A 288358-nucleotide genomic window follows, 5' to 3' on the forward strand; every position below is an offset into this window, starting at 1 on the left:
TCAGGAATAGATTACTTTAGCAGTATTTGGCAAAAATGTTTTGGATTCGAGCGTCACTGGTGAGTCTTTTGTAGACGAACGCGCGTCTGGCGTAATTACAAAATTTAACAGTTCGCAGTCCTAACAGACATTACAGTTTAATGTGCCATTTATTCTTTCTTTTGTTTAAATAGGGTCACAATGTCTTAAAAACAAAACTCAAAAGGGACAATGTTGAAATTAAAACATTATCAGGGAGATAACTTCCAAAGGGGTTGATGATACACATGGTCATCTGAAAATACTCCATGGTGCGGTAAATAGATGATTAAAATTGGTATTTATAACTTAAATAGAAACGATATTGAAACAATAAGTTTTTTTCAAAGTAGAGAAAATACCGTTATAACTGCTGCCTTCATTAAAGTGAAAACAAAATCGTCATATTTATCCGACAACATCATTAGTTTCGGAGTATTTAAACCACCTTTAGTAACAAAAAATTATGGAAATATGAACACATGCATTACTTTCAGCCAACAACTTCATGTTTTTTTTCTTTTTGATTTCCTGACTTAAAGCTGATAATTTCATTATTAGTATTCAAATATATCTATAAATACGGAAAATCAACAAACATTTAGTAGACTGGTGATATTTAATCATTTATTATTTAATTTATAACGAACACGGCTGGTAATCTACACACGCAGAACATTTGGTTCTGCAATGAACACCGTGAGAGGATTTTCTGGTTGTGCTTGAGTGGAGTAATTTTCACCGCTTCAAAAGGTATGTACATTTCTAAATCTCAATTTTCTTATTCACCTGAACAAAATATTGAAAATCAGAGAATGGTATGCTGTGGTGAACACTTTAACAAAGAGATACATGTATCATTTACTGTTGTACGTAGAGTTGAACTCCTACAAAATCAGTTGCCCCACGAGAAATTGGCTCAAAAAGTGACATTTCAATTTAGAAATGGTTTTATTAACAGTCCTACAAGTTCAAATTGAGTTTTTTTTTAGGGCAAAGGGTATGAATGTTGTTTTTGGCGGCGTGTACGCTGTCCGGTGTTGATAGACGTCTGAATAATTCTAAAAACTACATTTTTTCATTGAGTCATGCGTGAGGGGATCGGTTCTGATTGAGGACATCGTGAATGCGTGAGGGGAAGTACAAATCATTTTGTTATATTCAAGCTATGAGTCGTTGAAACTTACCTAAATAAGGCTACATTGTTCATGAAAAAACAGTGCTTAGAAAAATTTATGAGATTGAATTATGAAATAAATTGTGGGAACCTAGGTTTAATAATATGTTTCACGAAGAATTAAAAGAAAAAATGTTGTCAATGATAACCAAAAGTACTGCAGAGATGTTGGTGAGTATCTCATTCGTCTGGATTCGTCCTTTTCAAACTACTCAACAATGTCCAAAAACAGGTCGAATGCAATGTTGTTTAAAAGGAAAATGCCCACTCTGTACTAATGAAAAAAAAATCAAAAATCTTTCTCTTTTCCCTACGTCTGAGAGTTTATCTAAAGCACTTTGAAAAACTTTATATTCTTCCTCAAGGTCTTCCATGTGGTCTTTATCGTGGTCTACTACGTGGTATTCTTCTATGTCTTCTTCTATATCTTCTTCGTTGTCTAATACATGTTCCCTTATGGTCTTCCTCGAGATTATCTAGGCTTTCATCGATGTTCGTGAATAATAAATTCTGTTGATCTGCCATTTTTGTTTCGAAAATTTCGTGATTTTGGGTGAACAGATTACGTCTTATATATATAGGTGTTGAAGTTTTGATCGGCGATATACTTTTCTTAAATATATGTGGTGATCTCTGTGACGTATATTTGACGACAGGACTACTCCCAGAGGGTTTAGTTCGCTTCGAGGGCGGGGATAACTTGTATCTCCATGGCTTTTTGTAGAGATTCCATTTCAGTCCCCTTTTCCTTTTTTTCTTTGAACAATGGCATTTTTTGAAATTGAACAAACAATTAATAGTTTGATGCCAGTTTTGATCTATTAAAGTATAAGGATATTAAATCTGTGCTTTTAATCAGCATTGATCACATTTATTGAGTCAACAAAAGTCAAAATGCCAAAGATTAAAAAAATTGTTTGTACTTCCCCTCACGCATTCACGATGTCCTCAATAAGAACCGATCCCCTCACGCATGACTTAGTGAAAAAATGTATTTTTTGGAATTATTAAGACGTCTATTAACATCGGACATCTTACACGCCGCCAAAAACAACATTCATACCAATTGCCCCCAAAAAACCTTAATTTTAACTTGTAGGTCTGTAAATAGAACCATTTAAAAATTGAAATGTCACTTTTTAAGGCAATTTCTCGTGGGGCAACTGATTTTGTAGGAGTTCAACTCTACGTACAACAGTAAATGATACATGTATCTCTTCGTTAAAGTATTCACCACAGCATAGCATTCTCTGATTTTCAATATTTTGATCAGTTGAATAAGAAAATTGAGATTTAGAAATGTACATACCTTTTGAAGCGATGAAAATTACTCCACTCAAGCACAACCGGAAAATCCTCTCACGGTTTTCATTGCAGAACCAAATGTTCTGCGTGTGTAGATTACCAGCCGTGACGAATGTTGTCTCAATTACCATAGATGTATAAAGTTATAAACCCATATATCTATGCAATGCAGAAACCACTGGCATTATAACTACATTACACTTTCAGTAATATTGACATCAAGCATTTGCGTTGTATGAAAACTATATTATCAAAATTAAAGAAAACATCCATAGATCAATGCAGTGCAGAATTTTTGTTTTACGTCACTTCAATGAATAATATATACATAGTAATAACTGAGCATGATGTACTATACAACACTAACAAAGGTTTAATCAAATAAATATATGTATGACATCATCTATTCCAAAGCCTGTTCAAATAATGTAATATAATCCATCCTCCTGTATGGTTTGTTATTCAAATAAACTATCAATAGTAACTTCTAATTTGTAACCAAATATGAATCTCAATAAATCATTTGACCTTCTTATTACGCTTTGTAAACACAGCCGTGTTCTAATGAGCGCAAAATATGTTTGACACATGCGCACGAACTTACTGTTTTTCGTACGCTTCGACCTATAAAAATACTGTATTTGTCCTATTAGAATCAAAATAATTCCGTCATGTCAATCTTTATGCTCATTTTAATATGGGTAGGCATTATATTTGAAAAGATATCAGAAAAAAAATTTAAGTTTGACCAATAATTTAAGTTTCAGATTTTCATGCAGATCAAAATGACCATATAAGACTTAAATTCGTGTACTAGAGGTATGATAGTATTCTGTATATTTATTGGTATTCCAATCGAGATAATCTGGGTTCCTTTCATTGCAGATTTGTCCCATATGTCTGAGAGTGTTTGCGTGTCGTATATGGGCGTTTTTCAATAAAAACGTATTTTCTTGTCCTAGCCACTTAAAAAAAATGTGTTTGGTCTTTGCAAGTAATTTTTTGTGCAGTCAGTACATTGAATTAGATTTAACATTTTTAAGCAAAGAACCAGTTAATTTTTTAAAGAGATTGCTAATTTATTGATTCCTGAATGGTCCAAAACAACCAAAATGGCATGTCCCTAGACCGCCTGTTCAACATTCATACTCTAAAATATCGTAAAAAAATGTAGAAATAAATGTTATTTTTACTTAATATAAGTTCTTTAATAATTCAAAACTATGTTTAGAGCCAACATATTATAATAAACAGCTTTTAACATAGGATTTTTAATTTCAGAAAGTGTGTGTCTAACAAAATGTCCACTACGAAACGAAGTCATTAAAATTTGCTAATAAACCGTTTTATAGAATCAATGTAATTTTTGTTTACAAGAGATATAAACATTAGGGTCTTAAGATGTGAAGCATACATTCTAGATTGCATTTTTCTGTAAATATAGACAATGTAATTTCTCATGGAACTCCTTTTTCGACTAAAACTGTACAATTTTACTAAGAAGTTTTTAAAAGAAATATACACTTTGGATATTGGATATGTTTGGGGAAAATAAAGGTACTCATTTTTAAGTTAAAATTAACTTCATCTATTTTGAACAAACTAAAAAAGGGGTTACCTTTTAATGATGAAACAATAATGACGGGAATGAGTTGAAAACATGCCGTAATTAAAAATAAACTCATCGGCATAGATACCAGGATTAAGTTTTGTATTTTAATACGCCAGACGCGCGTTTCGGCTACAAAAGACTGTACCAGTGACGTAAAAAAAATATTGATTCACAGATATTGACTAAAGAAAGCATTATTACATTAATAAAAGTACGATTTAGCAATGGAACATTATACATTGAAAGAGGTCCATATCAAAAATTGGCAGTAGAGGAGATGATTTGTAAATGTATAATTTAGGAAGTTTTCCCCAATTACATGTGATAACTTAAAAGCAAAGGGAAGAAATATTAATAAAATTCAAACGCCATTTCTGTTTAATCTTCTTTTTCTGATTTTTCAAAATATGGGACATTTGAATTTTTAGCAAGAAGTATTGGCTAAGATGTATGTAAAATGTGTATTTTAGGTGTCAACAAGATGCATAACATCACTATGAATCTGTCTTTAAGACAAGACGTATAATATTAATCGTTCACTTTCGTATTAAGTTTATTTCTTCTGAAGTTGTGTAGTAAGGGAGATAATCTGTTAATTATTTGTAATAACTGAGATACACATATATATGAATATTAAGTTAAACATGTTAAATGACTGAATAATATCAAACGATAAATCTTACAGGCCGATGGATCGTATAATTTTGATACAGTACACTACAAAATATAATATATAACCAGTCTAAAATGGTACAACATCCCCAAAAAATAACAATAAAATGAAGAAATGTTAAATATTTCGGATAACAGATATCCTTCATCAGTATGATCACGATGTACAATGAATCATATCAATCTATTCTGATTATAAATCTTGAATTCTATGTAATTAAACAGTTTTACCCGAACATCATATATAATAGCTAGTACAATACTAAAATTTCCAAAACTCGACGCAAAGACTACAAAGATATATGACTAAAACATGTAAAATGAAAATAGTAACTTGCGATATGAACTGGCACAACTCTAAAATTCCAAAATGACGACATTTATTATGTTAAATATCAAGTTACATATATAAACATGAACTTAACTCAATCAACTGAGCCGTGGTATCAGTGATGACAATTTTGCTGTTCAATGAATTATTACTTTTATAATTTTACAGATCTAAACAGCAGCCTAACAATGTTAGATTTGTAGATTTGCTATCGCAGATTTTTGTTCTTCCCTTGCCGGGATTCGAACTCAGACTATTGAGATATCGTGACACCAAATCGCCTTGCACTGTATCCGACGCGCTAGACCACTATAGACCACCTAGGCTTCACAAAAAATAAAGCTTTCGATAGCCGGGTGTTACCTTTCCTCGTCAGTTTTACGCTAACGACGTAATACAGTACATAATTTATAAGGTATGAAGATGAAATTGGTACAGATCAGCAGCATTATCTATTGTAAAGGTTCCTACAAATTAATGCAAGATGCAGTATATATTTAGAAGATGTTATACGGTTGCAAATAAATTAACAACTCTTCACAAGAGACCAAATGACACAAAAATTACTAACTATAGGGTACCATCTGGCCTTCAACAATAAGCTAAGCCCATAATGCATAATCAGCTGTAAAAAGCACAGAAATTATAAATGTAAAACAATTCAAATGAAGAAATTGTCTAATTTATGTTTAAAAAAAAGAACAAAAATTAAATATGAAAAAGCGACAACCACTGAATTACAGGCTCCTGACTTGGAACAGGCACCTGCATACAGAGTGTGGCGGTGTTAAACATGTGACCCGTACTCCAACTCTCCCACTAACCTAGGCCAGTGGTATAACAATACAACAATAGAACTAACTATAAAAATCAATTGAAAAAGACTTCAGGTCAAGTAACAGTAAATGGGCTATGTTGCAGATTATGCTAAAATTTTCCATGCAACCTTGCCTCGTTGAAAAACTACTGCAAATTGAAAAAATAATGCATTTATCTCTTTTATTATCTATTATTTATTTTTTGCAGTGAAAAACGGCAACGTTTTAGGGCCTGCAACGCGATGACGTTAAGATGATTTCAACGTGTTATTGGATTTGTTCACGAAATACACCACTTGGAATGATGTTTACCTTAAAAACGAAGTCGTTGACCCTATCTTTATTGGTTTAAAGAAAGGCAACAAGTTCGAATTTTCGTTTTCAGGGACATTTCTTTGGACATTGGCTCTGTAGATAGAATACAGATGAACTAATTTCCTATCATGGCAAAACAAAATTTAACAACAAAGAATAGACGTTCGAAAAGTTGAAAAAGGCAGAAAATATCGCAGTTTAAACTTGATTGGCTCATTTGTGAATAAAATAAATGTTTCTCATTCTGCATGTGCTTATCGTTAGTCCAGAATTTATAATCTTATTGTTGGCCATGGTTGCTGTCATTCATATTTTTTTCCCTACTTTATCGCACTCTGGGGGAAGTATACATGATGGGAAAATCAAACTCTTTTTTTTTCAACATCGACTAACCGCAATTTCTGGTGGATGGTGACAATAACTTGTCTCAGAAAAAATATGCCTGTATATATAAATATCAATTGACCACAAACACTGGCGTCTTATTGAAAATGATCCTTCCTTAAAAGAGATTTTTCCATCACCTCCCGTTATGGCTTACCGCAGACCCAAAAACCTCAAAGATATCAGGAGATATCAACAATCGGAGGTTATAAACCATGCGGAAGGGGCAATTGTAAGTGCTGCAAAGTCGCCAACATCGAAACCCAATTCGTCAGCACAGTCACAAAGAAAAAATAAACACATTTATTCCATATTAGTATTATTTTAGTAGGTTTCTCTATACGAATTGGATTTTGAATAAAAAAGCATATTCACCTGGGAAAGTGTTATTCACCGCGCTAAACGTCACGCGCTTTTTCATGCAACGTTATGGTAAAATGTTTCATGTCAAATTTGTTTTGGTATATGTTTGTGATTAAATACATTTTCTTCTCTGAATATGGAATAAAACAATTACTGTCTTTTGATTCGATAAATATGGGGTTTAATTGACTTTTGAAAAACTGATATTCACTTCGGCCGTCGGCCTCAGTGAATATCAGTTTTTCAAAAGTCAATAAAACCACATATTTACCTCATCAAAAGACAGTAATTGTATATTATAACATCAAATTGTAAAACGCAAAATTGCATTTATGTTCTAACGTGTGGAACTTGCAAATTACAATATGTTGGTGAAACAGAAACACCATTTAACATCCGACTAAATAACCATCGGTAATTTAATACAAAAGAAAGGAACTTCCCAATTACAAGACACCTTTTAAGAGCAGGACATGATTTTGAAATCTTCACATTTCTAATCATTGAGAAAAATCAAAATTGGGATACACAACATGCACAAGGAAGACAAAAAAGAGAGAGATTTTGGATGCACCAGTTACGAACTCTTGATCGAACCTGATGGACTCAATGAGAGAGACGAACAAAGATTTAAAAGCAAATCAAAACCATAATTATCTTGAAATCATACAAATTAATTTATAGAAATTCATACAATTAATCGAACATCTATATAATAATAATATTAATCCATTGTTAAAGGAAGCTTTTTCTCTAGCACAGTCTCTAGATTTGACAGGAACTTACTCATGGTATACATATGCTAAAAATATTGTTAAAGAGACTAACGTTGACCTTAATATTCTTTCTACTTGTAAGGACATGTAACGTGTAACCAGGCGTTTATATCTCAAACATCCGTTCCAGTAAATACTTGGATCCAAGTTGTCCACAAACAATACGGTAATGTTAAAAACTACAACTATCTAAATTATGCACATTGTACTAAAATATACACACTGACTCTTTGTCGAAATAAAGTAACAACGGACAATTATATATATACAAATATAATACAATAAACCAGCCTGTCCTCAAGATGGGACGATGTGTCACTTAGAGACAGTATAGCTGGGATAGCTTGTCCTCCGAATGGGACAGTCTGTCAATACAAGACAGAGCGGTCTGGTACAACTTGTCCTCCAAGTGGGACAACCTGTCACTACCAGACAGTGCGGGCTGGAACAACTTGTCCACCGAGTGGGACAGTCCGCCTTGTCAATCCGTTCAACTTGTACGTTTACTTTGTACCCGGTACAAAGTGTCCTTTGAATATTAAGGCTCTTACTAGCGCTTAATATAACCAACGTACGCTCATCGACAGCCAACCGACAGCCCCGAATGCTGTTTCTCACTCTCTTATATACCCGGGGTCGATACCACTATTTACTTGATAGGGGTGTTCTCTAAATGTTATCCTCACGGAGCATAGAGAGTCCCTTACTATCACCCCTATAACTTTCGACCCGGCCACTTATTTTCCCGCCAAACGTCTAAATCTTCGTTACTCTTTCTCTAGCGTAAACCATGCATTTCTACACTAAGATTCTACTCAACTGTAACCTTAGCGACCAATAAACATTACATAACCCACGCCTCAATCTACATGCGTCCCGCATGTTATATTTAAAATTACAAAATTTAATTCAACAACATTTATACATAATTCAAATTTTACTTATTTACATTATCAGCCATACAGGCTGGTCGCTTACTCTCGTGACGACCATTGTCCTCTAATCTCCACGAGGCACGTTTCCTTTTCATTGGGCGTTTTCTCCTAGTACACTGATTGCAACCAGCAACATACGTCCTAACGTCGGATTGCAAACCAGGCCAATAGAAAGACGTATTTTCTCTATAGTTTTATGTATACCTAGGTGACCTGAACACTTTGTCTCATGACAGCATTGTAAAACTTGCTTGCGCTCAGACATTGGAATTACCGCTTGTAATTTCACAACGTTAAATTCACAGTCCATGTGGCGTCTAACTACTACATCACCATGGACTTCTAAACAGCCAAACTGACTCCATAATGACCTAATAAAGTATCCCCTACCGGATACCTCACTGTGCTGTGGCCTTTGACCCTCTGTCAACCAGCGCTTAACAAGTTTAAGGTCCGAGTCATTTGATTGTAACTCTATTAAAGCCAAGTCTTTACTTTTGTGCTGCATCTGACTTGTGACTATGTTGACCGGACTTTGTTTTCTCTTAGAACAATCACGGTCCGTTTTTGACTGTCTGTCTGATGTTAACCGACAAGGTTTTCTACAAACATCAGTATTTCTCGTTTTTGCACCTTCTAAGAGCAGGGGAACACTAACGTTATCAATATGTAATAGGTTAGCAGGCACGTCAATCAGACACTTATTTTTCTTCATAAAGTCTAAACCTAGAATGCCATCGACTTGTAAGTCAGTTACAACAGCCTCTGAAATAAACTTCTCATTACCAAACTCAAGTGTAAAACTACCCTTACCATTAAGGCTTAAATATTTATCACAAACTGACTTTATCTGGGACTTTGTTTCACTTAAATGTGGCCTACACAAGTCAGGTATTAAATCATACACTTTTGAAGAAACTATATTAAGTGTAGCTCCCGTATCAACCACAAACTTTACTGGTACATCTTGAATACTCAACTCCACAAAAATACCTTTACCCTCTGAAGCTGAAACAACATCGCCTTTGTCATTGTTTGAAGACTTAACTTCAGACTTCAGTGTCTTGACCGTACCGTCTGTATATGTTCCGTTGTTATCTGGAGCACTTTGCTTCTACTTATTATTAGGACATTTTCTTGCAAAATGCCCTATTTCTCCACAACTAAAACAGGGACCACACCTTTTCCTTTTACTTTGTGTGTTATTTATCTTCTCCCTTTGTTGGAACTTTCTTTGGGACTTTAAATCTTTAATCTCTTTTGCTATGGCCAGTAAATTATTCTGAATCGTTTGCATCCATGTCGTCATTTGTTCCATAGATACAGCCGTAACAAGACTATTAGGTGTTTCTGTCCGTTCGTCACCAGCAGTATGTCGTAAATGACCCATACTGTTCAGTGTTTTGCTCTCAGCCGTGTTATACGCTTCAAGCTCAACTGCCAATCGTATAGCATCGTTAAGACCTTTTGGACGGGACTGTTTAATTCTCAGTCTCATTTCGGAGTCTACTAACGCATCTATAAATTGTTCTTTGGCGAGCGTGTCCCTTAATTCTAACGGAGCAGTCGGGTAGGCCAGATTAGAAAGTCGTCGTACTGACTGACCTAACCCCGGCAAAGTCTCGCTTGCTTTTTGTCGACATTCCTTGAATTGAACTCGGTATAGTTCAGTTTGACTTGAAGGAGCAAAGCGTTCCTCAAGTGCATTAACTAGGTCTGAAAATATTTGTCTCTTTTCCTTTGGTAAATCACCAAGGACTGCTTGAGCCTGTCCAATCAGTGACACGGCCAAGTACAAACCTTTTTGGTGTTCAGACCACATATTGACTAGGGTACACATCTCAAAATGTGCTAAGTAATCTATCCAAGGAGTATTGCCATCATATTTTGAAGGTTTTATTTTAACATAATCCGAACCAGAGCAAACAGTATGAGCAGTACTTTGATTTTTCGTTAATTCCTGCTTGTGATGGAAATCTCGATATTTATTTTCAACAACCTTCGGACGTTCACTCTGATCTTTATGTGTAGATGATATTAAACCTTGTCCATATTGTATTGTGCTTTCGCTAAGAGACTGTATCTGTCTACTTATTTCCGCTATCTGATCGTCAATATTTGACATATTTATAGCAGTACAGTGTAATCAAAATAAAACAATTTATATTAAATAATACACCCGTGTTACAACTCAGCCGTGACTTACAACTATGCCTCACGGTTGGTTCACTTTTATCTTTCAAGTAAACACTGAGGTTAACTGACAATAAATTAAACGATCAATCAATCAAATAGTATTTGATAGACAACTTGAATCCCAACCGCTAGCCACCAAATATGTAACGTGTAACCAGGCGTTTATATCTCAAACATCCGTTCCAGTAAATACTTGGATCCAAGTTGTCCACAAACAATACGGTAATGTTAAAAACTACAACTATCTAAATTATGCACATTGAACTAAAATATACACACTGACTCTTTGTCGAAATAAAGTAACAACGGACAATTATATATATACAAATATAATACAATAAACCAGCCTGTCCTCAAGATGGGACGATGTGTCACTTAGAGACAGTATAGCTGGGATAGCTTGTCCTCCGAATGGGACAGTCTGTCAATACAAGACAGAGCGGTCTGGTACAACTTGTCCTCCAAGTGGGACAACCTGTCACTACCAGACAGTGCGGGCTGGAACAACTTGTCCACCGAGTGGGACAGTCCGCCTTGTCAATCCGTTCAACTTGTACGTTTACTTTGTACCCGGTACAAAGTGTCCTTTGAATATTAAGGCTCTTACTCGCGCTTAATATAACCAACGTACGCTCATCGACAGCCAACCGACAGCCCCGAATGCTGTTTCTCACTCTCTTATATACCCGGGGTCGATACCACTATTTACTTGATAGGGGTGTTCTCTAAATGTTATCCTCACGGAGCATAGAGAGTCCCTTACTATCACCCCTATAACTTTCGACCCGGCCACTAATTTTCCCGCCAAACGTCTAAATCTTCGTTACTCTTTTCTCTAGCGTAAACCATGCATTTCTACACTAAGATTCTACTCAACTGTAACCTTAGCGACCAATAAACATTACAGACATAAAAGATGTAAATAAAATAAAAAACGATATAAAGTTAAAAATGAAAAATAGATATGAAGATTTAATTCAAAATAAATTTCAAAACATCGATGATAAAAGTAAATTTTTTCTCTATAAAAAACTTAAAAAAGATTACAAACTAGAATATTATCTAAATACATCTAATTTTCAGATAAGGAGATTAATCACCTAAATTTAGAATAAGTGATCACTCCCTCTTGATTGAAAAGGGGAGATATTTAAAATCCCAAGAGAGGAACGTCTTTGCCATAAATGTAAAATACTAGAGGATGAGAAACATTTTTTACTATATTGTGAGTATAATAAAACTCTAAGAAATGACTTTTTTCATCACATATGTACAGAAAATAATAACTTTAATAATTTAAATGAAGAAGAAAAAAATCATTATTTACTAAATCCATCATCGCCTTTACAAACAAATAAGTTAGGATCCTTCTTGAAAAAGTCATTAGAACTGAGGGCAGGGGACTCTTAACAACTTGTTTGTTGTTATAAATTTTGAGGCCCCTCATGGGGGGTCCTAGTAATCACATAATCACCATTTTTTTGCCAATATAATCACATAATCATTAAATATTTGCTTATCTTTAGTAATCAAATAATCATAAACTAAAAATACAGTCCTAGGTAATCAAATAATCATGAAATATTTGGCTTAATAATCAAATAATCATTAAAAAAACGGCCAAGTAATCACATAATCAAAAACCCCACGAGGGCCCTCAATTTTAATGCTGTTGATATTTTGTATGTTTAATATGTATGTATATATGTTTATTGTGTTTAATGTATTAATATATGTTGGTCACAAACTGTAAAGTTTATATGACAATAAAATATTTGATTTAAGGTGGTATGGGTGTCTTCCTCCATCTTGGATTGTAAAAAACAGAGAATCAAAGGTCTAGATTTTACATCAAGTTAGCAAAATTTGATGCAGGAATGCAGATGTTTAATGTACATTTTCATTTAAAAGTACCAATTTATAAGAATATAACTTCTAAATATTGATATTTTTGCAAATGTTAATTATTTTTGGTTGTTTTTATCTTTTTTTAAAATTGGCATTTTAAGGGGAGGTAACTCTTAAAAAGTGCATTTTCTGAAGGATTCTGTATGGAATGTTCCTATTTTATATTTTAGCCGGAAAAAACGTACGGTGACCCTATCTTTTCTTTTGATATTCTCAAAGCAGTGTCTGAAAGCTATCTTTTCCTGAAGTATTTAACAATTCTATCATTTTGTTTAGTTTCTAATCACAAAATGTTGTTTTTTCCTGTATAATCCATACAAAATGTGTCATTTTGTCCCGTCCTGTAGCTTGAGAAAATGCGCGATGACCTATCATTTTTATTATATTTTTCAACATGTATCAATAGATACAACATTTTGGCAAAGTATGAACAAATTCTATCATTTTTATTTTAGACTCCCATACCACCTTAATTTGATTTATATAAATGTGTTAAACTTTTATTCCAACTTCATGTAGTTGTAGCTACAAACATATTTTTTGTAATATGTTACACTTTTCCTCAAATCTTGTATAGATTAAGCTACAAAATATATTTTTGTCATGCATCCGATTTCACCTTGAGAGATGCATACGCCTGATGAAGCTAATTTGTTTAGCGAAATGTTGCGTATTTCTATCATGACAAACTAAAATACATTAGAGTTAGCTCCCTTGTGCAACAGGTGCCCGTAGTTATCGCCCTTGGAAAAGACGTTCCCGGAAGGTAATCCAAAAACCTAAATTCACATATATCTTGATATATATTTAAGTGTCAAAAATGAATAACAAGATGAATAAATAAAACTCTTCACGATAAAACATGTAGACAAGGATACGTTATGACATGTGACTAGAAAAAAGACTAATTAATGAAGGGAAGTAAACAAAGCAACAAGTTCCAAAAAAATGGCAGCACTTTACAATGGGAATCAAATAGAAAACGATGATTGGGCCAGATTCAGAAGTTTGGAACGTGGACTTGTTGTGACAATATTTTTTGGAAAGAATAAAAGACCTGAGAAACGAACTTTGCAAGTTAGAATAGAAACGAGACAACTGGTATGGATACGAGCACAAGGAGGAAAACCAGAGGGTTCATGTAAGTTCATTCAGTGCAGCTGATGCTGATGATGGGATTTATCCTTTTCAAATCCTGATTCAATATCATATATATTTATAAGTGTATAGTGATGGCTCACAAAGCATAAACAAATGTGTAATTTATAATGTTTATGTCAACATGGTCAAGTATTCTACATTGTCATTGATCATGTTGATCTCAAATAATTATATGACATCTAGGAAGGCGCCATGTATTTTTAAATTTTTGCTTGACGCCTTCCTGCGACATGTAATGTAAGGCGCCAAAGAAAAATATATAATTGCCTTTCAAAATGTCATATTTTTTATAAATATTTGGACTAACGTAGATCCTGGTATTGAAATACATGTACATGTATATACAAACAAACTAACAAATACTTTATTTGCCAACCTCCAATCCAAAATGGACAGCAAACTTTAATGTTGTGTTTTGTGGTAGAACCGGTGTTTGCATTTTATTCTTTTTTCTTTTGCCATGGCATTGCAAGTTTTTTTTTCAATTGAACATGTTGAACATGTTCAATGCCTCTTTGAAATCTTTTGATACTTTTTGGAATTTTAGATAATGCATGTATCCAAGCTACTGTTCTGTTTTAATAATGTTTTCCAATATTTTGCAACTGTTAACGTTGCTTCTCAAATATGAAAATCTGTCCCATATTCAACATGACTGCAATGCAATAATATACTGTGAAAGGGCCTGCATGAATTACAATGTACATGTATGTCATGTCTGGTAATTTTGTTTGTTTGATAAGTTTGTTCATTTTGTTTGATCTGCATTACATGAACACAACACAACAGACTTTGGGAGTTGTAGACACTGCTGTCCAGAATGGTACACAGTACAGCATAAAGTGCAAGTACCTGCCAACCTCTTGGAGCCATTGAGTTTGAATTCTCCCGCACGCTATCTACACTACAGAGGGATATATATGCATATCATTAATTCCATATTCCATTAAAGATTTACAATAAAGTTCTAATTAAGCATCAATGGAATCATGGGAATTAGACATTATTTTAACATGTTTAACATGTTTAAATTGTCCAGTTTAAACAGATAATAGATTTAATTCATGTAATTAGCATACTTAGTTTAAACACACTCTTGTAGTTCATTTTAGTTGGGGCCCATACTGAATATATATGTAACGAAAAAAGGTTTATGAATTTTAAGAATACTAGTAATAACTATATATCATGTATATAGTGGTCATCCATTACAGAAACAGATTCCATCATAGAATCTTGTACAGTATGATGTTGATGTATCTCTGCTCTTGATATTTAATTAAATTTGAATATTTTAATGGCTAAGCAAGACTCCTTTTAAAGTTGAAAGGGGAACTGCTTCATGGAGAAATGTCACACTTGATGCAGTGGTAGAATACATTCATGTACATTGTACTTACATTTGTTCATGTATTTCTCTAATTCTTACTACATTTTACTTTTCCTGACCAGTTATTTTTTAATAATTAGCGTGTGGTTTGTTTGCTCTCAGTTCTTCTTGGGGTCTAAATTCAATTATGTCATGATATACATGTCAGATATTCCTGTCCTCTGAAAATCTTATTGTGACATCATGAAAAAGGCCAATCATTCCTGACAACATCACAAATAAAGAACACATGCTTAAATGCAGAGCATTGGAAAAAAGATAAAAGTTTTTCTACCATGTCTGACATATCCTCTAAAATTATTAGAGAAACTGATTACACAACCAATCTTGTGCAAATGCCAATATGATGGCTTCAAACTGAAATTAAAACACCAAAATGACAAGCAACATGTAGGTACATGTTACTTGTATGATCTACAAATAGATTTGCAAGTATATACCCAGTATAGTCTTTTTTGCCTAGTCTATGTAAGATAGAATTGAACTGTAAATATGGAAAACACCAGAAATTGTTTGCAAGATTATGAAGATCCACAAGTTGGTTTTGAGGTGGAAATTGTCTAGGGGTTGATCCAGCCCGTCTTAAAAAGGGTGAGCGGGTTACAACTATACATGTATGTCCCTATTCAAAAGCATTGATCATAAAAAAAAGGGGGGTTCTAGATTCCCCTACCCCAGACCCATTGTACACATCTAGTTTTTTAAATCAATTTTTTATTCAAAAGTCTCTGTGATATCTTCATTTTAGATAGATTTAAATTGTATAAACCTGATCCTAATAACATTAATTTTTGTGGCTAATTATAATTTTACTAATTTTTACTGGCATTTGTTGGTAACTGAAAAACCAGAAATATTACTACAAAATGAACTGCAAAAATTTTACTACTACAGGAATTTACTACCAAGGAAATTTTTATAGTATTTGGCTTTGTGATAACCATCTTAGTAGGGAAAACAGGAAAACCTATTCACATCTGATGTAAGTGATGGGGAAGTTACCCATGTCTTCATCTTAAGCTTACACGCTTTTTCTTAATTATGTTGTAAAATGTTTATGATGATACTTTTAGCTAATTTATTTTCCACATGTCCAAATAACATATGCATGTACTGGAAATTCAGAAATGAGCTGGAACCCCCCCCCCCCCCCAATTTAATGCTACTGGAGGAAATTATGTATTAACAATATTATGCATGTTTTTATGTAAATTGATGAAAAATTAAATTAGTTGTTGATAACAAATATATACAGTAGCATAAAATGTATTTTTCAATGTTGACAATTTGGATACTTTAACCTGTAATCTGGTAATTAAAACAGACTTTAACAGAGGCTGGGCAATACTTTGCACATGGCATGCGGACTTGCCTTTGATGTGGGTCTCATTGGGGTCTAAGCGTGATGCGGGATTGCCGATTTTTTGTAAGCGGGACACGTGAAAGTCAAATTATTGTGGCGTGAAAACGGGAAATGAGGTCTAGCGGGACCCGGGAAATGACAAAAAAAGTGAGAATTGCTTATGTACATAGTGTAAGCGGGATACAGGAATCTGACAAAACAATAAGCGGGATCTGGGATCGGAACCCCCCAATGAGACCCCCTTTGATTTTTAGTGGTTGGCAGTCAATTAGTGATTATATGATTATACGTCATTAATTACAATTGATAATCTTAGTGTGAAAAAAAGATTTGAAACTTGTTGAATAAGATATTTTAAACATTTAAGAGTAGTAATATTCAGTTGTTGTGATTATACAATCTACTTGTACAATGCACAATCATTACAAAATTTGATTAAGCAACTAAAGACCTTTGGAATTTTTCAATTCACAAAATTTAAAGAGACAACACAAACTAGGATGTAGCTATCCACAGAAATGCATGTATATAATGTGAAACATGCACAATGCAAAATATTAAAAAGCTATGTGTTATGTTTTAAATTTGGGAACATGAGTTTATTATTTGGGGTCAATATATATATAAACTGTACAAGTTTTAAACTTTGATAATGCCATACTTTACAACTACAAGATCTATACTTGACATATTCTTTTTGATCTGAATTCTATAAGTTATCATATATGTACATTATATAGTGTACAAAATATTTGATATATTTGTGACCGAAATATTGCATTGTTGACTTTTTATTGAATTTCATTTTTCAGTTGACATGTTAGGTATTTTGTGCATATAAATCTATAGGTCGAATAGATATTGAATTTAAAGTGTTTCTTTATCTTGCAGATATTATTGATTTTTTTTTAAACTGATTTATGTATATATCTGTCTAAGGAGTTGTATAGTAAGATATACAAATCCTTGATCTGTCCTACTAAGATCAAAGTTGAATTAATATACAATCTATATATTATACATGTATGATGCATAACATTTGGCCTTTTCATTATATTGGGTTTAACAAACAAAAAACTGTAAAATTACATTCTAAGAAAACAATTAACTGAATTAATATTCAACTGAAAGAATTTATAAGCCTTATAATACATGTAATACATTGTACATAAACATGAAGTAATATGTTTGATGATTATTCCTGAATTTTTCAAGAAACCCAGTTACATGTAAATTGATACCATGTTACCAGTCCAATATCTGAAGTAAAAGGAATTTTTAGAAGTCCTGGAAATCAGAGAGATTTTATCACCAAATTCTTGAAATTTATTACATGTACCTTCTTGTGATGCTATTAAAAATATGTAAATGTTGTTGGCTCATGATCAGTAAAAAACTGAAACATATTTTAATCAAACTTTATTTTTTTTAAGAATTTATTATGTGTACATAGTGGAAGATTGCATAAGGGAAGGAATGCCCTTTTCCGTCAGACATAAAACGGTCATTTTCAGCTACCATTAGCATCAAATTGGTTGAAATTTTAACAAGTTTCCTCCAAATATTATAATTGTATCATTACCATTATTTTTTATTTTTTTTTTTAAATATGATTCGTCAAAATTTGTCTATTTATTTATTCGAATAAAAGTGAACATTTAATTGTCATGCTCCAAAAATTACCGTTTACCTGATATGGCAATATATATTACAGTTATTCAACATGAAAGAATCCCCATGTCGACCCTCATGCATGAGTAAATGTCCAAGCATTAATTTGGCCTTTCAAGCATTGTTTCAAAAACAATGAAGGTTGTTGGGATTGAAGTCTGGCTGTCAAAAGAGGAAAGAAAAAAACTGCATATTTTCCATCATAATTAATTATCATATTGTGATAATCAAATGCAATGGCCTATGGAGAAAATTGGGAAATTATTATAGTAGACCCCATTACATTTGTGAGGTTCATTTATGTACAATACGAAGACTGTTGCATTAGGTATTTCTTCCTTAAGGTGTAACACCACTAATTCGGGCCCGGCTAGAAAGCACATAACAGAAAGTAGTACATATTTAACACAAAATAGTTCCTACGCATGAGTTTAACTTTGGAAATATGTAGAATATTTAGGTACTTTTGGTATCAAATGAAAGCTGAAGGACTGGTGATCATTGTAGAACACTTTTGGACTTTTAATTTTGAATATTAAAAAAACTGCACCAAATTTTAAAAAGTGGGTACATTTTGTCTGTTTGTCAAATCTGAAGTACCTGTTTTGGTACATCCAAAATATTTGAACCAGTTCTTTCTGGTATGCAATTTAAGGTATGTTGATTTTTTCAGTACAAGACGCCACAAAGTGTTGCTTTGAAATGCATTGATTGCCACTTTATTTGAACTTAAAACAAAAGAGGTGCGCCTGCTTGAAACGGAGGAATTTAACATAGAAAGCAATGGGACCGTGAATTAGTGGTGTACTTCCTTAAGAACTCTTCTTACATCTTAAACTGTGCCACTGAAACATTGTATCTTATGTAGTTCATGAAAATTTTCCTCATTTATAAGCTTCCATTTCCTTTCAATTTAAGCTTATACTTAGATTGTTTACCTCTTATTGAGTCTTCCTGGAGATATGTTTGATGGCTATCCAAAATAATTGACAATATTCCTTATTAGTGTGTCCCTCTAGTGTAAATCATTGAAACTGTATCTGGGAAGCAGTTAGTTTATATAAATGGAAATATCTAAAGGGTATGAAGTATTACCCTAGTTCCCAAACTTGCCATGACTTGGTTTGTGAACCAGTAACATGAGTAATCTGTTATATGTTTTTGTGGTTTAGTCTATTTTCCAGATTCTAGAAGCAATAGGTCAAGTGTATTAGGTATATAGAAGATAGACCTAAGGTACCGGAGGGACAGTCAAACTCATAAATCAAAAATAAACTGACAACACCATGGCTAAAAATAATAAAGACAAATAGACAAACCATAGTACACACGACACAACATAGAAAATTAAAGAATAAGGAACACGAACCCCACCAAAAACTAGGGGTGTTCTCAGGTGCTCCGGAAGGGTAAGCAGATCCTGCTCCACATGTGGCATATAGAATGATTGTAAGGTAAAAATGTGTGTCTGACAGTTTTCATATGACCACAAATTTATTTCCATGGTAATATGTACATGTAAGTTGCTATCTTTTTTGGCTGATATGGCTCCAATGGTCAACTTACTATTTCCCATACATTTTATCCATCATCTTTCCATCTATTTACTTTTTGAAAAACTTCTATAAACCCATTAATGATTTTGAACAGTCATGCTAAGTGTTTGGTTTCAAAATTTTGTCTAGTTATGAAACTGTTGGATTTTCCCACAGAACATTCAAATTGAGTCTCATTGCTATATTGATATATAGCATAGTAGTGAAACAGGAAAATGATAAGTTTTAATGTACTTATATATTTACTATTACATAATGTATATGTGATGTACATGTAAGTATAGTCACAGCTTGCATATAAATTTAAGTGCGTTTGACTTTTATTTTGATTCTATCAACATTCCTCATGGACATATAAAACTTTCCTACAAAAAACCTTGTTTTCCATTGTCATACTACACAGATTCAGATTGGTTTGTGTCAAATGTTCTAACTGTCATACTCACAATACTGACCTTTTTTTGGGGGAAAGTGACCTACCCAATTTGACTTGACATTGAATTTGTACTTGCATGATCAGCATGAAGGGTGTCACATATGGAGAAGAACCTGCTTACCCTTCAGAAGCACTTGAGATCACCACCAGTTTTTAGTTGAGTTTGTGTTGCTCAGTCTTTACTCTTTTAGGTTGTGTTTTGTAAACTGTTCTTAGTCTTTTTGTTATTTTCCTTTTTTTGCAATGGCATTGTTAGTTTTAAGCTAACCTGGCCCTGACCTAGTGTTGTTACTTTGAAGGCGATCGTTCATCCTAGATGGCCGCCAGAGGGGGACTTAGTTTAACATTGACCCTATGGGAAATACATACAAATGTCTTCTTTAAGAGACACACCGAATGGAATGAAACTAAACATAGCATGAATGTTCCTTATAAGGTGCTGACCAGGTGTTTTTACTTTGTAGCCAATCCATCTTTCAAGATGGACGCCAGCGGGGGACTAAGTTTAACATAGGACCCTATGGGAAATACTTACAAATGTCTTCTTTTAAAGAACAACTGAATAGAATGAAACCAAACATAGCATGAATGTTCCTTATGAGGTGCTGACCAAGTGTCGTTAAATTGTAGCCGATCCATCATCTAAGATGGCTGCCAGCGGGGGACTTAGTTTTACATAGGGAAATCTTCTTTTAAAGAACCACAGAATGGAATGCAATATTAAACCAAATTTGGCCTCAATCATTATTTAAGTACCTGTTATGATTTTTATCTTATTTCAAAAACCCAAATAGCGTCAGGTGAGCGACACAGGATCTTGAGAGTCTCTAGTTTATTTTTCCATTTATGAGTTGGTATCTTCTTTGGAATTCTCTCTTCCCGAACTCCAATCATTTCCTTTCATTATGTCTCCTCTAATCCTAGTCTGCATATTGCATCCACCTCTGTCTGTCTGTCTGTCTCTCTGTCAGTGTCTTTACTTTATCATGTTTATTCAGATAAATATTTATATATAAAAATATATACTTTAAACATTTAAAATAAAAAGCTCATATCAGTTCAAACAGAAAAAAATGAAAGAACCCTGGGTATCAAATTTTTACTTGATAAATTGATATCGTGTAAATTTTTAGGAGAGAAATTCAACCTCTATAGGGTTTTTAACTTAATATCCCATTTGTTTGTTATGAAATTGATCTATATATCTAGCTTTTTAAGACTTCTTCATTATAATTAGTGCTCCTCAATTACAGTCTTAAATTTTTACCAAAAGAAGGTTATCTCGAATTGTAAACAGAAGTTGTAATGGGTATATATATAATTACACAGCATACAAAACATACTATTGTATTCAGAGTGTGAATTTACATTTTTGTTGAATGGGGTTCTTTGATACATAACACTCATAAATAGGCTAAATTGATTGTAAAGATACTTATTCTTTCCTTAAGAAAACCCCACTTAAGTTCTATTTATATAAACAGTTGAAAATTACTATCAAGACATGTCAATGAAATATATGGAGCATAATAAAGATATACTGTAGATACGGTTAATTTCCTGGGTTTCAGTTTTCGTGGATTGAAGAAAACTGTCATTTTTGTGGATAATTGATTTTGTGGTTTTGCTAATCTCTATTTGATTTGTGGTTCACCTGTACCCATGAAACCCCTGAAAATTAGTTTCTCTAATTTTTGTGCTACTTTCACATTTCCTGACCGTTGTGTGAAAAATATTTCTCCTCACTAGTAAAAAATCTGCTCTCGGCAAATGATTGGTTGAAATTTAATTGTGACATTAAATTTTCTTGTTTTCTTCTGAATTTTCTTATTGTGACGTCATGAAAAAGGCGACCATGCCTGATGACGTCACACCAAAAGTACACAACTTTCCTCAAATCTTTGAAAAGGAAGGATAAAAATCATTAGAGAAACAGATTCCACCACTGTAACTCGTGTATTACGATATGTCACCACTCTAAACAGTTTAAATTTTAATTATTTTAAAAGCTCGGCTAGCCTCGCGCTTTAAATATTAAAATTTAACTTTCTCAAGTGGAGAAATATCGTAATACAATTGTTGTAGTTGTGGAATCTATATATCCAACGAAGACAAATTATTTTACATGTACAGTATATGCTGCACATTGCCTAAATAAATAATTTTTCTTCAGAGATTTCACTCTTTATCGGACATTTTCCTAGGCTATTTTAGTTATTGATGTACGTATATAACTAGAATTAGGTAGATTTAATAATTATTTATTTTAAGGTTGTAAATCTTGAGTTATACATATAATCAGTCAAACCTGCTATAAAGTCACCTCTTTTAAGGAGAACATGTCTTGTCAGGTAACTCTATTATTGTCCTCCTGTAGTTTATATACATATGCATTCTCAATAATTGAACCTCAATTCAAAGGTGAACTTTCTCATAAGGTCATTTTTCTTTGGATTTCTATAAAAAAAAAAATGAAAATTACACAATTTTATGTCAAAGAAAAACTTTTTTAGATAAACATGCTACAAGAATGCTTAAAGCATTTTTTTTTTTATTGAAAACCAAGGCTTACAATTTTTTAGACAGAAGCAGGAAGGGCTATGTGACAATGCAAGAAGGACCCAAAATACTGTAACGGCCTAATACATTTAAAAGGTCCACTATATCCCTAAACGACTTGGAGCCTGATTTTACTCTCATGCCCTTAATGAGGGTGGTAAAGGGGGGGTGCTTGCACAAAAAAAAAACGTGAAATCAGACATAATTTCACGTTAAATGTGAAATAATTTCTGTAATGAACGTTGCACGAAAAAAATAAATACTTTTATTTGAACCTTTTGTGACTGAGTCACTGTCTTCTTGTATATATTAACTCTTTGTTTTACTTGATATTCCCGATTCAGTATATACATTTATGATATAATTGGTTTACGGCTTTTAAAAAAGTATTTCTTGAAGATCCCTGCCAAGTGTTTGAATTTTATTTGAAAAATACCGAGCATGCAAAATAAGACTTTGAAAATCACGATGCACGTAAAATTAAATAAGCAGAACACATGGAACGAGGCACCCGTCTTGCACGTCTGAACGTCAAATAAAAAAGTAAAAACACGTTGAAAGTGAAATAAAAAACGGTGATCACGTTGCACGAAAATAACCCTTTACCACCCTCCTTAATGACAAATTACAACAACAACACATCACATGAGATGTCTATGATGTTGATTTCTTGAGTAAATTAAGGACATAGTAGTTTGTATATACTCTCAAGGGTCGATTGTTCCCTGTTATGTATATACAGATGTCTTAAGTTCTCCCAGAACAATATAAATTGAAGGGAAGCAGATGACATTTAGATCTTAGAATGGAGGTCAGGTTTACTTTGACAGTATATATCCCATTTCACTTCCCTGTGGAAATTACTGTATAATATTGATTCTGGAATAAAACCACAAATATTTAGTCAGCTCAAGATTCTAAGTAAACTAAAACTAACTTTATTGGTATTATAAAACTATGGCATATTTAAATTTTCCTTCCTCATTCTTTGAATTAATTTAATGTGTTAAATATATTTATATGCATATAAAAATGTATTAAGGACACTTTAACATTAAAAAAATGTTTTCCTGTATATTGCATAATTATTTTTTGGCTTATTTGGTTCATTAGAAATTTTGCTGTGTTTATTTTATATAGTTCTGTTGAAAAATTACAGCTAAATGATAATTTTTGACAGTTAGCAGTGAAAAAAGTTTGAAAACTTGGTTTTAAAAGATAAGTTTAAAGAACATTTCTATAAAATTGAATTAAAAGATTTTTAAATGTTCATTTTACTGGAATCTATGCTTTTGTCAGTGTTAAAAACAATTAGAAGAAAAGGAATTGTAGATCAGTGTAACTAAATGTATGATTCTTTTACATACATGATGTTACAGGGGCCAGTGCCCCCCTTTTGTTTGAAAAATTTGGTTGATTATATTGGGAAAAACTTTGACGACTGGAGCAGGCCCTGTCTTAGTTGCAATCCGCCACTGATACCACAGTTGATATTTTCATAATCAGCCAAGTGCTTTTAATCTTGCACTTGAAATCAAAATTTAATTTAGAAATAAATTAACTCTCAGCCTTTGAAAAAAACACACAAAAACAGCTGGTTATAGTTTTTATAGATAAAAAGTTATGAATTTTACTGCCTGTGTGGTAGTCTTTATTTGCCTTAAGCTTATATTATTGGCACAATGTATATATGCGTTTATTAAGACTGGCAGTATATGGATTTTTAAGCCAAGGTACAAATGTGCAAAATATCTTTGTTAAACGTCAAGTACATGTACATAAAATTACTTACTTTATTATTGCAACCAGTGTTATCCCAAGTAATTGTATAATTAAACCACCAATGGTATTTGAAATAGCACAATTTATCTAAAATGATTATGATATCTGTTTAATTTTAAGTTGCAAATAAAGTGCTAGCTCTTAGTACAAAAACTTATTAATTTGATATGGATAGAGACCCTGCTTTGTACTAGACCTGACATTGATACTGTGAATGTGAACATTCTATCTTGAAGCCTCTGTGGTCTAGTGGTCCAACAACTATATCACTAGCCTGCCAACACTGAGGTTGTGAGGTTGAATCCTGCATGTGGCAGGTGTTAAACACCAATCTTAATTCACTACGATTGTCAGTTTTTACAACAACATTCTGTGATTCCTTCTGGCACTCTGGCCTCCTCCATCAATAAAAACTGACCGCCCCAAAATTGTTTATAGTGCTAAACATGGCATTTAACACCTTTCAATCAATGATATAATAGCTGCATGACAAGGTGACAATCCTACAAGAAGTCAAGTCTCTCTATTACAGTACGTACATTATTCAGACTCTACGCATCTCTTAAGTCTACAAGTTATTGATCTTACTCCATAATGCTGCATGCTTTGCAAGAAGCATCAAATGCATTTGAGGTGTTGAACTCTCTACCACAAGACCATTAGGAATTATAGCACTATATTTACAAAAATGATATATGACAGATACACTCTATTATAAAATGTATTCAAATTGCACTACGGTAAAGGAGATGGCACCATGCTTGGTGTTATAATGTCATGACAAGGTTAACACATTGATGTTATATATATATGTTATATTTGTTATTCTCGTGGGATTTTGTCTATGTGTGTTACATTTTAGTGTTATGTCGTTGTTCTCCTCTTATATTTAATGCGTTTCCCTCAGTTTTAGTTTGTTATCCCGATTTTGTTTTTTGTCCATGGATTTATGAGTTTTGAACAGCGGTATACTACTGTTGCCTTTATTTAACACTGTCAAATCAGTCACCAGTCTCATTGGTGGAATATTATTGATCAGTCACCAGTCTCATTGGTGATTATTGATTAGTCACCAGTCTCATTGGTGATTATTGATTAGTCACCAGTCTCATTGGTGATTATTGATTAGTCACCAGTCTCATTGGTGATTATTGATTAGTCACCAGTCTCATTGGTGGAATATTATTGATCAGTCACCAGTCTCATTGGTGATTATTGATTAGTCACCAGTCTCATTGGTGATTATTGATTAGTCACCAGTCTCATTGGTGATTATTGATTAGTCACCAGTCTCATTGGTGATTATTGATTAGTCACCAGTCTCATTGGTGGAATATTATTGATTAGTCATCATTCTCATTGGTGGAATATTATTGATTTAAAGACGGAAAGAAAAATGCCAAAAAGCAAACAATGATGGATAAATATATAAATATATTTGGTTTTTTTTTGTTATGTTTGAAATTCATTGGTAAAATGAAGTAATTATAGGTCTGTGTTCTCTTGTTTATATTCATATGTAACTAGCTTGATATTGTCCTTTGAAGATGAGAAACAACTAATAAAGAAAACGAAGAATACAAGTATGCATGTTACTTAACTTTTACTGACTTGTCATACATTGAAAACTTGCTGTATTATTAGAATAATTAAGCAAAGAAAAATAATAGATCATCTATAATGTTTACAATGTTAAATACTACCACAATTGTCAATGCAAAGAAATGTTTTACTAATTTACTCTGTCTATATTGCAATGTAATCTAAATTTTATAAAAAGAGCAAAGTCTGAAATAAATTAACTTTGTGCTGTTAAACGAAAATTAGTAAAACTTTTGCTGAAATGACTTTAGTTTTGAACTATTTTTCAAAATTTTTAATTGAATACATTTTTCTCAGAAGATGTGCAAGTTTTCAATGTTTTCCTTGTACAATACACAGTGCCCGCATGGTTATTCCCTGGGGGAAACAAATCTGTTACTGATGAAGAGTGAAGCACTATGAAATACTGGGTCAAGGAAGGGATATAACACTGCATGTTTTATGACCCTGATTATTACTATTTTTGATTTTATGCAGGGAGATATATCAGGGTGATTCATGTTACCAATCTGGGTGAAATATCACCTCAATGCATGATTTTAATAAAACACCATGTGTGTATTGCATTACAGAATTTTGGTTAGCACTGACTTTGTGAAGATATATTTCACACCAAACACATTTTGTTTACTTTCTATGTAGGGCTAAAGATCTTTAGGATTGAACTTTATCATTATAATCATGGGTGGTATTATCACCCCTCACAGTGTTCATGAGTTTATTCAATTTGTTTTCTACTCATCTCAATTCTTTGTCCATCATGATCCAGTCTTCTCATCCCTACCAATTCAGTTCAGTTGATCCATAAATATATTATTGTTAATCTCATTTGAACCTTGATCTAAAAGAGATAGTTAGGCCAGGATTTTTTAATTTGTTGGTTTACGGATCCGCCGACCCGATTTTGCCGATTTCCAGAATAAAAATAAAATTGACTTTTCATGCTTTTTTATTGCCGCCGACCCTAAGAAATGCATTATCCCTGAAAAATAATTAAAATAATTTTTTTTATGAAATGAAATGCATTAATCACTAACAAAATTGATAACACTTGCTGTTGTGAAAAAATAAAACTTCCAGTTTACGTTTTTTAAATATAGACAAATCAATTATCATAATAACTGACCTTGAAATGTCGTTTGCACAAGTAATTTTGCGGAACGAAACTTGTGTTTAAAACCAATTACACAATAAGTTTGTTTCCCTTATTTGTCATAAGTCCGTAAGATGCATCATCTCATAGAAATAGACTTGTCCAAATGTGGATAGGTTGAAGGCATCAAGTTGAAGTATTGAATATTAACAAATCATTTGGAACTTTCTTGTTTCATAGATAATAAAAAAATTATCGTCCATTTGGATAAAAAACGGGAATGCGAGACAACAGATTGACCCGATAATCTCGTTTTTCCAATGGACGAGTCTATTAGGTTTTTGACACGTGTGTTGAAACTTATTTTCGTACGACGTTTTTACATTTTTTTTCTTTATCAGTTTTCGTGCTTGAAGATCATTATTCACCAAGTTTTCTGGAATTGATTAAGAGCTACGCGAATCTATTTTTCTTGTTTCTGAAATGACGATTTAATTTCATCTTTGTCCGTGCACCCCCCCTTTTTTTATACTGTAACTTATTAGACAATGTCATGCGATGTTTATAACAGCTGAGCAATAATATTTCATTGAACTAAAATTTAAGAAATGATGATAAAATGGCATAAAAAACATATTGTTAGAAAGGTGAAATATATATTGATTTTGCATATTTTTCTGTTTTCAAAGATGATTTTTTTTCTTTTTTTTCCCGACCGACGACCCGACTTTTTCATGGGGAAAATCCGTAAACCAACAAATTAAAAAAACGTGGCCTTATGATTTACTACTGGACCTACAATTATTTGAAAGCTTGTACAAAATGTTTTGTCAAAATATTTATTATCAATGACAATCAGTCTATTTGCCTATCAATAAATTTCTTTTCAAGAAGAAGAATAAACAAACTTATATTATTTACTTTTATGGTTCACTGAACTTGGAAATGTAATTGTGTGAAATTAATACATTTTTACATTTACGTTTTTTTAGTTGAGGTAGTTTACAAGGAAGTTGTGGTCACATCCACTTGAAACTTAATACACATGTTTGTTATGATGTGAAGTATTAAAATTACATAAATATCAAAACATCAATATTTTGATCCTAGTTTCATGGTTCACTGAACATGCAAATCGTTTGAAATGTAATACTGTTTCTTGGTTTTCATGGCATTCCAATTTTCAGGGTTTTTGTGGGTGCATGTGAACCACAAATTTCAATGTTCACTTAAGTACAAATTGTATATACAAATGACATAGGTATAGGAATGCACACTTTTGTAAATAAAAACCACACAAGAATGCAATTATTCCTTAATCCATGAAAAGTGGTTTCCCCAAAAATGAACAGGCTGCGTGACATACATACAGAATGGGGTAGGGTTAAACATGTTTATAATAGTGGGATCCCAACCATCCCCCTAACCTGGGATAGTGGTGTAACAGTACAACATAAAAACAAACTATAAAAACCAGTTTAAAAAGGCTTGACTCATCAGATGGATACAAATAGAAATACATCTTACAAATACACAGAGTGGGCATGGCCAGTTACTTGTATATCCCAAAAACAAAAAGACACTAAGTAAAGATCTCAGAGTACTCACAGTTACTGGCAGCTTAAGTTCAAAGCCACTAACAACTAATAAAAAAAACCCGATGCATCCAAGACTAAATTATCAATCAGTACACATCCAACATCCAATGGATTTAGTTTAAAGACGTCATAAACAGTCAGAGAAAAACATGATCTTGTGCATTTAGTTAATGTACTTGGTAAATGGAGTTTTCTGTGGTCGCATCAATTTGAAACCTAAGTACTTATAAATGATCATTATATATATGTTGTGAATTATTCTTAAAATGTTATGCCAAATTAGGGTTTTAACCCTATTAATATGATTAACATGGTTTACTGACATAATAATGTAATGCAGTTTAGTATGTAAACTCTGAATTTTGTATAGAAATGTTCTAAAAACATGATTAACAATATTTATAAACATGATATTGTACTATTTTATTAATTTCATAATTATTTTTTTTCAGTAAATTTGCGGGAGGTGAGAGAAGTACGAGAAGGGAAAAACTCAAAAGATTTTGAGAAGTGGCCTGACGATGCCAGGAAAATGGACAATGCTCTCTGTTTTGTTATATTTTATGGTTCAGAATTCAAACTTAAAAATCTATCTCTTGTTGGTGAGTTTGTTTCTTTTGGAAAAAAACACATTTGTTTAGTAGTGTTTTTCTTTTGCTACCTAAAAATCATTTTCTGTACTTAGTGAGAATTATTTTGTATTTTATCACATTGAATAATGTTGTTAATTAATGGTAATGAACAATTATTACAATTCTTTGGTCCTAGATGTAATATTATTGCAAAGAGATTTACATGTATAGATCTTATGTTATACTATTATATTAATGTATAATCTCTTAAATTTTACTGACTTTTGACTTTGATGCTATTTCAGCGTCCAGTTTGGATGAGTACAGAACATGGAAGTTTGGTTTACAAAAGTTGGAGGAATCGGCTAAAAATGCTACATATCAGATACAGCTAGAAAGGTAACAACACTAAGAAAGTTTCTAAAAATCATCACTAAACTGGTACAAACATTTCCAACTGGACCTTGAAATAATGATCACTCAATCACTGAACATAATATTTTATAAATGACATCTTTGTCAATATGTCCGAGAACACAGTTATCGTCCCTTGATTTTTGTTGTCTATGAATATGTCCCTAGTGTGGATCGTTCTTGGGCCAATAGGTGAGTCAAGTAATAGAAAGGAGAATAGAACAGGGAATGAATCAAGGAGACAACACCCGGATCAGATCACAGAAAGCAACATAAGGCCACAAATTGGTTTTTAAGGCAGCGAGAAAATAGTATGATACATCAAAAACTCTGAAAAAAACAAGGTTATGTGCTTGTCTTAGGTGGGCTTGACACAAAAACTTCCATATTAAAATTTTAGTGTACAATAGATATGTCTAGATTTAGGAGATAACTGTATTGTATTTTGAGCTCTGAGTCTGAAGGCATCAATTGGTGATTTGATGGTCATTTATTAATTTTACTGGTGACACAAGTTGATTATCCAAAATCAGTCAAATATAATATGTTTAGGTAAAAAATGAACAAAGAGTTGCAATATTAACCAGAAACAAAAGAAGAACAATTTACCAACCTCCACCAACCATTAAATAATCAAATAAAAAAAAATAACATTTTTGACCAAAAGCATTCTGACACCCTGATACCTGTTTTATTTTCACAAAATAAATCATTTGTGGTTGACACATGTTTAAAATCATGAGATTTTTTTTCAGATGGTTAAGAAGAGAATTCTATTTGATGGAAAAGAGTGGAGCAGATACGTAAGTAAACTGACATGGTGCAACTATATTTACACAATTTGAAACTCCAGTGGCCAATATTTCAACCATATTTGAACAAAAATTTGTCGATATTTGTAAAATAAACCCAGCTTTGCAATGCATACATTGTAACTGGAAAAGATCTTACAATACAAATACCTATTAATCTAAATTCAATCTTTCAATTCTGTGTGCTTAATGTTTGACTCAGCCACAGATCAAATCAAATATCTTTCCGTACAAAGCTAAAATTGAAAGCTTACATTTTACTTTTATAATACAGAACTTGTTGATGTTCTAAGACATCAAGAAGAAATTAAAATTACAAAGCTAGAGGCAATAGATAGAAGAAGATGTGGTATGAGTGCCAATGAGACAACTCTCCAACCAAGTAACAAATTGTAAAAGTAAACCATTATAGGTCAAAGCATGATAAGGGGAAAATCTGTTAGCAGAAAAAAAAATCCATTTAAGAAAACATTGTAAGAATACTGGTACAGTAACTCTAGGGGTGTATAGTCAGTTGCTACTTTACATGTGGCAAATGTAATGCTGGTAAAATAGGGGAAAGTGAAGAACATCCAACTACAAATAGCATGACCATTGCTTCACTTTCACTACTTTATATTTTTTGTTTTGGTGCTTTAGACATCAATGTGTAAATTTTATTTGCATTTTAATCCTTTCAAAAGAGTAAATTGAAAAAAGGATCTCAACATGAAAGATGAAATATTTCTGTGTCATTTTGTAAAAAAAAGGAAATGTACAACATACTACAATCAGACAACCAAAGACACTAAACATGCTAAAACATCTAATAAAATTGAGAAAGGAAATAGGGAATGTGTCAAAGCCACAACAACCCGACCATAGAGCAGACAACAGTCGAAGGCCACCAATTGGTCTTTCAATGTAGCAAGAAACTTTCGCACCTGGAGGTGTCCTTCAGCTGGCCCCTAAAAAAATGTATACTAGTACAGTGATAATGGACGTCATACTTAACCTGTTATAATCATAAAAAAAAAAAAAAAATCATACTTCGTGTATAAATTTATTTTCTGTTTAACAGAGTAACATTGAAGCATTTTAAAGCCTGGATGCAGAAAATAAATTGTAAGATAAACAACAAAGATTTGAGAGACAAGTTCCAGGAAGTTGCTAAAATGTCAGAGTCAATACCGTACCAGTACTTCATCTTGTTATTTAAGAAAATCATACATGTGCCATGGGTAAGAACACTTCAGTTGATACTGTAACAATGTATATTTATGAGGGGTGGAATGACCTTTTTTGGGATGTTAGGATTGGGCCTTTATATTGTAGGAATAAGATTTACTTCTTGGAACTATGAGGGGGATCGGAGGGGTCCTGATCCCGAAATCCTGGGCTTAAAACCATGATATCCCAGGGTCCTGAATTTAAAGAAATTTAAATCCCGGCATCCCGAAATTTGAAAAAATAATTCCCATATATATCCAAAAAGGATCAATCTCCAAATCCTAAGCTTTAAAAAAACACTTGATCCCAAAGTCCTGAAACTATGGATTTAATGATTTTATTATCTGGATCTGAGAAAGAATGTTTATTTTTTCAGTAATTCATCCTACCTTCCCTTCTTCCCTTGCCATAGGGAGCTACAACTACGAATGGTCATATCTCATTTATTTAGGAATAAATGCTTTTTTCCCTTGTTTACTAACTTTCAATTTTTGTAAGCTAAATGAGGAATTATTTACGGACAGATGTGCATGCTGTTTATGAAAAATTACAATAAATGCACTTTTTCTTTTATTTAGTTTAAAGTTTGACTTTATAGAGCTGTTTAATAATAGAAACCCAGGAAAGGCATTTGAAATCACTTTTATGGGTGGCTGTCAAGCACGGTTGGCAAAAACCCGGGTTTTATGATTATTGCCCAGCCCAGTGGGAAATACTGGGAAAACCCGGGTTTTACTGGGTAATACTGGGCAATACTGGGTAATATGGAATACTGGCCTGAATTTAAAAGAGGATTCATTTATCAAACACAAATGCAATACATTTAAGATATATATAAACCTATTTTTATTTATAACTACATTATCGTTTACTTGTTTGAGAGTCCTATAAGACATACATGTACATGTACAAATGTACAGGAGTATACTATACATTTGAGAAAGAATTATTCTATCAACTGAGATTTTTGTTTTCAACTATATAAAGCTAATATAAAGAATTGACTAATTACATGTAATAAAAATTACTTGAAATAATTTATATGTACAAATGGGGCGATATCTTTTTGCGCCAAAAAGTAACTCATTTGCGCCACAACTTAATTGCGCCAATACCTCTTTTGCGCCACCTAACTTTCAAAACTATAGGTATCATTTGCGCCAATAAAATAATCATCTAATTGCGCCAATCTTATATATTTTTATTTATATATAACAACTAAATGATTGACTAGGTACCAACAGCAAAAAATTCCTCTGACATTGTACACTGAAATTTCAAATTAACCTCGCATCCTAATAAAATTATACAGCTTTCTAGATCGTTACACAATACAAAGTTATCATCTTTGTTTGTAACAACACCCGAATATCATCCAATATTCCGTGAAATTCTGCTCAACTTTTAGATTGAGCCGGACGCAGTTTTCTTCTCTCTATATACATAGACTGACACACATATTTTAAATCTTTCTTTTCTAAATTTTCTTCTTCAATTTTGAAGATCTCTGAATTTATTATTTTTGAAGGTCGCTCTGGCATTGGTTGCTTTTCTTTTACATGCAGTTCTCAAAATTTGACGTCCTCATTTCACTGATTATGAAAAAGTTATATTTCTTTTTACAAATGAAAATATGGTATTTTATACTGCCAAAATTTGCTATGAAATTTTAATAAAGCGAAAATGTATCTCATACTCGTGATAGTTGACTTGTACATGTTGTATTTGCATTATAATTTTAAGAAAAAAATGTTTTATTGTCTCTCAAAACTACTTAAGGAGTGGCTCTTGTTGTTAACTTGCGTTTTAAAAAGCTGTATATTTTAGAATCATATTCAAAACAGTGTAGCTGTGGCCATTGATTGACAACCTTAAAGTATCCCATTGACTGGGGCAGATTAGGTGAACGTGTGTATGCAACGACAACTGCTCACTACTTACTTATTATAGAATTTAAACTGTGGGGTCACCAAAGGTTCTTAACGCCTTTAATATTAAAATAGTTCGAAAAATTAATCAGGAATAACTTTATGTTTTGATTTATATTATTGATATAAATCAAAACATCGTGTTATTCCTGATTAGTTTTTCAAATTTCTTTGTTTAGGTGTTGAGAACCTTTTGTGATCCCACAGTTTAAGTGCCTTTAACAAGTACATAGTGAGCAGCGGTTGTTACAGACAAACGTTCACATAATCTGCCCCAGTCAATGGGATAATTTAAGGTTGTCAATCAATGGCCACAGCTACACTGTTTTGAATATGATTCTATATGTAACAAGTGGCGAGACTTTAATTAAGCCATTTTTCTTGTCTTGTCTTGATATAGGTAAAACATGTACAGGTATGATTTAGGTAAAAAATATTAACAGGTAAATGTGGCGCAATTTCATTTCATTTATTGGCGTAATTAATACCATCAAAATAAAAGAGAGTGGCGCAATTAATACCTTTTCAAAACTGCAATTGGCGCAAATTGATTCTGCCCTACAAATGTACATAACTAATTAATAAGTAATTATTCAGATTAGAACATAGATATGTTTATATAACAAGAATCAACCTTTTCATTTCTATAAGAGTTAATGACAAGACCCTGTAGGGTGTTTATTTAGCAATCATGATTGCATATATAGCAATTTAATTTACAATCCACATAAACACTGCAATAAAATGTTTAGATTATTGAAACAATGCTTTGAAATTAACAAGGAATCCTAAAATGTACAAATCTTGTATTTTGCCTACATGAAGTTTATGTAGAGAAGAGAATGAAATTGAATTTTCTAGAAATGACTCAATGGTTATCTGTATAAAATGTATATATTTAGCTATAATACTATGAAACTACAACAAGTCTTTACTATTTATTGTTGAAATAAGCTTAAAAAATCATATTGCCCAGTATTGCCCAGTATTACCCATTTCTGGGAGTATTGCCCAGCCCGGGAAAACCCGGGTTTTCCCGCCCAGTAAAACCCGGGTGGGTAATACTTTGCCAACCCTACTGTCAAGTAGATCTACAGTTGAAATGTAAGTGAAATTCTTAATTTGATTCCCTAGGTTAATAACCCTGTTTGAAAGTACACACCTGGGTCCAATAGATGCCTAAATGGAACAACCCTTACAACTTTTTAGCTCACCTGGCCCAAAGGGCCAAGTGAGCTTTTCTCATCACTTGGCGTCCGGCGTCCGTCGTCCGTCGTCGTCGTCGTCGTCCGTCGTTAACTTTTACAAAAATCTTCTCCTCTGAAACTACTGGGCCAATTTTTACCAAACTTGGCCACAATCATTATTAGGGTATCTAGTTTAAAAATTGTGTCCGGTGACCCGGCCAACCAACCAAGATGGCCGCCATGGCTAAAAATAGAACATAGGGGTAAAATGCAGTTTTTGGCTTATAACTCAAAAACCAAAGCATTTAGAGCAAATCTGACATGGGGTAAAATTGTTAATCAGGTCAAGATCTATCTGCCCTGAAATTTTGAGATGAATCGGACAACCCGTTGATAGGTTGCTGCTCCTGAATTGGTAATTTTAAGGAAATTTTGCTGTTTTTGGTTATTATCTTGAATATTATCATAGATAGAGATAAACTGTACACAGCAAAAATGTTCAGTAAAGTAAGATCTACAAATAAGTCAACATGACCAAAATGGTCTGTTGACCCCTTTAGGAGTTATTGCCCTTTATAGTCAATTTTTAACCATTTTACGTAAATCTTAGTCATCTTTTACAAAAATCTTCTCCTCTGAAACTACTTGGCCAAATTAAACCAAACTTGACCACAATCATCATTGGGGTATCTAGTTAAAAAATTGTGTCCGGTGACCTGGTCAACCAACCAAGATGGCCGCCATGGCTAAAAATAGAACATAGGGGTAAAATGCAGTTTTTGGCTTATCACTCAAAAACCAAAGCATTCAGAGCAAATCTGACATCGGGTAAAATTGTTTATCAGGTCAAGATCTATCTGCCCTGAAATTTTGAGATGAATTGGACAACCCGTTGATAGGTTGCTGCCCCTGAATCGGTAATTTTAAGTACATTTTGCTGTTTTTGGTTATTATCTTGAATATTATTATAGATAGAGATAAACTGTAAACAGCAAAAATGTTCAGCAAAGTAAGATCTACAAACAAGTCAACAAGACCAAAATGGTCTGTTGATTTCTTTAGGAGTTATTGCCCTTTATAGTCAATTTTTAACCATTTTTCGTAAATCTTAGTTATCTTTTACAAAAATCTTCTCCTCTGAAACTACTGGGCCAAATTAAACCAAACTTAGCCTCAATCATCTTTGGGGTATCTAGTTTAAAAATTGTGTCCCGTGACCTGGCTAACCAACCAAGATGGCCGCCATTGCTAAAAATAGAACATAGGGGTGAAATGTAGATTTTGGCTTAAAACTCTGAAACCGCAGCCTTTAGAGCAAATCTGACATGGGGTAAAATTGTTTATCAGGTCAACATCTATCTGCCCTGAAATTTTCAGATGAATCTGACAACCTGTTGTTGGGTTGCTGCCCCTGAATTGGTAATTTTAAGGAAATTTTGCTGTTTTTGGTTATTATCTTGAATATTATTATAGATAGAGATAAACTGTAAACATCAATAATGTTAAGCAAAGTAAGATTTACAAATAAGTCAACATGACGGAAATGGTCAATTGACATCTAAGGAGTTATTGTCCTTTATAGTCAATTTTTAACAATTTTCATAAAATTTGTAAATTTTAACTAACATTTTCCACTGAAACTACTGGGCCAAGTTCATTATAGATAGAGATAATTGTAAGTAGCAAGAATGTTCAGTAAAGTAAGATGTACAAACACATCACCATCACCAAAACACAATTTTGTCATGAATCCATCTGCTTCCTTTGTTTAATATTCACATAGACCAAGGTGAGCGACACAGGCTCTTTAGAGCCTCTAGTTTAGGATTACAACAGCATTTTTATGTGTCTTCTGCATCCAATATTTCATAATTTTATTTTTCTGTATTTCAGATAATTGATAATTATTTAGAATCATTTGCTGATTATCAGAATTCTAAAAAGTAAGTATTCTTTTTAATTTAGAACAACAACAACAGCAACCCTAATCCTAGAACAATGTAGAAAAAGCATAAATAAAAATGAAACATATACATGGCATACATTAATATAAAAGTAAAGTATAATGATAATTTTCAATGTAATTCCACCTTATGTAATAATGCTGTAACGGCTCTAGAAATTTGTACTTCTCAACTGGTATTTTTGGCAAATACCCCTTGTAAGCATGATATATTTGTATACAACTGCATAAAATTCTAAAACTTCACAATTGTTACAAAAAAAAAAGTCACGAAAAGACGGTCCACATAACAGTTTGCATAGTATTAGAAATTATGCATCACAAAGCCTACCAAATGCACAGGGAAAAAAAAAGACTATGCAATTGAAAAATACTTGGAATTTTTAAATCAGAATTGTCGAAAGCCTTTCAGAAAAACGTCATATATTGCAAAGGAGTAAGTTCGGTAAGTGCCATATTTGGCCCCAATTATAAAGTTCATGGTTACAAGACAATAATTGTTTTAAGTTGCCTTAAAGACATGTGAAAAAGTTAAACAGAGCTGTTTTTGTCAAAGTTTAATTCTAACAGAACGATTTTTACATTCCAAAACGGTCAAGATAAGGGATTTTGGTGAAATTTGACAAAATCAGCGGGATTTCAACCAAATAAAGGACCAGGAAACATAGAGCGCAGGCCTCGACAAGCTTAATATTCAAATAAGACATGTTAAATGTCTTCACAAACATTATTTTAAAAGATCTTTGTTGTCGACGTATGCGCTCTATGTTTCCTGTCAAATAATCTTTGGAAATTTCCCCATTTTCATTGATTTTTTCGTGAAAAATCGATATGAGTACAACTTGTGACGTCATAATGAAACGCAGAAACGTAAGATTTTAAACAAAATGGCTTATATCCTATCTAGTCAATGTATTAGCTATAATTTATCGTGATATTGGTCAATAAATCCGAGTTTGAAATTTATGCTAAAAAAGTGGGCCATTTTAGGACCTTATCGAACATACTCCTTTATATAGTACTTCCTTGGGACACAGATATTGTATAAAATTTATGTTCTTGTTGCATTATGATAAGTAGTTTTATAAAAGTATATACTACATGTTTCTTTTGTTTATTTACAGACTCATCTCCCCTAATAAATTCCAGCAGTTTCTGATGAATGAACAAAAAGTAAGTAAGATTTAATAGTTGATACGATGTAGAGTCTTCTCTGACTTGATTTTCATTAACAAAGATTTCTTATCAAAGTCGAGTACGATTCATTACAAAATCATGCCGATTTTCGTTGTTAGAATGAAGTTCGCAGTAGTTGTGTTTTGTTTGTGTGGTATTTCTCTGTTTGTATAAAGATTAGATTTAGGAGATAACTGTATTGTATTTTAAGCTCCGCGGCATGAATTGGGGATTTGACAGTCGCAAATTAAGTTTACTGGCAACACATTAACGGAGACAGTAAACGGGTATTTGCGACCATCAAATCCCAAATTGATGCCGTCAGGGCTTAAAACACAATATTGTTATCTCCATTCTAATGAAACTGACAGAAAACAACGTTAAAACATGTATTAAAAATCTGTCATATGCTGTCTGCGCTTGCACGTACGTCCCATAGCATTAATTGTCAATTGATGCCATGTAAGAAAGTGACGTTATCCAATTAAAATGAACGTTACAAACATTGTAGCATTACATTGTTAATTTTTATTGTTTGAATTGTTTTACACTAGTCATGTTGTGGCCCTTCTTAGCTTGCTGTTTGGTCTTGGCAAAAGCCCTGTGTTGACGGTTGTACTTTGACTTGTAATTGTTAACTATAAATAGTGGGGATTGAGGAAAACTTGCATGTTCGTGTATATTTTATTTTGTGGTTTTACCCAAGTCTGCAATCAAGCCTATAAAAAATTTGTTATTCGTTGATCATTTAATTTTGTGGTTTACCTGTACCCACTAAATCCACAAAAATTGGTAACAAACAAATGATAATGAATCCAGAATAATACAAAAAAATAAAATGTACACACATCAAGGGGCCAGATGAGGGATGCTTCTGGGTGCGGGAATTTCTCGCAACATTAAACACCTGTTGGTGACCTTCTGCTGTTGTATTTTCTATGGTCAGGTTGTTGTCTCTTTGATACATTCCCCATTTCCATTCTCAATTTTAATTTTACACATCAACAAACAGCTCAAAACCCCAAAACTGGAGATGAACACAGGTATTCTGGAAGGATGAGCAGTTCCTGTTTCTTGTAAGACACCCATCATGTTGCTAGTTATAAGTCATGTCCAGTGAAGGAGGAAAGAGATCTATGACAATTCATTGGAATTTATTTAAAGCAGTTGAAATAATTAATTTATTATATCGTTCAAGATCTTGGAAGTCCTCAGAAACTAACAGTTATACAAGAAGTCATAAATATGCTGCAATTAAAAGTGGGCAATACATGTCTTGGTGAAAATAGAAAAAAAAACACTTCAGCAGTTGATAAATTAAAAAAATATCAAAATTCAAGTAGTAAATCTAGTTTTATACCATCTTGTTTTGATCAATATTGTCAGAACCTATGATTTTTATGATTTAATGTTTACAAAAAAAATGATAAGCAATGGGCTTTACTTTTAAGGCTTTGCTTTAAAAATTTGCTTGTAAAATTTTCGAATAGCTTGCCCCAATTTTTGGAGTGAAAAAATCAGTAGAAAAATTAATTAAATTTTTGAGGCCTTATTGTATTATTTTTTTTTTTTTTTTTTTAGGAATCTTGGGCAGAAAATATGCCTAAAGTGAAAACCATGATGGTGGATTTTGTTGCTGATGCTATGAGACATAAAGGAAATATTTATTTTGAAGATAACGAGGTAAATATATTATTCGAAACAGTTTACAGAAATGTAACATAACTTGATATTGATCTGTAAGTGTTGGGGGCAACATTAATCATGCTTAATAAGTGCATGGTAAAAAAAAAGTTATAAAGTAATTCAATGATTTCAAAAATGTCGAATATTTGTTTTCCTTACATTTTACTTGAAACTCACAGTCCTTGTTCTTATCAAATTACTCAGTACAATATTTATGCTTAAAACACAAAATCCAGTATTTTGATTGGTTGATTTCTTAATTTGAGTACAGAAATTGAGCTTGAAAATTTTATATGGCGGCAAGGCTTGGCCTGTTATAAGATTAACTGTATTGTGGCCTTGCAAGGCACTTCTATTAAAAAGATTGATAGGTGATGTTTTTTATTGAAAGATGGTCAACAATTAAAGGATAAAACCTCTGATGAGGAGGATATATCCGGCAATAACCCTCAGCAGGGTTGAACATTTTGGATATCACCCTACTAATAGGGCCTTAACTGTTTTATCAAAAAAATTATTGGCCTCACTGGCAGTGAATAATAAGGCTATTTACTGGATTGTACAATTTGTAGAGGTTATTCACCATCCCTGCCAATTTGGATGATAATATTATACAATTACTGTCTTTTGATGAGGTAAATATGTAGTTTTTGTAGAGCCTGCAACTTTTGTTGCAGAAAGCTCGACATAGGGATAGTGATCCGGCGGCGGCGGCGGCTACGGCGGCGGCTACGGCGGCGGTGTTAGCTCACTTCTTAAAAGCTTTATATTTTAGAAGGTGGAAGACCTGGATGCTTCATACTTTGTATATAGATGCTTCATGTTACGAAGTTTCCATCAGTCACATGTCCAATGTCCTTGACCTCATTTTCATGGTTCAGTGACCACTTGAAAAAAAAGTTCAAATTTTTTGTAATGTTGAATTCTCTCATATTATAAGTAACTAGAACACACCCGCGAAATCGCGGGCATTTAGAGCGTATTTGAAAGGATGTAAAGTGTTGTAGGAAGAATTTTGTAAAAGATTTAATAACTTGAGAATTTCAGGAAAAGTATCAAAAGTCATAGGTACTTGGGGACAGGAAAATGTTTTTTTTAACCCTCCTCCTTTATTTCCAAAATTCACATTTTTTGTTTTCTATTAATTTCATTATGAACATACATTTAGTGTACCTGTATTATGAACATACATTTAGTGTACATGTATTATGAACATTCCAGTCAGGAGCCTGTAATTCAGTGGTTCAGTGATATTTGTTTTTCGTTCATTTTTTGTACATAAATAAAGCTGTTAGTTTTCTCATTTGAATTGTTTTACATTGTCATTTCGGGGCCTTTTATATCAGACTATGCAGTATCGGCTTTTGCTTATTGTTGAAGGCCGTTAGGTGACCTTTAAATGTTAATTTCGGTGTCATGTTGGTCTCTTGTGGATAACTGTCTCATTGGCATTCATACCACATCTTCTTTTTTTTGTAAAACATTTAGTGACTTGAGTATTTCAGAAAAGGTATCAAAAGTCATAGGTAATTTGGGACAGGATAATTTTTTTTCTAGCCCGGCTCCTCCTTTTTCCACAAAAAAAATCCTTTTTTTTTTTGTTCTCTATTAATTTTAATGACACATGAATGATTTTAGCGCTTATCTGTATATTATGAACATTCATTAAAGGGGGGATCGGGGCAGAGGCGGATTTAGGGGCGCCCCCCCCCCCCCCCCCCCACCCTTTTCTGGAAAATAATTGGTTGCTTATATAGGGAATCACTGAAGCATGACCGGAGCGGGCCCCTCTTAGGCAGTCAACGGGCCTCTGCATATGAAAATTTCTGGATCCGCCACTGCGTAGGGGCCCTGATCCCAATATCCCGGGCTTGAAAACATGAAATCCCGAGGTTATGAATTTATTATACAAATTAAATATCTCGACATCCCGAAATTCGAAAAAAGAAATCCCGGATCCCGAAATGGTCAATCCTGAAATTTCGATCTTAAAAACACCCGTTCCAGACGTCCCGAAAGTATATTTTCTTTTTACAGTCAATTCTTAGTGTAATAATTGATCCACAGCGGTCATTGATATATTATTCAGACCCTCTCTATTAAATAAACCCTGTGACTGCCGTGGATAGTAAACTTGAAAATGATATCAGACAGAAAATACACTTTATTCGTAGTATATGTATTTGTTTCAAAGTAAAAAAGAAAAACGCAAACCGGAGTTCTAATCTGACTTAAATTTCGTCCAATGACGGATATAAGACAGAAAATACACTGTATTCGTAGTATTAATGTATGTTCAAAGTATACAGAAAAACGCAAACCGGAAGTCTAATCTGACTTAAAATTTCGCCCAATGACGGAAACATATCCGGACGTCTTTTTTCTTGTTTTTCACCCAAAATAACTCAATCTGAATAATCATATGAATGGATGACAAATACGATCATGCACTGTACCCATAGGACACAGAGGCATGATGATTAATTTATTGTGGAAAGAAGAGAAGCGACACCAAAAATGAGGTCTTCTCGTTTAATAGTATAGATAGGATAACTATATTTGATATGTGCGTACCTTGCAAGGTCCTCGTGTCTGTCAGACAGTTTTCACTTGACCTCGACCTCATTTCATGGATCAGTGAACAAGGTTAAGTTTTGGTGGTCAAGTCCATATCTCAGATACTATAAGCAATAGGGCTAGTATATTCGGTGTATGGAAGGACTGTAAGGTGTACATGTCCAACTGGCAGGTGTCATCTGACCTTGACCTCATTTTCATGGTTCAGTGGTTATAGTTAAATTTTTGTGTTTTGGTCTGTTTTTCTCATACCATATGCAATAGGTCTACTATATTTGTTGTATGGAATGATTGTTAAGTGTACATGTCTAGCGGGCAGATGTCATGTGACCTTGACCTCATTTTCATGGTTCAGTGGTCAAAGTTAAGTTTTTAAGTTTTGGTCTTTTTATCTAATACTATATGCCATAGGTCAACTATATTTGGTGTATGGAAATTCAAATATTTCATGATCTTTATGTCAGTCGAGCAGGTTTTATTTAACCGTGACCACATTTTCACGGTTCATTGCACAGTGTTAAGTTTTTGTGTTTTGGTCTATTTTTCTTTAACTATAAGTAATGTGTCAACTATATATGTTGTATAGAAGCATTGTTAGCTGTACCTGTCTGCCTGGCATGGTTCATCTGACCTGGACCTCTTTTTCAAGGTTCATTGGTCTTTGTTTAGTTATCTTGGTTAATGTTAAGTTTATGTGACAGTTGTAATAAAGCTTAGCTTTATACTTAGGACTATCAACATAATATCAATGATTAGTATAGAAGGCGAGACATTTCAGCGTGTGCACTCTTGTATTGACTTTTGAAAAAATGATATTCATTGAGGCCAACGGCTGAAGTGAATATCAGTTTTTCAAAAGTTAATTAAACCACATATTTTACCAAAACAAAAGACAGTTATTGTTTTATTTTATATTCGAAGAGAAATGTATGTAATGGATACTATTTACTAGTACATCAAACATATTTTGAGAAGGGGGGGGGGGGGGGGGGGGTAGGAGGGATCCTGATCCCAAAATCCCAGTCGAAATCCCGAGGTTGTAATAAATTTAAATCCGGACTTCCCGAAATTCAAATATGTCCTGGAGTTCCGATAAAGGTCCTATCCCCCCTATATTTTTACAAAAATTATATGCGTAAAAGAACACAACGTTTTGTGCGGTGAATATACTTTTTCGCTGGTTAATATTCTTATTTATTCAAAATCCACTTCATATAGAAAAATCTACTAAAATTTTTATCAATATGGAATAATTGAATTAATTCACACCAAACGATCAAATGAGCCAAAAAATAGTTCAATTGTGGTATAATTCAAGTACAATAATAATAATAATCATGTTTTTTCTTTTACAGTTTGAGGATTATTTATTTTCAAGTGCTAATTCAATATGGGATAGTGAATATGATAAAGTCAGTCAAAATATGGATTTACCACTTTCAAATTATTGGATAGCTTCTTCACATAATACGTAAGTTTTTCTTTTATGGTAAGTTCATTTCTGGCTCCTGAAATCAATACAATAGATAAATAAATAAAAAAAAGATTATTTTAAATTTATGATCATTTATCATGTTTATTGTTGCGTTGGCATCCTTTTCAATTTTTGTCAATAGGCTATCCATATTAGTTGTGAATCCCATGTTTCTCAGGGTGAGCTTCTCAACGTCATTAATCTTTGACCAGCTGAAATGTTGTCTTGTATATTTTTGAAGGCTTTTCTAGATTAAATTTGTGTGGGGACACTTGTACTAAAAGAAAATAAGTGAACAGGATTGAAATAACAAAAAAAGAAGAAATATTTTGTATTAAAATGGATGTGCATTGGAGGACAGAATGGGACTTCCAAATACAACTCTCATTCATTGAGTACTGTTAATTTTGCATACAATAAATAAGTGTACACCCACACATAGTTATTTCCAAAATTTAAGTTTCCCTTGTTCTCTCCCTCATTGGTTTTAATAATATACTTAAAAGTATGGAGATACTTTGCATAAAAGTATGGAGATACTTTGCAGACATATTTAATGCATGGATTGAAAGAAGCCACAGGGGTGATAGAATATTTGAAAATTATTAGTAGATACATATCTTATATGACTGTTACAGATACTTAACAGGGGACCAGGTATCCAGTAACTCATCAGTAGATGCTTATGTCAGATGTCTGCGTATGGGATGTCGGTGTATTGAATGTAAGCATTATTATTGTAATTCACCGTTTCAGAATCAAAGGATAATTTGTAATTTTATGGTTGGTACATCAAAATGAAAATAAAATTACGTCATTGGTGGAATTTCCATTGTTTATGACGTTTTAGACCAATCACAACATTTTGGTATACTATTTTTTAATATTACCCAGAATGTGTTTGATACTGAAACTGTGAATTACCCTCAAGTTATTTTCATAAATTTATATTAAAAGTATACAAAGATTTTTATACCTTTGAGATTAAGTTGTCCTTAACTGGAAAACATGAATGTTAGGAGAACAGTATAATGGAAAAGCTTGGAGAAGAAAATGATTATATGTAGGAAAAATAAAATTGAGAAAGGAAATGGGGAATGTGTCAAAGTGACAACAACCCAACTATAGAGCAGACAACAGCCGAAGGCCACCAATGGGTCTTCAACATTGTTCAATGTAGCGAGAAACTTCCGCACCCAGAAGCGTCCTTCAGCTGACCCCTTAAAAAATATGTATACTAGTACAGTGATAATGGACGTCATACTAAACTCCAAATTATACACAAGAAACTAAAATTAAAAATCATACAAGACTAACAAAGTACAGAGGCTCCTGACTTGGGACAGGTGCAAAATAGCGGCGGGATTAAACATGTTTATGAGATCTCAACCCTCCACCTATACCTCTAGCCAATGTAGAAAAGTAAACGCATAACAAAATGCACATTAAAATTCAATTCAAGAGAAGCCTGAGTCCGATGTCAGAAGATGTAACAAAAGAAAATAAATAAACTGACAATAATACATAAATAACAACAGACTACTACAATTAAACTGATTGAAAGATTATGTCTTCATCATATGAATATCAGGCACAATCCCTCCAGTTAAAAGCATGTATTATGAAAAATATGAAGACATTCGTATCAAAGTATTATTGCCTTTTGAAGTTGCATCAAATTCTTTTCAAATGGGGATTATTTAATATTATCACTATTTTGTGCATTTTTCCTTTGATTTTTTTTGGTGATAATTTTCATATAATGCTACTCACTTGAGATGGAAAATTATCGCTAGAAACTAAGCATGCACATGGTGTTGCTAACGAAATTGACATGAAATTGACAACGTCGGCATAGGTAAAATAACGATAAAAAGATTATCATTGTTCATCTCAACTAGATTGCCTTTCTCCTTAGCTGTCCCGGCTCAAGCGAGAATATCAATCTCGTTGAGATGATAACCGATAATCTATAATTATTACCAAATGGTGATTATCTAATATTATTTTCAAATGCTGATTATTTAATGTTATTTTTAAATATTTTTTATAGTGGACTGTTGGGATGGTCCAGACAGCTACCCAAGTATATTTCATGGTCACACATTGACGTCCAAAATCAAATTTTTAGATGTGATACAGGCTATCAAAGAACATGCTTGGACAGCTTCAGAGTAAGATAAACATGCAATCTTTGTTATGAAAATAATGAGATGTGGGGTGTATGTCAATTTTATAACCACAGGGGAAAAAATCTAAATCAAAAGACATACTATTTATTGTAATTGTTACACACAGTCTTATTACGTTACTGTTATCTTCTTTTTCTTTTATATCATTTATAAATTGATCAGAAAATTCACAGTATTAGGAAAGACACACATTGGTGGAACAATTGCACAACTGACCGTTTCAAATCTAAAGGACTATGGGTAATTTCGTTGTTAGTATACACCAGATTGAAAATAATGCTACGTCATTTGTTGGATTTTCAATTTTTTGAAAATGTATCCCAGAATGCAACAGCTAATTGAGAAGTTCTGATAACAGTTCATTACAAAAATACTATTATCTTCCAAATGTTAATTAAAAATTGAAATATTGATCTGAATGTTTGATTGTACTTTTTTTATTTATAGTTACCCATTAATATTGTCAATAGAAAATCATTGTGGATTAGGGCAACAAAGAAACATGGCCATGGCCTTCAAAGATACATTTGGAGGTAAGTATAAATAATTTCTTCTTTGCTTAGAAATATCCCAGAAAGGAACTAATTTTTTCAGGGGTTAGATTAAGAGGGGAACAACTTATGATTAGTTAATGATATTTGGTACACAGTTGTATTAGCATTAGCATATTTTATTTAAAGGAAAATTTTTGGCCCTGTACTTCTAGTCATGGTTCCTTGACTTTTAATATTTACATTTTAAAGTATTTCTATTTTAATTTATTTATTAAATTACAAAGAGGTGAGACCTATCTCTGAGTCAACCACTTTTTAGCTCACCTAAGTGAGCTTTTCTCATCACTTGGCTTCCGGCATCTATTGTCTGTCATCGTTAACTTTTACAAGAATCTTCTCCTCTGAAACTACTGGGCAAAATTTAACCAAATTTGACCACAATCATTACTAGGGTATCTAGTTTAAAAAATGTGTCCGATGACGCAGCCAACCAACCAAGATGGCCTCCATGGCTAAAAATAGAACATTGGGGTAAAATGTAGATTTTTGCATATATCTCTGAAACCAAAGCATTTAGAGCAAATCTGAGAAGCAGTTAAATTATTTATCAGGTCAAGATCTATCTGCCCTCAAATTTTCAGACAAATCAGACAACCCTTTGTTGGGTTGCTGCCCCTAAATTAGTAATTGCAAGGAAATTTTGCAGTTTTTGGTTATTATCTTGAATACTATAAATATAGATAGAGATAAACTGTAAACAGCAATAATGTTAAGCAAAGTAACGTCTACAAACAAGTCAAGCATGACCAAAATTGTCAGTTGACCCCTTTAGGAGTTATTGCCCTTAATAGTCAATTTATAACCATTTTTCTAAAATTTTAGTAAACTTTTAAAAAAATCTTTCCTCTGAAACTACTGGGCCAATTTTAACCAAACGTGGCCACAATCATCATTGGGACATTTAGCTAAGAAATGTGTCAGATGACCACGCCCATGAACCAAGATGGACGACATGACTAAAAATAGTACATAGGGTAAAATGAAGATTTTGGTTATCTGCCCTGACATTTTTAGACCAATCCGACAACTTTTAGTTGGGTTGCAGCCCCTGATTTGGTAATTTTAAGAAAATTTTGAAGCTTTTGATTATTATCTTGAATATTATCAAAGATAGAACTTTACAAATTATTTTCAACTGTCACTTCTGGACCGAATTAATAGAGATAATTGTAATCAGCAAGAATGTTCAGTTAAGGTAGCACTACAGTCTAACAGTGATTTTTTAAAGATATTTTTTTTATCACATAATTTTGAAGTAAGTATTATTCTGCACAGTTTGTAAAAATCTAAAAATCATTATCATATCACAACAGGGAGTAAATTGATAATGAACTTATGTAAATAAAAGCACATATTAATTTATCTAAATATAAAGGCATTTAGGAGGGGCTAATATGTCAATCATCTGTTGATGCCAGTGTCCAGCTGTTAATCACTGACTACAAGATAAATAGTGTGGTCTTATCCCATTGTATCATGTGTATTGCAACAAAAGCAATTTATATTACAATACATGGAAGTAAACAGAGAAAAGGGATAAGTTATCAAAAAAGAGAAAATCTAAAGGGAAAAAATCTAACCAAACTGAAAAAATAAATATATATATAAGGATAAGAAGAATATGGCTCTGGTCTTTTATTGCATAATTTTAATGTTCTAGCTAATTTCATAGTATATTTCTTTTTAAAATACAAATGAAAATCATTCTTTATAGTGATAATATTGATGTTAAACATTGATTATATGCAGCTGGTCATTTCTGTTATTCTCTTATCTTAGACTGTCTGGATAGAGGCGGAGCTTAGTCTATATTTAATTACTTCATCACAGATGTTGGTCAAATCTGTGACGTCAAACTCCTGCCAAATGCCAAGTTAGTGTTGGTCAGTGCACATATAATTCAAAATTTACAGTATTAGAGCATCAAAGACACAAAGTGTGTGGTTATATTGATAAAATAATGGTGTCAGAACACTCCTGGGGTGTTCTCAGTAAAACTTTTGTATTAATGATGCATTTATAGGGGTTCTAAGGGGGAAATTTAGTTTTTAGGTCATTTCTCAGAACAATTTTTCATGAGAATCGTAACAAAAAACGAAAATGGAAACTTCATGGGTACCCCTTTTGGTTTGACTTTGATATATGTGATTAAAGAGAGTATCATCTACACAACTGTGTCCAAGTTTTTGGATAATTTGTTTCTAAATGAATTTATAGGTGTCCAAAGATGTAAGGTGAAATGAGGTTTGGCACCCAGCAGTTAAATCAATATATCTTCTTACTGGAGGCATATATCAAAAATCTGAGACACAGTTTTCTATATAGTGTATGGTTGATTAAAGTGATGAAAACAAATTTTTACTACCATTTGACCTGAATGTGCCATTTTCATCCAAGTTGGAAGACCACTTTTTTGGCAATTGAGGAGCTATAATTTGAGATTGATCATACCAAAAATAAATTTACCTACAGATTAAGAAGAATTAATATTTTAGCTTTATAGTGAGTTAAAGATTTTAAAAATCCATTGAGTAGTTTTGGAGAAATTAATCTTTAAAGACTGTTGGTTGGAGTCAGAAAATTCTGACTGTAGTGCTACCTTAAATAAGATCTACAAACACATCACCATCACCAAAACACAATTGATATGCACAAAGACCAATTTTTATGGCAATACAAGGATAAAACCAGAAGGTTCTAAATATCTGACAAAAATTCACAAATTAGAAGAGCAAACATTTTTATTTCATTAATATTTGATTACTTTTCTTCAGAGGACTTGCTAATGGATCCAGTAGAACCATTGGATATGTCAAAGTTACCTTCTCCTTACAAGTTGAGGCGCAAAATTATCATCAAGGTGAGTTTGAGTCTATTTCACTTGAAAGTTTATAGATTAGTATTAAGACCCAATAAGAAAAACCTTTCATTTATTACCTGCTTTTATTTTAAAAGGAAAGGTAACTTATTATTCAGAGGGAAAAGGGGCAAAGGACAAGACCATTAGGGTAGCCATAATAACCAAACATAGGTGCCAATTTGAATATGGATTTACTGAAAATATACCATTATTGTTACTTACATGTGGTGACAAAAAAATATATGTACTTACTGTGGATATATTTATTTTTGTTGGTACAAATTTTTCATTTATTGAGGAAAATTTGCATTTTTGTGGATTTTTGATTTTGTGGTTTTTGCAAAAGTCTGCATAAATTTCTATACAAACATTTAAATTGTTAGACATTGGAATGCTTGGTTCCTGGGTTTACACATATTCATCAAAATTGGTATTAAGGTGGTACCTAACACTACAGGGAGATAACTCTGTAAAGTCAGCTAACCGTTTTAATTACGTTGTGTTGTAAAAGGAATATTAAGCTTCTCAATGATCAAACTTGGTGTTTGTCAAATTGCTATATAACCAGTGTAATTTTTCTGACAAAACGGTTGGTTCAAATTTTTTGAAATTTTGATATTTTTTTTAAAGGGTATAAGTAAATATTTTGACAAAATTTATGAAAATTAAACGAGCCAAATATTTTTTGGTGAAAGTGTTGGGTACCACCTTAAGGAATAATAAGGAATCAACAGTATCAGTTTACATAGTTGCCTTTTTGGGGTTTTTGTGATGAAATTAGGAATTCTATACTTCAGAGCCTTTTATATCTGACTATGTGGTATGGGCTTTTCTTATTATTGAAGGCTGTACAGTGACCTATAGTTGTTAATTTCTGTTTCATTTGGTGTCTTGAGGAGATTTGTCTCATTAGCAATTATACAACATCAATTTTTTTATAAACTCATTTTCTTGAATCTTGTTGCATCTTGGGACTCATCTGTCTAAAATGATTTTTGTGAAAACCCTGATATATCATGGACAGTGATTTGTATTTTGATATACTAGTGAATTGGGTCACTTAAATAATATAATTTTAGCAATACCCTTGTTCCTGATTCAGTCTAATTTAAAACTTATTGTCTATTCCTTATTATTATAAATTTTTAGATAAATCTTACTATTATTTTATCACCAAGTCTCATAGCGCTTCCGCCTCCTTTTATTTAAAAAGCCACAGAAAACTTACCCCGTATGTATGTGATTATTTGTTGTTTAAGTGTATAGATATGCATGATCAGGACAGAATCTGTGTTGTTTACATATATAAGGTTTAAAATATGCACCATTTTTCAGTTGTCTTGTTTTGTAACCTCCCTTATAGTTTAATGGGTTCACAGAACATCCCCATGCATGAGTCTATTGTAAATTCTTAATGTATGTAATAGTTGTAACCATATTTATCTATTTAAAGATGGTAACAGTCATTTCCTATTGATGTCGCCATTGTAACACTCAATTCCTATAAATATAACCACTCTCGGCCATATTCCCCATGCATGTGACCATTGTTACCCCCATTTCCTATGCATGTAACTATTTTAAGCCTGATTCTCATGCATGTAATCATTTTAAGCCGAATTCCCTATGCAGGTAACCATTTTAAGCCGCCTGATCCCCCATGAATGCAACTATTTTAAGCCTGTATCCCATGCATGTTTCCATTTAAATCCTTTTCCCATGCATGTAACCATTTTAGACCTGTTCATATGCTGTTTCCCATGCGTGTTACCATTTAAAGTCTGATCCCCCATTCATGTAACCATTTTAGCCTGTTTCCTATGAATATAACCATTTTAAGCATGTTACCATTTTAAGCCTGTTCCCATGCATGTAACCATTTTAAGCCTCTTTCCCATTAATGTTTCAATTTTCAGCCTGATTCCCAATAAATATTACCGCTATTAGCATGATTCTGAATGCATGTAAGCATAGTAACCCCCATTTCAAATGAATATAACCACTATAAGCACTAGTTCTTATGCAAATTATCACTACAACCCCATGTTCCATATGAACATAACCACTATAAGCCTGATTCAGCATGCATGTGACCATTGTAACCCCATTTCACTATGCATGTAACCCCCTTCTATTATTATACAAGAAATTGTAATTTGTTTCTTCATGAAATGTAGAATCCCAGCTCCCTTCATACATTTGTCTTAAATGTAACTGTGTAAAGTAGCTGTAACAATAACTTGAATGGGGTTACATAACAAGAGGACTTTAATGATGTGGTGCACAATTTGATACTTATTTGTTTTTATTTCATTTTTAATTCACTTTAATTATTAAAAGTTGTGTTGAGTTTTAGTAATAAAACCTTAAATCAGTAAATAATAACCTGCAATCAATCAAATTCCCTTTATAGTGTTCAGTTTTACATTCACAGATGTAAGATAGCTGGTTTAATTATCTGATTCAGTAACAGTTTTTAGCATGTTTAGGGTCAATGGTAAACTATAAAAAGTATAATATTCAGTTGAAGTCCCATCCCCAATGACATTGTCTTTCCTAAGACTTGGGCATGCTATTTACAGTGATTCGTTTTTCAAAAAATATTCAAATTTGTGCTCAGGTTGGTTGGCAGGTAACCCAAAATGGTCAGTAATATCTGTTGTGATTTGATGTGAGCTTTCTAGCTCACTGTTGAACACAATGCAGAGTAATTTTTGATTTTATAGTTTTACTTGAGTTATATTTATTCCTTTACATCATGCTATTACTATTTTCTTTCACAGCATAAAAAGCTACCGCGAGAGGGAAGTGAGGACCAATTTGTTACTGTCAAATCGTCAGATGAAAGTAAGTATGATAGATATAAGAAGATGTGATATGAGTGCCAATAAGACAATAACTCTCCATCCAAGTCATAATTTGAAAAAGTAAATCATTAAAGGTCAAAATTTATGATATTTTTATCATAAAATGTTATATTAAAAAAGTCAGCAGCAGTTTTAATAACTTGGATCCCTTGAACTGAAAAAATGCATTAATGTTTTAACACACATTAACGGGGTACAGAACACATAAGAAAGGAAACTCTTTAGAAATATGATGAACATTTCAATCACACACTATTTGAAGAAAACAAATCAAGCTTCTCAATGATCAATGCCTGTATACATGTACAGCATAGAAATACTAAGAAATATCAAAGTTAATATAATAGGGTTATTGCATGAGTATTGGGGAATATTGCCCTGAGTAGAATTTTATATTGCACAAGTTTGCGAGTGCAATATATGTTCTACGAGGGACAATATTCTCCAATATTCATGCAATAACCCTTTTATTGTATAGCAATATAGTATTTGAAGGTAAAAATTGGTTTAAACTAAGATTGTGCAATTGATGACGTCATGAATTTTGAAGATTTATTGCACTAGTACAATATTGGAATTTATTTCACGCTAACTTTTGGTTACTTTATGTGGGAAATATTATATTGCTATGCAATAATGAAAAATACAAAGGTTATGACCAAGAAATATCCAGGTTTAGATCAAGAAATGTACTCAAAAACTTCATAATGAATATAGTTATTGTCAGTTCTTATCCTAGTTTGCAATTTTAATTTACTGATAAGTGAAAAATTATCTGAAAAAAAAAATGAGTTGAAATTTCTGATATTTTGAATTTTTGCTCCTAAACCAGATATTATGGATTGGGTAAACTTAGTGTAATGTACAACATATGAATTATAAAATGGAGAATGGAAATGGGCAATACGTCAAAGAGACAAAAACCAGGCCAAAGATGAAAACAGCCAGAGGCCATCAATGGGCCTTTAACACAATGAGAAAACCCCCAACCCAAGGAGGGTTTCAGCCTGCCCCTAATAAAAAATGTGTACAAGTTTAGATAAAATGGACGTCACACTGAACCCTGAAACATATAAATGATCTAAAATTAAAGACTAACAAAGGCCAGAGGCTCCTGATATACGCCTTTATGCTGCTATTATTTTACAAATCTTTTTTATTCATAAACAGTCAGTGATGCAGCTTATAAAAGTTATGCAAGTAATATCAGTAGTGCCTTTAAAACAAGTCATGTGACTTATTCCTTACCGTGTGACATTTCTATTTTAGGAGACAATGACATCAGTAGTTCTGCCATTAAAACAGGTGTACTATATCTAGAGGATCCGATGGAGCCTGTAAGTGTATATAAAGTCATTGGTTTATTCACACATCGTGGGTTTTTTAAGGAATAAAAGACATCTGTTTAATTAAAATTTACTTTAATACTGGTTTCTGAAAATTTCATCTTCAACTTTCCAGTTTGATTAGACAAGCAGGTTTCTGTTTGGAACAGTTTATGTTTATATTGCGGGGAAAGTGTAGAAATTGGATTAGAGTGTGGTGCTCGTTTTCACCATAAGTATCCATGTTTTCTGCAGTTGATGTTCAAGTCTTTATATTTTTGCAGTAAACTGATATTTCTATATGAAGATAACATCAAAAGTAAAATATTCTAAGCTTGAAAAAGTGTTTCTTTGAAGAAATTCATCTGAAAAGTTAGATTAAAGGCTATTTGAAATTTCGTGAAGTTTTGTCAAAGGGGGACACATATTTGCCGTTTTTACACATCTATTTAAAACCAAATAACTGCAGCTTTAAACAATATCAATTTCATTATAGATGAATAGCAGACATTTCAAAGGTGTAAAGAACTGAAATTTAGGGTAATCAGTCAAAGAATTACATAGAAATACTTCTATGAAATCATGTTTTCATTCAGGGAATTGGCCAAAAAACATTGTCTGTTTTTCTGTCCTGTGCGGAAAGTGCAGAAATCTTGTCTAAGTTTAAAAAATAATCATATTTTAAAAAATAATCATATTTGTTATAAATATATAATTTACCAGCATATTTCTTCCATTTCACCCATCCTTTGAAGTTTTTACACTTCAAAATCATAACACAGTGAAATTCTGTCCCCTGCAATTATGCGCACCCCACTCTAGCTATGAAACATTTTACAGTCGTCAGCTGGGCAATTGGATGATAAAATATATTTACCCAGCCTAAATTCTGATCTCCTTGGGCAACTGTTAAGTTTCATAAAATTGAGAATGGAAATGGGGAATGTGCCAAAGAGACAACAACCCGACCTTAGAGCAGACAACAGCAGAAGGTCATCAACAGGTCTTCAATGCAACGAGAAATTCCCGCACCCAGAGGCATCCTTCAGCTGGCCCCTAAACAAATATATACTAGTCATCCCTGATAATAGCCCTTGAACTTCAGCAACAGCAGAGACATTCATGTCTTCTAGTTTATTAAAATTGCAATATGCAAGATATGAGGATTTCTATGAGTTAGTAGTGTAAACTATTTGTATATTTCAAAAGGTAGAAATCCTATCAATATCTTTAGCAATTGGTCAACTATATTTGGTGTATGGTATATTTGTATGGTGTATATGTCTGTCTAACAGGATTTATCTGAAACCGTCCTCATCGTCATAAATCTTTAAAAATGTTAAGTTAATGTGATACCTGTAGTAAAACCTTTATGTTTAAGACTTTCCAAAGTAAGGTAAGTAAAGTAGGCAAGACTTTGCAGTGTATGTAATCTTCTTGATTTATAAACTGTTTTTGCTTTTAAACAGCTTTTTTGGTAGGTTCTGCTAGTAAAATTGTGATTATAATACTGAGTCCTTAAAGGGTTTCTCTCATCTATATAGATACAGGATACCATCATTGATGTGGTGAAGTTCATATGCCCATTGAATAAAATGTATTTCTCATTATTTGAGCCTAATTATTCCCTTATTAAATTATAATATGGTAATGAAATGAAAATTAAATTTTAAATTTATGTAATAAAAGTTATGTCTTTATTTAATTAAGGAATCAAAAGTAAGTCATTTAAACTGAAATAAACATGCAACATTTCTAATCTACTGATTGTCTCAATTTCTGTAACTTCTGAAATAATTGAAAGATTTATATTAATATCTGTTGTCATACTAACATTGAAACCTTTATCACTCATTAAATTGTACAGAATATGAATAAAGAGTTCATTTTAATTTTAATACTTGCATGGTTTTTGACAAAATCTAATTTATAATATAAGGCATTATTTCTATAACAAAAGATTTCCAGAACCTGTCTCTCTCTTAACAAAGTAACAAATTGACAGACTAGAGTCACTGAAATGCGATCAATTCTAATTTGTATGCCCCGCCTATGACATTTGGGTCATTATGATTCTGATCTATAAGTCTTTTCTTCTGTTCTCCCTGTATCATGTAAATGTAGAGCTAGTTTACCATGAAGTTGTAGTCGCATCAACTAAAAGTTCTGTACTTTTATAGATTATCGTTGATCATCTCACTGAGATTGCTTTTCTGGCTTGAGCCAGGACAGCGAAAGCGAGAAAAGCAATCGAGTTGAGATGACCAATGATAATCTGTTTATCGCTATTTTACATATGACGACATTGTCAATTTCATGTCAATTTCATTAGCAACGCCACGTGTCTCCTTTGTTTCTAACGATAATTTTCCATCTCAAGCGAGTAGCATGATATGAAAAAGTTATCACAAAAAAAAGATCATAGGAAAAATGCACAAAATAACGATAAACATGTTCATTTTAATATGGACTTTTTTAAGTTGATACAAAAAAAATGTTTTGACAGGGATTTTGCAATTCACTGAATATGGAAATGTGATCGTGTGGGCAGAGCAAGGTGTTCGCTGGTGACTGGACACATTTTCTTGTGTACTATTACAACATTTTAACTTATTTTCATTCTTTGAGCATTACAGAAAAAGCTGAGGGTCTTATTGACCCAAATTACACACTTTTTAACTTCTAGTTGAAACTTATAATTGTGTAACATTTTTGAATTGAGATTGCATGAAATTAAAACCCTACAGCTCTGACTTCGTACTTTTCATAAATTTTATTGTTAAAAAAAATAGTGCAACGAAGAATTCATTCTAAGATCCTATCCAATAATTAAATTAATGATAAATGAGTACAATTTTGCAATAAAATTAACATCAATCTAATATAAAAAAGAAGATGTGGTATGATTGCCAATGAGACAACTATCCACAAAAGACCAAAATGACACAGACATTAACAACTATAGGTCACCGTACGGCCTTCAACAATGAGCAAAGCCCATACCACATAGTCATAGACTGTCAAATGCTTATTGATTTTAAATAACATTGTTTATGTCCATTTGCAAATGACCTTAACCAGTCAAATAACAATTCTATGTTGCCATTTATTGGAATAATAACTTTAAGACCTATTTGTCTGTCTATTAATATTAGCATTTGTGTCAGTTAAACTCAGTATTTTGTCTTGTTTTGTAAACTCATTCATTCCCATACTTTTATTGTCGAGCCTGCAACTTTTGTTGCAGAAAGCTCGACATAGGGATAGTGATCCGGGGGTGGCGTTAGCTCACTTCTTAAAAGCTTTATATTTTAGAAGGTGGAAGACCCGGGATGCTTCATACTTTGTATATAGATGCTTCCTGTTATGAAGTTTCCGTCAGTCACATGTCCAATGTCCTTGACCTCATTTTCATGGTTCAGTGACCACTTGAAAGAAAGTTCAAATTTTTTGTAATGTTGAATTCTCTCATATTATAAATAATAGGTTTACCTAATTTGATATGTGCGTACCTTGCAAGGTCATCATGACAGTTTTCACTTGACCTCGACCTCATTTCATGGATCAGTGAACAAGGTTAAGTTTTGGTGGTCAAGTCCATATCTCAGATACTATAAACAATAGGGCTAGTATATTCGGTGTATGGAAGGACTGTAAGGTGTACATGTCCAACTGGCAGGTGTCATCTGACCTTGACCTCATTTTCATGGTTCAGTGGTTATGGTTAAATTTTTGTGTTTTGGTCTGTTTTTCTCATACTATATGCAATAGGTCTACTATATTTGTTGTATGGAATGATTGTAAGGTGTACATGTCTAGCGGGCAGATGTCATGTGACCTTGACCTCATTTTCATGGTTCAGTGGTCAAAGTTAATTTTTTGAGTTTTGGTCTTTTTATCTAATACTATATGCCATAGGTCAACTATATTTAGTGTATGGAAATATTTTATGATCTTTACGTCAGTCGCGAAGGTTTTATTTGACCTTGACGTCATTTTCACGGTTGATTGCACAGTGTTAAGGTTTTGTGTTTTGGTCTATTTTTCTTAAACTATAAGTAATGGGTCAACTATATATATTGTATAGAAGCATTGTTAGCTGTACATGTCTGCCTGGCATGGTTCATCTGACCTTGACCTCATTTTCAAGGTTCATTGGTCTTTGTTTAGTTATCTTGGTTAATGTTAAGTTTATGTGACAGTTGTAATAAAGCTTGTAATAAAGCTTAGCTTTATACTTAGGACTATCAACATAATATCAATGATTAGTATAGAAGGCGAGACATTTCAGCGTGTGCACTCTTGTTGCTTTAAACATCAAGTTATCTCCTTTTTCAGCCAACAATTTTGGTTTTTCAAATGTTAGAATTTCAAAAACAAAAACATAAACCTATCTTAAAGTTGTCCATGATTTTGATGAGTTATACATTTATAATGAAGAAGTCTTATCTCGTGACTTTTAAACTTTAGATTTCAAATATTTTGGCCACGAGCATTACTGAAGAGACATGTATTGTCGAAATGCGCATCTGGTGCTGGAAAATTGGTACCGTTTATGTTATTAAATGAAGTACAGCAGTTAAAGTTATGTTCCTATGTGTTAGATGTCCTAGTGTGCATAGAGTTTTTGTGACTTGGTGTTTGGTTTTCAAGTGTATATAAAGATTTTGTGTCCCAAATTAATACACCATATATGCAAATATTTGTCAATTTCATTTATGAATATGATACAACATTTTTGTGTATTTTGAATCTAGATACATGTAGCAGACAGGCTAAGCATATCTAATTTGGTAGTTACAATTTGTATATTTATATTGTAGGTATGGCATCCTCATTTCTTTGCTTTGACAGCATTTAGATTATTTTACACCAAAGAAACGGACCAAGACAATGATGATGAGATTGATGAAGATTTACTGTCTCAATCTCAAACACAGGTCAGTTTTAGTAAAAAAATATCAGAGAATGGAGATTTAAAAAAACCTTTTTTTTCCATGATTTTGGAGGGATGAAAAGGGATGCATGTTATACACAACTGCGCACTATACAAGACTAACTAAGGTAAACAAAAACCTTACAATTAATGACTGCATTAGTTAGCATCTAAGTTTTTGTAGAATTTATTTCGAATCAAATAACATATTTTACAATCACTCTTAGACAAAGTATAAACCAATTTGCTCACAAATGATTAATTTAATTGGAATTTTTGGATCATGTTATTTTAACATTTAAATATACCTTATTTAAAGGGCTTATATTAAAAAAGGAGATGTGGTAGGATTTCCAAGGAGACAAGTAAAAAAAAGTTCAAATGAAGTGGATATAAGCGACCATAGGCAACTGTATGGCCTTCAACAATGAGAAAAAAACATACTGTATGGTTGTTGGCCATAAAAGGCCCAGACATGAAAAAATATGAAACAATTCAATTTTAGAAAACGAGCAAAACAGTTTACGTAAACAAATATGAAAGACATGAACCAACTCCCACCACAGGCTTCTGACTAGGGACAGGAACATTAAGAATGGTTGGGTCGTACATGTTTGTGAGTGCTTATTCCTCCTCCTAACCTGGGACAGTGGTTTAATAGTTTATTTGCATGCTATGTCTTATTACAGAACCAGTCCAGTACAGAATTGCATTACAGTGAGAAATGGTTCCATGGCAAGTTAGAAGGGGGTCGCAGGAAGGCTGATGAGTTATTAAACAACCATAGTTACCTTGGAGACGGTACTTTTCTAGTCAGAGAAAGTGAAACTTTCATAGGAGATTATTCTTTGTCCTTCTGGTAAGATACTTCTACAATAGGCAAATTGTTTCTTCTATAATTTATTGTATTGATGTAGTTTAATACAAACATGTAGAAAAAATGGGGCACACGTGTGTCAACTACTTTCTTTGGTAAATAGATATAGGAAGATGTGGTGTGAGTGCCAATGAGACAACTCTCCATCCAAATAACAATTTAAAAAAGTAAACCATTATTTGTTAATGTACAGCCTATAACACAGAGCCTTCACATTGGGTCACACTGAACAACAAATAACCAATTATGTCATAGTAAAAACAATATTAACATAGTTTAATAGATGAGGGGGGATAGGACCTTTATCGGGACTCCGGGATCGGGTGTTTTTAAGCTCGGGATTTCGGGAGTGACCCTTTCGGGATCCGGGAATTCTTTTTTCGAATTTCGGGACCTCGGGATTTCGTATTTTTTAAGCCCGGGATTTCGGGATTTCGTGTTTTTAATCTCGGGATTTCGGGATCAAGACCCCTCCTAACCCCCCTCATAGATGCTATTCTTTACACTTCTCTGAACATTTAAATCTGTTGATGATCTGTAGCCAAATCCATGAAAATTTATGAATCCCCTTTTTATGCCTTTTTTAAAATTTGTATATCCTTCTGTTTTCAGGAGACGTGGAGAAACTCAGCATTGTAGAATTAAAACCAAACAAGAGTTAGGGCAGTTGAAATATTACTTGATAGAGACAGCATTATTTGACAGTTTATATGATCTTATCACAAACTACCGACACAACCCAGTACGAGGACAAGATTTCTCTATGCGTCTTTCAGAACCTGTTCCTCAGATTAACAGTCATGAAGGAAAAGAGTATGTCTGTTTTTAGAATGTTAGAATAAGGGCCGGGTTAGGGGTAAAGGCAGCACAGCAGCTTTTTAAGTGTTTTTTTTTAATTTGTTTATTTTATGGATAGAATTTATCCTATAATTAAAACTCAAACAAAAACTTTAACCTTCTAAAAATTACTTTCCGATGCTTTAAACCATAAAAATAAATTCCCATGGAACCAAAATTAGAGACTTAACCAGAAATTTTTAACCCCATAAAGATTAATGTTTCTACTGAATTCAATTTTTTTTAATTTAAATTGACCATATATAAAAATCTGAAACATTGTTTTTTCACGTATTTTTATGTTCCTTATGGTGAAAGCTTATTTGGTATCTCTAAAGTTGGCAAAACTGATTTTCTTCCAGATATTGTCTTTTAGAAACATGCAGGTAATGGCAGTTTACCAACTATTTTGAAAAAAAAACACTTTTTTATTATCTCTCCTTTTAAATAGAAGAACATCTTTTTAAGTGACAAAGTTACAGTCAGCTTAATTTTCCTAAACTAGGCTGTTGTGCTGCCTTCACTGAAGATGGTGCTCCTTTTATTCATATATACAAACTTGATGAACAACACAGGTTTACAGGGCTGGCAAAAGTATGGTTTAAGTTGTGAAATTTGTCTTGAAAATGTCTTATTCACTCCTTTCATGAGCATATTATTGTCCTTGCAGAGCCACTGGTTCAAAGCAACATATGCAGCATACGCTAATTCTTGTGCAGCCCCTGATTCAAAGTAGCAGAAATATCAACCTTGCAGAGCCTTTAATTCAAAGCAGAATATGCCTATTTTTCCTGATTCCTTGAATTAAAACAGCATATTTTTTTCTTTTCAAAGCTTCTGATGCAAAGCTGCATGGCTTTAGTTTTGCCATTGCAAATTCTTATTTCCTGGTTATGACAGAGGCTTTAATCTTCTGCCTTTAGTATTGGTAAAAATCTAGCCGAAAAATACTAAGAAAATGTTGATAAATTATTCCTGGCTTATGTATATTTACATCATTTCAGATGGTACCATGACAACATGGAACGTGTAGACGCAGAAGACATGTTGAGACGAATACAGAATGATGGTGCCTTCCTTCTACGACGGGGAGCACAAAATAATTATGCAATATCATTCAGGTATTTTTCAGTCAAATTGAGTAAACTTGTGGTTGTAGGTCTTTCATTATGTCTTGGTGTAACTATATCTTTTGCAATCATATGATAGTAAGGAGATGATGTATGATTGCCAATGAGACAAATGAAGTGGAAGTTATAAATTTTGGGAAACTATATGACCCTCAACAATGAGAAAAACCAATACCATATAGTCCACTATAAAAGGCCACGACATGAAAAGTATGAAACAATTCAATTGAGAAAACTAATAGTCAGTGTTCTCCCCAGGATTTTTGGATAGCGCTGTGGTAAGCGCGTAATTTTTCGACAATTCTCAGTAACTTTGTCGCGATGCGCGGTTTGTTTGTAATTGATTTGTTATCTCCATTGTAAATTCATATAATCTCATATTATCTGTGTATAAAACCCAAGGAGAAGTCTTTTTCCATGATGAGTCTATACCAGACTGCCTACTGGTCCTGCGGAGTTACTTAATACAATGGAAATAATTGATTCAGAAATAGTAAACCAGTTGATGATGTGATCCGAAGTGAAAAATAAGCGGGAAATTTGAAAAAAATACGAAAAATATATAGCAACGCGTTTGCATTGGATAGCGCTGCGGTTAGTGCAATAGAACAGCAGGAAATTGGGATAGGGCTCAAAAGCGCAGCGCTAAAACGGCTTGGGGAGAGCACTGAACGGTCTAATTTATAACAAAACAATCAACGAAAAACAAATTATGACATACATGAAACAATGACAACTACTTTTGAGTGATAAAACTAACCAAAAACATAAAAAAAAATGGAAAATGGAAATGGGGAATGTGCCAAAGAGACAACCCGACCATAGAGCAGAAAACAGCCCATGTCCACCAATGGGTAAAAAACAAAATGATGACAACCTGAGGATATTTATGTTTAAATAAGGATATGTGGTATGATTGTGCTTGAAACAATTATCCAACATAGTCCAAAAGATGATGTCACAAATAACTCTAGATCACTGTAAAGCCTTCCACATAGAACAAAATCAATATTTGATAGTTAGATATAACTATAAGTCACTGCCTTCAACAAAGAACAAAACCAATATTTTATTTTTAGCTATGAAATTCCACGTCTTGGCAAAAAATGAAACAATCCAAAACAGATTTCATCTAGAATACTTCTTAATATTTGTTTAAATCTTTTTTCAGGGCTGATAATAAAGTAAAGCATTGTCGTATAGAAGTAGACGGCAGATTATTTGTGATAGGAGAAGCGCAGTTTGAAAGTTTAGTGGATTTAGTGCAATACTATGAAAAGAATCCATTATATAATCGTATCAAGTTAAAGTATCCTGTTAACCAGACGGTAGTCGAAAGAAGGGGCTCTGTAAGTAACCATATACATGTGTGTATAATTCTTGATATCAAATTATAATTGTTAATGTAAAATGAAATAGTCAAGTAAGAAAACCATTCAAAAATAACAAGTCTAGAGAGAGGGAGTTATTTTAATTTTATGATTTGATAGTTTGATAAAATTAAATTGACATAAAACTTAGATAGAAAAAAAATGATATCAAATTTAATTAAGAGAGAGAAAAATAGCAGCAGCCTGCAATTTTGAAAAAAAAGAGATTTCGGTTTAATTTGAGGTTTTTATTTTGTTAATTATCACATGAGGAAGGTTTGTCAAATTATTATGATAATGATTAATTTCAGGTTGAGCGTCCCCCACCTGTGGATGTGGGTTTGACCTATACCAAATCAATGTTAAAAATATTTCAATTAGTAAAAAACGTAATTTTCATCATATGATCGACTGGACTTATTAACAATCTGAATGCCATGAAAACAGAGAGAAAATAAACCTATAAACTATATATTATTAATTCTGAATTTCTTTTAACTAGTTTTTTCTTTCAAAATATATTTTCACTTAATTAACATACTTCCCTAAGGAATGAACATTTTAAAATCTACATTTGCCTATTTTTTCAAGGTGGTACCTAACACTACAGGGAGATAACTCTGTAAAATCAGCTAAACGTTTTAATTACGTTGTGTTGTTAAGGGAATATTAAGATTCTCAATGATCAAAATAAGTGTTTGTCAAACTGCTATATAACCAGTGTAATTTTTCTGATAAAACGGTTGGTTCAAATTTTTTGAAATTTTTATATATTTTTGTAAAAGGGTCAAAGTAAATACTTTGTCAAAATTTTAAGAAAATTAAACGAGCCAAATTAGTTTTAGTTAAAGTGTTGGGTACCACTTTAAATGCATAAAACATGTATGAACCTTAAATTCCAGGATTCAAGTGTTTCAGGGGGAGCTATGGGTATGAATTACGTGAATCCAAATGACCTTTCCAAGGTAACCGCCTTGCAAGTCATGCATGCATGACCACCTGACGTAGTCCTATATGTATTTGGTTTATGGTTTAATTATATTTGCATGAGAATAGAATGCGTACTGTGTTTGCATAATTTGTGTATTTTTGATACATTTCAGTCTTAAGTTTTTATAGTCGTGGTGGAAATTTGTTTATTATATGAATATTCAGAATGCATTATACATTATACACAATGTAATTCAGTTAAAAATCGTTCTTTCTGAAGTTGAGTTTATCTTTGTGAGTTAGGGTGATTACTAGCGATTTAACGTGATAACGACCCAATCATATAGTATTGCAGAAGGTTGTTTCTCTAATTTTTTGCTATTTTCACATTTCCTGACCGGTGTGAGAAAAATATTTCTCCTCACTAGTGAAAAATCTGTTCTCGGCAAATGATTAGTCGAAATTTGATTATGACGTCAAAATGTTTTGTTTTCTTCTCAATTTTCCTATTGTGACGTCATGAAAAAAGGCGACCTTGCCTGATGACGTCGCATATAAAGAGCACAATTTTCTGAAAATCTTTGAAAAAGAACGATAAAAAGCATTAGAGAAACAGATTCCGACACTATAACTCGTGTATTACGATATTTCTCCACTCTCGACAGCTAAATTTTATTATTTAAAGGGGTCAGCAAGCCTCGCGCTTTAAATAATAAAATTTAACTGTCTCGAGTGGAGAAATATCGTAATACACTTGTTGCAGTGTAAGAATCTATATTTCTGATGAACTCATCATAGAGATAACATGCTTAAAATGGTGTACGCCAGACATGCGTTTTGTTTTTATTAGACTTATCAGTTAGCTCAAATCAAAAAGGTTCAAATGGTGGAATAAAGTACGAAGTTGACGAGCATTGAAGACCCTAAATTCTGAAAGGTTTTGCCAAATACAGCTGTAGTAATTTATTCCTGGGGTAGAAAAGCCTTGGTATTTAAAAAAAAATAAAAATTTTTGTAAACAGTTTATTTATAATTATGACCAGAGTGAGTCGCTAAAAATCACACACATTCACCTGGGAAAATCAACACCCAGATTTCAAATGATGTTTAACTGAATCTATCTTTGTGTATTGTAAAAGCAATATTTGTGTACTGTAGTTACCACAATATATGTACTAAGGCATGCACATTTTTATTCCAACAGACAATGTTTTTTGGGGTTATGTCAGGGGTAATTATTTCGGGATTATAACTATTCATTTATTAATCTTAGAAGTTCAACTTATCCTCTACGATACTGCATTTAGAAATTTATATGCTCCATGCTCCATGAATAAATATTTTTGGTATGTAATGATGACGACCAGGATACACTATACTATGTGGGAAGAACAATATTCTTTAACATAAGTTCAAATTTACTTATATAATATACTGTGGATTCATTTATTTTCGTGGGTACCAATTTTCGTGGTTTGAGGAAAACTTGCATATTCGTGGATATTTAATTTCGTGGTTTTGACAAAGTATGCATATATTCCTTTAGAAAATTTGCAATTCGTTGAATATTTAAATTCGTGGTTTCCCGGTACCCACGAAATCCATGAAAATTGGTATCCAACGAATAATAATGAATCCACAGTAATAGTATATTTTATGAAAAGAAAATTCTTGTTTGGTTTTGATACAACTTTACAACAAAGGGGCCTTAATATCAATAGAGTTTGGAATGGGTGTATTCAGCATTGTATTCAAAAACACTAATAGTATCAAATGTATTCAAATTTTAAAAAAGATTTGTAAAAACAAAATTTGAGTGAATGCTTTCAATGTACACATTACTATCAAGTTTGAAGTAAACATTTTCATGTGGTGTGATCCAAATTGGGTTCTGATTCCCTAATTGAAAAGCTATGAAGAATATTGCTGCTTAATTCTTACATGTCATACATCACAATAAGTATTGTACCACAGAAACCATTTATATGCTAGGAAATTTGCTTGCAATTGTCATATTAATTTGAAATTATGAATGTTATCAGGAGATAGGGTTTGACTTAATATTAGTCAATGAATCATAAATTTTAGTTAGAGTTCTTCAAACATAATTTTTTTTTTAATAAAAAGTATTGACCTCTTAACATTTGAATGGTTTCTGGTATTATCTGTTGTACAAAATATAATTATGAAAACAAATAGTTTGCACAGCTAGTTATGTCAACGATTTAAATACATAGCAAAATAAACAGTGCATTCATGGGAGTTGATCAATATGAAAGTTTATATAGCATTTTCATCATAACATTTAATGGAAAGTAAAATTTTAAATCAAATATGTTGTATATCTAGTACTGTCGATTCATTATTATTCACAGGGTATGAATTATCTTAGATTTCGATCATGAATTTAAGAATTATTTGGAAGTGCAATTTTTTATTGACTTATACTTATGCAAACTTAGGCAAAATCATGAATTTAAATATCTACAAAAATACAATGTTTTCTCAATCCACGAAAAAATTGTTACTCACAAAAATAAAAGAATTCACAATATTAATTTTACAATTTACATGTGATGAATATATTTAAAAAAAAAAAAAATGAGATTGATCTAAAAATAGAAGTTGAGGTAAAATAAGATTGTCTGAATTTTTGCTTTAATCATTTAATTCTGCGATTTCTACCCTGCAAGGCATTTGATCATGTTGATTTTTTTTGTTTTTGTAAATACGTGTACACATGTTCATATGATTTAATAGTGAGTTCTTGACTAGAAAAATATTATGAATTTGATAGCTAGGGACTATCCTAGGACCTATATAAGAACTTAACATTTATTGATACCTGTAAATATTTTGTAAATCTTTTGTTCATGTCTTTGATAAGGGTCTAGTATGATCAATTTTATTACATAGAAAAAGTTATGAATCTTTGATTAGAATGCTCAAAATTCTGATAACAAACAAATATCTGTTACAATTACCATTTTAAAGAAAACTTAAACTTTCATGATGAAAATTTCACATTTGTATGCATGAGATAAAGCATTAAAACCTGTAAATTTAAAGCTCAAAAGTTCAGAATACCAAAATAAAAAGATGATAAGGGAAAGTTTTATGTATGATAGTGCTTATGTCTACTTTTGCCTGTGACCTTTATGAGAATGATATGGTGGCAGAATGTGGCCAGTTTTCATATTTGTCTTTGAAATTTCATGAATCAAAAATGGGAAAACATGAGAAAACATGAAAACTCTCTAATCATATCTCTTTGCTTCTTGACAGTGTAATTCCTTGATGCTGCATGGGCAATTCAAGTAATTTTTAAAGGGGGGAGGGGTGTTACCAACCTAGGATAAAGCGAGGGGATGTTTGTTCTAACTATATTTCCCTATGCAAATGCATTGATTGTCAGACAAAGAGGTTCCAACACCCAGAACCACGGATCCGCCACTGTGCGGTCATTTTGTTTTGTCATTTTTGCCTTCACATTTTAGCTTTCGGAATATCAAAAACACGATAATGAAATGGCCACATCATGCCACCATATGAATGGATTATTGCTAAAATCATTCTCTTGCAGGCGTATGTGTACTTTAAAACTTACATATAGTACATTATTGCTATACATTTGTCACAATTTATACATCATTTTGGTATTGGTATCATGCCATTTTATACATTTATATTTAAAGCTTCAGCATGCTATGGAATTGTGGTAATTTTTTGCATGATATTTGCATGTGCTCGTGCTTTGTAGGTACTTATACCAGATGACGATGAAAATAGTATCTATGGCGATGGAATATATCACAGTCCAAATCAGTTGGTATCCAAGGTAACACAGATTTGACCATGATGCATTTATTTTACTAATTTTCCTTTCATTATTTTTTATGCTCATACTTGTTGAAGTGGAGTTTGTGTAGTTTGTTAATTGTTTCATAAATTAGTTGGGTAGAAAAATAAAAGCTGAATCTAGAATTACACTTTTTCACGGATCCAAAAAAAATAGTAATTAATTCCTGAGTCGGGATAAGTGTTTATCCTGAAATCCTGAAATCCTCCCAAAATAAAGGCTAAATCCTTTCATCTCAAAAATTTCATAGAATTCTTAGAAATGGTTTTCTGCATCTCTTATTTGTTTTGGGCCAGATGAGACTTCTTGACTGTCATATAGAAAACAGGGTAGTAATCTTGTACATATATATATAGCAATAACTCTTATTAAACTTCTATGTCATGATTTGTATCTAGAAATTTATTATTGGGGTTTCCAACATCAAAATATGAGCTTTGCCATGACCAATCAAATACAAATGTGTTGCCCCACAGACAGATTTCCGTTTTCAGAATTAAAGTTTTGATCCATTTAAAAATTTTTACAACCTATTCTTTGAAATGCTCACATGTTGAATATATCCTGGACTATTTATCAAGGTTTGCAGACATGGGCTAAATACGACTAAAAGCTTTAGCTTGAAACAATTGAGCATATTGGATATTTGAAATGAAAATTTGTAAGAAAAATGTTTCTGGTCTTGCATATATACAGAACTGCACACTTTAATGCTACCAACAGTTACATATTTATATATATTTATTAAAAAAAATCTATTTATGCTTAAGTTATATCATATGTTGTGTAAAATGTGTTCTTTTTAATCATGGTAAATCAAATAGCTTTGTGGAAAAGTTTCAGTTGAAATATATTATTATTGAATGCATTTCATGATTTGAATTATAATTAATATTTATTATCAACTAAATCTGAAAATTTGAAAATGTTAATACTTTATGGATTTTAATATTAACAAGTTTTATACAGAATAATCGATCTCTGGATAAATGATATGTTTTTCTTTTATTCAAGCAGTAAGAAACAAATGGTTTGAATTTAAATTCTACAACATTTCTTTAAATAATTTGAATATATATTTGCAATTATGAAAAATATATGCTCTCGAAAGTTTGTACAAATATTGAATAAAAAATATTGTAAAACTAGTACATGTACATTTTAAATTCAAAGTTTCTCTCAATTGATTTAGCTGAAGGTAAAAGCCATAGCAGACTACCAGGCTAACAGAGCAGACGAACTATCTTTCAACAAAGGATCCATTATAACCAATGTCAACAAGGCTGATGGGGGATGGTAATGTGGATGATCTTTATTTTTATAATACTAATTGTAACCTATTTCAAAAGGGTGGGGGTGGGGGGGGGGGTGTATACTAGTTTTGTAAGTCTCATGAAATTTCCTAAGAATTTTTCTCAGGAAAATAATCTGAGCTTTAACAAGTTTCATAGTTTCTAAGCATGACAATCTACACCAAAATCTTTTCCAACTACTAGTCCAAAGACATTTTTTTTTATTTGTCTTTACAAAGTTTTTCATATACTTACAAGTCTGGAGCATCATACTACATGTACTAATGGCTAACTGTGCAGACTTAGCATACTATACCATGTGATGTGTTTTCACATCACTTGCTCATTGACTTCCTGTTTTATGAACACTTGAAATAGGGGTATGATAAACAAGCAATAAAGCTCAGTTCATCTTGGGTTTTTGTTAATCATAGCAGAATATTTCTTTTCATTAAATGTTGTTTATATTTTGATAATCCAAATGTGATTTTCTACATGTCATAATCACCCTTATTGACATTAAGTGTTCAAGAGAAAATGGTAATTATCTGTGGCCTGTACTTATATCTTCCAGGACTGACCTTTTCCTCTGATTAAAAGAATTAAGAGCAGAATTATTTTAAAATTCAACATTTTTAAAGAGTACAATGTAATTTTTCAATAACTTTTAAGGTGGCGTGGTGATTTTAATGATAAAAGGCAGAATTGGTTCCCTGAACATTTAGTTGAGGAGCTGGATCTCCCAGAGGAATCAGAAGATACTTCACCATTAGGAGCTCTGCAGAAGGGCTTTATAGACATACAGGGATGCAGAGTTGGTAAGTTTCCTTAGTATTTACAGTGACTTGACTGTTAGTGTTGCTCTCCACCTATTGCAACTTATTCAAAATTATGACCAAATTGCAATTTGTTTTATAAAACCAAACTGTTCAACTGGTCAGAAATTTAAACAAACTGCTGTAGAATATCACAGTCAAAAAAATTATATGAAAGCTTAGTTTGGACATTTTTATAGCAATTCAAAATTACAACATTTTACCCTTTGCATGGTAATGACTAATATATCTATACAAACTGTCAGACTGATTTTGTCACAACAACACTAAAGTGGAGTTAAAGTCTTATAGGATAGTATGTATATTTTATTTTATCACCTTCCCTAGAGAAAAAGATCAGTGGAATTGCACTGGAATACCAATGATATTCCATTGTAATTTCCACTGGAAATTCCAGTGGTTTTCAGTGGAATAATTTGGCTGGAATTCCACTGGAATTACAGTGAAAATTCCAGTGTTATTTCACTCGTGTTCCAGTGGCTTTCCAGCCAAAATATTCCACTGCATCAAAGGAATTCCAGGGGAAATTACAGTGTTATTTCATTGGTATTCCAGTGGAATTAACTGATATTCCACTGGAATTCCATTGATATTTTCTATGGGGTTGCACTTTCACATTTTGACTGAACAGTTTGTTCAAAATTCTGACAAGTTGAACAGTTTGGTTTTATAAAACAAATTGCAATTTGGTCAAAATTTTGAATGAGTTGCAATAGTGGGATAGCAACACTAACAGTCAAGTCACTGTAACTACGAAAATAAAATATTGTTGAATTAAAGAAAATATGAATTTTCAGAAAATGTGAATGCATGACTCCTCAAAAGAAACTACAGAAGAAATCAAGAAACTTTGACTTCATAATTGCATTTCGTCCAATCATTTGCTGAGTACAATGTTTTTTCTATAATTAAGAAATATGTTTCTCACACCGATCGTCAATAGTCAAAATAGTATGAAAATTAGAGAAATAGTAATTACTCATAGGAAACATGAAAAGAAATCAGAATGCAATTGAATATTTATATAAACATTATTCAGAGATATAAACTCTCTTTTTCAGAAACAAGCGGAAGGGCAGACAAACCATTTACATTCATGATCTATACACGTACAAGTCCTCAGCCACTAGAGGTTGCTGCTGATAATGAAAGTGATATGCGGGACTGGATGAGTAATATTGCTAATTGTACACAGCAAACACAACAAACAGTAAGATAGATATAAGTTTAGATTTTTATGCACCACCAAGGGGCATTATGTTTTTCCATCTGTCTGTTCCACTTCAGGTTAAAGTTTTTGGTTAAGGTAGTTTTTAATGAAGTTGAAGTCAAATGACATGAACCGTTGTGCATATGTTCCCTATGTTATGATCTTTCTAGTTTTAATGCCAAATTAGAGTTTTTACCCCGATTTCACCTTCAACTGAACATAGAACATGATAGTGTGAGTGGGTCATCCTTGTACTATGGACACATTATTACCTTGCCCGTGCAAGGGCTGTATAGCCAGTCAAGGTCGTTAAAAACTTCCATTTGCATTTGACACATTCTTGTTCTGTTTATTATTGGAGCTAAATGAATGGTTATATTTCACCCGCCACCCAGACAATTGTAATTGAGAATTATAGTGCATTTTATAGTGTGAAAAGTTGCTCTGATACCCATCACACATGTATTATTAATATAATGTGCCTTCCAACCCCCCCCCCCCCCCTCTACAATTTTTTTCTGGAATAGCGCTATGCACATTTTTTAATTTAAAGTTTAATAGAGAAAATCTAACTAGTGTTTTTTCGTAATACAATTTATACCTTAAGCTTTTACTGTGGAATCACTGTTATTAATTGAGTTTAATTGGAATCCGTAGATAAAATACATCGAGAATTCAAATGTTATAAAAGTACAAATTATCCATAGTCTTGGTTGAAGACTTGATCACATCATGAAATGAAATTCTACATAAATATAATTGTTCCTTAATCCACAAAAAATGATCTCCACTAAAATAAATGAATTAATTTTAAATGATGAAAAGCATATCTTGTCACATGGTATCTTTATAATGAACTATAATAATAATAATAATAATAATAATTTATTTAAAGAGGGTAAAATCAGTTAGTACAATACTAATCTCCCCTGATGCCCTCTGAATAATTGAAAATATACAATAATATAATATATATATTTACATACATACTTTTTATGTAAAACAAAAGGCGAACAACATACAGAATCGGTTTATGAACATATTTTGTTAATGTAAGATATACAAGATAAATATATCATTTGTGTATATGGACTTTTATATAATAAATAAATTTAATCTGATAATTACATTTTTAGTTTAGAAACAAGAAATTATAAAAACTTTTTTTGAACTACTCTAATGTTTCTATATTTTTGATTTCAACAGGAATACTGTTCCAAAGAACTTACGGAATATTGAAATGTTTATTTCATAAAAAAAATTCTCGGATGTGGTATGAAAAGACAATTATTGTCCAGTGAACACTAACACTGATCCATGTCATTTAACAATAATAACATTTGTTAAATTAATGATAAAATAAACATTTTTCTCTTTTTGGCTTAAGTAGTAACTTAAATAATATGAGAAATGAGGATAAATGTTTAAAAAGTTTATTTGACATCTCAGTTGACGAAAAATTGGCTAATATTATGGCGTTCATTATCACTGGACTAGTATATATTTGTTTAGGGGCCAGCTGAAGGACGCCTCCGGGTGCGGGAATTTCTTGCTACATTGAAGACCTGTTGGTGACCCTCTGCTGTTGTTTTTTATTTGGTCGGGTTGTTGTCTCTTTGACACATTCCCCATTTCCATTCTCAATTTTAATCAACCCTACGCAACAAAGGGTTTTCATACATTCTTTTATATACTAAATTTAGTCCTGGTATCTATGATGAGTTTATTTATTATTACATGACAGATTTTGATGTACTCAATCATAATTTAAAATTTAACAGTCTTCTAAGAAGGTGAGTATTGCTCTGAAGTCGCCTAATCCTTTAAAAGCAACACATAACTACCCAACAGACACATGCCAGATTGTTTTCAATTACAGTCAACAATTTAAGTAAGCATAACATGAAATCACAATGTATTATTTTTTAATAGACCACTTTCGAGTTATGCCCACTCCTTCACTAGAAAAAAATATTTATAATGCACACCTTTATGAAGTCATTTACCAGCTAAAGGGGTTCACCTGTATCACTGCACAGTTAAATTTCATCAAGCGTTTTTGTGTTCGTCATTATGCAGGATAAAATAAAATAATATTTGTACTATAGCTAGGTACTTTATCATTATTACAAAATTACAGCAGTGATAATTGTAAGTTATAGGAATTTGATTTGCCAACTAATTTGTGCAATATAGAATAATATTTTTTCAACCACTTGTTTAACATGGTAAAGGAAGTGACAATGCCGCTAAACACATGAACAATGTTTACTAAAACCAAAGTATTTGACGGAAATACATCAAAGTTGAAAGTTATCTAATTTTTTATATAAATTTAAAATGTACATGTACTACCTATAGGTAAATAATATAAGTAGAAACAAGGACTGCATTTTTACCTTTTTCAAGTTAATTTATTGTCTCAAATAAAGCATTGATGACGAATCGGTGTGCATTCAATTTCGCTGTATTTAAAAAAGTATTAACACATAAAAAAAACTTGTTAGAAGGGATTAACATTCCCTCAGTACATATTGTAACATGCTCTAGTATCAAATTATCCTCTTGGTTTAAATTCTAGAATTGATTTCATGGTCAGTGTGGCATATATAGTTGATGCATTGTTTTCATTTTAGGCATATCAATTATGGACAATTGGTAGTAACGTAAGGAATTTTGTATATTTTGGGAAATTTAAATAAATATTTTTTTAAACAGTAGATTTGATAACAGCTGGTGAAATAGTAGGAATTATATAAGTTTCCTATAAATAGAAAATATGAATGCAAATTGTCTATTCCTTTTAGAGATAAATAATATTTCTGTTTATAAAACAGTTCAAATTAATAAATTTATATAAGTCTGTGTTGCAATTTTTATTTTATTCCTTATACCAAGTTTACATAAAAAAAAAAATCATCATGCTCATATTTTTAAATAAAATAACATTAATTTTCAAATGAAATTTAATCAAATTATCTCCCTTAGATAAATTTTTACTTCCTACTGTGTATTGGAATATCTGAATTTTTGGTATTCTTACCCAGTCCAGATTTTAGTTTTTGAAGTTTGGGGTCACCTATAAGCTGAGTGCTGTGATTATATAAGATTTTTTTTTTATTGTTTTATATTTAATCATTTTGAAGTAGTGTATTGAAGTTGTTCATATTAACATTTATTCAATCTTATTTTGATTTTTTTTTTAAATTCATCATTTGCTTTGAAAAGATGGTATGTTGAAATATGTGCTCATTTATAGAACTTCTTTGTTTTGATCCATAACTAAGAACATGTTTTACTCTTATTTCTTAATTATTAAAACTGCTGTGGTGAGTATTTGGTACTTTCATCCTCAAATGGTTCTTATCATTGTCATGATCATCCTTATGACATAGTTGATGAACATGATTTGATTGGCTATAATTTACAAGTTAATTTTTATTTTGATATATGAAAAATTTTATTAAAAACCGAAGAATACAAATTTTCATTAGAAAATCTCTTTGTTGACATTATTTGTTCAATATATTTCAGAAACAAAAAGACAAACAGTTAGAGAGGAAGAAATGTTTAGCCAGAGATTTGTCTGATCTGATTGTCTATGCTGTTGCTGTGCCATTTGATTTAGACAGTAAGACATTTACAGATAAATTTTTTTAATTAATATCTGCTCAAATTTATTCATATTTTTATAGCTTAATAGAATCAATATTACTCTTTTTGAAAAGGACATGGTTCATTTTTTTTTTGTAAATTAATGTTATTTTTATGTACATTGTTAACAATATTTATGTCATTTCATTTTAGGAGCCCTTAAAGGACCAATTAACTGCTGTGAAATGTCTTCCTTCTCAGAAATGAAAGTTGAAAAATATTTAACAAGACACCAGGCTGCAAGCTTTGTAAAATATCCTTTGTCAGTATTTAAAATCTTAAAAGTGATAATATGATCATGTGTATGAGTATGTGTCACACAGTTTGTATGACAGAGTCATAACCAGACGTTTGGGGTTATATACAGCATAAACCCCTGACATAATTCATTGAAAAAAAATCAACAAAATTATCAGGCTGATGTTTTGGTATGCCATACTTTTTTTCTTTAAAAGAATCATCAGTGATGCTTCAGTGTAAAGTACCAAGTTTGAAAAGCAATGAAGACTCAAAATTCCTAAAGTTATTGCAAAAACAGCTAAGGTTATCTATTACCGGGTACAAAACCCTTAATATTTTGAACAATTTTAAAGTTCAAATGCAGATTTGACAACAATCATGACAATATAAATCTTATTAACAAACAACAAAGCTACCAACAGTTACAGTTTTTACTATTCTTATGCAACTCTTGATAACATTTTAGATATGTCAGAAATGTTAACTACACTTAACATTGTTGTGAAAGAGGTATACTTATACATTTAATGTTTGCTACTGGACAAAACAATTAACATTTACTTTCTTTAACATTCTCACATACAACACGAAACAATTAAGTAGAGTATATCCCAAGGGATCTCGTATGGATTCCTCCAACTACGACCCTATGCCAATGTGGAATTGTGGTTGTCAGATGGTGTCCCTAAATTATCAGACTCCTGATAGATCTATGCAACTGAATGAAGGCAGATTTATGAGAAATGGAAGGTAATTAACTTATTTTAGTTCAGGATTGGCATGAAACACAAATTTGCTGTTATGAAATTTTGGAAATGGTTTTAAATTAAGGATATATAAGGAGATTTATATTATTTGATCACCTGTGTAATCATCAAATTGAAACACTTTTAATTTTGAAATATTTACTAGTACTAAGGCAGCCAAATTAGACACGTGTGCACTCTTGTTTTATTATAAAACGAATTGAGGTAAGAATTTTGTAGCATTCCTTTTAGGCCCCTTCATGGTGAGTGCAGCCATGTTGAACAGACAGCTGATTTTCATATTATAGGTAAAAAATGGTTTGATAATTACAGCAAAACACCAAGACAGAATAGTTGCTTGGATTCTCATTCTATCATACTATTCTCACCTCTATCTAAAAAATTTCCCTTTATTTAGTATGACGGAAGTGTTGGAAGTTACGGTGAAGTGGCCTAAACATTGAAAACAATACAAAGATTTTAATGAACCAAATAAATTCCTATTTACAGTATATGTAAAAGTATGTGTTTTGTGTATTACAGGTGTGGGTATGTGTTACAGCCAGATGTGATGAGAGCAAAAGATTACAGTCCATTTAGTAAACAGTGCTTACAAAATGTAGACCCACTCACATTACATATTACTGTAAGATATTATTTAGTCTTCATGTAAATGTTACCTAGATGTAGATCCAATCATATTTTTTCAATATTGTGCACTTGCTTGAGTATGCTTTGATATATGTACTTGAGAAAGTTGACGCTGGATTTTGGATGATTAAAAGAAACACTCTTTTTCATTTAGATTTTTTTGTCGTTACAGAGTTAAGGGACTTTGACTGTCTGTTTAACATTACTGTTTTGATAAATTATTGGTCAAAATTTCAATTATGACATCAAATTGTCTTGATTGCTGATGACTTTCATATTGAGACGTCATGACAAAAGGTTACCATGCCTGATGACGTCACATATAAAGAACACAACTTTATACATATCTTTGAAAAGGAAGAATAAAACTGATTAGAAATAGTGATGAAATCGCTATAGAGAAACACATTCCATTACTATATCTAGTGTGAAGATATTTCTTCATTCTCAACAGTTAAATTTTTAAATATTTTAAAAGCTTCCATTTTAAAATTCAATTCTAATATGACGTGCTTCTTTAGCTTTGTAAACAACACTGTGATAAAATTCTCGATAAAATATACTTAGCGCAGACTCAGAGATATACATAATAATGGCTGTTACAATGTACTTCCCACGTAAATCTACATGTTTTTGAACCTATTTGCGGACCCTTTGCTGATTTTATTGTTTTTAAAAGTGCAATTAAAAAAAGACAAAATAACTTTTACTCTTATTTGTATGCATAATAAAACGAAGTAATGCACAAGAGCTTCCATTTTAAAATTTAATTTTAACTGTCTCAAATCAAGAAATATCCTAAAACACTTAATGCAGTGGTCAAATCTACATATCTGGTCACATATAATGTTGGAACTTACATATTCAATTAAATAGTTCTGCTGTGATTTGACATTGTGATCTAAAATGAAAAATTGAGAAATTGACCACAGTATTTATTTGATTAACAGGTGTTGGGAGCTAGACATTTATTAAAGTCTGGGCGAGGATTTGCCTGTCCATTTGTAGAAATAGAGATAGCTGGAACAGAAACAGATAACAGCAAGTTTAAAACACCAAAAATTGGTATGTGTTTTGATTTTAATTATTATCACTTGTGTAATTCATAAAGGGTAAAGAAGTTAATAAACGCATTACATTTAACTGTACATAGATAATAAGCCTATGAATTAATGATTTATATCCATCAGTTTTTTCCCTCAAAATTTATGATTTTGTGTATTTTATATGTCATGGTTTCCCATATTATTTTGATTAAAATTAGGTCACTGTGACTATTAGGTTTGAAAAAACACTTAACTGATCTTTTTAAAAAAACACTTTTATTTATTTGATAGAACTCCCAACACAGATGAATTACAGTCATTGGACAAAAGTGAGTTCCCACTCAAAAAATGTCCTATCATTTCAATTAAAATCGATGTATAACTATGTCAACCCAACAAAAAATAAGTAGCGTATGACTTATATTATTAAAGAATAAAGAGTATAATTCTATTCTGTATTTTCAGATGACAATGGTTTAAACCCCACTTGGAGAGAGAATTGTTCCAACACTTTTGACATTACTTGCCCAGAATTGGCGCTGATCAGATTCATGGTACAGGATGAAGATGTATTTGGTGAACCCAAGTTTCTGGGGCAGGCAACATTCCCAGTATCTTGTCTAAGAACAGGTAAGATTGGCCCCATTATAAATATATATATATATATGAATATTTATCAATTTTTCTCTAATTCAGACCTGCCAACTATCCCGATTTTTGCGGTATCATCCCAATTTTTATCCTCAACCAGAATCCCGATATCGGGATTGTAAAATTAGTCAAAATCCTGATTTTCACCAACTTTACCCGAAAAAATTGTTGTTTACCGATTTTGAAGTTTTTCTGATCAATTTAAAAAATCTATAATTTTACCTGGGGACATATTATGACAAGTTAACTAATTAACAGTCACAACAGGTGTCATAATTACTGGTTGTATGTAATCAGATTACCTAATGGGTGGTAACAGTCCTCAAAATTAATTTGTATACACAAATTTGGTCAAACAGCCTTTCAATTTAATCAATTTTATATCATACCAGCACAATTTGCAACACGCGCATTTGCCGTAGTTCCACAACAAAATCATAATTAATTGAAAGTTGAGAACTGTAATGAACTCTCAAGAAAACATCGTGTATCTTGAAATCCGTTTAATTTTTGAAACCAGACGACGAATGTCTGTTGATTTAAAATCGACGCCATTTTGTATTCTCTTCTACTGTGTTACTGAATAAGCCTCCGCCGGTAAGAGCACCTCTGAATACAAAGAAAGATAACTCAAATTTTATCCATTTTCTCATTGATACTGATAAGACCATAAGTAAGAGTAAATCAAAATCTGTCTTCATCCTTCTAACTTTAGGGCATGTAGTTTTAGGTCTTTTGAGTCAAGATTCATAGACAAGAAGGTCTTATCTTAGAGGGGAAAAAGGGGGGTGGGTCTCTACTTTGAATCCTTTATTTTTAATGCCATTTTTCTCTATTCTTCAGTTATTTTGTCAATTTTATAATTTAATAGACAAGAATCATGCAAATAAAAGAAATAAAGGCCTACAAGCTCATCATTATTATACCAAAAGAAAAAAGAAGAGAACTTAAGACTTTTTTAGGAGAAAAAAAAATGCACACAGAAAAGTCGCTAAAATTGTAACCCTTAAAAATCTGGTCGCGCGCTAAATCCCCCATGGAGATTTTCAAAAGTTGGCAGGTCTGCTAATTCGTACACAATAATATCCTTTTCCTGACCTTGATTATTTTTAATTTAATAGTGTGGTTTGCTTGATCTCAGCTCTTTATTGGTCAAAATTCCTCTATGACGTAAAATTTTCTTGCTTTCCTCTGAATTTCCTATTGGTCATGATAAATGGTGACCATCTCTGATGACGTCACAAAGAAAGAACACATCTTTTTGAAGGTCATTTGAAAGGTGGGATTGAATTTGTCTGGGCATTGTTTAAAAATCATTAGAGAGACAGATTCCATGACAAAATCATGTGCAATACTGTATTTATCCACTCTCGACAGTAAGATTTTAAATTTCAAAGTTCAAGTCTCGAATAGATAAATATCATATCACACTTGACACAATGGTAGAATTTATATATATTTCAAGGAAAACGTTTTTTATGGCCCCGCAACAAAGCTGTGTGTGCCATATAGTTTTACCCTTGTCCGTAATTCAGTCATTCTGTCATTCCGCAACAAACCATTATACAGAGTTTTTTTCTAAATGCCTTTAATATGTTGTTACTGATGACAAAATGGAGGTCAAGTTCAATAATGTTGATTTTGACTTTTACCGTTCAGGAGTTATGGTTCTTGAAAGATCAAAAAATGGTGTTTCCATACATGTTGTTGCATTTACTCATGCACCATTCAACCTAAGCTTTTTAAATTTCAATATGTTGATACTGATGACAAAATGGGGGTCAAATTTGATATTGATGATTTTCACCTTCACCGTTCATCAGTTATGGTTCTTGTGATATTGCCAGGACACAAATAAATGTTAATAAATCCGGTTTGCTGTCGTTGTGACAGCCTCTTGTTTCTAAATGCTTTCAGATATTGGGCTGATTTTTGGTGTGTGAGCTAACCATGATGAGTTACAAATCAAGTTTGTTTCTTTCTGCTCCCCTAATTTTGGCCAAAATTATGGGTTTAGAACTTTGAAAATTGTTGAAAATCACAGTTTTATACGGACTTTTTTTATATACGTCTCCAGATTTTGAGCTGATTCTTGATATGTGAGACTACCATCATGTTTGTGTCCACATGTGTTATTGAAATTGCAGATTTTTCAACTATTTGAGAAGGGGCCCTTCGTGTCGTGTCGCTTTGACACATCTATTTTTTTTTTGTTATTATTATGTATACTGTGGATTCACTATTTTCATGTAACCCGAATAATTCAGTCCCTCCCCGTAATCGATCTCTTCTACTTGCGAGGGCCTGATTTCCTAACACGATAAAAACTCTTCACGAATCCTGGATTTTGATTGGTGCCCTGTATAAGAGGTGACCAATCAGCAATTAGCTCAATTTTATTGAGATAGTTAAGTCCCGAGAAATCTGAATGGTTGATTGAAGGTTTTTCATTGTCTATGCATTCAGGCGTTAATGTAGTAAGCGGAATATAACGACTGAATTATTCTGGTTAATTTTCATAGGGTTCATGGATATGAAAACCACAAATTTTAGATGCTCAACGAATTTTTCAAATGTTGTATGCAGACTGGCAAAACCACGAAATTAAATATATCAACAAAGGTGTAAGTTTTTTTAATCTACGAAAATTGGTACCTATAAAAATAAATGATTCTACAGTATTCATGCGATTTTAGAGCAAAAACTTATTCTAGTGATTTCAGAACTTTAGCTCTTTGATCATATGCTGATTTTTATGGTCAGCATGGTACCTCTCAAAAGATGTAAGGACCTTAAATTACACTTCTCAGCTTGATTCTCATTTACTGGTTAAGGGCTATCGGTAGGTTAAATATTTGGTTAACAAGCAATAACCTAAGTGATATAAAATATTGTCTGACATGACACATTCTTGGAATAATTTCATCGGGTATGCTCAAGTAAAAAGGTGAAGGTCATAAAAAAGATATATATATTGATGTCTTTTCATTCAAATATCATTTCAATTGCATACATTACAGGTTATAGAAGTGTACCTATACAGAATGGTTATAGTGAAGAATTAGAAATGGCTGCTTTATTAGTTCATATAGATAAAAAGAATCCCAGAGTAAGTATTTATCATGATTCTTGACTGCTGCCACCAAAAAGGATTGTAAGTCCAGGAAAACTCTTTATTATCTAATATTTTAAAAACAGTATTTCTAAAATACTCTGCTGGCAAATTGTATGCCCCAACCATCATCTGAGAGAGCATTAATTTTTACATGTGTCCACCCTATGAATTTCCCAAAATTTATTTTCATTCTCCAAATTTAGTTTGCCTCAACTAAATGTTATGAAACTTATACACAATGATTAGTTCCATAAAATACAGATCAAGATCACTCCGAATTGTTTAATGAAATTACCCATAGTCCATTATACTCTTAAATGCGTTTTACCCAATAAGATTAAAAGTGTGTTTAATATGCTTAATTTTGACTCCTATTTCACTGTTTCAGGAAAGTGAAGAGTCAGATATCTATGCCTGTATACAAGATTTACGAGATAAGAAGAAAGATCTGGAGGAACAGATTGGCACTTACCAAAAGGAGGGAAAACAGCAGGGTGTTCAGAGGTTGATGGAGGAACTGTCTCTTACGGAAGAAAACTTACTTGCAAAAAATGATGAACGTCGACAGAGAAAGTGAGTTTATAATTTTATGTCGTTAAGAATGAAAAAAAAATTAATTGTCAAAATAGGAAAAGTAAAGTAGTTTTCGTCTTCATATGAATTTTTTTTCCATTGAAATGGGGAAATATGTTTCTGATGTCTTATGATTAAATTATGGTTAAAAGATTGTTAATTAGCTTTGACATTCAGAAGAAATAGATGTAAAGAATATTTGATAAAAATTTAATAGACCAAGTATTATTTTGCAAAAAAAAAAAAAAAAAAAAAAAAAAGGCTTTAAATAAAAAAAATGGATTTAAAGAATAAAACTAATGGATTTGATATAAAGTTAAGCAAACTAAGATAATATCCTTAATTTTTGTAAAATGGGTGAACTTGGGTAAAATGGGCCTTTGAAGGAAAACTAGATTAATTTTATACATAAGAACAATCTGTTATGAAGTATTTGTGTTATATTGGCATGAAAATGTTGCATGATGCACATTGTTTTTTATTTTCACTTTGTTTATTTTTTATTTTGTTTGGCATATTTAGTTCAGCTTTTTCTTTGTATAAATTTTAAGTTATTTTATTTAATGCATTTTGTAGAATTGTTCTAATGGAGTTTAAATGACCTATTATTATACCTTCATTTAATCTACAATTCCAGACGTTCGAAAATTAAATTGCTAGATATATAAAGTCCTAAAAATATCACAAATAAACAAATATTTGAAATGAATATAGATAAAAGATATTGGAACAATGTATGAAACATTGTTAAGATTTTGATAAGAAAGACAGTTTTGACCCATTGTTCCATGTTGTTTTCCTCAAAATTAATCTTGAATTGACTTTTCTTAGGTCTATAAAACATAGGAACTTGACTTTTTTCAGGTCTAGAAAAAATAGGTAAAACAGTTTGACTATGGTGGTGTATTACGTGTGGAATATAATACCTTTGGAGCACTGAGTGTATTTCACATCCAATATTATATACTCACTTCCCTTTTACAAGTCAATTCACCTGCAAAAATAGCACGTGTACGCAAGTGCATTGTAATTGGTTAGAAGGAGTCAAGACTTACAAAGAAATACCCTGGTACAAATAGAATTTATAAAAATATGTATTGATTGATAGTGATTTTACCATAACATTATATTAATTTACATAAAACTGTATTGAGTTTACTTGAAACATAAGGGCTGTCCCAGAATTAGACTCATTGGGAGCATGAAAGGCATTTAGATGAGTCCTTGACCACCAATTTAATTATAATTCTTACAAAATTTTAAATAAAATACTATCAAATAATTTGAGTGCCTTTAATCCCCTCCTGTTTAGTTCTGGAACAGCACTTATTGAATTTATTTTAACATCATATTTACATAACGCAGTAATGAATCTACCGGTACTTTACTGTGCTTAATCAGAAGGTTTTGTCCAACAAATGTTTTACCCAATTTCTGTTTATTTCAAACTGATTAACTGGTGAAGCATTTGAGTTTATTTCTCCAGTGAGAGGTTTGAAAAATATGAAGTGAGTGCATTGAAATAAAAAAAAATAAGATATGCATCTTTCAACTATCTTGGTTACCCAATACGTATAGTGATGTCATCCTTAGTAAGCAAAAGCTCACAGCTCATGTTCTTTGAACTTCTTTGATAAGTAGTAGAAATTTCAAATGTTAGTAAGTTGGAATAAGCTTGAAAAATGTAAAATTTGAATAATTTATATTTCAAAATGAAGTTTTCATTCATGTTTTGTATGTGGCCTATTTTTAATATCTGGTATCCGCTTCTTTGTTTTAGGTGCAATGTTTGCAAAAAAAAAAAAAAGAATAATTGTATTTATCTTTACTTTATTAGGCTTTGGTCTAAAAAGAGAGGTAAATCAGTTTGATTGAGGTGGATTGTTAGAAGATATTATATTGGGATCTCAGAGGGCACTGAACTTCTCACTATTACATGTTCGATTCCCTATTGATAATTTTCTCAATTTTCAGAATGACATCTTCAGTATTACTAAAATGATCATCTTAATATTGACCCAATACTGGATCTATGAAGTCGGTTCATGTACCAGTAACAAGAGTTAAGAACCTTAAAAAAATAAATAAAAGGCAATTTTCATTTTTATTGTTTTAAAAAATGCCTGTTTTATCACTGAAGGAGGAAAACAATTGAAAGCTATTTACAGTATTCAAAAAATTATATAGTTTAATATTTTACTCTGAAGTATAAATAGTTTTTTGTTTCTGGACAGTTTCTCTCTCATGCACTTTCATTGATGGTGAGTTTTCTAACACTTTGGTCTAGGCAGCTGCATCCCTAAGTGTGATGGGGCTTTATGTGACTGTCATGTGTATGTGATACGTTTTACATGTATTTTTCTTTGCAGGACATATACATGTAACATTACACATATTGTAGATTGTGTTTCATGTATGAGTGTTATATAGTTTAGTGTTAAGGAAAAGTGATCACTGATATCAGGGGATTCAATAAATAGAAAGACGAAAGACAGAATCTTTCTTAACTGATTCGTGTTATATTGGAAATTAGTCATAACACCTTTGTTTGCAGTAATGACAGAAACATTTCAAGCTGGCATCACACTGCTAAATATGTTGATATATTTTGGTTTAAATGCTGATCAGGAAAATATCTATCTATATATATATTTTCTATAACATGTACAGTGCTTTTTGAACTGATGAAGCAGTGTATATGCTTAAAAGATTATCATTATATTAATATTTTGTTTTGTAGGAAATATCAGAAAATCCTAGGAATTGACGATTTTAAACGTAGTCATGGTAACTAACATTAACCTTTACCACAATAGTAAACAAAGAGTTATCTCTCTTTTCAATATATTAAAGCATGTATAGAATATTTACCTATCAATGGTATAAATTGATATGGTATAATTTATGCAACTGTTTCTGACCCAAACAACTTTCTTCCTCTCAGACTTCTAACTCTCACATCTAATATATTTAATATATACTTCATTAAGTAGTTTTCCTACATATAAAAATTTCTACCCTGGCTTGTAGAAAACTGTAACATCCATTCCTTACCCTGAAAACTGTTTCATTGTCTTTGTTCAGGGTTTTTAAAGTTAGATATTTCATGCTCTTTTCTACATTTCATATCAATTTGTCTACAGAAATTTCCTAGAAAGTAATGATCATTTTCATGAAATGTATTTGTAATGTGATGATTTGATTGGTCATTACCAGACATGGTTCAGCCATACCTTATTTTTGAAATATTTTTAGTTAGATATGTTTATTTTCTATAAATATATTTGTAAATATGATTCCTCTAGAAATAGACATATACATATATATATATATATATTCATTGTTTTTTTCTAGTCCAAGAAAGGCTTTTAGATAGAACATGTTTTACATTATTTATTAGATTTGCAATCTGAAAAACAGCTTTAGTTATATTTAAATCATGTAAGAGATTGCCTATAGGAATATGTATATTAAAAAAACCATAGAAACTTTGAATATTTGGACCCTTAAGGTGCACAATATATTAGTACATTTAATAGAATTGTTTTGAAAGTATTGAAACAGAAATATTTCCAATCTCTTTATACTATAAACACTATACACATAGAAATGCAATCTGCTGGTCATTCGAGTATCAAAAAACAAGAAAGTGTTGCGGCATTTGGCCATAGCCCTAAAAGACACGAAATTGTGAAGCACCAAAATTCAGCCCCTATGCTTGGACGAAAACAAGAAAGTATGAAGGGTTCTGTGGAAGACTTAACAGCCAAGGGTGATGAAGAAAAACGTGCTCAAAGGAAGTAAGTCGCTGAAAAAAAGTTTGGCTACTTTCGGTGGTAAAAGTACAGGATTCCTTTCATGATTTATTTACTTTCTTGATTTTTAGATTAAAATTATGCTTAAAACTAAGTAATTGTTTGGAAAGGGAGGATTTGTATCTGCGTTTTAATGGAAGGGGAAAGTCATATATAAGAAATTCTTAACATTCCAAATATTGAAATAATAAAGAAAAAGCATTGTTTTATTAATATTTCACAGAATCATCTTTTAAATAAAAAAAACTAATATAATAAGTTCTTTTTAAAGTATTCTTGACATTTGAAATAGGACACGTGTGCTCTTACATGTATATGTAAACCTTAGACAGGACTTTCCACTTATTATCCTTCTATATATATTTTTTCAGAAAATATCAAAGAATTTTAGGGATAGATGAAGACATAGCATCTTCTGAGGGTAAAATCACAACTACGTACATGTAGCTTAAAAATGACTATTTGCTAGAATGCTGACTAAGCAGAATACATGGAATGTCGAAATATATAATCACACCCTTGATAGATATTGCTTTGTTGTAAATAATTCAATATAAAGGTGCAAATGTATCAACCTGCTCACCTGATACAGCAATGGAAATATATGTCATTTTGATATAAGTCCTTGCATACACATTGCTATATTGCTTAGTATGAGTTCTATAGTAGCAACATTTAATCAAAAAACTCCATGGCTACTTATTGCAAGAATTCCTCTATAAGTATTTAAAAATTGACAAACTTTTTCTTCCTGCAGAATGCTTCTGAAAGCAATTATTTTTTTGTTGAAAGTATTGTAGCCTATTTTGAGGCTTGCGCTGTCATTTCTGCCTTTAAGCTGATGATACAGTGCAGAAACATTGTCTGATAATTCACAGTGATGTAAATCCATCCCCCCTTTTTTCGCTTAATAAAAGAGAAACTTGAGGGATATATCTGATCAGAAAGATTAAAATGGCAAAATTAACCACTTCAGAAGTGTGGTAGAAATCCCAGTTCAATTTTGAATCCAGGCTTCTCTAATTTTTGTGCTATTTTCACATTTCCTGACCGGTGTGAGAAAAATATTTCTCCTCACTAGTGAAAAATCTGTTCTCGGCAAATGATTGGTCGAAATTTGATTATGACGTCTAAATGTTTTGTTTTCTTCTGAATTTTTCTATTGTGACGTCATGAAAAAAGGCGACCGTGCCTGATGACGTCCCATATAAAGAACACAAATTTCTGAAAATCTTTGAAAAAGAAGGATAAAAATCATTAGAGAAACAGATTCCTACACTATAACTGGTGTATTACGATATTTCTCCACTCTCCACAGTTAAATTTTAGTTATTTAAAGAGCTCGGCAAGCCTCGCGCTTTAAATAATAAAATTTAACTGTCTAGAGTGGAGAAATATCGTAATACACTTGTTGTGCAGTGTAGGAATCTATATATCAAGTTCAGTGGAAATGAAAGGGGGCTTCTGAGGATAAAGAACAAGAGGGAACTATTGCAACACAAATTTGTTGGTAATTTTTTTTTTTTTTTTTTTTTTTTTTTTTTTTTTTTTTTGGGGGGGGGGGGGGGGTGGATGCTGGGTGACCAAAGCCTGAATCTACAACTGCCATTATCACTGTGATTCATCATGACAAACATATAACTCACTGTAGACATTCAAATCAAACTGTCCAGATATGTTCTCAGGTGGCTTTTGCTAGTGACTGCCAGATCTATACATCTGAAGCTTTTATTTCACAAGGTACACAAGGTTCAATATGGTCTCTTACACTTGTCTTTTATACATTGAACAAATTATAATCTTTATCTTAAATATTCTATACTTTTGCATTATTTTGCAACAAAATAAAACATGTGTTGTTGAATTGACTTGTAAATGGATGAAACTGAAAGTTTTTCTTTGAATCGTACTTACCAATTTGAATTTAATAACTGATATTCCAAAAACATTGATATTCATAGAATTGAATTGAATTGGTGAACACATGTTTTGTTTCGTTTGTAAAAAAACGACTTTAATTGAAATTCAAGGCTAGACGGGCTGACTTTAATTCTTTATTACAAAATTCTTGCAATGGTGAATTGAATGCTGTCATGGCCTCTTTGATGCACACGAATCTTCTTAACCAGTATCACTATGCAATTGTAAATATAGTAAATATTCGTTATCATTTGATGGAATGGTCATTCATTAGCATCTTATTCTATCAAATTAGTGTTGGTTGTATCATCAGCTCAAACTATTTATATATAAATTGCTTCAGGGTTTTTTCAGGAAAATTTTGCCAAAAATAAAAATATATGTTTACAGTCACTTGATGCTTAAAAATTATGGTAAAAAAGTAAGGGAATTTTTTATGCCCCCAATCCAGCATTAAGTTTTACCCTCATCTGTCTTATCTGTTTGTAAGTCTACCAGTACATACCAAAATTAGTTTCTGTTCTCTAACTTTGGTTTTCTGAAACTTATACACAATGCTTTTAATTACCAAACATAGAACAATTTTGAAATTGGGCTATGTCCCTTTATAAATTACTAAATTTGACATTTCCCTAATCTATCTTTAGTTTGACTCAACCAAATATTATGAAACTTATACACAATGCTTATTACCCCCAATGGCATCACCATGTTCACTGTTCTTGAGTTATGCCCCTTCATATATTGATAAATTGCTGAAATAGCAGTATATATATTCAAGCGGGAGTATTGGTGTCCTATGGACACCTTCTTCCTTCATTTTCTATTAACTCTGGATTCTGCAGTGAAGACATTGTTTTTAATAGTGCTTTATTGAAAATGGTTGAAAGAAAAAGGAATAGGGTAAAAAGGGGGAGGGTAGGTTAGGTCAGGTGTCAGTTAACACATTTTGCCTAAGGTGTCATTTACTTTGAAGCAATTTATTTCAACAGCTTAGGGGAAAATTATTTAAATAGCATGATAATATTATCTGAATAGATTTGACCAGCTAAGCTAAGCTACAGTCATGATAAGAAAAAATGTGTTTATTTGTTTTTTATTTAATGTTCTTTTTGAATTTGAAAAAAATATCTCGTAGATGAAAGATAAGCTGTTTTTAATGTAAAATTATTTGCAGAGATTTAAAAAAAATTAGGCTAAAGTAATTCAAAATTCAATTTTATAATTAATATTTCAAAACAAATGCATATTTCATTTTGAATTGTAAATTAAAGATATTTGAAAACTTTTGAAATACTGAAAATTACGTTCAAAATTGAAAACTTAAATATGACAGAAAAATTTAATTTAATAACTAGATGAAAAAATGCTAATGTACCAAAGAGTAGCAAAACAAGAGAAGAATCAGTACTTTGAAATTGAAGAGATTCGTGCACAGAAGAAAAAACGTAGCAAAGAGAGTAAGTCAAGTTAAAAAGACGTATCAGAAACTCACCTTACAGTTCATTGTTACTGAGAAAAGTACCAGTCGTAATTACATTTTACTGTAGAGTCATTATTGTATGTGGAATACCAATTTTTGTGTATTTATTAGTGGAAAACATAAACCATGATCAAAATTTTCAAGAAAATGCATATTTTCATAGGCTCATATGCAGACTAAATGCACAACGTTCATGAAATTAAATATCCATGAAAAATTGGTATCCACGCAAATAAATAATCTCACAGTACTTTGGAAATTATGCATAAAAAAGTGCAACAAGTGGTCGGTGTTTGCTTCAGAAAAGTTTTAAGAAGTTCAAAGCGAAGTTGAAAAAAAAACAACAAGAGAATGTAGTGGTGCAAATCTGTCTATTTTCATTTTCATGTCTAAAACTTTTTTTTTTAATCTTTGTACTCCACTGTATTATAATCATATTTCCAACAGTATTCTTAGCTCTAACCTAGTATGGTTCCCTTGATTGTCAATTTGGTAACTGCCTCTCAATGTTGTTAAGGAGGCTCGTGGGTACAAAAATTTCAGGAAAAAATTAAACCTTTATTTTTTTATTACAAATTTTATTTATTACACTATTAGTTATTATTTTATGATTTGGTACAAAAATCAACCAAAATAATCGATTCAGTTCTGCCCCAGAAGACTTTTAAAATGTTTTATATCATTGAAAAAGCTCCAAATTATCTCCCTTTGGTGCAAAAATTCCATTTTTTGGCATTAAATTTTAAATATCTTTTTTAACTCATTGGTGACCTATATGTTTTATTATTGTTTTCAAATAAGATATACATAAACTAAATAATTGTAAAATTTAAGCGATTTCTGTCATTAGGTTAATTTTTTATTTCGATATTACCTCAATTTCGCCTATTAGTTCAACAGAAAAAAAGGAGATTAACAAAAATGTATGCTTCTTCCGGAGGATGATTGTGAGTTAAATGAACGGTGACTCCATTTTTTTATTTCATTTTTCTATTAAGTATAGGATAAAGTTCATTTATAAAAAAATATAACGAAATCCTATATTAGAAAAAAAAAAAATGATTTATACCCAGGAGCCCCCTTAAGATTGAGGTTACTGTTGCCATGTTTGTATTCAAGTGATGACTCAAATATTTGTCCAATTTAGACATATACATGTATATTCCATTTATTCTGATGACATGTTAATTATAGCTATGAAGGCAAGACATTGTTATTTTAAACTGGAGTGACATATCCTAGCTTATCATGCAATTTAATTGGTTTCTTGAACAAGCTATCTGAGCATATAACCATATATCTTGTGAACATCAGGAATAGCATATACTAATGATACAATGAGACATATATACTTAGGTCATATCCACAGTTTCTTTAAAATAAGTCATATTTTTCTTGAATGCAATGAATGGATAAAATAGCTGGTAAATAGCTGATACCATATCAGATATAAAAATACAGATTCAGGACAGGGTTCACTGAGTCCATGAAGAAATTATAATATTTATATCTGTTTTTAGTCATGCTAATTTTCATATCTCTGAAGAACAGTTTTAGTTTTGCTCACTTTTTACACTTTATCATATATTTTCTTTCTTTACTAATACTGTTTATACTCTTGTTCTTTTCCCCTCTTTATTCTTAGAAGATATAGACACTCTCTCTTTATCCTTGTCAGAATAGCCATTCCCTCATTATTTTTTTTAAGATTTCAGGTGGTGACTATATCATGTATATGAAATTATGATTTGATACTCATTATAAATAGTAAAGATCACACTATAAACGAGAAAATGGAAGTCTATACTGTGGTTGACTTAATATATAGACTTTTATTTACAGATTAGTGTGAACCTATTGCAACATCACACAAAGGTGACCATGCCTAATGACTTCACACAGTCGAATCTTGTTTATAAAAAATTAACAATTAGAGAAACAGATTTCTCATATAATACCTTATTTCTCCATTGTCAATCCATGAATTTTAGATATTCATAATGGTTGTCTGATATTTGTTAAATTTAAAGATAAATGGGTGTTATGGTTGAGAAGTATTGTATCTTGACTTATGGAGTGGTAGAATATAGTCATGTACAGTATCCCAGTATGGTGTAATACCACCATTGATTTTTCCCTATTAGTCTTTGTTAAATTGGCACTTTTAAAAAAATCGTACAGTATTTACCTTTATTTCAACCAAAGAAATACTTTGCATGTGTAAAGTTCAATCCTTTCCAGTGATACAGTGAACATTTCACACTACATTTTATTGCATATAAGAAAGTAACCACCGCCGAGGGTAGACAACCCAATTTTACACTGTTATTTACTGGTTACCTGCTTTGGTAACTATGTAACCTTAACGTTCCAAAATATTTTATAAGACCATCAAATAAAAAAAGAATGATGCTTTCAGACACCCAACATACATATTTACGACTCAGAAAAATTTAAGTGCATATAAATGCAGGGTTAATTTTCTACAACTGTCAAATTCAAGGGAATATTTTTTTAGGCCTACTTTCGTATGCAATGGATGTGACGTACCATGATTTGGTGGTATTACACCTAAACAAATATACTGCATGTGAGGAAAATGGGAAATAACAGATGATATTCGTCTAGAAGCTGGTGTGTGTCATGAAACCTTTTATGTTAAAGATTCTTGTACAAGAGCCAGGTTATTTGGAGAAGAACTTGGATAAAAAAGAAGTAAAAAAAGATCTATATAAACATTCTAAATGATTTCTTGCCTATTTGTTTCAGAAAATTAGAAAGACTTCTAGGGATATCTGGTTATGGAACAAGCGTATGGTAATAGTCAAGCTACCAATAGTCATTGCTTTGCAGAAACTGTTTATTCTAGCTTGCTTTTCTTGAAATCTTTACAGAAAAATGAAACAGAAAAATACTGCTAGAAATTTAATAAACAGTATCATAGCTTTGTTAACATAAAAATCCACATTTCATTGCAATTTCCTTTACTTTTAACATCAATTCCTTTTTCTTCTATGCTGAAGGTATTTTGTGGGTCAAATATTTATGTCAAAATCACTTAACCTTATTTTTTTTTGTATTTGTCAAATTTAAGGATATTTTTTACTTAATAACACAAGGCTTATTAGAATGGGGTTGAAACTTCTTCGGGTCATTTGCATAAATAATATTGTGCAATAATATATCAATGATTGATAGAGTTTTAAAGGTACTTCTCAATGATCAGTAATTTTGCATAGTTGATTATTGTTTTCTCCATCAATTTGTTAAACTACTGACAAATTTAATGAATATGTGGTATGCATGAAGCAAAAAAGATAAATTAAAATGAAATATAAAAGGGAGACAAATCCACATTCTGTTATATTAAAGGGAGACAAATCCAGATTATGTTGTATTAAAGGGAGACAAATCCACATTATGTTGTATTAAAGGGAGACAAATCCACATTCTGTTATTGAACAGACTTGTATGATAACATTCTCTATTACAGACTTTGCCTTCGGATTGCTTATTCTTGCACATTAGAGGATTTTGATATATATAATAATATTACCTAATATTTATAGATACATGTAAAATTAGAGAATAATAAATATACTAATCAACAAAGTATGTTAAGAACATCCAATATCAATGTATGGTATATATTGGATTGTCACCTCTTAAAAAGTTCAAACCTGAATTTGTTTGCACCTGTCCTAAGTCAGACCCCTGTTGTTCAGAAGATGTCGTTTGTAGATGTGGTTTATAAGTGTTTCTCATACTTTATATAGATAAGACCATTGGTTTTTCTGTTTGAATTGTTTTACACCAGTCATTTGGGTCCCTTTATAGCTTGATGTTCGGTGTGAGCCAAGGCTTCGTGTTGAAGGGGGGTCTCATTGGGGGGTTTCGATCCCGGATCCCGCTTACTGTTTTGTCAGATTCCCGTATCCCGCTTACACTATGTACGTAAGCAATTCTCATTTTTTTGTCATTTCCCGGGTCCTGCAAGACCTCCTTTCCCGTTTTCACGCCACAAAAATTTGACTTTCACGTGTCACGCTTACAAAAAATCGGCAATCCCGCGTCACGCTTAGACCCCAATGAGACCCACTTGAAGTCGTACTTTGACCTATAATGGTTTATTTTTTACAAAGGGATTTGGGAGGAGATTTGTTTCATTGGATATTATACCTCATCTTTTTATTTCAATTTAGATGTAATGTCTCATCTTGTCTACGTACAAATATTTAGTTAATGAAAATGGTTAGTTGTATCCGGTTTTAGTGGATATTTTGATTGAGTTCTAATTCACATGGATGATGATGCATTCATTGCTGGAGATGTTTACTATTTTGCCCCACTCCAAATCTGGCTCATCTCATGGTTCATATTATCCAATCAGCTTTTATTTGTCACCTTAAAACATTTTAAAACTTATTACGATGTATTACAAAATATTATGTACATAAATTGTTTTTGTTATCTGGATGATTTACAAAATAATGATGGGTCAATAAAATGTTTTTGTTTGCTATTTTATAACCCTAGAGAATGTTAATTATACCATAGAAGCAGTTGATATGTTATAAAGAAAGACCAGCTATTTTTGAATTAAGGTTTATCTGTATTGCCATTAGAAAATTCTAGTGGAAGACTGCATTCATTTTCAATTACTATGTGCTTGACAGATGATTCTGATAAACTGGCCTTCAAATTGTATTTATATAAATGGTTCATAGCTATAACAGCAGTATTGAGTTATATTATTATTTTTATTGTAGAATAGGTGATGTTCTTGGAAAATTTGTAGTAATAAGCATGTACTGAATTACATTAAAATATTTCAGCCTCATTTAGGAATATGATCCAGTTATTAATATCTTTGCAGATATTTGCACACTTCTGACTGTTCTAGAAAACTTATATTAGTTGATCAAATTTTTATTAGTTTTTTGGTTTTTGTTAAATAATTAATTTTAATTCATTTGTTCATAAATGTATTTATTATTTTCATTTTTTAACTTTTGACATTTTATTTCTTGAAAATATGTTAGTTTGTTATTTTGCATGTTTACATGTTTATTTGTGCATGCTGTCTTGTTGATCAATGTTATTTTGAAGAAGCATACATAAAGGTTAAAGGTTAAAGGTTAAAGGTTAAATGCATCAGGTATAATGAGAATGGATTTGTTGAAAAGATGCATGCACCATTAAGCCCAAAGATTATGTAGTAGATTTATTATCCTCAGATACTAAAAGAATTGCTTCTGAAAATAAATAACATTTATTGGATAAAAATTTGAACACTGAAATACTGAATAAAACTTGAATAAAAATACCAATGTTATGAAAAAGAAAAGACCATTGTTTGAGGTTTTACTTTGGAATATATGATAAATTGCTGAAAAAGTCTAAAATATTGAATTTTTAGATCTTTTTTCATGTATATGCCAAAGTTAATTAATTGCGAAATTCTGTTTTTTTTTATCAAATCATTCTTCAAAATATTTTTCCAATATTGTTGGAATTATCAATTTATTCAAACTGCCTGCATTTGCTTGCATGGTTGGATGAGATGGTGTAAGAATAATTTGAAGTGAGCAAGTTATTCAATACTTCATATTAAGCAAATTTTTTGATTACCGGTATGCATTACTTGAACATGAGCAATTTATGTGTCATTTAATAAATTCAAATACTGCTTACAAAAACAAAAGATAGATATTTTACGTTTGTTTTTTATTTTTTCAGAATAATTTCTACAAGGCCAAAAGTTGTGTATAGGAGGACCTCAAATAGTTAATTACCTTATCACCATTGATGACCATGTGACTGATCATGTGATAGAGATCTCATCCTGATTAACACTCATCCAATCAAATCTTGTGATACATACAACATTTGTGCTATAACAAAAGGGACATTACTCATGTTTTAATTGTTGACAATATTGTTATACATTAATATTGTTTTAATTGTAAATTATCTTTCCCCATCTATAAGTGCTAATTTTGCTTTTGAGTATAAATAATGAGAAAAATCATAACTTGACCAATAATAATCTTAACATAAATCTCATAATTTTATGATATTTGACTATGATTTCAGTTGAATGTTTATGTATAAACCAGTCATTATAATAGTCACCAATCAGACAACACAAGTCTGTGTCCACACTTATTTAAAAAAAAAAGAAGCTTTTTGACTGGTCCAAGTGTCAGACCTTACAATATATGTTTCTTATTTCTTAGAAATGTAAGTTTGGTTTACTTATATTGAACTTTTCTTCAATAATATTTTCAGGACTAACAAATATAATGGATACTTCAAATGGCTTGCAGGGATATATACTTACAAGTCTAAAGAAAAAAATTATTCCTCTTAAATTGAACCTCGTTCCACCTCAATATTGTAAAACTTCGTTTGCAGGAGAGGAAATTTTGTTTTTGTAGCAGTTTGCATATTAGTTGATGTTTTAAATTTGAAATTAATGTTCCAAGTCCAAATTCAATGGAACAGATCTGATGAATTTTTATTTCATTGAGAGCTTCTTAAATAGTTGTAGCTGCTTCAATAAACATTGGTAATAAATCTATGGTAACATGTGCAATTCAAGCTACTGGTTCTTATTTCTAATAGTGCACAGTGATATTTTTAATCAAATTGCTCAAATTGAAAATAGAAACTTTTGATAAAATGCTTATCAAAATGTGCGAAAATTTATATAATGGCCATTCACTAATAAAATAGTTACAAGATTTTGATATTCCAAAACTTCTCTACTTGTTTATTGTCGGTTATCATACCAAGAATTCACAAGGTCTAAGATAATTGCCAATTGTGAAGATATTATTCTACATCTACATTATTTTCTTTCAAGTACATGAGGTAATTGAAAAGACATTCTACATCATTAAAGACTCTGTACGTTATATAATATGCAGAATTATGTAATTTTGTGATGCATCAATTGTATACTAAGATACGCTTCCATTTCTGGTTTATTCAGACAGCCAAGTTGCCAATGACAAATAAATTTCATGTACTTAAAAATAGTATAAAAGGTCTTACAAATAAAATTTTGTAGTTTCTAATCCTGGAGATGATATATATTAGTTTGATGATGATTTTTATAGACTTATTGACAATGATATATGTATCTGTTCGAAGTCTACTTAGCAATGACATCAGCACTTTTGTAACTTCTTCTTATGATATCAGCAGAAATTAACAATTGATATTCTTGCAGTTCATGATATTGGTATCAAGTATAAAATTGTTAAAAATATATATGCAATTGTACAGCAAAAAAGTATATATATACAGAGTATACTGTAATTACCAATGCATTTTTTTTATTATCGGGTTACTGTCTCATTGACACATACCACACCCCCCTCCCTTGGTGCCTTTTTTAAAAATCCTGGATCTGCTTCTAGTATGATAAGATGATAGATAAAAAAAAAATAGAAATAAAAAGGACTTAAAATGGACTTTGTTTCAAATGCAAAAGCCCTTTGTCAACTTTCTTGTTCTGTGGTCAGCAGTGGTTAAAGATAGTTAAAATTTGTGATAAGGTTACACAAAGGAAAAATATCTTTGTGTTAACATTATAATTTGCAAGTTGTCAGTCTACTGGAGTGCACATCTATTTTAACATATTACAGAATTTGACATGTAAGCTGTTGAAAGGAAAATTACTGTGATAAATAGATTTTTTGGCAAAAGTGAGTTTGAAGAATATGTAGTGAAAAGGGGAGACATCAGTGTCGGTGATATTTTTTTTTTGTATTCCCTGCCTACAATTGTAAATGGCACTATGTTTACTGGTCTATATCTTCATCTGACCGTCTGTCCAGTATTAAGTTAAAGTTTTGGTTATAGGTAGTTTTGGTCACAATAACTAGAAATTTAGTACATCATTTGAGATTGTTTTTATTCCTATTGTATATCTACACTAATCAAATGATTCAATTTAAAGAGTCAAATGTTTAAAAATATATATTGGAAATTTTGAATTATTACAAAGTTTGAATTTTGTTAAACATAGATAATTTTAGTATATACAGATGGTTATTTTCAGACCAGAACTATATTAAATAATTAAATGGAAAACCAAGCAAATCTTACAGAGTTTGATCAGAAATTAGGTGGACGTTTGACTTAGTTATTAGATTATCAGTTTGTTTTGTTTTTTAATGATTTTTTTTAAGAAAGGTCTCAAAAAAGGGGAGATAACCCTTTATTTAAGAATTAATCTCCCAGTTTCACACTCTTTGAATATAACTTCATTATAAGTATATTTTTTTCTACCTTAAAACATTGACATATTATTGTCAGCAAGGATTAAGCAATATAGAGTGTCTCATTGCTACATGTAATGATATTGTAGCATATTATTAATTAAAAGATTAGATTTGTTAATATATATGTTAATTAACGATTATATTTGTTAATTCATTAACCAAATTTCAAAAAGTCAGATTGAAGATTATTGAAGAAGAAAAAAAAGAAATGGCAAATATCACACAAGTGATTGTGATGTCTCATTTGGAGGTTTTGAAAAGTTGACACATATATAAATATGTTATGTACATTTATACATATGTATAAAAAACTTATTTCTTTGCAAAATGTATTTATGTGGAGCATACAATCTAATGTCATTTTAAAAATATTAATAATTTTTGCATCATAATATTGTGATAGAGAGAAAATATTGAATGAAATATTAAATAAATATTGGTAAACATATTTTGTTTTGTGTCTATCTTGTGAGGGGGTCTCATTGGGGGGTTCCGATCCCGGATCCCGCTTACTGTTTTGTCAGATTCCTGTATCCCGCTTACACTATGTATGTAAGCAATTCTCATTTTTTTTATCATTTCCCGGGTCCCGCTAGCCCTCATTTCCCGTTTTCCCGACACAATAATTTGACTTTCATGTGTCACGCTTACAAAAAATAGGCAATCCCGCGACACGCTTAGACCCCAATGAGACCCACTTGTGACATACTTTTTCTGTTACAATTCATATATATCATTATATTTTGGACAAGATTGTAAATGATCTTTTAAAGGTATTTTCTTTCAGTAACATAAATAAAAAAAGAAAGATATGGTATGATTGCAAATGAGATAACTCTCAACAAGAGAGCAATGACATCGATCAGAAATTAACAACTATAGGTCACTGTGATGCTTTCTACAAAGAACACAGTGCATACTGCATAGTCAGTTATAAAAGACCCTGAAACGACAAATGTAAAACAATTCAAAAGAGAAAACTAACCGCCTTATTTCTATACAAAATAATGAACGAAAAAGAAATACGTAACACTCCTGACTTGGGACAGGAACAAACTAAGTTCTTATTAGCATTATCTGAGAATTTATAACAAGATCTTTCGTTAAAAAAAAGCCATATTTTAGATAGATTGAAAGCAATATTAAAAAAATATCAGTACATGCTATAATATCTTTTCTGTTTATTTATAGAATAGTTGGGAAATAATGTTAGTGCAAGGTTAAAACATGAATGTTTGATAATGTTAGACCTTGTTAATATAAATGATTCATATGAAAATAAAAAGATGTGGTATGATTGCCAATGAGAAAAATCTCCACCAGAGACCAAATTACAAAAAGTTAACATCCATGTGTCACAGAACAACCTTCAAATTTTGAAATCAACTGATAAAAAAGAGAATTGGGTACTAACAACTAGGAAAACCTGGTCCCGCGTCTATGTGCATGACTCTAGTAAGATACCTAATGATTGGTTGTCTTATTCTCAAGCATTTATTTTTATTAAAGGAATTTGGCAGTCTTTGTTTTAAATTCTCAACATTGTGAAGACCCCTAGTGATACAGATTTATAGTTTCCTACTACTGTAGGATAATAGGAATTACCGGTACTTTTATTTATCATCAAGTTCCCTTCTTTCTATACAATTATCATCCATTGAGCATTAACTTTTTCATCATTCGTCCCATCATAACTTTTATCTATTTTAAATGGGATAAAATTTTAGTTATGGATTAATGCTGTTCTGTGTGGTACCCATTTATAACCTCTTGTTGACATTGTTTTAACATTAAGATGTCCTTCTTATACCTGGTTGTTTGCAGAGTTGCTTTATTATTGATGTTTGTTCGTTAATCTCCTTAACATATACACTAAAACAGATTGATTGTTGCTTGTTTGAAATGAACACTGGCAAGTATTTCATGCATATTCTCACTGGGAAGAGAACAAAACAATTGATACAATAGATATTTTATTCAAATGAATCACAACATACTTATACTGCCCTAGGAAAATGATTGTATGCCTAATAGGGGGCACACATTTTTCTTGCAACAGAGTACCTTCCAGAGACATGAGAATCCAGTGATGACCATATTTCTTTACCTTAATAAAAAGAGACGGTCAATTTCATCTGAATCTTTTTCACTTGTGTGTCATTTTCAAATTCTCCATCAAGTGTCACTAAACATTTGGTTGTTTCTTAGATAAATTGGATGTCTTAAAAAAATATTATCATAGTTCTGAAAGTGTTATTTAAAAGTAAATGTTTATAACCCAAAGCTGCATTCTGGGAAAATTTTGGAATTTAAAATTTTTTAAACAAGAAACATTTTCTGCTTTATAATAGAATAGAAAAAAGTAAAAAAAACAAAAATACCGAACTCCGAGTAAAATCTGAAGGAAAGTCCCTAAGTGAATGACATAATCAAAAGCTCAAACAGATCAAACCAATGGACAACAACTGTCATATTCCTGACTTGGTACATGCATTTTATTATGTGGAAAATGGTAAATTAAACCAAAATACAACAAATGGAAGTTTTTAACGACCTTGACTGGCTATACAGCCCTTGCACGGTCGGTAATATAAACCAAAATCCTTGATTAAACCTGGTTTTATAGCTAGGTCATAGGCGGATCCAGGGGAGGGGAGGGGGTCAACGATATGTGAACAAAACAAACGGACATAAATAAAAATGTCCAAAATAGGGGCACTTCAGTCAACATTGTGTTCTTATCTAAATCACTTCAAAATCGGTAGAATATATGATATAATTGTCATATTCCATCTCGGTGACAAACTTAAAATTCTGGATCCTCTTTTGATAGAGTTTGGATGGAACGGTTTAACCAAGGTATGTGTCCCAGGTACATTTACTGATAATAACCTTTATTTCAATGTGCCATTTCTGATTTAGCATACTGCACATTAGTAACGGTTCTAATCTCTGAAAAAACACAAGAAAATACATGTCCATTGATAACTTCACGGTACAATTTGAATCTATTTGAAATAAGTTAGCAATTCAAATATTACACACGTGATAGTCGTACCTGCCAATTGAATGCGCGCAAATGTAATCAAAAGCTGCGTGCAAACGTAAAACATTTTAATCCCCAAATGCGCGCAAACGTAGTGCGCCCCAATTATCACTATTTGCGGAGCATTTCCCCCATGAAAGCTCCAAAATTTTGAAAGAGCAATTTTTTCAATAATTTAAAACAAAACAATACATTTTACAATGGCTATATGATGATAAAAGTATAAAGAAGACTAAAAAAAAAAACCCCAACATTTAAATACATTTGAAGGCCATATTTACTGTTTTGTTGGACTGTAAGAGCCATCTTGCACATAAAACCCCCATGGGCATTTTGAAAAGTTGGCACGTATCATAGTTTTCTTTAATAACGATTGCTGGAGACATGTATAGTATATATGTCTCATTTAGAGATGGGTGTATCATACCCCCATAGCCGTTTACTATCTAAACGAATGTACAAAACAAAACGATAATTGCTTTCTCATCTGATAGGAAAATGGGTGATAGCACTTCATATCTGTATGTTACAATACACCATCAGATTGTATGGGCGCAGCACTTCACATCTGTAGGTTACAAACATGGTATTCAGAATTAAGAGTATGGCTTATTCTGATTGGTTGATATGTGCACCCGTAATTTTTTTATTATTAGAGACTGGTGCATTCTGCATTATATCACAGGCCAAAAAAAATATTTTCCTTAGCCCTAACGGAAATGAGATGTCTTTTCAACGCTAGGACAGGACACGTTTTTTTAAATGCAAAATTGATAGGCATGGGAGATAAGTACAAAATACGTTAAGAAAAGCAACGCGAACCTATATTTTTGGGACCAAAAAATACTGTCCGAATAACTTTTCTGTAATTCTAGCAAGGTTTCGTTAAAAAAATCAACTTTGTAAAGTCTGTATCTCAAAAAAGGCTATCATTGTCGCCTAAGGGGAAATTAATTGTTTATTTCAATCTGTATGCTGAGATGTAAAGTTACTAACAACATGGTCAGATGATATCATGCAACTGTTTGGAAATATTTTCTTAATGTGCAATTTACCTTTCTATGCAATTTCTGTCCTTGTCCCTTCAGTTAGAAAGTAAAACTAGTTATTGCATTATATAGTCGACCAACCCACTAATTTATGTTTTTAAATAGATTTATAAAATATCCCTGTTTCTACAAATAAAAAATGCTAAGTTTCAAATTTATCCTCCCCGAAATATGTAAACATGTAATATAAATAGACAATATATGATTTTAATTCCCAGACAGTCTTACGAAAGTTGCAGTTAGAAAGGACGATGCACATTTTTAATTGTTTAATGATCACAGATATTACATAATCAAAAAGATTAATTAAAACTAATTGCTACCAAAACCCTACTTCTGTTTGGTCTTACTATAAATCAATAACAGGTATCGATTCTCAAAGAAATAATTAATTTCAAATTTGCGGAACAATTTTCTTTGAGTTTGATGATTTTGCAAGATGCACGTTACCTGTAGCCCCTATCTTCAAATCTGATAAAATTAGATCTATTCGTATATAGAATCACCGGATATTTACAGAAGTATTATATCCGCACGTGCATGGAGAAGAATCTGCTCACCCTTGTTGCTAAGGCTAGCCTGTAGTTTTATATGTTCTATTGGTCTTAGTAGAATATAGAAATCAACCAAATGCATTGAAATTTAATGAACTGATGAATAGTAAAAATCTTTCTGATCTTAATAACTTGTGCAAATTTATAAGACTTGTAAATATTCATTTAGGTAATTCATGTACTTGATATCATTTAGTTTAATATGTATACCGTAATATATGATATGTACCTCCCGCTTGCTTTCGTATAATTTTTGTATGTCTGTACATATACACTATGTAATTATTGTGTGTATCTCTATACCATTGTAATTTGGTTTGTTGAGAAATAAAGATAGATATATATAGTTTGACTTAGCTTTTTCCGTCCCTTTGCCTTTAAGGTAACAGTTTCTTTTCGACTTGACTTTGTGGGTTTTTAATGTCCCCTTAACTTGGTATATAACCGCGTCCTCCTTTCTAATCAGATTGCTTAATTTCCCTCATAATAACTCGCGATGTGGGGTTGAGGAAATGTGACTATATAAAAAAAAAAGGGGGGACCATTGGATTTTCTGGGGTGAAGAGGATTTTGAAAATGAATATGATGGCCTGGCCTAAAATCTAAAAATGAATATGATGGCCTGGTAAAAGCTAAAAATGAATATGATAGCCTAGTAAAAGTTTAAAATGAATATGATGGCCAAAATGCAGGAATCAAACGTGTACAAAAATGCAAATTAATTACGCACTGTAAAGGCGCCGAGAAAGTAAGCATGTGTGTACAATATAGCACCATATCAAAAAGAGGATCTAAACCGACCAGAATTTAGAAAAGTTATGAATAGATTTACATAGATTTACCAAGACAAACTTTCCTTTATAGTGACGAAAAACAACATTAAGACATAAAGGTAACGATATTCCCAGCGATAAGCAAGCAATAAACTAGCTATTGACCGACAGTGTTTTAATTACTGTAAGAATATTTTATGCTTCCTCAGTGTATGCTAAATGTGGTTAATGAAAAATACCATGAAACCACTCATTATCTTATCAAATAACTGTCTAATTGTCTTATAATTAAAATCCATGCAAACATTCATGTTTTTATTAATTTTTATCCATTTGTCCAAGTACCTTTATCTATTACCGACTTTCTAAAATAGTCATCAATATGAATTGCAGAGTGAATTATGTAATTCTAAACAAAACATAAGTGACATCATATCTGTAACTTAGATTTTTCTTCATGTATTTAGTTGATTTATGATGTTTCAAGTGCGAAGAAAGTCAATATAATCTATTTATATTCCATCGTTAGAAAATATTCAAATTATCGTGACAGGGAGCGGCCTCGTTTTTTAGTAGAGCTGAACCTTTAAGTATTACACGCAACACAAGTGTCTGAACATTGAGGAGGGGATGTAAAGGTGCATGTCGTCAATGTCACATTCCATAAACCAAAAAAGACATCTTTTTCTCTCAATCGTCGTCCGTTATTTTTTTACCCGGTATGATGCCAGTTTAAGTTTAGAATCCAAAGGACTGTGGATAATTGCATTGTTTGTATAACTCCCCTCCAAAAAAATAAATATTTGAAAACTAATTACCATAAAGCTGCATTTGCATTGTTCATTGCTAGGATATTATTACCAGACCATGTTGAACTTGGTCTTTTTGAAAATCTTATCATAAATGCATTAATCATCCATTCCCGGCTAGATTTATTTCGTTATTTATATTTCAACAAATAGAAGTGTTTAACGACCTTGACTGGCTATACAGCCCTCGCACGGTCGTTTCGGTGCGCGAAGGCGATTGATGAGCGTTTAAATATTTTCTGCATTTACATTTCAAAAGTTGTTCTGTAGTGATTTTCGACCGTATTTCTCGGTGTTGTCCTTTTGGCGTACGGCCCCAATGCCACTCATGTCTTATTCTATTCATGTGTTTATCGCAAGAGTGACCTGTACCTTAATTAAGTTCTTAATTTCACTTTCATGATAAATTTTATTATGATAAATATTTAATTTTCAACGCCGCACAATCAAAATTATTGAGATCTGGACATGCAAAGTGTATTTTATTGAGTTAATTAATTGAGGACATTGCAAAATAAATATTTTGACATATTGCACGTCTTTCAGTAAACAAATACAATACAAAGTCATAAACAATTACGGCACGTGCATAATGTCTAAAACAATGCATTAATAGAAAGAACATTAAGCACAAGTGATTGGCACCGACAGATAATCTGGTATACATACAGATGCAGGTATTTTGATCATTGGAGAGTTTTGTTGTTACTTTGAAACGTCTTAGCTACAAGAGTTTATTTATAATCTTAGAAACGCCGAAGGATGATGACAAACTTGCGATGAATTACCAAACTTTGCAGAGGATATTTCGAAACTTATTGTGAATTCTTCTACTCGTGAGGAAAAAGGGATAAATACTTATTTGCTCCTAGTTTCTTGTGTAACCAGTTAAAGAATTTAAAATTCAAGGATTTATTGTTTAAAATGAGTAGACATATGCAGAAACGGAAATCTCTTCCTGAACGGAGACATTTCCAGGAAAAATCTTTACCAGATATTATTAAACACCATGACATGTACTTCGATGATGAAAATGATAGTCACTCTGCTCCGAATTCCCGCTCAAATTCTTTCCGCTCCAAAACAAAGCCAGAAGTGAAGGTTCTTCATGTAGATTGTGGCAATCAAAGAAGGAATAGCGAACCGAGTACACCGCTTCCGGTAGATTCGTTGTCTGTTCCCGGACAGGATGATAATATTTTGGTTAAAGTAAGATCATTCAAAACTACACGTAAAGGTATTGTTAGTCGCGGAGATTCTTTCAGGAGGCAAAGCAGAGGAAGTATTACAAATCTTACTGCTTCCAAATCTGACAATGCTCTATTTAAGACACAAGATCAGCCATCAACGAAGACGAAAAATGGACTCCTTGCTGCGCCATCAAGAGGTCCAGAAACACCGCATAGCAATTGTTATAAAGTTGCAATTATTGGAGCAGATGGTGTCGGAAAAACTGCTCTAACTAAACAGTTTCTCTCATCTGAAAGTATGTTCTTCAATGATAGCCCAGGAGGTGAGTAAATCCATGTAGTTGAAAGTTCGATTGAAATTAAAGGAACAGTATTTTCCTGGCAATGCAAGTCCCGGTTATGTCAGAAACCCCACCACCGCTAAGGTATCAGAGATACACGTTTAAGCCGAATAGTGATGGTTATCAAAGACAACTGGTCTACTTATCATGCTCTATTAATGTTATGGTTTTCGTCGAAGTCCGTTGCAATATAACAAGGTTTTTTTTCTAAAAAAATAACAACCAAAAGGACCTCAACGCAGAAGCACAAAATCTTCAAGTGATTGTACATATATATATGTTGTGGAAATTTTCAACTATTAAAAATTATGAGTATGGGAAAGGCCAACTTGAACCCCCTGTTTGTCATGTTTTATTCAATCTTGCTTGTACCAATTCAACCATTGTAAAAGAAGGAGATGATATGTTCCGTCCTTTATGGAAAATAAAAGTGGCGACACATATAAACTATCTATACTACAAGAACTAAAAAGTAAATCTAACTACAGACGCAATAGTCTGAAAAGGTAAAGAAACTCAATTGCAAATTAATTGTCCTGACAAAATGCAGAGGCAATGGCCATACCCACTCTATAAATCAGCTCCCACAATTAAATGTTAAAATCCAAATAATATCAAAATATCAACTTAGCAGAATATCATAGTAAGATCGAACTGTTGATTTAATGTTTTAAAGAAATTGTTGTCTACACGCAGTAATCTGAAGTTGTTTTGTTTTAGAGATTAAAAAACGTTACATAGATAATTGTGTATATGTTATGAAATTCTTATCTCGTGTGATCGTTCTGCTATATGCAAAAATGCATGTAAATAGAAATACCAAAGTTCATCATATTTCATACTTTTGCCAAAATATATCAATAATAATGCTATACTTTATACCGAGGAGCAACATTTGACAACATCTCATTCTTTATGATGTCTTAAGATGATAATTAACTAATACATTTACACAGAGTCAAAGGAAAGGCAACCGTTGGGATAAACATCAACAGTCTTATCTGAATATTCCCTGTATTGATCCCCCGTAATTATCTATGTGACTACTAAAAGGGAAATTAAAGTATGTACATGCATGCCAAAAAGACAGCAATATAAAAGGAAAATAATGACATCTACAGCAAAATATACAGCCAAATTGTTATTTGACTACTAATAAACTAGTATCCCAACTGTAGTGTAGCTTCAGCCCGCCTCTGGCTGGGGGATCTTCACGCTCCGTGTGTTGGAAACCCATTGCTGGCCTGAGTCTGTTTTCTGCTTTTTGTCAGGTTTTTTGTTTACACATTCCCCGTTTCCAGTCTCAATTTTATTATAAAGTTATTTAGTTCACGATGAATACATACCAAAACAACGTTTTATTATTAACGTTAAAAATTAATTAAAGAAACACAGTTTTTCTTACAAGAATTTATTTTAGTACATTACGTTTCATACATTTACCAAAATAACAATAATTATCTAATCTTTTGTATAAAAAGAAGAGAATTATCTGACACAATCTCAGTTCATTAGATGATAAAACTTTCTAATTCATTTTCAATAAAGTCAAAGAAGGGCAACAATTAGGATGAACTTTTAGTTTGTCTAAATGGCTGAAAATGCTAATGGTCCGGGTTAGAATTATCCACTTCTTTTCGTGACTTTCGGGTGAAGACTTGGAAGTTTCTGTGGGGGTCCATCGTTTGAGGCACAGCGGACGGGGGCATATTAGTCCGTCCTTGTGAAAACGGTGCCTAGTGTACAAAAGGTGAAATTGTTTGACAATTTTATGCAAACAAACGACATTTTCTATCAAAAGCTGGGGGATGGCAGTACCTCGCTATTCTCATATTCATATTGATCCGCAATGCTTTAAAATTCTTTTGACTTTAAAAACAACAATCAATTACAAGAACTCTCAATTGCGACACAACACGACATATCAATCTAATTTATTCGAATATCTTTAACTTTGATAGGTTAAAATGTAGTATGTTTTTGATTGTCGGCATAGCTAAAACAGAGAAGAAAACCTCCGAAAGACAATTACTGATATCATTTTATAAGCTATGTATTACGTTAGTTAACTTATGCTTAATCTTTAATCTTTATTAATTTGGTTCAAAATAAATTAACTTTCGTTATTAAATTATTTTACAGCGGGTTCCATTGAGTGTGTAGTGAAAGGTAATATGTTTGGTTAGCTTGCTTGTTAGCTGAACCGTGAAGTCATGATTAGGTCAGGTATACTACCCTCCTTTCGAAGTAGAATAGTCCAACAGACAGATCAATTGGTTTTTTGTCGGACTAGTCTATTCTTAAAGTAGGGTAGTTTACCTAACCTAACAATGACTTCACGGTCCAGCTAACAAGCAAGCTAACCAAAGATATTGCCTTTGGCTACACACTCAATGGAATCCGCTGTAAAAGAAAGATTTCGATGGGTTTGATTTAAACATTTTTCTTCAAGCTGTCATACTGAATTATAGACCCCTTAACATTAAATTATCAATAATTTGTGTTAGAGCCGTAAATATTTTCTAAAATTTTGATATGATTGTCCCAAACGTAGCTACACTACACGTTAAAAAGATTTTGTGGGATAGAGCAGATGCGAGTTTTTATTTTATTTTTGTTTTTGTCTATAAGATTATTGAAAAAAAATCTAGCCGGGTAAGAACTGAAAAACAATTTTTTAACCTTTCCAATGACAGGATAGAATGATTATCTTAACTAAAAAAATACAGATACCATCCCTCAATCTATATCGCCTCTTTGTTATGATATGTTCTTTTTTTGCCAAATCGCATTTCAAAGGTTTCCTCTTATAAATTTTTGCCAAATCGTATTTCAAAGGTTTCCTCTTATAAATTTTTGCCAAATTACATTTCAAATGTTTCCTCTTAGACGAAATCGATTATCAATTTGGAACTTTATTTAAGACAATCTTGTACAGATGCCAAACAGTTGTACTTTTCACACAATTATCTGCTTTGTTCTTCCGAATCTATGTAACATTAGGACTGTAAATGAGTGTCTTGGTATCTAGATTCAATAGTTTATTGTAGTCTAGCACTTTAAATAGTTATTTTTGTCACACATTTTCTTTCTTCTTCGGTTCCTTCCGATGTCGTTCGTTCCTTCTAATCAAAACCATACTTGTAAGGGTAGTTTTATCTTCCAATAACCTTTGATGTTCTATTTATATTATTTTCACAAGTCATCAAGTGTTTTCTTCTAATTAACCGTATTATTATCTCAGTCATGCTTGATGTCATAACAAAACTAACAGAATCGATAGTCACCTTTGTTAAGTAGCGGAACTCTTGTTCTTTTTAGAAAAGTAAAAAGTTTGATGCCATTATTTAGTAAAACAAGGAAATTAAACATTAAGTTGTTTCTTTTAGCTGTGATACTTAACACTGCAGATAAATATGCTTCCGTTTTTGTTTGCTACAAGCAATTCAGAATTTTGGTTGTTGAAATAAAGTGCTTTTGGTTCGTTCATGCCATCTTCAGCACTGAGAAGTTTCTTGCATTTTTTACCGTCCGACGACAATGCAAACACGGCATCTGATTCGGCAGCTGCTATGAAAACATTTCCGAATGGATCAGTACAGATATTTCGTGGGCCTTTTATTTCATCAAATTTCGCCCTCCAAATTTCTTCTCCGTCCAAATCTAGACAGTACACACAGTGGTCAGTAAAATCACTGTAAAAGAGTTTATTTTTCCAAAGATGAATGTATGCAAGAAAACGATATTTAACATTTATTGTTTTGAAAGGTTTTTCGCCTTCTTTGGATAAGGTAATACCGTTACCTCTTATGGCCATGGCCAGTATGTTATCATAACATGAAAGTCCGTAAATTTTGCCATTAGCTATGTCAGAAATTTTTAAAAAATCAGCCAAATCTAAATATCTAGCTATCTTGGCAGTATCGAAAGAAGCAATTAACTTTTGATTCATCATTGAAAGACCAAATGGACATCGAATACTAAATTTGCATTCAATGTAATGTCCATCTGAATCAAATAAATAAAAATAACCATACGTATCGTTTTTATAAGCAACTGCAAGGACTATTTTACCGTCTGATAATTGAATCATGCTTCGAGTATTTCTTGTTTCGTCAACATCAATCAGTCCAGCAGTCCCTCGTTTGATGATACTTATTGCCATACTGTTGTAACTGGCTTCATTCGGAGAGAACATTTGAGCTGATACCTTTGGGACAATAGAATAAATAACTGCTGGTTTCACATTTAATTTGATGGTTCCCATGGAGGGAATCGTTGTTACTAGCTTCATTTCCTCGGCCAGAATAAATTCGATATCCTTCTCATGGCATGAGTCCTTCACGTTGGATTTTAAATTTGTCTCTTCAGCTGCTAGACAGTTGTTTAAGTGTTTGAGACTCAAGTATATTTGCTCCTCGTTTCCGTAACTTTCGGCTTCTGAAATCCCCATCTCTAGCTCCTGTAGTTTCAAAAGTTGGTCTTGCATTTTACACTCAGCATTTTCACAAGTTTTTGTCTCTGACATTACAAGTTCGTTTATCTCGTTGACAAGTTTGGCTTCGATATCGGTTAAATTTTTATGAGTTTCATCTTTAATTTTTGCTAATTCCTCACAAACTAAAACACGTTGTTGTTTTAAACGTTCAATATTAGCTCGCCGATTTTGTTTCATCTCTTCAGCGTGCAATTTCACACCTGCAATCCTTCTCTTAGTGCTGGCGAGATATTCAGAGTCTCTAATACCTTTTACGGTTTTATTAAGTAAAGTGGTAACAGGACATAAGGAATGTTTCGTTGCAATGCATTCTGTGCAACAAGGTTCCTGGTGCGTTCCACAATATAACTCAAGCGGTTCATCGTGTAAAGAGCATGTTTTACTTAAAGTACGTATAAATTCTGGAAGTTTTCTGTATGCATCGATTGGCAAAGTTTGGTGCTGTTTTGATAATTTGGAAGCTCTGTGGTAATCTGAACAATCTACGCACAACCCTTCTTCGCATACAGAGCACCATATGTAAGCAATCTTAGAAAGATTTCTTGACTCACAGAGACCACAAACAATTTCTGTTGCCTCTGCCATTTTACTATGATCTGAAAATAGGAAATGTTGTAAAATATGAGTTAAAACAAATACGATCAATTGTTTTACTATCTAAATAAAATGAAGAAAAAAAAAGCTTGTGTGAAAATAGTAATTTTTGAAATCTCAAGAAGAGATTTTATATGAATTTATAGTTAAGAAATAATTGATGCAAGCTATACTTTATTGTAGTTTTAACATGGGTAGGCATTATATTCGTGTTATTTTAGCCCTCACTTTTGTAGTTTTAGCATGGGTAGGCATTATATTCGTGATTATTTTTGCCCGAGCGATAGTGAGGGCGAAAAAAAAACACGAATATAATGCCTACCCATGTTAAAACTACAATAAAGTATAGCTTGCATCAATTCTGAATCGGACAATTAAGGTAATTTCTATGTCCGATAAGTATAAGTGTAAAGCGTTTGTCTAGACTCTTCTATGAACCTCCTTTTTTTTGTAAAGAAAAAAACGGCTGGCACTGTGATTTTTCAGAGGGAGGAGTTTGAACAGACAGCAATGAACGGTTGTCGTATCTAGGTCAAAATTGGAATGCAACACATTACAGTCATAATAAATGAATTAGTAACATCATGTGCACCATTTTAGAGTTTAAAAGTGCTTTAAAGTTAAGGAAATATATTAAGTGCATGATAATTTGATAAAATTCATTATTCTGAAGAAGTCAATATACGCATGTGCAAACAAATTTTATTGGATTTAGGGCATGGGTTTGTTCACAAAGCGAAAGAAGCACGTCATATTAGAATAATAAATATACTATGATTTACTTTTATAAAAACAGAATAGTTTTTTTACGCTCCGCTTTTAAGAAAGTTCCCAATCGCAAAAAATCGAGGAGACCGAGATTTTTAAAATCCGGTAGTTTCCTCGTTTGAATTGTTTAGCATTTTGTCATGTCGGGGTCTATAAAAGCTGATAATATAGTTGAATTTGATAATGTTTGAAGGCCTAAGGATAACCCATAATTCACGGCTTATTCATGTTATTGTAGCCACGTCATGTAACTCTATATTGGTGTCTAATTGGCAATCAACTCTTACTTCATCCCCTTATTTTTCTTTTCTTAAATGAACATAATAGATCTATGATATTAAGAGTTTTGTTTTAATAAACAGCAAAATTTCACTCGATTCCTTTGAATTTCACCTCAAATGAGCTTATACATGAAACTCATGTGAAATCAATGCATGTGAGTTTCACATTAAACTCTCGTGAAAATCACATAAAAATCACATGACTTTTTTCGTCAGTTGAAATTAACGTGAGCTAATTTTGCATGTGTAAGTGATATACATTTTGTTTCCGATTTTTTTATTTAGACCCAAGATATTTCTGTAATATGTTGCTCTTAAGAATTTATGTTCGGTTTTTAGTCATACCATTCATGATTTGATAATCTTATTAAAACAACCTTTATCTATGTATATACTTTAATTAAAGAAAATTCAAATATAGCGGGTAGAAAAATCAAATATTTCCAGAAATAAATTAGTGTAAATCATCGCCTAAATATTACCATATTTACATTAAACATGTTCTTTAAACTTGAGCAATATGTAACAATCGTGTCTGTAACAATGCAACCAAAAGTTTACGTTTCAAAACTGTTTACTTATTTAATATCATTTTATATAAAAAGAACCACTGAAAAACATAATGTATATATACACAATCTATTATAATTTACTTACACTTTTTGTTATTACACGATCGATGTCATGAAATAAACATGGCTATATTAGGAACCAGGAAGAAATATAGCTGTGCAGTTGAGTGAGCAGAGTTTTTAAATTTTATCTAAAAGTTCTATTCCGAATGTCAACAAGTCTGTGGCGGATCCAGGGATTTTCATAACGGGTAAAAAGGAGGGGGGGGGGGGGGGGGGGCAACCCGTCTAAGAGGGTAGGACCCACTCCAGTCATGCTGCAGCACAGGTGCTTATTAAAGTGATTCGGCCATAAGTAATCAATCTATTTTCCCTCTCGAAATGGGGGTACCAAGGTCCTCTGCCCCACTCATAAATCCGCCTCTGAGTCCTTTGACTTCCAAATCATTACAAGACACCAGAAAGAATTATATACTTAAAAGATCTTAAAAAGCAACCGTTTGATGATTGCCACAATGAATATGAACAAATTATGTATTATATTTGAATTAACGTACATAGCGCAACCTTCACACATCAAGATATTTTACCAAAAATAGACCCGACAGAACATTTATCTAATAAAACATTATTTGGTTGTAGGTTTAATTATTTTGATGAATAATTAACACTTATTTCTCAAATGTATAAAAGATATTTTATCTTTGACCGTTTTTATAACTGTAATATTTATCAATCCTTAGACAAGATTGATCTTATCCTGTGATTTAAACTAATGATTTAGATAAACGTGATTTGTTGAGGGGTTTAATTGTGGTTCTTGATGCCTCTTCTCCTTTTAATTGCATTTTTTTTTTTTTTAATATATATATATAACGCAACAATTTATCAATCTAACAACAAATTGAAGTTTTTAACGACCTTGACTGGCTATACAGCCCGTGCACGGTCGGATTTTTTTCTCTGGTTGTTTTTTGTGGCTTTCTCATCGGATATTTTGATATTTTTTATCACATCGTGCATAGTGTTTTTCTAATGCTCTAAACATGTATCTTTAGCAGGTTTAAATAATGAAAAAATATTTGCTAACATATTATAGCAAAACAATACACGACACAGTGGCGGATCCAGGGGGGGGGGGGGGGGGGTTCCGGGGGTTGGAACCCCCCTTTTTTTTGGCCGATCAATGCATTTGAATGGGAGCATATAGTTGGAAACCCCCCCCCCCCCCCCCCTTTACTCTGGGTTGGGACCCCCCTTTTTAAAATGGCTGGATCCGCCACTGCGACATTCGCTCATGGTTGAAGGCCGTACGGTGATCCATAATTGTTAACTGCTGCGTTATTTTGTCTCTTGTGGAGAGTGGTCTTAATGGCAAACAATGTTCTTATGTTGTACTGTTATCTGTCCAAGGTTAGGGGAGGGTTGGAATCCGGCTAACATGTTTCACCCCAACACATTATGTATGTATGTGCCTATCCCAAGTCAGGAGCCTGTAATTCAGTGGTTGTCGTTTGTTAAAGTGTAGCAAATTTGTTTTTCGTTCATTTTTTATATAAATAACGCCGTTAGTTTTCTTGTTTGAATTGTTTTACATTGTCATTTCGGGGCCTTTTATAGCTGACTATGCGGTAAGGGCTTTGTTCATTGTTGAAGGCCGCACGGTTACCTATAGTTGTTAATTTCTGTGTCATTTTGGTCTCTTGTGGAGAGTTGTCTCATTGGCAATCATACCTTTTTTTATATTGTACGACTTGGCATTTATGATGCAGATCATGTCCTATTGAAAAGATCATCACTTTGGCCGTCACAGTTATCAATAAAACAATCATTGGGCCAAACAATGTAGTTTATTGCTTAGCCTTGAATCTGAATCTGTAAACATTGAGCTGTCATAACAAACCCGACATTGTAAAAAAAAATCAAAAAAATCCGACAACTCATTTTGGAGTTTAAGCCAATTAGGCAGTTGTTGCACTGAAATAAAAAAAAAATCCTTTGTTTGGGCGTTTTTAGATTTTAACTTGAAAATTTAAACAGAAACAGAGGGAATATTAACCGGAAAAAAATATAAGAACCACACAAATTTAAACATGACCAATATTGTAAGATAAAGTCGACCGAGATAAACAATACAATTTTATTATAAGCCTCTGGTTGAACCCTTTTATGATTTCTTGCATGCCCTTTAATACGATTTTACCATCAATTGTGTGTTAGTGTATTGGCGAAAACTATGGCAAGCCGTTCTCGTCAAAACTATGTTTAAACCATTTTTCGAAAAATTTACACACTAAGAATTACAACAAAGCACACTGAGATTTAAAAACTTCAAAACGCACACTGAGAATTGAAAATTACACACTGAGAATTAAAAATTACACACTGAGATTTCATTACGACGCACTGAGATTACAAAATGAAAAAACGCACACTGAGAATTGAAAATTACACACTGAGAATTGAAAATTACACACTGAGATTTCAAAAAGACACACTGAGAATAAATAAACTGAAAACACACACTGAGAATTTGAAATTACACACTGAGAATTTAAAATTACACACTGAGAATTGAAAATTACACACTGAGATTTGTGCGCACTTTTTATACGCACATATCTAATTAGCATATTTAATCTGAATCTATTACAAGCTTAAAACAACAAGGGGACAGAACTCGTTAGTCTTTCGATTTGGTTCCAAATTATTAATAAAAAAACTTTAGAAATACAAGAACAAGAAAAATACCCACTTATATACTCTTATTTCAAAATATAACCAAATGGTGAAAAACTATATTAAAATTATAAGAAAACATTGGAACAATCTGCAAAAGAATGCAGTGAAATTTTTACCCAAGTGTCTGTTATAGCATATAAACGTAACAAAAATATAAAAGATTAACTAGCGAAACCAGGGAAACAGTTGGAAGACTTTTGAAAAGGGACCCACGGTTTTAAGTTAAAAAAATCATCCCGATACACTGGTAGTAATGATCTGAATTATTACAATAGGCAACAAACTTATGAATATGGGCGATGTTAAGTCTTGAAATTTATTACGAATGTTGGTTGAAGGAATCGCATTTCATTATAATGACAAGAGTTCTTGAGATCAAGATATTAATCTGTTGAATTATTCATCTCATGAATATTCATTAGTAATTTGCATATTAATCTCAGTGTGTATTTTTGAAATCTCAGTGTGTAATTAACAATTCTCAGTGTGTGTTTTTCACTATGATTTATTTCATCTCAGTGTGTAATTTTGAATTCTCAGTGTGTGTTTTTTATTTCTTTAAATCTCAGTGTGTAATTTCGATTTCTAAGTGTGTTATTTTAGGTTTTTAAATCTCAGTGTGTATTTTTTTTTCGAAAAAACGGTTTAAACATAGTTTTGACGAGAACGGCTTGCCATAGAAAACTACGAAACAGAAACTGTAATCAGTTATAATTATCAACAACATCAGCCAAATACGATCTTCAACTAAAACAACATCAGTGAAATTGACAATAATATTGGCATTTAATGACAACTTATACAGTCCTAAATCCATGCACAAGAAAGTGAAAATTTCATATCTTCTCTCAATTATAAAATGGTTAAGTATGGCTATAAATCTGTCATTTCATACTGATAAGGCGACCAATAATATTACTTAACTAACAGATGTTTTAAACAAAAAATTAGAACACTTTAAAAGTTCTAGGAAAATGCACAGTCACATTATGGTTGACCCTCCCCCCTTTTATTTTTTAAATTTAAAAAAAAAAAACTTTTTTGGGAAATATTCTTTGATGTTGTTTATTCTGACTTTCAAGATTTTTATTTGAAAACTAATTATTTTTATATATGGTTTTTAAATTATTTCAATCTTGCAATTAATTGAAATTTTTTTTTTTGTAAAAAAAATAAAAATCACATATATAATGAAAAAAAAGATACTTTTCTTGATTGGTAATGTGTATTTCATTTTTATCCCTTCTTGCAACAAATGTCACCTATCAATTGAGAGAGAAACCATGTGGTGTCTGTGAACTAACATAATATAATTGTTGTGACAGTTTAATTTGAAAATATGGTGCTTTCTAAGTGGTGCAAGAGATAAGTTCACTTTTTATTCAACATCATTTTGATGCAAATTCTTGGGCTTAGATCATAGACTGTATACCCTTTTTTAAATGTTTTTTGTTGCTGTAACTTGAAAAGTATAATAGTTAGAGAGAAACTGTAAACAGCACACATGGTAAGCAAAATAAGATCTATCAGGCTATCAATAAGTCTTATTAAAGATTTTTTTTTAATTCAAGGGCACCACTAATGCATCAATGTCAATGTCAATTTAAATCATGAAACTGATTTTTTAGTTATGATTTCTGAAATCAATTTCAAGTTTAAGTTTCAATTATTGGAACTGAAGACTGCAAATGAACAACTGTCCACGTTTGTTCGCCACTATTAACTTTGAATTCTGTTGATTGAAGTAAATGACTTTTGGTTCACTCATCCCATCGTCCTGTCCAAGAAGTTTCATAAACTTGCTGCCATCTGCTGATATGACATACACTGCATTCGATTCGGTTGCAGCAACGAATATGTTTCCAGTCTCATCGGTACAAATATTTCTTGGGCCTTTAATTTCTTCAAAAGTCGATTTCCAAAGTTCCTCACCATTTAAATCTAAACAGTACAAGTAGTTCTTGATATAGTCAGTGTAGAACAATTTAGTTTTACATAGATGTATATGTGCAAGGGAACCGTTATCAACTGTTGGAATTGTTTTTATTAGAGTTCCCTTTTTATCAGCCAACACAATGCCTTTTCCCCTAACAACAAAGGCTAGCATGTCACCATAACACGACAACCCATATATACTGCCTTCCGCAACTAAGGAACGCACGTTATAGTTGTTATGACCTAAAGTTGCAAGTATTTTTGCTTTGTTGAAAGAAACTAAGAGGTTATTATCGATCCAAGAAATACCAAAAGGACACGCACTGTGGGGTTCACTACATGAATGACTGCCATCGGCTTTAAACACATCAATGTACCCTCCTTTGCTTTCGTTTTCGTTAGCAATGGCAAGCACAATCCTACCATCTGGTAACTGAATCAGACTACGAATGTTAACAACCTCATGATTGAAAAATTCACGAATAGCCTTCGGTCGTTCTGTCTTTTTATGCTTGTGACTTTTATTTTAAAAGAATCAATGCCACTTATTGGGCACATCTGTGCGGTCACTTGTATTATCTCGTTATAAGTTATAGAATTGGGTTTGTTACTGGTTTTGATGTTTCCCATACAAACAATATTTGTGAAATTTTTCATTTTTTCTGCCAAAACTAATTCGACATCCTTCTCCTGAAAATTGTCATGTTTTGTATTCGATTTTAACTCTTTTTCTTCAGTTAGAAGACACTTATTTAAGTATGTCATACATAAGAACAAATGTTCTTCATTTTCATAATTTTCAATATTTGATAAACTTCTTTCATGGTCAACAATTTTCGATAATTGACCTTCTAATTTTTCTTCGGCCTGTTTACATTTCTCTGATTCTGACTCTACTGTTTCCAACATTTTTTTTCAGAATTTTGGCTTCGATATCATCTAAATGCTTGTTGACAGTGTCTCTATATCTGGTAACCTCCTCACAAATCGAGGCACGTTGTTGCTGCAGACGAACAATGTTTGCATGGCGATTTTGTTTCATTTCTTCAATGTGTGTTCTTATACCTCTAATCTTTCTCTTTGTAATCGAAATATATTCAGAATCTTTAATTCCTTTAACTGTTTGGCTGAGCAAAGTTACACCAATACACTTTGTATGTTTAAATGCTATACATTCAGCACAACCAGATTCCTGGTGTGTTCCACAATACAAGACAAGTGGTTCTCCGTGCAGGTGACATGTTTTACTTAAAGTACGAAAAATTTCTGGCAGTTCGTGGTAGTTCTGTATTGACAAAGTGCTATGTTGTCGTGACGATTTTGAAACTTTATGATACTCGGAATATTCTGTGCATAACCCTTCTTCACAAACAGAGCACCACAAAAGGGCATTATTACTTAGATTCCTCGATTCACACGGACCACATCTGAATTCAGATGACTCTGCCATTACAGTCTGAAAATAATATAAATAATGTTGCAGCAACTATAAACTTATTTAACATTTCTAGTGATTGTTTTAAAGCTAGTAAATTTAAATGTATCTTAACACATGCAAAAGCCTCTGCTTTGATTAGTCTACATGACAACTTGAGTTGACACAAATATAAAACAAGATTTTCTTTTACGTTTGACCGTAATTTTGTGAAATAGAAGTACTAGCATTTGTAACGGTTACATCATTGCAATATTTGTTTTATGTATACAAATATGAAAACTGTTAATCCAAAACATTACTCAAGCTCAAAACACATGTAAAATTATAATTCGGGTTTTTCTTAGACTTTGAACTTCAGATATTTGACGGATCTTAGTACATATGTGGTCATATGTGCTTGAGGACAGGACCATGTCTTGAGTTCGGCCACCAGTTCCTCCCGTCCATGTCATAACTATTTGTTTTTCAACCGATATTTGTATTTTTTGTGTGGCAACATTGGACTTATTTGTGTTTATTAAGAGGGGGCAATACCTTTTTATGTTAACCTGTGTTTGCCCTTTTCAAGGTGTTGTTTACTGTTATCTGAGATAAATTTAATCTGTTAACTGTCAACCCACTGTGTTAACTGTTATCAGCATATTTGCATTTGTTGTTAACTTTTTTTTACGAAGATCGAGGTGTTGTTAACATATTAACGGACCCCCTATTGCCACCCCCCTCTTTTACCAATGTGCAACTAACTCGATTTTCACTTCGCTCTAAGATCCTCCTCGAGAGATCCTCTACGTTCTATGAAAAAAGGGATATTTATATAAATAAATATTTAATTATATATTTGATAAACAAAGAAATCGACGGAGACTGTTAAAATGGTACTCATGACAGGATACTGCCGTTATAACCTTTACCTAAATATCGACAAAATCATCACTGAAACAAAAATTAAATATGGGATTGAGTTTCTATTCAACACGAAACTAGTTAAGATGTGGAAATGGTATAAAAATAGAAATCTGAATATTCAGTGCAAACAGTGATAAATACTCAAACGTCTGTGAATGAAACAAATAAGAGTGTATATTTACCCGAGTAATTACGCTACGATCTGTTTTTACTGTTTTCGCAATGAGTATGTGTGTAGATCAACTGAGCATCTGACCTATCAAAACATTAAACCAAGTGTCATGCCAACAACCAAACAAGGAAGTTAATTTGGTTTGACTCTAGTCTCTGAAATAAGTGACTCAACTTTATAAATTGAAATAACCATGATCGACTATGATGAAAATCACCGTAAACATGGTAAATTCGTCAAAATTAGATCTCTTACACTTTTAAAGTAATGAAATTCCGGTGAAATTTTGCAGAATTGAAGGTCATGAAACAAACAGATAATATATATATATATATATATAATCGATAGTATCAATATTACGTTTGTATTTATATTCAAGGGGCACAATCGAGGGACCAATTTGATTAAAACACTGTCAGACCGTGTTTTCAAATTTCGACGCATGATCTGTTACAGTATTTTAATCAGATTGTCTGCGAACATAATTGTTTTTCATCATGGTGAACAATACTGTATTCAAATAGAAAGTAAAAAAGATGTGAGAAAAGAGGGAATGCTGTGCAATTTTTTATTACATTGCTTGAGATATATGACACCATATTTAATAATAAAAAATTGAGAGCAAAAAATTTACAGAATTTTTCAGACTGTGTATTCACTTTATAGCCTGTTACAACAAGCTATGTCGGATTCTCCTCATTGAAACATCTAGGGTACCTGGCAACAAAAAATGAGAACATTTGAATGTTTTTTTTTTTCAAAAATAAAAAAAAAATGTGCCACCTTTAATATATCGGTCATTTCTATAGATATAATAGATATGTACAAATGTTACCAGCTGTGAACATCCGTGTACATAAACGGCTTTAATACATGTCAGATGCAGATCATGGATAAGTAATGGGCAACGTTGGATTTAGACTATGCAAAAAGTCTATGCCTAATTAAAACCTTATATGTAGCTCCATACAGAGGTCGGATCCCTAAATCCGCCTCGGCATGCGCATGTGTCATTGTCTTAGTTGTTGGCAGTAGCAATTTACAAACTATTTGATGGCTTATGAATCACCAAAAGCATACTATGATACTATGGCATGCACCTGGCTATGTGTACACAAGAAATCTATATATTTATAACTGCAACGTTGATGATCAGCTAAATAGCCGCTGAAAAAATAGCACTGACTACAACAGTTACCTTAACAAGATTGGCATATTAATGTATACGTACCTATGCTTTCTTGTATTGATAGACTGATAACTATCGTCCATAAGCTTTGTAAGTAGTTCATTTATAGAAAGACGGTTTCTCGTAGTAGGGGTTCGTGTTCTATCTCATGTGCTACAGCGGCAAAAGTTAAAGAAAAAATCCAAGTTACACTTGAATAGTAATCTTAAATTTGACATATGTGTAAGACCTACTAATACAAGGAAAACACATCAAATAACACTTTGTAAATAATTAGCTGGTACCATTAAAACAGTAATTGAAAAAATAGTACATGACATAATTATATAAGTATAGAATATACAAACCGATGGTTGAAACAGATGTACAATGATATCTATGACATTTCAAGATTACAAGGCATTGCTTTGAAATATTTACATAGTAACAGGAACTATTGTATGAGTAAACTTTTTAAGAAATCATGCACAAAAAAAGAACTTGATCTTATCGGATTAACCTTTCTAAAATTCGTCTGCAGTTGAAACTCTTATTCTCCTCTATTGATGAAATTGGGTTGATGGTTCGCTGTATTGGGCATTGGAGTTTGAAGCTAACCAGACATTATCACTTTGAAATTAATTGTGCATGCATATCAAAATAATGTAATTGCATTGTATACAAAGAGATTTTATTATTAGATTTTATGTCTACATGTTTCTTGCAAGAAAATACTTGGGCGATAAATCATGAAAATTAGCAATACACAAATGATATGTCACATTTATTGTTTCTTTACCATTATCATGCCTCTAGAAATTCCATGCAAATGAGTCCATTGCTTTTATCTTTTATCACCAACGTTTAACATATTTCTGTAATAAGTACAATATGTATGACGAGTGTTAAAAATAGTTTTGATCATCCATTTCATAATCTAGCGTTTCTCATCTCTCTTATTTTTTTTTAACAAGGCTTCAATGTTACCGTTTGGTAACACTGTGGGCGTAGTAAAAGACAACGATAATTATAACCTTTCTATTTAATTCTTTACTGAGACACATGCTGACTTATAAATATTTACTAGCGGATAGAAAATAAAGGTTTGATTTTTTGTGCCTTTCGATATACTCTTGAATTCAAGTAGAGAAATGAAGTTGTCATGCACTATAAAGTATGCAAATTAAGGATACCAAAAATCTTTAGTTTTCTATGTTGCTGTTGTGTCTTGTGTACTACTATTTGTCTGTTTGTCTTTTCTTTTTCTTTTTTGGCCATGGCGTTGTCAGTTTATTTTCGATCTATGAGCTTGACTGTCCCTCTGGTATCTTTCGTACCTTCACATGTTTTACGCTTTTAAGCAAACAATTTTTTTATTTTTTTTTAAATAGACAAATTTGAACATTAAAAATATTAGCCTTAGAGAGTAGCAACCTTATGTTTATGTTAGGTTACACCATTAGTACACCGATCAAATCGTGAACATTAGTTTTTACACGTTATATTCTAAATTCCCTGTTTCGAGCCTTACGCGTATCTACAGCTGATACATGCAGGAAAACATTAGTTATTAATTAATTTATTTGCTGGTTTGTTTCTTAATCAATTAAAGATATTTATCACATTTATTTGTCTGAATCAAGAGAGCACACCCAACATAACATTCTATCTGTCAGGCTGTCAGGTAATAAAGCATAACTTCAGGAGATCCTGGCAGTCTACATCGATGACCCACCAAGGTTACGAGAGCGCAATTATTTGTTTACATTCAACTGGCAAGTTTTTTCACCCCGGTATTCGGATGATGTACGATTGCATTTATTTTAAAGCTTATACATTTAGGTTTGCAAATGGATAAACATTAAATTCATATTTTAAAAAAGGTAGAAGATATATTTTAATAGCTGAGAAGCAATGCAAAATTATCTTTTCAACTTTAGATTTCAGAATTTGCTAGCTTGCATTTTAGAGCAACTTTTGCTGCATGTCCAAATACTTTTTGTTTGCTGTAATTAAATGCTGACATCTTCAGTCACAGGAACATTTTGTTTTTCTAATTTATTCTTCAAAACTAAATTAATAAGCGCCAATGGGGTCCTTGCAGATGTATTTACATTTTTGCCGAACAGATTTATTTTTCACTTTCATTATCATCTTTCGGATTCCTCTTCTTCTGATCATATGTACAAAATCAACTTACACATCTGTAAACTCGTTTTGTCATCGTAAATGTAAATTAATGACTTGCGCTTATCCACATGTTGTCAGTCATGGCACTATAAACTCGTTCTTTGACAATAACAAACATGTTTACTTGTACTTTGTTATGAATATTCATGTCTTTGATATAGGCATAAGTAATCATACTTGTACTATGTTGACATCTCACAAGCAAATGAAAATGGATAATAAGAACGTCTTAGATAAGATTCTTATGACATTATAACTAAGTTGTGAAGAAATAAAAATAAGTCCAAGGGTTTGGAACAGACTGCTTTAAATGTTTTAATGACAACAAAACAGTGGCTTCAGATTGAACACTGGGTTGATCTCTGTCAACATTTATCTTTAATCTAATAACTCAGAAACATTGAAATTAAATAATTATTAATATAAAAATAAAACAGATTTAGTATGGTTGCCAATGAGATAACTCTCCATAGTATACGAGACCAAATGAGAAAGAAGTAAATTCACCGTGCGGCCTTCAGCAATGGAAACAAATAATATTTGCTCTATGTTTCTCATCTGTGTAATTACTGAAGTAATTCATTTAGCAATTTTGTCAAAATATTCATAAACAATTTACCATCACGTTAATACTTTGATTTTGTGAATTTTAGGACATATCGATGAACCAAACCACATCACAGTTATCATAGACAAAGAAGAAACAACCATTGAATTCGTAGATACAGAAGAAAGAGTAGTAAGTACTATTTGTAGAGCAAGCTCATTGTTGAAGGCCGAACGGTTGCTCAAAATTGCCCACATCTACTTCATTTCAACTCTGATGGATAGTTGTCCTTGGTAATCACCACATCTCCTTAATTCATACATACCAACAGCATTTATTAATTAACTAACGTTTAGACTAATTGAAACACATGAGATGCTTTTTTTAAAGATCGTGTGTATGTTGAAACAACGAATTTTCAAAATCTGGTTATTTCTTCAGCCGTTCTAAATGTTAAAGAAAGCATGTACGTGTTGCTAAATAGATTTGACAAAGAGAGGCGAAAAATACAAAAGAGACTATCAAACTCATTATTCGAGAACAAACAGACAAAACCATGGCATAAAAAGAAGGAGAAAAGAAAACGAATAAAAACAAAACAGCAATTTACAAAACACAACATATAAAACTAGACTGATCAAAACGAACTCCACCAAACTTTTAATTTTAAGCCGAAAAAACATAGCACGAAATGTTGATCGAAGCGCTCACAATTGTTTCACAAGCGCTCACAATTATATCACAAGCGTCGTTTTTGTTTCAAAAGAGTTAAATTCTATCAAGACAACTATACACTTCGCGTACCACTCTATTTTACTTTGATTAACTATCTCTGAGTCGATACAAATGACTTTTAGCTCTCGAAGTTGTTATTGGTGTTTTGGAATAGGAAATACTATATATTTTTTGGTTTTCCCTTCATATCGCTTGTTCTGTAGCTTTTAGTGTATTTCCTCCATTATTTCTCATTTAATTTTGTACCATACTGTTGAGATTAATTCAATAATGAGCATTGAAAGCAAGAAACAAAACTGATTCGTTTTATTTTATGGAAACGGGGACTGTGTCAAAGAGACAACAACCCGACCAAAGATTAGAAAAGAGTCTATGGCAATCAATTGGTCATTAACACTGTGGGAAAATCCCGCACCGGAGGTTTGCTTCACCTGACCCCTAGAGAATGATATATACAAGTTCAGCGAAATGAACGCTTTACTTAAACTCTGAAACATATAAATATTACATGCCAATACAAAAAATGCGGTGGTTTTGAACATGTCTTGGGAGATCTCAACCCTTCTCTTATACTTCTAGTCAATTTGGAATAAACAAAAACACAACAATATGCACATTAAACTTCATTGTAAAACATAAGTCCAAATAAATGGGCTTTATTGCGTTAAATTTAAAAAAAAAAACACTGTTTCGGTACTGAGAAAAAGTATTTTGTACATGGAAGAATTTTACAATTTTACAAAAACTTACTTTAATTGACAATTTTGATGAAAATCCATGCACTGACTCTTCCAAACTATTTGATATCTGATTTTCATTGGATTAATAAATACTATATACAAAAAGGCTCTGCCACATAAATTTGTCACCAGTAGAATATTTCTACGTTTTTCAAAATAGATACCACAAGGGCATTGTATCCCATTTAGTCTTCCTAACAATCGACACGCGAGCTTCCCGTCTGGTGAAAGTACGACGATACTGTTATTCTCATTGGATACTACGTACAAGTTGGAGTCGTTATCAACTGCTACTTCATGAACTGATTCGTCTTCGTATTCCCAAACCTTCTGTCCCGTGAAGCATGTGTAGCATGTAACGGTACCTGATTCAGAATTTGTATGGTATATCTTGTCTTTTGATGTTGTAACATAGTTAAAGGCATACTCTCCATCAACTTTAACTCACGCTTTAACTACTGTGGTGGCAGTTCTTTTACTATTGACGTCTGCTATTTGAGTACCACGTCCCTTTTCATAATACATTAATTCTCCTTTTTCATCTGTAATGCCGTAGCACAAATTGGACGTTTTGATATGGCTCACAATCTTTTTATTGACGATGTTAACGATTTCTATGTGATTAGGCTCTGCATTGTGTGTGACAGCTACCGTGTTCTTATCAATCCATGTAACACCTACAGGCCAATGGGATACAGGTATTTCACAAACAAACAATCCATTTTCGTTGTGGATTATAAGCCGATCGTTGTTTTGATCTACAAAGACAACGTTACCAGAAGGCATGATAGTGCACCCGCGATTTCTATTCTTTTTTTCCCTTTCGATACCTCAAATCGTTTTAATGTGATGATATTGATGTCATCGATTGTTTTTGATATCGTCGGTAATATTTCCTGAGCTTGGTTTTCTCTACCCGTCGTTATGGTGATAGCTGGCGGGCTTGTAACAACGGATATATCTCCAATCTTCGTCATGGACAGTATATCAACCATCTTATCGTCCATTCTACATTGTAAATTTATTTATTGCAAGCTTCGATCTTCTAGTAAAGACATCATAAACCCTTTTTCGTTTTTGATCTTGGCATCCAACATTTTACCGCCAAAATGACTGAAGGTCAGTTGCAAACTTTCTCGTCGCAGATATATTTTTTGTAGCTCATCTATTGTTTTCTCATGGTTGGAAACTTTAAGCACGAATCTATCTATTTGTGACATGACTTTTTGTTCTGCAGCTTCTATATCCTGTAGAATTTCTTGTTCAAGTTTGTCTGGATGTGTGTTTATTTTATCACGTATCTCTTTTATGTCTGTCTGGAATCTCTGTCGCTGGTTTTTAATTATCTCTAAATTCTGCCTCCGGTCTTCCACTATTCTTTCTATGTTGTTTTTCATTTCTTTTAAACTTTGTTCCATGATGTCAAATAATTTGGAATTCTTTGACGTTTTGACAATTTCATCAATTGCAAATAAATCACATTTTTTGAGACACGTCGTAATGCAAAGTGGACAACAAAGTTTTTCCTGTTGAGAACAGAAGTGCTGATATTTTTTGACATGCGATTGTGGGCGGTATTTGTTTATAATTATCTATTGAAGTTACTTCATGGTTTCTTGTACCTTTTAAAGCTCGATGGTGTTTTTCACATGATGTGCATATCCCTTCGTCGCATTCCGGACACCAGAAGGCAGCTTCTTTTACCACGTGCTGGGTTTCACACACACCGCAAAATGTTCTACTGGCTGTAGCCATTTTAATCTTAAAACAAAATTAAAAAGTTTATAGGGTCTGACTTTGAAGCGAGCTAAGCGTATTTCAGTTTACTAATACATTAGATATAGTATGAGTATTAATGAAACAATTCTCCATCAGAGTCACGATTGGTAAAAGTAAACACTTATAGGTCACATTTCAGCCTTCAACGCGGAGCCTTGACTTGCGCCGAACAGCAAGTTATAAAGGACCCCATAATGACTATTGTAAAACAAGAAACCCCACAGTTTAATCTTTATAAAAAAACAGGAAACGGGAAACACTTATGAAGTACATCAACAAACGGCAACCACTGAACAACAGGTTCCTAGCTTTTTAAATCCATTTCTTTTGATTTCGTACACATCAATTTTAAACAAAAAATATTTAAACAAGAGGCTCATAAGAGCCTGCATAGCTTACGTGGTAATTTTTTTACCTTTGAAAATGAAATTGATATTTAATACTTTTTTTTTTTTTTTTTTTTTTTTTTAACTAAGTCCAGATTCCCGAAGGAACATTCAGGTATAAACTTTCAGAGGAGTAACATTAAAAAATATTCTTAAAAATAACGAAAACAATCGAAAAAGGACAACAGCGAATAGGTCTGATGCAAAGTAATGTCAACAGGTAACATGGGAATAGAAAAACGAAAGTTCATGCTCTAATTTTCTTACATGAGCATAGATTTGTCTGTACATATGAAACATTTGCAGGTGTAAACAAAATGTTTTCTCCTTGCACTCCGGCTTACTCCACCAATAAAAACTGGCCGCCACGTAATAGCCCAAAAGTTGCGCTTTACAATCAACCAATCAAACATGAAAAGATGTATGTTATTGTGTTAGCTCTTCAACTTTGTACTTGTTTGGCTTTATAAATATTTTGATATGAGCGTCACTGATGAGTCTTATGTAGACGAAACGCGCGTCTGGCGTACTAAATTATAATCCTGGCACCTTTGATAACTATCTATAGAAGGTCATTTTTAAAAAGAAATTCCGACATACTTTGGTAAACTTTGCAAATCTAAAATAAAAGTCTTTTTCTAACGCATTGATTTGAAGATACATAAAAATGATATTAGTAAGTTTACCTTAAAATGGTTTTTTTCATCAAATGTCAATCCCGATTAAAACATTTCAGGCGTTCTCACAGGGTCAATAAATAAACCTGGATGTATAAATATGGAACGCCACAACTACCTTGTGATAACGGTTATCATATCATTAGGATGACACTCGATGAGAAATGTTTATAGTTTGTTCATATGCCCCACCTACGATAGTAAATGTTTTCTGGTCTGTGCGTTCGTTCGTTCGTTTGTCCGTTCGTCCGTCTGTCCCGTTTCAGGTTGAAGGTTTTGGTCAAGATAGTTTTTAATGAAGTTGAAGTCCAATCAACTTGAATCTTAGTACACATGTTCCCTATAATATGATCTTTCTCATTTTAATGCCACATTAGAGTTTTACCCCAATTTCATGGTCCACTGAACATAGAAAATGATAGTGCAAGTTTCAGGTTAAAGTTTTTGGTCAAGGTAGTTTTTGATGAAGTTGAAGACCAGTCCAATCAACTTGAAACTTAGAATGCATGTTTCCTATGATATGATCTTTCTAATTTAAATGTCGAATTAGAGTTTTTACCCCAATTTCAAGGTTCACTAAATATAGAAAATGATAGTGTTAGTGGGGCATCCGTGTAATATGGACACATTCTTGTTCTTGTTGTTTTAAGATATTTAAGTTTAACTTAATACAGTCATATTTAACTATAAAATACATTCTTGTACTGTGGCTCAGTGTGAAAATCATCCTTGGTGGTTATTTTGAATGTACTCAAAAATAACTTCTGTAGTATTCAGAAAAGAAAAGTTTATAAGATCTAAGATCAACATTCAGTGGTGGATCTAGGACTTTCCATAAAGGAGGGGGGGGGGGGGCGCTGACTGACCCAAGGGGGGCCAATCCAGTCATTCGTCAGTGATTCCCTATAAAATCAACCAATTTTTTTCCACGAAAGGGGGGCCCGGGCCCCCCACTGGCCGCAGGTCACCCCCTGGATCCGCCTATGACATTGATCAGAAGTCATGATGACCTTTTTTGATAATATACCTTTATTCATTGTCTTATATTTTAATAAGACGTACTTACCAAGTTTATTGTTCTTTTGTTTATCGTTGTTTTTATATATACAGTATAATACTACTATTTGTCAATACAATGTTTGTACACCCGGCCCATTGGACCTATAAGTCACTTAAAAAATATAAATATTTAAATCATTTCATAGTAGAGTCATGTTTTTCTGTACATGGTGTTTTAGAAACTTGCATCTCACTGGACAATGATCATTTACCTGTCCACCAAAGACCCTTTTGGCTGCAATTGCTTATTTCAACGTATTTACTCATGACTTTATCATTGTTTTCATTTTAGGACATTTCAATTTGCAGTGCCTGCGATGCTTTTATTATTGTTTATTCCGTACAAGACATCCATTCGTTTAACTATGCAAAGCACAAGTTACATACCTTACGACATAATCTAGAGACAGACAGAGTCTGCATTCTTGTAGCCAACAAAGTTGATCTTGTCCGAAAACGACGCGTAACTACTGATGGTAAGATTAACATGTTTTAAACTAGCCTTAAAATTTATCTAATATATATTTTATATGTGATGAAGATGTCGGTTAACAAAAATGAGGCAGCCGAAACCACATGATTATTAAAACACACAAATTTAAGAAAAGAGACAACGCCATGGCAAAACATGAAAATGGCAAAAATACAAACCAATTCCACAAAACACATCATAGCAAAACTAAAACTGAGCAACACGAGGTCTACCATAACAAAAAGCAAGGGATAAACTCAGGTTGTTCGTAAAAGTTGGCGGACCCTAATCTACTATTGGAATGCGTTATTGCATGCTTAAAAGTGAAATTACAAAAATACCAAACGGCAAGTGAAATTCAAAACGGAAAGTCCTTTAAAATATGGGAAAACCAAAGCTCAAACACATCTTACTAATAGAAAAGAACTGTCATATTCCTGACTTGGTTTAGGCATAATTTCCTTATTTAGAAAATGGTGGATTAAACCTGGTTTTATAGCTAACTAAAACTCTCACTTGTATGACAGTCGCATTTAATTCCATTAGGTTGAAAACAGTGTGCATGTGCATGAGCAAGACAAACAGACATAATAGGTTAAAAAAACTTCTAAAATTTGAATGCAGCAGTCAACATTGTAATACAATTTTAATCAGTATCAAAACAAATAATTGATTCAACAAAGAAACACAATGTCAAATAGACAAAGTGCATAAGCAAAAATGAAACAATAATGATTAAAATTGATCACAGCTTACATTAAACAAATAGCGAGATGTATAAGTACCGAGCCACGTCATATGTATATAATCAGAAATGGACTAAGCTAAGTTAAACACATCAATGATTTTACAATTGAGGGAAAAGGACAAGATTGTGGTTTATGACATTTGGAAAATATATGCGGTGTTCTTAGACAAAGATTTATGTAACATGCAACCCACTCGTGATTGTTTCCATAGAATTCTCAAATGCATGACTTATAAATCTGGTTAATCATGTAATAAGAAAAACAGGGCTGCATCTGTCTCTCACACACTTGTAAACCTTTGATGAATTTTGAGTGCCTTCTTAAGTCCTTTTGATTTTTCGTTAGTGACTCAAATATTCTATGAAGAACAAAGTGTTACAGGACTATGCTTCATTAGGGTTAACTTTGCTTTATTTAGTATGATTCGGTTACTCTTCTTGAAAATTGAAACGTTACAGTCGAGTGGAAGCTATAATAATAATACACATTCAAGTATCGTTGGCAAGGAAATTGTAGAAATAAAATTGGTTTCAATTTTGAACCTGGTAAGACGTTCATTCTCACTGAACACGTACACAATTTTGTCTAGGGGACAGCTGTAACCCTCCTTCGGGTGCGGTATATATCGCTGTGTTGAAGACCTATTGGCTGATTTAGACTCTTACTGCATGTTCTTTTGTTAGGTGTTGTGTCTTTGACCTTTCTCAATTTTATATTTCATGGTCATTCACGGTTTTAATAAAAACCGCACTTTGTTTTTTTCCCTACAGTTATACTTTATATTTTACATTTTTTACATGATTTTTTTTAAAATCATTTTTTGTAGACGGAAGAGCTGTTGCACAAAAGTATACCTGTAAATATATTGAAACGTCAGCAGGTTTGAATTTGAAAGTCGATGATCTATTAGTTGGTATTGTGAGACAAATAAAACTCAAATTAAAAAATGACCTTGAGAGTAAAACTCTTCCACGAGTTCATAAGCCTGAATCTGAACAACAGAAAGATCAAAAAGGATTCTTCAAACGTTTATTTCGAAAGAAACAAAAGAAGACATCATGCAGCAATATGACTCAGCTATAAAATAAAATCTTCGTTTTATTCAGCAATGCCTTTGGATTAAGTCTTTGAGAAAAATAGTGATGTCAGTGAACGGAAAATATACCAAAACTTATGAAATGATAATTCATTTTAAAACTACAGTAACCCATTCGTACCTTTAACGTAAAAAGGATTTTTAGGGCTAACCGTATGCAGTTATGACTCCCTTAGTTTAGAAGTGAAGAAAAAGTGACGTCATCAGTTGTGAAATATTGTTTGCATATTTCAATTTTTTGTTGGTATAATTTTTCATTTAAAAATAAATAAAATACTTAAAAATTGTGCTGCATATATAATTGATCTTTGCGTATGTCACGTTTTATAAAGAGAAACTGGAAAACGATTTATTACGAGACTTAGAACAACACATTCTTTAGTTTCAATAGTTAATTTCCACTATTTAACGTTCAACGTGATGATCTGTAAATACGACCATCCAAATATGGCGGACACAAGTTCAGCTAAATTTTATAAGTCTGAGTTCTCCACTTTAACAGCTTATTTTCAGATTTATATTATTTTTAAGAAGCAACTTATCAACATTGCCATTAATTGTTTTTCTTAAATGACGGAAAACAAAATCGATATAAAAAAAAAACCAAAAAAACCAACGATGATGATCGTAACGACGTCTATGAATGAGCGTAACTTAGAATTGTTTTTATTTAAAGATGGTTATAACTTTTCTTCTTTCAATGAGTATCCTATTTAGAAGTCACGATATATTGGTATCACTGAAAAATGGTGAGATTTAAAAACTGCAATCATCTAAAGTAAGAGCCATCATTGATAAAAAATAAATGAAAGTTACGATCATCATCGTGTTTTTTGTATCTCACTTGTACGATTATCACTTCGACACCAGTGAATTGCCATTACTCAGAAGCAACATTCCAATATGTATTTTACGTATGTTGAATCAATTACCATGAGACTTACTAATATGATAGTTTGTGTCCATCACAGAGCTTTCCCTAAGAGGATAAACACACTGTCCATTGAACTGCTGAGTCAAAGTTAAACATGTTTTCAACTTGTATAAAACATGCCATCACTGCAATGGTGTTGTATCATTAGTCAACCTGAGGTGGTTGATCCCTTTTTACGAATGTTTTATAAATATACTTCCCTACGTGCTTATATATAAAAAAGAAGATGTGGTATGATTGCCGATGAGACAACTCTTTACAAGAGCCAAATGATACAGAATTTAACAACTATAGGTCACCGTACGGCATTCAACAATGAACAAAACCCACACCGCATAGTCAGCTATAAAAGGCCCAGAAATGACAAATGTAAAAAAACAATACAAACAAGAAAACTAACGGCCTAATTTATGAACAAAAAAATCAAATATGTAACACAACAACAAAACGACAACCACTGTATTACAGGCTCCTGACTTGGACAGGCACATACATGCATAATACGGCGGGGTTAAACATGTTAGCGGGATTTCGATATTCATTTTTTTATTCTTGTGTTTGCTGTTCGTCCAAGCACACAGATATATTCAATGTGTTCATTTTTCAAAATATTCAGTTGATATATAGTTGGATCGTATCTGTTGGCGTTCCAAAAGTTTTTGTGCAAAAACATGCGCAAAAACCAACAAGAAAACATTTTTTCCTCTACATTCAATATCTTTGTTGATCTGCTCGATATTGATGCTTGTGAAGCAAAGGATCGCCCAATTTATCGTCGGAAGTGTTCAGATATAAGTATTCAAACTCTGTAGAAATATTTATTCCATTAAAAATTGTTTTATTATGTTCACTGTTTCCTGCTATAAACGTCTTGTCAACGATAATTTTGGAACTTAGCGTTTCTTTATCTTCTGAAATATCTTAGATTTTGTCTTTGTTGTAAGATGTGAATATAACAAATTTTTAGAATTTCGGGTCATCATTCCCTTCAACTTTGCCCTTTTTTGGCTCTCTTTTCTATTTTAATCCGAGCTTCACTGGTGGGTCACATGTAGACGAAACGCAGGTATGATGTATTGGATAATAAGCCTGGTACATTTGATAACTATTAGCATGTCGAAATGCCCTATTGTAATGTATATTTGTGTGTTTCTCTGTCCTGCATGTTTTTGTATTTATTCGTACTGTAGTCCTGTCATGTAATGTTGTCATTTTAGTATTATATTTAACATTGCTATATAAGCGCGAGGTTTATCTAACCGCAAAACAAGTTCAACATTTTTGCTTTAAATATCCTGTACCAGGTCAGGCAACACCCTGGCACATGAAATTCCCTAATGACGAATTCACCGGTAAAAAAAAAGATGGTGAAAAATGCTATGTTTCTCATCCAATAAAAAGACATAAGGTGGAATTAAACATGAAAAAGCTTTCAAAATCATTTGATAACAGAGTCAAAAGGCTGATAATATTTTACCCTGCCTCACACCTAAATTGAATAACATCGTTTTGTCTGTAAAAGTCACTACATTAATTGCTTGATAAACGAATTAGGTATAGACAATTCACTTGAAAACTCAACATATACCCTCACGACACTTACCAAAGAGGAAATCCTGGATAATCATAGGTCTGTTCTTTGTTCCTTTGGTATTTCAACCAAAGATGAAGAACTGGATCTTCCATCACTGTACTGGATACCTAAACTACATAAGTGTCCTTACAAACAACGGTATATTGCTGGGTCTTTCAAGTGCTCCACGAAACCTCTTTCTAAATTATTAACATCTATTTTATCAGCAATCAAAGACGGGCTTCAAAGTTATTGTGAAACTGCCTATTCTAGAGGTGGCGTGAATCAGATGTGGATACTTAAAAATTCCAAAGATCTTTTAGAGTACATACAATCTAACTCTCTTTCATCTTGTAACAGTATTAAAACATTTGACTTTTCTACTCTTTATACAAGTATTCCACATTCCAAACTAAAAGACAAATTGAAAGAGTTGGTATTACTTTGCTTCATAAAAAAGAATGGCCAACGTAGATACAAGTATCTTGTCCTAGGGAGGGATAAATCATACTTTGTAAAGAATCACTCTGATTCAAACAAAAAATTCTCTGAAACCGATATTATCAAGATGCTTGATTTCTTGATTGACAACATATTTGTAACGTTCGGAGGACGTGTTTTTCAACAGACTGTCGGCATCCCAATGGGAACAAACTGTGCCCCTCTACTTGCCGACTTGTTTCTTTATTATTATGAGGCTGACTTCATGCAGGAACTTCTTAGGAAGAAAGATAAGAAGTTAGCAATATCCTTTAACTCTACTTTCCGCTATATAGATAACGTTCTTTCACTAAACAATTCAAAATTTGGTGACTATGTGGAACGCATCTATCCCATCGAATGGGAGATAAAGGATACTACAGATACAGTTAAGTCGGCTTCATATCTTGACTTACATCTAGAAATTGACAATGAGGGTCGGTTGAAAACAAAACTTTACGACAAAAGAGATGATTTCAGCTTTCCAATTGTGAACTTTCCATTTCTAAGTAGCAACATTCCAGCAGCACCTGCATACGGGGTATATATCTCCCAATTGATACGATATTCCCGTGCCTGCATTTCCTATCATGATTTTCTTGATAGAGGGTTACTGCTCACAAGGAAGCTATTAAACCAAGAGTTCCAAATGGTGAAGTTGAAATCATCCCTTCGTAAATTTTACGGACGCCATCATGAGTTGGTTGACCGTTATAGAATAACCGTTTCACAAATGATATCGGATATGTTCTTTACGTCGTAACTACGATCCCCTTCCCTTTCATGAATGTGATCTACCGAATTAGACTATTTACCGGATTTGTAATCACATAAGCAACACGACGGGTGCCACATGTGGAGCAAGATCTGCTTACCCTTCCGGAGCACCTGAGATTACCCCTAGTTTTTGGTGGGGTTCGTGTTGTTTATTCTTTAGTTTTCTATGTTGTGTCATGTGTACTATTGTTTTTCTGTTTGTCTTTTTTATTTTTAGCCATGGCGTTGTCAGTTTGTTTTGGATTTATGAGTTTGACTGTCCCTTTGGTATCTTTCGTCCCTCTTTTGAAGAAAGTTGAACTTTGGTTACCATTTTGCATTCAGGTCTTTATATTTTTAAACATATCATAAATAACTACAAAACTTGACAGTTATGTGAGATTTTTGTAATTTTTCCCATAACCCTATCCACAAAACAGTGTCGATTGTTCTCGTAAAATCAAAAAAAAAAAAAAAAATCAATTGAAAAATTGTATATTAAATTAAAAGCAATATTATCGATAGATCAGCTGACTAATAATGAGTGACCATGATAACATACATTTACTTAATACATGTACTCAACAAGGTTATTTGAAAGGTTATGTTTAAATACACTCTCTAAACCACATGCCAAATCACAAATAAAACCTTTTCGTAACCTTGTAATAATAATTAATGAATGGCTATTATCTATTTTGAATTTATTGAACCATATAACTAATTTTAGACTCTTCACATTGAATAATCCGCGAAGCGGATTATGTAAAATGTGAAGAGTCAAAAATTAGTTTTATGGTTCAATAAAATCAAAATAAATTATTGCCATTCATTATAAATAAATTTCTATCAAAAATAAGGCTCAAAGAACTTTTTATATTATGTATATTAACAATAACAACGTACACACATGTTGGCGTATGAATACACAACGTCAGAGTGGGCGTGAAGCCATCAAAATTGACAACATTGAAAATAAAACTAATAATTTTAACCAATCAATAGACAGTAAAAACACCAAATTTATTTATTAAGTATTCTCGATAAGAAAAAATATTAATTAGCTACATGTAGAATATAATATTTTTAAAAATGAAGGAACTCGTGAAGAATTACTCGAGACAAGAAAGTAGAGAATCAAGCATACAAGAACCTTTAATATCATCATACAAAGAAATTGAGAAATACGTCCATTGACTCGAAAAAAGTTTTAGAAAATTCTGAATTAACTTATGACTCAAAGAGATGGAAATCATGATATTTCTTATTAACTAGTATGATAACTGTGTACATAATAAAGTTAATTTAATTGATGTAAATAAGAAATGTCAAACTCTCCAATAGCTCACTTGTGAGTTCGTTTCACAAGAAGGATTCAGGACAGGTTTTTCTGTTTATGATAATGTTTATATACTGCATTTACAAATTTTTCTTTTTTTTTGATAAAAAATTGTTGTGTCCTTTCAAAAGTGCATTTGATCAGATTTGAAACGTAGGATATGGCAAAAAAAATAATCTAAAGTTTAACATTCAATGCAAAATCCTTAAAGTTACACAGAACTTAATCCAGAATACCAAGACCTGTATTCGAATGGAAAGGATATTTTTTATTTTGAAGCTGTGATAGTGGGGTAAAACAATTGGAAGATTCGATTTATCTCCCTGTCTTGATTTTTATTTTTTTAATGACCTCGAGAAATTTTGTTTTCATAATAATGTTAAAGTTCTTGGACATATAACTGCAAAACATAAATCATTGTTTGCCCGTTAGAAGATTTTTTAATTACAATTCGAGTTGATATACAGTTGCTTTATAGTATTATTACTTATAACGATTTATTTTTGTGAAGAGGGAGGATTTGATATAAACAGCCAATATTAAGGATGCCTTTATCGTTCGGCAAAAATAATTCTACATGAGAGAATCAATATTTCCAGTTTCATAGATTACAAGGATATTGGTCGCGATCCCATTGATGTGAAAAAAAATATAGACGATGAATACCATTATGTGTCTGTTTGTTTACAGCCGATGGTGTCAATTTTTTAGCCAAGATTTCGTTCCATCTAAATAATTAAAATTGTCTTTCAAAAGAAACTAAAAATTGATTAGTTTACTTTCCTATTGTAAGATACGGGTATATTAGAAAGTATGGATACATTCTAAGAACAAGCTAGACATTTGTTATGAAACATCAATAATTTACACATAATTATATTAATCATACTAAAGGTTTCATTTCAATCCTTTAAAACAAGTAGGCGATTTGTTGTATATATTTCTCTGTTAAGGAAAACACGTAATTGCATACTCTTATCTCAGCGGTTTATTATTTATGATTTGTATAAAGGTGTTATACCACCAAATCAATGGTACGTCACATCCTGTTCTATACGAAAGATATATTCACTTGAATTTGACAGTTGTAGTTTATGAATCCCACATTTTATTGCAGTAAAACATTTCTGTGTCATAAACATATGTCTTCGGTATTTCAAAGCACCATTTTTTTTTATTTGGGATTTCTATAGAACATTTTGTAAACTTGAGGTTAGTCAATAGAAACATCTACCGGGTCGTACATCAGACCTGGATCCACCACTAACGTTCACAGGGATCGAATTTGCTGTTTTTGCTGGGGCCTGTTGTGTGTATGGCACGCTCTTGCGGTCTGGGCGTCTTTTTAACTTTTCCTTTTTCAGCTTGCTTTCTGCTCTACTCTGTGCTTTATACATCTTCTTCTCGTCCTCGGAATCTTCAGCGAGTGGGTTGGTAACGTATTCTTTTACCACGCGCCAACCCGCGTCTGAAGAATCGGCAAGTTTGATAAGCTTTTGTCGATTTTTTATCAAGTCCATACCTTTTGAAATTTTTCTTTTTGCACTGTTGATATTGGACTGCGTCAAGTTGTCCGTCTCAAATTCTGCATGTACTTCTCTGATTTTGGCGTACACTTTCTGGTTGTGTTTGTGTTGTTCTGCGTTCCCCCTCTTTCGGAATTTATAACTGTCGGTAAGTGATTCGTCCATCCTAGCTAGTTGTGTGTCCGACAGCACTTTCTGGTTGTCCTGCATCCTTCTGTGGAACCCTTCTAAACGTGAATTCAGTAACGTCGTCATACTGTTCAACATCTGGTCCTGTGTGGATTGAACGGCATTCTGTACTTCTGTCTGGATAACTTGCTGTAATTCGGCGTCCATTGGTTTACACGGTCAATACGACGGCTAGAAGTGAAGCTACCACAGACAAAAACACCTTATATATGACCACAACTCAGTCCTCTGATTGGATAGATTTTCTTCGGCCTACCGAAAATTGACGATTCCCATATCGATAATACAACATTTTCCCGCTATACTGATCGAAACGCGGGAAAATACTATTATCTGATTGTACATGTTAAACACGTGCTCAATATCTATTATACCCTTTTTCGGTTATTGTTGACAAAAAGGTGACAATCGTTAAACTTCGGCTTCAAAACACGAACTTTAATTACCTGCCATATTTTCACAACAACAGTGACCGATTGAAAAAAAAAATAACGATTATACGAAATTTAGTAAAAAAAAATGATAAAATCGCGCACAGAAGACTAAGTTTATGATGTTTTTTATGCATTGGTTCAATAATTAGAATAACATTATTTTTCTCCGGTCACTCGTTTATTATGACTTTAGGAGGTTTTTTTTTCATTTCTTTGCGTTTTTACACGCCCGTCACAATTTTGAAAGGACGTTTTATTGTAGGACGTTTTATTGTATAAAACGTCCGTCCGTCTGTCCTTCCTTCCATCCGCCCGTTCCTCCATCTATGAGTCAATCTGTCCGTCCGTCCGTCTATCCTTCTGTCCAGCGTAAATATGTCGCACCGTAACGTGAGAACAGCTTATCTAATTTTCATGAAACTTAACAAAGTTATTTCGTATAATGGGCAAACGATCTGTAAACCTTTTAGTGAAAATCAAATTAAATCTTTTTGAGTCACAGGACTTTGTAAGTAAAACAGGAGTGTGGTTTTTTTAACATGTCGCGCCATATCTTAAAAACGATTTATCATTATTGCATCAAACTTACACTTCTTAGTTATATAAATCTTAACTTCTGCATACTTTTTGGTGATGTTTTAATTTTTTTTAAGCGTTATTTAGTTTTTTTTGTTAAAAAAAAGGGGGGGGGGGGGTCACATATTGCGATATATCTCAAAACCTATATAAAATAAATATCATAATGTTATAAAATAATTAGATATCCGTGTTTGCTATTGAGTATTTATATTCCATTTAAAATTAGTTTGATGATAAGTGAAATAAGTGATACGCTGCTTTTATTAGGAAAATTTGTATTACTATAATTACTTATGTCCAAAAGTGCCCGTTTAAAATAAATATATATTCAAATTCTTTTGAAAGACAATGTTCAGATCCGTGTTAACGTTTCTTTTCATAAATTGTTTGTTTTAAACAAATAAAACAACCCGGGTGATATATATAGACGAAACCGGGTGATTGTGTAGAAAACAACACGGACAAAACCGGTGTATTTTAATTTGACATGACCAATTTCTTTCGTTCCATACACAGAAATACAAGTATTGAGATGCTCATAATGACTAGTTTTGCAATCTCCGTGTCAGTATCTATCTTCCCGTACCTTTCTTTCCGTATGATGTGAACAATTTAACGAGAAATTAAACAATTTCGAGGCAAGGCTCACTCCATTCTTCATTTTGACGTGCATTTTTACTTATTTCTCCGTTAATATAGAACTGTTGTAGAAAATATTGCATCTCACAATAGAAAATAGTTGTATATGTATATATATTCTTCGATATCATAAAAAAATAAGAAAATAAGGAGAAATCTATCTTTTTTCTGGCTATTGATGTTCCGTCATTGTGCCGGATGTAAGATACCATCGAGTCCGAACAATGTTTGCCGGTGTGGTATAGACACAGTGATCATACGATAAATACAAAGTAATGAATAAAAGCGTTTCTGTTCGCCAGTTGGCCTGAACAAGAAATAAATTTAACTTTGTTTGAAGTAGATCTTACGATGCGCTATTTTTGTTCTGCATGGATATAGAAATGAGGTGATCAATTGGTTTTACGATGACTGACAGGTAAACTCATTATACTGTTGGACTGCGGATTAATATTCATAGAATTATTTGCTGTCCGAAGAGGTATACATATATATTTTATTTTAATTTCGTTCCTATACAATTTATTTGGTTTTCTTATCGATCGTTTATTTATCAAGACATATTGTCGAAACCACGTGATATTATCAAGGTAAATTGTAAATAAAAAATTATATTTACTTCCGTGTCATGGCACAAGTTTCGGCCCAGAAATGTTCATTATGTGATGAAAGTAATGGAGCATATTATTGCTATGAATGTCAGCATGCTTTATGTACGGTATGTCGCAAAAGACATGGTAAGATCCCAGCTCTTAGTGCACACACAGTCGCAGATATTAATACAATTAACCTTTCAACCGTCAACAAAACAAAGTTTTGTGATACACACAACAAAGATATTCAGTTTTATTGCACGGAATGCAGTAATCTTATTTGCAGTAAGTGTGTTACATCAACACACAAATCCCACACAATTTCAGACATTACTGATGTGGTTTTAGAAGAAAGGGAAAAGGCTAAAGACAATATCAAAGAACTGAAATCGAAAACTGAGGCAATATCAAGCCTGCAAGAAAAAATTAGGCGTGAACATATTGAAAAACTTCACGTTGAAAGCACAAAATGTATTGGACACATAGAATCCGTCTGTAAAGATCTCCAGTCCTTCTTAGAAGCAAAAGGGAGTATAAAAACAACCGAAGTAGAGGATAATGAAAATCTTGAGAACCAAAACTTCGAAGCATTCTTCAAAAACACTGGTTTGGTTCATAAACAATACGTACACATATTATCAGAACTGGAGAATCTTTTATTAGAGAAACACGATATAACATTTTTTTCGGGTTATAGATCAATTCAAAGTGATATTGAAACATTGGTTAGTATACCTGATGAACCACCTTTCGCGCAAGTACCGAGTTTTGAGGATGAATCCCTGTATAGAGAAGTTATGGAGCATATTGAGTCTAAGATGGACAAAAGGTAAATATGAAGCTTGCTTTCCATTTGATAAAAGATTATTAATATAAACAATTATGTATGAATATGCGCGTGGATTCACCATTTGTTACCATCAACTACTGTTTTAATCAATACGATACATGTGACAAAATATGATAATTATGATTGATGATTATAATGTAAAGCCGAGTTTGATGATTCACGAATAGTTTGAAAATTTGTGTTTGAATATTGAAAAAAGAAAGAATCTGCAAATCACTTTTTCAGCTTATGTCAAAACTGCTCGGTTCAGGTGGCAAGACATAAAGAATTACATTTAGAATACCAAAGATCCAAGGAAACTCTTCAGAGGTACATATTGATTGACATAGAACAAGTTAAAATATGATAATGAGGAATAACAAAGGCATAATTCAAATGTAATCAGGCGACACCATGACCAAAAAGAGAAAAAAACATACAAAAGTGTGTTTCCATAAAAGATTTAGCAACATAAACTTCAAAAATGGATGGAAGAAGATATGGTATAAGTGCCAATAACACAACTCTCCACCCAAGTCACATTTTGTAAAAGTAAACCATTATAGGTCATGCAAAGAACAAACTTCAACACGAACCCTTGGCTCACACAGAACAGCAAGCTATAAAGGGCCCCCAAAAATGACTATTGCTAAACCATTCACACAGGAAAAGTAACAGTCTATTCTATAAAAAAAAAAAAAACCCTGACAACCACTGAACACCATGTACCTGACTCAAGATAGGTGCAAACAAATGTAGCGGGTTTAAACGTTTTGATAGGCGCCAACCTTCATCCTAACCATGACACAATAGTGTAACATCACAACATAAAAAGACACACTATAAAATAGAATCTGAAATAGCTTAACTCAATCAAAAGACATATTGAACATACACTGAACGAATACATTTGATCTAAAATTGATTAATAAAAAAAGGGGTGAGATGTAAAACAATATCAGAAAGACAACCATAATCTAGGACAAAATGCCACCAAATAAAATAACGTACACAGGTAAAATGAAATAAGATAATTTTGTTGTAAGGTATACACGGAGTACGGAAATTTATATTACGGGAACAGAAGTGAAAACTTATATCGTCATACCAAACACTTTATCAAAGGTGATATATATTAAAAATAGTAGAGTTCAGAATCTGAGATATAGCAGATGGTAAAACTGTATTGGTCACGAATGGCACACATCACGTTATTGGGGCTGGTTTTTGAAAAGTCCCTGGTAAGTCGTATTCCATGAAAATCCACAACAGAGTGGACAAAGGTAAGATCACTATCTTTTTACTATTACCATATACTTAACAATAATTTGTTCAGTTGTAAAGTAAATATGAATGCCTGTGTGTTTATGTGTGCAATTCTGGTTGAAGGTTTGTGTATGTAGATTTGCATTATTATCTCAGCAGGTACCATACACAGAACAAATGAATTTTGTTTAAAATCGCTTTCTATTATACATGATATATGGAATTGATTTTAAATTGACAGAGATCTAGAATTAAAAGGCGATCAAATCAAAAAGTTGTCAGAAGATATGAAGGACGAACAGACAAAAATGCAGTCAGAGTACGTACATAAACATGATTTCTAATCATAAAAATCGTCAGAGTCATTGTTTGATATATCATATGTATAAGAATAACTAGAACACACATAGAATTCGAACACTTCAATATGGAGCTGAGCCTTAATTTATTTTTGGCTTAAAGGATGAATTGGAAGGTTACAAAAATTCTTATCATTGCAAGAAAATTAAGTTTCTTAATATAAAACTTTTAAAAGCTTGAATTTCTATCTTGACAAATATGAAAAAAACCCACTTTATATGCACACGAAAAACTTTTCTGAGTTTACCTAAGAATATAAAAAAAGTATGAATAAATGTAAACAAAAATGTATCATAAGGATGACTAACAACTTGTTTACATCTGACGAATCTTATTATATATGTATATTCGAATCTGACAAGTCAAAACGATGGTTTGTAGCTTCACATGCATGATACAGCAAATATAAAATTCAGTATATTTCTTACATCAAGATGAACGAAAGGCTTTCAAAAACAAAATTACACACTTTTGGGTAACTATATATCCAATGTTAACCATTTAAGTGAAGCAAGTACGCGGGGAAAAGACAAAAGAATCATTTGTATTCCAAAATTAAAGGTTTGCAGAAATCTTTCCCAGTAAGTATTTTTCAAGTCACAGAAAAGCTGCTATGTATTCAAGTAAGACACAAGAAGCAAATTTGAAATTCACCATTTCCGGTAGACCAGAGCTGCGTCTCAAAGTTCAAAAATTAATATTGTTAAAGAAGGCAGTCACAAACAAATTTTCAATGGCAATAGGATAATCATATTTGTTATCAAGGTTCGCCGATTGTGAACTAATAGTGTATGTCCTCATTATTAACATTGACAGAAATAGGCAAATTATTTCAGTTTTTTTTATCCTGTTAGCCACGTTGTCATTTCCGGCTAACCATGCATTACAAATTGAAGACGGATAATGAAAGAGGATATTGCTACTATTTCTGAGTTTGTGGGTGCGTTTTCATATTTTTGCTATCCGAATTTAATAAAGTCCCTAGCATTAATGTAGTGCCAAAAGACACCAGTTTGCTTGATACACTTCTTTTCTAATGTAATTTTAATGAAATATTTTGATTCAGATCCTGGTATTAATTTGATGAAAACAATCTTAATATCGACACCGTTATTCAAGGAGAACAGAACGTTATAGATAGAAAATCTATTGGTTAGGACCATGTTAACCAATTAGACTATTTAGGTGTATAAAGGACTGCTTATCTTTAGTATTTAAAATAGACTTATTAGTGTTTGCTTTTAATGTTTGCACTTAATACATAAATTATAAAAAAAATATGTGGAGCATGACCAAGGAGTTAAAAATAATGCATTTTGACCAATATTCCATTTTATTACTACTCCTTAAAAGGTGGTTCGCAATGGTAGGTTCCGAGTTATACGATATTTTTACACAATGGAAAACAATAAGTAACCAAAATAGCGAAAAAAAGACATCGCGTATATTAATGCAGGCGCCCCCAAAAACTACAAAAATGTTCGAGGGCTTGTGGGCCAAGTCGTCTAAGGATTTCATCTTCTTTATAAATAATCTGTCAACACCGAAGTTGTGAATTCTAACCCCGCGTGGCGCTTTCGTTCGATTCCAATATTTATTGGCTAGGATTGTTATATTTTTTGCCGATAAAAACTGCTTGCCATGACATAGTAAATAGTGATGTTAGTAGCGTTTAACACAAAATCAAACAATTAAACAAAAATGAGACAAAGTTTTGTCAATATTTAATCAGTTGGTATTATAGAAGGGGATAATGTTAATATCTAGGAATTTTGTTTATTGCAATAAACTGGTCATGACAATATTACTCAATATAAATGCAATAATCCTGCAGCAATTTTTTGTTAGTTTGTTAATTTCGCTTCAAACAAAGGATTGAATTGTATGACTTTTTAATTTTGAAATGGTATTAAAAGTGTATTATACATTTTACACTGCTCGGATTCACTCTTTCTCATATGTTAACCACACTCATTACAACCGTATAACATAGTGCTAATTGTTTATTGTTTTGCAGATACACTAGTGTAATATACATGAAAGATACAGAGATTAAAAAAATGTCAGACAATATTAAAAGTTTGCAAAAGTATGTATTCTCTTTTAATTTAAGACTATACTTATTCTTAATAAAATTACATAAAAGTACATGCACATATGATATTAACTATATATGCGTTATTTTGTACCGGTACAACGTAAAACGTGCATTCAGTAATGCAATAACTATATTTAATATATATAAAATATTACAGATCAGTAAGAAAATGTTGAAAATGTCTGTAAGACCATATCTCAAAAACCAAAGTTATCTAAACTAAACTTTACGCTGTTAAATGATTGACAAACATGTATGACAAAACCTTGTTTGATTGTTATGAATGAAGATTGAACTTATTATGTTATAAGAACACCGACTTCAGCACACAGAAAAAACAATGATTATCACTACTGAATTATATCTGATAACATGGAGACATATGTACCTGTGGTTCATAAATGAAGGCAACAGTAGTATACCTCTGTTCGAAATTCATAAATCGATTGATAAAAAACCAAATCCGGGTTACAAACTAAAACTGAGGGAAACGCATCAAATATTAGAGGAAAACTACGACACAACAGGTACACAACATTAAAATAAAACACACAGAGAAACGAACTATAATATAACAATGGCCATTTTCCTGACTTGGTACAGGATATTCCAAGAACAAAATGGTGGCTTGAACCTGGTTTTGTGCAATGCCAAACCTCCCGCTTTAATGGCAATGTTAAATATAACATTAAAATGACAACATTACATGACAGGATTACAAGAGTTTCTCGTTTTTATAGCATATATAGATTAGACCGTTTCTGTCATTGTTTGAATGGTTTTATTAGTAATTAATAATTTTTTGGGCCATTTATATCTTGCTGTTCGATGTGATCCAAGGCTCCGTGTTGAAGACAGCACTTTAACCTATAATTGTTTACTTTAACAAATTGTGACTGGAATGGATAGTTTCTCGGTACTTATACCACATATCATTATATCTATATAACAACATTTCAGATTACAACAATGAGATAGCCAACCAGCGACTCGAAAATATAATAGACTTAAGATGTTAAAATAAATTAAGCGATAATAGACATGTGTGTATCTTATATCGCCAATTACAAGAAACAGAAACTTCGAAACCGCTAATTATGTCAACTTTTTTTTTTTATTAAAAGAGAAATAGAACAGAACCATGCTGAGCTAGAACAGAGAAATACCGAGCTGAAAGGACTACAACAAGAGATCCAAACTTTAAAAACAGAAACGTAAGTTTCCATAGCGTCTGAAGGTTGCATTTTGTAAATACAGCTGTTTCTCAAAACACGCCTCTTTTGGGGAGATCTTGAATATTCATAGAACATTAATTTTGTTTACATACTGGTTCCCACTGAGACATAACTTTGGAATGTTACCAGTACATTTACATGTGCATCTTGTTTACATTGAGATCCGTGGTAACCTTTCATTCGAGGTAGGGGTATTTAAGAAAATCAGTGTGAGTCTAACCTCTGAGAAGTCCAGGGCATATAAACGTTGAAAATATAACGCTCAGCCCTATATTTTGACCTTTGAAAAAAATTGTGGTGCAAATGAACTTTCAATTCTAGGATAAGATTTTGTTTTCAAAACTTCATAGTAAAAGTGGTACAGTTTGAGCCGTAAAAGGAGTTCCTATGAGAAATTGCATTTTCAATATTTACAGAAGTGCAATCTGAATCGATCAACTGGTGAAATATGCCATTTTGATATCTATTTAAAATTTGAATTTAGTTTGTATATTTGTTAACCTTATTGAGTAGACGTTTTGTAGATCCTGTATTAATGATCATTTATACTGTTAACAATTCAAAAGTTTAATGAGAAAAGAATTGGTAAAACTCGTCATTTAAGGGAACTACATTTCATAGGGTGTCTGACAATTTGAACAAGTTGACTTAATTGTAGACCTTTATTTGACATTTGTTTTTAGTTTTGAAATATATCTCTATCCATTATATAGTGCACGCAATGAATTAAACGCATTACTCAGTAGAAACAACTTCTTTAATGAGTTTGTTGAAAGTTCGGCCATGTTGACTGTTTTTCCATACTTATCATTGTGTCGGCCAAAAGACGGTAAAATGCATAAAGGTTTAAAATTAACATTCAAGGAACTCCTGTAAAGAGTAAACTGAAGATACGAACAGCTTTTAACTCTTGTATCTTATTTTGCTGATATGTATTTGTACTCTTTATCTATCATAGTTTTTGCCATGAAGTAATAAAATTTATACAAATGGTCATTCAGGGAGTCAATTGATAATTTATGCCATGTTGACTGATTTTAAAAACATACTGTGCTTTATATAATGCTACTTATAAGATCTATCAATCTGTCAACGATAAAAAAATATTTTAAAACATCTTTAAGAAGTATAGAGCCTTTGGGGCCAAATGACGATTTCGGCCACGTCTAATTATTCTTTGATTTGATTTTGATTTCATTTTCGCTATGAAGTCTTTGTAGTTTCTCTCCATCTATTTTCATGCTTTTTGCAAAAAAATGTTCAAAAAGTTATAACTCCTATTCAATTGATGATTTTGCCATTTTAGCTCACCTGGCCCACAGGGCCAAGTGAGCTTTTCCCATCACTTGGCGTCCGGCGTCCGTCGGCGTCCGTCGTCGTTAACTTTTACAAAAATCTTCTCCTCTGAAACTACTGGGCCAAATTAAACCAAACTTAGCGACAATCACCATTGGGGTATCTAGTTTAAAAAATACTAGAACACACCCGCGAAATCGCGGGCATTCAGAGCGTAGTTTAAAGTATCTAAAATGTTGTTGGAAGAATTTTGTAAAATATTGAATGACTGGAGAATGATAGCAAAAGTATCATAAGTCATAGGTTATTGGGGATAGGAAAATGTTTATTTTTTATCCCTCCTCCTTCATTTCCAAAATTCCTAATTTTTTGTTTTCTATCAATTTCAATATGAACATTCATTTAGTATGTTATGAACATAAGGAGCCTGTAATTCATGATCAGTGGTTGTCGTTTGTTTATGTGTTACATATTTGTTTTCGTTCATTTTTTGTACATAAATAAGGCCGCTAGTTTTCTCGTTTGAATTGATTTACATCGTCATTTCGGGTTTTTAAAGCTGAGTATGGGCTTTGCTCGTTGTTGAAGGCCGTACGGTGACCTATAGTTGTTAGTTTCTGTGTCATTTTGGTCTCTTGTGGAGAGTTGTCTCAACATGGTAATCATACCACATCTTTTTTTTGTAATCAATGAATTTTGTAAAAGATTTAATGACTGGATAATTTTCAGAAAAGGTATCAAAAGTTCACATGAATAATTTTAGCGCTTATCTGTATATTATTAACATTCATTACTATATAAATAAAGTGTATTTACTTTCAATTCTAAGTTAACTATTCGTCCATGGTGGTCAATTGATATAGTATACAGACCATCTCCATTTAATAAACTCTGTGACCGTCATGTATAGTAGACTTGAAAATGATAGCAGATAGAATTAAAATACACTTTATTCGTAGTATATGTAAATCAAATTAATAATTTTATTGGTGTTAATTCCTATACAGAAATGTTACCAGCTGACATTTACAAAATACAAATACAAATACAAAAATAAACAAACAAACAAACAAACAAACAAACAACAAAATAGACAAAACAAACAAAAAAAACCCCAAAAAAAACAACACAAAACCAAAACAAACAGCCAAAAAAAACCCCAAAACAACAAACAAACAAACAAACATATTTTCTCAATGATAGCGATACATATTTTATATTTACATTGCGTGGAGGTTTTATTCATACAATATTATTAATTCAAGCTATTACAATCAGCTTTAATACTATAAAAGCTCTTAACAACATTATGTTTGCTTTAAATGAATGTTCAAATCATACATATCGCTTATTCCAGCTACACTTACAGTACTAATGTCCGTATCATTACTTTTCAAAATGAAACTAAATTTATCTTGTTCACACATATTAACAAAAGATAGAACTATATCACTTAAATTACAAAAGAGTACATTTCTATTAAGTTCTAACGCTTTACAGTGAATGAGGAAATGGAACTCATCTTGAAATCCATCCTTGCAAATTGGACAAATTCTCTGTTCTAAAGGTGTTCTAGTATATCTATCAACTTCTATTAATTCTAATTTTTACCATTTTAGAAATAACACTTTTGTTAAGGTCCAGTAGAAGATATTTTTCTATTCAAAATTATTTTTAACTTTGCGATATGTTCTTAGTTTATTACCATGACTATTACCATTATTACAGTCACAAAAAAAGAGCTTGTTTCCAGTATTTTATGAATTCCTCTTCTAATTTCTTTTGAAATGAAAAAAGTATTTATTTCTTTGACATAGTATTTTGATTTTTCCAGACATGATGAAAACCAAGTTTACCTAATAACACTTTTAATTTACTACAAAAACCATTAGGAAAGTTTAAGTTTCCATTGTATGCTTTCTTTACCATACTCCCATTGTCCATATTAATGATATGAAACCAGAAATTAATTGTGTTTTTAAGGGCTGACAATGAAAGTGGGAATAAGCCTAATTCAGAAAGTACAGAATTATTAACAGCACCTATTTATTTGAATTTTATTTGGACTTTGACTCGATGGTAGTATTTTGTTTCACTAAACTAATAGTAGCCCAAACTTCACTGCTTTATAACAGAATAGGTTTAACGCATGAATCAAAAAGCTTTAAATGTGGTAGTAAATTCATCTTTTCAGAAAATAATAAAATGTATGTTCAGAGTATACAGAAAAACGCAAACTGGAAGTCTAATTTGACTTAAAATTTCGTCCAATGACGGGACAATATCCGGATTACTTTTTTCTCGTTTTTCTCGCAAAATAACTCAATCTAAATAATCATATGAATGGATGACAAATGCGACTATGTACTGTACATATAGAACACAGAGGCGTGTTGATTAATTTATTGTGGAAAGAAGAGAAGCGACACACAAAATGAGGCCTTCTCGTTTAATAGTATAGATGTGCGGTGATCCAGCCAACCAACTAAGATGGCCGCCATGACTAAAAATAGAACATAGGGGTAAAATGCAGTTTTTGGCTTATAACTCAAAAACCAAAGCATTTAGAGCAAATTTGACAGAGTAAAATTGTTTATCAGGTCAAGATCTATCTGCCCTGAAATTTTCAGATGAATCGGACAACCCGTTGTTGGGTTGCTGCACCTGAATTGGTAATTTTAAGGAAATTTTACTGTTTTTTGTTATTTTCTTGAAAATTATTATAGATAGAGATAAATTGGAAACAGCAATAATGTTCAGCAAAGTCAGATTTACAAATAAGTCAACATGACCAAAATGGTCAGTTGACCCCTTTAGGCGTTATTGCCCTTTATAGTCAATTTTTAACCATTTTTCGTAAATCTTAGTAATCTTTTACAAAAATCTTCTCCTCTGAAACTCTTGGGCCAAATTAATCCAAACTTGGCCACAATCATCTTTGGGGTATCTTGTTTAAAAAATGTGTCCGGTGAGCTGGCGAACCAATCAAAATGGCCGCCATGGCTAAAAATAGAACATAGGGGTAAAATGCAGTTTTTGGCTTATAACTCAAAAACCAAGGCATTTAGAGCAAATCTGACGGAGGTAAAATTGTTTATCAGGTCAACATCTAACTGCCCTGAAATTTTCAGATAAATCGGACAACCCGATGTTGGGTTGCTGCACCTGAATTGGTAATTTTATGGAAATTTTGCTGTTTTTGGTTATTATCTAGAATATTATTATAAATAGTCTAAGAGATAAACTGGAAACAGCAATAATGTTTAGCAAAGTCAGATTTACAAATAAGTCAACATGACCGAAATGGTCAGTTGGCCCCTTTAGGACTTATTGCTCTTTATAGTCAATTTTTAACCATTTTTCGTAAATCTTAAGTTATCTTTTACAAAAATCTTCTCCTCTGAAACTACTAGGCCAAATTAATCTAAACTTGGCCACAATTATCTTTGGGGCAAGTAGTTTAACAAATGTGCCTGGTGACCTGGCCATCTAACCGAGATGTCCGCCACGGCTAAAAATAGAACATAGGAGTAAACTGCAGTTTTTGGCTTATAACTCAAAAACCAAAGCATTAAGAGAAAATCTGACTGATGTAAAAATGTTTATCAGGTCAAGATCTATCTGTCCTGAAATTTTCAGACAAATCGGACAACCCGATGTTTGGTTGCTGCACCTGAATAGGTAATTTTAATGAAGTTTTGCTGTTTTTGGTTATTATCTTGAATATTATTATAGATGGAGATAAACTGTAAACAGCAATTATGTTCAGCAAAGTAAGATTTACAAATAAATCAACATGACCGAAATGGTCAATTGACCCCGTAAGGAGTTATTGTCCTTTACAGTCAATTTTTAACAATTTTCCACTGAAACTACTGGGCCAAGTTTATTATAGATAGAGATAATGGTAAGCAGCAATAATATTCAGTAAAGCAAGATGAACAAACACATCACCATCATCAAAACACAATTTTGTGATGAATCCATCTGCGTCCTTTGTTTAATATTCACATAGACCAAGGTGAGCGACACAGGCTCTTTAGAGCCTCTAGTGTAAATAATTTGTAGATCCTAACATTTTACCTTTTTTCTATTTCTTTTGATCTATTATATATGCAAATAACTTAATGATAGACAACAATGTCTTCCAAGGTAACAATCTTATAAGGGTTTAATCGACGAGCAATAGACTGCACACAGAAACAATAGAACGATAAGTCAAGTGTAATAGACCATAGAACAAAAAATGGAAGAAAAAAAGCAAATGATATAATTATAAATATTAATAAAACAGTAAAATAATCTTAATTACGTAATAAATTATATTATTTCTTTAAGTGAGACTTTAAGATCTAGTTCAAGTAAACCAGTAGCTGCTTCGGGGTCAAGGTAAGTTAATATACATTTGTCTGTTTAAATATTTTTGATAATCTTATCTGAACATGGACAATGGTTTTTAAAAATTACAAATATTATGGACAAAATAAGAACAGGGAAAAGAAAGCATAGATATTTGTTTGAAAATAAGAGCAAGTTAAATTTAATCAGGTGTTTACACTGAACCCACTTGTTAATATGTGCCAATATATATATCATGTACATGTATACTGTTGGGATACATTTGATATGAATTATGTATAAACACTTCTAAACTTCTAAACTGATAATCAGTATCAAATCGGTTTCGTTTTCGTTGAATTTCGTTTATTCTAAAAAAGATATATTTGTCTATTCTTCTGAAACTTGCTAAAATAAATCAGTTCAGGAGCAATTACCAGTCTATTTTTCCGTGACAGTTTAATGTTTTACATGACAACAAAAATCATTTAGTCCCTATGTTTTTCGACAACTGACAGACAGGCAGACCACAAACGTTAGGCGACGAAAGATGTCAAGGGATGACGAATGCTCGCATGATTTTTCAGAAAAGTGAATTTTGGATACAAAGAAAGCCTTTGAATTGTATATTATGTTATACAGTTATTTAATATGTAAATATGTAAGATACCAAAATATATTTCCCGAGGTATGAAGATCAGCTCATTGAACAATTGGGGGAAATATATTTTGATCTATTGCACTGTTACATATTCAATAACTGTTTAGTTACCTAATACTGTGACATATTGAGTCAGTTCTCACAAATTCTTCATAATAAAACACATGAAAGTAACAACTGTATTATTTATAATGTGTAAGGAACAAACATGTACAACCAATACTTTAGAAATTCAATAAAACGGACATGAAATCAGAGTAATTCAAATGACAAGAAATCATTAAAGTCAACATATTAAATATTCTTCAAAAAGTATTCGAAGACGATCAAAAAAATAAACCCAAGAAAGTTTTAAAGACTCAAATTGTTTGGACAACATGAATACCGTTTAAGTAATCAGATTTCAGAATAAGACATCATAGCAGGTCAGTGCAAAAGACTGCACACAGGTGCAATAGAACGTTAATTTCCAGTGCAATAGACCATGAAATAAAATATGGCAGGAAAATAGCAAATAATATAGAAATATTTATAAAACAGTAAAATACTCTTTATTAAGTAACACAAATTATATTATTTCTTTGAGTGAGACTTTTAGATCTAGATCAAGTAAATCACTAGCTGCTTTGGGGTCAAGGCAAGTTAATATACGTTTGTCTGTTTAAATATTATCTTGTCTCGACATGGACAATGGTTTTTAATAATAACAAATATTATGGATAAAAAAAGAAAAGGGAAGAGAAAGAATAGATATTTGTTTAAAAATAAGAGCAATTTAAAATTTAATCGGGTGTTTACACTGAACCCACTTGTCACTACGTGCCAATATATATATATCATGTATACTGTTGGGCTTAATTTGATATGAATTATGTATAAATACGTCTAAACAAATCACAACTCTTCGACAGATTTATCCATTGGATGACCAGTGTAGGTGACACAGGGCTCAAACACATTTTAGATTCCTATTTACTCTTAATATCAGCATAACAATGTAAAATCTGCAAAAGCAAATTTTTGTTCTTATTCGCCTGAATTCGAACTCATGTTTTCGGGTTATCGAGACAATAATCCTATAAGGGTTCAATCGACGAGTATTTCCGTTTTGAATTATTTGTAGATCGTATTTCACATTTTTACTATTTAAAAGTTGTTTTGACTACAGTTCCTTAAGAAGGGTAGCCATTTTGATTTAAACATGAATAAGGACACTAGCCCATTTAAGGGGCCAGTTGACGATTTCTAACATGGTGACTTATTCACAGATATTTAGTTTGGTCAATTTTATAGTTAACAATTTCTATATCTCTTGTTCGAGTTGTGCCAAACATTACATTTACGGGGCATTGACTCTAAACTGGGTTTTAACGATTAAAAAATAAAACGAGATTAAACTTGAACTGCTGATAATCAGTACCAAATCGGTTTGGCTTTCGCTGAATTTGGTTTATTCTAAAAAAGATATATTTTTCTTTTCGTCTGAAATTCGTTAAAAATCACTTCATGTGCAATTACTAAAGAAATAGTCGTCCGATTGTTCTGAAAATTTCATAGAAAATAGACATGGTCCTGGAGCTCAGTTCAAACCAGTCTATTTTACGCTTACTATTTAATGTATAAGATGAAAACAAAAATCTTTTAACCCCTATGTCTTTCGACAACTGGCGGACAGGTAGACCACAGACGAGAGGCGACGACAGATGCATAGTGATGGCGAATGCTCGTATGATTTTTTAGAAAAGTGAATATTAGATACAATGAAATCCTTTAAACTATATATTTTATTGTACAGTTATTTAATATCTAATTATGCAATATATCAAAAGATATTTCCCGAGGTATGAAGATCAACTCATTGAACAATGAGATGATCTTCATACCGAGGTAAATATATGTTGTTACATATTCAATAACTGTTTGATTACCTAATACTATGACATACTGAGTCAGGTCTTACAAATTCTTAGACAATAAAACACATGAAAGTAACAACTGTATTATTTATAATGTGTAAGGAACAAACTTGTACAACCAATACTTTAGACATTCAATCAAACGGACATGAAATCAGAGTAATTAAAATGACAAGAAATCATTTGAGTCAACATATTTAATATTCTTCAATAGGTATTTGCAGACGAAAACAAAAATACACACAAGAACGTTTTAAAGACCCAATTTGATTGGACTACATGAATACCTTTCAACTAATCAGATTTCATAATAAGAGGTCATTAAAGGTCAGTGCAATAGACTGCACACAGGTGCAATAGAATGATAATTTCCAGTGCAATAGACCATGTAAATAAAAATGGCAGAAATATAGCAAATAATATAGAAATATTAATAAAACAGTAAATTACTCTTTATTAAGTGATAAATTATATTCTTTTTTTAAGGGATACTTTAAGATCTAGATCAAGTAAACCACTAGCTGCTTTGGGGTCAAGGTAAGTTAATATACAATTGTCTGTTTAAATATTTTTGATAATCTTATCTGGACATGGACAATGGTTTTTAAAAATTACAAATATTATGGATAAAAAAAGAAGACGGAAGAGAAAGAATAGATATTTGTTTGAAAATAAGAGCAATTTAAATTTAATCGGGTGTTTACACTGAACCCACTTGTCAATACGTGCCAATATATATTTATATCATGTATACTGTTGGGCTCAATTTTAAATGAATTATGTATAAATACGTCTAAACGAATCACAACTCTTCGACAGATTTATCCATTGGATGGCCAGTGTAGGTGACACATTTAAGATTCCTATTTACTCTTTATATCAGCATAACAATGTAAAATCTGCAAATGCAAATTTTTGTTCTTATTCGCCTGAATTCGAACTCATGTTTTTGGGTTATCGAGACAATAATTCTTTAAGGGTTCAATCGACGAGTATGTCCGTTTTGAATTATTTGTAGATCGTATTTCTCATGTTTACTATTTAAAAGTTTTTTTGACTACAGTTCCTTAAGAAGGGTAGCCATTTTCATTTAAACATGTATAAGGACACTAGCCCATTTAACGGGCCAGTTGACGATTTCTAACATGGTGACTCATTCACAGATATTTAGTTTGGTCAATTTTATAGTTAACAATTTCTATATCTCTTGTTCGAGTTGGGCCAAACATTATATTTACGGGGCATTGACTCTAAAATGGGTTTTAACGATTAAAAAATAAAACGAGATAAAACTCGAACTGCTAATAATCAGTACCAAATCGGTTTGGCTTTCGCTGAATTTAGTTTATTCTAAAAAAAGAAATATTTTTCTTTCCGTCTGAAAGTCGCTAAAAATCACTTCATGAGCAATTACTAAAAAACTAGTCGTCCGATTGTTCTGAAAATTTCATAGAAAATAGACATGGTCCTTGAGCTCAGTTCAAACCAGTCTATTTTACGCTTACTATTTAATGTTTAAGATGAAAACAAAAATCTTTTAACCCCTATGTCTTTCGACAACTGGCGGACAGGTAGACCACAGACGAGAGGCGACGACAGATGCATAGTGATGCGAATGCTCGTATGATTTTTTTTTTAGAAAAGCGAATATTAGATACAAAGAAATCCTTTAAACTGTATATTTTATTATACAGTTATTTGATATGTAATTATTATGCAATATATCAAAATATATATCCCGATGTATGAAGATCAATTCATTGAACAATGAGCTGATCTTCATACCGAGGGAAATATATGTTGTTACATATTCAATAACTGTTTTATTACCTAATACTATGACATACTGAGTCAGGTCTAACAAGTTCTTAGAAAATAAAACACACGAAAGTAACTGTATTATTTATAATGTGTAAGGAACAAACTTGTACAACCAATACTTTAGATATTCAATAAAACGGACATGCAATCAGAGTAATTTAAATGACAAGAAATCATTTGAGTCAACATATTTAATATTCTTCAATAGCTATTTGCAGACGATAAAAAAAAATACACACAAGAACGTTTTAAAGATCCAATTTGATTGGACTACATGAATACCTTTCAACTAATCAGATTTCATAATAAGAGGTCATTAAAGGTCAGTGCAATAGACTGCACACAGGTGCAATAGAATGATAATTTCCAGTGCAATAGACCATGTAAATAAAAATGGCAGAAATATAGCAAATAATATAGAAATATTAATAAAACAATAAATTACTCTTTATTAAATGATAAATTATATTCTTTCTTTAATACTTTAAGATTTACATCAAGTAAACCAGTAGTTGCTTCGGGGTCAAGGTAAGTTAATATACGTTTGTCTGTTTAAACATTTTTGATAATCTTATCTGGACATGGACAATGGTTTTTAAAAATCACAAATATTATGAATAAAAAAAGAAGAGGGAAGAGAAAGAATAGATATTTGTTTAAAAATAAGAGCAATTTAAATTTAATCGGGTGTTTACACTGAACCCACTTGTCACTACGTGCCAATATATATATCATGTATACTGTTGGACTAAATTTGATATGAATTATGTATAGGTGTCATACCACCAATTACTCCCTCAAATTTAGAACGTATGTGAAAGTAGGCCTACTCGGACAAAAAAAAGTGCATTTGATGTCATTGTTCACATAAACTAACTAACAAATTTGCAGAAATGAAAGTTTTGTTGAAAGAGAAATATATTAAGACCATTTTGAGCCAAAATTTACCTGTCTATGAGTTTGCATTAAAAATTGAGGATTAATGCGCTCCATAGTATACTAATTTAAGATTTCCAGAAAACCAGGGATTATTTTTAGTGGTACCTCCTTTCGGAAGCTCTCTGCTTTCTTATATGATTTTGAATGTATGTTGAAAATTGGCATGCAGAAAGGTGACACCTGTACAATTCAGGATATACCTAGTTTCTATGAAGTTAAACTTAAGGTAAAATATTTAGAAAGCTGTGAAAATTGCAAAATTTGGTTGAACAGATAGGGACTTTTAATTGGTGGTATGACACCTTTAAGCAAAATGCGGTGAAACATCAAAATCAGAAAACAATTGTTTTTTTTTTGTCTTAACTGATCATTTGAGATAATAGTAGCCACATTTCAATCTTTTTGGGGGCAAAATGTCACATATTGCAAATTTAGAGCCTAAAACTTGAGTTTGTCCTATTTTTAGCTTTTCCCATCCTGACAATAGGCTTTTATATAAAAAAATGTCCTAAGTAATGTTATAAATGCACAGAAAGTTATTCTGTGGTGTTAAACATTGAAACATAAGTTGTTTACTACCCCCAAAAAAATTTTGTCATGCAGATTTAATGAAATTATTTGATTTTTACCCCTTATAGCATTGCGTCATACTATGTACTTGGCAGATAGCATAGCCTAATGTAAGCTCTGCAGAAACTCACAAAAGCACCATTTATTATTTCAAATGAAATTTTTATATCTTAAATTTTATTAACTGATGTTAATAAACACAGTTAAATGACCATGACTGCACTTTTGATCAATTTGTAGTACTTTACTGACACCAGATGAAAAAAAGGGGGGTCAATATTCCTTGACACTTCAATACCTTGGATTTTTTACTAAATTCATTGCAAAAATTGTTGGAAGTCTTTAAAGAAGTAGAACAAACAAGAAAAAATCAGCAAACAATGATCTTGATATTGAAAGTTTATGTTCCTGTAGCCCAAAATGAAATTTTCAAGTATTTTCTATCAAAGTCATACATTACAGTCAGTTTAAATTGAGCTGTGAAATTTTTATTATAAGTCGCATAATGTTTTTAACTACAAATTGACTAAGGATTAAGAATAAAGCAAAATAAAAGATTTCTAATCAACTTTTTTGTCTCTTTAGGTGTCATACCACCAATTACTCCCTCAAATTTAGAACGTATGTGAAAGTAGGCCTACTCGGACAAAAAAAAGTGCATTTGATGTCATTGTTCACATAAACTAACTAACAAATTTGCAGAAATGAAAGTTTTGTTGAAAGAGAAATATATTAAGACCATTTTGAGCCAAAATTTACCTGTCTATGAGTTTGCATTAAAAATTGAGGATTAATGCGCTCCATAGTATACTAATTTAAGATTTCCAGAAAACCAGGGATTATTTTTAGTGGTACCTCCTTTCGGAAGCTCTCTGCTTTCTTATATGATTTTGAATGTATGTTGAAAATTGGCATGCAGAAAGGTGACACCTGTACAATTCAGGATATACCTAGTTTCTATGAAGTTAAACTTAAGGTAAAATATTTAGAAAGCTGTGAAAATTGCAAAATTTGGTTGAACAGATAGGGACTTTTAATTGGTGGTATGACACCTGTATAAATACGTCTAAACAAATCACAACTCTTCACAAGATTTATCCATTGGATGACCAGTGTAGGTGACACAGGGCTGAAACACATTTTAGAATCCTATTTACTCTATATATCAGCCTAACAATGCTTAATCTGCAGAAGCAAATGTTTGTTCTTTCTTCGACGGGATTTGAAGGCATGTTTTTGGGTTATCGAGACAATAATCCTATAAAGGGTTTAATCGACGAGTACGTCCGCTTTGAATTATTTGTAGATGTTATTTCACATTTTTACTATTGAAAATTTGTTTTTATTACAGTTTCTTAAAAAGGGTAATCATTTTCATTTAAACATGTATAAGGAAACTAGCCCATATAAGGGGTCAGTTGACGAATTCTTACATGCTAACTTATTCACAGATCTGTTTGGTCAATTTTACAGTTTTCAATTTCTATATCTCTTGTTCTATTTGTGCAAAACATTACATTTAAGGGGCATTGACTCTAAACTGTGTTTTAATGATTATAAAAATAAAACAAGATACAACTTGAACTGCTGATAATCAGTACCAAATCGGTTTCGCTTTCGCTGAATTTGTTTTATTTGGAAAAAGATATATTTGTTTTTCTTTCTGAAATTTGCTAAAAAATCTCTTCAGGGACAATAACTAAAAAAATAGTCGTCCGATTGTTCTGAAAATTTCATAGAAATGCACAATGGTTTTTAAAAATCAAAAATATTATGGATAAAATAAGAAGAGAGAAGAGAAACAATAGATTTTTTTTAGAAAATAAGAGCAATTTAAATTAATCAGGTGTTTACACTGTACCCAATTGTCACTACGTGCCAATATATATCTATCATGTATACTATCGCCGCGATATAGCCTTTTTGTGCTAATGCGACGTAAAGCAACCAACAATCAATCAATCAATCATGTATACTGTTAGGCTAAATTTGAAATGAATTATGTATAAATACGTCTAACCAAATCACAACTCTTCGACAGATGTATCCATTGGATTACCAGTGTAGGTTACAATACACCATTAGATTTTATGGGCGCAGCCATTTTATGAGCATAACATGGTATTCAGAATTAAGAGTATGGCTAATCCTGATTGGTCGATATGTGCGCCCGTTATTTTTTATTATTAGAGACTTACTTCATGCACTCTGCTTTATACAAAAGGCAAAATAAAAATTATTCCGTAGCCCTAAAGGTCCTGAGATGACTTTTCAACGCTAGAAACCTTAGAAACAAGGGTGGGCTCGACTTTTGACTTACTGTGGAACGAATATGTCATTTTCTGAAGTTCTGCTGATTTGTTCGAAAAGAGCAAGTACACGTCTATAGTTTGTGAATATAAATCGATTTTTAAACATAACAATCTCGACCCAAGTGCTGTTATCGAAATATTACTAAATTAAGCGAAAATGTACGGAAGTGATCCCCTTCGAAAATTGAAATGTTTACACGAATAACAAACTGAAGGAAGAAGAATAAGCATGCCATTTTGTAGTTAACAAACAGCTATCGATGTTTAAACACAAATATTTACACATATTTCATATTTTGAAATTCTATAGTCTGTTTCAAAAATGTACTTTCATACGAAAATGGTTTCATTTCAAAACTGTTGTTCAAAATTCACCGTAGTAGTTACATATTGGATTGGTTTTGGTATCAATATAATCAGTACTTGATGATATATACAGAATCATTGGAGAAAGTGGGCATTATCTTGAGACCCGTTTTAGCAGTACCGCTTTTACTTAAAAAAACAAATGTTTTTTCTTCACATTTTTCGACTGGGGTCACCTCCGATAAAAAATTGTGAAAATTCAGAGAGTAATGCCAGAACGTTTTGAAGATGATTTATTTGTGGCCTATATATTTGTGCATCTAACGCACTATGAATTGCACGATACAAGAAAGTATTTAATACCGTATAGGTTACAATACACCATTAGATTTTATGGGCGCAACAATTTTATGAGCATAACATGGTATGCAATATCAAGAGTATGGCTAATCCTGATTGGTCGATATGTGCGCCCGTACCACTAATAAGACTTAGACTGATAACACTGCTGAAACACTTTAATGCGTCCAGAGATTTTGGTCCGTCAGTTTTGCTATTACTATGTGTTATTAGGTCAGTAAGTAAGTTGTTAACTTAACAAATAATACTAACACAAGGCAACATTGCTATGTAAAACAATAACTAGTATGCTACAAAAAAATATTTAATACAATGAAATATTTAATACAATGAAATATTAAATCTTATGTTCTTCGTTTCTTTAGTTTCTACATTGAGGTGTATAACAGTTTCTTAATATGATAAGGTTTATGGATTTCTACTTTTCATATATTTGAACTAGGAAATATTTCAATAAAAAAATATCAAAGTTTAAGTGCAACTTATTTATGAAAATATATACCATAACAAACCTGTTTTATTTGAATATTGTTTATTATATTAATCAATCGTTGTTTGCTCACGTCATATGGCATTTTATTTTAACCTTTCAATATTACATACAAAGTTTTACAAAATGTAAGACACTAGATTTATTCAAACAAAAGAGTATTTACAGTATTTACAAAGTTGTATAATTTCAGATTTGGAGACTATTACTGCAGCATATGCACAACAAGCTTTGTATCTAATTTTAGTCTTCAGGTGCATATTTGTAATCCATCAATGAAATGACAAAAAACTCAAACTGTATTGCATGGTTAATAGAGTGAAAAATTGTTCAAATGCACCTACAATGAAGGATACTAATTTTCGTGAATTTTGTGAGTACAGGAGAGCCACGAATTTAAATGTTCAACGAATAACAAGTTTCGAACGGAATGTATGCATACTTTGCCAAAACAATGGAATTCAATATTTGCGAATATGCAAGTTTTACTCAAACCACGCATATTGGTACCGATGCAAAAAATAAATGAATCCACAGTATAACAGTAATAACTGTAAATATCAAGAAAATATGCAGATTAATTTAAATCTAATGCTACAAACAACGGCAAAGGAAAGCATATACAGTACAACCTCTTAATGTATGGATTTAAACTATGTGTCTTTTGTTACAAAAAAACTCATATATGATGTATGCTTAGTATTTGTAAATTGAACAACTATACGATATAGCTCTTTTTTAATATCCCTGCACTAATATTTAAAGCTATACATATCTGATTGAATATTGTAGTGAATGTAGCAGTTTAATCGGTTCTTCAGATGAATATGATCCAAGTCATTTCTGTTAACAAAAAGACATTTTTATTTAAATAGGTATGATCAGTTCTTGGAAATCCCAATTTAACAAAAAGATTAACAACCAGAAAAACGGCATATCAGCATCAGACCGCTCGCAAATTTTTGTTTGATGCATATAGACTGATGTTTACCAAGTAATTTATATCTAGGGTTGTCAATTTTGAATAATTGTTTTTGACAGCAGCAATTATTTCAGGATTTTTTCTCAATAAATATTTTTTTAAATTAAAATCCAAGCACTGTGTATATTGGTGGGCATTTTAGTAAATGATAGACAACCTTTATTGAGGGGGGGGGGGCAAAGGGTTTAACTGTTATGCTGTTATGGGGCATTTTAATTCTTTGTTATCTGTTATTCTGAAAATATATTTACTGTTAGCTGTTATTGTCTTATTCTTTGTTAGCTGTTATATGACTATTATTTTTTTTGTTATCTGTTATTGTGAGAATCTATTTGATGTTAACTGTTATTGAAAATTAGAATGTTAGCATTTTGACAGCCCATCTTCCGTAGAAATTGAAGATAATTGAAAATTGTGATTTGAATGGATAATAGTCTCATTGACACGCTTACCACATCTTCTTACAATGCATATCTATTGGGGTCTTTCTACTGGTAATATCGGGTGGTCCTGTATTTGCAGAAGAATTTCAGTAACATACATCACATAAACATATTAAAATCAATTGGATCCAGGACCATTCCAGTATTTATTATTATTATCCTTTGTAATAAATTCCGTTGTCTGTGAACATGTAGCATTTTGTACAAATTATAATTCACTTACTACTTGTACAATAACTTATAGTATGGATTTTGTTATAAAAAAAAAGCATTGGTACACCCTATAGATTTTTTTATTCAATGACCACATAGTAATCTTTATGCTGTACTATTACACCACTGTCCCTGATTAGGGGAGGATTGGACACCAACTAGCATGCTTAAGTAGACGCAGTTACATTCTGTATGTGCCTATTTCCAAGTCAGGAGCCTGGATTCAGTGGTTGTAGTTTGTTACTGTGTTACTAAGTTTCTCGTTCACTATTTTTGTGGATAAATTAGGCAGTTAGTTTTCTCCTTTGAATTGTTTTACATTACTAAGTGGTATGGGTTTGAATTATGTCTTTGGGAATTATACATCTTTTTCTTTTAGCATTTATATTATAAGTGCTACTCCCTCTCTTTTCGATTACATGAAAGAGAACCCTTACCACCATATTTTTAAAAGCTTTTTAATTGCTTCACATGGCGAAATTTGAAGCTCAGAAACCATTGATGCAAATATAGATGTGTCTTCAGTTTAATTTTTCGACAAGTGCCCTTTAAAAAATCCTACAGCTTCTCCAATGCTGTACCCAAATTCTCATAATTTCACATTAGATGCATGATTGGTGTTTCACTTGGTGTCATCCAAATTTTCACTAGGTCCAATTTCTATTATACTATCAGAATTGTCACTTGAGTCAATTTCTATTATCAGAATAACCATAACTGGCATGCGTGTGTCAGTTACATGTCCTGTCTCCACTGATCTGGGTATTTTTGTATTTTGTAAGTAAGTTTTATCATGAGGTCATTAAATACAAAAAAATAGATTGTGCATCAATTTTTGTTTTTATTACTTGTAAAGTATATATATTGCTTTTCAGAAATAAAAAATCTAAAAATCAAATCGATAATAAAGTGTCACTGGCTGCACTACTTTCAAAAATTAAATAAAAAAACCTAAATCATTAAAAATTGATCCCTCAAATGCCCTAGATTAAAAATATCCGTATATCAAAAACAGAAACTAGTAATTTCGTTCAGAAAAATTCAACATCCATACTATAACTTATTGTACAAGTTACGCAATAAATCAACCAAGGCAGAATTGCCTCAACGGCCGAAGCGTCTTGTTTACACAAATTACAATTTTCTAGGTCCATACCACAAGTTATATATTTCTAAGATCTACGAGTCATCTACTGGATTGGTCCTGGACAGATTTATTTTCATATTTCATTTACTGTTATCTGTTATTGTCTCTTTTCAATTCCTTGTTATCTGTTTTTCACCAAAATCAATTCACTGTTTTGCTGTTATGGGGACCCCCCTTGCCCCCCTCTTTATTTTGTGTACACATAAAATTATTTCGGGAAAGCATATTATAAGTATTCATCAAAAGTAATCAGGTTTGAATCAAAACTAAGTTTTACAATAATTGTGACATCAAGGAATCATTTTGAATGTATATGATTGTTTTTATCCTAACTCAAAAAGCTGTTTTTCTAAAACAAAATTACAGTAAAAAACTTTAACCCAAAGCGACGTATTAGAGAAACAGTTTGAAATAGAATAGTATTCCTACATATCAATTTTTGTATAAAACTACCATTAAAAGATTGTTCTAAGAAATGTGATTTTTCACAGAAAGTTAGTATATACAATTACTTTTAACATTTTTGTTAAAACTTTCAATTACGTTAAACAAAATTATTACTCATCTTATATACCATTTGTGATGAAATTCTATTATAAGAAGATTTTTTGCAAAATTTGTGCTCTTTTAAAAAAACTAAGTGTTCGCCGCTTGTATCCTCCACTCTAAATCAAATTAAAAAAAAAGAAATTATTTGCACACATGAAATTTTTAATACTATATTATACTATTACAAGAGGACAATATTAATATACAGTTAACCACAGAATTTTTTAAGGAAGGAGTGGAAAGATAAACCTATTACTGATGACACATTTGATTGAATTGCTCCAAGAACTAAAATCGTACCTGATTTGTTGCTCATGTTTTGTCTTTGAGAAGTGTTTGGCATGTGTTTCAAGTTTGAAAGAGAAAACAGGGAAAAGTGATGAACTCATGGAGTAGGAATTGATATAATGATAATGATTTTCATGTGATGAATTAACTAGCTGTTTATTTTTAAGGACCTTATTTATAATTACTTTAGATATAATACCAGGATTGCCTAATTGTAGACGACGAGGTTTGATATAAATAATAAAAGAATTAATACATGTAAATCAGTTTTGCAAACATTCATAGAAATTTCAAGCAAGTTTGATTAGATACAAATGTAAGACAAATACATATTTCTATGAAGTAATAATATCATCAAATGAAAACCCTCCCCCCAATAAATTAAATGTTCGTTTTATTAAATATTTGGTAAAAGGTATATTAATTGAATGTTGCAAAACGTCAAATAATAACAATATGCAATTATTGGCAGTTTCACTCCCCCCAGATAATTTTCATTATCTAAATAAATTTCAGTGACAATGCAATCTCAGTTATTATTGAGAAATTGTTGTTTTTACTGGCGACGAATAACCATATTTTGTGTTGGATATCACGATTTTCCCATATTTTCAGACCATTATAACAGTCATCTGAATTTATAACAAGCCTATAATGAAAGTATTCATTACGTAAACTACAATGACTCCTTTGTCATTATTACATGAACAGTTAATGACTAAAAAGAGATATTACATAGAAAAACAGGATTAAAATATATGCAGATATTTAAAGATTTAATTCCCATCTTCAAAATTGAGTGCCTACTTTAGTCATCATTTTCTTCAAAATGATTTAGACCCATGTGCTCATTGAGGTAGTTCAGGGGTATACTGCCACCTTAAATGGTACAGTAAATAATCGGTCTAGTTCTTTGTCCAAATCTGCAAATTTGGAGACAGATTTTGAATTTATTGGTTACACTGTTTATTTATATAAAGAAAACTTATTTTTTTCATTGCATGATCGAAAATATCTAACAAATACCAAATATTATTGTGCTTAAAGAATTAAGTTTTCAAATAAACCATTTAAGGGGAGATAACTATTTAGGTACAACATTCATACTGGACACAGCGAAATTTTTATTTTTTACTTGTAGCAAGAAAACCTGTTCGGTGACAACATTTTTCTCTTCATTATCTTAAAATATATTATATAACCTATCTTCTCATATTTTATTTTAAAGTTCTGTCTAATAGATTTCTTTGTATGCAAAAAATGTGTTTTTGCATGAATAATCTAAGCAAATTTTGGCAATTTTGAACGACTCGTACCTTGACAAATAGCGTGGTGACCGCTATTTTTCATTAAAAAAAAACCAACAACATAGTAAACTCTTCATTTCGGCAAAGTATAAGAAAATACTGTGATTTTTTTCTAAACACATGAACGACCTAACTGCAGTATTTTTTCTCTTTCCAATTAAGTCGATTATTTGCAGATGTATTTCTTTTTGGATAAATTAACAGTTGTCTGATAAAACAATGAAAGAAACTCCTCATTACGTATACGCAATGTACAAAATCTTTTTTCTCACCAAATCAGGTACAGATATCAAAAGGTTATCTGCACAACTGGCGAGCTGATCCAATATAACAGTATGGTGTTTTTGTTTGTTTGTTTAATGTATTGCCCCAATTGTACCCTTATCCTTCGTATATTTTACGGACACCATCATGAGTTAATTGACCGTTATATAATAACCGTTTCAAAGATGATGTCGGATATGTTCTTTATGTCCCCTTCAATCTTCACGAATGTGGCCTACCAAATTATACGATTTACCGGATTTTTAATAAACACAAGCAACACGACGGGTGCCACATGTGGAGCAGGGTCTGCTTACCCATTATGAGATCATCCCCAGTTTTTGGTGGGGTTCGTGTTGCCTAGGCTTCAGTTTTTTTATGTTGTTTCTTGCATACTATTTATCTGTTTGTCTTTTTCTATTTTCAGCCATGTCGTTGTCAGTTTATTTTTGATCTATAAGTTTGACAGTGTCTTTGGTATCTTTCGCACCTCCTTTGGGAATAAGGATTAAATGCTTAATGTTCGATTGAGGAACCAATGCGAACTGAGTTATAAAATTATTTTTTTCTCACCAAAAATAAATATATAACTTCAACTTCGAACGTCGAAGGTTAGTAATATGATAAATGTCCCTGGAAATAATCGTTATAGGTATGGTGCCATTAGAACGCTCTTGTTTGAATAAAGCATATCCACTGGATGTGTTATGTATCTGGGATAAACAATGTTATGACCAATGTTGATAGTACTGATAAGTTTGTTTGCTTTTAAACTATTCTGTTCTACCAATTAACATTAACAACCAATTGTTCGTTCCATATTTAAACTACTAATGACCATATCTTCAAAACCAAATATTCTATATTTATATACATTATAAAAAAATCTGTTTTTTACCTTCCTCACACCAAAATTTAGTGGGAGATATTATGGACATAATTGAGCAAATCGTGATACAAGCATTAAAGAAAGTTGAACTTTGTTGAACTGGTTACCATTTTGCAGTCAGGTCTTTATATTCGCATACATTTTATAAATAACTACAAAACTTGCCAGTTAGGTGTCGATTGTTTTTCGTAAAATCCACGAATCATCAATTGACATTGTTTATTAGATTTAAAGCAATATTATCGATAGATCAGCTGACTAATAATGAATTACCATGATAACGTACATTTACTTAATACATATGTACTCAACAAGGTAATTTGAAAGGTTATGTTTAAAAACACTCTCTAAACCACATACCAGATCACAAATAAAACCCTTTTCGTAACCTTGTTACTATATTTAAAGTGTTTCTCGGTTTGAAAAAAAATTATCATAAAGCTAGAACAATATGTATTAAAAAACGGAGGAACTCGTGAAGAATTACTCGTGACAAGCAGGTCATACAAGAAATAGTCCAGGCAATCTATGAAAAACGTTAAACTATTTGCAACAGAAATTATTATTGCTTTAATGTTATCAGATGACTGCCATATAAAAAGTCTTTGAAAATCAAAAATGTTTAAAGGGGTCAATTCGAGAGGTCTAATTTGTGGATTTGTGGATTTTGGCTTGTAGATATTGACACAAAAAGATCACCATACACACAAAGGGGGACAACTACAACAACAAGACTTTTAGTGTCAGTACAAACGATATCGTTGATTTATTCTGCAAAAATAATTATCCAATGTGAACTTCAATTGATGGTAAGTATCTCTACATATTTTATTATACTAGTTACAACATGTACAAGAAGCAAGAATCAGCAAAAGTAAACATTCCCAAGTGACGTCACTACGCGGGTTTTTCACATGCTATTTTCGGCATTTTTCAAGGAACTAATCAATACTTTTTAATATAAAATACACATATTAACATAAATAAATGTATGCTTTATTATATCAGACCCATTTATACGTTTTCTTTCTAAAATAGTAACATTTCTACATCCATGTCAAAATTTAAAAACTATGGAACGCCATTCGAGACAAAAACCTAACAATTATAAAATATATACGGATTAGGAAAGTTGCATAAATTTGATCAAATCTGAGTTACTGCAACATAAAATAAGTACTATAATTAGAAAAATATAAATGCATTAGTGTAATCCTGATGCAAAAAAGCAAAAAACAAATTAATACTCAACAGATTTTAAAATAAATAAGCAAATTGAAAATTACAAAATTATTTTTCTTTTGCAGATTATATGGATGAATTGAATGACATAAGCAAAATTTATGCAGTATCATGAAGGCCATAACGAGATCTAATCCACCTGTGATTTATTAGTTTTTAAGGTAATTCATAACGAATCATAGAGTTACATGTATTGCACAAATATTTGATTTAAGAGTAAATATAATACCAATTACCAGTCTTAGTTTTTAAAAGATAATGAGATAGCCACAAGCCGGTCGTTTTTAATAACTGCCAGATAAAACCAAAGACTCGTAGAGTATACAATTTGTTTTTCTGGTTTCTTAAATCACAAATCGTCATCAGGAGTATTTTAATTCTAATACACAGTGATCTAGTGATGGACGTACATACTAAACATTATTATTAAGAAATATTAGTATTTTCTATTCATATTGTTTAAAGAGTATTTATTTTTTTATACTTGCAGGTATCAGTGGCTGTTATGGAAACATGCATTAAATGCCTTAAAGATGACAATACATCATTGTTAGTCAAGAAAGGAGAGAAAGGAAGCCAAGGAATAAATAAAGCGAGTATAGAAAGAGAGGGTCAGATACTAGCTTCTGCATGAGAGTTTGTCCACCAGGAATGTAGAAAATCATATACGAACCCAACAGAAATCACAAAAACCAAAAAGCAGCAAAATATACTACATGAATCTCTAACTAATATACCGAACCTAAGATCAAAATCAATTTTCAGTCATAAAGATCATTGCTGATTTTGTGGGAAAGAGGCACAGCTCAAAAGCAAATTAAAAGGAAACGACGTTTTTTCCTGTCCGAACAGATGATTTCCAGAAGAGGATTGAACAAGTATGCAATGACAGAGACGATGAGTGGGCAGTGGAAGTACGTGGAAGATTAGAATACGTAAGCGATCTCCATGCTGCAGATGCATTATACCATCAGACCTGCAGTGTTTACTTCAGAACCAGTAAAAAATTCCAAAAGAATTTTCCCCTGACAGTAAAGGAAAGGAAAACAACTACCAGGGAAGACCAGCAGCTTATAATGAACAATTCCTAAAAATTGTAGATTATCTCAAACAGCACGAGGATGAACAGATAACGATTGCAGAGCTGGTAAATAAAATGAACGAGGTGTGTGGAGAACAAGCATACAGTTCAGTTTATATGAAGAAAAAATGAAAAACTATTTTGGAGAAAATATTTTCATAACCGATATTTGTGGGAAAATTAGCGTTGACCATTACGTTGAGAGATACAGCATCCTATGTTTTGCAACAGTTTTACCATAGACCAACATTTCAAAATTCAGACGATAAAAAAAAAGCCATAATAGATGCTGCTGCAAAACTAATCAAAAGTGACATCAGATCTTTGAAAGGGGACAAGGAAAATTATTCATTGGCATCAGATGTATCATCATTTAAATCAAATTTGGAATATGTACCTGAGAGCTTAAGCTATTTACTAGATACAATGTTTGCTGAAAAGGACTCTAAAATGAAAGTAGCTTCTATTGGACAGGCAATAATTCAGGCATCAAGATCCCGTGTGCTTATTGCATCTTGGCAAATTGGTCTTGGCATTCAACGTCATCAAAGCTTTGCATCCCGTTTTCTGGTTTCTACTTTAAATAACTTAGGATTTGCTCATCTCACCAAGAAGTTCAAAAATTTGAATCGAGTGCCGCTTTAACACAAGGAGTGACATCCCTAGCGAAGTATGTAATAGTTTTATTCAATTTGTAGCTGACAACGTAGACCATAATGTGGGAACACTCGATGGCAATAACACATTTCATGGAATGGGAATCATAGCCGGCATTACACAAGGCACTAAGCGAACAGCCCCTATTCCTAAAATTCCTAAAATATCTGTTTCATCTGATGATATCAATTCAATAGCAAAGGACAATATTGAGTATTACAAACCTAAAAATGACTTTATGACAAAGCTTACTTTTTCAGAGCTTAAAGAATTAAGGGCAATGGACAAGACTGCATGTCTGGATTTACTGTCACTGGTGGTATGGCCCTTAAAGAATCCAACGCCAGGTTGGTCAGGTATTATGCAGATGATACATAAGCATAAGGGAGGATACCCAGGCAAGTCAACAGTTATATTTCTACCTATGATAGATATGAATTCAAGCACTATGTCATGCATATACTCGACTCTACTCTTTGTTTTAAATCAAGCCCATCGTTACAACAGAACACCGGTATTGACATTCGATCAGCCATTGTATTGGAAATCATTGACAATAATTCAAAATGAATATCCAAATAGTCAGTTGAAGTCTGTAGTATTGCGTTTAGGAGCGTTTCATACAGAAATAAGTTTCTTAGGTTGCATTGGTCATATTATGAGGAGTTCGGGGCTTCAGGAACTTATTCTGGAACTAATTAATGCACAAAATTCCAGTTACACACATGCTTAGTAGTAAAGCTATAGCTTGTGCGGTGAGAGGACATATGCTTATTGACATTTCATACACAGCCTTCTTGTATCTAAAATTTTTAATTTTGATTTCTCAGCAGAAGAAAATGAAGAAGAAAATATAAATAATAGTGTAGACGACAACTTGTCTAAGGCAGCCGATGTATATACAGAATTGTTGAAAGGAACACTGTCAATAACCTTCTACATGTGATAGTGCTGTACTTCAGAGCATAAACGAAACAATGCACAGACCACTTGAAGAAATGAAGAAAAATCGAACCTCTAAATTATGGCTTCAGTATACAGAAATGATTCAGATCCTTAGAATTTTATCAAAGCAGAACGGACTGGCAATTGGGAATTGCATTTAAAAAGTGTTAAAGATATGCTGCCATACTTGGCTGCCTCTGGTCACAACTTGTATACTAAATCTGCGAATGTGTATCTAATGATGATGCAACAACTTGAAATAGATCATGCGGAAGTTTTTGATGCTTTCAAAGATGGCCATCATGTAATGAGACGTAGTGACAGATACTGGGCAGAATTGTCATCAGATCTTATGATTGAACAAGTGCTCATGAGGATTGTAAAAACAGCAGGAGGACTGACACGTGGCCGTGGAATGGGTGAAAGTCAGAGATCACAGTGGCCTTTGTCCATGCCAGCTTGTTCAGACATGAATCAAGCTATTCAAGAGCTCACAGGAGTAGGTTACTATACAAGTGATCAGCACGAGGAAGAGTCAAAAACGAGACAAAGAAGACATTATGTCAATTTTTACATTCATGAAAGAACGCAGTCCATTAACTGGATACAGTTCACTGCGAAATATTGAAACTGGAGTAACAGCTGATAGCTCTGTTAACGTAGACAATTCAAAAGATGTTGGGACAGCGATAATAGAATCTCTTGTTGGACAAAATGTCACTGACTATGTTTTCAAGAAAAAAAATCAAGTAATAACTTTAAATAGCAAAACTAGTATCAAAGTAGATGGTGAATTAATACAAGTAGACCCACAGCTACTGTTTCAAAGATGCACCACCATAGCCAATGGACTATTTGAAGACATATCAGAAATATTCAAATATGAATTCTGTAGTGTTCCTTCTTCGTTATTTGACATTCTAACTTGACGTCCTTCAAACGCTTTGAGTACACACCCGTGGTAAAATATGAATATATTGCATTGGCTGTTCCGATTGTACTCCCACGTAATATATTTTTTTATGAATGAATTACCCGACGTCATAGAATGATGACGTAATAATTTAAGCATTAAATACGGGAAAATACACGCTTCTGATACCGAAAATCATCGCAACAAGGAAACGTAAACAAACGATGCTAAAATGTGGTATAAGCCCATTTTTTTTTATACACAGAAGACCTTTTAAGTAAATTATCATTAAAATTCATCCAAATCTATCTAAATACGTTATTGTAAATAGTTTGAGCATGTCACTAATTCTGTTGGCTCCGTTCTTTTACGCAAATCTAAAAGTGCGTTAATTCATGGGAAAGGCATTTGCCTTCACGTAGAACGCTTCGATCCAAAATAATTGCCGTATTTGTCCTATTAGAATCGAAATAATTCATGGGGGCTTGAATTTATCTATATTTTACCACGAGTTGTCCCTTTATGCCGATATTTTACCCTTCGCTATCGCTCAGGGTAAAATATTTGTCTTGAAGGGCCAACCCGTGGTAAAATTACGATACATTCAAGCCCCCATGAATTATTTCTTAAATAATGGCTTACCAAGACAGGCAAATAAATCAATTCTTGCAGACTCAATTTGGGACTTTGAAGGATGTGGATGTTTGGAAACAGGCACCAATGTTCACCATGTATTAGATGGTTGGTCTCTCATGCATCGCATACCTTTGACAAAGGGAAACTCATTTAATAGTATTTGTCAAGCGTATATACGTTAAAAGCAACTACTCTGAAGCAACTATTGTATTTGATGGTTATCCAGATGTACCTACTGTCAAAGATATTACTTACATACGATGATCAAAAGGATGTATTTCTCCGAAAATTTATTTTTCCGCTGAAATGCCCTGTAAAACTAAAAAGGATGCATTCTTGTCAAATGAAGAGAACAAACAACGATTTATCAACCTGCTAAGTGCAAAATTTGAGACAAGTAGTTATGCAGTTATCCATGCCACTGACGATGCCAACTTGAATATCGTTCAGACAGAGGTCTCAATTTCAGAAGATCGACATTTTGTAGTTATAGGTGAAGACCCAGATTTGCTTGTTTTACTTTGCTATCATGCCATGATGCACAACAAAAACGTTTATTTCAAGTCAGAACCGAAGCAAAGTGTTCAAAAGATCCGAATATGGGATATCAAAAAGACAAAGAAACATTTGAGTGAAGCTATCTGTCGGTTGTTGCCGTTTATACATGCATTTAGTGGGTGCGACACGACATCAAGAATGTTTGGGTTAGGAAAAGGAGCACTATTGAAAAAAGTTAAATCATCTGCATACTTACAAGATCAATCACAGCTTTTCCTTCAGAAATCAAGTAAAGATCAGGTTGTCAAAGTTGGAGAAGAGGTTTTAGTTGATTTGTACGGCGGTGTTCAGTCAGTAGAAGGCTTAGATTTACTTCGATAGAGGAAATATGCGTCAAAGGTCGTTGTAGGGAACAAGTTTGTTCAATTACACAATCTGCCGCCAACATCGGATGCAGCTAAACTACATAACATGAGAACCTTCTATCAAACACAAATTTAGATTCTAACCAATGGGGTTGGTATACATCAGAGAATAAACTTATGCCTGTTAGATGTTTATTACCACAGGCACCCGAAAAACTGCTGAAAGTAATACGATGTAACTGCAAACAGAACTGAAATTCAAGAAGATGTTCGTGCCGAAATCATGGAATTGACTGCTCTGCTAGTTGCGGCGAGTGTCGTGGCATTAACTGTTCAAATTCCAGCATAGTAACACAAAGTGATTTTGACAAAGTTTAGAATTTATTTTGTTGTGTATGGGGATATGGTCACAAGACTATGATTTGAAACAATAAAAAAGTGTTATATAAACAGGTAAAGAACTAGACATGTCACTTTTAATATAAACTATAGTTTGGACATTGTCTCATGAATGTGTAGCTGATATTGTTTTTCCCTCTTCAACTTCTGTTCAATATATCTATAAAGTTAGAATAACTGACCGTTAGAAAGATATATAATGGCATATGTTTATTTTTGTTGCAACTAGAATTAAAAGTACTAATTTAACATATTTTCATGATTTGTTTTAATGAACATCTTATTTTCGACACATGTTATAATTTTTGGTCATGGATTTACTATTTAAAATTTTGTTATAGGCAGGCAATTTAATTAACAGGTAACAAATTAAAGTTTCATTTTTATTGACTAGTACTTAATTTAATCATTCCAGTGATTTATAATTTTCAATGAACAAATTTGTTATTTTCGAAGAAAAATTTGTAACTTTCAATGAAAAATTTGTAATGTTCAATGAAATTTGCATTTATAGTTTCCCATATAATGCCTTTTATATTTATAACAAAAATTAAAAAGTAACAATACAAATCCAAAACACAAAAAGTTTCATTGATGTACTGCCAAATTAATTATTTAAAGCATATTTCCAGTTTTCCTGGATTTTTCCATAAAAACTCCTATTTTTACCCCAAAATAATGTTTATGACATATATATGTCCTTTATTGCTAAAAATAATTTCTTTTTATATCATTGTCGATTGAATCACACACTGTTTAAATGATTTTACTACAAAATAAACTTGTTCTGGTCTATTTCCAGTTTTCAGCGATTTTTCTATAAAAACCTGTATTTTACCCCAACAATATCGTATTTCAGCCTTTCAGATATTGCAAGACTTTTGATATGTGATAGAGGCCATATTCACTTTAAAATGAGATCACATTTCTTTCTGTTGCAATTTGTTTAAGGTTATTTTTGGGGTAGAATAACTGGACTAAAAGTAAAGAATCAAGCATAAAAGAACTTTTAATATCATCATACAAAGAAGTTGAGAAATACGTCCATTAACTGGGGAAGAGTTTTAGAAATTGTTGAATTAACTTATGACTAAAAAAGGTGGAAAGCATGATATTTTTTATTAACTAGTATAATAACTGTGTACATAATAAAGTTAATTTAATATTGATGGAAAACAGAATTATTAATCTCTCCAATAGCTCACTTCTGAGTTCGTTTCAAATGAAGGATTCAGGTCAGATTTATCTGCTTATGATAATATATATATTTATACTGCATTTACATTTTTTTTTCTTTTGATGAAAAATTGTTGTGTCCTTTTAAAAATGCATTTGATAAGTTTTAAAACGTAGGATGTGACAAAAGATTCTGAAGTTTAACATTCAATGCAAAATCCTTAAAGATACACAAAACATAATCCAGAATATCCAGACCTGTATTCGAATGCAAAAGATATTTTTTTATTCTAAAAGTGTGATAGTGGGATAAAATAATTGGGAGATTCGATTCATCTCCCTTTTTTTATTTTTTATTTTTAAATGACCTCGATAAATTTTGTTTTCATAATAATGTTAGAGTTCTTAAACATATAACTGCAAAACATAACTCATTGTTTGCTTTTTAGAAAATAATAAAATAATGCAATTCGAGCTGATATACAATTAGATATTATTATATTACTTTTATAACGATTTATTTATTCGTGTGAAGAAAGAGGATGATATGAAATAAAACAAATATCAAGGATGCTTTTATCGTTTCGCAAAAATAATTCTGCATGTGAGAAACAATATTTCCAATTTCATGGTTTAACTAGGACCTTGCTCGCGATCCCATAGATGTGAACAAAATATTGACGATGGATACCATTATGTGTCTGTTTGTTTACACCCTATGGTGTCATATTTTTAGGCAACATTTCGTTTCATCTTAATACTTGAATTATCCTTCAAGAAAACATTGATTAGTTTACTTTCCTATTGTAAGATACAGTTTTATTAAAAACAATAGATAAACTTCTAAGAAAAAGATAGACATTTGTTATAAAACATTAATGATGTATACATAATTATATTAGTCATACTAAGGGTTTCATTTCAATCCGTTTAGACAAGAAAGCAATAGATTTTATATATTTCTTGGTTACGGAAAACACGTGATTGCATACTCTAATCTCAGCTGTTAATCATGTATAATTTGTATTAATGTATCATTTGTTTAATTGAGAATGTGTCTTGAAACAGTGAGAAAATCTCTGACCCAACAGGTTGAGGAAAAATAAGGATTTTTTGCTTGTTCAAGATGTTTTCCTTCAAAATATTTCCATGAACAGAATTTCTACACTTAAACATACTTCAGCTTGAACAATGTGTCATCACTTTAAAGCCACCATAGTTGTCGTACATTCATACCATCCCATAATAGATTTTCTGCAAAGTGATACAAGAGTTGAAAGCATATCCAACTAAGTCAGACATCACGTGACTTTTGTGACGTATACTAGCCGCAATTTTGTATTATATTGCCCCATATAAATGCATAGGTGCTTCAATAAAATTAATTTTTTCAATTACCTGACCCGTTTTCTAACTTTTGCAAATCAATCATTGATATTCAAACATATTTCTATCAAACAATGTTGGTCTTAACAGTTTAATTTTTGATTTAATTCTATCACTGGAGAATCGTAAAAAACATGTACTTTTTCTCGTTATTTCTCAGTTCACTTAATGCTAAATGTACCGATATCCATGTCTACTTGTACAACAAATAAAGAAATTTCGTTAATAAGAAATAAAACTTTGCAAATCGATTAAGTATGACAAAAAATATATCTGGCAAAAAATACTATTCAAAACAGTTTAATTTCTGGTCAATTTCTGTCAAACATCGATTTAAAAAAAGTGATTGTTTGCGTATTTTTCAAAATGGTGGATGATGTATATGGAAATGTTGCATCAAATCAATGTTGTAAGACTTTCCTTGATTAAATTAAATTTTTCATTTAGAATCTCTGATGTTTCTTTTATTTTCTTTGGTGATATTTTGATATGATTTATTTCAAAATTTCTTGATAAAAAAAGTATTATTTTAAGTGTGACACGGGAACATTTTATTTTGACAGATATCCAGGATATACTGTTACCAGAAAATAGTTAACAATAAAATTTATAATAAATGTTTCTCTTCTTTTTTTAAAGGTGTTTTCCTGTTTTCTGTATAAGTCATCTTTCTTTAGAAATATATTTATACATTCCTTTTAGAAAAAAAAATTTTCGTCCCAAGAGTGAAAAAAAAAAAAAAAAAATAATGCCCAACACTTATTATAGATAAATATTCTATACCTTTAAAATCTATCCCTTGACGAACATGTATAGGTGAACTATGACTTGGGTTGTAATTTTACATAACAATATATTTTCAGGTAGACGTGCAAACCAAAAGCAACCAAGTGACCATAAACATCCTATGTATACATGTATTACCAGAATTTAAATTTTGTGATATACTAAAGTTTTTATAACTGTTCAAATAAATGTCTGCTCTTCCCGTATCAAACCAGAAGAAAATTTATCATAATAAACTTTAAGAAAATATGAATATTATAAAAAATTCTTTAAAAAATAATTTTTGCTTTAAAAGATAATCAAATTAATATTTATGTTTCTATAATTATTTTAAAGAACCATTATGTTTCAAATTTTAATTGAAATGGGTTTGTGTTATTTCGTAGAAAACTAAACTAGATTTCATTGAATGTGATTTTTTTTTAATTCAATATTTAATCCAGGCATTCAATATAAAGTTAAACTTGTGTACAAAAATTGTTATTGTATACATTTCACATATAATACAATTATATAAGCATTTCACAAAATGAAAACCAGTCTGGTCTTTATGGTATCTAAAGAATTAAATTTTGCTTATATTCAAGAAAAATAACAATAATACTTGATTGGCAGAGTTACTATGCTATACGCAGATTTGCAAGAGTATCCCCTATCAACATTCTCAGTTGAAAATAGAGAAAATACTTTATTCTCTTCTATTCGGTTCATTAAAATCTTTATCAGTTGACAACATATATGAAATCAAATCAAAAGATGGACATTCTAAATCATTCAATATTCTTTTTTGTTAATAACACTAAAACCTTAGACTTTAATGAGCATATGTTGCTCACCTGTAATTTCAACAATGAAAGCCTGTTAGTTCTTATCGGTGCATTAGTTTTAATGAAAAAATGATTTTTTTAAAAAGTTGACGGGTGATGGATGCCAGACAACGGGCTCAAGACAACATACGATAAATAAAAAGTAATGAAAAAGCGTCCCTGTGCACCATCTGTACTGAACAAAAAATTAATTAAACTTTGCCTGAAGTCGATTTCACAATGCACTATTTTTGATCAGCTTGTACTATATCTAGTATATAGAAATGAGGTCATCAATTGGTTTTCTGATGACCGAGAGGTAAACTCTTTATAAAGTTTAACTCTTGTTTAATATCCATTAAATCATTTGCTATCCAAAGAGGTATAAATATATTTCTTATCGATCGTTTATATACAATGTCATATGTGTATCTATGACGAGTTTATCCGAAACCACGTGATATTATCAAGGTAAATTGTAAATATATTTACTTCCGTGTCATGGCACAAGTTTCGGCCCATAAATGTTCATTATGTGATGAAAATAATGGAGCACATTACTGTTATGAATGTCAGCAAGCTTTATGTGCAGAGTGTCGCAACAGACATGGTAAGATTCCAGCTCTTAGTGGCCACACGGTTGCTGATATTAACACAGTTAACCTTTCGACCGTCAACAAAACAAATTCTTGTGATACACACAAAAAAGAAATTCAGTTTTATTGCACGGAATGCAGTGATCTTATTTGCAGTAAGTGTGTAACATCGACACACAAATCCCACTCAATTTCAGACATTACTGATGTAGTTTTAGAAGAAAGGGAAAAGGCTAAGGCCAATATCACAGAATTGAAGTTAAAAACTGAGGCAATATCCAGCCTGCAAGAAAAAATAAGACGTGAACATATTGAAAAACTTCACGTTGAAAGTAAAAAATGTATTGAACACATGGAATCCGTCTGTAAAGATCTCCATTCCTTTATAAATGCAAAGGGTAGTATGAAAACAACCGAGGTAGAGGATAATGAAAACATTGAAAAATCAAACTTCGAAGCATTCCTTAAGAATAATGATTTGGTTCATAAACAGTACGTACACATATTAACAGAACTTGAGAATCTTTTATTAGAGAAACACGACATAACGTTTTATTCGCGTTATATATCAATTCAAAGTGATATTCAAACATTGGTTAATATACCTGAAGAACCACCCTTTGCACAAGTACCAGGTTTTGATGATGAAGTCTTGTATAGAGAAGCTATGGAACATATGGAGTCAAAGATTGACAAGAGGTAAATATAAAGAGTTTGGTTACTACATGTATCAAAGGAGTAGGTTCAGTAAGACCCCTTTTTGGCCCCAAAATATAGCAGTTTTACAAAATTGTTAAAATGTAAACCTTTAGTTATTTATTGGACAGTAGAATGCTTCTGCTACATAAATATGGACTGTTTTTGACAAAACAATGCACATATATCATTATATCCGGTACAAGCACCATTTAGTCATGCTAAATTACTGAAATCCTCATAATTCTAGCATTTTAGTTAAATTTTAGACGGTTTTCGTGTAAAACGAAAGTGGCCGCATTTGTGTTCATCCTTAATATTGAAATGTAAGTTGTATTTTATGATAATACATAACATATATAAAGGTTGAGGATGAACACGGATGCGGCCACTTTCATTTTTACCAAAAACCATCTGAAAAGTGACATTTTTCGGCATATTAGGTAGATTTTTCATATTTGAGCTTGAATCGGATCGTTTTTAATGACTTAATCTGTTACAATCGTTCACATAAACTAATTAATTCAAATGAAATAGACACTTAAGTGTTTAAAAAGTGGTCAAAATCTTTCGTCAGATGAACCTGAAATTTGAGGCCAAAATCGGTCCTTACCGGACCTACTCCTTTTGAAATAACTAGTATTAAGAATTGGAATTTCAAATATTTTTGCTACAAACATCACTACAGAAGTGGTATTTTTCGAAATGGGCAGGAAGTGTAGGAACAATAAAGTTAATGTAATTTCTTTGTGGATAACAGATGCTTACATGCTTTATACGAATAAAAGAAAATGGCTAGTTATGGAGACAGCAACACAAAAGACTTTTAGTGTACACGTGCAATATAGGATACATTGATAAAAAATCGACAATGTTTTTAAATGTCTTTTTTTTATAGAAAAAAGCCGAATTAATTAATATCTAAAAATGTGGAAATCAATGTTACAGTTTTGTTCACCATGATTCACGACGAATTCGCATGATTTATTGAAAAATGCATATTGAATAGTGATGATAAAATGGATTATTTTTTGGGGCCCTAAAATATCTTATTGTTCAGTGTAATCCAAAGCTCCGTGTTGAAGGCCTTACTGTATGTACGACTTATAATGATCTACTTTAACAAACTGCTAATTATTTGAAGAGTTGTTAAATTGGCACGCACTACATCTTCTTACATTTAATTATAGATTTGAAAAGCTCTGGCATTAAGAAGTGACATATAAAATGAACAACTTTGTCTTTACACGAAAAAATCACTGTAACAGTACACTACTTTTCCTCAGTGTAATTTTCTAATTCAACAATAGTTTTGCTCCTTTTGTATGAAACAAGTATCTTGTTCATAGACAAGAAAACATGCTACTTTGCATACAACGCGCTTATTCCACAAACTGTTAGAAAACAATGTCGATATTCTATCAAATGACGCCGAATTCACACAGTGTTTAATTTTTAATTCTACTTTAAAATATATTGATGAACTTTTCTGAAACAAATGGACCAAATAGATGTAAATACAAAAACTCTTAACTCGAAGTAATCCGAAAGGTAAAAGACATCATGTTCGTGTTACTAATGAGTACACATTCAGTGGTGGGTCTCATTTGGAAATGTCATAATCGAGCATAACAATGTTATAATACTGTTGCCTTTATTTAAGTCATTAAATAACACACATTTCAATAATGTAAGTGGACGGAATTCTGGTAACGAATATGTAAACGTAACTAAGGTCATCTGTGACACAGATATTTCAGTACGGTGAACAAACTCATGATGGCGTTTGTAAATTATTCGGGCGGACGAGTTCAATTTTCCCATCTGTAACCCAATCTCTGGAATATCGTAGCATCCGGAATATATATATATATTCACTGTTCAGATGCTGCTGGATTGCGGCTACATTAGAATTGAAAATTCTTTCAAATTGGAAAATTATAATCTTTTTCCGTAAAGTTTTGTTTTCAACAAACATTAGTAGTTAAAACCTTATAGTAAATTTCTAGAAGAAAACAAAGATTTGTTCCGCATGCTTATTGATTTCAAGAATCAAATAATATATTATAAAAAAAAACGTTTTGAACTCAAAACTTGGAAATCCTTTATTTGAAAACCTGATTCCATTTTTGTAATTCAGTGTCGATGTTTCTAATGGTAAAACATTACACGTTTGTTTAATTAAACGCTATTTCCCTACTTCACATTGGTAAGAATGTCTGAATCCTTGTAAATATATTTACTTCCGTGTCATGGCACAAGTTTCGGCCCTGGTATATCGTTTTATACCCATTTCTTGCATTAAGTCAAGTACAACTCTAAGACCACGGTCAACAATCATAATATCCTCAGCCACCAATTCTTTAAATTCTTCAATGTCATGTTGAATGATGTGCTTCATTATTTGTGCATCGTTATTCTTGCCGTCGCTACAGAAAGGTCCAATTACACTTATTATGTAACCAGAAGTTGTTACAAAGACCATTGGTTTGACCAATGGTCGATGTTTGTGCATGCTATAACATTTACGTTTGAACTTGAATTGTGAACTTATCTGGATATAGATATAAGTGCCATCTGCGACTACAATTGCTGGATACATTCCTTTTCCGAACAGTGATTGCGCTAGAGGTCGAGTATGCGACATTATAACCTCTTCCCTACGTATATGATTAAATCCTAGATTAGAGGAAACAAAATGTTCAGACAAGTATTTTCTAGCGGATACAATAGCACGTTTAACAGAATCTTTACCAAGATTAAAAAGTGTTGATAAAAGTTTATTTGATAAAGCAGACTTCAATTTGGTTAGAAATATTCCAATACATGTCCGGACACTACGAATCCGAGAATCCCGTAAATTACCCTTTTGGACAATTGAACATAGGTCATTAAAGTTTTCCTTCGAAAAACCTGTCAGATTTAAAATGTCTGAGCTTGTAAGTGCATTTTCTGTATCAAAATCAATTCGCCGCTTGCTTCCTCTCAAAGCCATAATATCTCGGATTTGCGTAATAAGGTCCATTAAATCAGTACGGTTGAAAATGGAAGAAAGACTGCGAATGTGAAATTCTGTCAAGTGCATCAGGTAAAAATATTTCATTGCACAAGTGTCCTGGACAACATCTGCCACCAACTGTGAGTATAAGTTTATCCAAAAAATATAAAATCTAGCGTTTGTTGGGATAACTACTAGCTTTGGGCCTCGGCGTTTACACACAACACACTGCGAGTGGCCACCTCCAGCTGATGGTATAGGCAGTGCGATACTTGGTGGAGATTTACATGGATGACATCTAGCATACTTTGCTGGAGGGACGTACTCCGTGTCATCATTAATTGATTCAGATATTGTAGTTTGTATGGGGCATCTAACGTTTGTGTCAATTTCTCGAGAGCATCGTATTCTGCATTTATTACATATAACACTGTTAGCGTGATTAATTTTGTCATGTTCAATGAAAATCTTCTGTTGTAAACATTTACGTAGTGATTTATTGTTGGGTCCAATGCGTTTCCGCCTGTCTCTGGTTTTTGGTCTTCTTGAACACAAATTGCAAGTATAGTTTCTGGGCGTTGACATTCTCTGAAAATTAGAAATGGAAATTGTTAAACACTTAGCACGAGGTAAATCGGAATAAAATACAGAATATCCAAAGTGTGATTTAAAATGATAAAATACAATATCGTAAATAGATTGTTTTAGTCTGAGAATATTATGGTGCGTACATTTCTTAGTTTTGTTGTGTGTATTTGTCTGCGCACTTGTGTGTGTTTTCTTTTTTGTTAATTTACATGCCAAATCCATCACGGAATATCAGTTTTGAAATGTGCTGTATTCAACCCTGATTGTCTATACTTAATTATCGTTTAACGTTTACAGCTTATTTCCTAATGCTTGTAGAATAATACTTTGGTTCGCTTGCTTGCTATGTTTGTATAAACATTTAATCAAATCAAGCTTTTTAATAAAAATTGGCATCTTCAAAAATATATATATGTCGTGTACAAGTTACAATATTTTTGTACATGTTATAACCTGTACAAAATTGCAACTTGTACACGACATATATATTATATTTACATTTGATTGGACGTTATCCCAATTACAATTTTACATAATATACAAACAAAACAAACAAGCTTACCGAAGTCTTGCTCTACATGCATTAGGAAATTAGCTATAACCGGAACCTACTGATAAAAGTGTTTATGTCAGTATCAAAATCACGGATAGTTTATAATACCAATAAATACTCTTCACATATTAAATACACAACATACACACATTGATACAAAGACATAACGAATAAACATTAATAGGACAGCAACCCCCACCCGTATAACAACACACACATACAAAAAGACAAACAGAGGGAAACATATAATATTCAACAAAATAATGTCTACTCAATATACAAAACTCTTAAGTCTTCTCGAAATGTAAATAATGAATGCTCTCATCAAAATACGTTTACCATAATTACTAGACGTTAAAACACGCAGGATTAATCCTATACTCACCGTAAGATCATGAGTTCCTATCAGGAACCGACGTATTCCTTTCACCCATCATACATTTGTTATAGGTTAGACAATACTTTGTAACGTTTTATGAAGATTTTAGCCCAAGTCGAAGTCATAAAACATGATCAAGTATTGTCTGACCAGTTTAGAACATATTCACACTTTCGAGTGACCTTACAAAACTATCCTTTCCCATTGTAATATTCAAACCTAAATAAGAGTTCACTTTTTATAATGAACCAAATATAAAACATAGGTAATGATCATTACAATGGATGAAATGAAATAGCACTGACATAGTTTGTGAAGGATAATTTGTTTTTTCTTCTGCTTCAGGTAAAATTTAATACTTATATATCTTTAGATTTTTTTAATTTTAAAAAGCAACACAATGTTATATAAATCCCCTTTTTGAAATTTGAATATAAAACTTTCTGTATGAATATTTGAATTCAGACCATTCAACATTAAATGCTTACTTTTTATTGATAAATTTAAATGTACTGTGTTTCTCCGAAAACAATCCTTTGCTTTATATATCAGCAGTCTGGCATTGTGTTTTTTTTGAAAGAAAAAGAAAATAATTTCCTCGAATGTAAGGTATATAAATTAAATAAATATCATTTTATTTATCCTTACCATTTTTTTTATTGTGGGTATTCTATATATGTGTACCATAAGAAAATACATGAAATTTTGCAAAATTCAAATGTTTTTATTTTAATCTTTGTTCTTTCATCTTTAATCAGTAAGCTATTTTCCCCAAAGAAAAAGCCTTAGGGGATTGTACACTTCGTTAGTGCAGCTATTAAGAGTTCACTTTCATAATTAACTGACAATGAAAAGTCATTCATGTATAGCATTTCATAGTGCATGGAAAACCATGTACTATGAAATTTAGAGGGAAAAAACTGACTTGTCATTGGACAAGAAGGGGTGAGTATGTTCTAACATTGTTTAAACCAGCTAAAAATCTGTTGAAAAAAATCAAGATTATCAAAATAATGTATACTTATTTTGAACTGAATATGATAGGTTATTAAGTAAACATTTTATGGTTAGAATGTTTATCAAAATTACCATGAAAATATAAATAACCATTCAGTTTTCAATTTAAAAATAAAAGATTATTACTTCTATAGCCGTACATTTTAAACTGTCAAAAAGTAGTCTTTTTGTTTCTGTGCCTGAAAATATAATATAATCAATTAATCATCATTCAAACATAGGTTTAAACTCTTTGTTCGAGCACAAAATGCTTTCAGAAATGAATCAGTTAAAAATAAGGAATACCTCATTATGGGACCATTAAGTATGTAAGTGACAACTGCTAGCCTAGTACATACAGGTGAAGTATAATGTCTCTATTCAAAATCACATGTATACTGCTCTTCAGTAAATATCTATAAAAAAAATATTTCATCATTCAAAATCATTTTTAAAACGTTTTAACAATATTAAAAAAGTATTTGTGCAAAAAAAAAAATCAAAATAAAACAAAAAATCGAGATTAGAACACAGTACCTTCGTAGTATTACACTGACGACCTTATCTTCACGACTATCGCTTCAACTGTCTGTTATGAATTAACTTACAGCTACTTAAATTCAACAGTACGTTAGAAAAGTGTCTTTAGCATACGACACCTAGAACTTCAAATTGTAGGATAAGTTCTGTGATCTTTTCATTGTTTATTCTTATGTATGTATTTATAGTTTAACGTTATAGAAAAGAAACTCACAAAAGTTTCCTAGAACAAGTAGTTTTCAAACTCCGTAAATGATATCTTTTCTTTTTCATCGCCCGCGGCAATATTAATATTACGAACTGTTAAATTTTATTGTGAAAGCACATTTCTTGGAAACAAACCAATTTATTTTTGGTATATTTTCATTTTCTCACTAGTTCATACAAGTTGTAAGTTTTTTTAAGTTGAAATCGTGAAAAAAAAACTTGCAGTTTCATGTGCCGTGAGAAGATGAATATTAATATTCTACTGAATATATAACGTGACGGTACCCAAAATGCACCTATTTTGACAGTTTTTTCACCTTCGTTTTTTTATGATTAAGAAATAAATGTCCTTAATGTGTTTATTTTGCAGCACTATCCTTCTTTATTGTATAGGTACACCAATTTAATTTTTAATCCATATTGAGTCATAAAAAAATGGGTTTGAATCTACCTCCAAACTATCCATGATTTTGTAATAAGGAGTACCCAAATTGCATCCATGCTTAAATTCACATCGTCAAAAGTCTAATAACCGAGCTTTTGTTTAATTTCTTCAAATATTTTGAACAATTGGATATTAGTCCATGCTTACTCTTGATATTTTACGAAATGGATGCTTATAATATATTGTATTTGCTAATTTTAAAAAGATGACGTTTTGATGACGTCGCATGATGACGTTTTCGTACATTTGGCTTTTTCAGTAAACAGTCCATCTGTTGATAAATACTGTGAACGTTTTGTGTATATCTAAATATGTTTACCTATGTTGAAAGACGTGCATAGTATTAAATCATAAAAATACAAATTGTTTAGTCTCTAGGAAATCTTGTAAGATTTCCGTTGCTATTTTTTATACGCGACGTATTATGGTATACAAATGTCCGGTGTCCGTCCGTCCGTCCGTCCGTCTGTCTGTCCGTCTGTCTGTCCGGCGTAAACATGTCGCACCGTAACTTGAGAACGACTTATTTAAATGTCATGAAACTTAATATAGTTGTTTTTTATGATGGTCAAATAATCTGTATACTTTTTGGTGAAAATAAGATTTAAACTTTATGAGTTACGGCACTTTGTAACTAAAACAGGGGTGTGTTTTTTTTCACATGTTGCACCGTATCTCAAAAACTATTCTTGATTATTGCTTAAAACTTTACGCACTTCTTAGTTATATTAATCTTAATATCTGTATACTTTTTGGTGATGATTCAAAATTGTATTTTTGAGTTATTGAGTATTTTATAAAAAAAGGGGAGGGTTTTTTTCATGTCGTGCCGTATCTCAAAAACGATTTATGATTATTGCTTAAAACTTCACACACTTCTTTGTTATATTAATCTAAAGATCTGTATACTTTTTGGTTTGATTCAAAATTTTATTTTAGTGATATTTGTAAAAAAAAAAAAAACAGGGTGGGGGGGGGGGGGGGGTGGGGGGGGGGGTTCACATGTCCCGCCGTGTCTCAAAAGCAATAAATGGTAATTGCTTAAAACTTTCTCAGAAACTGTTGATGATTATTGCATAAAACTTCCACACAAGACGTCGGGCGTATCATGCGCTCATGGCGCAGCTGTTTATTCAAAATAGGTGCTATTTGAGTATTCGGTGCAATTTGGGTACCCTTACGTTACTGTACAGAACTTTAGATAAATCGATAAGTAAAGTAACATGAATAAGCAACATACCCTTCTGAATTGCAACCGAAATTGATAATCCTTTGCACAGGTATTCTCTAAAGTTAAGCTAAGTAGATCGGGTCTAAATTACTGCCCCCTAAAAGATGTCTTCTATAGTCTGAACCGGCATTTTCAAATTTCCGCAACTACTTTTCTATGATCATGTTATATAAAGTGATCAGACAAATCTAAATATTTTACATGTCGCAAATCAAATAAGTTGATGTAGAAATAAGTTTTATACTGATTTTTTCATTTATATTTTTTTTTCACCGGACATCGTTTGACAACTATGCCCTCTCTATTCGATCCACAGTCATATCATCAATAAACCATGAAAAAGACTAAGAAGACTAAAAAAAAGTATTAAAATAATCCATTAATTTGCATCACGTGGAAGTTAAGTTGTATTTGCGAGTAAACTGGTTATATGAAAGGGGTTTAACGTCAGGTGTTCAATGCCTCCCGTGAAGAAACGATTCCGCTTTTGACAAAAAATTCATACCCTCCGTAGGCATGTGCCAAAAAAATATTATGCTACTATTTTGTTTGTTTATAGTTCCGTTTATCGTTTAAAGGAAATTTTGGCACATGCCTGCTGAGGGTACGAATGATCGTAAAACGTACTAAAAATCTTTGTTTTTTAAGCAATAATTACAAATCATGGCGATTTTGAGGTTCTATTGTGACGTCACGGAACGTGATTTTTGCCGAAAATAACATGTTTTCTGAAAACACCCTTTATAATGATTATTTTAGTTGGTATTATATAACTGTGAAGGAACTTTGTTTTTTTGTGAAAATTGGGGCCGATTTTGGCCCTTATTGCCCCGACTCCTTTTGTTGATTAGTATCAATAGTTATTAGGGTAAGTTTTTACTAAAAAACCAAAACAATCAAGATTATTAAAAAAGAACAACTTAATTGAGAACTTTAAAAAAATCATTCTCGCCATCAATAATCGATAAATCATTACAGCTTAACTAAACCAAGAGTTCCAAATGGTGAAGTTAAAATCATCCTTTTGTAAATTTTACGGACACCATCACGAGTTGGTTGACTGTCACGGAATAACCGTTTCACAGATGATATCGGATATGTTCCTTAATTCGAAAATACAATACCCTTCCCTTTTCCTGAATGTGACCTACCAAATTAGACTATATACCGGATTTGTAATAACATAAATAACACGAAGGTTCCCACTTGTGGAGCAGTACTAGCCTACCCTTCCGAAGCATCTGAGATCCCCCCCCCAGTTTTTGGTGGGGTTTGTGTTTCTTAGTCTTCAGTTTGCCATCTTGTCTCCTGTACTATTATCTGTGTGTTTGTCTTTTTATTTTTATCCATGGCGTTGTCAGTTTATTTTCGACCAATGAGTTTTACTGACTCTCTGGTATCTTTCGACCCTCTTTTATCAACCCATCGGGGCAATGCGTCTATTGAAGAATTCAAAAGAGGGGCGATAGATAACAAAGTTAAAGTAACTGAAGATACCAAAGAAGTTTGCAGGTAAATCTGCACTGTAAATTTGTGCACTATTACAGTAAACGTTGTTAATTGTATTATCCCGATTATAGGTTGAACTTTGTAAATACAGCCGTTTCTCAACCCACGCAACTTTTGGGGAGAGATATATAGTATTCATAGACATATACTTTGTTTTGTTTATGTACTGGTTCCCAGATATGATACTATGTTTCATATTATAGAGACATAACTTGGGAATGTTACTATTATAAAAACATATTGCTGCAATGAAAGTTGAATTCTGAAGCATTATGATCATGAACAGTATACGGGAGTTCGTTTGAAATTTTCATGACCATTTAATCTATCACTTTATTACTTTTAAGCTTATGTCAAAACTGCTCTGTTCAGAAGAAGAAAATAGAAGATTTACAGTTAGAATACAAAATTTGCAAGGAAACTTTTCACAGGTACATAACAACTCATTAAAGTCATAATGATTAAAACATTTCAAATATTAAAGACAAGTGGGAAAGTAACAAATTGTAGAAGCAAAAGACAACAGTTTGTTTTAACTTTAAAGATTTACAAAAGGAAAATGTCTGTGTATGACTGTTGAATGATGAAGTATGTGAGTGTATGTGCGTGTTTAAGATTTTTGAGTTTTCTTAGTTGATATCCAAACTCACCAGTTGCACAAGTAGTTAACCATTTTAAGTTTGAATTAAACAGTTTCAGTCCGTAAAGATATGTTAACACTTTATAAAATGAAAAAAAAAAACAATATTATCATCATGAGTCTTGTTTGAATTGACAGAGGCTTAGAAACAAAAGATGAAGAACTCAAAACGGTATCAGAAAATGTCAAATTATTACAAGAAGAGATGACCACAATGCAGTCAACGTATGTAACATATTTCTTAAATGTAGATGGTCTTGAGGGCAGACTTAACTTAATACAAGATTATCTGTTCAAAGGTTTTATCCATTTGTTTTCAATAATTTAAGGAATATGTTAGATTTTTAAAATGTATGTGGGGTCTATTTAATTAAATAGCCTCAGTTATATACAATTGAATAATTTCCCTTTGGATTTTCTTTGAAATTTTTACATTTCGTGGATAGGAAGGGGAATTGTCTGATAGGCACTCAAAGATGAACCACATCATCGTTTTGTCTTTAAATGATTGCTGCATTTTCCTCGCCGAACTTCACTAATGTAGCTGCATGCATATATGGACAATTAACATATACATGCGATCTACATATAGCTCGTCGAAAATGAATTGAAATCTGTACAATAGGACTTTATTTGTATAGAAACGTTTGGATATTTTTTTTGCACAAAGCATTTACAGCATGCTTTGTTTGCAGGAAAAGATAAGATTTTGTGGACATTTATTTGATACTGTAACTTTTTACCAGAACGTTTTCTTAATGTAAAATTAAGAAGATGTGGTATGGTTGCCAATGAGTCATCTCTCTATACTGCATAGGCAGTTGGTTAAGCATTTGAGAAGACATTTGATTTACCTGTAAAACACTTTATAAGGAGACCCGTTTTTGTGAGTCGGTTCCGCGCCTTCCAGATAAAAATTAACTGTGTTTACCTCTCATTTAACTTCGATGGGATATATAAGTTGTAAGCACTAACTGAAATGTGGGTTATTTAATGACTTAAATAAAGGCACCAGTAGTATTACATTGTTTGAGAGTCATAAATCGACTGAGAGAAAATTAATCCGGGTTACAAACTCAAACCGAGGGAAACACATCAACTTCAGAGGAAAACAATGAAAAAACAATGACAATGTAACACACACAGAAAAGATAACAACTGCAATTTTCAAGGCTTGCTTTTAACAAAAAATGGTGGGTTGAACCTGTTTTTTTGTGGCTAACCAAACTTGCGCTTTTATGGCAATGTTAAAGATAACACTTGAAGAACAACAAAAATGACAGGACTGCAGTACAAATAAATGCAAGAACATTCAGAACAGAGAAATACACAAATAAACAATTGAATAATGCATTTCGACATGCTTTTAGCTATCAAAGGTACCTGGCTTATAACTTAACACGTCAGACACGTTTTATCTACATAAGAATCACCAGTGACGCTCAGATCAAAATAGTCAGAGAGCCAAACAAGTAGAAAGTAAAAGAGCATTATTGACCCAAAATTCCAAATAGTTGTTCTAAACACGGCTTAGGTTATCTATGACTTGGATAAGAAAATACTAAGTATTTAGAACAATTCATACTTTCGAAACAGTAAATTTATTAAAACAAATGACCATATAATTGATATTCATGTCAACACCGAATGCTGACTAACTACAGAATAAACCGACACGTAAAAAAAGCTAGTGCAGTACATATAAGCAGCACAACAGAACCACACATGTCTACCACACCACTAGATTGACGCTAGAAATTGGACGTCATAGGGAAATTTCAAAAAGAAATGATATACAAAATACTACGTAGTTCAAATTATCGTATTTGTTGTATTTATGATAATAACAAGACTATTACTACATTATTGTGCGAGATAATTAATTGTACAAATAGCTATGTCGACATTTATTTAGTTTTTATATCCGAACGAATAAAAGGAGTTTCCCTTAGCCAGTAACCGATTTTTCAAGGGGTAAGGATGTTAATTTGTGATCTTACTGAAAAAAGTTTAAGGTTTTACGTGATTTTTTTAAAAATAAAATATAAGGGTTATGCATTGACAGAAATGATAACAATATTGTAACATTGTGTATCATTTATTATTGGTTTTAAATTGGCAGTTTCGCGAGTGCAACAAACCAAAAAGATGCAGAGAATAAGAAGCTTTCCGAAAATATTGAATGTTTGAAGAAGTATGTATACGACTATGAATTTATCATTAGTCTAAATGTGATTGTTAATATGATATATGTCATTCGTTTACTACATATAAAATATATGTGCAGAATTTATTGTATATAGCAACATTATTATTTCCAAACGTTCAATTATATACTAGTTTCAATACCAATATAAAAAAGCATGTTGCAAATGTAAATGAGGTTCATTTGGCTTTGTACAGATCAGTAAGTGACACTACTTGAGACTTAATCTCCAAGGTCATTAAAACTATCGATAAACCAAAAGATTATAAAATGTCTAATACTGACACCGTTACATTCATTGGTGTAATTCCTGATTTCAGATGATTATTTTTGATTATTTCATTTAGTAAACGCCAATGAGACATCACAACAGTGAAGAAATAGCTTCGTTTTTTTTAAATCAGACGAGTTTCAAACTTTTGTTTGTTGGGTAAAGTGCTGCGGTTGACCTGGAGTCAATCGGGATAAAAGCAGCCATAGGAAACATTGATGTCACGTAATTTGTTTTGGACGATACATTTTCGTGAGTAAAATCTCTAATTAAAAGGTTGTATATTGACGTACAACCCAGAAAGCTTTTCATACACTTAAAGATTGCTAAAAAGATCTAAGTGTCTTCTTTAATTGGCATGATATTTAAACAGAACTAGACCAGGGAAATTGGCCGATTAAGTATAAAGAAATGTGAAAATAGTTTTCTATGAGCTTTTTTTTTATAATTCAAAGAGACATAGAAAAGAAAACTGACGCCATTAGAGAACTGTCACAAGAGATCCGATCTTTGGAAGAAGGTTTGCAGTTAAAGTAAGTAAAACATTTTATGAAAAACGTGTATAATAAGGGACCTTTTTCGTTAGTGACTTTCGAACTGAAAATGATAGTTATATTTCTCTACGCTCTAATTTGAACTACGCTTTATTCTGGAGATTATTATTTTCAATCTGGCCTAAGCGATTGAATGAGAATACTTAAAAATAACAGCAAAATGAAAGAGAAAAAAATCCTAATTCATTACACTCAATATCAGAATAACCAAATTTAAAGTAAGAAAAAGTAGAATAACAAAACTAACAGTCTCGGAGGAAAATTCAGAATGGAAAGTCCCTTAGCAAATGACAAGACCAAAGCTGAAACAAATTAAACGAATTGATAGCACTTGTCATATGCCCGACTTGGTACAGGCATATGACTTATGACATGTGCTAACTTATATAGAAAATGATGGATTAAATCTGCTTTTATAGCTAGATAAACCTCTCACCTGTATGACAGTCGCATAAAATTTGGTTATCTTGACAACGATATGTTAACAAAACAAACAGACCGAAAAGGTAAAAACGTTAAAAAAAAAAGGGAATTATGAATTTTATTTTAAACTAAATATTTTAGATGTACCTCAACAGTTATTCATAATCCTTGTAATAGTTAAATGTGTCATTCTTTTCAATTAATGCATTAAATAGTATTCTAATATTATGTAGAATCAATTTGGGCCAGAAAAATTAATTAGAATCAAACGAATATTTCAGAAACTGTTGATTTATTTATTTTCATGTGTACCAATTTTCGTGGATTGTGGAAAACTTGCCTGTTCGTGGAAATGTGATTTTGTTGTTCTACCAAAGTCTGCAAACAACCTAATAGAAATTTGTATTCCGTTGAACATATAAATTCGAACTGTACCGATGAAACCTTGATATCCAACGAATAAAAATGAATCCACAGTATAGGAAGTGATTATATTTACTTTATTACTGTTAAGGGTCCAAATACGCTGTTCGAGTTAGCATGTGTTTCCATGTTGATTTATGCGAGATAACGAAAGTCGACTGTGTGTTATTTTGCCCTCAGCTCTAGATAAATGATTGTTTATTATATTTCCGATCAAAGACCTGAACTCAATCTGTATGTTCTTTAAAGCCGTATTTCCATTTTATTGATATTAGATCATAGTTATTTCTGCACATTTGTTAACATATTTGGCTTAGAAATATTGTTGGTAATTTTCAGAAAAATGAATTTACTTTAGTTAAAAGATGTGTTTTCAGTACGGTTTTCGAAATATTGTTTTGGACTTTATATATAAATCCACCATTTTCTACATTTGAAAATGCCTGTACCAAATCAGGAATACGACAGTTATTATCCATTCGTTTTTGATGTGTCTTGTCATTTGATTTTGCCATGTGATAAGGGACTTTCCGATTTTATTTTCCACGGAGTTCAGTATTTTTGTGATTTTTACTTTTTCAAATAATTAATTCCGTAAGCTGCTATGATTTGAAACTTTTACCTATCAAAAAGGATCTTTAAATCTTAGTGAAATTATAATCATGTCAAATTAACGCTAAATATTTAAACTGTGTGTTATACTCTAACTTTAAACACATGAGAGTACCAAGAATTATTAAATGTTTGTTTTTAAATCAAACAAATTACCTTAAAAAGAAAGGCTTTTCTGCACGAAAAGTTATACTATGCTAAACAAGCGGTAACTTTAAGGGTTATTGTATTTTATTGGTTTACAAAAGTAGTAAGCAAAAATTAAGTCACAGAAGGCTAACAAACTATTGATAAAACGGAATAAGGTAAGACGAATGACAAGAAATTTTATCTTAATATATAACTTGAAATGTTTTAAGTGCATGCCTTCATTGTGTCATTATGATCTCCGATTGAAACATTTGTTTCAATGAACCCGTGACTGTTGTAAGGGAATCCCTGTACGAAGTCAAGAAGATGACAGTTGTTTTCCATTCATTGATGTGTTTCATGATCTCACCCTTTTATAAAGGACTTTTCTATTTTCAATTTCACTAAGAGTTCAATATATTTGTAATTTGTCTTTTTTTCCTTTTCATTATGTTCCATTAGATTACTGTAATCAAGCAATACTTTCGTGTTGAAAAAATTTCAACATTGAGTCATTTTTTTGCTTCTGAAAACGGTTGATCTGAAAAAAATGTCTACAAACAAATTGGATGTGTACGAAGTGCTTTTTTAAATATGTGTTGTTAACGAACACACCAATCCAAATATTCGAAAGCTGATATGGTGATAAATTTTGAAGAACAAATTATTATTACATAGAAGCATAGTGAACTATTGTTTAGGATATCAAACTTAAATTTCATCCTCATAAAGTATGTTGCATCCTTGGAATTTTCATCTTAAATATATGAATTGTATGTATTAAATTCACTTTTTACAGGAGGAGTGCTAATACAGTATTATCACATCCTATTTCAAATACGTCAATGTAAGTTTTTCATAATATATAGATCATAAAACACTTGCGCTGGTGATTTCAACCATTAGTTGTACTTATACGTTAAAAGACGTTAAAAACACAAGAAGAGGAAGCATTCAAAAATCGTAGTCTTCTTAGTAAGCATATTAATTTGAAAAAATATATTGTTGGTTTAAAAATAAATGAATGCAACTAAGATTTTCATAAAAGATTGTTGTCTCTGATTGGTTGATATGATTTTTTCAAAATGTCGGGAGAAAAAATTAAAAGTTATGTAATTCAAAAAAGAAATGAAAACTACTGATGGTCAACACTCAAAAGTGTGAATCAATCAAATGTTTTATCATGTTTTTAAAAATATATTCGAAAACACTTATAGAATTTTATTTTATTATAAAAAAATAACTCATAATTTCTTGGATTCGGAAAAAAATACGGCTGAAAAATAAAATGACACTTAACAATTGGAAGTATATTATACAAAGTGATTTGCCAGATATGCTTGCATAGTGAACTGTCTCTCGCTAAAAAAAATGAAACCAGTAAATTAATACTCAAGCAGCTATATATCTGGAAGTACATTAAAAAGGAGAGAAATATTTAAAATCCATTAAACAGTCATCTATGCTTCAGGTTCAGAAGTTAGTTATTACGGAGAATTTTTTTGACGAACAAAGAAAGTGTTCTTGGAAGCATTGTTTTGTGGACATAAAAATATTGTACTTTTAAGGAAATCAAATTTTAAGTTCATTGTCGTGCAGTGTGATACATCCTGGTAATTTTTCATATGATGAAATAAAACAAAACATTTTGTTTCTACAGGAAGAGGAGAAATCGATTACCACCACCACCCCGCATATCAGTTTTATCATCGTGAGTTTAGTGATACTTTTTGTAAAATAACAATTTGATACTATTCTTTTGAACATGTACTTTTTTATATTCTTAAATCGAAAATTATTAAATTTATTTCTAAAATGTAAGTATTAAATATCATAAAGGATAAGATAAGTATTGAAAATAAAAAAAAAGAACAAACAAAACTCGAAACACTGAACAATAAAAGTATCCATTTTAGTCCAGTCGATTTGTGAAACAATTGCTCAGATTGTGGTAAAAGCATAAAATTTGGCAGAGTAGTAGTTGATGTCATAACTAACATTTATAGCTATGGACCTAATTCAGAAAATCAAAATGGCGGCTCTAAGCGGCCATTTTGAAATCATGTCCAAAAAATTAATAAAAAGTATTAAAAAAATATGAAAAATACATTACTTTACTAATTTTGATAAACTTTCGTATATCGTATGACAAAGGATATCAACTGAGGACTATTGAAGTATTAGGTGGCCATCTTGAATGGTGGCCATTTTAGAAACGTAAATTTTAAATATATCATTATTCTCTATCCTAAATTGTTTTTGGAATTAACACTAAGTTTTATATGCATTTACAACTAGTTTTTCTTATAATTAATTTATATGACTGTTGATATTAATATAGGATTTATTCACCAAGTGCTGAAATAAGGCATGCATATGTTAACTAATAAATGTATTAAAAAAAATATGCGTAAATTCTTTTAATTGCAGTTTAGCATGTAGGGCTTAGATACTTTTTTACCACCTAAAAATGCGTATATACAATATAAGTTATGACCACTGTATGTTGAAAAGGAATAATACGTAGGTATTAAGTCAATGGAGCTGAAAAAATAACAAATAGACTGGAAAGAATTCTGTAACGCCAAGAGAGGACACATGAGGATTTACAATGTCAATCAAATACAAAAAGAGCAGACATAGATATTTGAGCTGATAATCAGTCATTTCTGTAAGCATACAACTGTTCCAAGTTGATGAAGGCAATGTAATGGGAGAATCACAAGGCAAAAGGTACTTATCCTGTCAAATCAAAATCTTAAGATCAAAATATATTTTGTCAGGAAAAATGAAAAAAGTATAAGATGAGTCACGGATTGAAAATACCAGTAAAATAACCAGCCACAGTTGTGATGAATTAACAAGACCAATATGATTGCAGGAATTTTTTTTCTTTCATTGTGATGAGGTATCTGACAATTATGATCGACAATAGAGTATGTGACTGTCACTTGAACAACTAACCATTGTTCTTTTAGCAAGACTCAGTGCTGGAGATTAATATTACAGGAGCAGATATCATGATAAAACTGCACGACAGGGCAATTAGACAGAATTCGAGACACAGAAAAAAAGTCAAGAATCTGTTATCCATGGAATGGGGCTCACCAAATTGATAGAAAACAGTGACGGCTCATACTATGGAACAGATATTGTTTTAATATTTAAAATTGATGATATTGGTAAATTGTACGGTACACTTTCTTAGTAAATATGAGTTGTCATGGAAGGAATGATTAATACAACACTTCTGAAAAATTGAATACTAGCTGCCATAGATGATATGCAAGCACACATGAAAAGTTGCGTCTTTCTCCGGATTCTCAACGAATATGTTGGGGAAGTTCTGAAACAGGCCATGTCTTTTAGTCGTGATGATGAAGGCCTCTTCATAGTCAAAGTAACTAGAAAAGTTTGAAGAGTTAAGCTTGTTACTATAAAAAGGTTTACAGGGACATTCAATATAGGCTTTCCAAATGAATCAGTTCCACAATCTTTGAGACATCTTACTCTCTATATGAGGACTGATAAGTTGCAGTTGTATCCTTTCAACGACAAGTTGCACAATTGAACTATTATAGCTGAGAAATGGTAAGTCTTGTCTGCCACTCAACGATATTTCTGGACTGTGTCTTGATGTTTGGCCATCCTGTATCATTCTTACTAAGGGAACTTATGTCTGTTGAACTGATTCGTGTCAACAGCTGTTATTGAGTGTCCCTGTAATTTTTGCCTGCTATGGCTATGGTGAAGCCTTCATTTTTACCTTTTTATACGACCGCAAAAATTGAAAAATTTTTGGTCGTATATTGGTATCACGTTGGCGTTGTCGTCGTCGTCCGAATACTTTTAGTCTTCGCACTCTAACTTTAGTAAAAGTGAATAGAAATCTATGAAATTTTAACACAAGGTTTATGCCACACAAGGAAGGTTGGGATTGATTTTGGGAGTTTTGGTTCCACCATTTTAGGAATTAAGGGCCAAAAAGAGCCCAAATAAGCATTTTCTTGGTTTTCGCACTATAACTTTAGTCAAAGTAAATAGAAATCAATGAAATTTAAACACAAGATTTATGACCACAAAAGGAAGGTTGGGATTGATTTTGGGAGTTAAGGTCCCAACAGTTTAGGAATAAGGGGCCAAAAAGGGGCCCAAATAAGCATTTTTCCTGGTTTTCGCACCATAACTTTAGTATAAGTAAATAGAAATCTATGAAATTTAAACACAAGGTTTATGACCATAAAAGGAAGGTTGGGATTGATTTTTGGGAGTTTTGGTCCAAACAGTTTAGGAATAAGGGGCCAAAAGGGTCCAAAATTAAACTTAGTTTGATTTTAACAAAAATTGAATCCTTGGGGTTCTTTGATATGCTGAATCTCAAAATGTACTTCGATTTTTTATTATTGGCCCAGTTTTCAAGTTGGTCAAAATCGGGGTCCAAAATAAAATTTTGTTTGATTTCATCAAAAATTGAATTATTGGGGTTCTTTGATATGCCAAATCTAACTGTGTATGTAGATTCTTAATTTTTGGTCCCGTTTTGAAATTGGTCTACATTAAAGTCCGAAGGGTCCTAAATTAAACTAAGTTTGATTTTAACAAAAAATGAATTCTTGGGCTTCTTTGATATGCTGAATCTAAACATGTACTTAGATTTTTGTTATGGGCCCAGTTTTCAAGTTGGTCCAAATCTGGATCCAAAATTATTATATTAAGTATTGTGCAATAGCAAGAAATCTTCAATTGCACAGTATTGTGCAATAGCAAGAAATTTTCAATTGCACAGTATTGCGCAATAGCAAATATTTTCAATTGCACAGTATTGCGCAATAGCAAGAAATATCTAATGCACAATATTGTGCAATAGCTAGACATTTTCAATTGGAGTTATCTTTCTTTGTCCAGAATAGTAGTTGAATCAACTTAAATCATTGTTTTATACAATATACAATGTATATTCACTTTTACTACCAACTGATAAATTAAAACAATTTTACCATTCAGTGATAACAAGCACTTTTTTTTACATTTTAATATTTTATGATGTATTTAAATGAGTAGTTATTGTTGCAAACTCCATTAGAAATTTGAATTGAGATCAGTTTTGGAATAAGGGAAAGGGGGATGTGAAAAAAAAAATGGGGGGGGTCAAATTTTTCTCATTTCAGATTTCATAAATAAAAAGAAAATTTCATCAAACATTTTTTTGAGAGGATTAATATTCAACAGCATAGTGAATTGCTCAAAGGCAAAACAAAAATTTTAAGTTCATTAGACTACATTCATTCTGTGTCAGAAACCTATGATGTGTCAACTATTTAATCACAATCCAAATTTAGAGCTGAATCCAGCTTGAATGTTATGTCCATACTTGCCCTAACCGTTCAGGGTTCAACCTCTGCGGTCGTATAAATCTTCGCCCTACGGAGCATCTGGTTTTATTAGGTCTGTTTCAGAACTTGACGATTACATTTGTTGAAAATCAAAAGCAGCACTAATTTATCTTGCTTGTATGCTTATAGATATCCTATAGCAGCTACATTCCAATTTTGTTAACTGCGCTGTATAAGTTCTTCTACAATACTTCTTCCAGACCATGTGCCATCAATGTATTTTATTAATTAGGAAAGCAAAACTCCAAGGATAATAGATTCCTGGCTTTCTTTCTGTGTCTTTTATTCTGCCTATTTGCTATGTTGTCAAGTTTCATCAATCATCAAGCATACTAGTGATTTGACATCTCCAGCTCTTACTTTGGCTGAGGGAATATGTCTTGAAGTACAAGTTCACAGTCGTGCCCTATTTTTGTCGATTTGAAATTGTCGATGTATCATGGAGATCTTTAGATACATCACCACAGAAAAAATACATTGCAGTCATTGTTCTTTTTGATCCAGTTCCACTTTACAGTGTCTGGTTACTTACTGTTTCATTTCAATTGGCAACTTATCTTCAACATCAGAAGTATGTTTTCCCTTTTCCTGATGAAATATTTTGAGGTCTGAAAATTTGTTTGACATGGTTTGTGCCATTTTGCATTGTGATTTTGGAGTGCTTCTGCAGTTCAATAGCCCTCATTCAACTGTTTCGAATTGAGCGAAAGGAAAACTAATTCAAGACCCAACATCTTCGTATGCTTGCAACAAAATAGTGATTGCCAGCTCACATGTCTATGACTGTTCTGTTTGTATGTCTGGCATTGCAAACCCTTGCATATCCTCTCTTGCCGTTTCACACATTCCTTCCAGTCTAATTGCCCATTATTTTTTTCTGATATCTAGTTCCAGTGTTATCGAAATCTACAATTTTGATCTTTTCCAAAAAAAAAAAAACTTTCGGTCATAAATTATATAATATATACGTAATTTCTGTTTTAAAAAGTTACTTAGGCAAAAGTGTAAGTAACAGAAACTTTGATACTGATATCTTAATTTTGTAAACATGTGTATGCCTTATCTGACCTCTTTGTGAATATCCAATATAAATTAGTAAAAAAAGTATGAATGCAAACAGTGAATTAATAAGATTAGCAAATAATGATATATTGGAAATTCATGTTTTCAAAATGGCCATCATTCAAGATGGCTACAAAAAAAAAATCAATATATATCAAGTCCTCGGATGACAGCCCTTGTCAATTGTGATGAATATACCATATGATTATATAATAAGTTCCTGCAGCAAGCGCTTAAATTATAAGTCAAAGTGAACACGGTTACTAAGGGATTGCAAATGTGTAAAGGCAGTATTAAGTTGTACTTCTCTATGTTAATGCGGAGGACAATGTGATAGAATATAATAAACAGAGTGTGGTTTGACAAAACATATGTACATGTACATTTAATTTATTGTTAGATATTGATATATGTTAACGTCAATTGAGAACATTTGAGCAGTTGATATTCTTATAACATTACTTGTATGATATAAAATTCATTATGTCTGCAATCAAGGTTTTTGAAAGTTGTTTCAAATGAACAATATCAACGATACGAATTATCCAGTAATCAGCCAACTATTATAAACGACAGGTATACAAATATTTTCTTGCTTTATTTCTACGTATAAAATAAAATTCTCCTGTTATTCTATGTTGAACAAGCGGTTGCACGAATATTGCTTTCAGAGTATGATCCTCTTCGTGTCCGCGTTTTAATGCTTTTATACCCGCTACAAAACAGAAGAATAACTCGGAGGAGGGGGATAGGCTAGCTTTTTGTCCGGTTTATATAGCTCAAACAAATACATTTGTATTATATCTTCCACAATGCATTTTTTTTACTATATCGAATAATGAATATTTTGGCTTAAAAAAAAAAATAATTTCAAGATGGCCGCCATTCAATATGGGTAATATTTCCAAAACTTTTGTTCTACAAGACAATTGGATTCAGCACTGTTATTCTATCAACCAGATTGCATGTCAATATCTTCTCTAATATCATTTTCATGATTTTCTATTATTAATCTATTGAGATCAAACGGCCGCCATTCTAAAATGGCCGCCTCTTCCGCCAATTTCGATTTTCAGATTGGGTCCATAGCTTAAAATGTTGTCCATGACATATACTACTACTATGCCAAATTTCATGCTTTTACCACAATCTGAGCAATTTTGTCAAAAATCTGCACAAATCGACTGGACTATTTATTCAATTTTAGCATACCATGCATCTTTTGATTGTATGCTCAACATTTTATAAATAAAAAAAGATTCAAAAATTTATATACACAGGAAATTCAAGTGTAATGAACTTTAAAATGGAGGAGCTAATTGTATGTCATCATCCATCAACCGTAATGTACATTTATACCACTGGGTCGATGCCACTGCTGGTGGACGTTTCGTCCCCGAGGGTATCACCAGCCCAGTAGTCAGCACTTCGGTGTTGACATGAATATCAATTATATGGTCATTTTTATAAATTTTCTGTTTACAAAACTTTGAATTTTTCGAAAAACTAAGGATTTTCTTACCCCAGGAGTAGATTACCTTAGCCGTATTTGGCACAACCTTTTGGAATTTTGGGTCCTCAATGCACTTCAACTTTGTATTTATTTGGCTTTTTGAAATATTTTGATCTGAGCGTCACTGATGAGTCTTATGTAGACGAAACGCGCGTCTGGCGTATAAAATTATAATCCTGGTACTTTTGATAACTATTAAGTAAAACGGTGGTTTTTTTTATTTTTTTTTTAATGAAAAGTTTCTTTATGTATATATATATTTTAGAAAGTAGTAGGTTAGAATTAGAGTGGATCTTATCGAAAAATGATTTATGAACTTTTATGAAAATATTCGTATCTTCGTTTGAAATCGTTTCAATAGCGTAAAACAGGTATAATTTGTCATTCTGCCTTTAAGTTGAGACTGAGTATTACTAGTTTATAGGGAAGAGTAGTTACATGTGTTTATGACGAAAGAGCCTTGCAATGTATGTACCCAAAGTATGGGTTTGTGTCAATTGTTTTATTTGAATACTTGATATTACATATCAGATACTAGAGATTTCCAATTAAATGAAATCAGAAAATTCCTGCCTAAATTGTCATTTTTTTATTGTGATAGTTATTTCACGACAAGTTGCAATTTTTGTAAATGGACGGTTCATCATTCTGAAATTTGTATTTCTAGGTTAAATCTGATTAGAACCTTGATAACTTTTATTTTTGTTAATCCAATTCCTTTAAATGTAGACTTTATAGGTGTCACCGATTTTTTTTTTAAACTGCAGAATTATTAGAGTGCATTTGTCATAGTTAAAACCCATGACAATAAGATCCCATGCATGCAGTATACAGTCATAACGTCCACTCATGTATGCCTTTTTGTTGATTTGCCGAATGTGTCAGTGCCAAAAAATAATATCGACAAGTATCGTCATAAAAAAATGAAGTTTGTATGTACAAATATGCAAAATATACATGATAACTGGTTATTGGGTAGATAACGAATATTAAGTATACACATGCATGCATATTTTAAACATATATACTTAACCGTTAGACACCATGCTTTTTCATACTATCATTGTTCAAAGTTTATTAAACCATTATATCGAAATGATAGCCTAATTCAGCATTTTGTTTATTTAAAAGATTAAAAAAAAAAAAACCAGACAAACAAATAAACAAGAAACACATCATGTCTATAGTATAGGCATAAGAGATCGGTCTCAACAAAAGTGCAATGAAGTATTCCGTGGAATTATGTTTTAAGACGTCAAATATGTCAGAAAAAAACGGGAGCAACGATGCTTTAATATTCATGAAGACTATTTCAAGAATCACAAGTAAAATCACAACTAATTTGGTAAAGTGCAATATATTTTTTTCTTTTGAAAATGCATCCTCATACATTTTGTTTTACTAATTTTCCCGGAAATATTAAAAAGTTTCATCAGATATTCGTTAGTCATCTTAAAGTAACACCAACTGTCAAGTTCACGTTCACCGATTTGACTTAAATTCTCATAACTATTTGATTTATCACAACGTGAAATTAACAAAAGTCTAAAATTAACAATTAACTGGGCATGGGCTCGATAATATGGTTAAATCAATGTTTTCATGATTACGGAAGTAAGTGAATAATTTATCATTAACGTTACTTAGTTTTATTTGACAAAATTGAACCATACTGATTTATTATGACCAAAAAAAAATACTTTAGATTTTTTATATATCTTGTATCAAGAGCCCCTTTAGTGTCTACCTCATACAAAAGTATACCCAAAGCCATCAAATGAGTGTAAAACAAATGTCATATTCCTGACATGGTACATACATTTCCTTATGTAAAAATATTCGGGAAAACCTCGTTTCATTGCTAGCAAAATTTTCACTATAAGACAGTGATTTTTGAACGCCTTTATGACGTCATTTACCAGATAGAAGGCGCGCCTTAATCCCTGCTCTATTAATAATTTCCAGCACATTTATAATCGTCATTCTGTAGGGTAGTATAGAAATAATTAATGTTCCGTAAGTACATAATCGTGATTACCGTATGACTGAGGAAGGGTGACCATCCTCTTAGATTTTAATTCCCCAAATATTTTGTGCAGTATAAAATAAAAATAAATCACCCGTTTGCTCGACATGTGTTGAAAATTTTATGCGTACATTTTTGTCACGTGGTGATGGAAGTCACATGGCAGATTCATCTGAAAACCGTATCCCGGAACTGGCTTATTCTACTATATTGACAACAGGAAGGCAACCCTTTTTGTGACTAAGTTGAAAAAATAAAACCACAATGATTTGTTTTGATACTAAAGTGAGCTATATGTTGTCTTTATTTCACTTATATATGACTGCTGTCAAACCGCAGTCATAATTTTAATATAGTTGTGTATAAATTTATAGTATTGATATATGTGATTGCTGTCTAATACTCATATGTACAACTATTTTACACAATTTTATCCGGGTAAGAGTATCAAATATTGGGTTTTTAGTTGATCATGTTAATATAGATTTTCTTCTTTTATTTCAGTGCTGAATTAAAGATCAAATGCTCGTGTTGTAACACTATTTTTGCAACACAATCCGATCTCAGTGGTCATCTACAAATGAATCCGTCGTGTTCATTTTAATACGAGTTCGGCAAAGACAATAACAGTTGAATATTTTGTGAGAACTAATATGCCAATCATAATAAATACGTTCAATTGTGATTTCATATGAGAATTTTTTCACTCAACATGCTCAAACACCAATGTCTTCTGGTAATCTTCATTTTTTATTTATCAACAAAAGCATATGTTTCGTGTATTCATCCAGCACTACTTTTATAATACAGTGTATTTTTGTATTCTTTAAATATTAATCAGGAAAACGTTCATTGTTCAGATAATCTTTTTTTTGCCAAAATAAAGTTCAGCTAAATAGATGCACAAACGTTTTGGCTATTTCAATTCTGATATTATTATGTGTAGTAATTTGTATATGTTCTGGACTATATGAGTATTTGGACCATACGCGTATGGTCATGACCATATGGGTGTATACTCATATGGTCCGACGTACGCGTATGGTTGGGGTAACTAACACTCTGTTACAGTTTACTTTTAATACGCGCGATTTTCAATGTGCACAGTTTGTTTATGTCATTTCTTCAAAGACAGAAAAAATGTTAGATCTGTAAATTGTTGGGTTGATGTTTAGACGAGTAGTATATACATAATGTACACAGCCATGTATCACCATCACTGCTGGCATGGTGATCCGATGGATAAATCTGTCGTAGAGTTGTCACTGGCTCAGACGTACTTATAAATATAATTATTTTCTGTGACTGTATCTTACTATAATTTGTAGGATCCTTTACTATAGATAATTGAGCTAATCTGTGAAAATAATATCTCCATGCCTTATATATTATGTACTGTAGTATGACGCTAGATTAAAACTGACGTGGAAAGGTAACACACGTCCATCGAAATCTTCATTTTTATGAAGCCCAGGTGGTCGTTTCGTCTAGCGGGACGGCTACGATGCAGGCGATTTAGTGTCTCGATATCTCAGTAGCATAGGTTCGAATCCCGGCAAGAGAAGAACTAAAAATTTGCAAAAGCAAATTTGCAGCAAAAAATTGTTGGGTTGATGTTTAGACGAGTTATTTATATATATATATATATATAGCAGGGTTTAAGAAGATCAGTTGTTCGAAATGCTAGTCAAATACGTTTTGTTTTAATATATTTTTTTACTCTTTTGGTCTCTTGGAAAATGTTGTTTGCACTGTATTAAGACACCTCTAAAACGTTTTTTTTACATGCAGACGTATAAAAAATGCGGTTTCTATCCAACGCAATCATAGGTTTGAACGTTGTTTTCAATTAAGACTTGTTAAGATATTTCTTTAAAAAAAACTCCAATATTTCTAGATAATGCAAATATTATTTAATATTCTCAAGTACTTTCATGTTTTACGACAATCTTCGGGTGAAAGGCGAATAATTATAACTATATATGTTTTATAGATAAAGATGGTGACAGTTTTTTTTTTTAAATATCCAAGTAATTTGTTTAAGGAATTATAAAAGTAATATGGCAATTATCAAGTTGAAAAGGAATAACATAATGTGCCGCAAATACTCCAAAATACAACAGACCATATTAATCACCAGCACCCTCACCTTAGACAAAAAACAGACATACAAACAAAATGATAACTTTTAGAAATCAACATTGCTATTTTCTTTTAAATTATTAAGTTTCAATGATTGCCAATGAAAAAATTCTGTACTTGAGATCACTTGACAGTCACATAAAAGTTATCAACTTCATAAGTCACTGTCACTAACACTATATAGCCTTCATCAATTGGTATACCCATACTGTATAGTATAAAGTTTTACATTTTCGGCTAAAAGCTCATCAGAACTTATTTTTTACAATGCCATATACAAATAACGTTTTGTGTGTCTGTCTAAAGTAACTCATATAACAAAATGTGAAACAATTGAAACGGGAAAACAGCAACAAGGGACATCCACTGAATTACAGGATCACGACTTGGGACGGGAACATCAGAGTATGTCTGGGTTAACAAAGTTTGTAAGAGTTTAATCCCCCATAATCTATAAACACACAATTAGAGGTAAAACTGTAATATTCAATAGGAAAGGGCTAGACTCATCAGGTTGTCTCGCAAAAAGGACACAAAAATTACTAAAGCTTTGATAGTTAATTGAATTTCTTTTGAAATTTTGTCAATATAAGACTTGTTTGAGCTAGAAATATAATTAAAGATGTTTGAAATATTTCAAGGGGAAACAGACTATCGATAATGAAAGAGACATTTAAAGTTATATTACCTTTTTTATTAGCAAATGTCGTCTGAAAGCTGCATGTCGATACTACCTTCTTATATGTCAAACCTGCTATTATCGAAACATCCATATCAATGGTGCTGAATGTAGGATATTCTAATTACTCTACAGTGAACAGTCTGAGAACAAATTAAAAAAAAAACAACATTAAAAGATAGAGAAAAAAGAGTGGCAACAGAAGGATGCACGAACTTCTCATGAAATGCACGAGGAAGAGTCTTATCGTCGTCCCTTATGAGTTTTGATGAATCTTGACTTTCGATACTGGATAATAATAACAACATTAGTTTTAATTACATCCATTTCGATTGCAAAAAGGTTAAATTACAAAAGTAATATCGATTATCGACTACCGAGGCTATATACAATCGTTTTGTGGTTACATAACCTAGAGTTAACGCGTTATCGAAACGGTAATACGGCATACCCGTAGCCAGGGGGGTAAGGGGGGTTCGGACGAACCCCCCTTGAAATCAGATAAGCACTGTTAAAGTCAACGTGTTGTTCAAATTGTGACTGTTAAAGTCGAGTTCATGAGTCCAGCGAACCCCCCCCCCCCCCCCCTTCCTTGGAAATTCCTGGCTACGGGATTGTATGGACTCCAGATACAATATCTTAACATGTTTTAATCTGCAATTCATTTATTGCTTACCCATATAGATCTAAATTGACACGATACGCCAGAGAAAATTCTATTATTCTGATAAAGTCAATTTAGAATAAAACAAAAAAGCTTATGTGAAGAACAATTTTATTAACCTTATCACTTCACAATGTAACGATTACAATCTCATAACGGTCGATCATTAAGATGTCTCAATTTTTCATCTCGATAATAACACGTTTTAAACAACTTTGACTTGAAATGCAAATTGATACTCGCTGATGGTCTTTGTAGTTATAAATATAGATCCTTAGCCTTTAAACGCAAATTTTGAAAATAGATTCCGATTCTTAGCATGAATTCCTATCTCAATTGGCAATGCTTATTAGTTTTCTTGCTGAATGTCAATAGCTTTTTCATGTACTCCGGTTTCCCAACCAATGTAAACGGTTCAACATTTACATTGAGATTAGCTGAAAACATCTACAGTTAATTATCTAAATACAGCAACAACACGTACATCAATGTTAGTTGAAACATACCACATCTATGAAATGTAAGTGGAATTATCAACTGATGGTCGATAACACTTCATGTGTATACGTCATGGTAAAATCAACAAATTTCAAATTGTTTATTGGTTGGGAAGTGGTTCATGCAATGAGTAAAACTAAATTGACCGCTCCTCCTTGCTTTTGTCCTTTTTGTCTGATGTTATACATACCATCAATTTCAATTTTCTTCCATATCTTTGCAAAGTACTCTTAGATGTATAGTTGTGTAAAGCTTCGAAAATTATTTAGAATGGTGAGTTCTGTCAAATGTCGGTTGTAGTCGCTGAGACGTCGTCTACCTCCAACAGTACATATCGTTTTTAACGACAAACAAATCCTCTACTTTTGTGTCTTTTTTCTTTAAAGAAATAATTTTATATGATGTTATATAATTACCTTTAACCCTACGCTCTGTGTTTTTTAGAGGTGTTACCGTGCCTTAATTCACTTCCCACATATTTATTATTCTGTTTTTGGATAATGTTGAATAGTGTAATATATCAGCCCTTTTTGTAAGAGACATGACCATATATATATATTCATTTCTATATTTGTGCGGAATAGTTTATATAAAAGTATCTTGTTTTAGGGAGGGATAAATCCTATTTTGTAAAGAATAACTATGATTCAAACAAAAAAATCTCTGAAACTGACATTATCAAGATGCTTGATTTTTTGATTGACAACATATTTGTTACGTTCGGAGGACGTGTTTTTCATCATATTGTCGTCATTTCAATGGGAATCAATTGTGCCCCTTTTCTTGCCGACTTGTTTCTTTACTATTATGAGGCTGACTTCAAACAGGAACTTCTTAGGAGGAAAGATAAGAAGTTAGCAATATCATTTAACTCTACTTTCCGCTATATAGATGACGTTCTTTCACGAAATAATTCAAAATTTGGTGACTATGTTGAACCATCTATCCTATCGAACTAGAGATAAAGGTTACAACAGATACAGTTAAGTCGGCCTCATATCTTGACTTACATCTAGAAATTGACAATGAGAGTCGGTTGAAGTAAAAAATTTACGACAAAAGAGATGGTTTCAGCTTTTCAATTGTGAAGGTTCCATTTCTAAGAAGCAACATCCCAGCAGCACCTGCATACGGGGTATATGTCTTCCAAGAATTGGCCTAACAAAACAGAAATTTATCTCCTCACCATTTTTTCTTAAAACCTAAGAGCATCCCCCGTTTTTGGTGGGGTCGTGTTGCTTAGTCTTTAGTTTTTCTATGTTGTGCATTGTGTACTATCATTTGTCTTTTTTTCAGCCATAGCGTTGTCAGTTTGTTTCCGATCTTTGAGTTTGAAAGAAGTTGAAACAATTGATTTTAATTTGTCTGATCATTTGGAATAGGTAGAAATAATCCGTCTTATCTGAATTCAATAAACATCGATCTTACGCTATAAACTCATTATGAGGTTCTGTGTTTAAAAACAGAAATTAAATTTGTGGGTGTAAAATGAATTCAAATTGAAAACTGAAATAACGTCAAAGAACCTTGTAAAGCTAGAGAAGAAAAAAACCTGTTTTTTCTTATAAATTGGCCACATATATGAAATAGGTACATGTACAAGGAGAACAACAATCATATGCATAGTACTGAAACTCATACTGTGCTTATCTGTGTTATACCGCATGGTAATATGCTGATTTAACAACAGACATTACGGAAAATAATAATAATAAAAAAATCGCACATCTTGATAAAGTTTTGTCTCCTTAACCGGCCTTAAAATATATTACAAAAACTTGTTTGAGTCCAAAATACATCAAGAGAACAACATATAAAAGTTTCATTACATTTGTGGATTTTTCACGAATCGAATTGTAAACGTAAAATAAAAACCTAACTGACTAAAAACTAAAATGATGAATAGTATGCCACCATATATGCGACACGAAATTACTATTTTTGTTAATGATTATCGGGGCCTCAAAGTTCTGTGGTTAATAATTTTGAGAAAAGATTGTTTTACTGTCAAGCATGATCTATCACCTACGAAATACAAATAAGAGTGTTTAAATATTACAACTATTTAGAATATATTTCATATATGAAGCAAAATAAGAATCCATATTGGTGCCATATATATATACCATAAACTATAATTTTGTGTTGGGGAATTTCTTTTAACAACATTTCAAATTAAAAAGCGATTTTTAAAAAGTACACATACTACATCTTGATAATTTTGTTGTTGCTGCCAAGCCACCAGGATTTGTCATATATTGACACCATGCATCCCATATGTTGTATTCTACAAGGTAATACACGAGTAAACACTGATGTAACTAATTCCTGAAAAGGCCCCTAAAAGCCCGAGCTTCTTTTAATCACACTTTTATATATTTATTGACTTAATATTTAAACATTTATGTTAATGTGAAAATGCGTAATACAAAGTAATGCTACATGCAATGACACCGTTAGTATCATCATAATGCAGAAGAGGCAGGTTTTCAATTTCTAAAATCATGCTGACATTAAAAAACAACAGAAATGATATCTGATTAAAAGCATAATAATGTTATTTGTATAATTGTAAGAGTATACTTAATTAACAATTAAGTTGAACAGAATGAAAATGTTTTAAGAGGATAGTTTATGAATTTCAAATTTCATTTTTCGAATGTTGTCATTATTAAAGTTAAACTCGAAGGTTTTTGATATAACATTTTATGTAAGCAGAAAAGATCATTAAAAATAATTCAGTATTTGAGTATTTTTTTAACGAACGTGATCAATACATCACTGGTAAATTATTTAGTCAGCGATTTTCGAGAGTTATGTGCCCTTGATGTGCCAAGTCCAAGTTTTCTGAGCTCTGAGTAAAAAATTTAATTTCCATTTATTTACTCATCTTGTGGTAGATATTTGTGGATTATAACAGTGGTATTGACTTTGTCTCTAGAATCCATAGATTTATTTGCTGGAACCTTATAACTTGTGAAGATATATTGTGTTTTTGTGAGTAACCCGTGAGTTGTTTACATGTTTTCATAATGGCAGTAGACGCGCATAAAGCTCAAATCAAACGACACCTATCTATTCACTTCGGTATAAGTTTCACCAAGGGTATAACACATACTGATGTATTAAATGAACTAAAAACTCTGGTAGACCAAAACCAAATACAAACCATACAAATTACAGAGAAAGTATGTATAGTTACAGTACACGATCAGAACACAAAACAAACATTACTCACTCGAGGGATTAACTTGAAAAACCGTTACATCAAAATGGTAGATGTAGAACAGCAAGTTACAAATGTAACTATAAAAAGATGCCCCGTGTGAAATGAGTGACGTAACAATGTGTGGCCATCTTTCAAAATTTGGTGATGTTGTGCAGGGATCCCTTCGCAGAGGTCTAATTAAAGATACGAATATCGAGACCGGCACACGCTATGTGCAACTAACAAACTGAATACCAATTATTCCAACCGCAACCAAACTCAGGAGATTTAGTGTCATGATGTTCGGAGACAGTGACAGGACAGAGTGACCGTACTGTACGAGAACATATCATCCTTCTTATCCATGTACAAACAAACCCTCCCGTCAAAATCAAGCAGCACGCAAATGTTATAGATGCAATAGTACTACACACACAATAAAAGATTGTCCCCACTCCGAACAATTATGTTATCGGTGCGGGAAAGAAGGTCATATACAAAGGGATTGTCAGGCTGATGACCAAGAAATGCATGGCGACTATGTACATGACATTCAGGAAGGCATAGACGCCAATAAAAACGACTCGTTTACCGAGGATAACAACTCAGAAGAATTAATTATTGAATTAAACAAAACAACTGAAAGTGTGTTTGAACAAAAAAACCGATACACTCCCAACCTCTCAAACAGTAATATTTGGTGCATCAAATTGCAGTCGCATTAGAATTGTGGACCCAAGTATTAATAATATAGCGGTATCAGGCACCACTTTTGATCAAATTGATAAACGTGTGTGTCAATCTGACAATATAGTAAATTCTGACTATGTTACTAATGGGATTTCATCATAAGGGACAAATGACATCAGTAAGCACAGAAATGACACCGAGCAAACAACGGCAAATCTTACGACATTCATAGATACACTAAAAACCAAACATCAAAATGCACGCCTAGGTATCTGCAGTATTCTACCCAGAAGAGGTAAGGGTAGCTCTATACAAGCATTAAATACAGCAGCGAGGTCTGTCAATAGCTTTACACAATAACTCTGTGTAAAAAGTCAAGTGCTTAAATATATTGATCTTAGGGACGAATTTGCTCCAAACAAAACACCGTTTCGTTTCGTGCACTGTTTGACTTGAATGACCCGAGTGGGGTTCATATCAGCAAACCCGGTATAGAATTGATAGAAAATATCTTTGAGGACTTTATAAATTCAGAGTGTGAAGGTGAATATGAAACCCCAAGTAAAAAACGTAATCGAAGTTCAAGTTCCACTCCTGGCTCAAATAAACTCATCATAGATACCAGATAATTTTGTATATACGCCAGACGCGCGTTTCGTCTTCAAAAGACTCACCAGTGACGCTTGAATCCAAAAAAGTTAAAAAAGCCAAATAAAGTACAAAGTTGAAAAGCATTGAGATCCAAAATTCCTAAAAGTGTTGCCAAATACATGCTAGAAGCAAGTTACCAAGATGCCCGAATCATATTAACTAACTATTCACAATATATACAGTACATGATTTTTTTTATTGTAGCCGAAATCTAAATTGCTATAATGCATCTGTATAATTTAACTTTCAAATCAATGCTATTTTTAAACAGTTTGTAAAATTCTTATGTTTATTTGTAGGGGTTTGTCTTGGAAGATATGGCTTGACTAACTGATATAAATACGCAGGTGGCATCCCATTTAACATTTTATAGAATAGTATAAGCTTATTTTTATCACGTCTATTATCCAGAGTTTCTAAACCTAACGCACGTCTGGCGTATTAAATTTTTGACCTGGTACTTTTTTGTATAGTCGGCATTAACACGCCCCGTTGATTGCAAAACATAACGGCCTTTATAATCACAAACAAATTTATTTCGCCGCAAGTCAAAGACAAGATGATTACCTGTCGCTGCACAGTCGTTAACATTAAACAAGCAGTAGTCTAAATAAAAACTGCAAAGAAAATGAAACACCAGTTAGACATCTAGAACAAGCATTACAAAAGAAATTATTAAGATTTGACGATTTTATAAACAATTTTAGATAATACATAATTCGACTTTCCTATAATTAAGAGGTCAAGCTAGATTTAATAATTAATCATTCTCTACATAAAGGAAATGCCTGTGCTAAGACAATAACTTGACATTTGTTTTAATTTTAAATAGCAAAAAACGATAACTAAGCTAACACTGCAAATAATCCAAAATGGATGAGATTAGTCGTCGATTCATTATAGAATTCCTTGCCATATGTAGATGATTTTCACAATTTTTGGCAATTTTGCCTTTTATCTTAAAAACAAGATCAGCTTAAAAAAAATTCTAAAAGAAACAAACTGGACCTGTCATAGAAATACAAATTTATCAGCAATACAAACACAACGAAAAGAGGTTGAGTCATAAAGTATTATACTATACGTCCATTGTCAGATGCACTTTTACCTAGGTGAGCGAGTTTACAACAAGACTTATATCTTTCATTCATTTTTTCTGCATTAATGATCTTTACAAAAAACGTTTTCTTGGACTTTAAAGAAATTACTGAATGTAATGTATTCCAAAGTTAAAATGTAGTTTCCGATATTATATTTTTGACGACATTATTTAACGTCTATAGCTTGTTTTTCCACAGCAATTGGTCGTATACAATCTTGTTTACACGTAATACTGGCCGTTATGCGGGCACTTTTATTGTTATATAGAGATAAAGAGAAGTGATACCATTGTGGTGGTATTGATTAGACAACTTTCAGACCAAATGATATAGACTTTCAGACCAAATGATATAGACTTTCAGACCAAATGATATCGATTTGTCTTATATATCGTGTATTATAATGTATTTTCTACGTCTTATGGTCTTGTTTTGAAATGACGCATTCCATGAATTACCAACAAAATTATTTTTCAAATATTTACTGTCTCAAATCAATTTAAATTGCGAGTTAATTTGTATGAATATCACTTTCAATTTACTTCCCGAGAATATACGTAGGTAGACTAAGTGCTGTTGTACAGGCATGGTATTACATTTTAGAATGATTTTTGGAAATATCTGGACGAAATTATTTTAAGTTATTATCCTGATAATGTTGTGTTTTTGATATGTTTATGTATTTCTTATTTTGGTGTAATTACTATTTGTACATTAAACATGTTGGATTGCATATTCGAACAAATACCATTCCCTTCAGTTTTAATTATTACAACACTTTACACTTCCAACCTCATTATAAATCGAAAACTTTATAATACTTGTGTCTTTTTTAAGTTAAATTTATTCAGATTGATCCACTTCATCTTTATTGAATGAATGGAAAAAAATAAACTTTGGACTGGGATTTTCTTTCTCAAGATAATAACCCAAAAATGTGTAAAAAATTGATGAAAAATGGGAAAATCATCAAAATTTGGTACTTTCAAAAAAAAAAAAAAAAAAAAAAAGTGCACCACCATAAGATGTTTTCATCAACAATTATTTTTTATAGTCATATTAACCCAAAATTCAGGTTAAAAAAAATGTTTTGCTCATCAGAGGTGTACATCCTTAACTCATTTTTTTGTTTTTTTTGTGAAATTACAAAAAATAAATAAGATTAAAAAAAGAGATTATATAAAAAAAAAATAAAAAATGGGGAGATTCTATTTAATAATTATGATAATTATTTGTAGTTTTTTACACTTCACTAGTCGAGTTGGTTTGAACTGGTCAAAAGTACACAAATTCTAAAAAAAATTCTCACACTATTTTCCAATTTCTTTATTGGATAAATATTTTCTTTGTTTAAAGTTTCACAACTTGTGATATCAAATGAATTTTACACACATTTTTAATCAAGTTTTCATATTTAATGAGTAATATATATTCAACCTATGCCTACAAACAAAATACAATAGGTGTTGTTATAACAATTATTAATTAATAAAAGGTAAAATACAGTCAGTATATTTAAGCATTAAATATTACTCTTTTAAAATTCAGAAACAAAATTGAAGTATTTGCAAAATTGTGTTGTAGTAAAAAATGGAATTATAAATAAATTCTAAAAAGACAAAAATTGTAAAATAGTACCCTTGATACTAGCAAAATTGATTTGAAATAAATATCAAATTATTATAAAAATGAAATAAGACTAAATTTCTAAAATTAATCACATAACAATACTTGAGAAAAAAGTGACAAAAAAATGTTTCAATTGTTTTTTTTATATTTTTTTATTATTATTTTGTTGTATTTAATACGAAACATACTTTAACAAGCAACAGAATATACAAATATAAAATACTTCAACAGAAGTTTTTTTTAAATCAAATTAATTTTGCAATATAAAATTTTAAATAGATATAAAAAAAAATGATTTTTTGGTTCATTTATAGGCAGCAACTTTCCAGTTGGACATTGCACTTTTGTAAACAAGCTTCTATCCAAGTTTGGTAGAAATCCAGAATAGTTTAAGAAAGTTATTATTAAAATTTCAAAAACTTTAACAACAGAGTGAATATTTGTGGACGCCGCCACCGTCGACGCCGACGGAATGTAGGATCGCTATGTCTTGTTTTTTACTAAAGGATAACAACATGACACCATGCAGTTGCTTGTGCAGATGCAGCATCAATTCATATCTAATAGTATGACTTTTGAGGCAATCATATTAGTGGTCTTATTCTCTGAATGTGTTGGAATTAACAGTGAACATTTAAAATAGATCTTTTATATGAGTCAGGTTTTATGAAATTCATGAGTTTCAATAGTGGTGTATGCCATTGTATTTGAAGGAATCTATTTTACATAAAGTTGAATATTTTTATCATATATTTCTATATTATTCATGAAAATGACACTCATAGATATTCAATATGACTAGATGATTGTTCCTTAAATAAAAATTCATAAAATCCCTTTTCCCCCCATTCTTTCATTATACTAATTTTAAACTTATTCCTTAATGAAATAGAGATCCTCAACACAAACAATTACCTATATACATTTTCACTAGTACTTGTAAAAGAAATTGTATATTGAGTAAACATCAACGCTAGGTTTAAACTGGTTGTAGATTGATTAGCCCCTAATTAATTTATGTTTTTATAACACTTAATCTGTAACAAATTATTCAACCTATGCCAACATTTTTTCACACAATTTTATACCTAAATTTCAAAATGTTGGCATAGGTTGAATGAACCGTTTAAAACAATATAGTTATCATATTTTATTAGTGATTTTATTTCCGGTGGATGACATTTTAAACTTTAATGTTATTATGTAACAAATGTATTTTCATCTAAATGAATAAATGTCTTTTATTTACTGGGATTTATATTTTAGGCATTAAGTCTGCACACATTTTTCAAGCCTGCACACATTTTTCAGGATTTAAGCTTAAATCCTAGGATTTAAGACTAATGCCTAACATCATTTAGGCATTAAACTTACTGCCTATGCGTTAGCTTATTGCCTAGGATTTTAAAGCTTAATGCTTAATTTCACTTATTGTCGCTAACATATATAAGTTTCTCTTTGAATTTACTATAAGTTTGGTTTTTCCTAAAATAAAAAATATAATAATAAAAAAATACGGTTAACCCAAGTGTCTTCAATGAGATTGATATACTTCCTTCGTTTCTTAAGAATAATATCAAATATACAATCAACTATATTTGTCCTTCGTGGTAAAAATCATATGCTCAGAATATCACAAATCGGTTATTATAGTAACTCACGAAGGAAAGTTAAAGATAAATGCCAGCAACATTTTTGTTAATCTTCCTCAAAATTACATGAAAAAAGGCCCCCTAAAAATTAAAACCCATCATCTATTAGTATACTGGAATCATACAACATATTTTATCACACTATTATAAGATTTTTACTTGTCATGAAGTTTTGCGTGTTGCACCATGATTAAAATTTTATAATTGGTCGTTCCATTGTCTAGGTTTAGGAATTCACAGGTGGCAATATGGATTTTATTACGATAAAATTGAGAATGGAAATGGGGAATGTGTAAAAGTGACAACAACCCGACCATAGAGAAAACAACAGCCGAAGTCCACCATTGGGTCTTTAATGCAGCAGGAAACTCCTGCACCCGGATAAGTCCTTCAGCTGGCCCCTAAACAAATAGGTTACCTATTCAGTGATAATGGACGTCATACTAAACTTCGAAGTTTACAGGAGAAATTAAAATTAAAAATCATACAAGACTACCAAAAGCCAGAGGCTCCTGACTTGAGACAGGCGCAAAAATTTCGGCGGGGTTGAACATGTTTTTTGAGATCTGTACCCTCCTCCTATACCTCTAGCCATGTATATAGATAAACCAAATACACAACAATACGCATTGTAAAACTCAGTCTAAGAGACGTTAGAGTCCGATGTCAAAAAAGGTAACAAAGGAAATTAATCAAAATGACAATAATACAAATAACGAAGGACTACTAGCAGTTGTACACTTATTTCTTGCAATGTACCTCTCGCTTGCATTGTGCTGTTTCCTAGTTCAGGGTTTTATCTTGTTCTTTTTTTTTATAAAATGATTTTCAGTTTTTCTCAGTTTGCATAATGCAAGGGGTTTTGAATTTTATTTTTCCAATAGCATTACTAAAGACACATTAATGATTAAAATGCTCCCTTGGTGCAGATACAAATGTTACTGTGAGTAATGTAAAACAACCACCGTTTTTATCATTTACTTGCTGAAGTTTTGTTTGTATGCATTTTTTATACTTTCACCAATAATTTCAAAGTATGTAATAATCTGCAAGTTTATTGATGTCATACAATCACCTGAAATTGATGATTGGTTAATATAATGGATCGAGAAATATTAAATTAGTCAGCAGAAAGAGATAAGGATAAAATGATAATTACATTAATAAATACAAAAACTATTGTGCCTGATGTTCATATGATGAAATTATAATCTTTCAGTCAGTTTAATTGAAGTCTGGAGCTGGCATGTCAGTTAACTGCTAGTAGTCTGTTGTTATTTATGTATTATTGTCATTTTGTTTATTTTCTTTGGTTACATCTTCTGACATCAGACTCGGATTTCTCTTGAACTGAATTTTAATGTGCGTATTGTTATGCGTTTACTTTACTACATTGGTTAGAGGTATAGGGGGAGGGTTGAGATCTCATAAACATGTTTAACCCCGCCGCATTTTTGCGCCTGTCCCAAGTCAGGAGCCTCAGGCCTTTGTTAGTCTTGTATTATTTTAATTTTAGTTTCTTGTGTACAATTTGGAAATTAGTATGGCGTTCATTATCACTGGACTAGTATATATTTGTTTAGGGGCCAGCTGAGGGACGCCTCCGGTTGCGGGAGTTTCTCGCTGCATTGAAGACCTGTTGGTGACCCTCTGCTGTTGTTTTTTTATTTGGTCGGGTTGTTGTCTCTTTGACACATTCCCCATTTCCATTCTCAATTTTACCATTCGGTTTAACACTTTTTTCAGTACATGTAAACAATGCCGTGTGCAGAAGAATACAATAAAAGATTTGCAGTTAGAAAACAAAAGATACAAAGACAACATTGACAGGTATATAATATATAAAAAAGTAAAGTAAAGAGATTTCGTCGCTGTATCAAAATGTCTTTAACCGTTGTGTACAGTGTAATAGTCACAAAATGAGTCCACGCTGCTATAGGCAAATACTGAACAAAATTAAATAATGTCGGAAAACATCAAATCAATCAACGATATTACACATGACTTATTCAAACTCTAGCTTATACACAATGTTTTTTACGCAACTTGTCTCGAATGTTTTGCATTCACAGTTTCATTGTGTTGCAATAGTAATCAAATTATCAACGTGCTTCTATATACATTATTACTGTCAAAAGATAATGATATAAAATAAAACCAAGTATGAGAGCTTTTTTTTCAAATTAGTAGTATACTCCAGTTTTCACTCTGACAAAGAATAATGTAAAATTGAAATGACAAGATAGAATGATCATCGATTATTGATCCTAATAATACATATGAAAGTTGTGTGGTAAAAATAATGGTAAATATTATATAAATATCTCGCATAAAAAAATTGTCTATTCACAACTGTAGTGAACTATTGCACTATACACATAATAACACCATCCTCATTAATATGAACACTTTCTGGGATCACATTTCAACGGAGTTTTGTTCCCCAGGTGTTATTGTTTTGCTTTACTTATAAAAAACATACGTAAAACCTGAAAGTATGCATATCGAACTAAAAATAGATCACTACAAAATGCACTAACATTAATGGGAAACTAAGGTGCAAGGACATTTGAAATGTTATGGTCACTATACAAATAAAAGGAAGTCGAAAAAAGGGGCATTCCAATTCGCGAAAAGTGGATAGACACACAATTTCAATAGTTGATCACATGCAAACAACAACTTATTGTTTGTTAAACCACTTTTTTTTGTGAAAATGTCAAATTTGTATTTCAATTGTTAGAACAATCAGAGAGAAAGACAACGAAAACCGAAGATTGACAAGAGAAAATCAATGTTGGAAGGACGAAAAAAAATTAATGGAAGAAAAGTACGTATAAAAAAGTAGAAAGTCTTGGGCACAGCATTTGGTACATAAGTAAAACTAATTAAATGAGATCTGTTCAATCTGTTTCTTTGCTTTCTTTTACATTGAATACTCTTTTGCATGTTAATTAATACAACACCATGTAAAATCTATACTTCATTTTTTACATTGGAAATCCACAAAAAATTATACCCTAGGAATAATAATATTTCACAGTATTGGAAAATGTACTTGATTTCCAAAGCTAACCCGCTGCGTAAAACATATAAAGTAGAACAAGAGGGAAAGAAAACGTCAAGGTAGTGTCATTCAATAAAAAGTACCAAGTAAATGACATGAAAAGTATCAAATAGGAACTACACCAACTTTTTTTTTAGATGTGTCTAAGATGAATTTGTAGTCATGTGTATTTTACATTTCATTTGACTCCGTAAATATGAAATCAAAATGTACTTTTCGATATTGTCTAATTTTACACAATTTGTGTTTATCGAAAAGACGTAGATGTGTAGATGACCGGTAACACTGTTCTAATTATCAAATTTGATAATTACTAATGCGAAATACTAATTTGAAAACATATAAGGATGTCAATTTTTCATCAAACTTGTCAAAATGAAAGAGAATATAGCGGTAACGTTTGCTTAGTTTAGAATAAAGGAATTGTTAGTAGTATGAATTTTAAGAATGGATAATGGTATTATTATTTTCAAAGATAAATTTTCCATTTAGAAATATAGACTCGTCATAAATAACTATGTGTAAACCCACTTTAACATTGTAAATGTATATCAATAATCCACAGAAATGAAAACATATACAATTTATTGAATGTACTAAATGATTTTTTTCATGCTATTTTTTTATATATATAAAAGAACAATTGAGTACAAGCATACGAACTTAGCCAGGTAAACATATTTCAAATAAGTTGCCTTGTTGTACGGACTGAAAATGTCGGTTTTAGAACAAAATGTTGAAAGGCAATAACGGAACTCAACCAATTCATGCGTCGATTAAAGCTCTTATCTACGTCCCAACATTTAACTTATGGATACCACGTGACATCCTGCATTTTCCTATTACAAAGCATGCTGGTGTCGTGCAATGAATGGTTGAACAATTGTAGACACAATTTCGCTAAGTTAGTTCGACTTTCGTTGATTAAGTTAAAGCATGTATGTCCTGAATGTGTGATCATACTCAAAGCATTACTTCGACTACACCAAAGCGACCACTGTGATGCACACATACACACATGCATCAGTATTACTTTTATTTTGACGTCTGTTAACTCTAATTCTGCTATCATTGATACTCAAAAGAACTGTTGACTGATCACTCAATCCTTAAATTAGACGTTGTATGGTTGTAAAAATACGATGAAGCTAGAAACTTTTGTTCAACACATTACATTAAGAAGGAGCAAAATTCATGAAACAACTTAAAAATAGAAACAAAATCTAAAAAAAAGGACCCGACATAACAAATGTTAAACGATTCAAATGACTTATTTACAAAAAGAAAACACGAATAAACAAAATACGAAAACGGCAACCAACAACAACCAATTTAAAACAGGCTCGTGACCTGGGACAGCAACACGTAGTTATCATGTCAAAGCATGTCTACGGGTGCCCTACACTCCCATAATCTGGAACATGTATGAAACAGCACACTATAAGAACTACATACAATGTATATCGATCTTTTAAAAAAAGATTGACTTATCAGATGGAAACAAAGAACACACAAACAAACAGATAACAAAGTACATATATTAGAGAACTTGCAGTTACTGGAAGCTAGTCCAGGTCTATACATAAAATAATCATGTATCTAAGACAACACATCGATCAGCCGCCATTCAATTGTTTTTGTGTAAAGACATCATAAACAATCACAGAAAAAGTTATGTTGTGCAAACCCAAAATACATCAATCGACAAAATAAAGGACCGTGACAAGTTTTCAGAATTCAAGTGCAATTGCCAAACATCGAGTCCGATGGCGTTGATTTATCTCTGCTCTTACTACTATACCCCTAGATCGTAACCCAGCTTATCTTGGCCTATTTTGAACAGTTTGGGAGAATATTCATGAACTATGCCTTCGAGTTATTCGTCAGGAAAGAGAGTAAGAGGTAAACGCCGTTTTACACTGATGAACCTTATTCATCGGTCTTGACGTGACGTAGTTTATATTGGGCCTCCAATAGTGGTTTGTCATCAATAAAAAAGGTAACAATCAGTCTTAAATTACTCATTTGACATCCGTATTTGGCACACTAGTTCCATATTAACGAAGTATTCCGGTTGTTCAAATTCTACATTCTACATGTGTTTGATTTTACCTTCCGAACTGTTTGAATTTGACCACTTTTGATACGTTACAGAGAGAAACACAGTTATAACCTTTAAATTGAATGCTTACATGCAAAAAGTTTAACCAATCTAAATAAATATGGAGTACTTCGTATGGAGTACTATCATAGCACGAATTAAGTTAACATATAACAATAATTGTTGATCTAGTCTTGGGTAATTTAATCAGAGTAAATAAACTTATTCTTCATTTGCAACACTGTAATTAAATTTTTGAATAATGTTTTTATTGGTACAAATATTGATTTCGCTATCAATAAATTAAAACCCTACTTCGTAAATTGCTTTCGTAGAAGCTAGGCCGTTATTTTCTCAATTGAATTGTAACATATTTTTCATGTTGGGCCTTTAATAGCCGACCAAACGGTAAGGGATTTTCATTGTTGAAAGTCGTATTGTTGTCTATTATTGATTAAATATAGAATGAAATTTATAGTATCACTCAGTGTTGCGAAGAAAATACTAATTGAGTATGTATTTATCTGCATTACTCCAACATAACCAATTTATCATAATTAACTGTTCTTTTTTCTAATATTAATTAGCGCGACATTATTAAGCATGGTAAAACAGGCAAAGGTAACATTATTCATAAATTAAATCTGATGTTGAATACCCATGCTGAAAAAATCCTGTCTGGAAATGTTCCAAATTTTATATACAATTTTTGCTTATTGAATCTTTAAAACATCATAAAGCAACTAATGAGAACAGGTATTTGTTACCTAATATTTCCAGGATGGCATGATTATCGTATAAATCTCACAAACGTTGGCGAAGATATGCAACATTGTTACCGTTACAGCATTTGATATTGATTTCTGTTTTTGTTACTGTCGAACATTAATTTGCAGGACTGGAGAAAAATTATACACAAAAGATTTAGAAATAGAAAAGCTGCTTCGGGACATGAAAAAGTATGTATTGTATAGAAATATCAACTAAAAAATGGTGTTTTGAAAGCTCAGAATTTTTTTACTGCAATAAAATGTAGTATTTATTTCCTACAACTGTCAAATTCAAGGGAATATATCTTTTTAACCCTTTTTCCTATGACATTGGTTGGTCTTAATACACATAAAAGGCACAATGAGGCCTTCATGTTTGTGTGTTTTGATAGTATAGACATGGAAATGTTTTTTGTAAAAATATCTTCCAAGACCAAAGCGATGTGCATAATACACATTGTCATTTGTAATACATCATATTCGGTTCTTGTGATGAAATAATTTATTTGATGTAATATAGCAAAATAAGTAGTGTAAACTTTTATAGAAATTCGCATTAATAAAGTCAGAGTTAAAATGAAAAAGCGGTTGTAACCACATGCATTGCTGTTTTTGACAAGTCAAAAATCAAAGCAGTATTGGTTTACTGGTATTCAAATCTCTCAAATCCAGTAACTCACAAACACACACAAGGAATGAACCTGTATGAAGTAACAGGGTACCCACTTCCTGTTATGCATCTGATAACAGTAATTTTAGACAACACATAAAAGTCAATATTATACATAATAGCCTCATAACTTGTGAGTTTGGACATATACCCATTATTGATTGTTACACTTGTGTACAGCTGGTTTAAGTTGTTCTTCCTTATATCATAACCCTGATGGAATAGTCTTTTAATCAAGAAAACACAACTTAGAATACAATCCTCAGTATGATTCGAGGATGCAGGTACGTAACATACCAATTTAGTTTTTATTATACAAAAGATGAATCTGAACATCCAAACATCAGCAATTAACACCAAATGTTAGACATGATTGAAAAAAACAATAACAACGTCAACTGACACATTTTATAATTACAGTTAATGACATATATATATACTTGTCCCCGGCTTAGTATATATCTAGGATTTTGATTGGTTAACGCACGTCGTTACAAAACCCATAGCCCCTGGGTGTTGCTAACCCATATCCCCGGACGTCGCTAACCATTATCCGGGGAACTTCACGCAAGTTTTCCTTAGTTCCATGATTGCTCCTTGTGAAATATTAAATTCTATAGATTATCCATGATGTTTGTAATTAAATATTTAATTCATTAACGAGTTTGTCCTATTATGCTGATCATGTACACTCATTTCATTAAATGCATCACTTGACTGCCACATTTTCAAGGAATGGGACTAGTGACCTAGCTATGTTAATTACCCACGTTGACGTCACACCATCTATGGCGTAACGCTCACAACATTGAGCGCCAAATTTGACTCAATCCAGTTTCTCTGTCTCCGTATTAAAAACGTCTTATATTTGACTACCTGTAGGGTTCTACCAAAGGTAGTACCCTACACCCCGTAAAAAATATGTAAAATTTCCAAATTTCAATAAAACTTTTTTAGATAATAAAAAAAACGTTGTTTTCGCGTTACACTTTGTACCCAAATTTCCATAAAACTCGCCCAATTCGGACTAAGACCGGGGATAAATTCGTTATCTACGTTCATATCCGTAGATATGGATATCTACGCCGAAGGGTGTACAGGGTACTTCAGGGTGTTAAAATATCCATATCTACGCCTCATGGTGTACTGGGGTACTTCAGGGTGTTAAAATATCCATATCTACGGATATGAACGTAGATAACTTATAATGCAAACGCATATTTGAGTTTTACATTCAATAAAGGCAACAGTAGTGTACAGGTAATGTCTCTTGAATGAAACATAAAGTCTTCAACGAAAACGGGTGCATAAACCAATTAAAAGTTCCTAATCATTCTTTAAAAGAAACCGGCTCCATTTCGATTGGTAAAATAACAAAGTAAAAAAACGTACAATTAAAATAAAACCTAGTTCAAATGAAATAATAAAATAATATAGATAATTTATTCAAACAATAACACAAATCATTCGAAATCGCACAATTTATTTAACCTGACAGAAAACAGCGGCATGAACCGGAAGACTATTTATTCTGTTATTATTTCCACTGGTAGAGAACTAGACGAGAAAGAAAACGAGTTGGAAAAACTGTCACAAGAGATAAATCTTCAAAGGAAGAAAATATGAAATTAACGTAAGTTAAGTATTACATTAAATGTAACTTCATGAAGACAGAGCTGTTTCTATCATCTTTTCATGTCTACATTACGTACATATATATTTATTCAAGGATAGGTTGAACAAAAATGTTATTCGAAAACTAATTCACACATAAAAAAAATAAATTAAACAAATTAAATGCCTCACAAAAAAATATTATAGAATATATTGAACTCCAACTTAAGGGGATTTAAGTTAAAGGTGAATACCATTTCCATCAGCTGCTTGGTATCATCAATTAGTTGATATATTGTTGTATTGAGGTAAAATTAATTTAAAATGATACTGATAACGAACAACTACATTTTGAAGTCAGACTCTGGATTCATCATTGTAACTGCGTTTTGATTTTTCTAAAACTATTACAGTTGTAATCATTATAATGTCCTTGTAATTATCTAACTTATGTAATATTATAATATTTATTATGCATGAAGTATGGGTGTGTGTTGAAGTTCGTTTTATTTTTAAAGTAGAAAGGTTAATCATTTTTTTTTTACATTTTCTACAAGACAAATACATATTACTAGTTATAACATAACATGTTCTGGTGAAAAAGTTTCCAATGTAAATTTTGACAACATGCAATAGTATTTGTTTTCATAAAATGTGCATGTAGAACAGTTTCCATTCAAACCAAGTTGATTATCACAAAATAATTGATTGAAAAATATTAATTTTATAGAATTATCGTTCTTTTTTATAGATATGTATTTGTAAATATAAGAATAAGAAGACATGGTATGATTGCCAATTCAATAAGACTCCTAATTACACAAAAATTAGCATATAAAGATGACCGAACGACCTTTAACAATAAGTAAACCTGAATCGCATTGTCGACTACAAAATGCCCGAAATGACAAAAGTAAAACCATTTAAACGAAAAAAACAAAAGGCATCATTTATGTACAAAAAGATGAACGTAAAACAAAACTGATATAAAGCGAGTTAGCATTAAATCTATGTCCTTTAGTTTCGTATTTGATCTGTCCTTTTGACGTCTTCGACTAACACTCGATGAATCTTTTGTAGACAAAAATGTAAGCTTGGTATCTTTGCTGAGTTTATTTATAACTGTAGCGTGCATATGGTCAAATTACTTTTGTTTGATATATGTCACTTGTAGCGTGATTAAAAGCAAAATCTCTTGATAAAACAGTATACTTACATGCTGTTTTAGTAGCATGGTCTAATGGCACTGATTTAAAAAGGTAATAAAGGACAATACTTCTTCAAATCTTACAACAACATATTTTATTATATACTATGTATACAACAATGAACACCAACAGAGTGTTTTGAATATCTTATACCTCCCTTTTATAGTGTTAGGCTTAATGTAAGCATCAGCGTAAAATCGACGGACGGAAGTAGTAAAATATTTTTTAGTTTAAGTCATAGTCCTATTACTATAATCAAATACAGGTGAAAACTTACATAGGCAATTGTATAAATCCTGGTCGTTGTTTGTAAAAGATTGCGCTGGTTACGCTCCGATTTAAATAACTACAGGTTTTGTAAATTTTACCCTTACATATATGTTAAAATGTATCTGAGTCTTATTCCCATACATATTGACATTGGGAAAATGAGACCTTCAGGAAGTTATGATTGAAAAGGTTATAATCAGATTGTAAATTACAAAGTAATGAACATAGTTTGAAATATGTTATAAACACGTATGATCACATATGGACAAGACTGTTAATAGCATTAATGAATAGATCATCTGGTTTATTGTATGATTAAACAAAGCATGTAAAAAAGAGAAAAGCAGAAAATCATCATATAAAAAGGACGTAGCTACGACTAACAAAAAAGGGAGTTTCAGATTTTTACTTATCAAGATTTAAAACCAATAAAAGAGTACGTTTCTTATTTTGTCCAAATATATTTTCATTGAAAAGTTACCATAGATACACTACAGAGCAAGGCGTTTAAAAAATAAAAACCATTTCAGATATAAAAATTAATATGGCAATACAGAAGGCACAATCTTTCCATTCTGTAAAATTGCTTGATTGTCCCTGTTTAATGGTAAATGGTCATTGTTATATCATACTTTGTTTATGTGTGTCTGTTTTGTCATAATTTTCTTCTTATATTTGATGTGTTTCCCTCGGTTTTAGTTTGTAGCCAGGATTTGGTTTATTTCTCAATCGATTTATGAATTTCGAACAGCGGATTCATGATTGAGACTGCAATAGTACAAATGACTTTATAATGATTTCACAAAATAAACTTTCACTTTTTCTTTACCTTTTACCGTCTTTTTTATTTCAAACACGAGGTGCTAAAAGATTTACATTGCGATGGTGTCCCAATCAGTGTTCAACTTCTATAATGTGAAATGCAAGAAGAAAAAAAATTTCGTAAAATGAAAATTAATTTTTATATAAAGCAGCAACATTTAATATTAAAAGCGCTTTGAAAGATTCTTATATGTATCCAATTTCATTGGATAGTTGCACGCCCAATGAATCTAGCTTTTCCTAACGAAATATTATTTATATACTGAAAAGTGTGTTAAAATAAAATTCGAATGGCAAATCATATTACAATACTTCAAGTAAAACTGACATATTTTGATTGTTTAATACGAATGGGATGATTTAGTCTATCCCATTGCTCAGTCAGGAAACAATGTTTTTAATGTCACTCTCTTGTGCAGACAATCGGTCATTCAAAGGACAATGAACGGAACTCACATCAACAGTTTTACAGAAAATACTCAAGTTCTACATTTCAGCCTCTTACCTTTTTTCATAGATTGTCAAGAATGTTTTCTTAACTTTTGAAGTTTTTTTTTAAATTTCGTAAACTTTGTCGTCGTTAGTACTTTAAATTGTAGTTGATTTACTTCATATTACTTTTTAAACAAGACAATAATAACAAAACTTTCAGTATAGCAAATTATATTACACGTAGCTGAGATGTTGATATTATAGATTGTTATCCCTCGAACCAGGATTGTCTACCTTTGGTTCATCTCGTTTGACAATGTTTTCCCGGAATAGAAATCAGCTCAATCACAATTTTCAGCTATTTTTTATTTATATAATATTATCACATTATTATATTGATTACTCCACACTTAGATAAATTTGTTTGGTATGTGTTGCTATTTATGGGCACATGTATATACATGGACATTTATATGTAAATTAACTTATTAACTGAAATATTGTTTTTCCTTTAGGAGTAGTTCAATGCAACCAATAAGAAAAAAGACACCACTGTAAGTTTGCAGATATTTGTCTTATGTTGTTAATAGTGTTCCTACGTCTATCAAAATTTGTTTAGAAAATGATTTGATAAAGCCTAAACATTTTCACTTGGTATTTATTTAGAATTAAACGCGATTGAAAAATTAAATTTTGTAATATAACAATTATTCAGTTCGGTTTGTTAAATATAAAAATTAATCTTAATGTGAAATTCTTCTAAGATATATTTACCAAATGTTTGTGTTATTTTCGAGTAAGTTTTAGTTCTTTATTTGAATCAAGGATATATTTTTATTCAAACAATGTTAGTTTATATGTATATATATTTGGTTCGTTCTAAGTGACTTGAAGTGACTGTTGATAAAATACCTCATTTCAATGTCCAATATTGGCCACAATAAGAGCTTTGCCGCATCGAGTTTAAAATAAAAATTGCACATTTTAGTACATCTAAGACAAAACACATTTTAACATATATATTGAAATTTACTAATTACCTTGAAAATATTATTTCTTCTTAAAGGAGTAGTCCAATGCAACCATGTTGGGACAGGACACATATGTAAGTTTATAGATACATATCTTATGCTGTTGGACGTTTCGTGCCCGAGGGTTTCACCAGCCCAGTAGTCAACACTTTGGTGTTGACATGAATACCAATAATGTGGTGATTTTATAAATTTCCTGTTTACAAAACTTTGAATTTTTCGAAAAACTAAGGATTTTCTTATCCCGGACATAGATTACCTTAGCCGTATTTGGTACAACTATTCGGAATTTTGGATCCTCAATGATCTTCAACTTTGAACATGTATTGGCTTTATAACTATTTTGATATGAACGTCACTGATGAGTCTTGTGTAGACGAAACGCGCGTCTAGCATACTACATTATAATCCTGGTACCTTTGATAACTAGTATGTTAAAAGGATGGTAATAAAGCATAAACATGACGTGTTATGAAAAATAATATTGCAGAGCAATAATTTAAATTTTGTCATTGGAAGTAAGAACAGTTGAGAAATTCTGTAATAAAATTGAGAATGAAAATGGAGAATGTGTCAAAGACACAACAACCCTACCATAGAGCAGACAACAGCCGAAGGCATCCAATGGGTTCTAAATGCAGCGAGAAATTTTCGCACCCGGAGGAGTCCTTCAGCTGGCCCTTAATCAAATATGTATACTATTTCAGTGATTATGGACGTCATACTTAACTCCTAATTATACACAAGAAACTAAAATAAAAAAATCATACATGACTAACAAAGGCCAGAAGCTCCTGACTTGGAACAGGCGCAAAAATGCAGCGGGGTTATACATGTTTTTTTCAGATCTCATAGAATGTTTCAGTTTCGGATTGTTTTCACAAATCAATCCATCTCAATTTGCAATTCATCTTAGATATTTTCTTTCCAAGAGACTTTAGTTACTTTTCTTTAACTTAGGATTGCTTCTCATTCAAACCACATGAGTTTGTCTTTAGATATATTCTTTGTTTGTGATATTTGACTTGAATGTTTTACCAACTGTTGAAAGAAATCTTACTTCAATTTCTTATATTGTTCACAAAAAGTGATGTGCCGTATCGAGTTTAAAATCATCCGATTAATAAGTTTAGTAAATCTAAGACACAAATGAAGTAAAAAAATAGCTAAGTACATTTTCATGTAAAATTAAAGAAGATGTGATTTTATGTATTTATCATAGAATTAGTCCACTTGAAAACATATTTATAAAAACAGTATGATTAAAACATTGGTATAACACTTACATATAAACTCTTCCGATAAGATGGTCCAAGTTTAAACAGCTCTAATAATGTTTATCGTCAGTGTTTGAAAGTATATTCATTAAAAATATTTGTTCATAGAAAATCACGTTTTGCACGCTGCAATTAATTTGAAACTACTTAGTTATAACCATTGGTGGTTGACTATTTGTTACCTTTAATATCTACCCTTTGTTTAATGCATTAAGTTCATTTTTTGCTTATTCTTATTTTCGAAAATTTTGTTATGGACAAATTGCAAATTAATCAAATATTTTCATCCTCATATCAATATTCATTATAAAAATAGTATAGTGAAATTGGGAATACTTCTTAAACCTTAAAGTTTTAAATCATATAGGATTTTGAATGTATACACTAAATTAAGTTTAGTCTAAATATGCAGTCATGCGGTTTTATTATAAAATTATTTTCTAAAAAAAATCAGCATGAAAAGGTAATATAAATCCATCGGGATAATCCGGAAGGGTAAGCAGATTCTACTCAACGTGTTATTCATGAAAGTACAAACACAGTGATTTAGTTTTTATTTGGTAGTTATATTCAAGGAAAAGATGACGAAATTGTGGTAACGACAACTGGAACGTATCCGTCGTCACCTGTGAAACAGATATTCCAAAAAGTGTTTTTTTCAATTTGCGTGGTAATAAATTAATAAAAATAAAAGAATAATATTCATACATGTTCAAATGATCATACATACTACAAGAAATCGGAGAATTTTTATTTATAATTTCCCTGTAACTTTAGTGCGAGTTGATTTAAAGTGTCTTATGTGCTGAAAATACATTAAAGGTCTTTTGATTTATGTCGAGCCTGTGACATACATGTTGCGACAGTGATAATTCGTTTGAATTGTTTTTACATTGTTCATTTCAAATTCGGGACCTTTTTAAGGTGTACTAAATGGAATGGTTTTTTTTTTGTTGAAGACCATACATTCACATATAGCTGTTATCTTCTACGTCATTTGATATAAGATTGAGAGTTGTCTCATTGGCAATCATACAACATTAACTTATTTCTATACAAGATTGTTTTTGCATTAAATATTCCCAATTTAAACTGTTTTGCCATGATAAATTTGTACATGTAAACCTCCATGAATTGTTCTAAAACTTGTGTAGGAGTTATTCTTCAAGATTGAGATAAAATAGGGGTTTTTGGAATCTTTTACGACTTTATAATACTGCTTCCATTTGAGAAATACGGGAAAAAACGGCAGGACCAAGTATTTGGTTTGGGGATTACCCCCTTTATTGTCTGAATTACTGTGAATTTTTTGTTTATACTTTTTTTCTTTTGTCTGCCGTTTCCTTTTTTACATACCAAACAACTCGAACTTTAATTTTAACTTTCACTCAATGGATAGCGGTAACTCATTCAAAGCGCATTACAAAAACGACATATTGAAAAATATATCATATTTTTTTCCGAAATAGTCACGTGGTTTTACCTCATCAAGTAATGAGATAACCACATCAAAGAATGACAGGACCACATCAAAGAATGACAGGACCACATCAAAGAATGACAGGACCACATCAAATACTATAACTTTTCATGTAGTGTAAAATCGTCAAATTTTGAAACATTATTACGTAATGTTAAAGCCAGATAAAGTATAAAATTATCAGTACGAAGTAACAAAACCACATCATGTAGTGAAAAATCAAAAACAACTACGTAACGTTAATAGTTATCAAAGGTACCAGGATTATAATTTAATACGCCAGACGCGCGTTTCGTCTACACAAGACTCATCAGTTAAGTCACATACACATCAAATCGTGTTAAAAAATAAACTCATCATAGATATCAGGACTAAATTTTGTATATACGCCAGACGCGCGTTTCGTCTACAAAAGACTCATCAATGACGCTCGAATCCAAAAAAGTGAAAAAGGCCAAATAAAGTACGAAGTTGAAGAGCATTAAGGACCAAAATTCCTAAAAGTTTTGCCAAATACAGCTAAGGTAAACTATTCCTGAGGTAGAAAAGCCTTAGTATTTCAACAATTCCATTAAATTTTGTAAACAGTTAATTTATAAATATAACCATATCAATGATAATTCATGTCAGCACAAACAGTGTTGACTACTGGGCTTATGATACCAAACACCTTGCCTAATTACACAACCACATTAAATAATGATGTAACCACATCGAGTAATGACAAAATCATATTAAGTAATGACAATTTCATATTGGGTTATATCAAAACATCATTAAGTAATGTCAAAACCATATTATGGAAAGACAAACTATCATCGAGTTATAATAATACAACATAGTGCAATATCAGAGTTCAACATTAGAAAGCAGTGGCGTTCCATACAAATTATCCCTCTAACCTGAGACAGTGATGTAACAGTACAACATTAGAACGAAATCTCAAAAATCGTCAGGTGAATACAAAAAAAAAATCCATATACTGCTAAACAAAAAGTAGACGTGACCGAAAATACAACATGAAAAAAACTCGTTTCCTTCAGAGATTTTGGAAGAAAATATAAACATCGCAAGAGTAAAATGTAATTTTCACCTGGAGCATGGCAGGTATTGAAAATTTTTTCAACTTCAAAAAGGGATAGTGCAGAGAAAAATTGTACATAATGCAATACATACGTGAACATTGCTGCATCACTCGTATCGCTGCTTAGAGTACTTTCAACATAAATGCGTCTAACTGAAACATGCTCCCAGAATCCTTCAAAAGTGGCATATCCACTCTAACATTTGAAGTACCCACAACAACTTATTAAACTACCAAGCCACTTTACATAATGTGTATATGTTATTGTCAACTATTTTTCCTTATTATATAAGTTTTAATTTTAAGTCCATATGAACAGAGCACAAAAGTTCCGGAAGTTTCACACTCCTACCTAGGATTCTACTCCAGTATTCTGGACGAAAGGCACTGCATGACTACGATTACATTTAAATGTAACAAAATGACAAATGATTTTGTCAATGTTTGCCTGGACTTCTAGTATATACTAATATGTTTGTTTTGAGTTTTACATTACTGAAATCAATTAAAAAAAATATTTTCAATGGCAGTTACTACAAATCCAGTTTGTAGTTTTGGGAGCATGTTTCAGTTAGACGCATTTTTGCTTCAGGTAGTGAATTCCAGTCAGAAATAGTGCGATGTTAAAATGAATATTTATAGAAATCTTTATTTGTTGCTATATGCCTAAATTTATGTTTTCCCCTAGTACGTCTATTAGATATTTTATTTTTTATTATTATTGTCACATTTTAACGTAATCGAAGCCAGTGTCTTTAACAAACCTGATGATTGGAATTATAATGTCCTTTCCTAAATTTTATTTGTGGTATTTCAAAAGTATCAAATTTTAAGTCCATAAACACCTGGGACTATTACTTGAATTAACACGAGTAAGTAAATCTACTGGTCCCAGGTAAAAATATGATATGTTAAAACATATTTTTAATTTTATATATCTAAACTGATAATTATCTATACTACTAAATTTGTATTCGAAATAATCAAAATATCAAATTCGGAGACCATTATTGATACCAATCTCCGGCGCAGAGCTCACATTCGTGCAGTACTTACTTCATAAGGAAAAATATATCAAACTAATGAATAATAAAACAATTGTCATTCATATAATTGAAAATATGATTGTAATCGTAAAAATAAAATAAAATCATTGCCATTCAGAACTTTCACACAATTTTTTATTATGAGGAAAATTCCACGTCAAAAACAGGTTTATATATAAAACCATCTATACAATTATTATATGATATATGCATGTATTGCATTGTCAATTCATAAACGAACTAATATAGTATAAAAGTTAGACTCAGACAGTTTATGATGTAGAAAACCAGTATTGTTCAAATACAAAAATTGTAATCTTTATTGCAAAATTACGCCCCTAAGGGTCAAGCAATACAAACAATTCATTATACAATAAAATACAATATAATACTATACTATGCATTATAATAGAACATATTTTAAGAGTTCAATTATAAATTTATGTAAAAAAAAAAACACAATCATAAGCTTGTTTGACATGGGTCTGACCCCCTCAGTTCTAAATAAAATTGAGAATGGAAATGGGGAATGTGCCAAAGAGACAACAACCCGACCATAGAAAAAAACAACAGCAGAAGGTCACCAACAGGTTTTCAATGTAGCGAGAAATTCCCGCACCCGGAAGCGTCCTTCAACTGGCCCCTAATAGTTATCAAAGGTACCAGGATTATAAACAAATATATACTAGTTCAGTGATAATGAACGCCATACTAATTTCCAAATTGTACACAAGAAACTAAAATTAAAATAATACAAGACTAACAAAGGCCAGGGGCTCCTGACTTGGGACAGGCGCAAAAATACGGCGGGGTTAAACATGTTTGTGAGATCTCAACCCTCCCCCTATACCTCTAACCAATGTAGAAAAGTAAACGCATAACAATACGCACATTAAAATTCAGTTCAAGAGAAGTCCGAGTCTGATGTCAGAAGATGTAACCAAAGAAAATAAACAAAATGACAATAATACATAAATAACAACAGACTACTAGCAGTTAACTGACACGCCAGCCCCAGACTTCAATTAAACTGACTGAAAGATTATGATTTCATCATTTGAACATCAGGCACAATCCTTCCCGTTAGGGGTTTAGTATCATACCATCATAACATATATGAGAAGAACATAACCCGTGTCATGCCAACAACTGGTTTTTGAATAAATGTGTTTAGTTCCGATGCATAGACCCTATAAGTGAATCAATATTAACGCCAAAATATGCAATCTTTAATGACCTGACAACAGTATCGTAACTATATCCCTTCTTAATAAGTCTATTCAAAGGTTTTTTTGAGGTGAATACTGACACCTTGGTGCTTTATAAAGAATATTTCCATAAAAAATTGGATGTGAAATACCTGAACGTATAAGAAGTCTGCATGTTGAGCTATATTTACGAATAATGTCTAAAGACTGTTTTATAAAGACTCCAATATGACAAACAAGTTCAAAGTTGGGGTTGAGAATGAGTTTTAGTTTGGTAAATGCATCAAGATGTTGAAATAATGGTATAGTCCTTGAGATAGGCAAAATAATTAGAACGCAATGATATGTTAATGTCACAATACAAAAAGAAATGAAATTCGTCATCTAGGACTCCACAGGTTTTACTTAGGAAGGATCAATCCTCGATGAGGCTATAACATGTAGTTCAGAACTGGACCCATTGTTTGCGTATTTTTATGTCCAGATTGAAATGCTTGTATCCTTAAGCTTAGAAGAGTTACTTTTCTTGAAACGCCTTGTCAACTTTGAATTTTTGTATTGGCACTGAGCAACACATTTGAAATACTAAAACGTTTTCACCACTTACAGGGATAACAATATCATAAAGTGTACAGAACGGCATGTATAATTTCATATCAGCTGTTATCAATTTTGAGCTAGCTGTCATTTATTACAAGCATTCTGGTATGCTGTATAGTTTGATGATTTTGTTTTGTATCTGTGATTTTCACCTTTATTGCTTAGTTAAATGCTTTTCCTGTGCTTCTTTTTACTGTACATATGATCTGCAATGAACGATTTATTTGTACGTTGATTGAGATTGAAAAGTGTGCAGATTGAGATCTAATAAAAAATGTAATAAATTTTCCTCAATTTAGAACTCAATATTTGATAAACTGAAGACTTACACCCTCTAGATACATTGTTGTTATGTTTGTAGTAATGCTGATGACTCATCTACATACAACCTACATTTTCCTTTTGTTCCCACTCAATATCTTCACATTTGTCAGATCTATCTATCAAGTTACCAGGTATTATTCCCGGCCCATTGTGTTTTGTTGCTAAAATGACACAAGACAGGTTTTGCCATTATGGAAACTTGCATTTAAAATTGTGTTAGCATCAATTGAATGCAGCTTTCCTAAAATCGCCATTATCGATTTTCCGTTTTTGTCTTTTGTTTGACAATTAATAAAAAATAAGGTCACATAGTATAATTTTGAATCGAAAGCTCACCGATCTTGTAATTTTATAATTCTATTAGTTCCACATTGAAATATGTCAATAACATGAACTATTTCATATCTAAATGAATCATGAAAATGAAGTCAAGGTCAGATTATACATGCAAGACAGACACGTGCACCATATAGTTAATCCATACACCAATTATAGCTGATCTATTTCTATTAGTTTTAGAAAAACAGAACAAATCACAAAAACTAAACATTTACCATTTAACCATAAAAATAAGGTCAGGGTCGGATAAAACCTACCAGTCAGACATGTACCAAATACAATCATTCCATTCACCAAATAAATTTGACCTACTGCTTTGAAAATATATCAGTAGTATTATTATATATATTACTTGAGAAATGGACATAATCACGTAACTGATGATGAATTGAGGTTGAGGTCAAGTGAACTCTGTCTGACAAACATGTATATAAGTTAGAAATTTACATGACAAAAAAATGACCTTTTTTCAAGCAGTCACTGAACCATGAAAGTGAGACCGAGAACAATGGACATATAGTAGGGGCCCGATTTGCCTTAACGGAATAACACACTGCTATATTTTATATCATTGGAAAGAGGAGAACAAACATCATCGAAATAGCGTTGTCGTAGTTGTCTGCCGTGGTCACTTTTTTCTATAATCAGGGTCAAAGGTCAAAGCAAAAATTTCAGAAAAATGCAGTCACATTATGATAGCTTATTTCTCCTACATATATGGGATTGAAGCAAAATAAATACAACTAATTCATAGAAAATATCTTTTGTATCTACATTAAGAACTTATTTTATATTTTTATCGCCAAAAATGTCTTTAGATTGACTTTTTTGCATATACTTAAAATGTAGGGTGCAAATTTGAAAATTTCAAACAACAGTTAAATAACAGTGACCTTGACCTATGTCAAATTCTAGATTTGAAATTTTTGTATTTAATTCATTACAAGCAAGATCTAAAGATGTTTTTTAGATCTTAACTTTGATAATTAGTCGAAAAGAAATTGTGTTTTTCACGTCTTTTGATAGTAAGTAAACCCATCATAGATAAGGTGTTCCTAAATTTCTAGGTAAATATCTTAAATTCTGTTATTGGGTGTGAAAGAGTATATATAAATGATTTGTTTCGAAATATGTGTAACATTAACGTCGAACTTGGTTGAATATAAAGTTCTGTGTATAGTTTTGCAGAAGTGAAAATTACTGCAAACGGAGAAATTTAAAGTTATGAAAACAAAACGTCTATAAGAAACAGGAAAAACACCCCATCCTACATATACAGATGACTAAATTATCAACAATTGGCTATAATGTTTACAAGTATTCCGAAATAATAATAAGGGAGAGAGTTATGTACAGCACCGATGTTTGTAATTTACAAATAATTGCAGACAAAAAAGGCGTGAGAAACCAAAGGGACATTAATACTTATAAAATGAAGACAAGCTGACAACAGCATGGCAAAACATGGCAAAAACACTGAAAAAAAAGAACAAATGCAAATAGGAAATTATGATAGAAGTTAGTATTACCTACTCCGTTCTATGGTCTTCTGTAGTTTAAGCCTACCAACCCCGTCAAGGTCAGAGACTCAAGGCAGGTTTTTTTTCAATCATATCATTCCCTACAAGATATATTATTACTATATTTCCAACGATTTCAAAATTGAGTAGATGTTTCATTTATTGTTGAGAATTTTTTTTCGCTGATAGCTAACAATGATTCATAAGATACAAACAGAAAAATGACATATTATACATCGCCACCTTTGTCGTCATCAATGTTTTTAATTGCAATCAGACGAGTATTTACATTTAGATATATGTCATTTGCCTGACATGGGCATAAATCTGTACATTATATATTTTGTTCAAAGCAAATGCCACCCTTTGAAAACACAGATTTTTCCTTACATGTACAAACTAAATCTTGCAGAAATTCATATGACATCTGATCTTTGAGATAGACAGGAATAAGTCATTCTTGTTTTGCCATCTGAACTGAAGAGGAGAGTGAAATGGGTAGTTTTGCTATATGGGAAGACATCACATTTATGTCTGGAGTGAAGCTCTTATTACATATTGTTTAAGATTCACAATTTTGATTGTATATATATAAAAGAAGATGTGGAATGATTGCCAATGAGACAACTCTCTACAAGAGACCAAAATGACACAGAAATTAACAACTATAGGTCACCGTACGGCCTTCAACAATGAGCAAAGTCCATACCGCATAGTCAGCGAACTTTAATCTCAATTTGTTAAGGTCAAAATGATCTATTTTGACTTTTGACTTGAGATCAACCAACCTGACAGCGAGCTGCATCTATAGATTCATCGATGTCACAATGAGAAAAGTTTGATAAATCAGTGAAATCGTCTGGGTTGTTGTTGTTACAGCATATGCGGCTGGTAGAATTTTACTTGTAAATGGCAAACCCGAGACTTTTATATATTTCGTGGACATGTATATAGCTGCGCAAACCTTAGGTGCAAGTTATAGTGCCTGTTTGATACCATAGCTCATGTGTATGCCGCATGGAGGGCAAGTAATGAACGCATAAGATCAGAACATCTGTATCTTGTGACTGTATTATTATCCTTGATTCCTTTCACACCGAACTCTTTGTTTACATGAATAGCATGTAAAATCATGCGAGTGTCCACTTCATCGGGCGTACAAAATAAGTCATAAAACCTGAATACTCCTTCTGAGCAGACTTTATTAGGGTCCTTTGAGGTGCTAGCTAGATGAATGACTTCCTCATGTATCATGGTAACGGTTGATCTACCATGATGCTGAACAATCGATTCGCCAAGAAATCTGAATAGGCCAACTGACTCAAAGAAACTTTTTCCAGTCAGGAATTTGACGACCTTCTATAAATGACCTAAAACACTCGTACAGACGAACAAGAAATGATTCAGCTCTAAAATGACTGCAGTGGTGTCTGTTATTATAAGATTTATAGCAAGAATGATGGTACAATATTGTGTAATCATTAGTACGAAGATGGTCTAGGTTTAATCATCACTGATGCAATATACTAACATATACATGATATTTCCGTGCTCCCATAGCCTCGATAAATATGTTGTATGTGCTAATTCCTCGTTTATCAATAAGCAATTGAGTAGAAAGACCCTAGCTGACATATAAAACACTTATACCACTGTATTTCATTCCTTCTTCGTTTAGGCTTGCAGTGGCGGATCCAGAAATTTTCATAAGTGGGGGCCCACTGACTGACCTAAGAGGGGGCCCGCTCCAGTCACGCTTCAGTGATTCCCTATATAAGCAACCAAATTTTTTCCCAAAAAGGGGGGGGGGGGCAGGGCCACCTGCCCCCCTAAATCCGCCTCTGGCTTGATGGGCATATAGTTCAACAGGACTGCGAATGTATGCCAAATTCCGGGTCTGAAACGTGACCGAATGATTTGATTTGTATATTACAATTATAACAAAACTATCAATTCTAAATTTAGTCCTGGTATCTATGATGAGTTTATTTACAACCACTGGGTCGATGCCACTGCTGGTGGAGATTTATTTCCCCGAGGGTATCACAAGCCCAGTAGTCAGCACTTTTTGTGCTGACATGAATTGTCATTGATATGGTTATATTTATAAATTTACTGTTTACAATTTTTGAATTTTTTGAAAAACTAAGGCTTTTCTACCTCAGGCATAGATTACCTTAGCTGTATTTGGCAAATCTTTTAGGAATTTTGGTTCTCAATGCTCTTCAACTTTGTAATTTATTTTGCCTTTTTAACTTTTTTGGATTCGAGCGTCACTGATGAGTCTTTTGTAGACGAAACGCGCGTCTGGCGTATATACTAAATTTAGTCCTGGTATCTATGATGAGTTTATTTACAACCACTGGATCGATGCCACTGCTGGTGGAGATTTATTTCCCCGAGGGTATCACAAGCCCAGTAGTCAGCACTTTTTGTGCTGACATGAATTGTCATTGATATGGTTATATTTATAAATTTACTGTTTACAATTTTTGAATTTTTTGAAAAACTAAGGCTTTTCTACCTCAGGCATAGATTACCTTAGCTGTATTTGGCAAATCTTTTAGGAATTTTGGTTCTCAATGCTCTTCAACTTTGTAATTTATTTTGCCTTTTTAACTTTTTTGGATTCGAGCGTCACTGATGAGTCTTTTGTAGACGAAACGCGCGTCTGGCGTATATACTAAATTTAGTCCTGGTATCTATGATGAGTTTATTTACAACCACTGGATCGATGCCACTGCTGGTGGAGATTTATTTCCCCGAGGGTATCACAAGCCCAGTAGTCAGCACTTTTTGTGCTGACATGAATTGTCATTGATATGGTAATATTTACAAATTTACTGTTTACAATTTTTGAATTTTTTGAAAAACTAAGGCTTTTCTACCTCAGGCATAGATTACCTTAGCTGTATTTGGCAAAACTTTAGAAATTTAGGTTCTCAATGCTCTTCAACTTAGTAATTTATTTTGCCTTTTAAACTTTTTTGGATTCGAGTGTAACTGATGAGTCTTTTGTAGACGAAACACGCGTCTGGCATATATACTAAATTTAGTCCTGGTATCTATGATGAGTTTATTCTAATACCATTTAGTTATAAAAACCAACAAAAAACATATTTCCTTAAACAAAACAACGATCTTAAAACTAACTGAACTATTCAAAGCATAAAAATCGAACATACAAGAAAAAAAGAAATGAAGTTGGTGACAATTGTCCTAGTAAATGACCTGGTAGTGTAAGCTACAAAACGAATAACGGCACGAGAAAAGATGTGTTTGAATCAAGGCAGAATTATCACTAAATTTGTGTTTTAAATTACTATTTTCCCCTCAACGATAAACATTACACGAAAAGTATTTGGCACACATATGAACCATGTCTTATTGATAAAATCAAAGTAGAAATCCTGTACAAGTAAAACAGCTAAAAAAATAGTCTGAAATACTTATACGTACATTACATAAATCTTTTCAGCTTTCGTTATATGATAAATTTAATTATAAAGCTAAATAATAAGTATCATTTGAACAAATAACACAGAAAGCAATAATTTTATTTTTTGTGTTCAAGATGGCCTGTATGATAAAGTATCTTAGGGTACCCTAAGAAACCATAAAATTATGAATAAAGGGCTGCGCTTTAGCGCATGATACGCCCGTTGCTCTTTTAAATTGTCTTTTATGCTTTAAATGAATTTATATGATCAACTAGAAATATATATACAAATCAAAAGGGATGTTACATTAATATATTCACCAAAGTTTCATAAAATCCCCCTTTTTTAAGTATAAAAATTCATTACTTAAGAAAACGTAAAATCTAAAATTTATAAAAATGGAAAGGGAGCTTATGTCAATAGATATAAACAATTTATCAAAGTTGAAAAAAAATTTGTGAAAGTGTTAGTTATTGTTCCAAAATTGGAAAATCCCCCATTTTTTAAGCATAAAAATTCATAACACGGAAATGTAAAATCTGAAATTTATAAAAATTGAAAAGGATCTTACATCAATAGATATAAACAATTCACCAAAGTTTCATGGACATTGGTGAAAGCCTTTTTGGGTTATTGTCCGAAGTGTTGAAAATCCCCCTTTTTTATGAATAAAGCCCCATAAATCCATTACTTAAAATCTGAAATTAAAAAAAAACGAAAGGGAGCTTACGTCAATAGATATAAACAATTTACTTAAGTTTCATGGATATTGGTGAAAACCTTTTTGAGTTATTGTTCGAATTGTTGAAAATCACCCCTTTTTTATGAATAAAGCCATATAAATCCAAAACTTAAAATCTGAATTTAAAAAAAAAAGGAAAGGGAGCTTACGTCAATAGATATAAACATTTCACTTAAGTTTCATGGAAATTGGTGAAAGTGTTTTTGAGTTATTGTCGGAAGTGTGGACGACGGACGCACAGACGGACGGACGGATGATTTTCCAATAGTTTGCATATAAATATATAGTCGTGTGTTATCCGTTAACTAAAACTCGTTAACTAGACGTCTTTTTTTATACTTGGCACCCTACTACCAGTGTTGACTGGCTTGTGATTACAGTCGTAGAACTACTTAGGCAACCTGGCCATCGAGGCCCCCGACATATGATTGAAAGATAACTTCGTAAAATAAGGTATATGCATACTAGATATGAAGCATATAGGTCTTTTACAATCTGAAATACAAACTTTATACAAATATTTCATGTCACCGCTGCCGAATCGTGATATTTATGTTGGCATACTGTGACTTTCGTAGCAGCGAGACAAAAATCTTTTTATTTTATCTAACAGTCATAATACCATATGTGTATATGTTAAAATTACATGAGAGTTTGTCAAAGAATATCTGAGTTATTGAAAAAGTATTGACAAACAGATAGAAGAAAAGGCGGATGATTTTAATGAACGTAATCTATGTATAATTAATAGTAACTTTTTTGAATGATTAATCTCGGATTTTGTTACCCACAAATTACTTTAAACCTTTGTTTAATTTTTCCATGGATATAAAATTAAATTTTGAGGCTTGGTTGTACCTGTAGAAACTTTTTCCAATGGGATAGCAAATCCTCATTTTTACGGAGATCTTGTTTACCGTGCCCAGAAGTTTAATAATGATCCTGGTAAACTTATCAATCCTTTCAGCAATCTTATTCTTAAACGTTTCCAATTCAACTCTATAATTATATCTTTGGATATTGTATTTATTAGTATTAACTTTAATTTTATTATATAATCAGTAAATTCAAAGCAAACTAAATATTATTATAACAAGCATTCTGTGAGTATTGCATAGTAATAAAAGTCCCCTACCCGTAAAACATCCATTGTAATATCATTTATCTTAATACAAGTCTTTGAATAATCTTTTAAAAAATTAGTTTTTTTTCCTTAAAAGTATTTCATCAAAAATTTAATTCAAGGGAAAGTTAAAAAAATTAGTTATTTCGCTTTGAACAGAAATCTGCTAATCAATAAGTATTTCATCAAAAATTCAATTCTAGGAAAAGGGCTTTAACTGAACAAGGAGAAAAGCTAAAATCGTGAAATTCGAACTTGACCTGTAACTTGTCATGATAAAACAATAAACCAAATAAAAAATCAATAGCTTCAAGCATGAAGCAAAAAAGTCTGGAAAACTTATTTGCTGGATTATCGGATGGACAGACAGACAGAAAAACAGACGGACGGACGGACAGACCTACAGATTGCAAACCTAAAGTCCCCTTCTATTTTGTTGTTAGGGGACTAATAATGTGATAAACATAATATGCATATTAATGGACATACAGTCTGTCGATACGTGTATCTTGGCATTGCACAAGGTCATATTTTTCTCTGTCTGTTTGTAACGTCTTAACACTTAATCCATTGTCAGTAACCAAGAGTGCTCTCAGATCTGTAATAAGTGTGTTTTTGTTGTTGGGGTATACTAGTACCTGGCCACATCAACTTCGTGTTTTTGTTACATGTATTTCGATGTGTATCCATCTGATGAGTTTAGCCGTTTTCAATTGATTTTTATATTTGTACTGTTACACAACATGTTTGAATTATTTTTAATTTTTCATTTCGAGGCCTATAATAGCTGACTATGCAGTTTGGGCGTGGCTCATTATTGAAGGCCATACAGTGACATATAATCAATTGCTGTGTCATTTGGTCTCATGTGAAGAGTTGTCTCATTGGCAATAATATCACATCTTTTATAAATACCCTAATATGTCCTCTCTTTTGATGGATGTTAAAAATTCAATGCTTTTAAAAGTGTCAAGGCATGTTTATATTAAACATATCTTTATTGAACTTTATTATATTTGTACTTAACAATTGTTCTTGTAAATCAAAACACCAAAAAAATAATGCAGTATAAAACAAACAGTTGCACACAGGTATGACTTTTGCATATCATTGCGTTATTTTACCACAAAACATTACCTTACATGCTTTCCTTGACAGTTGATTGATGGCACCTTGGAAGTTTGATTTTTCAATTACAATTGATGATTATAGTAGTATTTATTATTCTTGGAGTGGTGATGTGTAAGTCAATTCATGTGTCAATGTCTTCTGTATCAAAATCTAGATTTAAACGATCAAGGCACCACATTTTATGCATAGAAAGTTCACCATCTGTATGAAACCTCTTTCCACATTGATTGCAGAATAAAGGACTGAAATAATAAAAATATTAACTTATTTGAATTCTAATAATACATTATTCTATATTCTTTTTTTTTTATAAATTGTCTTTATATATTTCAAATGTATACTGGATATATAAATAATGCCAGACAAGGCACATTTTGAAAACTATTTTTCGGTTTTACATGTTTGACAATCCCATTTAACAAAAGACATTTAAATTCTTTGAACTATTCTGTAAACCATCTCTAGTCTAAGAAATAATATTTAATCATTTGGAAATGTAGAAAATAATATTAAGCATCAAAAGCCACAGAAGCAGAATATCTTTTAAATGAAAGCCTCAACAGGAGTCAAATTGAAGTGTGGAACATGCCTAAGACCACACGGAATAACCCTTAATTTGATTGTCTTCTAAAAAGCTCCCTATAACTATTACAATTTTTTTCATGGATATTTTGTGTTTCTCTTTCTCACTCATTTGTAATTTTTAATAATGTGGAAAAAGAACGAAGAGCATTGGAATAATTGTTTAATGTTTTTTTTCTGTGTTCAGTACTGTAGATGGAGGGAGCGATAAAGCTAGGTGCAAAAAGGTAATATAGCTGAGAAGGTTGCTGGAAATTTTTCCTAAGGTATTGTAAAAATCTAAACTATCCACAAATCAAATTGCACACCACTTATCAAATTACTCCCTTTCAAACAGAAGCCAAGAAAACAAATAGAAATGTAATTTATCATTATCTTTCAGTTACAAATAAATAAAACATAATTGTCCATATTTATACTTAGTCTTACACACATACCACGTAGATACTATTCTGTACGCTATCCGGAAGTCGCGATTTTCAAAGCGATAACTTTTTGGATCACATTTGAAATTTGATGGGTATACTGAATTAAACGGTAAGTTGATCATCTGTACATTGCTTAATGATTAATTCAGCTGACATCGATATTCTCAAATGGTTTAGAATTAAATTCAGCACATTCATTATTCATATCTTTGCCTTAATCAAGAGATTTTCAGTTGGTGAACCTAAAAACAATCTTAGTGTACAAATTAACGTAAAAACCAGACTTAATTAACTGGATGAAGTATATTGTTAGTAGTGGTAAAAGTTTCAACCAGATCTTTGAAGCCAAAAATAAGAAAATTACACTTGTTAGAATTTCTCACTGTACGATCAGTCTCACTTGTATATTTTGAAACTGTATGATCAGTCTTTATTTCACTGTATTCTAGTGGTGATTTCAAAGTTATTTACAATACATATTTTAAAGAAGGTTGCATTTTTCTAAACACAAATATATTTCAATAAATTCACATCATGAAAACTTATGAAACATGTTTTAGCTTGATAGGGTGTACTCGACTTACTACATTAATTATAAGGATGTTTAAATGTTTCTAAAATAAGAGGAATGTTTATTTTATAAACAAGTTTCAGAAATATCCTCCGTTATACTTAAAATTGTACAAACACACAGATTTAAATGTTATATAAAAATGCATGTATTTACACACATTCGAGGCCGTACTGTAGCCTATAATTGATCACAGTTTATCACTTTGTTTTGGATGTACAGCTGTCTCTTTGACACTCAATTGTACACCCCTTTGTAAAGCGGTGGTTTATAATGATAATGAAGTCCGTCTTTCCTTTCGTCCGTTGGACTGGTTCAATATGTTTCCCCGGTTTTGTAAGCACATCTCCTCATAAACCATTTATTTATATCTTGCATTTTTCAATCTTTCAAGAACCATCTCTCTAAGTCTTAAACATTGAATTTGAAAATCATCAATCTCATACTTGACCTCCATGTTATCATCAGTAACAACATATCAAAGTTTGAAAAGTTGTATGATTGAATGATTCATGACTTAACGCACGGATACGACTGGAAACACCCTTTTTAAAACTTTCAAGAAGCATACCTCATGATCAAAAACAGTAAAAAATCGTTGATATCAAACTTGACATCAGTAACGACAAATTAAAATTTTAAAAGCTTTGATTAAACGGTTCATGAGTAAAGGACATGGATAATGTTTGGCAGCATTCTAACATCACCAAAATAATATAAATAAGAAGATGTGGTAAGAGTGCCCATGAGACAAGTCCCAATTTATTTTAAAAATTTTAGTACAGCGGGTTTAAACGTTTTAATGGTCACTTCAACCTACCAACCAATTATTCTATGGAAAATCATGTTAAAAAGGGTGAAAGTACATAAGCAAATTATTATCATTTTCACAAGTTGCCACGCAATTAACAAATGCAATCAGTACAATGACATATATGGTCTTAACCCAGAAATCTCTTTAGGTAAACTGATAAAATCCTTTTCATTTTAAATTCATTGTATTGATACAGGTAACGATTTCTGTAAACTTATCCAAATTATATCACATCAATTATCCCCCTACGCAAAGCTTTCTTTATCCATTTTTTGTAATTTTAAAAGAGACAAGCTTGATTTATGTTATCATCAATTGGCCAACGGCGGACCGTGTAAATAGTCTTTAAAAATGTAATAGCTAAACAGATAACTGCAACGATACACTATTACAAAGTTCACAAGCAAAGCATGTATTGCTTTTTAGGCATTTGATTTTAAATAAGTCTGACGGAACAAAAATACAATTATTTTGCCGTCTCCAAAAATCATCAGAAATATATTTGTAATGTCTGATAAAAGAAATTACACATTATAGTTCCCTGGATAGCTCATAATATCACATAGACACGTATATACCTTCAAATTGCCGTTGTTTTTTTCTTCAAAATCACGACTGGTCATACATGTCATACAGTCAAAAAGTCTAAAATCGCTTCCAGAATACAGTCACTTGTAGACTGATCGTACAGTAATTTATTTTGGGATCCTCAAGGAAAACATATTTTTGTATGGGAAATATGAACATTCTATTTAAATACGAAAAGAATATTAAAGCAGTATATATTTAGCTGTAATCTGATGCAAATATTTGCAATAAAAGATTATTTGCTTTGTACTACGAAAGCAAAATTGTCCATCGATTTCACTCTTTTTCTATCAAGTTGGTGTGATGCACACGTATATTTTATATTCTAATGCATGTTTTTGTTACAGTTACTCATATTTATGATGCTATACATACATTGAAGATGTTCAAAGCACTTTATACATATAGGAGTAAACAAATGATTAGAAAAGTCACCGTAGGCAAAACCGTCCTGTTAGCCAGTTGGAAATCATCGCTTCGAAAATCGCGACTTCTGGATAGCGTACAAAATAGTATCTACACTGTGCATACTGTGCCTCACTACTTATATGTTTGCCCTTTTTCAAAATGGTTGTGCTGTTACACTATTGACCTAGGTGGTGCTCAAAAACATGTTTAACCAGAAACATGCTTTATGTGCCAAGTTATAAGCCTGTAAATCAATGGTTGTCTTATGTAATTTAATTGTTACACATTTTTTCAAGCTTGGTTTTAAATTTTCATAGCTGAAATTAAACCACAGTTTTAATCATTTTTGAAGGCTTCAATCACTTTTAAATCCATGTCCTTAAGTCTTCATACCACACATCTTTATTTTTCAAACAAAAAACTTTAAATAAAATAGATCATATGACTTGTGACCTACATTCTGCCCACTACAGTATACCAGAACTTAAACTGTTTAATTTATGTACAAATGTATTTGCCCCTGTATTGATTAGTTTTAATTTAAATGCTTCTTGGAATAATGTCTACTTGTATTGCCACATCCTGATTCTTTACCTAACATATTTTGACTTGAAAACATTTTGTTACATATTTGTTTGTTTTTAAAGTGATTAATGTTGAATTCTGTACCCCTATTTTTGACATTTTTTACCTAAATATGTCTGTTTGTTTTAGTTCACATATTGTTGTCAATATAATTGGAATTTGATGTGACTGTCATACAAGTGAGAGGTTTAGCTAGCTTTAGAACCAGGTTAAATCCTCAATTTTCGTCATAAGATAATGCTTGTACCAAGTCAGGAATATGACAGTTGTTGAAGTTACATTTGTTTGATGTGTTTGAGCTTTTGATTTTGCCATTTGATTATAGGGATTTTCCAGTTTGAATTTTCCTCAGAGTTTAGTATTTTTGTGATTTTACTTTTTAATAAATATACATAAAATAAGGAGATCTGGTACAATTGTCAATGTTAAAAGTATTCAACTAAATCAAATTAAGTGGATTTAAACAATTGAATGACCTTTAACAATGAATAAAACTCACACTGTTTAGTGAGCTATAAAAGGCTTTGATATGTTAATAAATGTTCAAACTAGAGGCTCTAAAGAGCCTGTGTCGCTCACCTTGGTCTATGTGAATATTAAAGGAAGCAGATGGATTCATGACAAAATTGTGTTTTGGTGATGGTGATGTGTTTGTACATCTAACTTTACTGAACGTTCCTGCTGCTTAGAATTATCTCTATCTATAATGAACTTGGCCCATTAGTTTCAGTGGAAAATGTTAGTAAAAATTTACAAATTTTATAAAAATGGTTAAAAATTGACTATAAAGAACAATAACTCCTAAGGGGGTCAATTGACCATTTCGGTCATGTTGATTTATTTGTAAATCTTACTTTGCTGAACATTATTGTTGTTTACAGTTTATCTCTATCAATAATAATTATTAAGATAATGACCAAAAACAGCAAAATTTCCTTGAAACTAACAATTCAGGGTCAGCAACCCAACAACGGGTTGTCCGATTCATCTAAAAATTTCAGAGCAGATAACTGTTGACCTGATAAACAATTTGACCCCATGTCAGATTTGCTCTAAATGCTTTGGATTTTGAGTTATAAGCCAAAAACTGCATTTTACCCCATGTTCTATTTTTAGCCATGGCGGCCATCTTGGTTGGATGGCCAGGTCACCGGACACATTTTTCAAACTACTAGCCCAAAAGATGATTGTGGCCAAGTTTGGATTAATTTAGCCCAGTAGTTTCAGAGGAGAAGATTTTTGTAAAAGATAACTAAGATTTACGAAAAATGGTTAAAAATTGACTATAAAGGGCAATAACTTCTAAAGGGGTCAACTGACCATTTCAGTCATGTTGACTTATTTGTAAATCTAACTTTGGTGAACATTATTGCTGTTTACTGTTTATCTCTATCTATAATAATATTCAAGATAATAACCAAAACAGCAAAATTTCCTTAAAATTACTAATTCCGGGGCAGCAACGCAACAAAGGGTTATCCGATTCATCTGCAAATTTCAGGGCAGATAGATCTTCACCTGTTTAACAATTCTACCCCGTGTCAGATTTGCTCTAAATGCTTTGGTTTTTAAGTTATAAGCCAAAAACTGCATTTTACCGCTATGTTCTATTTTTAGCCATGGCGGCCATCTTGGATGGTTGGCCGGGTCACCTGACACATTTTTTAAACTAAATACCCCAATGATGATTATGGCCAAGTTTGGTTTAATTTGGCCCAGTAGTTTCAGAGGAGAAGATTTTTGTAAAAGTTAACGACGACAACGGCCGGCGACGGACGCCGGACGCCGGACGCCAAGTGATTAGAAAAGCTCACTTGGCCTTTTAGGCCAGGTGAGCTAAACTAGAGGCTCTAAAGAGCCTGTGTCGCTCACCTTGGTCTATGTGAATATTAAACAATGGACACAGATGGATTCATGACAAAATTGTGTTTTACCCCAATGATGATTATGGCCAAGTTTGGTTAAATTTGGCCCAGTAGTTTCAGAGAAGAAGATTTTTCTAAAAGAATACTAAGATTTACGAAAAATGGTTAAAAATTGACTATAAAGGGCAATAACTCCTAAAGTGGTCAACTGACCATTTTGGTCATGTTGACTTATTTGTAGATCTTACTTTGCTGAACATAATGGCTGTTTACAGTTTATCTCTATCTATAATAATATTCAAGATAATAACCAAAAACAGCAAAATTTCCTTAAAATTATCAATTCAGGGGCAGCAACCCAACAACGAGTTGTCCGATTCATCTGAAAATTTCAGGGCAGATAGATCTTGACCTGATGAACGATTTTAGCCCATGTCAGATTTGCTCTAAATGCTTTGGTTTTTGAGTTATAAGCCAAAAACTGCATTTGACCCCTATGTTCTATTTTTAGCCATGGCGGCCATCTTGGTTGGTTGGCCGGGTCACGCCACACATTTTTTAAACTAGATACCCAAATGATGATTGTGGTCAAGTTTGGATTAATTTGTCCCAGTAGTTTCAGAGGAGAAGATTTTTGTAAAATATAACTAAGATTTACGACAAATGGTTAAAAATGGACTAAAAAGGGCAATAACTCCTAAAGGGGTCAACTGACCATTTCGGTCACGTTGACTTATTTGTAAATCTTACTTTGCTGAACATTATTGCTGTTTACAGTTTATCTCTATCTATTATAATATTCAAGATAATAACCAAAAACAGCAAAATTTCCTTAAAATTATCAATTCAGGGGCAGCAACCCAACAACGGGTTGTCCGATTCTTTTGAAAATTTCAGGGCCGATGGATCTTGACCTGATAAATAATTGTAACCCATGTCAGATTTGCTCTAAATGCTTTGGTTTTTGAGTTACAAGCCAAAAACTGCATTTTACCCCTATGTTCTATTTTTAGCCATGGCGGCCATCTTGGTTGCTTGACCGGGTCACGCCACACATTTTTTAAAATAGATACCCCAATGATGATTGTGGCCAAGTTTGGTTTAATTTGGCCCAGTAGTTTCAGAGGAGAAGATTTTTGTAAAAGTTAACGACGACGGACGACGACGACGGACGACGACGGACGGACGACGGACGACGACGGACGACGGACGACGACGGACGACGACGGACGACGGACGCAAAGTGATGGGAAAAGCTCACTTGGCCCTTCGGGCCAGGTGAGCTAAAAAGGATCATGAAATATAATCAAATTCAAAATTGAATAAGCTATTAATAAAAAAAACCTAACCTTTCTGTTCTCTTTGTTGGTTGTAGCAATCTGTCACTTTTCCTGAAAAGTTTAAAAAATTAAGTAGTTGGATTATTTACATTTATTGTGTTTATAATTAAATCCATAAATCAATATCAATTAATTTCCAAAATTTATTTACTTTGCATTAAAAAAAAAAGGTTTCTATGAAATCATATTTTTTCTCTGAAATAAACATTTATTACTGTAAATTCAGAAATTATTGTGAGGTTTTTATAATTTTGTGAATGATGTGACATATTGTGTATCACAACAATAAAACTTGTATTCTCATGTCAGATACATGTATGAGGAGGAGGACAGGGGGTACCCTTCTCCCTTTTCACACCCCTCTTCTCCTTTCTCCTACCCCTGTTCTCCTTTCTCCCATTATAAATTAGAATAAAACATCTCATTTTGAGATATTTTTTCTAGAAATATTAGATCATTTTTTAAAAGGAGAGATATTTTATTTTTTCTCCTTTCTCCAACTTTTTCTCCTTTCTTCCAGCCTTCCTCTCCTTTCTCCTACCCCCTTTCTCCCTGTCTCCCTTACCCCTGTCCTCCCCCTCATGTATCTGAATGCAGATTTTCCTGAAATTGCACTAATTATTCTTGTGTCTGTTCTTCATAACTTGCAATAATAAATGCACACAATAGTTTCTGATTTCACAGTATTGAGACAGTAATGATTTCATGTTAATTAAAAGCATAGTGTATCTTTATTGTGACCTAGCTCTCCACTAGGCTATAAAAAACAGACTTATGGAGAGTTGTCTCATTGGAACTCATCCCACATCATCTTATACCTATAAAGATAATAAAATGTTAATCATCCATCAATTGTTAATTGAATGTTATCTTGTTTCTGAACTATTGTACTTATCTATCATTCCTTCTTCACTAATTTACATACTATGAATACCGTACATAGATGAGTTCTACACAGCAAAGAGTACTTGGTCCAAACTATTGTGACCGTCTCTCTAACCTATATATGTGTATGTGTGTTTGGGCTTCTCACCCTATTCTTCAGTATTATGTAACAAGATAATAAACTAATCTAGCTAGCTGTAAAACCATTTTTAGCCCACCATTTTATTCAGAACATGTTTGTATTAACCAAATTAGACATTTGTTTTCCATTCATTCCTTTGGTTGATTTAGTCTTACATTTGATTTTATCAGTTTTTATGAACTTCCCTGTGTTTTTTTTTTATTTACTGTGGAGTTTGGTATTTTTGTTCTAACATTTTAGTAATTTAAGGTGTAAAAATCTTTATGTTTTGGTTTTGATAATCAACATGTCTTGATGTTCTTAATTCTTAATCTTCATAAATATAAAGACAAATACACTATTTCATATATATACATGTATTGCAAGTAAGAAAATCATTCCACTTTATTGTTGACCAGCTTTGTTTTAAACATCTCATTCTCAATCTCTTTAGGATTCAAGTGAAATAAGCAATTTTTTTGCTGTGCATAAATATATTAGCATTTTTTTTTATTGGCATACTGCTTTTAAACGAACTGAATAAATACCCATGACATACATGTTTATTTCGGTTTACATATGTTGTTTTCTGTTTTCTAAGTATTTTATTGCTATAAGCAAATATATTTATACGTACTTTTTCAAATTTTCAACTATTTCTGAAAGCTTTTTATTCTCAGCATCTTTCTGGTATACTGAAATTTTGTACCTGCAAATACAAAGATATTGATTGTTAAAAACAAGTTCAATTTCAATAAAATTTGAAAAAGTTTTGCAATTTCTTTTAGAACTCCATGATGGTTCAAAAAAAAAATTCCATTTTTAATTAATTTAAACCTTAGACTATATTCTCATATGTCTGGAAAAACTATAGCTAAGTTCATTAATCATACAATTATTTCAAAATTTTACTCTGAATAGTTATGCATCTTTCTATACCGTGATGATGATATATAATTACTGTCTTTTGAAAATAACAGAACGTCCAGGATGTCTAAATACATAAGCTATTGTTCTCGATCTGTGGAGTTTTTCACTCATGCCTTTAAATTTCTGCTAGGAGAAATCCATTATTCATTGATTGATTTACCTGAAGAAAAGTATATCGATATCTACTACACAAATGAAAATACATGCAATAACTCACATAGTCACATAATTAACTGCATGTGATGTTACATATTTATCCAATTATATAATGTGAACACTGATTAAAACTTTTAAAGTTGATTTTTGTTTGTTTGTTTACTCATAGAATAAGAAAGCCTTTAATAATTTTAACCTTGTCATTTCCAGTTTTCATTTGCCAAACACACAAGCAAACAAAATTTTAAGGGAGTTCACTTGTCATGTTTGGAGATTTTTGTCAAATTTTCGGAATCCTCTGGTTTTATCCATTTGAAGGCCTTAAAAAAATATTGCCCATTGACCCCCATTTTCTCTTTATAAATCTTTAACATGTATAATGATAAGCCATTTGTTAAAGTCTTATAAAATTTTAATTATTTTTTAATAGTTTTTGAGAACTTAAACTTGTCAGTGATAAAGCAATAAAAAGTCAAAAGAGAGAATATTTTCCTGCCAAAATTTCAATGGCTAATATCTCTAAAACAGGCTCATTGACCTATATATATATTTTTTTTTCTCTTTTGATTCCTTTATTAATTCCCTATCAATATAAACTAGTGTGTTGAAAAGTCAATTATTTTGAAACTGAGAAGCGAACTCCCTTAATATGGATGCAGAACTTTTGTCAGAAATCAACTTTTAATGTTTAATTTAGTGTATATATTGAACAAATTGAACATAAATAAGTTAGATATTAAATATATAAAAAAATTTACATGCAAAAATTATAAGTTTGTGAGCTGATGCATATTGTATATACATATTAAATAGTTTCTATACATACTGTGACTGCATAGTTTGCTTTTCTTGCTTCAGAACTCTAATATCTTCTGATAACCTTATTAGTTCCTTGTCTTTGGTTTCTAGAGCTCTGTGAATTGAAATAAAAAAAAATTTTGATAAATATGTATCATGCATATTCAAGTACATTTTATGTACAATGCTTATGTACATGTATATAGTGTTTTCTGTATGACTTTCAATTAAGACATTTATGGCCATATAACATGTATAACACATTATCATCAACACAAACTAATATACGCATCACACTACATAGTCATGAGAATAGATCTATTTGAATAAAAATCCCACACAAGAGTTAAATTTCAAAAGTTCAAGATCTGAAATGAGGGAACTTAAAATATATATGAGTCATAATGACATACTTCAATGACTTTCAAGATCAACAGTTTCTCCCAACAACTGCTTACCAATTGGCCGTTTCAGAATCTAAAGGACTATGAACAATTTCATTGTTTGTACCCCAAAATGAAAATAACGTCACATCATTGGTTGAATTTCCATTGTTTAGGACGTTTTTAACCAATCACGACGTTTTGGTGTACACTTTTGAAAATATTACCCAGAATGCATTAGATTCTGAAACGGCGAATTGATGCACCTTAAATAACGGATGTTTATATGGTTAACTCCTTTTTTGTTTTTTAATTTCGGCCAGTTATTCATAGTCCTCTGGTTTATCCATGTAGTCTTTTGTAGTGCCATATATATAATATGCATTAAAACATTTTCCCCCAAAACCTCTAATTTTATATTCTTATTTTAATATTGAAAATCTTATAAAATCCTTTTTATTTTTTCAGTTTTTGAAGGAAAAAGTTGTCATTGTAAATTTATGTATGGAAAATCAAAAGAGAATCACTTTTTTAAAAAGCTTGTTATTTTGAACCAGAGTAGTCATGGTAGTGAACATACTTAAATGAAGTTATGGTTTGCTTCAATCTGTAGTCCCTGTGCACTGGCTAATTCTTATGTCACAGTTTATGCAGTCTGTTTTACATGTATAATGTTTTCTATCAGTTTTTTGGAAGATGAAAAGTAAATGTATGTTATCAGTCGTTATTGTGTACCTTCGAAGAGTTTCCTGGCACTGTTTGTTTTCCGACTGTAAATAGTCGAAAAATGCATCTTTTCTCGATATGTCATAGTTTGACGTCGCAAAAATAACATTTTACGTTAGCTCAGAAATGTTCACTGTGTGATGAACAGAATGCAGCATACTATTGTTATGAATGTCAGCAATCTTTATGCAAATATACAAAATTTCGACCTCATTTAACTCAAAAAGTAGCACATGAAGGTATATTTTTATTACATATTTGATTTGAGCAGGCAAAAACTAGCCTATATGGAAATTTTCATCAAACTGTAAATACAGGATCAAAAACATCTTCTTCTTCTTCTTCTTCTTCTTCTTCTTCTTCTTCTTCTTCTTCTTCTTCTTCTTCTTCTTCTTCTTCTTCTTCTTCTTCTGCATGGTTAGTTAGCATGACCTCGCAACTTTCTTAACGTTGTTGTAAACAAGAAATATGGCTATTCAATGAAATTTACAATACGACCGAATAAAGACAAATGTATGGTTGAAATGTTTTACCCATCAAGTGAAGCGAGTGATTCCAAATCAACCAAAGGCTGAAATGACAAATTCATAAGTTGTGAACGACGGTCGAGAAATGGAGATCTAAAGGCCTCACCCAGAAGACAGGTTGCAGTCGGTCCTCAGTTTGAACAAAATACTATGTATACTACTTTGGCGAAACAAACATTCCGGCTACATCCCTCTCATTAGTCTTAACTCCTTCTAAAAACATTAAGAAACATGAGAATAGTACTAGTTATTTTTCAAATAGCAATAAAAGTTTAGGCATGGACCGAACAAAATTACGCCCGTTTTTGTACATTTAATACTTAATAATTCTGTTGGAAATTTATTTTTTCTAATAGCAAACAAAGTGGGCAAAAATTATTGTTTTCAGCCCAGGTACTGCTTGAATTATTTTGTAGGCAAAAATAAGGACCAGACTTTTTTCTCAAAATTTTCCGCTCAGACCCCAAAACATCAAATGTTCCGTACTTAAGACCTTTAATCTATCTAGAGATTAATTACTGACTGGGGTCATTATTCAGCAATACCGGGGTTGTAATAACTTGAGCAACGCGACAGGTGCCACATGTGGAGCAGGATCTGCTTACCCTTCCGGAGCACCTGAGATCACCCCGTGTTACATGTACTTATTCTTTGGTTTTCTATGTTGTGTCTTTTGTACAGTTTATGACGTCAAACACACGAAGCAACGTGTCCATCAGTTTTATTATAAACCTGTCGGCAAATGTCAACATCAATTGCGAAAGCAATTGACTTGTATTTAAACAACCTCACCTGCTTCCAACAAAACTGATATTGGACGACAATAGACGTATTTACACTGTATGCAAATTTGTCCGCCATTACGTAAAATCACACAGGTTCCCGTAAACATTAACATCATAATTCAAAACGTTTGACGTCACAAATAAAAAGTATTGAATTGTTGCTTGACGTCAAAAGGTGATTCGGAGTAGACCTAAGGTCATTCGGAGAGCTAAATACCAAAAGTGTAAATACGTTTATATAAACATCTCAAGAGTAAAAATGAAGTAGGATAGTGCAGAATGGAACTGTAAGATAAGCAATACAGAGCCGTTGTACATTGCCACATCACTGGTAAAGTTGTGATGGCTGCTTAGAGTGATTCCACCAAAAATGCGTCTGACAAAAACATGCTCCAAAACAACATACTGGATTTGAAGAAACTGTCATCTGGTCATTGTAAATAAAAAATGTGAAATTATGCAATATTGTAAATATCAAAAAAAAGGTTTTATTACATATTACTAGTTCCATATCGTACATTTGTAAAATTAATGTAAAAATAACGCTATGTAACCGTAGACTCAAATATTATTGTTACATTCGAAATACATATATATATAATGAAATATTTCTTTAACCTGGCCCGGACCAGTCAGACGCGTAGCTACGTTTACGTCAAAACGCCCGTGCGTACACTTGAATTTTAGTAAAAAAAATATTTTAATCTCAATATACAGTATTAAAAAAAATCTGGTTTAAAGCACATCATAATCAGTCTTATTAATTTCTCTTCAATAGCATGTATTTGCAGAAAAAAAAAAGAAAACAATTCTTTCGATCAAATGGTACCGTATTACATATTCGTTCATTTTTTGTCAGTCAAAGGCTGAATCTGTTGGGATTTCCTCTTACTTTCCTTTCAGCTGAGATTCGATATGTGCTTTGAATTTTAGCTGAGCCTACATTTATGACACGAAAACAAGAAATAGTTATATATATAGAGAGACCCTAGATTTCATCGGAGGCGTCAACATTTAGGTTAAACAAGTTGTGAAAGATTTTTCTTATGTCAATTATTTTGTTAAACCTGCAAGAAATTTTACGAAAGTTGGACATAAGCTTGTTATTCTCAAAAGAGTATCCAGACCCTAATGATGAATTTACATTTTTGATTTTCCCGTATTTTACTGATAATAGGAATTTCTGTTTGCAGTTAACAAGTAGATAGTCTGTGGTTGAAGTTTGTTACACTTCAATTACTTTGTCAACCCTCCATCGAATTTTATGAAACTTTGTCTGAAGTAAAATTTTGAAAATATAGGTTTTTTTTTCATTTTTCAATTGACATACGGACTTATCTTTAACAGACGCTCTGTGATTATTATTTTTTTACATGATAATTTTGAAAACCTTCAGATATTGTCATTAGACTTGGGTAGAAGTTAATAGTCCAGGGAATGGGGCAACATCCCTCAAGACTTCATTCGACGTCTAATTGATTCAATGCGACGGAGGTATCAGGCGGCCATAAATGCAAGAGGTTCGCATACACAGTTTTGTCACGTTAACTTGAATTTCGAATTCGTCCTGGTAAAATTGTCCGAAAATGTGCAATATTGTTTCAAATAGAGAAAACTCGTAATTATTTTCTTCAAAATAATGTTAGCTAACTGTTCCATTAACTTATTTTGTTATTATACATATAAATGATCTTACAAACTTGTAATTTAGCCTAGTATATATATCTTTACAACATTAAATTTCCTTACTTTCAAAATTCTAAATATCATATATACATATCACTTTGAAAAATATTTTAATTGTATTTTAAAGTAGTACAAAGTAGTGTGCGTTTCTTATCGTTATCCAAAAAGATAATATATAGTTAATAACAACAAACTTTTGTTTTGGGTTATTAAATTTTTTGTTTATAAATTCTGAATAATTTCCAAAATCGGTATAGAAAATGCGGTTTTAGCTCTTTTCAGGCGTTAATAATCAACTTGGTCATCTCTTACGGAAAATAAGTCAAATTGAACACAATGACGAATATCAAAGTACCTTGTGTAAAGCTTCGAAAACTTGAAATAGAAGTTGACATTTAGACAGTTTGTAAAGGCCCTGATGTGATATTAATTCAGAGAAAATTGACCCAACAAATCTAATAAAAAATACTAAATTTAAAACTGACAATCTACACTCTTAAAGTAAATATCTTACGTTAGTAATGTCAATAATGTTTTTGCACTGTTTACATTGATAATTTGTTTGTAAGTCTACAGAATGTTTCAAACTATTGGATTTCTGACATTTTAGCCGATCATTTGACTTCATACAAACTGGCTGGTCCACATAAATTCGTTACCATTAAAATATTTCTTCCTTTGTCAAAATAGATACCATAAGGGTTTTGTATCCCATTCTCCTTTGCTAACAATCGACGCGCGTGCTTTCCATCTGGTGAAAGTACGACGATACTGTCATGCTCATAGGATACCACGTACACGTTGGAATCATTATCAACTGCTACTCCGCGAACAGATTTCAAAATAGATTCGTCTTTGTATTCCCAAACCTTCTGTCCGGTGATTGTGTAGCATGTTACGGTATTTGATTGATTTATTGTATGGTATATCCTGTCATTTGATGTTGCAACATAGTTGCAGTTTTGCTTACCATCGACTTTAACTACTGTAGTAACAGTACTTCCGCTATTGACGTTTGCTGTTTGAATACCCCTTCCTACTTCATAATATAGTAATCTTCCTTTTTCATTTGTAATGCCGTAGCACTGATTGGACGTTGTAATCTTTCTTACAGTTTTTTTATTGACGATGTTGAATATTTCTATGTAATAAGGCGTTGCATTATTGGTGACAGCGACCGTGTTTTCATCAATACATGTAACATCTACAGGGCAATTGGATACAGGTGTTTCACAAACAAACAATCCATTTTCGTTGTGGATTACAAGCCGATGACTTGAGTGATCAGCAAAAACAATTTTACCAGAAGGCATGATAGTACAACCTGTGATTACAATTCTTTGTTCCCTTTTCGGTATCTCAATTTTTTGTAATAAGGTAAGATGAATGTCATTAATTGTTTTTGGTATCTTTGGTATCATTTGTTGAGCTTGTTTTTCCCTATCCGTAGTCACGGAAATGGTTGACGGTTTTGGTATAACGGACATCTCACCAATTTTCGTCATAGACAGAATATCAGATATCTTGGCGTCCACTCTCCAGTGTAAGTTGAGTTGTTGTAAACATCCATCTTTTATTAAAGACATCATAAACTCCTCTTCTTTTTGAATCTTGGATTCAAACATTTTCCCGCCAAAAAATGTCTGAAGGTCAGTTGCAAAACGTTTAGTCGCAGCTATATTTTTCTGTAGCTCATCTATTGTTTTCCCATGGTCAGAAACTTTTTGTACAAATGTGTTTATTTGTGATATGACTTTTTGTTCCGCAGCTTGTATATCCTGTTGTATGTCTTGTTCAAGTTTATCTAGATGTTTGTTGATCTTCTCACGTGTCTCTTTTATATCTGCATGGAATCTCTGTCGCTGATGCTTAATTGCCTCTAAATTCTGCCTTTGATCTTCCACTATTCTTTCTATGTTTTTCTTCATTTCTTTTAAACTTTGTTCCATAATGTCAAATAATGCAGAACCTTTCGAGGTTTTGATAATTTCATCAATTACTAACAAATCACATTTCTTGTGATTTGTTGTGATGCAAGACGGACAACAAAGTTTTTCGTGTTGAGAACAGTAGTGCTGATATTTTTTGTCATGTTCTGGGCAGTATTGCTTTATGCTTGCTATTGTGTGCGGTATTTGTTTATAATCATTCATTGAAGTTACCTCATGATGTTTTGTTCCTCTTGAGGCTCGATGATGTTTTTCACACGATGTGCATATCCCTTCGTTGCACTCCGGACACCAAACGGCAGCCTCGTTCACCACGTCCTGGGCTTCACATACACCACAAAATGATTCACTAGCTGAAGCCATTCTTATCTGCAAAACAAAAAGCAAAATCATCTATTAGCTACTGCCTTTAAAACATCTTAAGTGTACTTCAAATTCGTTTCATTTAAATTGTAGTTCTAAAATTTGAACAGAAAATATCAAAACAAGAGGCTTTAAAGTCTTTTAGAGCCTGAATCGTTCACTATGACATTTTAGTATTCATTTTTACCTTTATTGCAATCAGTTGTTTGTTCATTAGTGAATCTTATTTAGTAATCTTTTTGTATATAATGAGTCATTTTTGCTTTTATATTTATAAATATATCATATATATACATTCTAAAAATCGTTTATTATTTCACAGTGGTATCTTTAATACTTTAGCTTTGTTCAAACCTGTTTATTAACTTTTGACCTTAATCATTTATCCCTTATAAATTTTATTAACTATGTTTTTGCATTCAGGTATTGAAGATCAAGTATATTCGTTCATTGTGTGTTAATTTGCATGTTTTTTTTTTATTAAGTTAAGCCTTCCAGTTTATATTTTATAGTGTGTTTTTCGATGTCGTGATGTTATACTATTTTTTTTTCAGAAAAGGGAGAAGGTTTGGTACCATTAACACGTTTAATCCCGCTGTAAATGTTTGCATCAATTCTGTCATTAGTCAGAAATCTGAAGTACAGTAGTTGTTGTCTGTTTATGTAGTTCATGCATGTTTCTCGTTTCTCGTTTTTATATAGCATGCTGTTCGGTGTGAGCAAAGGCTTCGTGTTGAAGGCCGTACCTTGACCTATAATGGCTAACATTTATAAAATGTTATTTGGATGGAGAGTTGTCTCATTGGCACTCCTACCACATCTTCCTACATTTATATACAGTTCTTTTTAGATAAATTACAAAATCATTAAAGTAAAAAATCCTGATTCAAGATTTAATATTCATATAAGAGTCTGATTTTTGGTCAAGTTGACCAACTAGAACTTTCTACTTTACCTCGATCTACTTTTATTTTATTATTTGGTTTTAAATCCCCAGTTCCCTTTTAGATAAAACTTTTAAAATCATCAATTAGTTGAATCACAACTTAAAAGGTGTCAATTGTGTAGACGTATTTGTAGGTCTTGTTTTTGAACAGCGGTATACTACTGTTGCCTTTATTTGCTAATTTGTTTCTTTCTATCTGTTAGTTTCTGTAGCCCCCAGAAAGAAATTTCATCAATGAGTTATAAGAATTTGATTGACTGTTTTTGTAAGTCTTTTTCTGTTATACTGTATTAGGTTTTCTGTTTGAAAACACATCCAAGTTTGAAAACAGTAATCATCTAGCACGGCCAATTACTGTTCTATTGGGCCAGTTGTTTGCAGAACATAAAAAAATAAACATCGAGAAATGTGATCGACTCGTCGACTCGATTTACTTGAACGGAAATGTCTTAATATACTTCATTTCTTTTACCTTTGAATATACAAACTATTTTTGATATTACAAAAATGTATTTCATCAGAGGCGGATTTAGAGTTATTTTAGGGGGCCCGGACCCACACCTTTTCTGAGGAAATTTTGGTTGATTATATAGGGAATCACTGAAGCATGAATGGAGCGGGGCCCCTCTCAGGCAGTCAGTGGTCCCCACTTATTAAAAGTTCTGGATCCGCCACTGGTCATGGTGTTTCTATAGAAGCTATATATAAATCCGTGGTCATCACAAAGAACTGAAAGTCTGAGCTGAAAGTACTTTTGGTTTACTCTGCAAATTCAAATAAAAATCATTTGCTAATGCCTTGATAATTAAGTAAATGATATAAAATAATATTCAGTAGTTTTACCTTAAGTTAAATGTTTATATGCCATTCAACAATTTTTGTCAAAACAATTCATGTCTTTTGACAAGGTCAATAAATCAACCCGGATGTTTAAATGTCACAATATACACGTAACGCATGATTATATTTTTTTTAATTATAGCGAGCCACAGTTGCAAAAATAGGGGGAAGTGATTTTGGAGATCACATAAAGAAATCCATGGAAAGGTAATCTAATAATATAAGAACCTAAGATATCTTGCTTGAAGCATGTTTTTATCTACATAAGACATCAATTTATCCTGTTGTACAGCAGAAATATCTTAAACTAATATAAGTTTTAACATGTTTTAATATAATGTGTTTTGTATGTTGTATGTTGTATCAGGTTAAACATAAATTGAGAATGTTTCAGTTGATTAAGGGTCAGTCAATGAAATAATGGACAGGATTATGAATATTACTTTTCAATGATTTTTGTATCTTATTTGTGTCAACTTTGTTGATTTATAATTATTACCTAGTATTTTTTAGGTATTTCTTGTACTTGTAAATCCATATATGATAACATCCTTCTTTATAAATAGTCAATACAGATGTATACTTGCGTGACAATAAAAACAAAAAGGAATTTCACCATGCATATCCATTTTATATAGCCCTACATGTGTACTTCAACTTACTTTTTCATTAATGATTTGCAGATTGATGACAAATAAATTAATGGCGAAGATGAATATGTCGGGGAAAGTGGAAAGTGGAAAAATATACATTTGGGAAGTCAAATGTTTTTAAATTACTGAAAGGTATTTATATATATATTTTGTTTAGTATGAAAATTTGCTAAAAAAAATGCATGTGGGTTGAATGTCAATGATCCAGAAACTATTTTATATGTATATATTTACCAGTAATTTTTTCATGTTTATACTTTATACCATTGAAAAAAAATCTCTGTTTTTCAATCATTAACGCCAGCACCTCTTGCCACAATAAACTAATTTCTCATTTTCGTTGCCCAGGTTTTTGGAACATGTTGGAGAGTTGTGTAATTTATTGATTGAAGCCTCAAAAAGTGCTTCATCTATTTTTTTTAATTATATCAGCTATGCTGTGAAATCCCTTTTCACATTCATCACTCAACTGCTTCCTGTTTACTGATAGATTTGGGTTTGGGTATTAGAACTAGATTGAAATAGAATCATAAAGAGCATGAGAAAACATTTAATTTGTAGTTTTTTGATAGGGAAATCAAAGATGAAGGTATATGTCAACTAGACTGATATCCATGCAACAGCACAAGATATACAGAAAAAAAAGACATGTGCAAAAATCTTCAATTTGTTCAAATTAAAATGTAGGTTTTCTTAGTTTATTCCTTTTGCTCTTTATGAAAAGAAATATAGTTTATTTAGACTTTGATGACAGTTTTCACCAGTTCTGATGCTTATGGTTTATATACATTTATCATATTCATGAAGTTATAATAATAATAATTAAATGTGTTGAACAGAATTAAACTTGACAATGTTCTAACTTTTGATTTTGTAGATGTCATCATGACGAAATATGGAGTGACAGAGCAGGAGGTTTCGGAAAAAGCCGCAAATTATTTAAAATGGGCTCCGGATAGACTGGGCGGTGGGGGGAGAAAGAAGTAAAATATCAATTATAATCAATACAATTGGAAGTATATAGTTCCTCAGAGTATATATTAGGTGTAAACAAAATGTCTTCTAACCTAGCTGTGCTAGGAGAGCTTGCTAGATTCCCTTTATATTTTTCAGTTGTATTATCAATGCTAAAATATTGGTTTAGAATAAAGAATATGAAAGATGGTTTACTGTATGATACCTATATGTGTAACAAAAACATGTTTAATAATGATATTGAATGCTGGTATTCATCCATACATTTCATTTTTAAAAAGCTGAATATTCATAATTTGGAGGTGAAGCTCAACTTTTTCATAAAGTCAGTTGAGCAAAAACTTGTAATAGTTTTGTAAAATTTTGGAACACAAAAAAAACCAGATACACAGAGTAGTAAATTAGATACTTATTTCAAACTTAAAGCTTGTTTTTCGAAAGAAATGTATCTATCTTTAAACAATTTTCAATTGAGAATTGCCATATGTAAAAGTAGAATCAGTTCACATGATCTAAAAATAGAAAGACGGGTATAAAGCATTATATATAGAGAGACCCAAGGCTTTGTAAGAAATATACTCTAAATCTGGTTGAAGATGAACAACATTTTATAACTAGTTGTCCAGCATACAAAAATGATAGGGAGATATTTTTCAAGGAGATAAACTGACGAGTGTATTTGTCCTAATTTTATACATCTTTCAAATGAGGCAAAATTTGTTTGGTTATTTACTAATGAAAATTTGTCTGTACTTAAATATTTTGGGAGCTATATTATTACATGTCTAGATGTTAGACGAAATGTTAATGTATGTAATAACAATGATAATTGTATTGATTTTATGGTTCTGATCCTGCCTGTAATTAAATGTATATGATTTTTATAGCATGAAGATAATAACATATGTTTGAACTTTTTTTTAATGTTTCATTTTAGTTTATAAAAATGTTTTTCTGTTACAAATCATGATGTATTGTTTTATGTGTACATGTTATGCTGCCCATCAAGGGCCCTTGATTGGAATAATAAATATTCTTATTCTTATTCTTCTTATTTTATGCTTTTTATTGTGGGGATTTTTTCTACTTTTCTCTGGGTGGATAATTTGTTTTTTTATTGTTTAATGTGGATAAGTTCTTAGGGCTTGGTACAAAAGATGATATGGCTCTTAAACCCTAAACACTCATATTTTTTATTGGTTGTTTGTATTCAAGTCATGCTCTCTATACTTGAATGTGTTCAGTTTTGTTGTTAGAAAATTACTAATCTTCTAGGAGTTACTTGGAAGTCAATCATGACATTTATTTAAGATTTTGTGCACCATACAATCTTTAACAATGAGCAAAAGCCCATATTATGTCAAATATGATCATTCAATGAGATTTTGTGGTTTATCGTCAGAACTTGATTTTGAGTATTTGTATATATACAATGGCAAGAGTGTCTCAATTTCCTGAAGACTAATGTTTGTGCAATACAGCATTCCATTTTATACTTTGGTCTTGTGGAGCAGTTATTGGAGAATGTTTCCTGCATGAGAATATTGCTTTGAGAAGACACTTCGCTTGAATGTGTATTTATGCATCTCAAATGTCTTGTATTTAATATGAAATCATTTGAGTGGCTACACTTTGATATTGCAACATGCAGAAAAAACAGGATGAATTAAACTTAATTCAAAGGTTGAAACAAAGTTGAATACTACCACTAATCAATGTTGATTCAATCTAAAATCAACCAATTATTAGTTGAAACAATCTTGACTCAATGTTGATTGTTTTATGAAAATATGATATTCACCCTGAATTCAATCTGAATTCAAGTTTAGTAGTTGGTTGAAACAATGTTGAAGCAACCATTATTCAATATTGATTCAAAGTTGAACATCAACGTTGATTCAACATAGCATTTCAACGTTGATATTAATTTGCAAAATCTAATAATAATTCAACATTGATTCAACATAGAAAATAAACATTGATTCAATGTTTAATCAATGTTGTGTGCCTGCTGGGTATACTTTTCATCAAAAGAAACGCAGCACATGTACCAAAATTGACTGCTGCATTCTTTTCATAAAAAAAAGTATATATTCCAGATGTAAAATGAAGAGTTTAGACTGTTAGCGTGAATAGAAAAGAGCGTCAATAATTAAAAATAATTTTATATATTTATCAAAAAAAACCTATAAATAGAGAGTTAACATGGTTAACAACAAAATATAAATTGGCGGGTCTCAAGTAAGACCGAGCGGGGTCTTGATAAACTAGCCAAAGCCGTTAAACATCTGTAGCATTCGATGTCATATATATATATATTAGTGGCGGAACCTGAAATTAACTGACTGCCATAAGAGAACTCAAGCACCAATGATTCCTTAAATAATCACCATAAAATTTCCTGCAAAAAGGTGGTGGGCTATAACATACTCGGGAAAATGTGAAGCTTTTCATAAATGGTGCAGCTATACATAATTTCTCTTATAAAACTTGAAAATGACATAGTTGTTGTCTCTGTTTCATTTGAATGATCAGCTCACTTATATTTACATCAATGTCAATCTAAAAAAAACACAATTGGCATAAACTTAATTGTAGCAAAGTGGCTTTTCAAGTACTTATGCTTTAAAACTATCTGGCGTTTTTCTGTTATCGTGGTAAGATAATTGTTTGTAACATATTTTTTCTGGAATGACAAAAGGACGCGTATTTTAACATTGCGCATAACTATCGTGAACAATCAGAACTTCTACCATGTCTATCCAGATGATAAATAGCATTTGAGTTTGGCTGTTCCCGATGAAAGTAAATGACATTACGGACAAACGCCTCGAACGCACCATTATGTTATCCTTCTGTTTCAAAGTCTTCAATGAACATTGATTTACTCTTAAGTTAACTAAAAACAACTATCGTTTATTCTTAATTTTTCTTATGTTAACATTGACAATCACATCCCATATCCTTGTATTTCTGAAGGAACCCGTCGCAATGATATGTTTACATATCATATCCTCGAGTAGTCTTTAAAACCGCCGTTATGGTGTCCTAGTTTAGACTGTTCGGGACCGAACACATCTAATAAATCATACAATATCAAATTAATAACAGCAGTTCTAAACACAGATTCACCATAATTAAAGGACGAGAAACAGTTGCAAATATTTCATGGAGATGGTAAATATCGAGAAACATTGGCATCTATTTCAACAAAATTAAAGATCGCGAAACAGCGGCAACTATTTTATCAATATTAATGACCGATAAACAGTGGCCACTATTTTATGAATAATAAAGGACGTGAAACATAGGCTTATAGTCCATCCATATTGAATACCGATAAACAGTAGCAAATATAACATCCATATTAAAGGACAAGAACAATTTCGCAATACTTCATATAATGTGTTCTGTCATTTAGTTCGACGGAAAGAAGGGCGTGTCACTTATATTGTCAATTATAAAAGAGAGCCTGTTTGACAGGGCAGAAATGTATCTTGCATCAGGCTACTTGCACGGACCAATCACATACATTGTAGTTGAGAAATTATCTGAAATAATATAATTTTTCATGTTCCATCTTGCACCCGCAATTTTTCTTCAAACACTCAGGCATATTTATTTGGGGAATTTTAAATTTCAGTATTAACTAGAGTATATAATGCACCAACTATTGTCAATTGAACACTCTTTCCTATATTTCTTCTAATAAAATATTATAATTCAAATATTAACCCCCCCCCCTTTCCAAATCATATTGTCCGGTGTTGGTTTCTGACAACTAAATCATTGAAAGAACATCTGAGTTAAGTAAACAGGCTTCCCTATTATTTCTACATATATGATGGATTATATAGACAACTTGTTCTTAATGGTCTGATTATATTACATCTAAAGCATGCGATAAAATATTGCATTTGAAGGGTCTTTTAAATTTTGTCCCAAAGGGTTATTTCCCTCCTGTTACAACTGTTTTTTTTCACCTTTGGAAACGTTTAAATAGACAATAACTGTTTGGTGTCTTTAAATATCAGTTGTATTTGTACGGGGCTAGGAAACAAGGTGTATGCGAGCTTTTAGCGAGCTACTACACCTGTTTCGAACCGAATATCAATACAGCTGATATTTAAAGACACTAAACAGTTATTGTCTTTATCCTGCAATTAATTATGTATATTGTTTGTGTTCCTATTCATTACCTATTCACTTATGATACGTTTGTTGTACGCTGCACCTTTTAGAAAGGGATTTTCAATTGTGTTCATGTGAAAGACACAAAAACTAACATCTTTAGCATTTATTTTCGATTTGTAATCCCTTAAGGCCCGCGTAGTAATATCAAAATCACATATTACGCTGAAGACGGGTTCGCAAAAAAGAATCTCGAATGGTCAACAATAATACATCGCGCAAGGTGAATAATTATCTATTTTAACATAACAACTAATTTCAACAGTAAAAACAAATAACAAAACATTGTCGAATTTGAAACAAAAGTGTACGAGTTGTCCTACGCTTCAGACTTGACATTCACTAAACATGCACGCTGAAATTTACATGGTTGATTTTGTAACACAATCATACACATTCAAGTTTTGAAATCGACAATTGTCATCGTCAATGGAATGCAACTGGAATACACATTCTGAGGTCACACAGGTTCAAATAATACTCAGTACTGCAGTGGGCGGAGCTTTAAAGTGATATCTGTATATTATACAGATGCAGAATAGCGATATCTGTAGGGCTGTATCTGTATAGTAGGACACCCAATTGCAGGATAAAGATAGGTTCACACTGCCGATCAGATCAACTCGACGATCCCGATTGTCCAAATTTCCACGACCAAGCGTGACCAAATTATTGATCGGGCCTTTTTACGACTTCTACCCGACTGCTATCCGACTGTTCACGACCTTAACCCGACGTTTCACGACTCCTTGACGACCCTATCAGGACTCAAACCCGACCACTAATTCAATACGTATTCGATAATCCCGACCAATTCACCATCTTCACTCGACTAGCTAGATTAAATTAACTATACTCGATCTCAGCCGGATCTCGACCAGACCAGATCGACTTGTGCGTATAGGGGTCGAAGGGATAGTCGGGCATTGGTCGGGTATGAACAATTTTGGTATGAAAACATCTGGTTTTTTTTACATCACTCGCTGCAACGGAAGAGGCATCAAGTGTTAAACTTGTCCGTTCGTAAACGTCCCAACAATTAGTTTCGGTTATCTAATTGTATGTTGCTTCAACCAAATTTTATGAAACGTAATACCATAAAACACAGATCAAGTGCGAATTTGGGTGGTGTCACTTTTACTGTTTATGAGTAATGACTCTTTATAACGTTGTATGCAAGCTGGGGATTATCTGTGTCCAATGGACACGTTCCGCGTTTATTTGTTTAGATTCAGTAATTCACAGAAGGTCTGTGTAAAATTATACATTTAAAATATCTACATGGAAATATAACAGTTGGATTGTTTAGCAAGGTGTTTAGAGCTCAAAAAGACAGATTTATAACCGAGCATGAAGAGAGCATAGAAAACGAACAAAAAGGGGCCAGCAAAGGGTGCCGAAAAATCTAGATGATGCAGTGGCTGACAAAAATACTGAATTCCGAGGAAAATTTAAAACAGACAGTCCCTTATCAAATGACAAAATCAAAAGTATGAGAGACTTGCAGGGGCTGAACATGCAAAGAGGACCCTAATGGTTATAAAACGTCATGAAAGTAAAGTAGGACGCTGATTTGTCATGTGAGAATTACTGCTCTTTTCTTCAAAATGAGAATTGTCACTGGATTAATACTGATGTTAGATAGCAATATACATAAATATTAACATCCCCTTTTCACTGCTTTCTTACAAATTAAGTCTACTGTTTGTGTCATATATATATTTGCATATGTATGTAATCAGTATATTCCTTGGATCTGATACCCAGTAGTTGAATGGTTCAAGATATTTCTTTTTGGTGTATCCATAGCAAAAACCTGCATTTTTTTTACTTATAATATTGCAAAAAGGGGGGGGGGGGAGGATAAAGATGTCAAATATTTTCCAATAATTTGGCCAAAAACCGAATTTCAATCCCCTGGAGGTTACCTTTTCTCGAGCTGTTTTCATGCATCTATCACGAATTAAAATAAAAATTATTTGTCTTTCGTTTTTTTTTTATAATATAATTGTGTCAAAAAGGGTATTAAAAAATGTGTTTGTAAACATTCGACTGTACGGTGACATATAGTCGTTAATTTCTGTGTCATTTGGTGTCCCGTGAAAAGCTGTCTCATTGGCAACTATACCACACCTTCTTATTTTTATACTAGTATTTCTGGACAATACGGACAGTCACACAAAAATAGCGGCTAGCCCATTAAACAGCTAAAATATAATATTGATGTTCTTAAAACTAACTTTGAAGGCTAAATTAGTCATCAGCTGTCTAATAATGAATTTAAATGTACAATTACTTTCATATTTGAAAAATCCTCTGGGGCAAAAATGCAGAATCTACTTCTCTTCCAAAACACCTGAGATCATCCCAGGTTTTATTTGGTTTCGTGTTGCTAAGTTTTTAGTTTTCAATGTTGTGTTATGAAGACTTCTGTTTGTCTTTTCATCGGCTTTCGTTTTTCGCTATGGCTGTGTCGGTTTCACCTTTGAGTTTGAATGTTCTTTTCGTATCTGTGTTTTTTCTTTTAAAATTTTACATCTCCTTGTAACAGTACAGCAGCCGGTTGTACGAAAGTGTCATTAGCTTAATGAGTCATTAAGGCTAAATGGTGCATTTTAAAAGTTCTTAATGTGATATTAGTTAATGAGTCCATTAAAATGTGTTGTACAAAGCACACTTTTGTTGCTCATTAACTAATGAACATTTAATGAAGGGTGCGTCATTAAACTATCATTAAATATTGGTTTTCCCCTAAATATTCCCCACAATTCCCTAAGTTGTAAACATCCGTCGTCTGCTACCATTAACAACGCCCCAAACTAGAGACATGGAGAAAACAAAGACGCAGAGAAATCGGGCAAAAAATTTCGAATCGTCGGAAATAACATTGATCACGGAACTGGTGCAACAAAACATATCCATAATCAGTGATAAATTTAATTCAAGTCAGGGCACCAGTTCCGTGACCAGTGAAAAAAAAAGTTGATCTGGGAGCACATAACCGAAAGGGTCAACTCTTTAGGTGTGTGCCCCAGATCCACAAAAGAAATTAAAACTAAGTGGTCAAATTTACATCAAGAGGCCAAAAAAGCCTACTCAGAGAAGGCCCGTGACCACCAGAGAACTGGCGGTGGTCCACCACCAAAACCTTTGACAGAGGCACAGGAAAAGATCGTTGATATATATAAAGATTGCCCCAGTTTTACGGGATTGCAGGGAGTGGAGTCACCAATTGAAGATTCTAGTCTCACAACAAGGTACAATATGGTTTTTTTTGCTTACATTTAAATGTACTTTATGTCATCATTAGATATTAGATGGGGTGGAAGGGTCCTGATCCCGTGTGTAGTGTCGATGGTTCATGTTTAATATATATCTGGCCGATTTAACGAAATACATTTGAGAAGACACGTTTATTCAGCATTGTTTACAATCATAATATCTGGTACCCAACGGGTACTCTCATACAGTCACATCTCGTACAGAACAGCCACAGCACTATTCAGAACGTATCAATATAGAATATATGACAATACTTAATATACTACACTCTCCTCTTTCTTTAGATTGAAAATAACTATTAACTGACTAGAGAATAAAACTGACTGAATATTCTTTATCTTTGACTAGAATAACTACTTTCAAAAAATATCAAATATCAAAAATCAAAAATGAAAATTCTTACTAGAATTATTATCTTTTCAAAACTAATCAAAACTTTTTTCACCAGCCCAGTAGTCAGCACTTCGGTGTTGACATGAATATCAATTATATGGTCATTTTTATAAATTTTCTGTTTAAAAAACTTTGAATTTTTCGAAAAAACTAAGGATTTTCTTACCCCAGGAGTAGATTACCTTAGCCGTATTTGGCACAACTTTTTGGAATTTTAGGTCCTCAATGCTCTTCAACTTTGTATTTATTTGGCTTTTTTAACTATTTTGATATGAGCGTCACTGATGAGTCTTATGTAGACGAAACGCGCGTCTGGCGTATAAAATTATAATCCTGGTACTTTTGATAACTATTTTCTGTCTTTATCAAATCCTACTAATTTAAAACTTTAACTGTCTATATCAAATCCTTCTATCCTACATGTAACTAAATTATGAAACAATATAGTCATTAAATTTTGATGGCATTTTTCTCTCTCTCACTGGACGTCTTGTTACATCACCAGCTTCGTCTGAAATCGGTTTGGGTGTTTCAATCGGATCATCTAACATAACACAGTCATTGTCCTTTTCACTTGAAACATTTCGATCGTTATATTTCTTTACATGTGTCGTGTTTCGACGGTATTGTACACCTTCGGGTGATTGTACAACACATTGATTACCAATTTTGTCAACAAGTTTGTAAGGTGTTGAAATAAATGGAGTTGTCATTTTGTTCGTATATTGTTGTTTAACTAAAACATTGTCTCCAGTTTTCAAGTCACTTTCATGCGCGTTTCTTTTCTCGTCAATGTACATCTTGTTCTTGTGTTTCGCGTACATGTCTTTGTCTTTCACTTCTTCGTCAAGTGTCGTGACATCTTCTTCGCAATATATTTCGGGTAACTTTGTCCTTATCTTACGTTTGAATAAGAGTTCCGACGGTGAAACTCCAGTCACACTATGCGGTTTTGTCCTATACGCCATTATATACTGTCTAAGTTCTCGTTTCCAGTCCATTGCATCTGCCTGAGCGATCCTTATCCTTTTCATTAAAGATCTATTCTGACGTTCCACTTCACCGTTCGCGGCTGGATATAATGGTGTGTTTCTAATATGTGTCACATCAATATCCTCCAAGTATTGCTTAAATAGTTTTGACGTAAATTGCAGTCCATTGTCAGAACGGATAGATAGTGGTAAACCATGACGCAAAAACATGTTTTCAAGCGAATCTATCATTTTCTCACTTGAAGTGTCTTTTGTAATGTCAATCTCATAATAGCGACTGTAATAATCTATTACAACAAACACAAAATGTCCAGATGGTAGCGGCCCTAGCAAATCAATAGCTAAGTATTGCCACGGTCCTGTAGGCAACTTTGTCGGTTCCAGCGGTTCTGGATGTGAAAATTGAGATGTTATCTGACAGCCATGGCATGATTTAACATATTTCTCTACATCATTATCCATGTTTGGCCACCAGACCTTACTTCTTAGCATCTGTTTAGTCCCTACAATTCCTAAGTGTCCTTCATGAGCTAATTGCAAGCATTTAGCTTGTAGTGTTTTGGGAATTATAATTCTTCGTCCACGCATTACTAAATATCCTATTACACTCAGTTCGTTCTTTACAGGGTAATAAGCACTCATAACAGACTGGTTCCATTTAGCTTGTTGTAGCTTGTAATTAGACTATTTACCGGATTTGTAATCACATAAGCAACACGACGGGTGCCACATGTGGAGCAGGATCTGCTTACCCTTCCGGAGCACCTGAGATCACCCCTAGTTTTTGGTGGGGTTCGTGTTGTTTATTCTTTAGTTTTCTATGTTGTGTCGTGTGTACTATTGTTTTTCTGTTTGTCTTTTTCATTTTTAGCCATGGAGTTGTCAGTTTGTTTTAGATTTATGAGTTTGACTGTCCCTTTGGTATCTTTCGTCCCTCTTTTGTAGACAATTTCTAACTTCTGATAATTCTGTGTCCACTTTTGCTTCCTTTTCGATCTCTTGTGTTGTTAACGCTTTAGGTGTCCCTTCTTGTGCGCAAAATCTTACAAATTCTTCAGCGACATTCCTTTCTTTAAATTCGCTTTTGTTAATTGCCACCAGCCGTGACAGCGCATCTGCAATATTTTGTTTTCCAGGTAAATATTTTATTTGATAATTATACGACATAAGCTTCAGCATCCATCGTTGGATTCTTGCATTTTGGGTTGTTTTCAAACACTTTGTGTTATATAAACTTTCTAACGCTTTGTGGTCTGTAATAATTTCAAAATCTATTCCGTATAAATACAAGTGAAACTTTTCAAAAGCCCAAACCACGGCTAATCCTTCTTTTTCTGTTGTTGAGTATTTCTTTTCTGTTTCTGACAGCGCCCTACTAGCATAACTTATAACTCGAGACATTCCTTTATTTTCTTGTACTAACACAGCACCTAGTTCCACATTGCTTGCGTCTGTAATAAGTTGAGTTTTATCTGCATCTAGTCTATAATATCCTAGAGTTTCTCCTTCACTGAGTGAATATTTTAGCTTTTCAAAACTTTCTTTTTGCTCTTTTCCCCATCGGAAGGTCTCATTCTTCTTTGTTAATTTTCTAAGTGGTTCAGATATGGTTGCAAGATTCGGTATGTACCTTGCACTATAGTTAACTAAGCCTAAAAAGCTTTTAACTTCTGATCCATTTGTCGGCTCTGTTGCGTTTAGCATATCCTTTACTCTTTCTTGTGTTGGTCCTATTCCATTTCTTGATAAGATATGACCCATAAATGTTATTTTGTCCATAGTAAATTCACATTTGTCACCATTTAGAGTTAACTTTTTCTGACGGATTCTGTCTAAAACTAGGTTAAGTCTTTCGTCATGTTCTTCTTTTGTGCGACCAAATACAACAATGTCATCTGATATGTTCTGGACACCTTCAATATCATGAAATACTTGAGATATAACTTGTTGGTATTTCTCAGGTGCGGCATTTATCCCGAACATCAAACGTTTATAACGGTAAAGTCCCCTGTGTGTGACAAAAGTCGTTATCTCACGTGAACCTTCTTCAAGTTCCAATTGATGAAATCCATATCTCAAATCCATTTTACTAAACCATTCTCCGCCATTCATTTTGTACAATATTTCGTCCACAGTTGGTATCGGATGCCGTTCGCGTACTATCGCCTTGTTTGCTGCTCTCATGTCAACACATAGCCTTATGTCGCCATTAGGTTTAGGAACAACAATAACTGGACTGACCCACGGTGTCTGGTCATTTACTTTCTCAATGATGTCTTGTGATTCTAATTCATCAAGTTTTTTATCCACTTTTTCCCTCAATGTGAACGGTATCCTATACATTCTTTGCGCAACTGGCTCAACTTCTGAATTTATGTGCAACTTTAATTTAAAATTTTCCAATTTGCCTACTCCTTTAAAGCAATCACTATATTTTTCTCTAATATCATTTATTGAATATATTCGGTTATTAATTCCTAATTTCAAAACACCTAATTGTATAGCTGTTGCTTTTCCCAGCAAAGATACACTATTTCCTTTCACAACATAAAATGCACCTTCTACACTTTCAGATTGACCTTTGACATTTATTTCACATGTGAATTTTCCTAACACCTCTAGTGGTGTTTCACTACCATAAGAATATAATTTATTTTCTGATTTTTCAGATTAACACACAATTTTCTTAATTTTCAATTTTTCCCACAATGCACTTGAAATAATATTTACTGATGCACCGCTATCAATTACACACTTTATATTTATGCCACCAGCATTAATTTCAATTTCATCATTTTTATCACTTTGATTTTTCACAATAAATGCATCATTTTTATCACTTTGATTTTTCACAATAAATGCATATTCATCATCATCTGATTCCACATAGTTGACAATACCTTTTGCACTTTTAGTACCATATTTACCATATCTTCTTTGATTTTGTTGCCCTCCTTGTTTCGTTTTACACACGGTTCCAAAATGACCACTTTTCCCACATTTATTGCATGTTTTACCTTGTGCCGGGCAAGATGGATCTTTACCGAAGTGTCCTTCTCTCCCACATCGATAACATTTTAATCCTGATTTTGTTTTTGTTTTGTTCTGTCCATATTGTGTTGGTTTTCTTTGATTGACTCTATTAACACTTCCGTGACTACTTGATGGGTTGTTGCCATTACCAGTTGCACCCTCCATTTCGCGAGAATGCTTTTCAGCCATTTCTAAAGTTCTTGCAATAGTTCTTACATCATCTAAGGTCAAACCTGGTCCCTTTTCAAGAAGTCGAGTACGTAATCTATTAGACCGACATTTTTCTATGACCTGGTCCCTTACTTGTGCGTCCGGGTCTGGATGATCACACAATACTACTTGTTGTTTCAATCTTGTGATGTATTGATCTATTGTTTCTGTTTCATTTTGTTTGATACTTCTTAAATTATAACGTTCTACTGAAAAATTTATCTTGGCATCAAAATGTTTCTTCAATGTTTTAATCGTTTTATCAAAATCGTCGTCACCATCTTCCTCCGTTAATGTGAAGTATATATCCTGTACATCGAGTCCTGCACAGTGCAATAATAATGCTTTCTTTTGTTTCTTGTCGTCTACACCTTTTCCTGTTGCATAAAGTTCAAAACTTCTCAACCACCGAGTCCATGATTGTCCGAGTCTATCTCCACTGACATCGAAATTTCCAACTGGATTTAAATCGATTTTAGCTGTCATTTTACAAAAATCAGCTTACCACATTAAAGTGCAATGTTTCTTCTTTATCCTCGTCGCCAATTGTAGTGTCGATGGTTCATGTTTAATATATATCTGGCCGATTTAACTATTCAGAACGTATCAATATAGAATATATGACAATACTTAATATACTACACCGTGCTTAACACATGAAATCCCGAGGTTCCGAATTTAAAAAAATCTAAATCCCAGACATCCCGAAAGCATCAATCCTGTAATCCCGATAAAGGTCATGCGCCTCCCCCTTTAAAAAAACGACAATTCCATATGAAACGTTTTTATTTGTGTTTTTTTTTCCTTTTGAGATTTAAACTAATATATATATATATATATATATATATGTGTATAGTGTACATACTTCCGTATTTGGATTATTATTCTTCAGACATACATCATTAATAATTTAAAAACCTGATATTGGGCCTTCTATAAAATTCTTATAATTTCATTCATATTGAAGGACGCATTATATATGTAGATGTACTATAGTATTTCATCAACACATGATAACATATTGTTTCACCATAATATAAGTTCTGGAATTTACGACTTAAAGTTGTATACCTCAAGTATAAGTGCGAGTGTAAGACTGATTAAGTGAGAGATTTCAACTGCAAGAAAGTCTATCCCTGTTCCTTTTTTTTTTTTTTATTTCAGAAGAGTAAATGACACTGTAAACCTGGTACTCTTTGATACATTATACCTATAGGTTTCTTCCTTACCTACTACTATTTCTGCTGTGTACTTCATACAAAATGATTATGATTCATCATTGCAATGTATATATACATTAACCATGTACTCTTTATTGAATACTAATGATACAAACATTTAGACAAAACAGTCAAACAAATAAAAACACATCCCATATGATATATTTTTTTCTCATAATTATTACATTATATCTCTGTTCATATGTTATTATGTTACTTTAGTGTTTGTGAATATTAAATTTTAAGCCAACTATCATGGTTATGCAAGATATATCATTTAAGACATTAATGTAAAATGTTACCCACTTACTTTCTTTTATTGGTTTTAACTTTTGAGTGAAAATTAATTATCCCCGACTTAGATATTTCTAGGATTTTAATTGGTTAAGGCACGTCGTTACAAAACCCATAGCCCCTTGGTGTTGCTAATCCATATCCCCCCCCCCCCCCGACGTTGTTAACCATTATCCTGGTGAACTTCACGCAAGTTTTCTTTAGTTCCATGATTGCTCCTAGCTTCCAAAATAGTTTCTGACAACAAGAACTTGATAGAGGTACAACACAATAAAATTTGATTATTTTAACATGTAACTTGTCTGTTTTATAGGTACCTGCGTCCTATTACTGTATTCATATTTCATAGGGGATCACACTTTCGTTTTAAGTTGTTATTGTTAAACTCATGTCATTTTGTTCCATTTAAGAAATTTTAAATTAATATAATCTGTATTGTTAACTTCAAATAATTTAATTTTGGATGCAAGTGTCTTCTGATTGCCTGACATTGTATTGTTAATCACCTCATAGACAATAATTTAGTCATGTGACAGTAACGTCATCGAAGGTTTTTCATGGTTTACTCCAGTTTAACTTGGAATTTAGAATTAAATCATTAGAAATAACTGTAATTTTTTTATCTGTCTTTTTCGAAATAAAATAAGAATAGTGGTGCACACTTTGATAAAAAAAAAAAAGCAACGCAGATTATTCATTGTGCACCATATTTTTGATGTTATTTCAACATAGATTTTCTTTAACCGTCATTCCTTAAATACATGAAGACTTGGTGGGAGAGTTGTCTCCTTGGCTATTACATCACATCTTCTTATTATATATATATCAATAGACTATTTATTACTTCAAATCATTGATTTATTATGATTAGCTTGAAAAGTTTTTTTTATGTCTTTAAGGTCATGATGCAGTTGAAATTGTTGGTACGCCACAATCAATGAATTTGCTATCAAAGTTTGTTGATCAATTCAAAGGAGGGTCTGCTTATTCTGTATCCACAAGCCATCCCAGTCCATAAATAGAGTGTGAAGAGAGAGCGCCTGCAGCATCAACAGAAGATGTGCAGATCCTTGATGTGCATTTAACATCTGAAAAGTATATTTTTACCTGTATTACTTTTATAATAACATCATATATGGAGACATAAGCTGTTCTATCAAAATATTTTAAGTTAAAGCCTTTATACAAGGTTCACATAATAATACAAACTAGCATATTTATTTATTCAGAAATAAACTATTAGTTAAATTCATTACTCAGAGGCCATGTTAGTTAACATTATTCTAGTCTGTCCTTTAAAACATTATTAATTAAGAAATTAAATTTTCCAAAATGTATTCTAAGCAACCTATAAACAAGAAGATGTGGTATGATTGCCAATGAGACAACTATCCACAAAAGACCAAAATGACACAAACATTAACAACTATAGGTCACTGTACGGCCTTCAACAATGAGCAAAGCCCATACCGCATAGTCAGCTATAAAAGGCCCCGATAAGACGATGTAAAACACTTCAAACGAGAAAACTAACGGCCTTATTTATGTAAAAAATGATTGAAAAACAAATATGTAACACATAAACAAACGACAACCACTGAATTACAGGCTCCGACTTGGGACAGGCACATACATAAATAATGTGGCGGGGTTAAAAGTGTTAGCGGGATCCCAACCCTCCCCCTAACCTGGGACATTGGTATAACAGTACAACATAAGAACGAACTATAAAAATCAGTTGAAAAAGGCTTAACTCATCAGATAGATAAACAAACAAGTGGAAGTGGCCGGGTACTTATACATCCCGACGCAAAAAGACACAATCAACAGATCTGAGAGTACTCTCAGTTATCTGACAGCTAGTTCAAAGCCACTAACAACTAATAAAAAAATCATGCCTCTAAGACTCAACAAATATTTGTTTTTCTTCAATAAATTATTTCGGTAAAAACAAACCTGACAAACATTTTGAACAGGGAGAAATTAATAGCAGCGATAAAGGTCTTTTTCTAAAAGCAATAAATAAAACTCTACATCAACTTATTTTCAATCTCGGAAACAAAATTATATGTACTGTGTGACTGTAAATGACCTAATAATATAACAGTCAATGCAATTTGACTGCTCAAATAAAATGCTTTAAATAAACTTTTCTATGCTTTCAGAACCAAGAAGAGGAAAATAAAACCTGAAAATGTATCAAGAATGCAATATGAGGTGCTGGTTGAACAAAAGAAAAAATTAATTCAGCAAACATTATATTATGAACTAATGAATAAGAAGCTTAAAATACATCTAGACATTGAAGATTGATTTAATTATTTGATTATTGTGATTACATATACATTTGGTTGATACATTCAAAAATACCTACCGTTATCTGGATGATATTTTTTCGTTGAATAATCCAGAGTTCTCTAAATATACTTCAGAAATTTACCCAAACGAACTTACTTTAACTAAATCTAACATAAACAGCAGCAGTTGTCCTTTTCTAGATTTAGACATTTCAATTTCAAACGGGAAACTTCACACTAAAATTTACGACAAAAGAGACGATTTTTCATTTCCTATTGTTAATTTTCCTTTTTTAGACGGCGATGTGCCTTTGGCTCCATCATACGGTGTTTATATATCGCAACTCGTTCGGTTTGCCCGTGTGTGTTCTGATGTCATAGATTTTAACGAACGTAATCAATGCATCACTGGTAAATTGTTGTGTCAGGGATTTCGATACCATAAATTACTTAAAACTTTTACTAAATTCTTTCATAGATACAAAGATTTGATTAGTAAATTTGGCTATACCTGTAGAAAGCTTATTAAAAATGGTATTTCACATCCTAAATTTTATGGTAATATTGTACTTAAAGCGAGGAAATCACTATGTGATCCTTGTAAACTCATCGAACCTTTAAACAAACTTATAAGTAAGGGTTATCGTACCAATATTGTAATAAGATCTCTGAATATAGTTCACATTGGCACTAATATTGATATTGTCATTAGCAAATTAAAACATAACTAAATTTCATTATCTTTTGAGGCGAGATGTATAGAGACACAGACACGTTAACTTTTATTTCTATAGAAGTCTTTCTTCACTATACTACTACCTGTCGATACATTTATTTTTGGCATTGCACAAGTCATGTCTTCTTTGACTATTAATGACGTTAAAATACTAAATCCCTGTGATGTGTTTTAGTCGATTTTAGTCTCTGATGCATGATTTTTTATTATTAATTGGTTTTGGCTTTTAACTAGCTGTCAGTAACTGCGAGTACTCTCAAATCGTATTTTCTTGTTAATTCGACCTGTTGATACTGTTTATAATGCTTTTTTGTTATTTTTATTTATATGGATCTTGTCTGTACACCAGCTTTGATTATTTGTAATATCTTCAATTTTTCACTTATTCTTACAACATTTGTATAAACTTCAAGATTATAAAAAAACCGGTTTTTTCTAAAGTGAACATTGATTGGTTAAATATTTCTCAGTCATGTCCTGTTTTTGAATTTGTTTGTTAGCTTTTTGGTCATGAATGTTTGTCTCTAATATTTAATTAACTGTGCATTTGTATTCAGATATCGCAGATCAAATTTATTCGTTCATTGTTTAATCATACGTTTTTTGATTGAGTTAAGTCTGCCAATTGATATTTTATCGTATGTTTTTCTTTGTTGTGATGTTATGCTATTGTTTCAGAAAAAGGGAGAAGGTTTGGATCCATTAAAACGTTTAATCCCGCTGCAAATGTTTGCACCTGTCCTAAGTCAGGAATCTGATGTACAGTAGTTGTCGTTTGTTTATGTAATATATACGTGTTTCTCGTTTCTCGTTTTGTTTATATAGATTAGACCGTTGGTTTTCCCGTTTGAATGGTTTTACACTAGTAATTTTGGGGCCCTTTATGGCTTGTTGTTCGGTGTGAGCTAAGGCTCCGTGTTGAAGGCCGTACTTTAACCTATAATGGTTTACTTTTTAAATTGTTATTTGTATGGAGAGTTGTCTCATTGGCACTCACACCACATCTTCCTATATCTATGTACCAACTTTGGTTTTAAGAGAATATTTGTTTGTTATCTTAACATAATTTTCACACTGGTTAGATGCATAATATTGTTTTAACCATTAGTTTTAGTATATTTTTTTAGCATACATGGCCTGAATATCAATTTAAAAGATGTAGATTAAGTATGACTGCTTATGGGACAGCTCGTCATCCAAAACACAATGAAGTTGAATTAAGGTGGCTTAGGACTATTCGACTGTGGATAATTTCACGCATGAATTACAAAAGTTTTTGTCATAAATTCAATATAATTTTTTTGAATATTTTGATTGATTAGAAATGTTGAATCATTGTAGCTATGTGACTAATAGAATATTTTCGTTATTATCCGTATTTGTTAAAGGGTCAAAATGACATTTCACCAATTTTCACCATTTTTCGCCAAAATTTGGGTTTTAAGGCAAAATATTTGTTTCACTTATCGGTGACCTATTTTTATTATTGGCTCATTCTTTGAAGCTATATTCTAGCTTTTCATATTACAGTTTTGGAGCAATTGTCAGAGAACGTTTTTTTGATATTCCGATAAAAATATGTCAACGCCTCTATTTTCCCTATCATTTCATTGAAAAATGGTCCCTTTTACATACCTGTTTAAAAGTAAAATTTTGAGCTTAAATGGTCCGTGATCCCCTATTTTTGTCGACCAATTTGATTTGATTGATTTTCTTTTAAGAATAAAATAACAAAAAATACGGAACTTCTGATAGAAACTTCGAATAGGCCCTAGCCACCTTAAGCAATTAAAGGTTGCAGTTTGTTCTGGTCTTATACAGAACATGATCAAAGAAGGACCCTTTTCACTTTAATTTATATTTAAAATGTTTGGTATTTTTTAGTAGGGGTCATTCAATAGCATTTATATGTCCAAAAATTCTCATTGCTTAATTGATCAAGAAAAAAAAATCTAAAGAAAACTTTTGAGTATTTTCCTGTAATGGACTGATAAAAAGAATCAATTTTCGAGGGAAGCGGTAATCTAGCGAGAACTACAGTTCCATGGAACCCTTTACGAATTTTCATAATGAACCTAAACATATATGCAAATTAATCAATTCATATCCGTTAACGACTTTTGCACACAAAGTGGTTTTAGTCGAGTAATTGCTATATATTACCCCACGCTTCCCTTTAAACATATTTTAAAGTAACTGGTTTGGATATTTTTTCTATCACCATTGACCATTAGATTTCAAATCAACACAATGCTTACATTAACCATAAAAGACAAAAAAAAAAGAAAGAAAGAAAGAAGTAATTTATAAGGTTTGTTCAACTTGCTATTGATTATTTTTCAATGACACCTCCCCCTCGAACCCACTACTAGAAGATGTTATAACCTGGGTCCGATTGGGTCTCCCAAACCCCTCGCCGAGGTTGGGGCGTACACTTAAAAATAGCCTAGCTACGACACTGCCAGTAGGGTATATCAGGAACATATATGTATTGTGCAATAATTATTATCATTTATAAATACGATTTTCAAAAAAACAACTTTTGACTCCAGTTTGAATAATTTTTATCCTGTGGTAAGACATGCTAGTACCCCGGGGCTGGTACTCAGACAAGTTTGGGGTATAACATCCATATGAAGGTGCTCTTATTTGCAGGAGGATAATACATAGATAAAGTTGACGTACTTCTGAACGTAGTATCTATAATAGTTTCCTTCCCCAGTATTTATTTGTTCCTCTGAAATGGCACAGGTTTCGGCGCAGAAATGTTCACTGTGTGATGAACAGAATGGAGCATATTATTGTTATGAATGCCAACAAGCGTTATGCACAGTTTGTCGCAATAAGCACGGTAAGATTCCAGCTCTAAGTAGACACACAGTCGCAGATATTAATACAGTAGATCTTTCAACCGTCAACAAAAAGTCTCACTGTTTAGAACACGAGAAAGAATTCCTGTTTTACTGTGTTAAATGCGATACTTTTATTTGCAGTAAGTGCGTAACATCTACACATTATACACATCCTTTCTCAGAAATAACTGAAATTGTAGTAAAGGAAAGACAAAAAGCAAAAGAAAATATTGAAGAATTAAAATTGAAAATTGATGCAATATCTACCCTGCAAGAAAAAGTGAAGACAACTCACTTTGAACAACTCCATTCTAAGAGCAAACAATGTATTGAACATATTGAATTTGTCAGCAAAGATCTTCAGTCCTGTATAGAATCGAAGAAAAGTATCAAAGCAACTGAAGTAGAGGACAATGAAAAAAATGAGCAAGAAAATTTGAAAGCATTTGTTGACAACACAGACTCAGTTCATAAGCAATACACACAAATATTATCAGAACTGGAGAATGTTTTGTTGGAGAAACATGATGTGACATTTTATTCAAGTTATAGATCAATTGACAGTGATATTCAAACATTGGTTAATATACCAGAAGAACCCGAAGAAGCACAAGTTCCAATTTTTAAAGATAAATTCTTATATCAAGAAGTTCAGGACTATATGGAATCGAAGATTGATAACAGGTAAATATGATGCTTTTTTAAGCCATTGAAGTGATGGATGAAAGTTTTGAAAGTGAAAAAAAGTTGGTTAGGGGTCACTAGCTCTATTAAGTACATGTCATATAACATGTACATGTATAAACATGATAAAGTTGGACTGTGAAAATCAGATTCAAGGTTTTTTAGGTTGTTATTGGGTACCGACTATCAATAAATAGCACAATAAATTAGGAAAAGGTGTGCGACAAGGCGATGGCTTAAGCCCCCTCTTATTTAATATATATGTCAATGACATTGATTCAATTTTCCCCCAAGAATCATGTTTTCCGGTGCAGCTTATTATAGACACTAGAATGAATTGCTTATTATATGCTGGTGATTTACTATTACTATCTGAAAGCAAAGAAGGTCTTCAATCCTGTTTAAATTCTCTTAAAACATACTGTGATAGATGGAAGCTGAATGTCAATTTAAATAAAACAAAAATTATGATCTTCAGTAAAGGTAAAAAAGATTTCAAAAACTTTTTTTTTTTTATAATAACAAAGAAATTGTTGAGAAATATAAATATCTGGGTATTATCATTTACTTTAATGGAAATTTTAAACATGCTGCAGAACACTTATACAAACAAAGCTTAAAGGCACTTTTTTCTCTGCACTCTAAGACATTTGGATTCAATACTATAGATCATAAACTAAAATTAGAACTTTTTGATACTCTTATAAAACCCATAAGTACTTATGGATCTGAAATATGGATTAGTGACTACAATATAAAGGTGTCAGACCACCAATTAAAAGTCCCTATCTGTTCAACCAAATTTTGCAATTTTCATAGCTTTCTAAATTTTTTATCTTAAGTTTAACCTCTTACAAACCAGGTATGTCCTGAATCGTACAGGTATCACCTTTCTTCATGCCAATTTTCAGCATACCTTTAAAGCCATATAAGAAAGAAGAGACCTTCCGAATGGATGTACCACTAAAAATAACCCCTGGTTTTCTTGAAATCTTAAATTAGTATACTATGGAGCGCATTAATCCTCAATTTTTATTGTCAACTCATAGACAAGTAAATTTGGGCTCAAAATGGTCTTAATATATTTCTCTTTCACCAAAAGTTTCATTTCTGCAAATTTGTTGGGTAGTTTAAGTAAACAATGACATCAAATGCACTATTTTTTGTCCGAGTAGGGCTACTTTCACATACGTTCTAAATTTGAGGGAGTAATTGGTGGTGTGACACCTAAAAGACTCAAATATTGATAAATTACCTTTTGAAAAAATTCATAATAAATTTTGTAAAAATATTTTAGGAGTTCACAAGAGAAGTTCAAATATGGCAGTAAAGTGTGAATTAGGAAGACAACCTACTTTGAATCATATACTAATCCTAGCCCTTAAATATTACGATCGACTTAAACAGCTTCCATCTGACAGATTGCTTAGTTAAACATATAAATTAGATCATTCATTATATACTGATGGACACAGATCTTGGCACAAATTTATCTCGAACTCTATTGAAAAATATAATTTAACAGACAATAATCTCAATTTAAAGAACTTAAAGGAAAATATTAATAACCAACATTCTAATAACACTTTGCATAATCTAGAAAAATTACGTTCAATTGAACAAGACAATAAATTACATTTTTACGCCAATATTTATTCAGAAGAATTTAAATTGCAAAACTATCTATCTTATAAATGTTCTCCTAATATAACAAGAAATCTTACAAAATTGAGAATTAGTTCCCACCCTCTTTTGATTGAAAAGGGTAGATATTTCAGACCAAAAATTAAGAGAGAAAACAGAATATACTTGAACTGCAATCAAATAGAGGATGAAAAACATTTCCTTATTTATTGCAAAAAATATGAAAATTATAGAAAACAACTATTTAATAAACTAAATTTTAATTCACAAGATCTGTGCCATGAAAAAGTTATGAAAAACCATTATTAGTTTACTTAACCCACAAAATATTGATCATACAAAAAATATATGGTATAATATGCCATTACAGTACTACCTGTGACTTTATCTTATTAATGGTGGCCATAAAAAATATGTTCACCATGGTGGCCCTATATGTCCCTGTTGCTTTTTTAATACACAAGGTATTAATCAAAAACTAGTCAAGGATAAAGGGAAATCTTGACTGCATTGAAGTGTTAAAATTATATAACTTACAGGTCATGTGTCTCAGGTAAAATATACATGTATGTGTTTGTCAAATTTAATAACTGTGTTTATGACAAGATATTCAAAAATAAAATGAAATAATAAAACTAGGTGAACAAACAGCTCAAAAAAAATAATTGTCTAATAGTTTTAATATTATACCGTTTAAATAATTTTTAATCAATTTAGGTTATTTTTTATAAGTATCATTTTCAAATATAATTGCACACATTTACAATGACTGCCTTTTCTAAATAAAATTTAGGCAGTTAATTATTTCTCAATTAAATAACATATAAATATTAGAAATATTCATTACAGCAAAATTTGATAATATTTTTATTGTCATATGATATTTTAAACATGATCCATGTTTTAGAGGTTAAGCATTTCTTTTACTTTTTGTTTTTGGGTTTTTAAAGAGACATTATTATGAGAAGGTAAATAATTTTCATATAGATTATCTCAAAGTTGTTTGGTTAATTTTACAATCAAGGAATAGGTGTTTTCGTTGACCTACAAGAGACACTGTTTACATATTCTTTCCTTTCTAGGTATTTTATATTGTCCATTATTTTCTATTTCTAAATTATGACAAAAAATTCTACCTATTGACACAATCAAGTTTACAGTTTTTATCATAAGTTTTTATTCTTAGATTTTTCTTTAAATTCATTTTTTATTAAGGACTTTAAAAGTCTTAATTCATTCAAGTCCCTGCAATTATTAACTTTATCTAAAAGGCCTAGGTTGAGTGAAATATTCTTTGCCAATGTATACCAAGAATATGTATCATGCCAGTCCAGCACTTTCAACAATATAATACACTGAAAAAAAAAAATGATTTAATTAATAGACCATAAAAGTGTCACCATTTTTAGAAGTGCACATTATTTTTTCTGGAGACAAATTTTGAAAGAAATTTACCAAACTGAAAATAACATATTTAATAAATTTCAATTTCTTAAAATAATTTCTTTTCATAAGATTCATTTTATTCAGAGATAAAAACATTTTTCATTATGATTAGCATTTTCAATGAGCATTTATCAAAATTTGATGATAACTAGGTGGGCATTTGGAAAATAAGTCTTTTCAGTGATTGTTTGTGCACAACTCTTGTTTTGAGATTTGAAAAAAATTTAGATAAACAAAATTAGTTTTTTTCCTAAACCATATAATGAAACTTGTAGTTTTCCTGAATAATATTAGATGTTATCAAAATTTATTGTAAAAGGATTGATATTGATCATCTCATTTTGTTAAGAAACCGACTTGTTTAATACTTTAATTTTTTTTTTAAATATCATTTGCATGATTATGAGTTATCATGTACATTTATTTAAACCTTTTACTTAAAAAAAAAAACAATTATTAAAAGTGTTTATTTCAAATGCTAGTCAATAACTTTATCTTTGACTTTTTGTCATTTCTACTCAAGATTCTTACCAAGAAGAAATTAAAAGAATAAGAAACAAAAAAGCAATGAAAAAAAACCCATACAAAAATGAAAAAAAATAAAATAAATAAAAATTTTAAATAACATTAAAACAAAAATAACAAATATTAAATAAATTAAACAGACTAAAACAATATTTTATTCTACATTTTCAAAAAAAGGTGAAATGTCAATTTTAAAAGAAACCTGATCGAGTTACCTGTACAGGTAAATTTAAATGAAACATACCAGCTGAAAACTTCAACCCTGATTGATTTTAACAGGTAACATAATGAGATAAAAATCTACCTATGTTTTATGACCCCCAATAAATGGCCAACATCTCAAGATTGAATACCCCAATAAATGTTCACCATTGGATGTTGACCATGCAAGAGGGTGGACATAACTAAGAGGATGTCACAGGCTGTACTGTACATACAATTATGCTTTGAATCTTTGTAATTTTATTCATTTAACCTTGATTTGATATTTTGTCATACATAATATATATTTATTTTTGTGATGTAATATCATGTTAATGTGGGGGAAGACATCATTATACTTGTATTGATTTTCCTGATTTAATAAAAACTTGAAAAACTTGAAACTAGTGTTGAAAGTGGTGTTAAACACCAATCAATCAATCATCATGTTTATTCAAGAGTAGTATGATATTGATATTGTAGTTAATTTCAATTTTTCTAGACCATTGTGTTTGTTCAATTTATTAGTCTTTCTTTTACAGATTATGTCAAAACTGCTCTGTTCAGAAGATGAAAATTGAAGATTTACAGTCAGAAATCACTAAGTGCAAGGAACTTCAAAGGTACAAACTAGAAATTATGTTACAAAAAAGAAAAGACCAATTTATCACTAAAAAGTAATAATTTAAAGATAAACAAGCATGATAAGACCATTCCTAAGTTTGACTTGTTGACAGTTTTATGAGAGATAAGATGTGATTGTTTATATTAATATCTATTTGTTTTTATAACCCCACTTAAAATTTTAACCCCTCTTTAAGTTTAAAAAGTGGGGGTATACTGTCTGTCTATCAATCAGTCTGTATGTCAGTCCGTCCATCCGTCCCATGAAT

At 31.9% G+C, this 288358-nt stretch overlaps 9 protein-coding genes across 47 annotated transcripts in view; 5 read left to right on the top strand and 4 right to left on the bottom strand.

Annotated features, from left to right (window-relative positions):
• Positions 1-13511: 13511 nt before the first annotated feature.
• LOC139523818 (1-phosphatidylinositol 4,5-bisphosphate phosphodiesterase gamma-1-like) lies at positions 13512-97730 on the top strand. Of its 38 annotated transcripts, none has more exons than XM_071318106.1 (40): positions 13512-13951; positions 29474-29623; positions 29899-29992; positions 30763-30810; positions 31880-32039; positions 37037-37086; positions 38231-38279; positions 39864-39965; positions 43901-44016; positions 44658-44743; positions 46073-46193; positions 46659-46744; positions 49540-49625; positions 52409-52472; positions 53762-53829; positions 55199-55213; positions 58641-58757; positions 59443-59612; positions 60243-60443; positions 61472-61588; positions 62769-62946; positions 63279-63356; positions 67658-67735; positions 68949-69052; positions 69721-69866; positions 70946-71094; positions 74629-74725; positions 74902-75001; positions 75568-75738; positions 76278-76380; positions 77336-77450; positions 77897-78061; positions 81103-81191; positions 81586-81770; positions 84511-84557; positions 85378-85570; positions 85957-86006; positions 88864-88965; positions 91758-91805; positions 94728-97730. In XM_071318106.1, exons 1-39 carry the CDS (start codon positions 13759-13761, stop codon positions 91763-91765), a joined length of 4251 nt encoding a protein of 1416 aa, XP_071174207.1. In that variant the 5' UTR covers positions 13512-13758; the 3' UTR covers positions 91766-91805; positions 94728-97730. The 38 variants fall into 38 exon arrangements, 37 of the variants coding, with proteins under 37 accessions (XP_071174207.1, XP_071174210.1, XP_071174208.1 ...); XM_071318109.1 differs by lacking the exon at positions 63279-63356 and adding an exon at positions 63870-63932; XM_071318107.1 differs by lacking the exon at positions 91758-91805.
• Positions 97731-103848: 6118 nt separating this feature from the next.
• LOC139523834 (GTP-binding protein Rit1-like) lies at positions 103849-130832 on the top strand. Its single transcript, XM_071318163.1, has 4 exons — positions 103849-105026; positions 122962-123047; positions 128524-128707; positions 130279-130832. The coding sequence occupies exons 1-4, from the start codon at positions 104438-104440 to the stop codon at positions 130533-130535; spliced, it is 1116 nt and encodes a 371-aa protein (XP_071174264.1). The 5' UTR covers positions 103849-104437; the 3' UTR covers positions 130536-130832.
• Positions 107944-111965, bottom strand: LOC139523831 (uncharacterized). Its single transcript, XM_071318160.1, has 2 exons — positions 111843-111965; positions 107944-110138 (listed from the first exon to the last, which is right to left on the bottom strand). The coding sequence occupies exon 2, from the start codon at positions 110125-110127 to the stop codon at positions 108430-108432; it is 1698 nt and encodes a 565-aa protein (XP_071174261.1). The 5' UTR covers positions 110128-110138; positions 111843-111965; the 3' UTR covers positions 107944-108429.
• An 8780-nt stretch (positions 130833-139612) lies between the features above and the next one.
• LOC139522443 (probable RING finger protein 207 homolog) lies at positions 139613-151110 on the top strand. The gene is made up of 6 exons (XM_071315950.1): positions 139613-140419; positions 140666-140749; positions 141927-142004; positions 144063-144134; positions 145268-145357; positions 151013-151110. The coding sequence occupies exons 1-6, from the start codon at positions 139626-139628 to the stop codon at positions 151065-151067; spliced, it is 1173 nt and encodes a 390-aa protein (XP_071172051.1). The 5' UTR covers positions 139613-139625; the 3' UTR covers positions 151068-151110.
• A 26734-nt stretch (positions 151111-177844) lies between these two features.
• LOC139525127 (protein Hook homolog 1-like) lies at positions 177845-195070 on the top strand. Its single transcript, XM_071320312.1, has 7 exons — positions 177845-178654; positions 188445-188528; positions 188876-188962; positions 190860-190931; positions 191670-191747; positions 194155-194202; positions 195016-195070. Exons 1-7 carry the CDS (start codon positions 177861-177863, stop codon positions 195068-195070), a joined length of 1218 nt encoding a protein of 405 aa, XP_071176413.1. The 5' UTR covers positions 177845-177860.
• On the bottom strand, positions 180891-182234 carry LOC139522592 (uncharacterized). The gene has a single exon (XM_071316057.1). It carries the CDS (start codon positions 182232-182234, stop codon positions 180891-180893), a length of 1344 nt encoding a protein of 447 aa, XP_071172158.1.
• Positions 195071-257835: 62765 nt separating the features above from the next.
• Positions 257836-261949, bottom strand: LOC139523821 (uncharacterized). The gene is made up of 2 exons (XM_071318145.1): positions 261841-261949; positions 257836-260057 (listed from the first exon to the last, which is right to left on the bottom strand). Exon 2 carries the CDS (start codon positions 260049-260051, stop codon positions 258354-258356), a length of 1698 nt encoding a protein of 565 aa, XP_071174246.1. The 5' UTR covers positions 260052-260057; positions 261841-261949; the 3' UTR covers positions 257836-258353.
• A 13044-nt stretch (positions 261950-274993) lies between these two features.
• On the bottom strand, positions 274994-276052 carry LOC139525128 (uncharacterized). The gene has a single exon (XM_071320313.1). The coding sequence runs from the start codon at positions 276050-276052 to the stop codon at positions 274994-274996; it is 1059 nt and encodes a 352-aa protein (XP_071176414.1).
• A 6732-nt stretch (positions 276053-282784) lies between these two features.
• LOC139523832 (protein BCAP-like) overlaps positions 282785-288358 on the top strand; it is a 13713-nt gene continuing 8139 nt past the window's right edge. Inside the window, exons 1-2 of one of the 2 annotated variants that reach the window (XM_071318161.1) lie at positions 282785-283649; positions 288008-288088. In XM_071318161.1, coding sequence (XP_071174262.1) covers positions 282856-283649; positions 288008-288088 — 875 coding nt within the window. In that variant the 5' untranslated portion in view covers positions 282785-282855. The remainder of the gene's footprint in view (positions 283650-288007; positions 288089-288358) is intronic. The other variant, XM_071318162.1, reaches the window with a different exon arrangement.

The sequence above is a fragment of the Mytilus edulis genome, chromosome 5, assembly GCF_963676685.1.
Source record: "Mytilus edulis chromosome 5, xbMytEdul2.2, whole genome shotgun sequence".
Classification (NCBI taxonomy): domain Eukaryota; kingdom Metazoa; phylum Mollusca; class Bivalvia; order Mytilida; family Mytilidae; genus Mytilus; species Mytilus edulis.

Bases quoted from the DNA above. Each gene is read 5' to 3' on its own strand.
- LOC139523818 (XM_071318106.1), top strand. From the start codon at position 13,759: ATGGCAGCACTTTACAATGGGAATCAAATAGAAAACGATGATTGGGCC. The intron at 38,280-39,863 runs GTAAGTAAGATT...TTTTTTTTTTAG, and splicing joins TTCTGATGAATGAACAAAAA to GAATCTTGGGCAGAAAATAT. The intron at 84,558-85,377 runs GTAACTAACATT...CTATACACATAG, and splicing joins CGATTTTAAACGTAGTCATG to AAATGCAATCTGCTGGTCAT.
- LOC139523834 (XM_071318163.1), top strand. From the start codon at position 104,438: ATGAGTAGACATATGCAGAAACGGAAATCTCTTCCTGAACGGAGACAT. The intron at 123,048-128,523 runs GTAAGTACTATT...TTTTCATTTTAG, and splicing joins TAGATACAGAAGAAAGAGTA to GACATTTCAATTTGCAGTGC. The intron at 128,708-130,278 runs GTAAGATTAACA...CATTTTTTGTAG, and splicing joins ACGACGCGTAACTACTGATG to ACGGAAGAGCTGTTGCACAA.
- LOC139523831 (XM_071318160.1), bottom strand. From the start codon at position 110,127: ATGGCAGAGGCAACAGAAATTGTTTGTGGTCTCTGTGAGTCAAGAAAT.
- LOC139522443 (XM_071315950.1), top strand. From the start codon at position 139,626: ATGGCACAAGTTTCGGCCCAGAAATGTTCATTATGTGATGAAAGTAAT. The intron at 140,750-141,926 runs GTACATATTGAT...TTAAATTGACAG, and splicing joins TCCAAGGAAACTCTTCAGAG to AGATCTAGAATTAAAAGGCG. The intron at 142,005-144,062 runs GTACGTACATAA...ATTGTTTTGCAG, and splicing joins CAGACAAAAATGCAGTCAGA to ATACACTAGTGTAATATACA.
- LOC139525127 (XM_071320312.1), top strand. From the start codon at position 177,861: ATGGCACAAGTTTCGGCCCATAAATGTTCATTATGTGATGAAAATAAT. The intron at 178,655-188,444 runs GTAAATATAAAG...ATTACTTTTAAG, and splicing joins GAGTCAAAGATTGACAAGAG to CTTATGTCAAAACTGCTCTG. The intron at 188,529-188,875 runs GTACATAACAAC...TTGAATTGACAG, and splicing joins TGCAAGGAAACTTTTCACAG to AGGCTTAGAAACAAAAGATG.
- LOC139522592 (XM_071316057.1), bottom strand. From the start codon at position 182,234: ATGTCAACGCCCAGAAACTATACTTGCAATTTGTGTTCAAGAAGACCA.
- LOC139523821 (XM_071318145.1), bottom strand. From the start codon at position 260,051: ATGGCTTCAGCTAGTGAATCATTTTGTGGTGTATGTGAAGCCCAGGAC.
- LOC139525128 (XM_071320313.1), bottom strand. From the start codon at position 276,052: ATGACAGCTAAAATCGATTTAAATCCAGTTGGAAATTTCGATGTCAGT.